General features: G+C 41.5%; 2 protein-coding genes and 3 long non-coding RNA genes across 13 annotated transcripts; 4 read left to right on the top strand and 1 right to left on the bottom strand.

Annotated features, from left to right (window-relative positions):
- Positions 1-7,654: 7,654 nt before the first annotated feature.
- On the top strand, positions 7,655-11,277 carry LOC137448647 (uncharacterized). Its single transcript, XR_010989171.1, has 3 exons — positions 7,655-7,756; positions 9,849-9,988; positions 10,304-11,277. It is a non-coding gene; the product is annotated as an uncharacterized lncRNA (long non-coding RNA).
- Positions 11,278-51,735: 40,458 nt separating this feature from the next.
- LOC137448547 (uncharacterized) lies at positions 51,736-119,495 on the top strand. Of its 2 annotated transcripts, none has more exons than XR_010989132.1 (5): positions 51,736-51,797; positions 53,019-53,107; positions 111,569-111,679; positions 112,966-113,090; positions 119,459-119,495. It is a non-coding gene; the product is annotated as an uncharacterized lncRNA (long non-coding RNA). The 2 variants fall into 2 exon arrangements; XR_010989131.1 differs by having other exon boundaries at positions 51,776-51,878.
- Positions 107,851-122,761, bottom strand: LOC137448548 (uncharacterized). The gene is made up of 3 exons (XR_010989133.1): positions 122,686-122,761; positions 117,532-117,690; positions 107,851-108,123 (listed from the first exon to the last, which is right to left on the bottom strand). It is a non-coding gene; the product is annotated as an uncharacterized lncRNA (long non-coding RNA).
- Positions 121,458-233,485, top strand: SPTLC3 (serine palmitoyltransferase long chain base subunit 3). 7 transcript variants are annotated; one of them, XM_068153154.1, is made up of 18 exons: positions 121,458-121,875; positions 151,477-151,668; positions 152,390-152,544; positions 153,690-153,838; positions 164,939-165,063; positions 167,001-167,094; positions 177,870-177,975; positions 182,424-182,643; positions 184,730-184,856; positions 199,014-199,149; positions 200,154-200,283; positions 202,620-207,765; positions 215,673-215,765; positions 215,957-216,029; positions 218,513-218,611; positions 219,892-221,011; positions 230,820-230,915; positions 233,178-233,485. In XM_068153154.1, exons 1-12 carry the CDS (start codon positions 121,762-121,764, stop codon positions 202,731-202,733), a joined length of 1,662 nt encoding a protein of 553 aa, XP_068009255.1. In that variant the 5' UTR covers positions 121,458-121,761; the 3' UTR covers positions 202,734-207,765; positions 215,673-215,765; positions 215,957-216,029; positions 218,513-218,611; positions 219,892-221,011; positions 230,820-230,915; positions 233,178-233,485. The 7 variants fall into 7 exon arrangements, with proteins under 7 accessions (XP_068009255.1, XP_068009257.1, XP_068009258.1 ...); XM_068153156.1 differs by having other exon boundaries at positions 218,513-220,031; positions 220,926-221,011; XM_068153157.1 differs by having other exon boundaries at positions 215,673-215,722; positions 218,513-221,011.
- A 3,717-nt stretch (positions 233,486-237,202) lies between these two features.
- On the top strand, positions 237,203-283,967 carry ISM1 (isthmin 1). Of its 2 annotated transcripts, XR_010989130.1 has the most exons (7): positions 237,203-237,352; positions 257,960-258,196; positions 266,557-266,824; positions 269,770-269,913; positions 272,058-272,147; positions 273,730-275,370; positions 283,746-283,967. XR_010989130.1 is itself a non-coding variant. In XM_068153160.1 (6 exons), the coding sequence occupies exons 1-6, from the start codon at positions 237,236-237,238 to the stop codon at positions 274,245-274,247; spliced, it is 1,374 nt and encodes a 457-aa protein (XP_068009261.1). In that variant the 5' UTR covers positions 237,203-237,235; the 3' UTR covers positions 274,248-277,023. The 2 variants fall into 2 exon arrangements, 1 of the variants encoding a protein (XP_068009261.1); XM_068153160.1 differs by lacking the exon at positions 283,746-283,967 and having other exon boundaries at positions 273,730-277,023.
- Positions 283,968-288,358: the final 4,391 nt, after the last annotated feature.

Here is a 288,358-nt window from a genome sequence, read left to right as displayed (position 1 = left end):
GCCTAATAGAGCCTGGAGTAGGGTTCAAAAATGCCCTTGCCTATGATGTACTGTGTATCACACCTAACACTCTGGTGCTGCAGTTTTTCTTGTCTCCCTCCTTGGAGTTACAACATATGAGATGAAGGCATCTGCCTGCTGAGGAAGCTGTAGCTAATGTTAGACCTGCCCTGGTAAAAGCCACACTTCCCTGCTCCTGCAGCAGCTTGGAGGCTGTGCCACAGGCCATCATCTTCTGACGCTTTCCCTGTGCAGACAAAAGGCACAGCCCCACTGAGAGCCAAGATGGGACTGCTGTCACCCTTTTTCAGTCCTATACTGTGCTGGAAGGTGCTGTGAGACTGCTCTGGGGCTGCTGCCTGCACCCATCATTGCCTGCATTCCCACAGTCCCTCCTTGCACTGTGGCACCATTTGTTTTCTGGATGGGGAGAGTAGTATTTTGTGACAAAGGTACAGCTCTGTAAGAGCAGCAGCAGAAATTGCTGTCCTTTCTGACTAGTCCTTCAAGAAAAAAATCTTTCAGATTTGCCTCTCCAGGGTCTGAAATCAATGCAGGTGTTAAGCAGTGTGGCTTGGCTATTAGGGTAAAATAGCCTGGTTTTGATTAGGTAGGGAATCGGAGGATAAAGGGATTTCTTTTTCTCAGAACTGGGCCTAGAGTAGCAATGTAAAAAGCTGCATCAAATATCTAAAGTCAATATATTCCCTTGAGGCTTTCTTTGGCTTCCTTGTAGCCCTTCACCTTAAAAGAAACTTAAACTCCAGTTTCTTAAGGTTGCTGAGTGGGAGGGCAAAAAGTAAAAGAAAAACAGAGTTCACAGCTGCAGCCTCTTAGCAAATTGTGGTAACAACCTGTCATCTTTGGAGTTGTGACTGGTAATGCTTCTGTGTGTCCTTGTGCCTGTTTGGCTTTATCTAAATTATCTGCTGGCACATCTGAAATGTAATGATGCCATACGGCACCTGGTGCAGTACAGTCTTTTCAGCGTGGTCCTCGGGAAGGCAGCATGGACAGGAGGAAAAATAAAAAGCTTTTTCACTGCATTTTGCTCTTGATGTGTTAATCCTCTCTAGCCTGCTGAGCTGCTCAGTATGTTGGCTGTGTTTGGGCACTGCAGTCTGAGGAGCTGATGCATACACTTTTACATGCCTGCAGACATAACTGTCCTTATTGTGTATTCTTGGAACTCCAACAGATACAAAAGTGCTTGTTCTAACCTTTCATGTTAAGGAGCTATTCCTACTAAGTTGGTATAGGAATATGATCAACAGTTTACTATTTAAAAAAAAAAAAAAAAAAGGAGAAAGGAACTATTTTTCCCATGAAATGTCTGCTGTTTCCTTCCCAGAGCAAGGCATAGTCATTCACAAAGTGGTAGAAGAGGTGAGGCTCCTGCAGCCCCTTCCTCGGCACTATTACCCTGTTCCTACCCTGCTTCACTGCTTTTATTCCTTAGTTTTTATTTTAGCAGCCAGGTCAGAGCTGGAGGCTCTGGGGAGTTGCCAGGATGGGTGGATGGAGCTGCTCATGACATAGGGGGTGACAAACCTGTTCCCAGACAAGGTACAGGACTGGCAGACCCTACCCTGCACCCACAGAGCTGCCCCCAGGCTGAGCTCTGACTTCAGCTTCTATCCAACTTCCTCCTTGATTTGTGATAACTTTTTCTTCTTCTTTTTTTTTGCCCTTCCTGTTACCTGACTGGGTCTTAATTTGATTTTCAACACACGTGCTGACAGGCTACCTGAAATATCTTGAAACAAACAACAGAAATATCCTCACAGATATGACAAGAGAAGAATAGAAAAAGAAAGAAATCCCTTAAGGAGAGGGGGGAGGGGGGAAAGAAAATCAAGGACAACAAAGCTGGTGAAGGGTCTGGAGAACAGGTCTTACAAGGAGCAGCTGAGGGAGCTGGGGCTGTTTAATCTGGGGAAGAGGAGGCTGAGGAGAGACCTCATTGCTCTCCACAACTACCTGAAAGGAGGTTGGAGTCAAGGGGGAGCTGGTGTCTCCTCACTAGTGTCAGATAATAAAGCAAAGGGAGATTCAGATTGCCTATTAGAAAAAATTTCTTTAGTGAGAGAGTGGTCAAGCATTGGAACAGGTTGCCCAGTGAGGTGGTGGAGTTACTGTCCCTGGAGGTATTCAAGAAAGATGTGGATGTGACACTCTGGGACATGGTTTAATGGCCATGATGGTATTACGTTGATGGCTGGACTTGATGATGTTACAGATCTCTTCCAGTCAAAATATTTCTATGATTTTATGAATATGGCCCCACATTTGTCAGAGAGGTTGTTGGTCTGTTGCTTTACTAGCAGAGCACTGAGCAACAGGCACCAGGTAACAACTGTCCACCTCCCAGGGTGCAATTTATCTCTGTAAACATAACAGCCCCAACTGGGAAGAGCAGTCAGATTTACATCAACTGTGAGACTGTGCTTGAATCAAAGCCACAAGTCAAGAAGTGTAGAACAGTCTCTGTCACTGCTTTTCCTAGGAGAGAATTTTTCTCTGGTTTAAATGCCCCACATTACTGCAAACCATTTCTGCACAGGCAGGCTATTGCTCTCTCACTAGCATAATGCATTTTTAATGAGCCCTTCTACAAAGACCACAAGGTAGCTCTGAAGCCTTGAGCAGAGGCCATGAATTTTTGTATTAGATTTGTTGCAGGTTTTTTTTCTCTTCTTTCACTGCACAGAGAGAAGTGCATTATAGCTCTGAGAAACAGTGACAGGAAGATCCTGGGTGAATAGAAGATGAATCAATGGGTAAGCAGCTCCTTTAAGAGCAAAAATGATGTTAAATTAGTCAAGTCGTGTGCTGCTTTGAAGCTCACAGGCATGACGTTTATCGGTGGGTTTATTTCTTTTCATGTGTGTGTGTTTGAGCTACTGCTTAGTCGAGTAGATAGTGTCAAATCCTGATAAAGCAAACTCCAACATGCTAGAGTCAAATGATGATATAAGGCAACATGAACAAACTGTGAGCTGGGCTTTTTATCCTTTTTATTCACATAGGCTGTTTGTAAAACGTCTGAGAATTTAACCATGTCTGTCGCTGCAGTTTGAAAACAAGGTCAGGTACTTACTTAGATAATTCAAAATGATTGGAGAAGATGAAGAAAACTCACAATTTCTGAAGCTCTCTATGTGCAAGGCAGTCTGTATTTCGATCTGAAGAAATTTTGCTGTGATATTCTTCATCTTCTCCACACTTGCATGGAAAAAGCAAATTATTTTGGCACTCAGTGTTTCAGGAGAGTTATTGCCTTTTCAGGTAGTGCAATTTCAGCAGTATATCACACAGGATAACATTTTATCATTCTGTCTTGCTCAGGAAAATCTGCTCTTGCCTAAATTATTTCTGTGCCACGTCACGCTGAAATATTTCAAAACAGAGCAACATAAAAATCTCATCTTGAGGTGTTTGGCTTCTACACTACAGAATTCTGAGGTCTTATTGCTGCAGGACCTGAGCACCTTCCAGCAGTGCATTAAGTAACACAAATAACATCTGCCTATGTTTTGTTTGCTTTCACATGCTCCCTTCTGGGGAAAATTCTTATGCAGTGGCATGCCCAGTTTTGGCCAGCTTTCTCTGTATGAGGCTGAGTTGAGTGTTTGTTTGTTTTGTTTTTGTTTTGGTTTTGTTTTGTGTTTGCTTTTTTAGAAAGATGCATTCTTCTGAATTTCATTGAGAAAAGACAAATGGAAGAAAGTACTTGAAGTGGCATGCAGAAATATTTGCAGAGGTCCTTTGTACGTGTGTGAGTGGGGTTGTTGACCTTTCTCAGACTAATCTGGATGAACTGCTGACCATACCAACATTTTTTTGTGGGAAAGAACCAGAGCTGGACTATTCTGAAAGCCAAGAGCAGGTGTGCTCACTGCTAGATCACAGCAAGTGACTCTGCATTTTTCTGGAGTCCAGCCACTAGTTATGGTCTGCTCCTCAGAGCAAAGCAGCATGTCCTTGCTAGCGGAGGGGATGAAGAGAAAGGTTTCTTCTATAAACCGTTGTTCGAGAGCTCTGGGCTTTGATTCGTACACACCTGCAATGGTTTGTGGCTGTCCAAAGGAAGATCTTTCTGACTGAGAGGTAGCAAATGTGATGCTGTTTTGGAGCTTCTGCTCCTTGTGCAGGAAGGGGTTTACTTCGGTTTTGAGGGAGCCTGAAACTTCAACTCTGATACACAAGCCCCATCCTCTTCTGCTTGCTCAAATGTCAGTAGTTAGGCTTTATCTGCATTGCTAACTATTGTGATTGCTTGCTGTTAACTCATCAAATGAGATGTGACTATCTCATTATAAGGAGCTGCACCATCCGTTGCCAGTGCTGCTATTTCAAATGAGACTCATTTTGTGTTAGAGTTTAACAACATTGAACAGACTGGATGGAAGCTCAGATAGTTTAATTGTCCTGAAAGTCAACTCAATTTGCCAGAGGAATGAGGATGCTAAGCCACTGGGATATTTGTTTTGCATGAGAGGTAGCCAGTCCTCTGGCAAAAAAAAGGTGTGGCTCTTCTCACCTCACCAGCAACATCCTTGCTCTCATGTATTGAAGTCACTGCTCAGTCCCCTGAAGGTGACAGTCAGCCACTGGCTTTGCTGTGCTGTAAAATGGCAGGCAAATTAATCTGGTCTCATTCCTTACTCCAGTGCTGCCTTACTAAATAAGATGGACATAGTCTCAAGCTGCATCAGGGGAGGTTTAGACGGAGGGTTGGGAAGAAATTCTTCATAGAGAGAGTGATTGTCCATGGGAATGGGCTGCCCAGGGGGGTGGTGGAGTCGCCATCATCGGAGGTGTTTAGGAGGAGACTTGATAGGGTGCTTGGTTGCATGGTTTAGTTGATTAGATGGTGTTGGATGATAGGTTGGATGTGATGATCTTGAAAGTCTGTTCCAACCTGCTCTGCTCTGCTCTGCTCTGCTTCTCTTCTATTCTCTTCTATTCTATTCTATTCTAAATTACAAGTGTTATTTGTCCTTTTCAAAACCTCAGACACAGCCACTAGTACTCACTGGTCCTGAAACACCTGCTTCAGAGTTCACACCAGCATCTTTTGAATCAGTTCTGCAAAACTGTTTCTAGGTAAAACAGCTCCTCAGTGTGTAAAACGTGGGGGTCCCAACATGCTACATTCTTTGTGCAATATTTAAAGCAAATATTTTCTCAGGACTGTCAGTTTTATTAATGTCTTCCTTTGCTTCATTTCTCAAAACCATTTAATGACTGGAGATGATGAGTGATAAGAATGTGCCAGCAGTTACGAGGAAGAATGCAAATATATTGGATAAGTAGTGAAAGGAAGAGCAGTCTGCCAAGGGCAGGCCATCCTTGACAAGCAGAAGAGGAAAGAGAGCAGTGAATATAAAGACTATGCATGCACAGGCAGAATATGGGATCAATTTTACCATAAGATTAAGAGGAATGGGTGCATTTACATCGTATGTAATGTATAGATCAGGTCTGGTGTTTGGCAGCCTCCTCCACAGGGAGCAGGAAATGTGTCTCCTTGTTTTCTGTCTTCCAGCTTGGGAATCAGCTAGGAATGTCTAGGGATGCCTTATGATTTCCAGCTGAAGGGAACATGCTGAATTTTGACTTCTTCTCTTAGAGTGACACTGAAGACTCTCCTAAATGCTCTAGTGCCTGTTGCAGAACCTCTTAGACTGTATTATTAAATAATAAACATTTAAATGCCAAAGAGGAAGGAAATTGCTTGTTAACTACTCTTAATCAAAGTTGTCTCTTGATGATATGCAAATGCTACCTGTGATGGGCACCAAGGTATCTTTCAAACTTGGCTTTAGATGCTTTTCCTGTGCTTTTTTTCCTCCAAACCTGTCATGTGCCTGCTATTTCTGCTGCTATTTGGTACTTTAGAGTGTGATTCTTTGGATCAAAGGACATTTTGTCACTGCCTGCTGCGTGAAGAGGTACAACTTTCAAAATGTAGGTTTTGTTGTTGTTTCTTTTTATTTTCCCCCCAAGACTCCATATTAGCTGAAAAGGAAGCTAAATTTGCAAACAGAAAATGGTAAGAAGAGAATCACATGTCTTTTGATCATGATTATACTATCAGAAGCACACTTGCATAATGAAGGGATAATTACTAACTATGCCATGTTCTGTTTTCACACATTTATGACAATTAGGCACAAGAGCGGGCAGGTTGTCACTGTTTTTAGGCAAAATCCTTCAGCAGGCATGAAGGAACTTAAATGCAGATGGGAAAGAATTTATCCTTTGTAGCCCCCTCTGCATTTCCAAGCAGGATTAAATTCGCTGATCAGGAGCAAATGCACAGCATGGAGTTGCACAAGCAGTGACCAGTGACTGTGATTCCTCATGACAGCAAAAGAGGTATGGTTGTAAATATTAAAATATCAGGAGTCTCAAACCCATCACCTGAAGGGAGGTTGTAGACAGGCAGAGGTTGGTCTCTTCTCCCAGGCAGCCAGCACCAGAACAAGAGGACACAGTCTCGGGCTGCACCGGGGGAGGTTCAGGTTGGATGTTAGGAAGAAGTTCTACACAGAGAGAGTGATTGCCCATTGGAATGGGCTGCCCGGGGAGGTGGTGGAGTCACCATCATTGGAGGTGTTCAGGAAGAGACTTGATGGGGTGCTTGGTGCTATGGATTAGTTGTTTAGGTGGGTTGGATTGGTTGATAGGTTGGATGTGATGATCTTGAAGGTCTCTTCCAACCTGGTCCTGTCCTGTCCCATTCCATTCCATTCCATTCCATTCCATTCCATTCCATTCCATTCCATTCCATTCCATTCCATTCCATTCCATTCCATTCCATTCCATTCCATTCCATTCCATTCCATTCCATTCCATTCCATTCCATTCCATTCCTTTGTTTCAGCTTACCTGCCCCTCTGCACCAAGCATGAAGTCTTTAGCCTAGATTTAGCTCATCTTTTGTTTTGGGCCCATAGAGATCTGTAATTCGGCATCACAAAATATCCAGTCCATGATCTGTTGGCAGGATATCTTTGTGTGAGACTCAATGCTGGGCAGTGATTCATTCATAGGATAAAAGACTTCCAGCACTTGCCCTGGTTCCAACTCTTTAATATGCTGTTGAAAGGTACATCCTCATGCTGCCAGTGATTTGTAGAATCAGCAAATCAGGCAACCAGAGCCTGGTTTTTCAGACCTGTCATTAACACTGGACAGCCTCTTGGCACTCAACTTGAAATGCACGATTTCCCCTTACATGGGTTAAAACCACTGAGGTCGGCTGTTTTCAGTGATTCAGGCATGTATGTTTCATGATCAGCCTCATGCATTTGCTCCAGATTTTGTTGGGCTAATTAGAACTGCAGGTGGCTATGAGTTAATTAGTAAGCTGTGTGTTTCAGGATGCACCATAACCATATATAAATAAATTGTTACTGAGTAAAGAGTGCACAGATATAACATATTTGGCAAAGTGGCAGGAATGCTTTGGCTTGCATGGGACAGCTGAAGTGCATGTATTATTGCTGACTGTAGGTGGTTCTTTACATTAATGGTCTTCATCTGTATTTGAGTTTTGGAAGTCTGGGGGATAAGGGACTTGATCTGGAGTCCTTGGTTGTTATTTATAATGGCCTGATTTTAATTTCTTTATGTTTTAGGACAGCCTGTGCTTCGTGAGATGTGATGATCTTCCCTGATACATTAAAAAGGAACCTTTATGGATTTGGATGTCTGGGAGAGATGATATAAAGCCAGCAAGATCTTGGTAAGGCACTGCCAACATCATCTGGCCTTAAGCAGCAGTCCAATGTCTCTCAAGTGTTTTCTTCCTATCTGTTGTCCTCAAAGGTTGCCTCAGCACACAGATGGCTTCTGTTCACTGAAGCATGGAGGAAGGCAACCAGAACGCGGGTGGCACCCGTCCCCAGCGTTGTGTGACAGATTGAGATTTTTTGTGTCATCAGTAAGCAGGAAGCAAAGCATGTGCTCTTTGCTCCCATCTCCAAACCTGCAAGTCACTTCACTTTATAGCGCCTGCCTCTTCCATGGGCCTGTCTCAGCCTGAACCTATTAGCTTTGACATTGATTTCTTCTGTTCCCATGAGATGAAGTTGCAGGGCCTCATCGTTCCTTTACACAGAAGTGCTGGTGCTAGGTAAACAGAGTGGGATGAAGCAGGCAGAGAGGATCAGCAGGGTGTTGTGCCATGGCTTGCAGAAGTAATTTGGTGTGTCACCACCCACAGACACCCAACTTGGCAGGTCCATATTGCATTAGTATTATCCATCCCATCCCTGCAGACAGGTCTGTAACCACAACAGCACATTCCCAAAGAGATACAGAGGCCTTTCTGCCATTAAATTGTTTTGTTGGCATTTCTTTTTTTAATCAATGCCCCAGTCAGCATCCAGAAACACAGCTGGGACTATAGGCAATGGTCATAATTTCAGCAGTGCTTCTGAGTCTTCAGATTTGAGACTGTTCTCTCACTGGAGTCATCATTTACTTCAGCATAACATTTTTTTTTTTCATTCATGCCATTCCCCACTCACAGACCTCACAGGGATTTTCATGCATTTAAATGAAAAAGCCGAACAGTCCCCTTTTCTCATTCATATTATGCAGCATTGCCCTTCTCTGTACTTTATCCTATTTCAGAGTAGTCATGCAAACAAACCCAACTAAAAAAAATAATCATTAAAGACTTGTGCACTGTATCAGCCTTCTGTCTCAGCTTCTCTCACTCTGTGTGCAGGGAGAAATCCCTCCTCCTGTTTGCCCTCTTCTTTCAGATGTTTTCACTCCTTTTGTTAGCTCTGTGGTTCAGCAGCATCCTCTAGTTTGCTCCTGTAGCTCAATAAACCCCTACTCATTTCCACCCACGTTTTTGTTATTTACTATTCCATGACCACGGAACTACTGTTTCCTAACTCAACTTTACGCTTTCTTCCTTAATTGCTCCATAAGTAGAAATTACCTTTTGCTGTAAAATCTGTCCAGTCAAGCACTCTATGCTGCTAGGATATCCCCTTTCCCTTGCCCACCTGAGAATATCTGGATGAATTAGCCATTGCATCTTTTTCCCCCACTCCTGGAATATCTGTTTGGTTTTAACACTATTTCTTACTCTCTTTTATATCATCTGATTCAGCTTTTAAGAAAGACTCAGACATGGGTCTACAACATGCATTGACTGTGTTTCATTATTCTTAAAGTATGATTGCCAGTCTTCCTTATGTTAGTATTCTTCACCATGCCCCTAAAGTGTGCTCTTGTAAGCCTAGTAAGCCTAGCCCATTTCATGGTTTTGCCTTTTGATCATTTGTTTATGATGAATAATTTTCCTTCTACAAGGTAAGCAGCATGGCTTCTCATGAGATTGTCATGTTGGCCACAGAAAAGAAGTCTCTTTAGAAGAGACTAAACATGGAGAAAGTGTATCCATCTCTGGGGTTCACTGATGGACAGTTGCTGATGCAAGGGTGATGTCAACAGGAAGCATTTGTTCTTACTCTCAGCCAGAGTGTGTGGTACATATTCGTTCCCCTGAGCAACAGCCATAAACTTCTCAAGCATGTCTAAAAAGCCTCCCCAAAAGGGAAGACCACAGAAAAAGGAGAAAAAAAACACCACCTAGTTAATGTCCTAGGAAATGGAAATAAAATGAGGTAACACTCAAAAGAGCAAAATGAAGATTGTTCCTGTAGAATGAGAGAGTATTTCCTTCTTGCTGAAGCTCAAGCTCTTTGTGAGAACTCTGAAGGTGAGCTTGCACCCATTACAGCTGGAGAGAGTGAGAGACACTGAAGCAGGTATGAGGTCAAAGCTTTCACCTGTAATTCTCTGTCATCCTACAGAGGCTGCTGAAAGCACCTTTTCCAAAGAGGAGCACGTCTCGGTAGCAAGACCTCAAGTTCATGATGAAAATAACTATTACTTACTTCACAGGCCCATGGAAAAGTAGCTGCCTGGACAGCAAGAGACCAGAAAACCACAGGTGTGCAAGTAGATCTGCCAGCTTTTGTGCAGAGCATCTATTGGTGAATTTAGACTGCCTTATCTTCTACGCTTTCCTCAGAAAACTTTGGATTATCTTGATTTTTCATCCACATGGAAGGTGAAATGGTCTAAATCTTAGTGATGCATTGTATGAGGGCTGCTTCTCATTCTCATTCATGCTTCTCATGAATATATTTCAGTAAATACATTAGACTCCTCATCAGTGATTAGTACAGAGCTGCTTTGAATTCAGGGTGTGTTTTTTAAAGTTTCTTTCAAATATTATTTTTTTTCCTTCTCTCCTGTATTTCAGAAATAATCAGCCTGCCAGACTGCTCCAGGAAAGCTCTTCTGAGATAGACATCCATCTCTGTGTATGGTCTGCGCTTGTGAAGCAGAGCACAAAGCCCTTTTGCCGTTTAATCCATATTAATTATCTCTCTGCAGCTCCTCTATACTTTCCACTCAGCCCAAGTGCCAGAACATGTGCGGCTTCATCTTGAACAAACCAGAGCTTTTCACTGCACACCTGGTAAGACAACGTTCCAAAACCAAGAAATAACTGAAAAGGTTTGCTGCTGAAGAATTGAGGCTCTCCATACTTGAAAAGTGAAAGCCTTGGGACTGTGGACTAAGGCAGATATTTTTAGTGCCATCAATATCTCCTGGAACTGATATCTCCCAAGACAGATGGTTGTTTCCCACAGAACGTTGTCAAATGTTTGCTCAGCCAAGATCAATTTTTTTCCAAGTCCTTTCCCACCTTCTGGTGAAATATATTTCACTTGCCAGACAAAAAATTAAAGAAACAGCATGAAACCATGTCACTCCAGAGGGTTCTCTTTCCCATAGCTCCACTCTGTCCTTTGGCTGTGTGACTGACATCTCTTTTGATACCCATGGAAGAGTGATAGATGCACTCACAGTGGAAGCACAATGCCAAAAAAAACCCTGAGTTCAGGTTTCACATCAGAGGCTGATTTCCTCTGAGACCTTTGACAAGTCACTTCTCAGCCTGTCATAGGGTCTTGCTGCCACACTTTCCAATTACATCTCCTAAACCCAAAGAAACCCTGAGCACCTTGAATTGATCTCTTAAGAAAATGAGGTGGAAGGAGGAACAGAAGTTGTACTGGGAGGAGGCACAGACGTGCTGGGTTGTTTTCATTGCTCAGCAACAACTGCAGAATTTCTTTTCATTACAAGCGCAAAGGATTCTGGAGACATGAAGCCTATTCATGGCTTCTGACAGCACGCTGGACTAGTTGGATTTGCACCTGAAATGGGGGGGGGGGGGGAAGGGGGGAGGTGACAAAAGCCTTTAAATGGTGGCATGAAATGTATTTCCAGTGATGCCCTATTTTAAAAAGAATAACAGCATTAAAAAAAAAAAGTTTTTGTCTTTCCTTTTCTTTGCTGGTTGCTGTTTTTAGCAGAGCCTGGCGAAGAGACAGAGTTATAACATTCCAAAGTACAACCTCCCTTGTGATTTCTAATTGTTAAAAGTGTGAAATTACAGCAGCTGGTGCCAGTAGCAGTTTCTGAAATCTTAGGATGTTTCCTTCCTGTTACGTTTTTTGCTTGCTGTAGCTGTTGAGGCTGGAAATTGTTAATACATGGTTGTTTTCAGGCTGGAACAGCGGCCACCCGGGATCAGAGGGGTGTCTCTTGTCTTTATCACTTCATACACCAAAATAATTCTGACTTAGTTTTGTAATTCTAAGTCTTTTTGAAAATGGTACAGATTCTTTTTTCTACACATTCAGAGGTAAATTGGATTGATCAGAATATCACAGTATCACAGTATCGCTTAGGTTGGAAAGGACCTTGAGGATCATCGAGTCCAACCTATCAACACAGACCCCATGACTAGACCATGGCACCAAGTGCCACGTCCAATCTCCCCTTGAACGCCTCCAGGGTCGATGACTCAACCACCTCCCTGGGCAACCCGTTCCAATGACGAATGACTCGCTCGGTGAAGAACTTCCTCCTCACCTCGAGTCTAAACCTCCCCTGGCGCAGCTTGAGACTGTATCCCCTTGTTCTGGTGCTGGTTGCCTGGGAGAAGAGGCCAACCCCTTCCCGGCTACAACCACCCTTCAGGTAGTTGTAGAGGGCAATGAGGTCACCCCTGAGCCTCCTCTTCTCCAGGCTAAACAATCCCAGCTCCCTCAGCCTCTCCTCACAGGGCTGTGTTCAAGGCCTCTCCCCAGCCTTGTTGCCCTTCTCTGGACACGCTCAAGTGTTTCTTTCCATGTTGCACTATAATCTTTTCTATTATGGTTTCAGAGGCAGGTCAGGCTCTCATTGGAAGAGAAATCAGTGCTGTGATGTCCAAAAACATTTTTCTTCCTTAATTTAGTTGTGAATGTGAACTGTTCACACCAGCCTGATTTCTTAAGTAGAAGCAGGCTACTTTTGTGGAACAGGACTTTGAGTTGAAGAAACCTATCAGTCTTGGTGTTGTGCCTCTTGTTTGGGATTTGCCAGAGATCCATTAATATTTAAGTCCTGCATTTTTTTAAGGGTTCCCGATTGTTGGCTCACATAGGAGACATTTTCAGCATCCTCCTGCCAAACAAGCATCTTTGCTGGTTTCAAAATCCTATCTATATATAGACATATATTTCATACACATATAGCCAACTTATTACTAAATTGGTAACCTGCAGAAGTCTCTTTCTGTTACCTCTCAAAAGCATGTGCAAGCCTCTGTGTAAAACGTTTTCATACTGGGAATCCAACTGTCCACATGGATATATTTTTCTTATGTTCTTTTAAATGGAAACCTATCAATGGAAGCAAGGTTTACAATCTCATGTTGGCTCCTAGGAGAGACTAGATGTGATGGGAATCAGTCATCTGATCTGTAACAGAGCTTGATACAACCAAATCCCTACCTCTGTTCATGTAAGTACACCTCTTAAAAGAGATAGAGGAAATTATTACAGGCATGCCAAAAATAAATAAATTAATAATAATAGAGAGGAGAATCACACACATTGACAAAGTCAGGGAGCAGTGGTGTTAATTATTAAGCCCCAGTTTGTCTCTACATTTCTACCAGAACAAGGGGACACAGTCTCAAGCTGCGCCAGGGAAGGTTTAGACTCGAGGTGAGGAGGAAGTTCTTCACCGAGCGAGTCATTCATCATTGGAACGGGTTGCCCAGGGAGGTGGTGGAGTCACTGTCCCTGGAGGCATTCAAGAGGGGACTGGACGTGGCACTTGGTGCCATGGTCTAGTCATGGAGTATGTGTTGATAGGTTGGACTCAATGATCCTTGAGGTCCTTTCCAACCTAAGTTATACTGTGATACTGTGATACTTAGTGGTTAGCTTCCTTCCTGCTCTTTTGGGGAACTTTCTGAGCACTAAGGAGATAAAAATTGATGCATTAATCCTCAGAGCAGAGATGGAACATCATCATCATTAAGATCCAAACCTAGCTGCTTGTCCTGTCAAGGATACCCCTGCCTGAAGCAGAACAGAGGTGTTGATGCATTTTTTATCAACAATGTCTTTAAAGATGCATGCAAAAGGTGTTGTAAATATTAAAGCAGGACTATCAGTTGGGTTTTTTTCCTTACTCCATAAAACATAGCACAAAAATCTCCAGGTCAAATTTCTTCTGGTGCAAATGAAGCCAGACCCTTTGATTTCTATAGTAAAGGAAACTGGCCAAAGTTCTCTATTACAACTTCAGCAAGAGCTCTGAACCATCCCTGCTAGGATGTTCACAAGCTTGACAAGTTCAGTTACAGAACTATGCAATAATCAAGTTACAAAAACACTTGAATGTGAACAGAGGAATTACAGAGGACACTTATGAATATTTGAAGGGATGTTATATTCTCCTAAATCTGCTCTCTAACCACAGTTTTGGCAGGTTTTAGACGTAGCATGGTGCTTTACTTGCCCATCTCTTGTAGGCACTGCTGGCCAGGGGCTGGGCACAGGCTCCGTGCAGTAGCTATCTCCCAGCCATGTTGCCTGCTGGGCTGTTATCCCATCTAGTGGCTGCAGTCTGCCTGCTCTCCTTTCACACAAGATGGTTTTTTCCCATGATGTTGGCAAAACAACTCAAGGTTTGACATGTTACTTCAGTTAGCAGTGAACATGCCTTCAAATTGATTAGTCAGATGGTCAAATGCATGCCCTTGCCTTAAGCATGTTACACCAGGGGTAGGTTTTGCTCTCAGATGGGTATTCACATCATCTAAATGTATATATCAAATATAGATACCTGTCTACTACAACTAGCCTTTCAGTGTCAGTACTCTGTATAACCCTTCTTATGTTTGTATCTGGCTCTTAATATGGGCACATCGAGATAATGTGAATAATTCCATTCCTGCCTATGGGCCCAGCTAAAGTTCTCCTAAATTTCTAGCAGCAGTCACAGGAATAAATTTTGCCTCTGTCCAAAACATAGCTATGTCCTGTCCACCCACTTCACTATCAGCCCAGCTCCGCTCTGTCTGGAGCCAAGAGTAAAAATGTCATTGCCTTCGAAGGGCACAAGGTTCAGGCCAAAGTTTTGAGTCTGGAAATGTTTGGTTGAAAGAAAGTGCTTTTGGAAAAAAACAAAAAACTATTACTAATCTTGAATCTCCTGGGGAAAAAAATCAATTGAAACATATCATAATGACAACAAGAAAAAAGAGGACTTGCCACTGCACTGCAAAAACTTCCTACAAGTGGACAGGAATAGCACACTAACCACTGGAGATGGAGTTTGCCTGTGAAATCCTTTATTACTTCCTTCCAACCTTGATATTCACCTCTCTATTTCTATACCACCTTTTGTTTTGTAACAACTCTCCAAAAATTCTTTTATCACCAAGAGAAGTGGCATCTCTCACCTTAGTTCTTTAAGTGTCTGCACTCCTTAAACTCACATGGACTGTATTGTCCAACCTCCTGATTCCTTTCACCATGTTTTCCCCCCTGTTTTGATGTCAGTCTTACTTAAGTCTGCGTTCTTCTTTAGTCTCATTAAAAGTAGCTGCTGTTACCAGCATGTGCCTGAAGACAGTCCACTGCTCACTGCAGAGCAGAGATCTAATAATGAAGGCTCCCCCATTAAGGTAATGATGAATACTTATGTTCTCATGCAAAATAAATGCCTCTTCTTCAAAATGCAGAACTGTAACAACTGTTTTCAGGTGTACCAAAAATACTCAGTCACATTGGTAGAAAACAAACTCATTTTCCTGATCATCATTTTCACTACATTTCAGAGCAAAATGTAAGGAATTGCTACAGCCTGTTGATGTTTCTTTAAGTGAAAGCATTCTCACCTGTGCAGTCTCTCCCTGTGTAGTGGAAGAAAATTTTTCCTGGAAAAATGAAATAAGGTACAGAAAGCTTGACAACTACCTTTTCTTTTTTTCTTTGCTGTGTTGTTTTATATATATATGTATATATATATATATACACAAAATTTGGTGATGAAATGCATTTTTCTTCGATACCACACTTGATTTAAGTTAGCTTCTTCATGCAGAAAACCCATAGCTCCCCTATCCACTAGCTGCATGCTGTGTGCAGCCCAGGAAGCTGTTTCCCCAGGCTCCCAATTAGCTGCCTACCCAAGCTGTCTCTTCAAACTGTATCAAATATCTGTGATTCTATTCATCTGTCTCCCTGCTGCTTGCTACACTTTAATTTACATTTCCAGCAGTATCCTTCACAAGTGGTGTACCTGCCTGGTTATACCATGGCAAGGTCTGCTGGATTGGTGAGCCTACTGCAAGGTGCAGGTGCCAAGATTTCAGCAACCTCCAGCTGCGGGAACTTCTTGTCTTCAGTTTTCTTAGGGCTGTGGGATGCTCATGCAGCCTGTGGATAAGAGGGATTTCCCATGGCATGATGATACCTAGTTACAGTGGTGAGGCCAGGGTACACCTGAGTGTGGTGTCAGCTTCCCACTGGGCTGCTGACAGTTCAGTGTCAGGGCACAGGCAGCCCTCAGCAAAGAAAATAAATTGAGGACATAATTTCTTAGATTTCTTCTACTGTGTTTCATCATTTTTGTTATGTAAGTCTTAGGGGCAGTTGCTCACTACCTAAAACTTATTTCTAGACAAATTCTGGTAACAAACTCCCACTTAGCTGATGATCAGCTTCTAAAAATAATTGCTCTGAAATTAATGACACAGGCTGTTTTGTTGTTGTTGTTTAATCACATTATGTATGTGCTTAGGTACGCCAGACTTGGCACATCAACTCTGACAAGATCATTTGCTGCCTCCCAATAGTTTGAGATCATAATCCTCAGCCTAAAATTAAAGCATCGCCTTAGCCCTACAGCAAATATAAAAGCAGCTTCAAGCCTTTTGCAGTTGGCAGTCCCTGTGTAAGAACATATTAGGCCCTCTGTTTTAAAACATGTGCACTCTTAAGTGTGTCTGAAATGCAAAGAAGCAGGTAAGAGGAGTAGCAACCTCCTTTCCTTTGCCCAGTCTGGAAGGCAGAAGGGAAATCCTCTTTGCAGTCAGGAGTTTCCTGTGCTGTAAAGACTTCATTGGTCTAGTTTCTGCCTAATGTGGCAGGACCATAAAAATGAGATTTGGTGCTTTTAGTGTGCTTTCCTTAACCAAAAAAGAATTTGCAGGCTGTTCCTCTTTCAGGGCAGTACAGAGTCCCAGCACAAGAATCCAGCACACACATGATCAAGCTATCTGCACTTTCAGTAACAGACGAGGGAAACTGTTACAGCTCTGCTTTTGTCTTTCGCATAGACCATGTAGCTGGAGATAACGAGGGAGATGCCTGAGAAAAGGAGCAATTACAGTTAATCAATAATCCTCAAATGGCAGCAATTAAAATTCTGGAAAAAAAATATTAAAAAAAAAAAGCAGCAGACAAGGTAATGGCAAATGATCCATCAGCCATTCAGAGTGTTTATGCAGATCTCAGTATGAAGGAAGCAGGGGTTTTTAATTAAATCATCATCTGAGGAGACGATTGATCCTTCATGCAAGACAATTTAGACTGCAGGAAACAGCTTTGAGTGGCCATAATCATAAAAGATGTGTTTGTTTCCCCCCAAATGAGCCCCTTGTCTGGCTATGTAAAAAAGATTATTCTGCTGAAACAATATAGGAGAGCTCTTTGCTTTTAAATGATCTAATTTCCATCTCCTTAGCCAAGTTAATTTAATGCAGTGACACATGTTTTTATTTCCAAGATGTTTGTAGGTAGAATTTTCTCTGGGTCTTCGTCCCCTGCCCCAAGAAGAGACTTTTATTTCCATGATATTAGGAACTTGAGCAGTTTGACTTAGGTAGTCCTTTTCCTCAGCTCTGACCAGGGCACAATGTTAATTTTTAATGGTTCTCAACAGCATTTTGGAGTCTGAGCCCTGGGGGTCCTACTGTGTCTCAAATGGATACCACAGGTGAGTATCTATGTCCTTAGAGGCTACCTGCTGCTTTCAGAAAAGACAGCTGACTTGGGGTGTTACCTTTCAAGGCTGCACAAGTGTCTGCTGCTACTCACTGATGAGGAAGAGGAGGAGGGACTCTCAAGTGACCCTGGAGCTGGGGTAGACTCAGAACTACCCAGTCTTCTTTGTTAGGAGAATCAAGTTTATTCAGGTGGTGGGCTGGGGTATACGCAGGTTCTTCCCTGAGAGGAGGAGTATGGCAAAGCCTGGAGACCAACTCATATTGCAAGGAGGAAGTCAGAAGCAGGTATGTTCTTTAGTGTTCTTTATTGTGTGGGGGTTTTTGGAGAAATTTTGTGGCTTCTTTCTTTTTGTGATAGCAGAGCTGATGGTTTATTGGACAGGAGAGCATTAACTGCTATGTCTGGAGCCTGAGATAATAGGAATGGTTTGCCAGGAAATGTGAATATAACCTTCTGCATGTTAAAAGCATAGCTCTGCAAGAGCTTTTTGTAACTAAAAGCATTGTGGTGGTGATGATCATATCAGGTTGGCACAAGCTGGGGAGCTGGCTCAAATGGGAGACTGGGATCTCTGTTCCCTTTCCCCCCAAATGCTCTCTGAGGCAGACAGTGGGTTACAGATCCTTCTTCTATATGAAATACCTGTGGTTGTATTGACGTGGCTAAAGCTGCTCACAGGAGAGAGATTAAGCATTCATGCAAGCATTTGCAAGGTGAGGCTTTTGACCTTTCTCTCTCTGCCTGATTTCCCTGCCTGGCTGCACAGCAGAGCAGTTAACATGACCCACTTGTGTCAGGAGGGAAAGGTATTTGTAGTGTCTGTCTCTAGCCAACTTGGAATATCAAAGATAGGTATCTCTAGGGACATATACCTCATTTTCTTGTAATCTGCACCTGCATTAGATGCCAAGGACATCTGAGGGAGACATTGGCCATTGCCACATCTGTCCCTTTCTTTCCCAGTGACCTAAACTCACAGCTCCTAAGTTTTGACTAGGGAACAGGTTCTGATGTCAGGGACAGGCAGGGATTATGAGCCAATCACCTACCTTTCCTTTCCTTGTCCAGCTTCTAAATAGATCCAGCAGCAGTTTCTGCAGTATCCCTTGTGCTCAGGGCTTCATCTGCAGAGCTACCTCAAGGTGAACCCTGCACATCAGTATTGGCATACCTGAAACTCACATTTGGCCACCCCAGAAGCTTTGCATTTGATATATGCACTAGAATGGATTCACACACTGCTTTGCTCTTCATTCTCTTCTTCACATGGAAACCTGTGAATAACTTATCTGAATAAGATGCACTATTATCCAACTGGGAGAGCTGAGAGGCCTATTAAGAGTAATTTTAGTCTTGTCTTTCTGTAGTGTATATTGCCACACCAGTGGAAGGCTATCTACATCAACCCTGTGATAACAGAGCAACATGTTAAACTTTGTGGTGCAATGATGGTTATTTAATAAGGGCTGGTAAATAAGCATCATCTTGCCTCAGAATAATACCCTTGTAATGGGTCTCAGCTGGTGCTTAGTCTGAACAAAAGGAAGCTCAGTAATAAGGCCAGGCTGGCTGATGGCGGGGAGGTGCTGGAGAGGAGTGTTCACCAATGTGCAGGTTGTTCCCTTTAAAGATGAGCACCTTCCTTCTCCATCCACAATCCAGAGGTGCTGATGTACAAATTGTGAAGCAACTGTGCTTCTCTGCTTCTTGCTTTGCCAGACCACACAGCTCTTGGCATTAACAGCTTGCCTCTGTCCAAAACACTAAACTTAAATCTAATTAGAAGAGCTTTTTTTCCCTTTGAGTTGCACCTGCCTAAAGAACAATCAGATTTTGCTGCTGGCTGTCTTGGAGCTTTTCCAAAGCTGATGAGGAGTGAAGAGCAGGGTCCAACTGATGCTGAGTCTCATATCCTGCAAAAATATCTTTTCTCAAGACCATGTCCAGCAGTACTTCAAAAAAGACAAAATATACTCTCCTTTTTAATATTTTTTTCCTCCTTTTCTTCTTCAGGGCTACTGTTGGAACCTCACTAGTTACCAATCACTAAATTTCCCTCTCTGTTCTTTGATGTTCTCGGATTCCTGGTTCAAAAAGATGGGGCCAGTGTCTGCATCCTGAAAATGTAACTGGTCCCAGCTGGCTCTGAGATTCTGAAACATATAAGCATGCTTATCCTTAAAGAAACCGTAGAAAATCCCTGAGATCTGGGGTTTTAAATAAGTTTAAGTGACTTGTTTGGTTATGAATCAGTAATGGCAGTGAAGCAGAAAGAATGTACAAAGGGCTGGCTGTAAGATGTCCATGGAACTGGCCTTGCTAAAAGAGCCAAGTATGGACCAGAAAGGTACAGGCAGTGATTCTACACAAGGATGGATCTCAAAGAGAGGTAAATGAGGCCAAGAAAACTCTTCTGTGTGAGTCCAGTCCAGGAAATCTCTGGCACTAACATTAAATGTTAAAATTTTTATAATCTTCTTGATTTACCACGACAAGATTACCTCCTTTGCAGAGTATCTGCTTCAGAAACACACCCAAGGAAGCAAAGCCCCTGTAATAACCAAAGGAGCTCACACTTGTGTCCTCAGTGCAGCAGGACAGAGGCAGACTGCTGAGGAGCTGCTGAATCTATACTTCTGCTGTTCATCCTTCCCTTCTTTGTGGGGGAGAAAGGACTTTTGGCTTAAATATCAGCTAGGGTCTCCAGCTCAGGTCTTCTGCAGAGAAAGAACAGCTCTCACCATAGGTGAATTACAGAATGGTAGGGAACAGAAGGGACCTCAGGAGATCATGGAGTCCAAAGCAGGACCACCATGGCACCAAGAGCCTCATCCAGTCTCTTCTTAAACACTTCCAGTGATGGTGACACCACCACCACCACCCTGGGCAGCCCCTTCCAAAGGCAAATCCAGCCAGTTCCTAACCCAGCACAGAGCGTTGCTGTCCAAGTCATGAGCTGACAGCTTGGCCAGGAGTTTGCTGTGGGGGACAGTGTCAAAGGCTTTGCTGAAGTGCAGGTAGACTACATCCACAGCCTTCCCCACATCCACCAGGCAGTCACCTGATCATAGAAGGAGATCAGGTTGGTCAGGGAGGATGTGCCCTTCCTAAATCCATGCTGGCTGGACTTGATCCCTTGGCCATCCTGTAAGTGCTGTGTAATTGCACTCAAGATGACCTGTTCCATAATCTTGCCTGGCACTGAGGTCAGGCTGACAGCTCTGTAATTCCCTGGTTCATCCAACCGGCCCTTCTTGTCTATGGGCATCACGTTGGCCAGCTTCCAGTCACCTGGGACCTCTCCAATGAGCCAGGACTGTTGAAAAATGATGGAGAGCGGCTTGGCCAGCTCACCTGCCAGCTCTCTCAGCACCCTAGAATGGATCCCATCCAGTCCCATGGACTTGTGGGGATCCTAGTGGCTGAGCTGAGCAGGTCTCTAACTACTTCCTCCTGGATCACAGGGAAACTATACTGCTCCCTGACTCCATCTACCAGCTCAGGAGGCCAGTTGTCCAGAAGACAACCTATCCTGCTACTATGTCCACCAAGGGGTGGAGGTTGTCCTTGCCCCTCCTCATGCCATTAATATATTTGTAGAAGGATGTTTTGTTGTCCTTCACAGCAGTGGCCAGTCTAAGCTCTAAATGGGCTTTTGCCTCTCTAATTTTTTTCCTACACGACCTAGCAACGTCCTTAAACATTTCATGGGTAAAAACGCATTTCATGCTGCTCTAGCTGCTGGCTTGGCTGCCCAGAGAAGCTTGCAAAGACCCAAAAAGATATCAAACAAGTGATGGTTCTTTCTGTTGTTTGGAGGGTTGGTTTTTATCATCTCAGGATGCAGCCTGTGATACACTCTCAAAATGCCAACAGCCATGCTCCTGGGTTTCTTCTCCTCCTTTCTGCTTCAGTGCAAAGGTTAAAGCTAGTGCCAGTTTTCCTTATAACAGGCTTTAAAAGGAGCAAAACTTGAAGGTAGCCTTGCCAACAAGCTTTGCTTTCCCACCCAGCAGGGATGGAGCCGTGTGGCAAATCATTTGTTAAATTGAATCTCGCATTCTGCGCTCCAGCTGAAGCAAAACAAGAGGTGCCACAATTACAGCTTCATTCCCTGATTACCTGCCGCAGTGTGGCAGAAATAAGCATTCACAATTTGTTGCTGCATGGCCAATTCATCTTTAAACTGAAACAGCATCTTAATTGTATCCACTAATAGTCAGATTCAATCAAAAACCACTCTGACTCATTCCAGTTACACTAGCTGTGGCTCCTGGCACTTGCTTTTGCTGATTAAGGGACTCAAATGGGATCATGGTGGTTTTATTTATGTATATGATCAGCAAGCAGGGGAGCCACTGGCATCCATATAAACTCTGGAGTATCTTTATCACTTGGTGCTAAGCTGGGGAGACAGGACAGATGGGATTTATGGCTTGGTGTGTGTGGCTCCTTTTTATGGCTTTGCATGATTTAGTCAGAGTTGGGTTTGTAGATGGCAAAACTGATAGGGGGAGAGGTTTTCCAGTTTTAATTTTGCAGTTCCTGTTGGTGACAATAGTAATAAATTTCTAGACATCTTGCAGAGAAGCTTCATCTTTCATCTGTTGTGAAGAGGATGCTAATGTCAGCAAGTGGTGTAAGAGCAAACCCTTGATCCAAAGCAAGTTTGCAAAAATTGCTTGATGGATGTTAATCCTCTTCCCATCTTGTGACAGGCTGAGATTAAAGCTGCAAACTCTCAGGTTCAGCAGCTGAGCACAGAATTGAACAATTTTCCCTTCTCACAAGCCCTGGGGGCTTTCCTCTGTCATGAGCAGCACTGGCTCTCAGGGAGCAGCCATCCTTCCCAGCACACTAGATGAAAGGCATGTGTAGGGTCCCAACTGGTGGCCCACACAGGTGACACGGTGAAAGTATGATAGGGCTAGTGAAATCCATGAAAAGTAATTGAGACCTCTGCAAGGGTTTTGCTAACGTACAGAGGGACAAAACATCCCTCCTGTACCTGCTTTTCCATCCCATTAATTTACACTGATGATCAATAGCAGACAAGTTACTCCAGTGACAGGTGGCTAGGTTATGAGATTTTCCTTTGTTAAACTTGAGGATGAGACTAATTTCTTTCTTGGACAATAATTGCCTGCTGCAGATGGTACATCTCCAAAGGCACCAGTGTGAAAAGCATGGCTTTTTTTTGGTTAAGCCTCTCCTATCAGAGGACTTCAGTTCACCCTGCAAACTCTTAACTGTAACCACAGCTCAAAGGCTTCACAATTACTATAGTGGTGAAGAACCTAATGCAGGAATTGAAGAGGTTTACTGAAGGAGATTTTTCAGTGACTAAGAACTGCTATGGGGTGTTATGAGGCATAGAAGAAACTGGCAAGTGCTGAGGGGCATGGTAAAATGTTTGACAGCAGGAGGCAGTCCTAATTACTGTAGAAACCTTGGTGTCCTTCCATGTCACAAACAAGGTTTTGAGACTTTCTGAAGGTGTTTTTCTTGCTTCTTGGCACAATGGAAGCCTTTCCTTAGCTGCTCTCTTGAACTCTGCAAGCAGGAAAGACAAACACTTCTCTACCTCTCTGAAGGCTCAGGACAAGCTGCTCTGCTTTAGCTCAGGTGTGTGAATACTGGTGTGCACTGCACAGCCTCTGCCCACCTGGTGCTTCCTGCTATAGCTCTTGCACAGCTGAGATGTCAAAGGCACTTCCACCAGATAAATAAAGCTGCTGTAAAATGTCCTCCTTCCTGAGCTAGCATCTCTGAGTACAGCTAATGTTGAAGACCTCTCTTTTCTGCTGTTAACTTCACTTCTCCTTTTTATGTGTTTGTGTTTCCACATGTTCCGTTGTCACCACAGGAAACTTTTCCTTGCTCCTGCACATGTTGTTCTTGCAGCTCTGCTTCTTTAGCACTGAGCAGCTATATCCTCTCTCTCTGCTTTTTTCTTTCTTTTTCGCTTTACTCATGAATTATTTCATACAGCAGACTTCATAGCTGCTCTCTCCACACACCTTCAGCCTATGATTCTTGCTCCTTCTCTACTCCAAGTAGCTGTAGCCTCCTATGCCTAAATCTTGGCCATTTACCAGTCTGCCACAGAACAAGACAATGAAATGTAATAAGCTGGGTTTCTATTCTGACCTTCCCCCAATGGCAGTGTGTCTTCAGTATCCCAAGGTGGCATCAATAGTGTTGATCAGAAGAGTATATGAGTCTCTTCAGTGACAGCACTTCAGGGTGGGATCCTGAACTGCATATTGCTGCCTTGGGAAAGTCAGCAGCCAGGACTGCTGAGCTGCTACCTGGGAGCAGTGGAGTGCAGTGGAACGGTTTGTCCTTCCCTGCTCAGAGGTGGCACCAGGCACCTTGGGGATCTAGACCAGCGTGGGGGCTGCAGTAGTCCCCCCATGATTGTCACACTGGGCTGAGCATGATTTTCCTTGCAATATCCAGAGGTTTGCTGATACAGTGCTGAAGTTCAGCTGCTGGTGCATTTTCAAAGCAGACTAGAAGAAGATGTGACGATGTGTGAAAGTCAAAAATAATTCAGTCGCCTTATTTGCATGTTTCTGATGTCAGACACACCAATAAACAAGAAATATTGGATAAAGACCAGAGGAGTTCACAATTAACACATTAAACAGATCTACTGACTGCAGGATCAAAAGCAGAGTAGGAAATGAAACACCCATGCAAGGTGACCATGGCTTTTTGTTGGTGATTCGATTTATGCTAATGTTGAAGGCCCATAGGAAGCTGATGTTGCCCTGCAAACTCCTTCTCTTTTCATGTAAACTACTTCCCACAGTCTGGCACCAAACAGATAATTTCTCTCTCCTTCTTGTCTTTTTATAACTGCATAATCTTCAGGATCTGATTCCTGCCTTTGCTGTGTACTTGCTTGCTGATAAACAAACTCCTGTATGTGTGCCAGGCAGTATTTTTGTTGACAAAAATCACTTTGTCACCAGAGTTATGTGCATGCGCCTGATGAAATGCCTTAAACTGACAGAATGCTTTTAGTCAAATGAATTTACTCAACTAAATGGAATTAAGTGGATTAAACCAAAAATTCCATCAGGCTCTTTTCTCTAAGAAAATAATTTAATTGATCTTCTCTGAAGTTGGAGAGACCCAGGCAGTCAAATGTATTTATTCAATAAACAAGACTGCTCTGGCCTTAAAATTGCTGCTGGAGGAAATATAGACACAGGGGGAACATATATTAGGGTTTGATAAGCTCACTAACACAGTGGGGATGAAGGCTGAAAGTTTCTCTGTGAGAGGTAGCAGTATGTGTGACTTGGTTTTTGAATGCCGTGTCTCTGTGCCCATTACCGCAGGCGCTGGGGTTTTTTTTCCTGTGTGACTTTCATGGTAGAAAATGGGTGTCTGGGAAAAACATATATTTTCATGCACTGGGAGGAAGGTGTCAAAGGAAAAAAAAAATACCCAGAATAAACAAAGAGAGCAAATATATTGGCTTTTCCACCTTCTCTTTGAGATTTTTCTATTTCATGGTCAGCCCTCCTGAATGTTTCGCTGGCGCAGACTTAGCTGCTGCTCTGTGGGTAGCAATGCTGAAGCAAGTATGTGCTCTGCTTGTCTCCTCTGCAGTAGCTGTAACTTTCTTTGCTTGGTAGTAGAAGAAATTGAGTTTAGGGGAAGAAAAGGAAGAAAGGAAGAAACTCTCGGTCTTTTTTACCCAGAAAGGTCACAGAGACTGAAAAATGCTGCTTGCTTTTCTGTATAGCAATACCTAATGATAAGCTGTCATCTCTTTTGCCATTAGAAAGTCTTGATTTCACCTTTTGCGTCCTTCTGCTGCTGGATGATGGGTGAAAAGGGATCCCCTGACATTAATCTCTGCTGGGAGCTTGCATACGTATAATTATTAATAATAATGACCCAAATTATTATTCCTCGTGTGTCTTTGGTTGTGTTCAGATGAGGCTGTGAAAGCCTTCTAGACAGAGATAAGACCCCATTTCCTGTTCAGCCCGAGTTTGCCTCACATCACTGTAAAGCAGGTTATGTGAAGCTTGTCTCTGCTTTTTCCTCAGTTCAGAGAAATTGAGGCACAGGGGTTACATGGTAGTTATTCTTCCTGCAGCTGCAGACCCTGGGGAAAGCCACCTGTGAATTCATCTAGGCAGTTATCCCCCTTCCTGATATTTCTGGCTTGTGACTCACTGCTGCTACCTCTAATGAGGTCTGATTTTGCTAATTGCTTTTGTTTGGTGTTTTGCACTAGGGTTCTTTTTTTTTTCCACCTTTCCCCAGATTCACAGTGTAGCTCTTCCCAGGGATCTTGCTTCTCTATGTGAGCTCCTGCATGTTTCCCCCCATGTCCTTGGGCCTGGGACGTGCTCAGGGACTTTGTTCTGTGACTTCTCCATGGTGGCAGGGCAGGTGCACAAGAAATCCATGCTGCTTTGGTTAGGTGTTCCCTCTCTGACCAGTCAGTCGGTATTTTTATAGTTAAAACATGCCAATGCCACCATGTATTGACATTTTTATGAGTAAAACATGGGAAATGCCACCAGATATGTTTGTGAGTTTAAAACCCTGTTAATTTTACGTCTACCATTCAGTAAAGACAAATGTGTATGTGGTGTCAGAGCTATTTTCTGTTAGAGTGGTTTTTTTTCCCCCTTTGTCAATTGATTTATCTCTAAAATAAACAACCAGTGTTGAAATTAAAGCACATTAATACAGTTGGTTTGTAAATAAAATGGAGACTCAGTCAGCCAGAGAGGAAACATAAATAAATACCAAATGTTATAATGTAATGAGAAACACTGCTCCTGCTTAGGAAAAGACTCATCCCCTGCATGCTCATGGTAACAGAGCAGCAGGCACATGGGCTGGTGGCATTGCAGAAATGCCATTGCCTAAGACTCCAAATGTTGAAATGAATCTGTAATTTGAATACTCATCAATTATTGAAAGCTAGATGACAATTTCTTGCTTTAAAGGTTTTCCTGGGAACAGAGAAGTTTATTTGGTGGAATTATGCCGTGAATCTCCTGCCAAGACCTAGAGAGGGAATAAGGGAGTCAAAACATCTACTGCTACCCCTGAAAAAATATATGAGTGCTCGGAGGTGGTTTGAGGGTTTAATAACTTACAATACAGAAACAGAGAGGTTAGAGTTGTAGTCAGGTAATCTAGGGGACGTGGCTGAATGTTGCTGCTCCCCTGTAAGGAGAGCTCATGGATAGATATTAAAATAGAGATTATTCAGTATGATGCACTTGAGCCACGCAGGGAAGAATTAATTGACACCTAGATGTATTGGGGGTAGGGATGGTGACAACACATGATAAATGAAACAGGCAGCAGTGAGAACAGATGTATGCTGGAAGGACAGCTTGATAAATGTGCATCTTGATATTTACAGTGCCTGAGATAATGCTTCCAATCTGATCCAGGTTCAGTAACTACAGTCATGTTTGAGTATGGTGGTGACTTGATTGATTTAATTAGCTCTTGTTAATGGCATTAAAGATAGTTCAACAACAAGCAGTGGATAGCCTTGCTGAAGTGTTGCAATCTAATTGCTTGAAGATTTCTGTTATGGGATGGCTCTTTTGCATAAGTACAAATGAAATGGTGAGTTGTTTGGAAACACAGATGTCTATCCTTGTGGGGAGCAGGGGCTGGGAGAGGTGAGACCACTTGCCTGGGCATTGTGTACCTACCTCATACCAGCATGGACCCTTTGTGACCCTCAAAGGTTTAAAACCTCTAACAAGGTTCTGGCCAGAGCCCACAGCTCCTTTCCCTCTCACCCTCCTCCCAGCTCACCTTGCAAATCAATACCCTTATTAAAGTGTATAAATTATTCTTTTGATCTGATGAGTGAGTGAGCTGGCACAGGGAGAATTATAACAGCCCCCTGCAGCTAAATCCACCCAGAGTTTTTTGTTGTTTTGGTTTTGGGGTTGGTTTGTTTGTTTTCTCATAATACTGTTTCTAAATTCAATTTGTTGCTCTCAAACCAACTGCAAAATGACAAAGTTTGGTCAAACAAGCAAATCCCCTTCCCATGCAAAAAGTAGCTTAGTAACTTTATATTGTGGGAGTTACCTACCTCTGTACTGGATTTAATCTCTGTTTATAGCTCTCCACATCTGACCTGACACTTTCCATGTCAAAAATATGCCTCGAGCTGAGCTCTTTGGAGATGTCCTTGCTGTTTTAGGGAGCACAATAAGGATAAGGGAACATAGTCAGGTTAAAAGAGGTATTTGTTTCCCTCCTGACTGGGTGAAGAGGGGAAAGCAGGAAGCAGACTGAGGGTGAACACAGAAAACGTAGATGTGGGATGGCCCAGAGGGACATCACTGGGCAGGGCTGGACATGGGGAGCAGCAGGAGCTATATGGCATCACCTAATCCTGCTTATCCTGCTGCACCTACAGGGCAGAGGATGGAGATGGCAGCATGTCCATGCAGGGATGTAATAAACAAGGGGTAATACAATTAAAACCTGTTGGTTTTGAGCGGCTTACAACCATTCAGTTGTAATTTTGGTCTTGTCTTCTTTTTTTTTTGCCTTGGTGACAGAGAGCAATCACATTCTGTGTTTACAGTTGTGTCTTCTGTAAGTAATGCCCTCTAATTACACAGATCACTGAACTTCATTTAACCTGTAGCTTTGGGAATGTGATGGCATTAGGAGGGGGCTGAGAAAAGAGTTTCTTTCCTTGAAGAAATTCACAGTGATTGACCTTCTGTTTTGCCCTGAAGTAAGGCAGATAAAGATGAAAGTGATGAGTTTTTGCAATGGTAAAAACCACTGTTTTCAATTTCTTGCAGCCTTTTCACTCTATCAGGTTGTTTTGATATTAAGATTAAGGTGACTCCAACAAAATAAATTCCACAATCATTCCCCAGAGGGTATTTCTGTTGAGCACTTCTCCAGAGAAGAAACCCACGTGATTGGGAAACTTCCCACTAGGTCTGGAGACCACCAGGTTTATCTTCATTGGGAAGGACTATAAAGCCTTAGCAGCGTCTCACAGAGCATTGTTTCCTGTGTCTGCCCTTACAGCAAGACTTAGCAATGTTCCTGTATAGGCATGAGCTTGGGTCAGATGAGTTTTGGGATGGTGGGGGACAACCATCCAGTGAGAGCTAGGAATCTCTCCCCTTTTACTATTTCAAAGACTAAACTCTTGGGTATATTTTAGGAGATTTTTGTACGTTTTTAGCAATGTGACCTTTCTGGTGGCAAACAACAGGATTTCTGCACAAAATCCACTCTGGAAAAAAACCACCTTATATCTGTATGAGTAACACAGCCAAGTTTCCTGAGGTGCAACGCTGTCTCAAAGAATTCTTTTCTACAATACAGTCCCTCTGTTTACAGATTTGATGAGGAGATAAAGTACTGCAGATGTCTACTCCACATGCTGTGCCCTTTCTATAGCCAACATGAATGCTTTTCCTGAAATTGTCTCCAGTCCTGCTCAAATTCTATGGAAAACTTGTTTTAATAATAACTTGTCTAAAGAAACAAATTTAATTATTTAAGAACAAAAGGGGGCCTGCTTTTTAAAGTGCAAAACCTGCCTGTATGACACACAGGCACCCTTTCTGAGCAGGAAGGGCATGAATCCTGTCCCTCCTGACTTGGTGAAGATGTTTGATAAAGACTTTGGCCTTTAATGCGCTTCAAATACTGGTATTAAATGCTCTCCCTTGACATTCCCAGCTTAACAAAATTCTTTGTTACTGTTGTGGAGGGAGGTGTTGCTCATTACTGTGTCAGCAGTATCTGGGGAGTTACTAGCAGCTCTCATTAAATCAGACTTTAGGATAAGAAAGCTGCAGTGGTCCAAGCATAAATATTAAACAGAGGGTTTTAAGAGCTAATATGATGACATATCTTTGATTGGATAACTGCAATAACTTCACTTCCAAAAGGAATATGTGGTAGCTTGACAGAAACTCAGTCTATAAACTAACATGGATAAATAGTGCTTTTTGCCTGAGTTAGCAAAGTCCTTCAACTGTCTGGAGATGAAACTCATAAAAGTAGCCAGAGTAAAAAGCCTTTATTTCCATTGTCATGCAGAAAAGCATCAGGGGACCAAAGATATCTATACCTACCTTGGCCTGCTCTCTGCTATAAATAGGAAGGTTTTATGTGCAGTACTCTCTGTCCTTCAAAAGATGTCAAGACTTTCTCTCCCTTTGGAAGGGAACTGCCCTTGTGGATGAAGGTAACTTCTTCCAGGCTGTCACTCACCTAGTGCTGGTCTCTATCTCCTGGGTTTTCCCCTCTTCTTTTATGGGCTAATAAAAATACAAAATCCAAACTCTTCAGTAAACTAGGTCTTGGTTTGATATGTGGGAATCTGGTTACAGTGAGAACTTTGCCCTTGAGGTTTGTCTGGATTTTTTTCTAACACTCTTATTGACACACATGTTTGGGGTTTGTTTTGGCTTTGAGTTCCTGAATGTAGATGAGGAGGATGATGTGCTTTCACCATTTCCTGTGCAAGCAGGTCCCTAACAGCTTTACAGAATTAATAATAGCTGAGCTTGGAGGCACGCACTTGGAATGGCACAGGGGGGAGACCAATTGAAGAGGGAAGAAAAGTTAAAAGCTGCAATTCTTCAAAATAGCTTCTCCCTTTACACTGGACCAAATTTGCTTGTTTGGGCAAAGCTTTTCACTTGCTACAGGTGCACATCTCAGCTAATTCTTGTTGCTGTGCTACCAGTTTTATTGTAGTGACTGTACTGATGGAATTGCTCAGCAGTAGGTCATGTGGCTTCCCACCCACCTCTCTGCCCTAGTCATCAAATATATTTTCCCTTTCCTCCTACTGAGCCTTGAGCCACTTTACAAGGGTCTGAAAGAAATCTGTGTGGTGCTGAGCTTTAGTAACACCAATGCTGCTGTATTCATTTAGTCTTTCCCTTGTGCAGGCAAGAGCTGCTTGTGACTGTAGAGTAAGGGCAGCAAATCTTAGTCTGTTCATTCCTAATTTTAGCCTTTATCCCAGAGTTTTAAGAATAACCACAGCTTCCCAGCAAAAGCCTGCTGTCTGCAGCACATCTCATAATGACCTAGTGTCCACACAGCTTCACGCAACAGAATCTGCTTTGCCTTGACTTCAACTGTGGCTCGTTAAGTCTGGGGAATGAAATACTCCACCAAACTTATTCCATGGTTCCTGAGAAACTTAGAGCTGAGTGCTTTTTACTAACTCTTACACCAGTGCCCTCTGTACATAGATCAGAGCTGCATGGCCCCTGCTGAAGTCTTGCTGAAGAAGTGCTCAATCAATGAGAAAAGTGGTTGGTGTCTGGGATCCTGACAGGTAAAGGCATCATGCTGACTAAGGAAAGACCCTTGCTAGAAGAGCTGTCTGAGAACACTTAGATGTTTGTTGCCTACTGTCAAGGAGGCAGCTTCTGAATCAAGGAGGTGACAAAAAGCCAACTGAAAATCACCCCAGGGCTGGCCTGCAGCAGGGGTGTGGGACGAAGTTTGCTCAGTGCAGCACCACTGTGCCTTGAGCAGGTTATGTGGGAATGAGGCACTTGCTATTGCCTTCACAGTGGGCTCCTCCTGAGTATGGAAAAGCTCATAGTTTGTCAGAATTAATACATCTTTAGCTTGTCATTACTCTGGTAATCTAAATGCTGGTGCTTCTACCCTCTCTAGGCTTTTCCATTTAAAGAATTCTGTAGAATGTGAAAAGGAAACATAGAGACAGTAAAAAATCTCAAATCTGGGAGGAAGCTGGACTTCCACTGGCATCTGAGGAGTGCGCAGGGAAGCACGTGCCAAGATCTGCTTTGAAAGAGGCAAGTAGGGGTGTTTAATGTTGGTTTGCATTCTGAGAAATTCCTGGCCCTGCTGAAGGAAACATGACTTCATAAGGCAAATGGTATTCACAGGTTGCATGGTAAAATGAGGAGGCAGAGGAGAGAACTCCATCCAACCTGGCAGAGTAAGCAAAGTGACTCAATGCCGGGACCTGTTCAGGAAGCCTGAACATTTTGCACAGCTGTGAAAGTTTGGTTGTTGGGATCATGGGAACATGCAGCTTTGGCTCTGCTTTTTTTCTGGAGGCAGCAGCAAGAAGTGAGTGAATTCTGCATGCTTCAATGGGCAGCGTAATTGAAATCTATGATAAAATATGAATTAACAGAGAGGAAGTCATCTTTGTTTCATCTGGGGTGTTTGCTTGAATTTTGTTGCTCGAGATGATTGTGAAGAGTGGTTCTACTACTTAAACATCCTTCTCTAATATCTAGCAGAGGTGAGAGTCCAGTATCCCTGATCCTGATAAACCAAAACCTCTGGTGTTGTGGGGCCAGAGAAGTGTTTCTGGAAAAGGAGGTTGGTTTTAATAATTGATATATGTATATGTTTATACACCTTTTTCTAAGAAAATAGTGATTGATTGATTTTTTTCCACTGACCATGTGAAATTGCTACTACAAATGGCATATGGTATCTCTCTGGTTTTGCTTATAATTAAAGAGCCCAGTGCTGTGAATTGGAGGGAGGCCCTGATTCAACATTACACTTGATGCTCCCTTGGCTACATAAGGATGTACTTAAGCTCTTTTCTGGAGAGAGGCCATCAGGAGTCACACACAAGAACTCACAGAAGCAAAGCTATTAGAGCAGTAAAGAACGTTTAGTTAATGGTCTTACAGAGTGGGATCCTAATTTCATGACTAAGGATAAGAATGGGGAGCAGGATGCTTGTGGCCAAATGCACAGGGCACTGTGTATTTCTCAGGAGAGATAGGGACAGGGTAACAGTGACATTTTTGGGTAATTACATTTTTTTAGCTTGCTACATGTATTAACCTTGCGGTATAAAACCATCTTGCTTGGCTCACTGCTGGTGGATTCTGCAGGAGAGGTGAGAATTAAGCCTATCCCAGGTTATTTACCGGAACAGCAGAAGCTTGTATACTGATATTCAAGCAATTGTTGTCTTATGAGGCTGAGAGGGGTTGTGAGCAGCATTCAAGAAACGGGCTCTAAAGATATCTGTCTAATTTTGTTGGTCCCATTTGAAAAACTACATTCCCTCATCTCCTCCAAAAAAGAGTTTTGATCTCTGTCTCCTCCCACACATCACTTGCAATGTAGTCGGCTTTGTACAGCATATAATCACCATACTGGAGCAATAGTATTTCATCCAGCCTTGCAAGGGACCTTCAACTCCCCAAACAAGTGAGGGAACTGCAGTCAACATTTTCCCACCTTCAGCAACATGCAAAGATGCTATACAGGCTCTCTGGGGCTCGAGGGATTCCAGCCCATCTGCTGAAACAAAGGGACTTCTGAGGATAGACTTTTTCTATTAACCTTGCAGGCTGGAAGAAGTGCCATCCACAGCTAGTTATCCTCAGGGGGTGGTGGACAGGGAAAAAGCTGAAAAATAGACACAGGCATATGAGTCACTAAATTAATGTACCTGCTCTGCTGTGGGATAGTCGCATCAGTGTCACTGCTGTCATCTGGCACCACCGCGGGCATTAAGAGAGAGCAAGTCTGTCACACTTCATTTACCAGGCTTTGATGATGGATTTGGTGAAATCATTCCCTGGGATAATGAAGTCTTCTCTTGTATAAATGACATAGTAGCAGGCAATGGATCCCAATAGCATTGGCATAGTGGTGCAAAGAAGGCAGCTGTAATCCTTGGGGAGAAGCAGAACTGAGCAGAGATCCCGGCCATGGTCTGGGAGGGCTGTGGAAAACCTGCAAGCTTCTATGGCAGCTTGGTACAGTGCCTGAGTATTCCCCTGTAGGAATAAACTCTGATCAGTAAAATTTTGGTTTGAGATAAGGACAGACAAGCCTGAAGTCCTTGCATCTTAAGGGGCTTCTTATTAACTTCCTGACTCAAGGATGGACTTCACTGCTTCCAGGAAAGAAGCACATGCTTTAAAATAGAGAGATGCCAAACCACCAGAGATTGTGTAAAAAATACGTGCTGGTGGTATGCAGCACAAAGCTAACAGACAGGATCTTGCAAAATAACAAAGTGTGTAAAGAGGGATGGGGAAGCTGCAGGTCATCTGTTCCTTCAGCAGAGGCTTTCCATGGGTAGACTGGTACGAGAAGTCCCATGACCATGGCATGTCGCATGACAGTAATGATATTGCTTCCTGGTCTACAGGTCAAAATCAGGCTTGCCTGAAGCCCTTGAAAGCAGTGAGTGATTCAGTGGGATTGGGCTGATTTTGATGCATTTGGATTCTCGGCTTCCTCAGAAATCAATGTCAAATGTACCTCGTGGCATCTGAAATACTTCTTAAAATCTATCCCTAAATGTCTTTATCCTGCAGGAAGGAAGTGTCCGAGTTGCAATCAAACTGTGGAATTTCTGACAAATCTCTCCTGTGGCAAAACATTAATGCTACTTCCCCTAAAATTAATATCAGATGCAGCACTGGTTATACTGCAGAGAGACCTGGGAAAAAAAATATGTATCAAGGGATACCTTGTTTTTTCCTGAATAAAATAGCTAAAAATCCCAGTCTCCATAGAAAGTCTTTCTGGACTGTCTTGCCAGTAGAATTGTACAATCAATAATCTTTAACTGTTTAAGAAGCAACATCTATTTAGTGTCTATGCTTGGCACAGTTGTGTCTGTCTGTGCACCTGCTGTCCTTTTCCTCACCATTTAATCATCACCCACAGTACCACGAGTGCTGTCTGAGATCCTATGTCCCCTAGTAGCATAATGCTTGAGCAGGCAGAGAGGGCCTTGCTTAATACCCTAGCTGCTGTCTTGCATCTCCCTGTTTTGGATGTCCCTTCATACTCTTCTCTCACCCTCACCAGAGCTGTGTTGGCCAATGGAGCAGTTCACTGCGAAAGCTATTCACATCTCCAGCCTCTCTCCATCAAGCAGTAGGACCCACTTCTTATTTTTGGTACAGTGCCAGCAAAAGCAGGGCTATTAAAACTAATTAGATAAATATATATGTATTTCATAATCAGGTAGTTAATTATGGCTTAGGGAGCAGATGGCAGTCCCTGGCATTTACTCTATTCATAGCTGGTTTAAAGTGAGGTATGTACATTGTAGCTAATTACATCTCAAATATGTAGGTAATTGTGAACTTTGCCCTTGTCTTGTTGCAAGTTTTTTTTTGGTCTTTCTTTGTGCAGGCTGGATTTGGTGCTCTGTAGGTAGGGGCTCTGTGGTAACACCTTTCAGCCTCATCTCCACAGTTTGGATGAGACTGCCTCTGACAAGTTACTCTTTCATAGGAAAGCGTAGGCTATCATTTACTATGGTTCTTTAAAAGATTATAAAATGTTTAACTCAGTCGTGTTAAAATCCAGATGGGTGCTACAGAAATAATGAGCCCTACAACTGGTGGAAAAATATGGAGATTGGAACTTTTCAAAACATCCAAGAAACATTTGATTTCTTTCTAATGTCATCTGTAACATTTTTTTTTTACTAACACCTGTGAAATATTAAATCATCTTTTCACACACACCCCTAAGCTGGAGATTCTGTTGGGAGGACATATTTGCAGAACTATAGAGTAGGAAAAGTTTGACAATCAATATGGCAAATGATGAGGCTGAGGTTTGATTTCCGACATCCGGTGTATCCTCCATATTATCACAGTATCACTTAGGTTGGAAAGGACCTCGAGGATCATCGAGTCCAACCTATCAACACAGACCCCATGACTAGACCATGGCACCAAGTGCCACGTCCAATCTCCTCTTGAACGCCTCCAGGGACGATGACTCAACCACCTCCCTGGGCAACCTGTTCCAATGCCGAATGACTCGCTCGGTGAAGAGCTTCCTCCTCACCTCGAGTCTAAACCTCCCCTGGCGCAGCTTGAGACTGTGTCCTCTTGTTCTGGTGCTGGTTGCCTGGGAGAAGAGGCCAACCCCTTCCTGGCTACAACCACCTTTCAGGTAGTTGTAGAGGGCAATGAGGTCACCCCTGAGCCTCCTCTTCTCCAGGCTAAACAATCCCAGCTTTTTTTAGGGTCTTTTCCTTAGCAGAACAGAGTCACTCTGAGCCTGGAGCTTTTGTGCTTTCTCCAGTGTCACACTAGAAGATCATCAGGTCTAATTCAGTTTGCGAGTGTGAGGGTGCTGAGCAAGGAAGGCATGAATGAAATGTCAGAGGGGTATCAGCCTACGTGCCTATGGTGTTTTTTGTCTTAGCAGTTAAGTTCAAGGCGCTTTTTCTCTGCTCAAATTACATTTTCAGAAGGGAGGAAGGAAACCAAACATTGCATCCTGAAGAATGTCATGAGTTTTGTCCTTGAAAAGGCTAGAATAAATCCATAGGTTCTTACCAGACCAAAATGTTGGTTATAGCATAAAGCTTATTTTAAGGAAGGAAGAAGCTATTTTGGAGGCCACTGTTGTCTTCAGTTGGTATGGTAAGATCTAAAACTATGTGATCTAGTATTTTCAAGCTTTTTTTACTAAGCTCAAGGTTGAAAGTGTATGTGCAAGTAAATCCATCTCTACACGCTGCTGCTGAAATCCCTTAAGCCTTGTAGATCGTGGCACTGCACAGGCAAAAGGATCTATTGCAGAAATGGTTTGAGAAGGTCATAATGATACTTTTGTGTGAAATTGTTCAGTCTACACATACTGCTTCCCGTTGCTCACTGTATGTATAAACACTCTATTTATCTAAAAGCATGTAGGAAGTTTATAACAGCTTACATAAAATTCTGAGAAAGAAAGGCAATGACTCTTTTTGTTGTATTCTTGTGTCGTGGCTGTACAAACAGAGCATTTGGGAACACAAAGTCCTTATAAAGAGTGTCACTTAGGTCCATGTGGATATATTCATTTTTTGATGATAGTCTGACACATAAATAAGAATGCTAATGGTAGTTTGTCCCACGCGCTGCAAATGCTGAGATCTAAACAGTGAAACAACGTGATTCTAAAGAGCAAGGTGTGGTTTGGATTGAGTTTTGACCACTAATACTCAATTTTAAATGCTTCATTTTGAAGCCTGGGCTTGAAAATGGTATTTTCCATTAGATTCTCTTGACAGAAAAAGAAAAATCATCAAAATTGGTGTTTTCCTCATAGCCTGACTTTTTTTTTGGTGAGCCATGGGTGATTAGAGCTGCTTTACAATTCACTCAGAACATGTGTGTTCTGCATGCCTAAACTCTCAATATTTCAAGGCAGTGGGAAGAAAGGGGAGCTAAAGCCCCAGATTCAAGTCCTGCAAGCACATGCATGCTTCCAGCTCCCAGAAATGCATCCGCCTGTGCCTTTTTTCCCACCACTTAAAACTGGATGCTGCTAATCTAGTACTGCCCCTTGTAATTTCTGCATTCATAATTGGAAGTTAATTGCTATCACAGTACAAATAATAATTGAATTATTATACTGTAGTGATCATGTCAAACTTCAGGAGAAGTAAAGACTGAGGTTATACACAGTTCTTCCTCATGCTAATCAAAATTGCTTTATAATTAGTGCTTCTGTGGCATTGTTAATAATAATAAATGCAAAGTGATGTATCCTACTCCAGCAGGTAATTATAACTGACCAGGCCGAACTGATTTGCTTTGTGTTCAGTTGAACTGAGCTGACATACAAGAGACATACAAATAAGTTTATGGCACCTGACACTCATTCCAAGTAAATGACCTTTTCAGAGATACAGAATTAATTTTCTGAAATGCTTCTAAAATGGAAAGAAGCTACCTTATTCACATTGGCTTAGGAAATGCAGGATCTTTTTTTCCTCCATTAGAAGGCACAAGGAATGCATAAATAATGTTTAATATACATTATATATAGAATCTTTCTTAGGCTGAATGAATCTTGGAGAAAGCCTCTCCTCATAATTGTGATTTGTGAGATATTTTTGTTCTTTCGTATCTTCGGCACTGAGTTGCCCAGTACTTGAGAATGCTTCCCTGAAGCACTCTCTGATTTGTATTAGCCCACACAAAAAAAACCACCACCACCACCAACAGCAACAACAAAAAACCCAAACAAAAAACCCCACCAAACAAACACCACAGACTTCCAGCTATGATGTGTCTAAACATCCCTTTTATCACCATCAGCCTCCAGCTGGGAATTAGATGCTTCCTTTAGTGGCAATCTGCTCCACTTCTTTGCCACCTAAGTGAAGTCAAAGTTCATTCATTTTAAAGATGGTTATTGCAAGAGTCAATTATTTGCCAATCATTTCAGGTGCCTTAATTGTATTCACCCAGGTAATTTTTATGTTCCACACCTAGTGAATACTTTAAAAAGTTATGCTTTAAGGTTCCAGGGCATTAGCTGCCCTAGTGGATGTCACTCTATCCTTGCTCTGCGTGCAGAGGATGCTTTATGCTTTGTGCTGTAACCTTCACTAACAAGAAAATCAATATTTTAAGTCATATCTTGTTATGGTTTTCAAATTCACTGTTTAATTTTTTTTAATCTCCACTGGAACCAGAAGCAATTCTGTAAATGGATTTAGATCTTGAAGGATGTGATTTATGGGACATTGCCTCCTGCCACTTATGTTTAACACCAAAAAAACGTATACATAATATACTGTTTGGTAATGAAGTGACAGAGGTAGTGAGCACAGACTGTTACAAAGCCTGGTCCCATCTTCTCAGTGTGAGAAGGAGATGGTCCCTTTGGACTTTCTGTAACAATGTGGGTTTCCTCTGCAGTGTGGTTCACTTTCTGCATGGAAGAAATCGATCGACAACAAGGAAGGACAGTGGAAAGTATTTGGACAGCTTTAGTAGGCATCGATTCGTGCAGCTTGTTTAGTCATGGCAGTTTAATGAAAGAGCTTAATACTTCTCCTTGCTCTTGGTGCCAAAGCAATTCAGACAGTAGATCACAGTCCTTTTTCAAGGAGGGTAAACACTGAGTTTTGCCCTTCTGTTTTCTGCCTTCCTCCTCACACTTCTCCAAGTGAGAGAGGAAACTCTATGGGCTAACACAGTAATATTCTGGCACCACAAGGGCAGAGAAGGTGTTAAAAGATCCTCTAGCAAAGGGCAGTGCTGCCAGGTAGCTGTCTGTCACTTGCTTGTTCCTGTTCACCAACTATAGCAAGTTTTCTCCAGACACCAGCAGAGAGTGTCAGTAATTTAAATAGGTTTTGTTGGTGAACCGTGCTCCTGTTGAAGCATTACTGCTCAGATCCTGTCCCCTAGCCCTCAGTGTGTCTCTTGGGAAGCCTGGGGTGAACTTTCCTGAAGTGGTGGGGGCAGAAGGATGTGACTCTACCATGAAAATATTACAAGATGAGTTCCCCCATTGCCAATATTTGTCTGAGAAGCGAGGATGACAATACTTCTCTTTTCCCTTTCTTCAAATGCTTTTGGAATTTCTGAGAATGATTTTTAAATCCTTATGGTATAGTTCATGAAAATATAATGTGTGTAGTTGAAAACACATTAATGCATTATTAAGAATAATGTAATATATTGACTGCTCCCTAAGTGTCTAAGCTTATGTCTTCCTCCAGATAGTTCTTGATGCCATTAAGCTATATAATTAATAATCTATTGTCATATATTGCATCAACTATCTATTTTAAGACTGAAATTTTCTCAAGGGAGCAATTCAAATAATGTTGCAAAGAAATCACCCCTCAGCCTTTAAAATTATTATTTAATGCAAAATAACATTCACAAAGTGTTTTAACCCCTTTGGGAAGAGACACCTGGAAAAATATTCAAGACAAAACCCTTTGATTTGAGTCCCATATTACCCAAAAGTGCCAGCATAGCTGTACACCCTTACCACTACAAACAGTGAAGATATACAAGGCTTTAGGACAATTCTTTCTATCAGTATTAGGTTTCCAAATTCTTAGTGTGAACTACATAGTAATTGGAAGAAAACTCATTTGGTAGTAAGACAGAAGTCCTTGCCTCAATACCCATTTAACTGAGCACAGTAGGGAGCCTGAAAATACAACAGTGAAATTCTCCCTTCATAATGGATGAATTAATTTAGCAAGCCTAGTTAATTCAAATGCAAATTACATTTTGAAAGTGCCCATTATTTATTGCTTCATCTAAGACTATTTCTGTTTCTTTCCTTAATTTCTGAAGTGCAGCAGAGAAGTGCTGAGCTACCAAGCATCCTTTTAGACATCAGCCAATTTTAGTACTCTTTCAAATGTTGTTTGGTTTTTATTCTCTGGTTTAAACCTAATTTTTGGATTGTTTATTTGCTTTGACTTGTTTATGGCTTTCAGCTGTGGAGCTTTTCCACTGCCAAGTGGTTCGTTTTCAAGTAAGTGGTTCGATACCAACAGGTGGAACATCTCATCCTAGCTGGATGACCAGTGCCAATTGCATGCTGTATTTTCTTTCAGGTCAGTTTGGAAAGTCACTCTTCTGTGTGTGTGTTTGCACACATACTGGCATATGCAGGAGTCCTCTTGGATATTTTTGTTTGAGAAAGAGTATGTGATGTTCCTCCCCCCACCAATTAATTTCACGACATGGGAGACTTAGGTCACTGCGTGACAACCACTACCTGAGATTTTCTAGCTTTGCAGAAAGATGATAACCTTTCTTGGAGGTCTAACAATCCCGTGACACCAGTGCCAGAGTGACCAAACATCCTATTTAAGAACAGCATAAGAAAATGAAAGGAAGAGCAGAACAAAAGAACAGGACGTATGATGGAGATTCTCTTATTGTGGCATTTCTAGGGCTTTATCTATTAGTATTCGTTATCTCTCTTTAGTACTTTGGGAATACTGCACTCTAATAACTGAGTGGATGGCAGTTTCACCACTGTCCCCTCCAGAGCAGAGATTTCTATTTGTGTTGTAGGAAGGTAGGATCATTTGAATTGTCAGCCAATTGCTCAAGGGGAATCTACTGCAGACCTCTAACAAAAAATCCTGGAGGGCTCCCACCAAAACTGGATGGCAGCCAAGCAGGAAATCAGGCTGCAATGTTGCAGTGAATTGGTAACGATTGAAGTGTTTTGTATTTAACAGCAAGAGAATTCCCTTTCCATTCACACTGCACTCACAATTTTCTTTTCCATGTAGAAGGTGAAAAATGTGGTTATCTTTACCTGGTCATACACCCTTGCATGGAGCCAAGCAGTTTATTTTCACATGAAGAACAGATTTTGATAAACATCATTCTCTATTTAACATTTTCCTTCAACATTCTCAAAAATATCTGCTTAAAATGGATAAGGGAAGACCTATGATCCCTTCCTTCCCCCAGGTAATGATTCTTCATTTCATGATTCTTCATTTAAGATCCTGAACAAAACTCCTAATCTCACTGGATTTCCTGGCTGGAGATGCTAAAAACCTGAGGATCAACCTGGAACTGTGAGCTAAGGTCTATGAGCCCTCTAGAAAGCAATCTGGAGAGGAGCACCCGAAATACCATTTCTTTTTGCTCACTTATGTTTCTTAGAGTGAGGGCAGCCTTTCCTTTCAAAGAGCATCTTTCTACCTGAGGCATATTTTTCAGGTTAGATGACAAGGGTCAAGCTGTACATATTCCATTACTCTGTTCTGTGTCCTCTCTAGCCTTTGCCTCAGATAATTTTCCCCAGCAGCAGTGTTGTTGAGCTGCAGTTTCAATTCTGTAGCAAGCATTAGGAATGCATTCATTTTTACTAACGCTTTCCTGTGTGCTTTAACCACACAGGTAGGAAAGCAGGATATAGAAGAGAGGAAGACTGAGAACTTTGTTTTGTGTGCTTTAGGTAGTCTAACATTTCTAAATGTCTTGAATATTGTGAGCTCTTGAAATTTAATTGCAAAACCACCGTTGATGGTAACAGGAATATTTTCTTTATTCCCTGGTGTTCGTTTTCTAGCCATTTCTTAAATTGGTTGATAATTGTATTTCTACAATTCACAGACAAGAAAATTATCCCAAGGGTTCACACTCTTTTTAATCTCCAAACTTACTTGTTTATAAAATATTAAAAAACTAACTTACATTTTCTTAGGGTTTAGTGCAGCTTTCAGTTTTCTTATGTAGGCTTTGTATTGTAACAGCAGCCTTGCAGAAAACACTGCAGGTCCTTAAAAATTTTATAACTACATTATCAACTTATCTCAGGACATTGTCTGCAGAAGTGTATCATCTATTGCTTGCAGCTTTATCTTAGCTTGTGAGGCATGATGCAAAGAGAGCGGCCCCATCCCTGGAGGTGTTTAAGAGCAGGCTGGATGAGGCTCTGGCCAGCCTGATCTAGTGTGGGGTGTCCCTGCCCATGGCAGGGGGGTTGGAACTAGATGATCCTTGTGGTCCGTTCCAACCCTGAATGATACTATGATACTATATTGAAAGGAAGGAAGGCTCACCAGTGCATGGGGGTACTTAACAAGAGGTATTCGTGAATCATTTTCTATGCAGAGATCAATTCATTCAGGACAGTGCACAGCAGCAGTTGCTCTATTTCAAGTTGATCAAAGTTCAAAGGCAGTCTTATTCCAAAATAAATATCTTCATTTATGTGGAATAGCTGCTGCAATTTAAATGTATATGCTACCTCAAACTGAATTAATTTTCAGGTGTAGACAAGATTCGAGTACTTGGAGGCTGACTTTTAGTTAGTACAGCTGACAGTACCACCACATAGCTGATTTATCTTAATAACAGAAGCTGAACTTCATTGTATTTTCCAAGCAGCACAAGAAAACTTAAATAAGAGAGAGCCCTTTAAAGGGCTTGTGACTACCCCTGTAATTCTTATTACCTATGTGATTTTCAGTCCTAATTCCACTGGCTTCCCCTTGTCTGTGTCAGCTGCACTCCCCATTTGGTTCTGTACCCAAATATTTGAGTGGTACACAGAGCCTCTCTGTGAGGATAGGAGAAGGTGACACTACTGTTGGTAATGATACAGAGCCATGGCCTTAATCAGTCCCACAGGATTTTGCACCATGCCTGTACAAGATGGTGTAGGCAGAGGACAGTCTTGCATTCCAAAATGGGTACTGTGCTGTCCAATTATACAGCGAGAACCCAAGTAGCTGCGGCTGGCATGGCCCATCCCTCATAAAACATATTTCTGAGAAATAAGTATGTTACCTTAGAAGATTTGTGAAATGTTAATACATCATCTTTCCTCAGATAGGAAAATGAGAAAAACAAGCTTGTCTTTGCCTGTAAGTGGCAACGCAGTCTCGGATATCTTTGTTTTCTGTGTTAATCAGCAACTGGGAGCTGGTTTATTCAGCAGCCTGAAAAGCAGAGTGGCTGCAGTGACCCAAGGATGTACAAGGCTGCAGAGCATTCACAGCTGCAGCAAAAGCAGGGCATCACCCCAGCCTGAGCTTAACAGCTGCTGGCAACTTTCTGCAGCTTAGGGACAGAGCTTTTCTCTTTTATTCCTTATCTGGATCTGGACAGTGGCTTATTTCTCTTCTGCTTGTAGGCAACAGTTGATGGGTAAAAAACAAAACAAAAAATCCCCAAGAAAAATAGTGCCAAATATTTCAAACATTTTCTGACTTGCTTAGAATCATCAGATTCTTACTGACATTTCCCTACCTCCCCTGCATTCTGCTTTACTATTAGGACTGCTATAAAAGTCAGCATCAAACATCTGGAGCTGACCCCAGCTCCAGGATATATGTAGGCCAAAAGAAAAGTCTATTTTGGCAATGAGAAAGAAAGAGATGTAGAGGAAATAAAGAAAATTTGGGTTGGCTTTGGGTTTGGTTTTGTTGTTTTTTGTTTCTTTGGGGTTTGTTTTGTTTTGTTTTTTAAAGAGGAAAAAATAAATTAAAAAACCCAAAACACATAAAAAAGAAAAGCCAGAGGGAGAAAATGTGTTTATATTTAACGATGATGTTTATTACAAATGCAATGTACATTGACAGTGTGCTAAATTTCCTAGTCAACAGGGGCCAACATTGAACAATTTCTGGCAGAAGAAAACAGATGCAATTCTGTCTGCAGCTTCACACATCTGCTTTGCAAGCCAGCACTCCTCCTATAACTCTCTGGGAGAGATCCAATAAAAATGATATAAAATTTTATTGTGTTAGCAGCACTAGTTATTAGTGTGAGGAGGCAGAAAGCTTACCCAAGGGCTGAACTTTTCCCTTCAGACAAGGCTGTTGATAGTAACAGCGATACTACAGCTGGAAAATGGTAGGAATAACTTTGGAGTGTTTAGTTGGCTACAATGGGTGGCTCAAATCAGAGTGGCAAAGCCAATAGGCAAAGATGCAACAGGAGGGCTGAGAACTAAATGTCGAAATGGTATTTAAATACAACTTTAAAAAGGGTGTCCCTGGCACTACAGAAGAAACCTGTGTGAGGCATCTGCCCCTGACAGTTTGATGCTGTCAGAGTTTAAATCAGTGTTAAATTGCCCCAAACAAGATTCCTTTAAATGTACCTGGTGAACAGGTATCTGCCATAGAAAAACAACTCGAACTTGAAACAGTATCGCAGAATTGTCAGGGTTGGAAGGGACCTCAAGGATCATCTAGTTCCAAACCCCTGCTATGGGCAGAGACACCTTCCACCAGATCAGGTTTCCCAGAGCCACATCCAGCCTGGCCTTAAAAACATCCAGGGATGGGGCTTCCACCACCCCCCTGGTCAGTCCGTTCCAGTGTCTCTCCACCTTTGGGTGAAGAACTTCTTTCTAACATCTAATCTAAACCTATCCTTCTCTACCTTGGATCCATTCCCCCGAGTTCTACCACTAGCCCACTAGCCAACACCCTAAAAAGTTCTTCACCAGCTTTCTTGTAGGCCCCCATCAGATATTGGAAGGTCTCTTCGGAGCCTTCTCAGATGTGCAGATGCTCCTCTGCACAGAAGCACACAGGAAACATATAATGTAGATGAAATTATACTTTTTCCATAAAAGTCTTTATTCTGAAGGTAATGACACCAACAGTCTCGTGGTAGTCAGCAGCCTCTAAATACAGTCTAATTGATCTCCCTTAAATTCAAAAATTCAGGTTTTTTTTATTAAAACCCCAGAATGTCCTTTTGCAAGTAGGTTCTCTGTAGCATTGTTAGGTGTCCTTCAGTCGCAGGGCAATACCGTCAGCTGAATGCCATGACATTTCAAATATCATAGAGGGTGGCTTTGTGGCTACCTCAGCCAATTCCTTCAGAACTCCAGGATGCATCTTATCAGGTCCCATAGATGTTCAAGTTTCTCAGGTGTTCCTGAACTTGATCTTCCCTTACAGTGGGAGGGACTTTACCCATCTGGTCTGCACCTAATAGCATTACCAATGGCATTGGGAATACAGATCTTACTTGGTTTATATACAGATGCTTTTCTTATAATTGCCTAAATGTCAAGGCCCCCAAACCAAGACCATCTTTGTAGAGCCATTTCTTCAGAGCATAGCTTCCCAGGGCGTCACAGGGGACAGAAAAGTGTTGCAAAGGTGATTAGGGGACTATAACATCTCATGACGAATGACTGAGAGAATTGGGTCTTTTTAGCCTGGAAAAGAGAAGAATGAGGGAACTCATAAATGCTTATAAATACTTCAAGGGTAAGAGTCAGGAGAGTGGGGCCAGTCTTTTTTCAGTGGCACCCAGTGACAGGACCAGGGATAAAAGGCACAAACTTCAACTTGGGACGTTCCATCTAAAAAGGAGGAGGAACTTCTTTAAGGCTGATGGAGCACTGGAACAAACTGCCCAAAGAGGTGGTGGCATCTCCATCTCTGCAAACATTCAAAACTCTCCTGAATGTGTCCCTGTGTCACCTTCTCCAGGAGAACTTGCTTTGGCAGAGGGGTTAGACTCTATCTACAGAGGTCTATTCCAACCCCTACCATTCTGTGATCTAACACTGAGAGCTCAAAAACTCCTGATCCTCTTTTAAAGCCTTGGTCTGCACATCACAGCCCCCGAGGTGAGTATGTCCAGCTCCCCTTAGCACAGAGCAGTGACCTGGCTGCCTCCCCTCAGTCACCTCTCTTGGGGCCCACGTCCTAAGTCTGGAAGAAGATCTTTGCCAGTTCTCTGAGATATTTTGGTGCCTGCTGTCAACCCTGGGGTAACAGATGTGCAAGAGGGATGGACCCAGGGACAGCAGAGGGCAGGAAAGGGGTAAGGGGCATGCTGGGGGCTGATGAAGCCTCATTGCAGAGCATTGCAGGCCTGACAAGAAAATGGCTGCCACTCACTCCCTCAGGTCACCTCACGTTGCCTTGCCCTCTCCAGAGTCTTCACCACTCATTTTGGGTCTTGTCCTTTATTTAGAATAAACCTTTATTTAGAATAAACCAAACCAGGTTGGAAGAGACCTTCAAGATCATCGTGTCCAACCCATCAACCAATCCAACCCACCCAAACAGCTAACCCATGGCACCAAGCACCCCATCAAGTCTCCTCCTGAACACCTCCAATGACGGCGACTCCACCACCTCCCTGGACAGCCCATTCCAATGGGCAATCACTCTTTCTGTATAGAACTTCTTCCTAACATCCAACCAGCCACCCAAGCAACAGGTTTTGCTGTTCTCCTGTTCTATGGCCTTTCCCAGTGTTTATTAACTGGGAAATCCCAGATGACACTTGCATGTATTGAGGCGTTTGGTGTGACAGACTTGTGAGCGACAAGCAATATTCCCTCTCTCCTCCTTTCCCTGGCTGTACTCGATAAAAATTTCTTGGGCACCTTAAGCATAGCCTTTAACCTTGTTTTGAATATGCTACTTTTATTAGCAGAATCCTTTATCTACAGAGAAGAAAATTCAAAGCGCTGACTGAATGACGCCTCCCACCTCAGGAAGAACAGTGCAGTGAGAACAACACATTCTCCTTTCTGGTCATACATCCTTCATGAAATGTAAATAAATACTAGGTTATGAATTATGTGCCTTTGCAGAATACAATAGTATTTAGAAATTTAAAGACTCTTCCCAGGGAAAACAATGGGCAGATTTATTTTTGTTTTTAATTGCATTTAATCCCAACCAGGTTGTTTAAAGCAATGTGAATATATATTAGAAGCAGTCAGATTAGTTTATTTTATACTTGAGATAGTTTAGAATAAACCTTTATTTAGAATAAACCAAGCCAGGTTGGAAGAGACCTTCAAGATCATCATGTCCAACCCATCAACCAATCCAACCCACCCAAACAGCTAACCCATGGCACCAAGCACCCCATCAAGTCTCCTCCTGAACACCTCCAATGATGGCGACTCCACCACCTCCCTGGGCAGCCCATTCCAATGGGCAATCACTCTTTCTGTATAGAACTTCTTCCTAATATCCAACCTGAACCTCCCCTGGTGCAGCCTGAGACTGTGTCCTCTTGTTCTGGTACTGGCTGCCTGGGAGAAGAGAGACTGGATTATGGGAGAAGAGACTGGATTATGATAGATAGATTCAGGTACTAGAAATACTAAAAAGTTAGACTTTCTTTTACTGTGGAGTCTGATTGCATTTTAAAACAAATGCACACTAAATCATGGCAGACATTAAGACTGATCTACAACCAAAGTTCAAAAAATCTTCAGATGTCCAATACTGCCTTTCAGGTCTTTCACCTGAAGTGATTCAATGTTCTTCAACTAAAACTTCATTTCGGTTTGCAGCACCATACTGAAACACTTGATACACTTTATAGTTCCCACAGTGACCTGTGGGAAGTGTAGTTCCTCTCTGCAGGCTAACATGTTTTGCCAGACGGCTGCATATTAGTGCTATAATGATACTAATACTTTGACTCTCTCTAACAAACCAAATATTGCACTACCAGTTTACTCAACCTGAGGCCAAAAATTTTGATCTCACTTCTCAAAAGACACCAAAACATTTTTGAAAGACCAGAGTTTTTTCATTCCAAGAATCTCTTAACATCAATGTATTTTGGTGGAACATTCCTGATCCTTTTCAACTTCCAGCCATAATTTCAAAAAGTACCTTTTACAAGCTCACTTGCTAGATAAGACCAAACCTTTCTGCCTGTTTTTCTGAACAAACAAACCATTAGTTAGAGCTTTAAGGCAGAAAGCAAACCTCTCTACACTGATGTTTTACAGGCCAGCTAGAAAAGGTTTGAAGAAATGTTTCGCCAGGTAAATACATTATTGATTGTTTTAGAATAAAATGAGGTAAGAGGATAACTACACAAATAAAGTAGGTCAATATTTAAGAACAGTTTTTATGTGTTCTGTACAACTGCACAGGAAAAAGAACCAATGGCAACGAGATTGTGGCAGCAAATATGCTTAACAAATGTGGGGTTTCTGATGCTGTTGTGACCCTTTCCCTTATCTCCTCAGCGTAGTGCACAATAAAGTAAGATAACCTGCTAGCATGGCCCCTGGAAAAGACTTGACAGACTACCTGAAGGAACACAATGTACGTGAGAACAACAGAGTAAGGGACCAAATTCCTTACTGCTTAATCTTCCATTTGTATATGTCATGCTCCAGCTTAACATTTGTGTTAGCATACATTTTGTGTGGCCTGAGACTAAGACCTGTCTTGATCTGACAAAGGGTCTGGTTGCTAATTGCTGAGGGTGATCCAACTGGAACATTTGTATGCCCTCAGCACACCAGGGTACAGAGCCTATTCAGAACTCTGGAAGAGATTTCTGGAAGGCTACGGATTCAGATAAACACAACAGGCAAAGTTTTCAGTTAGCACAAACTTCTCTAACCCTACTTAAGTGAGAATAACTGAGCCCATGGATTAATATGTGGTGAGGGTTATTTATTTTCAATTTGTGTTAAAAATTAAGCTGGAAAATCAAATTAGTAGTTCTAAACAGGTCCTTTTTTCCCTTTCAGCTCCCATTCATCCATTCTTGGCTGAACAAATGCTTCCCTTGATTAAAGAACTACAGACAGTGTCAGAACAAAATGCCCTTTTTGCATAATTGCTTTATCTATGATGCTGAAATCACTCTTGTGTCAGTTCTCTGGTATTTTTTCATGGTTCAAAGACCTCCACAAAATACTTGAAAGGGGCATCTTGCAGAAATCCTGTTAGTGAAAAGTAATGTAATGAACAAACCCGTTTTGGAAACCATGAAGTGCTATCATCCATAAGAATAATCCTGAATAAACTGTCTGATAGCCTGAAGCTCAGACTGTTCTTTGTGGACCTGTGGGTAATTGCCACAATGAAAAACATGCATATATTAAATTAAAGGTGTGATGTTTATTATTATTATTATTCAGTTAAATGCATTAAATCTTAGACTTGCTTCACTTACTGTCAGCACAAGGCTCCAGGCATCCCTGTAATGTAGTAGCTGATGGAGCTATACACACAGCCATTGTTCCATGGCAGGTGACAGCACAGCTTTGTATTAATATCATCTATTATTAATAATAGTAATATATTCACTTGTGGAGACAGTGCATCTTACAACAAAGGTTATTGGTTTTGAACTGTGTAGTCTGGCTTTTTTCTACACTGCCTTGACTAATGCCACATTTGGCCATGGGTGTGTCACCCCCTCAAAAACAAACATTTCATGACTATTAAGTGCAACTTTTGTTTTTCTCTGGTCGGGTCCTGAACCATGGCTGCTACCAGAAGGCAGATTAACAACCAAGGGATTCATGGCAAATACACTGTGCAGGTGTGCTGCAGATGATATTGCTGATCTTTAGATGACAAAATACACTCATTTATGATTCAAGAACAACAGAATGGCCTCAGAGACCAGTAGAACTTTCCATCCTCTTTCATAGAATTGTGCTGTAATCAGTAAGAACATTAAATTGTATCATCTATCATATGAGGTCATGTTGCAGGGGCCTTGTGGCATATGCGAGCTGCAAATCATTGCTCCAGTAAAAAAGCTTTGCAAAGTGAGACCATAAAAGTCACAGAAACTGAGAGGAGCAATGGAGAAATCTATGCTTTTATATATAGGGTAGCTCGTATCACAAGCCAGCTGGCTGAGAATAAGTTTACCATTTTAAATCAGTAGTTATTTCTAGGTGCATCATGCAGTCACAATGAGACAAGGAGCATTAATTCCCACAATATTTGTACACTATTCTTTCACACAAAGTATACTACCACGAGAAGGAGAGTTTTCAAAAGCAGCAGATTAACCTAAGCTAAGACAATTCACAATTACAAACCTTTGTAGAGGCTTTTGAAAAACCACAGCTAAAGGGGTTTGTTTTGCTCTAAGCACAGGTAGAATCGGGGATCTTCTGAGGTGTGGAGGAGATGTCTCCTGAGCATGTTATTGCAGTGAATCTCAGTGATGACCATGATGTCTGCCTGATACTGGTGCCAACGTCCTCCACCGCTGAGGTATGCAGCTTCTGATCACTTTATGTTACCTGGGGGCAACCCCAGGCCTTCCCCCACTCACGGTTGAGCCTTCTGCCTCTGATCTCTGGATTTGGTCCCCAGTCTCCACACTTCTGTACCTCTTTAGTTAATAATGTCCACCAGGATGGACAGAAATCTGAAAGACAGAGCAGTATTTTGAATAGCACATTGGAGAAGGAAATCACAGAATCACAGAACATTAGGGGTTGGAAAGAACCTCAAAAGATCATCCAGTCCAACCCCCCTGCCAGAGCAGGATCTCCTAGAGTAGATCACCTGTTTCTGGGGCATGTAGCTTAGAGGCAGGACACTTAGTTCCTACAAATGATTTGCCAAATATTTCTTACAAATCTATCTAAAACTGCAAGATCTGTCAAAGTTCCCTGGAATTTATAGCAGTCTAATAACCATAATAAATGACTGTATTAGCACAGAGAGAACATGTATGGGGTGATTAATAGATAAAAATGAACAGCAGAGGAAAGGAAAACCTTCACATTAAGTCTGTGGGAGCTCCTGTATTAATTGGCACATAATCAGGTACAGCCACTAATAATCATGCAGGTCTTTAAACCGACATGCAGCACTGCCAATGCAGCCTTAAGAGCTAGAAATTAGAGAATATGCAAATATTCTTTGCAAGTGAGGTTGCTGGATGAAAGTCGTGCCTTAATAGCTTACAGATCATTGAACCTGACTTCTGCTTGTGTCTAAATGCGACCATGTGTGATTCCCTCACGGTAAACTTCCTCTACTTACAGTCTACTGAACACCTGTCATATTTTTCTTCTGTGTCCTATATCTTGATAATAGCTGTCGTCAGAGCACTCAGTCTTCTTGATGGGACATTCTGCAGATATTTTGTGGGATCTTCTTTTGCTGAATATTGCCCTTTGGATAAACTCTGTCTCAGCTTGCCAGAGCTGCCATCAGGTCATCCAATACCAGACAAAAGCAAATTGATTGTATAGCAACAAAGGATTGAGTTCTTTTGATGACAAGTTTGGGAGCTGTTACAGACACAGAAAAAAAAAATCATCAAACTTTTAAGAAACCTACAATGACTCTAACAACAACCTCTTGTTCTAGCTGTCACTTAGGTTTAATCAGCTATAAAAGTCAAGGAGCCAATTCTGCTGAATTGGCTCTCCATAGGGCTGGCTTTCTGAGTAGGCTATCATCCTGAGGTTTCCATTTACTTTATTACTCAAGGGTTTTCGTCTTGCTATTGAATGCAATAGAAACTTCAAAGCCCTCTCTCAGGGTCTGCTCTGTTTCTTTACTCATGTTAGTGTCTCTTGCCCTCCTGCAGCCCTAGTGTGACTGTGAGGTGTTCACACAAGCATTAATGAGGTACCTTTAACATAAGGCATGACTATTCTGCTTTGTGGAGAGAGTTGCTGGTGTGCTGAGATTTTCCTGTTCTCCTTAGAAAGTCAGCTGAACTTCATTTAGAAATGTTTATGTAATGTTTTGTTAATCCTGTAAGTCTACTTTTGCAACATTTCTGTCTTTTGGCTTCCCAGCACTCTGACAGGGACCATGCATGCCATTTTGGTAGTAATTTTAGGATTTGTTCTGCCAAACAGAGGTATCTCAGGGTTTGTATTATGTTGCTTTAAGAATGGCTTTTGGGAAATATGAAACACCATTTCTTGTAATCAGTCAGAGCTATGACAGTTTTCATGTGTGTTTTTACAAAGCTCAGCAGTAGCTGTGTTTGTTTCTTCTCTCCAAAATATCATTCTTCATCTTGGCCTAGATGGTCCTCTTATGAAAAGTCATAAATGTGGTATGAATTAAGAGTAAGAGATGTGCTATCTGCTCTTATCAGGGGTGCTTCCCTCTGTTCATGTCTGCAGCATGCTAACTTTACCACCCTTCACCCTCACCCCAAAAGAAAGAAAACAACAAAATCAACCAGGTGAAGGATAACTGAATAAATACAGACACTTGTGTAAAAGCAATGCTGGTGTTGCCTGGCGACCAATAGCTATCAGAGCCAAATTACCCAAGCTGCTTTAGAGACACAAGTAATTAGCCAATAGAGACTGCAGAAACAAGAAAAAGCATGAAGGGGAGATTAACTGAGTTCAGAGCACGAGGTAAAGATGAAACAGTGAGGTGTGAGCTAAAGTCCTTGAGCTAATCTTTATTAGTTTTATTTGGTTTTGCTGTGAATGACGGTAAGGTTTCATAATCCTTTCTTTTTTTGAAGTCCTTTTCTTTTTTTGTTCTGGGGCTGCCCCTATGGTTCGCTTTTTTTGATTGAAGCTCTGGGAATTTGGATGTGGGTTGTGTAATTTTCTTCCAAATGTGTTATTTTTCTTGAGCAGAGATTGCCCTGGTTTTTTTATGTACTTCAAAGGCAGAAGTGCAATAAGGAGTGTGCAGATCGAAATCAAAACTGGCATGAGGCAGGTCTTGCAGAACACCCTGCCAATGTCGCCTATCAACTACGCCTGTTTTCTGTGGCTTTTTACAAACTCAGTCAGAGCAAACTAATATTGGACAAATCCTTGCAGCTTGAAAAACATGCTTGGGAACCTCTTCTGCTTTTGCTAGAACTACACTTGATTCTGGTTTTCAGTGTCTCAAATATGCAATTTCCTCTTTAAAATGAGGACTGTTTACTTATCTGTCTGGATAGTGTTTCTACAGATTTATTTATTATCCCTTTTTTCAGGGGAAAAGAAAAAGGCAGCAAAGTGGCTTTTTATTGGAAACAAAAATAAATATGATGAGAAAAAAACAAAGCTGGGAAAACTTGGGGGAAATGTGCATATGGTGAAAAGAATTACTGAAAATTCCATAGAAAGCAGTCTGGGGTGGGGGGGACGAACTTGTAAATTTGTGATTACATTTTAAACTTTGCCTCAACAGTTCCTTGTATATAGGAAAATGCTTAGGTTGTATTTTAAGCTTCAAGAATTTATGCTTAATTTTCAGTTTAGAAAAGTGTTATGCTAAAGAAAAATAAACTACCAAAAATAGGGCAGAGATAACTCTGGGGCACTGCTGGTGATCTTTACGTATAGTAAAGGCAAGCATTGGGCTATTTGGGATACATTCTTTGTGCATCTCCCTCTTTATTCAGCATGTAGTAAATGTTAAGATAACCTTTCATGAAATGTGAACAACAAGAAGGGCTGGGCTAAGTGCCAAGGAGGTGGGATTTTATTTGTTGTTTTTTGTTTGGGGGGGATTTTTTTTCAAAGATCAGAACTGTAATGGTATAGTTCCTTTATTCTTTGTTGCTCAAAAAAAAACCCAATATTGTGAACAGCTTCAAACATCCTGAATGTTGTTTCTTTTTGCTATTTTAGAATTAATAAGGACTTGCAGATTGACTGCTCTGGGGGGTTTTGGATATTTCTGAAGAGGTACAGTGGGAGTCGTCATGCCTTCTCTGAAGGTAAGAATAGTTACCATAATGTCTTTGAAGTGCACAGAGACCCAGTGAGGTTTAGCTGCTGCTAAGAGGTTTTCCTGAGTCCATGGTTTGTATGCAACCAAGTTTTCTATATAAAAAAAGGGCTTCAAATGCTCAAAAGATCAGATTTTTACCTTTTTGATCTGCAAGAGCAGCTTTGAAAGTATCTTAAGATTACTGTGATGAAATATAGTGTAATTGAAGTAGAACCATTTGAGTTAAGAATGAAAGGACTTTTTTTTTTTCCCCCAATAATTTAATATATTTGCAAAAGCTTTGTGCCCAGATCTAGGCAATGCTGTGGAGACATGAGGAGTTTAGTGCATTTAAGACCTTCATAATTCATGTCTGTCAGAACTATGCTCAGAAATAGAAAGCTTACTAAAGACAGTTAATTTCAGTCCTGTCATAGGATCTTGGAATAGCAATATTGAGCACTAATGCCATAGATATGAAATAAACCCAGAGCTTCATTGGAAGTAACTGAAATTAGCATTTTTGTTTAGCATGTTTTTCCTGTCAGATATTATTATAAGTTCCCTGTTGGAATGTATGTTTCTGTGGGACAAACCCTCAGGTTTGTCAGAGATCCCTTTTATTTCTGGCATCCTTTCTGCTGTGGCTTCCCATCTAAAAGGAGCCTTGAAATGAGTTAGTTATATATGCACTTTTCAGTAAAGCATGAAAAAGGAACCTTTCCATTTGCTGATCTTGCTACCCAGAAACCATATGTTTTATGAAAATTTGAATAATAATAACAGAGGAAGAAATTACACCTCTTATGCACGTCCATGAAAACATTGATATAAACCTACCTGGGAGATAAGGGGGCAGGGGGGAGAAGAAAATCTTGTCTCCATTGCTGTAGATGTTGACTGTGAGACAAGCAGTCAAGGTTAGCTGTTACTTGCTATCCTACAGCATTTTTCTTTCATGTGCCCTTCTACCAAGTCAAGCTGGGGTCATACAGACATGTGTGAGTGCATGGGTATGTTGGCAAAGGCCCTCAGGTGTCACAGAAACCTGAAGCTGGCCTCCAAGTTCACCTCAAATAAGAAGCAAAATGAAATGCCTGATATGGAGTGACCACATTCTGGGAACAAAGTTGTGAAATGACAAAAATGCTGCATGTCACGCACTGAAAGGAAAACTCATTGTACCTGCAGCTTCAGGCTGTGAATGATGGAATGGTGGTGAAAAATGTACAGACTGTGGGGAGGCCCAAATACCAAGCTTGCAAGCTGAAATTATAGACTCCTAGACAGGTGTGGCATATAAAGTATGTGTGTATAGCTTTATAAGAGCTTCTGAGAGATGTTCTTGATGGGAGGAAAACAGCACAGCAACTTTCTTCTGCTTTTTTCCTTCTTGTCACTGTTCCACCTCATCTAACAGTTTCCTTTTGTTAATCACTCAGCCAGCACCATTTTCCTAGCATCCACTGTAAACCTCTCCCTCTTCCCACCTGCCTCCTTTAAGATTAGTTTCATGTTATGATCCTTTAAGATTAGTTTCATATTATGATCCACCAAAGTAACCCATCTAACACCTAGCTGCAGAGATTGCTGTAGCAGTTTCACATCGCTTACAAAATCCCATCAAAGCCAGAAATTGTTTTCTTTATGTGAGTGGCAAGGCAATTACTGAGTTGAGTGACATGGCCAGAGAGTGCATTTCTACTAGAATCTATCACTATAGCAGAAACTTCTGGCAGGAAAGCAGTGACTGACTGACATCTTTTGACTTATTACTATGGGCCGTGTGTAAACTTCAGTAGAAGTAATGACAGTTAACTGTGTTTCTAATCAACAAAGTGTTGTGCCAGTAATTAGGTTTCAACTGACTCTCATCTCCTTTCTAGCCATTAATTGGAGGGCGATATGCAGATTGCTGGTTAATAACAAAACAGTTAGTTCTGTAATAACATTCTTCGTGTTCATCAATTTGTTTGATTCCTTGTGTGGCAAACATAGGATCCTGAATGCATCTATTTAGCTATCAGACCATAAGGCTCATTGTTCACTAAGCTAGTGACAGCTGAAAGTGCTGCAACTTGCAGAGGCTAATAGCAGCAAATGGGGAACATTATTTTGCAAAACAGACAGAGCAAGGCCTTTCGAAGAAAGCTCTAGGTTGTCCTAACCACATATGGATGTCAGAGACAGGAACAGTGAGAGCTGTGTGCTGAACTTATTTTAAACTCCCACTCACGATTTCCAAATGCAGCACTCTGTCAGAGAGCAGGCACAGAGAATTTTGGGAACTATAGCACTTGTGTAAATAAAAGCTTTAGAAATCTGTTTTGGCAAAGCAGTAGTAATTATTCTATTACCTGTTTATTGTGCCTTGACTATAGCAGGAACCTAAATGAATAGGTGTGATTAGATTAGGGCTAACTGCAGGACATATTTATAATGTTTACTGCCCCACAAAGGCCGAAAAGTTTTCAAAGGTATGTTCATTGTTTTGCAAATAGAGATACAAGGCTCTGGGAAAGGAGGAAATACCCACTCATTACATAGCAGCAGACGCATGCTTACTCTAACGACCCACATCAGCTCTTTTGTGAGTGACCCTTGTAGCCAAGTAGGCCAAATTAGAATGCATTTCCCCCCCTACTGCATTTCAGTTGATGTGTTTCTTGCAGGGATAGCTCTGCACCAGGGCAGGTTTCAGTCTGCTCCTTGCCCACTCACCTGCTGCTGTCTGGTCACATAGTAACAAATTGTCAAGCCTGTAATTGAATGAGGACTCGACCATTCATTTCCTGCGCATAGGCTTCAGTCAATGTGTTTCAGCCTTAAACAGGTGCAGTCCTCAGGATTTTTCTAAAGTACGTTGTACTCTATCTGTTCAAGCAGACCAAAAATAAAGTACTTGGGCAGAGAGAGCGAGTCACTCACCCAGTCTTTTTATAAAATAAACTGTGTTATTAGGCTTAGCTAAGCTTTTTTTATACTGCCTGGGGAAAGAGAAAACTGCTTGGAAGCCATCACCACATAGGGCTGTGAATAAAGAATTCAGCAGAAACACAGATGTATGTTTTATTTGTACTGATGTGAAATACTGTATCTTATAACAACTGATCTCAGGTTTATACACTAAGTCTCTAGACAGCTCTTTATTCACTGTGTGACCAGCATGCACAGGAGTTAGCTGAAGTTCTGTGCCTTTGGGATTGCATAGGATTGCTGAGTGCTGCTCTCAGGAAGAAAAAAAAAATGAACTTGGTTAATTCTGGTTTTCCCCCTGATACATCTTTATACAAATGACTCTCTGTAAACTTTCAGATTGTCTTCATTCAGCTCCTTGAAATACTGTTTTAAAAATATCATGTAGCTCTGAAGGGAAAGCTGGCCTTGGAGTAAAAAAGCCTAGATACTGTGCTGGTGTCTGCTTTCCAGCAAGTAGATCAATTTTATATTTGAACTACTGGAATTTGCACCAATTTGGGTGAACTCTGGATATGCCACGTTAAGTAATGGTTTAGGAGTAGCTTCAGAGAGGGACTTCAGCCTTGAAGACCAGCTGCTTGCCAAGCTTGCAACAGCTCACAGCCAAACTTGCAACCAATGTAACTGCTTGTTGATACCTCTTCTTCCTTTTGGACGTACTCAGTGTGGATGGGATGGACAAGAAAATCCTGACAACATGATGTAAGGGGGAATTTTGTTGTGCAAGTTGTTCATTGATATGCCAGAACACCTTTCAAATGCTGAAGTCCATTTCCATGTCATCTTGCATCTACAATCTTGGGAACTTGCTTCTGCACATATATGTAGCATTTCTGTGTGCTCAGCTGGCAAACAGGGATTGCATGTGGTTACAAGGATATGTGTCTTCTGTGCCTATATTGCAAATTTGATTTACCTTAGGCTCCCAACAAAGAATGTATATTCAGGGAATGCTGTTAACTACCCTTCAAAGACCTGAAATAGTCTTGAAGAGGTGATTTTAATATTTTCAATTGTATTTAATCTTTGATCAAGGAAAACTAAAACCAAGAAGCTACCCTTGAAAAGGTTTCTCAGTGCAGCATGTTCCTTACTGAAACTTGATTTGGAATTGCTTCTTGTTCTCTGTGAAAATTTGATTTCTCACTATACTTGCTGGACAAGTTTGGTGTTTGTAACTGTGTTGCATTAGTACTTTCAGTGAAATGTAAAAAAGAAAACCTAGCATACTAAATGAATGATATACTTCTGTAGTGTTTGTCTAGTGGGAGAATGAGGAAGAGGAAAAATGCTTCTGAATGAGCTTCTGGAAGAAATGTGCATCTTAGACACTGGAAAAGAAAGTGACATCTAAGGAGCTGATGTTGTTTCACTGCTCTTAACACTGGAAATCATTCCAAAGTCTGCTTTGAATCTTCTCTGCCCTAATTCAAGTATCTCCCTTCTTCTCTGATGCACCACTCTGGAGTTTTGCTTTTGGCAGGGGTCATTTGAAGAGCTGAAGAGGTTCATCAAATCTGGTTCCATAGTTCATGTTTTCTAGGTCTCTGATTACTTTCCTGTCTCTCCTCTGTGCTCTGTCCAGTTGAGTTATATACATCTGCAAGTCAATTAACTCAGAAATGTGATAGTTGAAATTGAAGCCACCAAGAGACTGGTTTCTTTAGCTGAGAATTCTATCCATACAGAAATTGAAATCACTGCATAGGTAAAACTGATCCATTTTTCTATCATCTCGCTATCAAAAGGAGCTACTTCTATTTATTTATTTATTTTCTAGAGCAGTCCTGATTGAATTTTCCAAAAACTAGAATATCTGCAACTAACCACAAGGCCAGCTACATTTCACAGAGATTTAGATGGTACTGAAGAGTGTTTATAAGGCTTGTTTCACCACTGCCATCATTCCTGAAAGTTCACAGTGTCTGAATGTGTTATGATCTCTAAAATAATATCCTCAAAAGAAAGAAAGTATTATTATACCCTTGGAGACAAAGCTTCAGATTCTCATTTAAAGATAGCAAATTCAGTTCCTAGTATTGTCAGGGGAGATACCAGTACCTTAAGACAGTTCGTTCTGCTTTCTATTGCATATCCTTGAAGGATTATAGACCTAGTTGAAGAAGGCCTGTTGTTATCTTAATGAAAAGTGAAGATAAATGAAAACCTCACACTCTCAATATCTCAATCATATAGAAAACCTCACACTCTCAGTATCTCAATCATATAGAAAATCTGCAGCCCAGATCACTGGGCTGTTTCTTCCACTAAATGAATGTGACCTGTGATTTTTACCAATATTTTTTGTATGTAGTGATACTCCATAAAATGACTACAGAAAATTAAAGGAGAGTAGTCTAATTGTGAAAGACAAGAAAATGAGTTGTGTGGTAGTTCTGCTGATATTGCAAAGCCTGTTAACCTCAGTGGAGACTTGTGTTGTAGGAGAGAATAAACCGTTAATGCAGTCTCTGGCCAGGACTGGGGATTTTCATGATAATAACGGAAAGCACTGAGGATTTAAGGCCCTTATTCATTGCACACAGAACTGCAGAAAATTTAAAGCTCAATAAATAAACTTTGACTGGTAACAGCTGGACATAACTTTTGAGCCAGCATGCCTGAGGATCTTCTCTCTGGTTCTTCTTCATCCTTGCCTTTAGCTGATAACTTACAGTTTATTTGTCATGGAGCCAAGCCAGCCTACCATATGCTTAAAATGTTTTTCCCCCTCATGTCTTTGGTGCAAGCACAAGCTGCTTGCGCCATGTTCTGGTGGAGTTAGGGAACACCTTCAGGAAGTGTATGTGTGGAGACAGAACAAACTGTTGATTAAAATGCTAACTTCGTCTTCAAAATGTTGGCTTAGATAGTTCTGGTATCTCAAGCCCATGCCAAAACACCATAACATGTCTCCAGATGTAACAGGCTCTGTAAATATTAACCATGAAATTTCTTAAAAGCAAATAGAAAGATTTGCCCTTCTCTTTTATCTGCAGGCTTTCTTCTGCCGTGTACAGTAGGTAGGTGCATATTTTGCTGTCATACTCCCTAGGTGTGTTTGGTTCAAACTTCCATGGAGATTGCAATTCTCACTTATACCAGCTGCTGAGCATCCCAGAAGTAAAATTTTCAAACTCTTGGTCACCTAAGAAACCCTGAGGGTTTGGTGGGTTATAGGATTAGTGCATGGTCTTTGCACAGAAATGAACAGATTCATAGGAAGCGGTTTTGTAGGTAAGTGCATTCAAAAAGGTAGGATACCGTAGGCTGGATCTAATTCTTTCAACAGATATTCCAGAAGAGAGTAAGAATGTTTCAAATCTGTTTGATGATTCATACCTTCAGATCTCTGGACACAAAGCTGAAATTTCTAGCCATTTCTCTGGAGATTAACTTCACTTTTCATATATATGGAGTGTTTCCTAAGGCTGCAATTCAGCAAAAACCTGCTTTTCAACTTTAAGACAGTTATAAATACCAGGGATGGGAGGAAGTGAGATACTTCCTGGAAGAAAAGGAAAGACATTGATTTACCCATTAGGCTTCAGTTCTCTGGTCATTCCCTATGTATCCCCAACAGAAAACCATAAAGCTGAATAATTTTAAGGATACTAAGGGAAATGAAATATCAAGAAGCATTAATTTGGGCTTTGCTGCTGTTGCTCAAGTATAAAGATAAAGATTAGGATGGAAGGTACTTGGAAAATTCCTTGTCTGTAGCTCAGTCTTATCTACTGACTATGTGAATATTTTTTCAGATAATTGAACTGTAGCTGCTCTGAATCAAAGAAGTTTAATCCCTTCTTAAAAAGCATGCTCCCCAGCCCACTCAGTCTTCAAGTCCTCAGAGGATGAGGTACCTTTCTTTTTGAGGTCACAAGTTAACCAAGAAAACTTGTTATAGCAGCTTGTTTTTCTGAAGGTTTTCATTCCTGTTATCACAAAATGTACTGTAGCAGTTTCCTCTTTAGTCTGTTTTTCCCTTACATCCCTAAATAACTCTGTCATTCATGTTGGAGCTTTGCAAATGTGTTAACTTTGTGAACACTTGCTGTTCTGTGCTGAGAGAGGACAGAAGTTTAGTGATACCACCACAGAATGACACATTAACTGGCAGATTGCCTTTTTTTTTTTCCCCCTTCTTCTTTTCTTTTCTATGAAGTATGGCAATGCCATTATAACCCTCAGGTTCTGGATAAGTTCAGATGTGGTCCCAAAAGGCTGCATGACCTTCTGTGTGCTGCTAAACAGCTTCATGCCAGTGATGTCTGCCAGATTTCATTTCCTGCAATGGACTTGTGCCCTTGGCTTCCATGGAATGAGATGTCTGTCTTTCATGGGTGGTGCTTTCTGCTGAAGTACAACACCACCCTAAAAGCATCCTTAACTCTGTCAATACAAAGAGGAAGGAGAAATTGGGCACCTCTAGAGAGAACTAAGTAGCAAGATGAAAGATTCATGCTTTTTCACAGTGTTTCTCTGTTAATAGTCTTTTTGTCCAAAGTACAGACTTAAAAAATAGTTGCTTACCTGGATAATTCTTTTACATAACAAGCATATAAATCTCCTTATTACCTCACTGTCTTTGCTTTCTCCCATTTGTTTTAGCAATGACTTCTTGACCATATTTTTAGCTTGCACTCAATCTCTGACTGATGTCTGTGTGTGAATAAACTGATTAAATTCCGGCATGCAGAATAAATATTTGGTTTGGGCTTAACTTTTCCCTTCCTGCCTGCTTCTCCAAACAAAAGTTGCCTGTATCCTATCAGTGAGAGAATATAATTCCAGAAGACAGAAAGGGGAGGAGGGAATAAATTATACCTCCATTTAGAAAATGAAGTTATTTTCTGGAGTTCTAGTTATCCTTTTATATACGTATATGCAGTGTGTTTGAGTGGTAGGAAAGCCCACCCAGTGTTACACCAATGAAACTGCTCTGTGGCAAGTATATTGTTCTGTAGCTTGCTGAGGGTAAAACAAGAGATGAAGACTGACTTGTTTCCCTCCAGAGCGAATCCTGTGTTGCTCATCATTTCTAAGTCCTCATTGTCCCCATTAGCCTCAGTGGTAGGCTGGCTTTGTGGGGTGCACATCAATTCTGAATCACACTGAGAGGGACCTCAGCAATCATCTGGTCCAGCCTTAATCCTATGTGTTGAAATGCCTTACATAGAATATGACATAAGGGCAAATCTTGCCCTTTATTACTGCATTATGTATAGTTCATAAGCCAGCTTTTTCTGTGGTGGTAAATATAATGTAATTAACAAAAAATGAACCACTGAATGGAGCTGAAATGTATGAAAGACCTTCTCAAATTAAGTAAATGGTAATGAAGTGCAAAACTTTTATGTAACACCTTGTTTGTCAGTAAGGCACATCTGAAGGACAAGTAAGGGCTGTCATTTTTTACCCCCTTATTCATATTAGTAGTTAAAGAGTCTGAATTAATTCTTCATAAACTTGTTACCTTTGCCTGGATAAAAGGAAGTGGCTAGGCTGCCATCAGTCAAGTAAGGAAAGGATGACCTCTGCTCTTCTTTGAACAGAGGTACTTGATGATGTACTGTAAACTTCCAAGTCTTTCTCTGGTGTGGGTCATTTGTTTTCATCCTGCAGGGCTTTATTAATTTTCATGTTTGTGGCTACTTTTTTCCTGAAGTCCTTGAGCTAACTTTCCTATCTCAACAGTTTCACATTTGCCTACAGTTTTACTTATCGTGGATGGCTCTACTCTATTTATTTTTCACAGCTCATTCTCACAACTTAGCAATTTTCTCAGAAGTTTGAGTCAAGATTACACAGCTGTGCTGTATCAGCTGGCCTTGGATCACAGACAGCTGAACTCTTGAGATTATGACCAGACAAGAAGTTAATCTGTCTTAGGTCTAATAAAATAATAAATAGCTTGGGATGAAGTGGTTGCTTCTTTCTCAGTCACATAGCACCAAAATTCTAATCTAAGTCTAGGTTATCTGAGCAAGAATCTTGTAATTAAGTCTATTAGTCCTGAGAATCGAAACCAGTTTTGAGATTATAGCTATCTGATCCTTGTACTAGTCTTTCTGCTGGTGATCCTTGAAAAGGGTTCTAAACCAGCCTTGCTCAGAGCTGCTAAGGGGGTTGCCTGTATGTGGCACACAGAGGTGATGATCATGGAGTTGTGAAGAACTCTTTCATATTGTTCCAGTGCCATAGGAATTTTCTCTGGAAACAAAATCTCTTTAAAGAACTGAAATGAACTCTGAAACTGTTTGGTATGTCTTGGCTAAGATACAGAGGGACCTGCAGCAATATTTAGACACAGCCACATTCTCAGATTAATTTACAGAATGTAGCTGATTACAATGACAGCTTTTTCACTTGCTTTTTTTCCTGTAGTTTGTGTTTGCAGTACTGTATGGCTAATAAAACTGTCAATTTTCTTTTACTTCAATAAAAGGTCACCGCCTGACAACAGCCCTGTGCCTTCTAACAGCTAGTGCCTTTATTAATATTTAAAATGTACACAGTGATATTTCCAAAAGGTCAGACTTTTAAAAGACATAAAATGTCATCCCTAATTCTTCTCCCTTCCAGCTTTTGTCTCCTCATCTCCATCCACCATTTAAATGTTCCAGTTTAGACACAGTATTTAGCATGGCTTGTGTTAAATCAGATAAACATCAAGTGTTTCCCTGTTGCACTGCTACGGAGAGGCAAAGGATAAATTTGTTGCTGATTCACAGTCCAACAACTTGTGCAAGTAATGTCCTGATGGTACTGTAGATTCCCTTGAGATAAATGAGTCATTTGTTCTATTAGTTCATGATTCAAGAATGTATTTAAGTTAATGCCCGCCTTTAGGCAGGTAGAGTCAAGAGGGTATCAAGGCTTCAGCTGTAAATAAGAGCTTAAAATTTTTCCTCCCTGAGGCTTCTGTTCTTTCCATTTAACAGCCCATCTACAAAATGGGGAAATTTACCCTTCCTCCCACCCTCAGCCATCTCTACAACAAATTATGTATACAGGGGACAGTTTCTTTAAATATATTTATCTAAAGTGGCAGCCTGCTCTGCCTGAAACAGACATGAGAAGGGAAAGTGTGTATACTCCTCCTCTGTCTACTGGCCAGGTCAGAAAATGGTCCCTGTTGCCATAGGAAACATGATTATTAGGGCTTCAGAAGGTCCTTTGCTCCATCCTCTGCCTACAGACAGGATTAAACAAGTCTCTTATTCCTGGTAGAAGCTTGTTCACCCTGTTATTAAAAGCCTCTGGGCAGGTTCACATAGCCTTCCCTGGCAGCAGCTGCAGTTACAAACTGTGTGTTGTGTTCACTCCGTCTTGAAGATGTTACATGTTACTTTCCTGATTTTGGTGGTGTTTTGTTGGGGTGGGTTGTTTGGTTGGTTTGGTTTGGTTTGGTTTAAAGGGCAAAGACTGTTTACAGGCCTCTTTTCTGTGAATCATGGGGGTTTTGTTCATAGTGTACAATATATAAGCAAGTCCTCATGAATGAGTTACTGGATGATTTTCAAAGTGTCTTCACAGAAATCTCAGATGCAACAGGACAACCCTGATTAGATGATGACCCCTACTTTTCAATAGAATCATAGGATGGTCCAGGCTGGAAGGGATCTTTGAAGGTCATCTAGTCCAACCACCTCCCCCACAGTCAGCAGGGACATCCTCAACTAGATCAGGTTACCCAGAGCCCTGTTGAGCCTCACTCTATCTCCAGGGATGAGGCCCCAGTCACCTCCCTGGCCAACCTGTTTCAGTGTTCCACCACCCTCATAGTAAAGAACCTGTTCCTATCATCCAATCTAAATCTGCTTTTCTCCAGTTTGAAGCCATTGCCACTTGTCCTATGACCACAGACCCTTGTAGACAGTCTCCCCATCCGTCTTGTAAGCCCTCTTCAGGTACTGGAAGCCCTCTAGGTTCCCCTTAGGTCACCCTGAGCCTCCTCTTCTCCAGGCTGAACAAGGTTCTACTGTCACACAGCCTTTCATCTTCTAGACTGTGAGTGTTTCTAACATCTGAAAGCATTCAAAACACACTTCATTTTCAGAGCAAAATGAAGCATTCAGGAGCTTGTGTTTGTCATTAGATTAGCCCTGCTCTTTTCCACATGTTATGGTAGCATATGAAAATTGAGAGCTGATCCCGGACCATTAAACATTTTATATCTCTTGCTCTTTTTGTCACACATCCACTTAGCTTTTCATTGTGAGGTTTTTGTATAGCTGGTTATTTTGTGATAATTAGCACTGTCCTGGATTAGACAACCCAAAAATAGCAGTGAAGGGCTGCTGTACCGCCATTAGTTTCCAATAATAAATTCAATAGTGAAGATCTGTCAATACATAGGCTAGGGAAAAATGTCCAATGGACAGAATCCAAGCGCAGGAAGAGGCAGCTGCTGCCTCAATCCCGTAACTGATTGACAGCAGGTTGTTACTCAGGTCCTTTCTTCTTTCAAGGATTATGAGAAAAGTATGTTTTGTGCTAAGAAGGATTGATGGCCAGGATTCATCAGTCTAATTTTCTATAGGGTAATTTCAAGTCCAGCTAAGAGTCAGAAAAAGGATTTTGTGGGTCTGCCATTTTATTGTTGTTGTTTTGGTTTGGTTGTTTTAAAGGATGAAGGTGATCCAAAAAAAATCAATGCATTGGCTGTGATAGTGCAGTTTAGTTAGAAATATGGTTTCCTGTTCTGATCCTTGAGCTAAATTTTAGGCTTGTAAAAATCCCCAAGCAGTGGGACCAAGTTAAACTTCTTTCATATCAAACTAATTTGATAGTCACAAAGTTAATTGCCCCTCTGCCCTAGTAAAGTGAAGGGGTAACTGGGTGAAATTGTGGAGTGCTGATGTTGCCCCCCATAAAGGGGGCAAAGGCTGTTGCTGCTTCCTTTTCAAAAGCAAAATGCAAAAAAACAGAGGTAGAATGGAGGTAAAGGGCAAGTAGCTTACCTTCTATATCATATCGGATCAGTCCAACCAGTGATCATGAAGTAGGAGGCCTGGATCAATAACCTCTTCATCTGGAGGAAATTCAAACTTATATTTCTCAGTTCCCTAGAGAATACCTCTTTTCAGCTTATAACCAGGTGATCAGAGTCACCTGCAGATGTGAATATGGAAGGAGGAGGAGTAAATCCAGCATTGCTCTCTCAAAACCTGAGCACAGCATAGTAAATTCTACGTAAGAGAGGGAATGGCTCTCTGTAGTGGTGAAGGGCCAAAAGGTCTGTGGGACCCAGTTTAATTCAGACTGCGTATGAGTGTGAGATTAATGTTTTTTCAGTTTATTAGAGGGCTTAGGCAGCTACCCAGAAATCTTTTCCTCCTTCAGTGTACTGATTTACCTGGGTTTAGATGCTAAAGTCCCCCTGTGTTCTGTACACAGCTATTAGACACCTAGCTTGAATTGTGAGTTGTCCTGTTTGGTCCCCAAAGCACTCATGCAGTAGTTCTTATGTTTCACCTAGGAGTAGATGTGGTGGCATCACAGAATGTTAGCGGTTGGAAGAGACTTTGAAAGATCACCTAGTCCAACGCCCCTGCCAGAGCAGGATCACCTAGAGCAGATCGCACAGGAACACATCCAGCTGGGTCATGAATATCTCCAAGAAGGAGACCCCACCCCACCCCTGCATCCCCCTGGCAGTCTGCTCAATGATAAGAAGCTCTGGAGCTTTGAAAACTTCTTGTGTTTTTACCTTCAATAATCACAGTTATTAAGGTTGGGGAAACCCTCCAAGATCATTAAATATGACCATTAACCTAACCCTGCCAAATCCACCACTAAAATATGTCCATAAGTGCCACACCTACATTTTATTTATTTTTAATACCACTCCTGGAGATGGTGACTCCACAACTTTTCTGGGTGGCCTGTTCCAGTTCTTAACCACTCTTTCAGTAAAGAACTTTTTCCTAATATCCAAACCGAACCTCACTTGGCACAACTTGATGCCATTCCCACTCATCCTGTCACTTGTTACTTGGGACACCAACCCCCACCTTGCTACAACTTCCTTTCTGTTAGTTATAGGGAGAGATAAGGTCTGCCCTGAGTCTCCTCTTCTCCAGAGGGAAAAGCCACAGTTCACTCATCCACCCCTCGTAAGACTAATGCTCTAAGCACTTCACCATCTCCATTGTCCTGTTTGGATGGTCAAATAACAATGTATTATCGGGATAATTTGTAGGAAGAAATCCTTCATCTATGTGGAGTTTTACCCTAACAGTACTCAGGACCCAGTACTCAGGATGTTATAAATACCAGTGTAAGAATTTGAGTCCCTAAAACCTTCAAAGAGGGGAACCAGTGATGAATAGTGAGTAATGAGCACAGCTGGAACAGGACTGTTTGAAATCAGGAGCATAGTGATGTTTGATTGTGATTTTTACCGAGTGTAAACTACTATTTGTAGGCTTGTCAGTTTTAACTCCCTGATGATTTATCTTTAACTACTGTGCTAGTAATATGGTTCAAAATGTATCTGTAGTGATGCTGGTATAATATGTTCTTAATGAAAGCACAAATATCTGAATGAATCTAGCTGGCATCATCTGGGCAGCAGGAATTTCCGTATAGCCCAGTGAAAAGGTATCACCCACTAGAACAAAACAAATTAATGATCAGGGGCTTGTTTGGATCAGAACTTCTTGAAGTGGCTAGTCTGGTGAGAGTAGCACTTTTGGCAAGTGTAATTGTTATTCCTCCAGGTTCTTCATTCTAGGGAAGGAAGAAAGACAATGTGTGGAAAAAAGGCTAAAGAGTTTATACTTTTTTCTGTTGTTGTTCCTCAAATCAATGCTTGAGATTCTTTTAGCTGAGCTAGACTTTTTGAAATTTTTCTTCACCTAAGCAAAGAGTTTAACATTGTAATGAACTGGTGCATATTTACATCAAATGTTTCAAATTTTAGGTTTTTCCTTTGTGTCAGATTACTTTGTGCACAGTAAACTAAAGGATTTTTGGACAAATCAAATACTTTTTCCTCACAAAACTTTACCCACCTTCTCCTCAAACCCCAAACGTTTTGTCAGGTGAGCCTATCCAATCAACACTGCAAAACTGTTCAAAAATTAGTAATCACTATAGCATGGAGGTGATAAACATATTCACTGTACTTCACAGCCAGATGCAGCGTTACAGCATGGCTCTCCTTTGTCCCAGCTACATATAATTTTTTAATGAAGTAGACGACCTTTGAGTTTAGCCTGCTTGCCTGTCTTTTCTGCTTTGTTCTGTCTGGCCATGAACCTTTACACTATCAACTGGCTTGCCAAAGTTTAAGCTAATGACAGCTCTGGTGTAAGTTATCTCTGTGCACACACAGACTGCATCTTCTGTCTCAATTGTTAAAAGTCTTCAAGGTCTTTAATTCGTAATGTATGGGACAGAAGATTGTGAAATAATTAATGGTACCAGAAAACAAACAGCTATTTCCTCTTCAATTCATGAAAGAGTCATACCTACATAGACCTTTTTTTTTTTTAGTTTTTCTCCCCATGCTGCTGCTTCTAGAGTAACATGCAGATAAGCACAACAGAAATGCACCATCTTTCAATTAAAATCTCCTGAGGGATAACCCCTCTTGAATGATGTGCCCCTTTTTTGTGGAAGTGGTTCAGTGAAAGCTCAGACCAGCTGTCTGAGCAGAGACAAACTTACCTGCAGACAGATGTGGCTCTCTGCTTGTTATGGACCTCAAACATGTATTTACTAGCTTGTTTGCAAAGCAAATTTGTCTTGCAACTACACTCATCACTTACATGACCAAAACTAAAGTAAGCAAATATAATTACTACAAGGTTGCAGTAAAGGGAGGGCACACTCTTTTCCATTTTGTACTTTAAAATTACTTTATTAAAAATAAAGGGAACTCACAACAACGAAAGTAGTTTTCTTCTGTGACTAGTGGAAGAGTGGGATCTAAGTAAACAGACCTGCATCAATAGAACTGGTTTTGAAAGCCATCTCAGAATTTATTTTAGACAATCCATCTCACTCACTGTCTCCTTTCTTTAGAGATTAATGCTAGAAGGGAGTTAGATCATGTTCCTCTGTTCTCTTATTGTGCTCAGCCATGTTTCTTATAAGAAACCATGAACAGCAGAACAGTTAAGAGCAGGTGTAGCAGAGAAAGATCTAATTGTGCTGCATAGATCTAGGGCTGAGGAAATAGTATTTTGGCAGGGAAAGAAGCAAAGTCAAGGAACACGTCTGCAGGGGATTTCTCCCTCCCTGGCTTATACAGAACTGGAACTCCAAGTTCTGTGTTATTGCTAAGTTGTAATAACCTGACTGAAGAGACCCTAGAGCAAATTTAAAGCTTCTCCAGAGAAAAATTCCTTCCATGCTCTAATGAAGCCTTCTGCTCTGTAAAGGACAGCTGTGGAAGAAGCTTGGTTGTGTTGGCAAAGTGCTATATGATAGACTCCTGTAATTTAGGACAGCTTGTAAAGGAAAGAGCAGAGTGAGAGGACTTTAGATTGCTTATCTAAAGAGCATATGCTTATGGTTTGATTTCCTTTATTGGTTGCCTAAAAACATCTAAATGTAAAATATCTTACAATTCCCTCACCTCCCCATCCCCCCCGCCCCCGTTTTTGGTGGGTTTCACTTTCTTAGATGTTTCTGGTATTGGAAAGCTGTGGATAATGGCATATTATGTTTTAATTTATGTGACTAAAATGACAGCTCTGTAGGACTAATTCTACTTCTCTGAAATAGATGACTCCTCCTAGGTAGAGCTGCAGTGTGATCCTACAGAGTTCTTTGGTCAGAGATCCTTTATGTGGTGTTGCTGTGGCATTTCCTCAATTTTATAATGCTTCAGTTTAGTCTTTAGCTAATGGTCTAATTATCAGTGATTCAGTCTAAACTTCATTGGCAAGAATTACAATGCAATTACTGACTGAGATGGACTTCACAACAAAAATAATCACACTACTGTAACAGTTCAGGTTCCGTTATGGGTTTTTTGTAAGTCTTGATTGCTATCAATATCTTCTACTTTATTACTGCTCTGCCTTACATCTTTATATTTCATGTATTATTTTATACTAACAGTTTACATAAATGCCAATAGTGTTGCTAATAGGGGCTTGGGGTTTTTGTTGTTTGTTTGTGCTTGGTTTTGGTTTTTTAATCCTTTGATTGAACAATATACTGGATGCTGGTATAGGTAATCTGGTGTAGGTGATCCTGCTCTGTCAGGGGGGTTGGACTAGATGATCTTTCATGGTCCCTTCCAGCCCCTAACATTCTGTGAATCTGTAATTTTATTGGAAGCAGTTCAGCTTCACTCTTCAGAAAATTCACTGTGAAAGAATATGGTATTTTGATTGAATTTTACTTGCCTACATACTAAGATGACAAGAAACTCAGCAGAGTTGCTGATCATATACTCAGCTCCCTTTAAATGCAAAGATAAAGAACTTGCATAGGTGTGTTATTGCAGGAGGGAAACTAGAGCATGGATTAGTCTCCTGCAGAGGTCATTTATCACAGATTTCTGTTCCAGGTCAATTATAAATTTCTTCCACTAGGTGTTAGATCAACACAGAGGAGCAAGGAAAGTAAAGGAGATCCCTTTGACACCTGGTCATTGCAGACCACAGTATGCAGAAAAAGGTTCTTTAACAAATTTTCTGTCTAGACTCTGAGATCTACCCTCAGCCTGCCCACTGATAATTTGCCATTCCTCATCTTGGAACTAACATCTCAGTAATTGTGAGGGAAAGAATCTGTATGGAGACTGTTTTGGTTATAGAAACAATCCAAAACAAAGGAAAAATGTGTTGAGCCATGTGTATTGTTGCAGCCATACATAAATAATGAACAACAACATTGTGGTAGGCAAATATGGACCCTTTTCCTTTTTAGGCTTCTGTAAATACTCTATAATGGCAAGAAGGACATTAGAATATAAACTTCAGATGACATGGAATGATATGGCATTAAGAATTAATGTATCCTGCTGAAAAGACAGCAAGATCCAAGATACTTGTTAGAATTCTCATAATCTAAGTTTAAATCTGAGTTCTTTCACAACATTAAAATGCTACTGTCTCTACTGCATGCACTTCATTCCCTGCATTGTCCACCTGACTTTCCTCCAAAAGCTTTCTGTGGAAATACCTGTAGGTTTGAGCTTAATAATAGTGTTAAAAGCTGGAAGAAAATTAATGGATCTCTCAAAATGCAGTGTTTTCCATTTTTAAGAAAACCTGCCTACCTGAGGATGACTTAAACCCATTTGTACTCTGAATAAAATAATAATAACAAAAAAGCTGCTAGGATTTTAAATTATAATAAGTTTCAAAATACTACAATATTTCACTTTTTCACAAAACAGTGAAAAAGTTTCCCTTCCCTCATGATGTTTTTCTATTCTTACTCATCTCACATAGAAATAACAAGGTGCTTCAGAGTCCCCAGAACCTTTTTCTCAACAGAAAAAAATACTCCAGTTCAAACAACATCAAAGACATCACACATTTTTTGCCTGCTTTCTTACTGTTGCCCCACACCATGACTCATCTTACATGATTTATTGCAACTGCAAATCAATGAGGTTTTTATGGAGGACTTTGGCAAGTGAGTGTGAGCTCTATTTTTGCCTCTTTTTTTTTTAATTGTTGATTTTCTTTGTTTTCAATTAAGCATTTTTAATAGTTTATCCAAATGTAGTGCTCAGAAAAGTAGTGGATCATTAACTTATGCTGGAAGCTGGTGATGTTGAAAAGAGTTAAGTATCTGCATATACCTCCTGGTATGGCAAGTCAAGCCTGACCTATGAAATCATTTTCTTCTACTCTGACCTTTTTCCAAACAGATGATATTGGCACACCTAAATAACAAACTGCAAATTAGTTTGGTTTTTCTTGAGTAGACTGAGAGAAACAAGTTTAGTGAGTGGAGCATCGAATTTTGATTTGAAGCTGAAGCCCCAGGAGAGGCAGGTTATTTGACTGCTTCAGACCCACTGAAATGCCAGCTTCTTGAAGATTAATTTGATGGAGAAAAAAAAAATCATGAGCCTGCTGTTATAGCTTGAAGACTAAACTGAGACAGGCCTTGTCATCTCTAGACAGACAGGTTTCTTTCACATTTGGATTTCACCATTTGAAAATGCTGAATTAGACCATCTGTTCACATTTAATTTTTCCTCTCTGCTGGGACTTTAGTTGATCGCCTTCCGTGTCACTTGGGCACACTTCCAAAGAATCTACATGTAAAGTATTCGCTGCTTTCTCCTGAAATAGCAAAACTGATGCCTATTACCCTTAACAGTCTCTTAGGATACTCTGTAGCAGGAAACATCTGCCCCTAGAAAGCGTGCATGCTTCATCTATGCAGTGCCTTTAATTGTAGTAGATTAATATTTTCCTGAGGAAGTGACTGCAAACTCAATGCTAGGCAGCCTTGCTACTCTTAATCAATGTTTGCATTGAGTAATATTTCATTTCAATGAAGAGCAACAGGAATAATCAAGTGGATCTTGCACATACTTTAAATTGGAAGAAGTTTTGAGTGCCTTATAGAGGACTGGATGAGCTGTAAACCTCTCCCACTAAGCTCCTGCCAAAATAAACAAAACCACAAACCAACATCCTGGCATTTTACACACATAATTCACAAACTGATAATTTATGCTCACTAGAATCTGTAACTCACTGAGCATTTATTCAAAGTTCTTTTAATCTACTGACCCATGAGAAATTTCCACTAACATATAGTAGGTCTGGGATATCCAGCAGTTGTGATCACAAACTCAGGTTGTCTCACAGCTTTGATTGTGGCTGCTAATTTCTCAGCAAGTTATGGTTAATGTGAGGAATATGCAGATAGAGTGTGATATTGATTTTAACTAGTTTTAACACTATTGAAGTCAGAAGCCAGTTTAAGCAGATTTACACAGAAAGAATCGTGCTCCACCCTAATGTGCTCATTTCTCGCCTAAGGACAAGGGTCCTTAGATGATAAAGTTGTGCTTGGCCACTAGCATAATCAAATACATTAAAGCTAATTTCCCCCTGATATTTGTAACAAACTTTAAAGACAAAGGCTTTACCTCACCACTGTCATAGTTATTATAGGAAACAGATGGTTGGGCCAGGATTTTTTTAATACATGTTAAATGCACACTAGTTCTCAGCACAGCAATTACAGTAGCCAACTAGAAGTTGGCTTTAGCCCCTGTCTCAAGTTAAAGTCAACTTCTACCCTATTGCCAAGCAAAATGTAAAAAGAGTTTGTCATGTGTGTAAGCATAACAGTGAACACTTGAATTATCTATACTCTTATCAGCTGCTTTGTATAGCATTCCTTATTTATTATAATGACCAAAGTCAAAATCTTGCAAAACAATACAAGAAACCAACAGAAACACAGAAAACTGTTTCAACAAAATGGCCTCTGCTAGCTTCAGGATAAGACATAATTAGCAGTACTGTTTAAAAACAATGTGTAAGAACTAACTCTGTTCCTGGATGCAGTCACTTCTTTCAAATTGTGGGTTAGGGACTTGCTGCTTCTGGGACATAACGCTGTGTCAGGCATTGAACTTTTCTAGATGACACTTGAAAGTTTCTTCTGTAAACATGCCGCTCTTTGCACTGAAGGCCATGACAGCTCAGCAGTTTCCCAGTTCTTGGAAAGAGCATAGAATTGTGGCAGTAGGATACTGCACAAAGAGGTTCTTTAAAATATAGGCTAACATTTTACAGCATTACAAAACAAACAAACAAAAATCCCACAACCAAACACCAATGTACCTGAATAGCCTGATCAGCCATGGTATTGCTTCTGACTCTGGTATACATGGTTTTTTTTACAGTTATGATGCCTTCGCTCAGTGAGCGTTTGTTTAGGTCCCAAAGTCACACATAGTGAAGCAGATCTTGTGCAACTGTATACACATACACTGTATACACATACACTGTGTACATTACAGCTCGGAGAGAAGTACAAGGATGTCTGCCTTATGTGGATTTGAGTCTTCAAATATGTTTTAGATATTTATGTATATGCTGATGCACCATACTTTGCTTCCATGAGAGCTCAGTCAGCATTTGTCTTTGTGCACACATACACTGTGAAAAGCAATGGGTAAGCATCTCGTTCCTTCATCCTCATGGGCTGTTAAATAAACTTCTAAAAAATATTTTATTCTGTTTTCCCTAAACTCTCCACTACCTACAATTGTCTAATGCTTCTTCCAGCCAGAAAGCAGATACTTTACAGAGATCACAGAGTTCTGATCAGGCAGCTGTATAATTACTTAAATTATTCAGTAGCTTTTTCCTTTCAGTGGATGGGAACATGAACCTATTCCTTCCTTGCTAGCTCCATTTCTTTTATAGAGTAGCATTCATTCTACAAAGTTTGTCTGTGTTGTCTGCATTTTACTACCTGTCTCTGTGCTGGTTAACTGTGACACTGCTGCATTTATGTGATTAGAAATTAATAGCTGTGAAGACCATTGCTGTGTAAGGTAGCAACAGATCCTCAGATCTAATGCCTCCTCTCAGGGTCACCCAGTTAAGCAGCACCAGCAACTGTTGCAGCTGCTTTTCCTCAGAACTAGTCCTGGCTGCTGTCTGGTGCTGGCAAAAAGCTCAAGCCTTTGGGGACCTCATTCTCTTTTGTTCTCAGGTTATAGATTCATATTATTCAGCAGTGTTTGCCTCAGGCCCCCCACCAATTGCAGGTTATCTAGTGTATCCTATTTGCAAGAAGAGACTGTTAACATTTTGGTAACTGTTAGAAATTCTACTCCTTTGCTCTCTGCCTTCCTGAGATGACTCAGTTACTTGTGTTCCAACTGCTGAACTGGTTTGCATCATCATCTGGTATACTGAGAGTAAAACAGGGTTCTTAACCATGATGGAAGAGCAAGGAGCTGCAGCAGCTGAGCTCAGGAGCAGTGGGGAGCTTGAAGACAGGGGAAGGGGCAGGAATGACTACTGCAGTCCCAAGACAAGTTGTCCCTACTTGCAAATCACACTGTTGAGGTGTGTAGGCCAAGTGTTGCCACAGTGCTGCCTTCTCTTCCTTGAGCTGCTTCCAACCTCTTTTCTTACTTTGGAGATTCAAATTTATGTGAAGCAGAGAATAAATCTTTCTACTTTCCCTTCCTGGCACAAAGTGCTACTGAGTAAGTTATGACAAGGAAAGGGAAACAATTTTTTGAAAACCTGGTAAAGTACTCACTAGCTGAGCTTTAGCTGTGTGTGCTTCCCATTTTTGTTGCCATGGACAAAATGGGTCATTAAGTTTCTTTCTGCACCTCTCCTTCATTGTCCTGGGAAAACTTTCATTTCTCATTCTGTTTTTGTCCTTACATGTCGTTGAACAAAGGTGTCCTTACCTTTTCTTCTTCATATAGCACTGAGGAAAGCTGAACTTTTTGTTCCTTTTAATTTATATTTGAGAGATGCTATTCTCATAAAAAATGCAGACCTGTTTTGTTGTAGCTTTTGACAAGCTCATTAGTTTGTTACCAGTGGCAATTGATTACAGACTATGTAAGAAAAACAACAAAAACATCCCTGTGTTGGTACTCTGCTGAGAGCCAGGCAAAGTGACTATGAAGAAACTAAGCTCCTTGGTGGTTATTTTTCTCTTAGTAGGAATTGATGTAACAATAGAAAGTGTTATGTAGGGATTTCTAGAACATATGCATCTTCCATTCATCTTAGTTTTATTTATTAATTTCAGCTGAATCAATGCATCCACTCCTTGAAGGCTAGAGGATTTTGTGGTCTACAAGAACCTCATTTCACTATAGCCACAAATTTGCTTAGTTCTGTAGAGAATAATGGAGGACAAACTTGTTCTTTCTTCTCTTCTCCCTTCCTCCCTCCACTGGGTAATGGATGAAGCTTCAAGAGATTAGCCTTCTTAGTCTAAAGTAGGGCATGGTAAGCAGTCACCAGAATATCACACTGACAGATTTTGGAAAAAAACTTGAAAGCTCCATGAAAAAGGTGTGCTGGTAATAAAGGCTTCATGCTTGCAAGCCTGATGGCTGCCTTCAGCTCTAATGTAACATAATTTTCAGAAGCTAATTTTCTAGCTCATTTTCCAAAAAGGCCCCAAAAAAGCACCAATTGCTTTTACTGGTCACCTGTCAAACTGTGACTGGACTGAGATCATTACCTTATTTCACACAGGCTGTCAAATAGTTTTCTCCACATTAATTCTCAGTCACCAGTGACTCTAGTTACAGCTGAACCACTGACCTGGAAAAGCTCTGAAAGTTGCTGCCAATTCCCCAGAGCCATCCAGATTCCCAGTGAGAGACAACTGCATGGGAGACAATTAAAAAGGCATCTCTGAATTAAATCTATAGAAAGAATCTATTTTCCCTGCACCAAGCATCAAGGTACATGGAAATTAGGAGAATATTTTTTAAATAAACACCTGATGAACAAATAAGCCTCCTGGGGGAGAGAGGAGGCAAAAAACCTTCATCCTGTATAAGCTTGAAATACCTGAAGAGCAAATGAAGTCAAACAGGGCTTCACACAGGCAAGAGCACTGTGCATGCGCAAGGTTGCGGCTCCTACTTTCCCTGCTGCTGTGGCTGTAGCACCACCACTGTGTCAAAGAGCAGATCAAAGGGAAACTAGGATACAGTCTCAAGCTGTGCCAGGAGAGGTTCAGACTGGATGTTAGGAGGAAATGCTACACAGAGGGAGTGATAGCCCATTGGAATGGGCTGCCCAGGGAGGTGGTCAAGTCACCATCATTGGAGGTGTTTAGGAGGAGACTGGATGGGGTGCTTGGTTGCATGGTTTAGTTGCAACTGGTGGTGGTGCTGGATGATAGGTTGGACGTGATAATCTTGAAGGTCTCTTCCAACCTGGTGTATTCTATTCTATTCATGGGCTTTGTTGCAGGTTGGCAGTGTCAGAAATGGTCATGGGCAGGGACTGGCTATGTCTTGATACAGTGAAAGAATGTGGTTTGGGTGAGGCTCTTCAAGGCAGAAGGGGATTGCAGGTTCATGATCAGTATGTGTTTCTATCCCCCACGAAACCTGGGGTACTTTATCTGTAATTTGCTGGCAGCCCTCAAAGTACAAGATATCAGGGAAACACTGAGGGAGTCAATTCATTGAAATTATTTACAAAGAAAATTGCATTTTAGAATTTTGCAAAGGTATTTCTATGAAGAAAGAGGTGGAGGAGACCTTTCTGAAAAAGCTGATCACATACTCTCCCAAATCAAATATTTTCATCTAGTCCTTAAAATATTGTTGTTGGCATTGACATTTGCTCTGATTTGGGTTTTTTGTGTCCTAGCTTCATTTCAGCTGTAGCATTTTATATAGCAAAAGAAAACCAAGTTACAATAACCTGAATGTCTAAAGAACTAAAGCAACTTGTTTTCAAATGGCCCCCTTAGGTACTTTTTGTATTTTCCTCTCCATTATAGACTAAAACCTCTTCCAAATCTCTGTTTCTCACACAGCACCAGAGATCTTATCATTGCTTCCAGTCAGAAGAATGATTGATAGTGTCACTACTGTATGATAGTAATCTAGGATGGATTAACCTCCAGTACTAGATTAAAATTGTGCAGACAGCTGAGGATACAGAGGTTTTCTGTTGGTTTTGGGGGTTGTGGTTTGTTGGTTTATTTTTCCCCTGTGGTGATGCTTTTTCATTGCTCCTTAGACTAGGAGCACATCTATGAATTTCCTGCTTTTCATATAAACTCATAAATGCACAGTTTTGATCATTTAGCAGCCCTCTAGCGCTGCTGTATTCATCATCTATAGCCATGGTTGTATAGGTTTGATCAACTACTTGTATCCCAGAGGTAGATTTTAAGTATTTTCTATCCAAAATTGATAGGCACAGGAAAAAAAAGAATACTTTGCTAGGAAAATCAAGCCTTGATTATATTCCAAATTTTATTGTTAACTAAAACAGGCCTCTTTTTACATAATTAAGTTGTACAATTTGTCTTATGTAGTTGTTGTTGTTGTTGTTGTTGCTCATATCTAGTAATACAGAGGCAGTAAAGTCTTGATATATAGAAAAATAAACTTGGTGCATTCTAACGTAGAACTGCAGGCATGGAAATGGACAGTTTATAACAACTGTGAAGACAGTTGGTGAACACAGGTGCTTATGATGCTCCTGCCTCTCTGTAGTTATTTGTCTTGCAACAGGCATTTACTAATAAGTCCATTTTGATGGTGCTCCTTGTGACCTCTAATTTTCTTCCCTGCTTTCTCGCCATTTGCCAGAGATGCTTAGCTACTGCTTGCCAAGTAAGAACAACCTGCGACAATATGGCCATGTGCATTATCCACCTAGAGCTTAGGCCCAAGCAGGTCTGCAGCAGATTGTCCTGCTGCTTTTTGGGACCTCCAGAGCCTGCTGGGTGACAGATTTTCTAGAATTTTGTCAGTGAACAGATTTGCCACCCACAGAAATACAGACTTCCTCAGGCATGTCAGGTTACTTAATGTCAGGTTGTTCGCTAGATAAGATAAAAAATAAATGAATAGGTTTACCTTAACAATTTTTGCAAATGTGGAAAATATTATTTTTAAACCACAACATGCATGGTTTTTAATTTTAGACTACAACTGCCCTAGAGGCTCTCTTGATTTCAGACTCTGACAAATTGCACTTTACAGTACTCCTGGCTTTATTGCCAAAGAAAAAAATGGAATGTTTCAAGACATGGCATGGGAAACCTGTCCCTTTTCAAGCTTTTGTTTAATAAACTCTTCTTCCCCAGAAGAAGAGGTCATTGAAATTTACAGATGTTACTACATCTGAGAGACTGAGGGAGCCCGGTGGAGCTTACCGCTGAAACTGAGAGACTGAGGGAGCTGGGGCTGCTTAGCCTGGAGAGGAGGAGACTCAGGGGTGACCTTATTGCTCTCTACAACTACCTGAAGGGGGGTTGTAAACAGGCAGAGGTTGGTCTCTTCTCCCAGGCAGCCAGCACCAGAACAAGGGGACACAGTCTCAGGCTGCACCAGGGGAGGTTCAGGCTGGAGGTCAGGAGGAAGTTTTACACAGAGAGAGTGATTGCCCATTGGAATGGACTGCCTGGGGAGGTGGTGGAGTCGCCGTCACTGGAGGTGTTCAGGAGGAGACTTGACAGGGTGCTTGGTTACATGGGTTAGTTGATTAGGTGGTGTTGGATGATAGTTTGGACGCGATGATCTTGAAGGTCTCTTCCAACCTGGTTTATTCTATTCTATTCTACATACATAGACTATCATGTGGCCATTAATCAACTAATTCTTATCCTTCTGACAACATGCAATTCTATTTCCATTTTGCTGCTGCCACAGCCCAGTCTGTGCTTCCAAAAAACTTTTTTATGGTACAGTTTAGAAAGTTCTTAACTTCAGCAGACTCTGGGGCTTTGTTGTTCATCAGAACCCAAAATCTTGGCACCTACCTAAGAACTCATGCACTCATGAAAAGCTTTGCCCAACAGGTGCACACCAAGCTTCTTGCAGCCTGGCACTGCTGTAATGCTCTCTAGAGGCATACATCACACTGTGGAAATAGGGTGCATTACTGTGCTGCTCTCATGGACCTGGATGTGCAAACTCATCACCTTCTGTGTGATACATTGCAACTCTTTCATTCCATCCATGTAAAATACAAAAGTTGGATGCCTTTTTGGCAGAAGATGATGCTGCTGACACAGTTGGGATTAAACATAGGAACAAAATTGTAGAAGCTGCTCATTGCTTGCTGAAGAGCTGGCTTGCTTCTAAATCACTACAACCTTGTCACTCGAGTGTTGAATCAAGCCCAGTATTACTTTTATTGTGTATTAGTATCAACTGCTTGATTATTCTTAATTTTTTTCCACAAGTTGCAGGAAACTGGAAATTTTCCAGTGCCTTCCACCAAACAGTAGCAGATGTAACCAACCTCTTACTTGAACAGATTGTATCTCTGGAGTTTATTTGCTTTTTTGCAGACATACTCAATTCTCGAGGTCTGACTAGCTATCATTTGAAAAAGGGGGGAAAATGGAACACATTTTGATTACACATATTGATCTTACACCTTAATCTTTGCTGCTCAGATACAGGTATGTCTTGCATAAGCCTTGACGGTCACTGAAGATTTATGGAGCATGAAAGGATTGACTCTGAATTCAAGCTCATTGTACTGTTTTTTTTTCCCCTCTCTCCTCCTTTTCTCCTCATTTAGGTTTTACTTTATTATGCAACAGATAGACTAAAACTAGCTCCTTTGGATTCTTAAAAGCACATATGTAGAAATATATCTACTATCCTATTTACTCAGGGGTGAAATCATATTAGCATTAATACTTCATAAGCAAAACCATATTCTGTGCATAGATGATATGTTAGTGCCTTGAATTAAAGGTTAACTCTTTTTCTCCAAGTCTGAGCAAATTAAGGCTTGTCCATACTGACTGTTTCTGACTGATAGGAAGCTTAAGATTTGTGCTTCCACCTCCAATAGATAAGCAGATATTTTTACATATTTCTAAAGGAATTCTTTATAAAGGATTATGTATTGTGTAGGGGCTTGCAACTTATCCTGCAGTATTGCTTGTTATTCCTGACACTTCCTCTACCATATCATCTGCTTTTGTAGAGGAAAGGAGAAAATGGCTTTCTTGTGGAGAGCAATGAGGAAGCCATGGGCGGGCAGGAAGAAGGGAAACACATTGATTTTGGTCCTCCTGCTCAGCCCTGCCTTTGTCAAGTCCCTCTGTATTCTGGGATCCATAGCAAGGTTTCTTGAGAGAGAAATATCACAAGGCTACCTTTCTAGAGTCTCTGAACAAATTGCATTCATGGTATATCTTTGCTGGAACAAGAAAGATGCCATAGTAATACAAATGAGTCCTGTGTGTTGAGCTGTTACTGCTCTGAGAACAACTATTCCTTTTCCTTATGTGTATCCCTAGCTCTTTTTGTGTGATACAGAAATTACTCAATGCTCAAATAATCCGTGCACAAGGTTAAAATCTAGACAGATAGTATGCATTCAAATCTTCAGTGACACAAATGTATAGGTTGGACGTGATGATCTTGAAGGTCTCTTCCAACCTGGTTTATTCTATTCTATTCTATTCTAAATATCAGAGTATAGGTGTTTCCAGTAGAATTTCTTGAGTAGATTGTTTTTGTGAACCATATTCCCTCCACCCACTTGTCACAGATCCTCCTGCCAGAGGACTCACCACTTCTGTCCTCAAGATACCCATTTGTCATATTCTGACTAATATTGATAGAAGTGGTAAATCCATGACTTAGGTGACCACAGAGAGCAGTGGGTTTCAGATTGGAATAGTCTTCTGGCTGCTGCTGCATGATTACTTGGACTTAGATTAAGTAGTCTCAAAGGCAGGCATACTTGGATACTTCCTAGAGGCTTCTGATGGTCATTGTGTCAAAGGGACATTGTGATATTTACTCAAACAGCCTCATACCTTTGTTTTTATAGCTAGATTTCTATTCCATGCCAACATATCCCTAAATAAGGTTAACATTTTGGTCACATGACTAAGATGTAGATAACAAGAGTGAAGCCAGGCAGAATCAAAGAAAGAGGTAAGCCCTCAGATGCCTCAATAACAAATACATTATGAGAGACTGAATAGAATCACTGTTTTAATTACATTTCCCTTTTTTGGCCTTCTAAAAGGAACTGTGGTTTAACTGAACACCTATACCCATCCCCATGAACATACATTGCACTTGGCACCTGATCACCATCAGTTGCTTTACCTTCAGCTTACCTGGGTTAAGGTATACTCAGTCACCTCTGTCCACTTCTGCCATGCTGATAATGCACTAGACTGGTCTTGAGTACTACTTTTTAGCCCCAAGTACAGTGGTGCTCAGATTCCTTCTCTAATATCCTCTGTGAAAACCCTGTATCCTGAACAGAAAAGGGAACTATCCTAAACCCTGCCAGAAAAAGGAAAATGAGCATAACAGACCAAAAAGGAATGAAAACTATAGATAGTCTTTACTGTTCCTGTCATCTGGCCAGCATTTCCAGAGACTGCATTCCTAGTCTCTGAGAGATCTGCATTCAATTTGACATGGGTTTGGAACAGAAACTGAGCTCCAGGAAATCTGAAAAGAAAGATTCTAAGAGGTGATGATCTGCCATGGTCTTTACTGCACTTCTTTCCTAAATCTTAGGGATTTGGGCATAAACCAAGCAGTATTAAACAAAATCCATCACAGATGACTTGCTGAACTAGAGCTGTACTCTCTTTTCTGTAAGAACCTGCACAGTTTCCAGAAGACAGCACCAATTATTCTCCAGTCAACAATACCATATACTTGCCATGTTGGTCTTCATAAGGCAGGAAGGATAAGGCTTTCATTTTGATGAATAAAAATGCACATACTTAAAGAAATTCAGTGACAAATGAAAACGTGACTAAGCAAAAAATAGCCCGTCTTTCTTAAGAGACTGACTACTCCAAGATGATTTAATGGCAGCTGTAGTTACCAAAGTGTTGATTAGAATAAATCATCTTAAACTGGAGTCATTTACTTGTAAAAGCCATCAGCAAGAAGTGTCCTTAAATCTTTCCTAAATTAGACCATAAATTTTTATCTCTAGGGTGTCTGCTGCATGACCAAAGTCCTCAGGTGCTTGCTGTAGACCCTTATCAAGTATTCATTTCTGTTAACAGATCTCTTAGGTAGTGGGCATTGTAGCGAGGAAAAAATCAGTGATGCCTCTGATGTGACTGAAAACCGTCCTTCAGAAAAAGGAAGGAAACTCCCTCTTGCAGATGCTCCCCCAGAATGCATTAAAACTTCTTCCCTGTGGTGTCTCCACAGGATTCAGTATTACTGAAGGTTTCATTCAGCTGGTGAAAAATGTGTGAACAGATACTTGTGCTGGTACTATTGCAAAGGTGAGTACCCTGAAATTTCATTAATGTTCTAGCACAACTGCCCTTGTGCTTACTGCTTTTTAGCTCTCTCTGAGATTGCTCTTGGATACACATCTACTCTTCCATCTTTTGTAATTATCACAGATCCCTTTATGTGTTTAAGAATTGAATTCTTTAGCAATTTAAGCAAATGTGACTGATATGAATGGTTTGTCTTTTCAGTTTTCATTAGCTAATCCAGCAAGGTAACTAGGTCCCACAAGGCCTGTGGTGGACACAATGGCCCAGCCATGGTCAGAAAAGTCCTTTTTACATAGAGAAGTAGGTGAAGACATAAATTTTTTGGTGAACAGATATGGGGCTTGATTAATTTGTTCCCACATCATGCTCTGTCTCTCCTTCCAGAAGCAAATTTGACAATGTAACATAGAATACTCCAAAATAACCGAGGAAACTGAAAAACTGGGGAAGAGATAGACTCTTTTGCTCTCAAAGTTGTATGTCAGGTAGACTGTTATGAGAAATGATAGAACTATAAAATGGTTTGGGTTGGAAGGGACCTTAAAGACCATCCAGTTCCATCTCCCCCACCATGGGAAGGGGCACCTTCCACTAGACCAGACTGATCAAATAGTCTTGAACAGCTCCAGGGAGGAGGCAACCACAAACTCTCAGGGCAATCTGTTCCAGTGTCTCACCACCCACACTGTATTTCTTTCCTAATATTCAGTCTAAATCTGCCCTCCTCAAACTTAAATCCACTTCCTCTCATCCTGTCACAAGCCCTTGTTAAAAGTCCTTCTCCAGCTTTCTTCTAGGTCCCTTTCAGGGACTGGAAGGCCACTAAAAGAAATACTGGAATGTTTTACTGCTTGAAAAAAAATATATATATATTTGTAATTATCATCTTTTTTCCAGTATATTTTGAAAAGGGCATGTCTGGATATTCCAAAATATTCTTATAGTTTGGTGCCTAGAGCCCTGAATTGTTTAGAACTCTACTATAATCACATGCAGCTTAGACTCTTTCATTCCAAGGGATGTTATGCTTGTAAAGACAGTAGAGTATACTCCTGCTGTGGCTGGGAGGAGTGGGAGTGAAAAGAAAAACTTTATGAAGTTCATGTGTTTACTTTTATATTATCATGCATTTCTGTAAAAGAAAAAGCTAGAAGACTTAACAGGAATGATAGGAAGCTGACCATTATCCAGATGTGTTGGAAGTAAAAGATGATAAGACTTTTTTTGGTAGAGGGTGGAGTTACAATAATGGGGCACAGATATCTTAGCAGCACTTAGAAAATTCCAGATTCAGTGCAGTACATTCCTGTCAAAATAGGTTTATGTGTTAATAACATTTTCAGTCTTAGTGGTTCCTTGTTAGTTTGGAACTCCCCATCAGTGATTGCTTTTCTCCTGTTCTGTTTTTCAGTGTCTGATTTTAATTAGAATCCCTGCATGATTTGCAGCTTGTTCCTCATCAGCTTGTCCTCAGAAATGGCATAAAAGTCAGTTAATCTGTTGTTCTGTCTATAAGTAAAAGAGAAGACAACAATACATAAAGCTCCCTGGGTATTGTTTGGTATGAACGGATTCCAAACCAGAACAGCCCTTCAAAATCTACAAACACTATTAATACTCTCTCATTGCTCTACATCCCAATCGCCTAGTTGCTCTTCCAAGCACTGCACTGTGTAAGCTTAATTTCCATGTGCGATCTGCAGCGTTAATCTGAAAAATCTCAGTATCTCTTTTGCAAAATTATGTTTGCTTGATTGTGCTGGTCTCATCAGAAACCCTGTCTCTTCACTCCATTTCCTCTTCTCCACACTTTTCACAGTATCACAGTATAACTTAGGTTGGAAAGGACCTCGAGGATCATCGAGTCCAACCTATCAACACAGACCCCATGACTAGACCATGGTACCAAGTGCCACGTCCAATCTCCTCTTGAACGCCTCCAGGGATGGTGACTCAACCACCTCCCTGGGCAACCCGTTCCAATGACAAATGACTCACTTGGTGAGGAACTTCCTCCTCACCTCAAGTCTAAATCTCCCCTGGCACAGCTTGAGACTGTGTCCCCTTGTTCTGGTGCTGCTTGCCTGGGAGAAGAGACCAACCCCTTCCTGGCTACTACCACCTTTCAGGTAGTTGTAGAGGGCAATGAGGTCACCCCTGAGCCTCCTCTTCTCCAGACTAAACAATCCCAGCTCCCTCAGCCTCTCCTCATAGGGCTTGTGTTCAAGGCCTCTCCCCACCCTTGTTGCCCTTCTCTGGACACGCTCAAGTGTTTCGATGTCCTTTTGTGACAGTTTTGGGTAGCAATGGTTTTCCATCCAGAGCACAGCCTAATGCAAAGGTAGATGTCCGTGCTCTAAAATCATAAATGTTTTTGTAACAAAAAGTGTACAACTAGCCAGAACTGATTCTATACAAATATATAGAGAGAAATGTCTTGCTTTCCTGCACAAAGGCATTTCATCTATTTGCCTTCTTTAATAGAAATGCTGTGCCTAGGCAAGATAATTTTTGTGTTTGTTCAACTCCTGGCTGTTGCCAGGGATTTTTTTCAGTGCCCATTATATTTGTGTTCAGATTGTATAATATTTCTTTTTGCACTTGGCTGTTCAATTATGGCAGGCACACAACAGCAATACAGAATAACAGTAAAGAGATTTTTACAATGAAGGTAAAATATATGAAAACAAATATTATTTTTCTTTTTAGCAGCCTTTTATTATGCCAGAAGTCTCCTCTTGGGAATATAGGCAAAGGAGATGCTCACAACCTATTTTAGTGTGTAATAGCTGGTTTGGTTCATCCTTCATTTTGAACTGGCTGTGGATGCAAATTGAAACTCTTCCAAACAGCCTGGAATCTTTCAAGCCTCCTAAGACCTGACCATCCATCTGCAACTAATTCTGCAGATGATTCATCACTTGTCGTCAAAGAAGATATGGGTGCAAATTATAATTGTATCAAGCTATCTTGAACTTTTGAGATGTTCAGCTGAATGCAAATCTGCATCTGTTTTCTTTACAACAGACTGAACACTCCCCTGATTTTTAGTGAGCACTGGGCACTCCATAGTTGTGAAAAACAGGCCAGTCATTTCTGTGCTTACCCATGACTTTTGGTGAATATATTGAAGGGCAAGTCAATCACAGTCAGAATTTGTCAAAGGGTGCAGCAGTTGCTGACAGAAAGTGACATGCCAAGTGTTACAAGGTCTACAATTCAGTTACACAAGTGTTACAAGGCCTACAATTCAGTTAGACATTGCAATGCAGAATTGAAGAAATTGAAGAAAACGAATCATTTCTGTGTCTGAAAAACAGGTGCACAAATTACAGCAAGAACTGCAGCTCAGGTGGCTAAATAAAGCTGACCCTATGGGCTAGAGACAATCTAGGGAAGAGCTGGCTGCTCAACTGGGCCCAAAGGAACTCCCTTTCCTATGAATAGGAAATGGTGTTTGCAGCCTGGTCTGTGGTACACTGCCTTTCCTAACCCAGCCTTTTTACTCCCTTTACCGTTTCCCCTTTGGCATCTAGTGTAAATGTTGCCCCCTTCTCATGTGTGCTCTCAGACATGGGCTAGGCAAGAACATCAGAACAATGCTAATTGCTATTTAATGCCAAGTTTAGGGTCTATGCCTGCACTCTGAAGCAGACATAATCTCCACTGATTTATTTCAATGTCAAGAGCACCTGGTCAGACCTTTAGAAATGTCATTCAGGTTTTCAGTCTTTATTTGTACCTCTTTCTTGTGTCAACACTATTACACACCAAAGAAGATCTGAACTCTTACCCCTTCCTTTCATTGCTGCTCCTTGCAGCTGCTTTTCTCTGCTCTTTCCCACAAACTCTGCTGTCTCTGCTAAGAATTGTTGTGTATTGGTTCTCGGGGAATGGGTTCACATGAGTCACTACCCTGACCTCCACCAGGACATGACCTAGTGCATCCAGCGTCTCGTTCTGATTCATGGTAAAGAGAAGTTGTCTGTGGGTCAATTTTCAAATGATTCTGTTGAGAAACTCTGAAAGGTGTCAAGACTCTCTTGCACAGCATCTTTGACTCGGCGTGTTTGCGTTACAGGAGCTGAAGGTTCTCAGTTTTGTTCTGATGCTATATAGTCTTAATTTTATACACTATTCAGTTTAGAAAATGCTATGTGTTCCTTAGCTGTTCTGGATGTCACTTCTGATTTATCATAGAATCGTTTCGGTTGGAAAAGACCCTTAAGATCACTGAGTCCAACTATAACTACCACGTCTGGTGCTATGTCATGTCCCTTAGCACCATATCTCTGTATCTTTTAAACATCTTCATGGATAGGGAATCGACCACCTCCCTGGGAAGACTATTCTAGTGTTTGAGAGCCCTTTCAGTGAAAAAGTTTATTCTGATATCCAATTTAAACCTCCCTTGGTGCAACTCAAGACCATTCCCTCTTGGCCCAGTTGCCCTTCGCACAGTAGGCGCTATCAATTTTCTTGACATTTCCTTTTGCTTTTGGGGGGATGGGAGCATCTTTGTAACAGTCTCCCCTGCCTAGGCTGATTGTGTCTATGTTATGGAACATAACAGTAGCTTCTATGAAGAAAAGTAGTGTAAGTATTTATTATACTTGTAAAAAAGCATAAAGTCAGGAAAAATCTTTACTCTAGTGGTACTCAAAATTCTGTGGTCAAAGCACAATGTGATGGGTGTTAGAGCACAAGAAAACATATTTGATGTGGACAGAGCTCCATTTTCTGATGCAGGTGCTGAAGAGCCACTGCTCTAGAGCTACAAGTATTTGCTGCTCAGCAGTGCTGGGATCTGTGTGGCTTATTCAGTTTACCATTTTGTCTATACCTGGAAGTACAAAGGAATGATTCAGCCTAGCCAACTCTGTGCCACCATGTTTTCTGTTTAGTTCACATGTAGCCAGTGGGTAAACTAAGTGCACACTAGGTAGTGAGGCAGGCAAGCAGGGTTGAGATGTGCAGAGCAAAGTTGCTGAGGATACACTGGAGTTGGGTTATTTTATACTGATGTTAGCAGGGCTCTGTGAACTGGCCATCTATTAGTGGGAGTATGTTTGGTGCATTCTTGGATGTGATCTTCCAGTCCCGAGCATCCAAAAGGGGATACAATCCATACATTTTGAGACAACCCTGTGTCACAAAGGAATGTAAAGCATATAAGGATTATTGGGAGATTTGTTTCAAAACAGCACACCAAAGTCCAACTGAAAACAGCAACGGGGCCTGACTCAGGGATCCTCAGAAATTAGAAACTCCCCATTAAAGGTGTGTGCAGGCTGCCAGATATCTCTTTAAAACTGTGGAAATAGGAAAGGACAGACACTGTTCTCTGAATTCCTGTCCTGTGGCCCATAGAGGGGACTGTCTGGTCTGTGCAGGACATTGAGCCCTTCTACATAAGACAGAGGCCCCTTCTACCCAAGGAAGCGCACAGGTTTCTAGCTTTATTCTTCCCTTTTTTCTGAGCTCTTCAACTGCTGAAGAGTCTTCACTTAAGTATTGCAGAGAGTGAGATCCCCTTTAGACCCCATAATAAAGTGTTTCTGTTCCCATTAGTCAGGGACAGGCTCCTTATCAAACTGTACTGTTGGCTTTGTTACCACATTGATGCCAAGTTCTTTGGGCATTTAGGCCGTGAAGTTATTGCTTTGACATCTTTCAGCTGCTGAACTGATACTTCACATCCTGAGTGAGCCATTTCTATGCCACATTGTTCATTTACAGTAAATCATCAGAAAGTGGTTGGAAAGGAACAGATCTGATGGAAACTGCACAATCTGAGTTGGAAAATAACCTTTTCTGTACAATCGGCCACAAAATTAATATACCGCTCCTACTTCAGCCTTGCCACCTCATAAACTGTAATCTTCCAGTGATCCAAATACCTTTGAATTTCAGTTGTATTTGTGTATATTTTTGTTTTGATGTATATAAATATGTTCTATATCTTGGGCATTAGGAGTGGCAAAAAAAAATTTGCTTCTTTTCTAATAATATGATATATGAAGTATGAAAATTTACTGATTTGAGATACCTTGTAGTTCTGTATGAAGCTTACAGCCTGAGAGCAGCATCATACAGCAGCAAAATCGGAGTGCAGGAGAGAAATATTTTATATTAACTTGTAGATGAAGTTGGTTGTATAGCAAATGTATTGCTGAGCACTATGTGTAGTTGTGTTTCTGACGTACAATATAATTTCTTAATTCAGCATGCCTCTGAGTAACTCTGAGGTGCCTTATCCTACCAGAAAAACAGAGCACTGGGTAGTCTTAAATCTGATGTTATGCCCAGACTGTACCAAGCACAGCTCTGTACCTTTCCAGAGACATTTCAATTCCCCATTGCAGTGGTTTGGGAAATTGATAATATGTATTACATTATGGGATAAAAGCCCATCCTCCAAAATGTGAAGGAGCACCACAGCCTTTTTAGGACCCCAATATCCCAGCTGGAGACTGAAATCTTGCACCCTACTCAGGCTGTCCCCAGGGCTGCAGTGCCACCAGCACCATGGGTCGATGGGAGGGACCCAGAAGACCAAGACAACTACTAGGGAGAACATAAAGTCTGTAAGTCCTCAAGACTCAAGTGGATGCATGTGTATCTGCATGAGGCATGCAAAGATGAGAGGATCCATAGGTAGACTGAGTGCTTAAAAACAGTTACTGGAAGGATATCTAGCGTGCATGCAAAAGTGTTTGTGGACCAGCAGCTGGAGGGGAGTTGCTGCTCTTGAGGTGCATGCAACAGGAAAGAGCAATGATTGAGGACGACCTATTGGTTAGACTGAATATTGGAGGCCAGTTACTCAGAGCATACCTGTTGGGTGTGCAGGCATACATGTTGATATTTCTGAGCATGTATATTTTTCACTAGCAGGCTTTTATCCTACTCAGCTAGAGGGGAAAAGAGGAGGAGGCTCTTCATATTGTTTCCGTGAGTGCGTAGTGTTTCTGTTTGCAATGAACCCTGTAGCTGGCCACGTGTCTATATATGTATTTGGTTTTGTTGGTGTACCTATTAGGAACAGCTGCTCAGTCTCACTACTCACTGGACTGGGAAACAAGGGGTTGCAGTACCCTCTGTCTGGCTATTGCATTTGGCAACTCTGAAGATGTTTGGTTGCAAACTGTATGAATACTGAAAAGCAATATTCAGTATATATTTTTCTATTATGAGTTCTGAGAAAGAACTCTAAGTTTTCAGGAGAAAAAATATGGCATGAATTGCTTCAGACCTCCTGCAGCAATAATTTGCTACTCTGGTGATCACTGAAAGATTAAACCAGGGAGCAATATTCTGTTCTGCACAGACAAGAGCAGACTGGATTTTTTTTGTGTCATAACATCCATTCTGTGATAGGCTGGAAAAATCTGTTGGAAAAAAATTTTGATGAGAAAGAAGTTGGCTGAAAATTTTGTGCAGAACAAATATATGGTCCATTTCTAAGCAAGTTCTTGTGCAGATGATACACTGCCCTCAGTTGGTACAGTGAGTTCCTGCTGACCGGAGTCCTGCTGCAGCTTGCTTGTAAAACATAGTAACAGAAGGCTCAGAACAGTCTTCCACGTTGAGAACATGATGAAACCCCACCAAATCAGTATGGTGTCATTCAATCTGCATTCTCTATTCATTTGTACCTTGGTTCAGATGGAGCTTATTGGATGGAAATGCATCCAAAACTCTCACAAAAATCTAGACAACAGCTCTTGATATATTGCTGCGAATGTTCTTTGTTCCATTCATTGGATTATTTTGGGATCTTTTTGTTGGTTCCCTTCTGAATGTAAAAAAAAAAAAAAAAAAGAAAAAAAAAAGTTATAATATTTCCAAACTACCAAAAGGTTCAGTCATTTAAAAAAATAAGATGGCAACAGAAGATAAAAAGATAAACATCTCATAGAGCTACCTTTAGGACTCCTTCTCCTCCTGCTTGCTGTCAGTCTGTTCAAGCATAAGTGAATTGGCTGTCAAGTGGATGGATAGTCAGTAAATTGGCTCTTCTTGCATTGGAATACATCTGGTTATGATTTGTTTTGAGTCCTACTCATGTTCTGACCATGTGTAGTTGTAGGTTAGGTAGTATACTGATAGAATGGCTGTAAGAATATTCCATAATTATGTTTCTCTTCACCTGAGACTGTCAGGAGCTACTGTCAAGACTAGCCTTATGTCGACAAATAACTGCTGTTGGCCTATTGAAAACAGTTCAGATAACTCCAGTCTCACAGCCTCCAAATGATGATGATAGACTTGTATGGCTCAGTAGGCAGTTTACATTTTGTCTCTGCTTTTCAGGAAGGTCCATGGCTGTACGGATCCCAGCTTTTCCTTAGGCTTAAATTCAACATGTCTGCATTGAATGTTCATTTAGCAACATTTCACTGGCTGGATAACAATAGCTGGGTCTCCCTTCTATGTTTCTAGCGTGTTTTCTCACCTGATGTTCCAAAGAAAAAGTATTTTTCACTCATCCAAGTCAAATCTAGAACTAAAGGGAATCTCTACTTCTCATAACTTGGAATCCTACTGTAGACTTCTCATTCCCACTGTCTCAGAGTGGGAAGGGTACATTGTCTGTGCACTTGTACCTTGGTTCAAATGGAACTTATTTGAGGGAAATGCTTCAAAACATCCTACAACAGCTCCTGGAGAAGAGGAGGCTCAGGGGTTACCTCATTGCCCTCTACAACTACCTGAATGGTGGTTGTAGCCAGGAAGGGGTTGGCCTCTTCTCCCAGGCAAGCAGCACCAGAACAAGGGGACACAGTCTCAAGCTGCGCCAGGGGAGGTTTAGACTCGAGGTGAGGAGGAAGTTCTTCACCGAGCGAGTCATTCGGCATTGGAACGGGCTGCCCAGGGAGGTGGTTGAGTCATCGTCCCTGGAGGCGTTCAAGAGGAGACTGGACATGGCACTTGGTGCCATGGTCTAGTCATGGGGTCTATGTTGATAGGTTGGACTCGATGATCCTCGAGGTCCTTTCCAACCTAAGTGATACTGTGATACTGAAATACAGCTGCAAATGTTCTTCACAGGGCTCCATCCCATATGTTGCATTATTTTGGGGTATTTCTGCTTGGTTTCCTTTCTGGTAATATTTAACAACTGTAAGGACTTTATGGTGATTGATAAGTATGACTTGAATTTTTTCTATCCATGGTGTCTCTGACAGCCATGTACAAACTAGCTTTTCTCATGCCAGTGTGTCTCAGCTCAGCTGTATTTTTGAGGCTGCTGTTACTATGATCCTGAAGAGAGACAGGGTGGGGAAGAACAGTATTGCTTACTTCTAAAATTAGTTTTAAGCTTTCCAAATGTCGGCATCATGAACATGCCTTATCTAATTACCTGATGCCTTCTTTCAGTGAGTCATTGTATTACTTTTTTTTCCTCTTTTTAATATTATGGAAATGTAAATGTAAACGACCTTGACTAGACCCCTTTTGGGGATTTGTTTAATATATGCTGTGAATTATATGAATGCCCATTGATAGCTAAAAGAATTTTACCTTTTCTATTTCATAACGCAGCTTTGCTCTTCAGAAGCAGCAGTTTCTGCTCTGAAAGACCATTTGGATTTGCTCATTCATTACATTTGTATTAATTTGTGATATGTCAAATGAATAAGCAATCTCTCACTTCTGCTGATTAAAAATTTCTATTAAGGACCTAGGTGATATATATATATATATGAGATAGGAAATTAACAGAGTTATAAATCCAAAATAGAGATGTAATATAATAAACCACCCCGTCCTCAATTCCTACTCCATTTTTCTAATATGTATGCACCTCTTGTCAACTTAATTATTTTATGGTTAGATCAGCCTTAATTAATCAAAGTAAAGTAAGACTGGGTTTTTAATATTTGGGAAAAAATAATCAGTAGATGTATGCATGGTTAGTATAGTACAGATAAAGTATAAGAACACAAGAGGATATCCTAATAAACTGAGTCATAGTAACCGATGACATAGTTGGAGTTAATACTTCACTGACACAGGTAGGGACAACTTGTTGTCTTCCTCTCAGGAATAAGCAGCAGTTGTCAGATGCACCAAGTAGAAAGCCTTGTTTAAAAACTGGTATGTGCAGACAGAGGAGGGCTATGCAGCCTAAACTCTAAGAAAAATGAGCATATATCAAGCTTCTTACCAATTATCTTTTTTAGATATCTAATTCCTGTGTAAAATCCCTCTAAAATCATTAACCAAACTCAGCCATCACATTAATCTGTTTAAGCAACCAAGGCATTAGAAGAAATCCTAAGTTTACTTTTAAAGGGCTCAAGATTTTGTGTTGTGGGTAGTGGGTTGTGGTTGTTTTTTTTTCCTTTTTTCTTTAATGCATTCAAATTCTTTTTGTCCAGGGTCTATTCTCTGTGTTTTGAAAATCATTACTAATGTATGAGCTGAGTTTTTTTCCTTCCTGTATATCAGCTGTTGCTTCAACTTTTATTAAGTCCTCTACTGGGATCTCTGGGGTTGCACCCCGTGTATTTGAAGCTCCTGCTTATCCCTGTATGACCTGTGTCCTGAGGATATGCAGAATCCACAGACCATGCCAGTGCTGACAGCACCTTCATCCAAAACCCTAATGCAGTCCTTTACCTGCTTATCTTGAGTCAAAGGAAAAGCAACATCTGCAAAGGGGATTCTGGAGACTGGCAGACCTCTAGCATTTAATTAGTTCCCGTGTGACGCCGTCTTGGACACAAGTAGGTCTGGCAATACCATCTTTGCATCCGACACCTCACTCAAGGGTAACTGGCTTATATAATGACCTTAAAAATTACATTGTAGATCTAGAAACAAATGAATTTAAAATCTGGGATGGTGGGAAATTCTCATTTTCCCTTTCTCAGTGTGCGCCCGTGTATTTGGGGAAAAGCGGTGGGAAAAAGAGGAGAGCAAATTCAGAAGTAAATGTGAGGATTGCGAGTTCGCTGGGGCTGTTTGCATGTTGGTGATGCAGCCCTGCTTTACCTCCAGTGTAAAGCTGGCTGATTGGCTTTGCCTCAGAATAAAGCTTGATTTTTTTATTATTTATATTTTTTGCTTTCACACGGCTTTTAGTGCAGTGTTTTTGTGGCAATTATGTAAATTATATGTCACACCACTGCAGATTTTCCACATCATTTGATTTGACCTTTAAAACTAATAAGAGAATTATCATTTTTATGGGTAATTTGTGTTTCATGGTATGAGACAGCAGGATAGAAACTGATGGAGGAACATAGAAGTCATAATGCAGGATAGTACGGGAGCCTATGAGTGTCAGGCATGCAACAGTGGCTGATGTGAGCTCATGAAGAGTAAATGAAAAGTTATGAAATCTGTGTTTTGAAATAAATATTCTTTCTAACAACCATCATTGAGTTCTGGACTAACTCTTGCTCCATTGGTTCATAATTGTTTCCAATACATAAATTATATCTCATAATATATATAGACATATATTTCAGTTAATGTATTAAAGGATATTACTCTCTTCATACAAACATTAATAGGTTATACCTTAAGCTACTCTCATTTAATCACACCAAACTTCTAGTTTGCAGTATCTTGACTTACTAAATTCTGTTGGTTAAGCCTACATTGTGGGTTTTTTTAGTTAGTTTTTACTACTTTTAAAGCTGCTGTAACGAACTTCTCTGTGCATCCACCTCCTAAACTACTATGAAATGCAAAATGTTAAAAGTAACCAGAACTTTCTTCCCCGAGTTGCACAGAACAAGTGTTATTATCAGGTTCCTCACAAGCATTGTAAAACTCCTCTTTCAGCCTTCCTCTCCCTGAAGAAAAGACCTATGGAAAGTTCAAAGTGTCAAGAAAATTATTACAGAATTGTGATAAGACATGATGTTCAAGCAGTGAAGACTTCCATAATGCTACCTAAGTGCCTTATTAAGCTCACATGTGTCAGCTAAGATTTTCTGTGCATTTAGGATGACACCTGGCAGAAGTGTAGGATGTTCTGTGTGGGATGTAGTTCAGGGAGTTTTATTCTTCTGATTGAAACGTGATATTTAATATACATTTAGCAGTAATGGGAACTACTCATATATGGAATCCAAGGATCAGGAAAGGTTTCCCAAATGGATTACCATACACCAGTATTTTGGCCATATTCATCAATTCCCAGCTTCCCTCATGGCCATGGTATGGTCATGTATAGTATTTTCTTTTTTCTTATTGTTGGATTTCTTATCAATTTTTTTGTAGGTTTTTTTCCCTTTTTCTCTTTTGCTGTTCCTTCAGATCCTCTCTAGACTTCTTTCCAATAGATGCCTGCTGTGCTTGTACAGTCCACATTTCTGGTTGGTGGTTCTCTGTCCCACCACAGCAGGACCACATTACAGTTCAAGTACTTGAGCAGGAGATTCTGATCTAGATATACTATGCAAGGCAAATACATCTTATAGATCAGTGTGAGGCCAGAAGAGGTACAGCATCCTGCTCAGACAGAAGCAGGAATTTCATGTTTTTCATTCATGTTTTCAGTCTTTTTTGGTGGTGTTGCTGTTGGTAGAATTTATTCTGTCTTAACTTGCTTGTACAGCCCTTGCACTTTCTTGTACCCATTTTGTGTTCTCAGCTAAAACACATGAAGTTCACACTCTGAGAGACTGATGATTTGATCTTTATGAAGTCCATTGAATGAGCACACTGAAACCCAGGGGTTTGAGTCAAGCTACTGCTGTGTACAGATGACTACCACTGATCACAGGATCACAGGATGCTAATGTTGCAAGGGAACTCCAGAGATCTTTGAGTACAACCCCCCTGCCAGAGCAGGACTGTAGGATCTAGTGCAGGTCGTACATGAATGCATCCAGATGGGTCTTGAAAGTCTCTACAGAAAGAGACTCCACAACCTCTCTGGAGAGCCTGTTCCAGTGCTCTGTGACCCTCACAGTAAAGAAGTTCCTCATGTTGAGGTAGAATCTTCTGTGCTGTAGTTTACTTAATGAAGTAAATCATCACTGTAAGATCTGAAACCAAACAGAAAAAATCCAAGGCCTTTTTTACATACCCTGGTTACATAAGACCTGTGAGCATCCTGTAAACACTCTTCTCACCTTGAAAAGAAGTTGTACCTGTTTCTCCTCATCTTGCAACACATTTGGGTTTTTTTCCACCTTGTTCTTCTTCAGCTGAGAACACTTTTTCCTTGATACAGCATATTTTCAGGCTTTTCTTCATATAGGAAAAGAAATTACAGCAATGTAACAAAAAAATATGAAAACCATCTGACTTGAAGATAGAGGCACCCAAAAACCTCCTGCCAAGTTCCAGCTTTTTCAAGACAAATTATGAAAATGCTAAAAGCTTAGTAACTATAAGCAGCACAAACAACACCACTACAATATGCCGCAACAGATTGTTCATATGTCACTATTTTTCCAAAGTTCCTTGGCAAATATTTCCATCAGTAAACAAGTCAAGGAAGAGAATTGTAAAATGGCCAGCAAGAAGCCTCAGTCTTCTCTGGATAATGAAATCACATTCTGCTGCCTATCGCTATTACTCTGTTCCTCAGCCCCTCTTCTCTCACCTGTGTTGACAGGCCACAGTTAACTCCGTTCTTCATGATGAGGCTTTTCCCTGCTATACCACCATCCTCTTTGCATTGCAAGTTTATCAAAGCAATGTCTCATCTAAATGTTGGATCAGATTCTTACCTAGGGGGAAGAACTTACATAGATCCATTAACATTGTCAAAAAGATGGCCTTCCTTGTTGCTTCTGTACATTCTCTGGCTATATTTCTATAATCCTCCCAGCTGACCAGACCTTTTTTCCAAATATTGTAAACCTCCTTTTTCTTTTTGAGTTTTTCTAAGAGCTCCTTGCTTATCCAGGCAGGTCTTCTGCCTCTCTTATTTGATTTCTGCACACACCCACACACCCAGGATTACATGCTTCTTGAGCTTGCAGGAGGTAAAGCTTGAATGTTAACCAGCTCTCTTGAGGCCCCCTTCCTTCTAGAGCCCTAGCCTCAGTAGAGTCTTGACAAGGGCAAAGTTAGCCCACTTAAAGTTCAGTGTTGAACTTTATCTAGGAGTGGTGTGATAAGTAACTTAGCTACATTTGATCAAAACGCTTAAGCAAAGCTTAGGACACAGACTTGGGTACAATATCCATTGCTTTCTCTTTCTGGCTTCATCAGTGTTGAAGTCTTTTTTAATAGGACTGGTACAGGTTCTGGGAAATGGGCAGTGAGTGACTGCAGAGCTGACTGTTGGGTGAGGAAGGCTTTTGGATTTGGAAGGGTTGCATGCTTCTCCCTCTCTGTTCCAAGGAGGGCATTGAGTATGTGCTCTATTCCTCAGGCAAGTGCAGTAGTCTTGCATGTATACTGTAGTGTTGAAGAAACGGGCAATGTTGCTGAGAAACACATCACACTAAGTCCAGCTGTAATTTTTAAAGGCCAAGGGGAAGTGGACATTCTACTGAGCCATAGTAGATATCAAGTCATGTGTTTAAAAAAAAAATATTTTTGTTTTAATTCCTCTTTCTTGTATAAAATGTTTCTCAGTCCAGAGTTCACTTCATCTCTGTCCCCTCCTTTGATTGCATTGAAGCTGGATTAAAAAAGGGAAGGGACTCGCAGCATTTACTTTTGTTCCCACATGGCCAGCTACAGTGTTATATCGTAGCAGTAGAATCATTGAATAATTAAGTCAAAGTCCTGGGCTGTCTGCCATTCCACTTTTTAGCAATTTAACTCATTCATCACTTGCTTTTATGCCACCCATTGCTGACTTGCTAAGTGTGATGGACAGCAGAGTCAGGCTTTTTTATCAGAGCTTTCAGAAAACTACGTCCAAACATCACTTTCTCTGTTTATTTCACTAAGTGCTCTTTTGCAGTGCTCATTTCTCTCCATGCAACACTGCAACAGCAATGGTGGGCGAATCTAACTATAGCTTACTTAACTAGTGTCATGAATTAGTGTCAGCAATCATCAGAGTTAATTATGGCAATATAAGCAGCTGGACATTGAGATTAACTTTTGTTGAAGGAGCCTGCACGATTTACACACAATTCATATGCAGGAATAGTGTTAAACAGTGTGGTTGGCTGCCTTTCCAGCATTTTATTCCTGTGTAGCAAAACAGTGAGTTCCTAACTGGCTTAAAAAGGCAAACACACAATACAAGGCCATTTGTGATCTTCCTGTTGATTTATTCTCAAAAGGTGCCTCACACAGCATTCAAACTAGGAAATGCAGAAAGACAAACCCAGCAACCTTACAATGAAATATGTTCTAATTCTCTCTGTTGAAAAGATGAGAAGGGAAGAAGAAAGGGAAAAAAGGAGGGAGGGACAGGACCAAAGAGGAAAATCCTGAAAGAGTTACTGCCCCAGAGAGCTGCATAATGATTAACAATTCTTTTTTCAAATGCTGTTTCATTCTCAGTACTGGATGACAATAGAACCATAACTTCATCAAAATTACTTTGAATAGTCTCGTTAATGACACATGATATTGGTTTGTACTTGTCTTAAAGTCCAATAATGTTTTCATACCCACTCTTGAATGTGTGTTTAGCTTTGTCCTTATTTGTACAATACATTTGTGCATATCAGATCATCTGCTTTTGGACTCAGATGTTCAACAATCCAGTAAAAGGTTTATTTTTCAGTACAAACTAACAAAACAATGGGATGTGTATTATATCATCTGTAGAAAGTATCCTTCTCCATCCAGTCTAGCCACAGAGGACATTTAGAAAGCACAGACCTTAAATAAGATTTATTGAGGTACAGTCTTGTCTTTGTTGTGTAGACTAGAGGCATTTTCTTCTAAAATAGCTGATTAACAGAAGCATCTCCCTTAAGAGCAGCTGCACAGAGAATTCGTGTCAAGTCTCTACCTTGTATAAATATTTTTAATTAATAGATGCCTTCATCAAATATAAGAAAAAATTAAGTATTAATGCTCACCAGAGACCCTGTTATTAGAATAATTATCTTAGATTTAATTTTTGTCTTAGATTTAATTTATTTTTAATAGAGCTCTAATTTAGTTTCATGTATTTCTTGTTCCATTTTTGCAGATATTAACAGGCCACACTTCCTTCAAAGCCTGTCAGCTTTCCCCACCCATCTCTTTTGGGGTCTCTGTTCTCCACTGAGTGTGTTTGTGCTTAAATCAGAGGGACCACTGCTGGCTAAGATACTGATTAATCTTCAAATGTGCCACATGATAGAAGTTAAGAGTAGCTGAGGGAACCAAAGCAGGAAATAGTATCACTGCTGCAAGTCATCTCTTTTTTTTGGCAAAGCAATAGCTGTGTTACACTGAAGCAGGATGCCCTTGAAATATCTTCTCTTTGAGCGACAGTGGATATTGTTGTTGTACAGTATAAAAACCTTCCATTGTCAGATTCTGTTAACCACAGAATTGGCTTGTAAGACATTTTTACATGGAGAGAGAGGGATGAAGGATGTCCTGTCTTTAACAAAGGAGACATCAGGGCTGCAGCACAGAGGAGGGGAAAAATGGAGTTGGTTGCTTGGAAAACTGCACCAGTGTGTTCAGAGTTCTCTGCTGTCACAGGTTATTCTATTCTATCCTATCCTATCCTATCCTATCGGTGTTAAAATTGAGGGGGTCTGTGCAAACGTTTGGAATAAGATGACTCCCAGAGCAGTACATCTGATAGCTGCCCTGTTAGCTCTTCACCTGGGATTGGTCTCATTATTTGTAGTCCTGCCTGTGGGGTTCAGTCCATGCAAGAGTACTGCATGATTAGTACTGCATGATTCCTTCAAATCCAACGGCATGAGATTTAACACATCCAAATGCCAGGTTCTGCACATTGGCCACAACAACCCCATGCAGTGCTACAGGCTGGGGTCAGAGTGGCTGGAGAGCAGCCAGGCAGAGAGAGACCTGGGGGTGCTGGTTGATGGTAGGCTTAACATGAGCCTGCAGTGTGCCCAGGCAGCCAAGAGGGCCAATGGCATCCTGGCCTGCATCAAGAACAGTGTGGCCAGCAGGAGCAGGCAGGTCATTCTGCCCCTGTACACTGCACTGGTTAGGCCACACCTCGAGTACTGTGTCCAGTTCTGGGCCCCTCAGTTTAGGAAGGAGGTTGACTTGCTGGAATGAGTCCAGAGAAGAGCAACAAATTTGGTGAGGGGTTTGGAACACAAGCCCTATGAGGAGAGACTGAGGGAGCTGGGGCTGCTTAGCCTGGAGAAGAGGAGACTCAGGGGTGACCTTATCACTCTCTACAACTACCTGAAGGGAGGTTGTAGACAGGCTGATGATGGTCTCTTCTCCCAGGCAGCCAGTACCAGAACAAGAGGACACAGTCTCAGGCTGTGCCAGGGGAGGTTCAGGTTGGATGTTAGGAAGAAGTTCTATACAGAAAGAGTGATTGCGCTATGGAATGGGTTGCCCGGGGAGGTGGTGGAGTCGCCGTCATTGAAGGTGTTCAGAAGGAGACTTGATGGGGTGCTTGGTGCCATGGGTTAGCTGTTTGGGTGGGTTGGATTGGTTGATGGGTTGGACACGATGATCTTGAAGGTCTCTTCCAACCTGGTTTGGTTTATTCTAATTAATTATTCTAATAAAGGTTTATTCTAATATGGTGTTGAGAAAGATAGGCGATGGAGTATAAATTTTATCCCATTTAAGCCAAGACAAGGAGTCAAGAGTTGTAAGTCTTCCTTGCTCTGTTTTATATCTGGCAACTCTGATACAAAGGGGTAGCGTGACCTTTTTAGCAATCACACAAGAATTTTAAGGTAGAGCTAGGACATGAATCTAGCTCTTCTGTGTCCTAGTCCGAGTCTGAGCTCTAAAATTATCCTATTTTGCATTAGGTGTGAGTGGTTTTTGTTCAGGATACTCAAGATGAGGTTTTAATCAGCTCTTCTAAAAGGGATAAAGCTGTCACGAGGAGCATGGCATTTCTACCTCCTAGGAACACCTTTTACCTCAGCGAGTTGATTTGATATGAACAGTGTTTCTATAGGAAGAAATCTGACTTTTATCATTCCTAGGCTGATTTTGAACTTTAAGAGAGTTGCAGTTCTTCTTTCTGTGGCTTTGCTATTTGTTCATATCCTGACCTCATCAACAAAACATCAAATCATTTCAGACTACTCTGAAACTAGTCTGAGGATTATTTTTTCAAGTTAGACTTGATAAAAATCACAGCAGGCGTGTGAACAAGATGCTGCATCTGCAGGAGCAAAAGCTGTGAAAGAACATGACTAACATGAGAGAATATTTTTAGAAATTAATCAGTGTACATGGAAGTGAACTGAATGGTAGGAGAGGAGGATCCCATTTGGTCAGCTGCCGATGTGCATGTTGTTAGAAGTCTGGAAATCACTAACATTTGTAGTGAATCTGTCATAGCAATGAAGTATGTGCCTCCTACATTCACAATTATTTTCTTATTGTTCACAGCCCTAAATGGAAGAACCCCTAGAGAGGTTTAATCACTTTATCTCCCTATTTATGAGGCCATACTCAGAAAAGGGGATGACCCACATACTTCTTGCATGTATTGTTTAAATTAAGGGGTTAATAAAAGCACAAAATAGTCAAAATAGACAAATAGTAATATGAAAGCATGAAGAAATGATGATGAAGATTTTTTGCTGCTGACCTTGATATAATAGCTGATTCTGTATCTGAGTGTGAATTGTTTTTTTTTCTTCCATACCATTTTTCTCCATTTTAAAATTGTGTGTGAAAGTTTTTTACATCAACATCACTTTATTAGGTACAACTTGCTTAAATACATTTTCATGAACTTACTCCATTTAGAAAAATAGGATGCTTTCTCCAACTATATTTACAGCTTATTGTCCAGTGATTGTTCTAAGGTAAATCTTATCCTTTCCAGAAAAGTATAATAGTAGAGATCCAGAATAGTTTTCCTGCTTAAGGAAGGATTAGAGTTTTATAATGCTAACTGAACTAGTTATAGATCTGCACAATCTTCCTGCACTTCTATTGAAAGAGAGAGAAACTTCAGATAAATTGCTTCTGTCTTGTGGCAACAGTTACTAGAAGACATGTCTTTGACAGAGATCACAAACACCACCACCAGCCCCCCTTTTTTGTCCTCTTCTCAATTGCAAACAGCTCACAAAAGATTAAGTTCTCTACAAAAAATTGTCTTGCATTCTGTTCTTGACTCCTGGCATGGGATTAGAGAGGAACCTAGATAGCAATCTAATAGATAGCAACCTAATATTATCAACACTCTTAAAACAAACTTGGAGATGAGTGCACAAACACATAGGCAAATCACAATTGCCTCATTTGTACCTTTTAAATGCGCTAAAGTGAAAGTGATCTGTTGAAGCTGCTATATCCTTGACTGAGGAGATCAAGGAATGCAGTATTTGTATCACCTCAACATAAAAAAATGAAGAATTTCCTAGCAGGAAAGGTAATTCCTGAGCAGGGTTGTGAGTGAATGTAGAAATTGGGAGTTTTGAAGATTTTGCCATAGCGTGAGATGCTCTGTCCATATCTAGAAACGCAGTGATAGTCTATTCACTTGCCAGATTGGCAGGTCTCACTAGCTTCAACTCAGAAACATAGACATTTCAAAGGTTCTAAAGCAGGGGGATGGAAATTTCTGGTACAGAGTGTCTGTGAAGAGGTCATGCATCAGCAGAACCCAGTAGTTTGAACAATTCCCAGCATCACGATGCTAGAAAATAGTCTTCTGTATAGATAAATTTTAAAAGTCGTATGCAGGACCATACAAGAGTTGCTGAGAGTCTGAAAAGAGATTGGTTTTCAGCAAAGATTGGATTGGTATTTGCTTTGTGAGTCCCCACTGTGCAAGGACTTATGTAAACTGTAAAACTTTCCTTCAGACTATGAGCTGTGTCAGCTATTGAATCAGGAACAATTTAGCTGTGGTTGTTTCACTTTACAAATATACTGCTGTTTAGTATACTCTGCTGTCATAGAAATATGGACTAGATATTTTTCCCTTAAAAACTTGGCCATTTAGTGCTACACAAAGAAATTTAGCCATTGATTATTGCAGGTGAAAAACCTGCTGTGCAGTATATGCTTTCAAAAACTATACACACGCATCAGAGCAAAGGCAAGGTTGCCTTCTCTCCATTCACAGAAGAAATGTGAGTTCTACTCAGGGGAGCACAGGATTGTAAAAACAGCTATGCTGGTTCAAACCAGGGATTCATTATTCAGTCTCCTGTTACCAAATGTTCTTGTCAGGGTGCAGTTAACAAAAGGGGTCTTCAGGGATACCATGAGAGCAATCAGTTTCACATCCCTGGTCTTCTGCCCACTCTCTGACTTACACGTTCCAAAGTCTAGGTAGAACTGTTGGATCGCATTTCTGAATGTAGACCAGGTACTCTTACCTAGTTACGCTGAATGATGATTGTATCTGCATGCATTTATTGTTTTAATTATGCTGAAAAGGTTTGAATAAAAGTAGACAAATACCCAATGTTGTAATTGATGAGGACTAAGGAGAAAATAAAATCATATTTAGCATAGCAGTCTTGTATTTAGAGTGCAGCAGTCATGTCATAGTTAAAATATCCTCCATAGAGGAGGTAGAAGGGTTTAGGGAATTGTTTATTTCTTCTTTTTGCAAAAATCATGTAGAATCAGGATGGGAAACAGAACCCAGAAAGCAGTGATGGTTGTTTCTCTGTAGCAAATGTGATTGTAATGGAAAGAAATGCAAGACAGCCATCTGTTGGATTGCACAGCAACATGCTTGCTTTCCAGGTCCCAGTGTGAGCTACCAGTAGCCCAGAAAGGAACAACTGCATCGTTGCAAAGGCAAATGGTGTTTGTGGACAGTTTAAATTCAGACTGAGCATAAGTTCACTAAAAAGGAAATGTACACATATGAAAATGTGTCCTAGGTGTGCTGCAGACACCAGGGATGCCGGCAAGGCTTGGTCATCATCGCGCTACTAGTTGTGCAGAGGTTTTCTGCATCTTTTGCCAAGCAACAATTTTATACTGCAGGACTATGTGTTCATGCCATCAAAAATGAGAGACTCATCACTGATCCACTGTTGGAGAGAGCAAACACACTTTTGATTTTAACATAGAATCATAAATTTATCTCAGCTGGGAAACATCTCAAAGGTCACCAAGTCCAACCAACAATCCAACACTGCTATGTCCACTAAATCATGTCCTGAAGTCACATGTCCACCCATTTCTTGAATACCTCCAGGGATGGTGATTCCACCACCTCACTGGGCAGCCTATTCAAACGTCTGACCACCCTTTTAGTAAAGAATTTTTTCCTAATATCCAGTCTAAGCTCCCCCTGGCACCACTTGAAGCTATTAAGGCCAACACCCACTTCACTACATTTCCACTCAGCCTCCTCCAGATTAAACAATCCCAGTTTGTCCAGTTGCTCCTCACAAGGCTTGTTCTTCAGGCTCTTGACCATCTTTTTTGCCCTTCTCTGGCCAACTCAGTGTCTTTCTTGTTGTGAGGGGCCCAAAACTGAGCACAGTACTCCAAGTGCAACCTCACCAGTGCTGAGCACAGCAGCACATTCACATCCCTACTCCAGCTGGCCACACTATTCCAGAGAGGATGCTGTTAGCCTTCTTGGCCACCTGAGCACACTGCTGACTCATATTCAGCCACATATCAACTAGCACATCCAGATCCTTTTATTCAGGGCAGCTTTCCAGCCACTCTCCCCAAAGTGCAGGACCTGGGAGCATTCAATCCCCTCATCCAGACCATTGTGTAGAACAGATAACTAGCTTGTCACTGGACTTGTCCAAATAACTAGTTTTGTTAAATAATGGAGCAGAAGACTGTACTGGTTGATCACACACTTTGTGTCAGACATTCATCGTGAATATTTGACAGGTTTGCTTTGGTGGACATACTCAATTTGTTTGCAAACTCTGAGGATTTGACCACTGAGTTCTATGTGATAACCATAACTTTCATACTATGAATTCCTCTGCTGATTGTTTGTTTTTTTTCCCCCAGTAATTCATCTTAGTGACATCGTGTGCTATCAGCAGCAGATTAATATTATGTTACAAATAAGGTTGAATTGATACCAAACCGATCCAGCTGGAAGGACAAGAGGAACAGCTGCGGTAGGCCAGCTTGTTAACATCCCTATAGATACTGTAAGCAAATGTCTGCCACTCAGGTTATAACTTTCTGAGAGTTGTTAAATTCCACAGGCAGAATGTATTCATTACAAATTCTATACCCCCTGGCAGAGGAGGACAATGTCTCTTTGATACGACCACATACCCTTGATTGTCACAATGTTCACAATATGTATAAGGAGCTAAATCTTGTGGTGTCAGTCCAAACTCAATGAACATTACAGCTGAAAAGACACTCCAATCTCTGTACACCCAACAGTTAAAACAGCAATAATCCTTATTTTAATTTGCTAATCAAGTGTTGTCTTAACTGAGCACAAAGCCCCTAAAAGGACAGAAAGAAAAGATTACACAGTTTCAGGGGAGATGCCTGACAGATTGTGTGCTATTTTTAAGAGAAGCTGGTTTTTCTGCTATGCAAGGTTTTATTCTTCCTTAGTCAGCAAATTGTGACAAAAAAGGTCTGGTCTGGTTCTGACTTTTTGTTGTATTTAATACAGATTTCATGACTTTGTTTCTATTTTAATCCATAAAGCCTGGATTTCTCCCTTTAATTAAAATGGCCCAGTTTTGAAAATGCTGACTGCTTCTCTTTGGTGGTAGTCACTTCCCAGAGAGATTGATCCTGTTAACCTCAGTGGAAGGTACAAGTTATATCCTGCATAAATAACTTCATTCTCAGAAGCAGTCTGGAGTGGGACATGGAAATTAGTGTATCAGTTTGCATTGAAGGTAAGGGAAAGGTAAAATAGCTACAACAAAAGATGGTTCAGGACAACAAAACTGAAGGGTCTAGAGAACAAGCCTTATGGGGAGCAGCTAAGGGATCTGGGATTTAGTCTGGAGAAGAGGAGGCTGAAGAGAGACCTCATTGCTCTCTACAACTACTTGAAAGGAGGTTGTGGTGAAGTGTTCAGTCTCTTCTCCCTAGTATCAAGTGGTAGAAGAAGAGGAAATGGACTGAGGTAAAACATCATGAAGGAGAGACACTTTCCATTTACAAGATCAGTCCTATGCAACTGCCTGAAGTTGACTTAGCTACATTTATCTTGCAGTATAACTGACCTACTCTGACATGGCTTGGTTTTTGTTGGGTTGGGTTTGTTTTTGGTTGGTTGGTTGATTGGTTATTCTTTTTCTTTTAAAACCTCACACAACCTTGTGTGTGCTAACTACCCCATCTAAAACACAGCACATCTTGAAGAATGAATGAATGAACTGCAGCACTCCTAGGTTACACTGGTGTGGAGATTACAATGCTAGTACTACAGTACTTGTCTTGGAAGTAATTTATCTTTTCCCATTGGCAAGCAGTCTTCCTCCTCATGTAGATATAGATATATATAGTTATAGGTGATATAGATGAGTTTGTGTGTTACCCACTGTATTCTCAGGACACTAAGGTGCCATTTGTTATTAAAGTAAGAAATGTGTGTAATTTGGGATGTTGAATTATATCATTGATAGTACGCTTCAAAGGCTTGCTTGCTGGCCACCAATGCTTACTGTGTGTGCAGTAGCAGGTCTGCAAGTGCCAACCAGGCACAGCTTTTCAACAGTTGTCTGGCAAAAGGAACTGTCTTAAGTCAGTCACAATATTCTGTTTCTTCGCTTGTAAATGTGTGCTTTTCGACTTCACCCAAGTGCTGTGCTGTACTAAGCCAGCTGTGTATTTTCTTACTCATTTTGTAGACATAATATGACACTGCTAAGTAGTATAAGCTAAGAGCATGTTCTTTCATGACCACTTTATTCTTTCTTACACAGAGTCACACCTGCTTGTGTTTAAAGCTCACCAGCAGTGATATTTCAGCATGTTACAAAAGTCTTTGATACATCAGGCAAACAAGGTTCTTGATTTTGCCAAAGCCCACTTCTCTGGCAGCATGAAAAACCTTGAAGAAGGTGGAAATGGTGCAGGGAAGATGCTATGACTTTGCTGGGAGTTTTTCCTCAGTGACCACTTTATGCTTAAAATGCTTTTGAGTAAAAGTGCTTTATTCAGTATCAGGTTCCACCTAACTGTGATTCATAAGAGCTTTTCCAAAGGATTCAAATCTTATCTGGCAAGTTCAATCTTTCAAGTCCCTTTCTATGTGCATAGGCAAATTGTGCAGTAATGAGGTTACTCTAATTTAAAGAAAGCACTGAGTCTCTTGATTGGCTTGGGGTATCAACAAAAGAATGGGCATAAAACCTTCCTCGTCCCTTCCCTGAAGAGGAACTGAACCTTTGTAATTCAGGAAAGGCTTTTGGCAGTGTGGGGTATCAGGATTACTATGCTAAGACTGCTGCCTTTATATTTCCTTTGGAAAAATGTAGTTTCATCAAAATAATCATTTTTGATAGGACTATTTCCATCCCAACTATGCCGTTGACAGATAAGTTTGTAAATGTTTCCCAAAAAATCAATGAATTTATTTTGTTTGTGTTTTATTATTTACTTTAGTCTTTCTCATTTCCTTTTATTTTGGTAGAATATTATGCTATATTATGCTATATTTTAGTATCAAATGATCAAAGGCATTCCAGAATTGCCAGTCTGTTTAATATTTCAAAACTATGGATTTTTCTCCAAAGTAGGGTGAAAGAAAATTGTGAAAAGTCAGACTACCCAACAAGTTGGAAATTCTGTAGCTGGTTTCATGTTCCCATCTATACTTTCGAGTTCCGAGGACCTGGTTTGATGCCCACCAAAACAACTGAATGACTTTGGACTCAACTTTAAGACCAAACAATTTTCAAACTGATTACAGAGGCCGAAAGGGTTTTCTTCTTTCTCTTAATTTTAAATCTTTCTACTGCTATTTTCTGCAAAAACCCCACTGGCAGGAGGAAATGTGTGGACACCACCCAACATGAGAAACTGAGAGTGCTTCCACTTTCTACACTGAATCCCAACACTAACAGAAGATTACTTTAGTGCAATTGAAGTGAGGAGCTATTGCTTGGCTCCAATTTCTTATTACTGAATGTTAACACCATGATGCTGAATGTTCAGGAACAATGTTTTATAAATATTTTTAAGACCTTGTTATAGATCTATAGATCTTTTTCTTTTGCCTGTTTTGTGTTGGTTGGTTGGTTTGGGTTTTGGGGTTTTTTTTAGGGATTGAACAGATTTCCTGAGGCAGCCAGTGCGTATTGGGATACTGAATATGGCTTTGAGATGGAGCACTGAAGTTACACTGGTCACATATCAATGCTCAAGTACGCTGCTTTGAGTGGTTCACTTATGGTTCTGAGCACTCTAACGAGTTCTTGATGCCACCAGAACTACTTCAGGTTAAGAAGCTCCATCACCTTCCTTTTTTACAGTTTCATGAACCTCTCTGTCTATTCAGGGTAATACAGGTGAAAGTGATAAGAAATTATCATATACAAACTAGGGGGTATGGAATGAAGCTGGAGGTGGGGAGATTCAGGCTAGATGTGAGGAGGTTCTTCACCATGAGAGTGGTGAAACCCTGGAATGTGTTGTCCAGGGAGGTGGTTGAGGCCCTGTCCCTGGGGGTGTTTAAGAGCAGGCTGGATGAGGCTCTGGCCAGCCTGATCTAGTGTGGGGTGTCCCTGCCCATGGCAGGGGGGTTGGAACTACTTGATCCTTGTGGTCCCTTCCAACCCTGAATGAAACTATGATACTATGAAACTATGAAAGTACTTCTCTCATCACCACTCTTATGCCCCATCCTGTACTTCTAACAGAGGGCCTCCTGTTTCCTCTGCCTTGCTCTGTTATAAATTGAACCAAGAGGAAGTAAAACCTCTCACTCCTTGTCCATTCCAACCAAGCACAGGGAACAAAGCCTCACTTTTTAATTTGTACCTCTTGCCATCCAACTCAGCAAATGTGACCCTGGACATAAAAAGGAACAAGATGGCACTTTCACAGGGCAGTTTTTAGAAAGGAGCTGCATGACAGTGATCAGATTATTCTTCTTGAAAACTTCGTGGTGCATTGCTGAAAAAAAGAAAAAGTAAAATATATCAGAGACAAACCCTTGGGAGAAAATCTTGCCAGAATGAAGGTGGCTTCTCCCCCTGCCTTGCCAACATTTTGATGGCCCAGGTGATTCCTTTCCAAAGATCACAAGAGAGTTTCTATTGTAAGAACAGTGATTTAAATTCATGTGCTTCTCCCAGTTTAGCAGCTCTAGGAACTGTGTCTTATGTAGTGTACTGTGAACTCAGCAGCCATAAAAATGTTGACAGTAGTTATTTCATATTTGATGTGCTTTCTGCCTCATGTCAGAAAGATGAACTCACTTATAAAGAAGGAATAGGACTGACAGATGTTTTCATAAAACCTTCTTGTGAAATTTCTAAGTAGGTGGGAGAGAGAAATACAGACTATCTTTTAGAAATAATATCTTTTGCAGGTACTCGGCTTGGCAACATTTTCACTGTGCTTCCAAAAGAAAATTATGATGCAGAGTAAAAATAATCCCAAGGCTCCCTTATAAATTATTTGGTTTCCATCTTTAAAGAGCCTTTATTCTTGCCATGTCAATATTATTTTAATTAGAGTACCAGAGTTCCCACGGAAGCACAAATAATTGTAGCACTGTTTCATACACATTCACAGCCATCAGAGGTCAGTACAGGTTCATTCATCCAAGCACTTTTAAGATCCTCCAGTTACACATAAACATTTTTTGACAAACAGGAAAACGAGCCTTCATAGTTGTGACATCTTATTACACAAGCAGCTTCTTGGGAACTGGGAAAAGCTAATGAGCATAAAATATACGCTTATGTTAATATCTTGGTGCCAGGAAAAGCTCCACTTCATGTTAGTTTTGGGAGCATAACTCAGCAATTGCCAAAGGACTGGACTGACTGGAATAGCTACACTGAGTATTCTTCCAGATGTTCATTAATGGTTGTGCCTAGTTAAGATCTGTTTGACGTTAATCCTACTCTAGTAGTGAAGCTTAATCTGCTGATACTGTGCACCAGGACAGCTTCAGCAAAGAGCCTGCACCTTTCAGTATATTCTTTCAGTGGCTCATCTGCACCCAATATTAATGGACCACAGTGAAGTACCCTCTAATAAAAATGTATAGTCTTCAGTCAAAGAGAATGAAGTTTTGAGGGCTGCCTTCTGTGGATGTATAACTGATTTTACATGTGCTGTATTTATTTTTAACAAAACATTCTACAAACCACTAAAAATTGAAAGTATAACAAAAATCTGAGGAAGAGAAGGTTCAGGAAGTTCTGCACTTCTTTTCCCAAATGAACATTTACTTCTGTACCCTTCTGTAACTGTTTCACTGAGAAATTTTCTTGAGAGGAACACAATTAAAATCTTATTTGGCTGTAGTGAGGGAGAATGAAAGAAATTCAGCAAGTCTAGTGGTTTAAGTCCTGCTGAAGAAAAGGACTGAGAATCTCTGTTAGGAATTTGGCAGAGAATGAGTCTGAACTTGCTTTCCACTACAAAAAATAGTGTATCAGTTACAGGATCTTCTCCCTCTAGAGAGACATTCAAAAGGCAAACAAAATAAATTGTAACTGCAAAAAGTTTCTAAACAATTTTGGGTTCGACTCAAAAGAAATATTGAAACGGAAGAGTTTTATGAAACATCATTTTAGTTCCCTGGACAGTAGACATAGTAATGTGGACAGCTTCTTAAGTGTAGAAGGTCAGTTGAAAATTAAAAATGCAATTTGTTAACTTGGTTTTATTGGAAGCCACACTGAAACTCGGTCTCAGAGGATAATAAATATTACAAAATGCTGCATAAGCAGAATTACCAAGGATTCATATTCAACATGTATCTCACTACATCGGTTGTTTATCTAGAAGCCTAGCTCACACAGCCATTTGTCATATGGAAACTTCAGCTTTCATTAGGACCCCATGTTGTTGCTTTTGTGACTGCAGAGGAACACATGAAAAAACCAAAAACCAGTCTTTCTCTACTGTAATTAATATATATTTATATATAAACTTAATCTCACAGTCCCATTGCTCCTGAAGAAAACATTGCATGCCTTTTAGATTATTGATTAAACTGTGACAGCTGGCAATGCTGACTATGGGAAGAGAATTCTCTCATAGTATCTAGCTCAAAATGTGAGTCCAGTCAATGCATGCTCACTGCCAGCTTTGAATTTTCTAGGAAACCTTAGTAGTCCTGGTGAATGATTTAGGAAATCCTAATATGTGACAAAATACACATTCCAACAGGACCAAACAACATCACATATGCCTTGAGATCTGAATAAAGACTAAATAAGGCAATATCTTAACTTTTTTGCCACATCAGCTTGTGTCAGCCAAAAAGTTGTTGCTTTTTATTGATGTTAACTCAGTAAAGATAGCAAAACAACTTGGATTTTATTTAACTGGACTCATGTGAGGTTTTAGAACCCTGCAGAAGGACTCACTAAAATCCAAACTGTAGCCACATTTAATAATCATTATTTGAGAAACACTGTAAGAGTGATTGGAGTTTTGTTGTATCTTATAAACAACTATTCCCAGCCTTACCTTTACCTTTACTCTGGACAGCTGCATTGATTTAATCAGAAATATTCAATATATGTATCTGTATAGAAAATTGCAAGAAAAGCTTTTATCTTGTACTCTGTGACCAGTTAGATAAAAAGGCTTAATTCAGAGGTGTTCTGTCTTATCAAAAGGTCACACAGTGAACAGTCATTTGAGTTCCTGCAAAGTCCACTGACACAAATTAAGCATCTATCCAAAAGAGGAAATATATGGATTATTTGCTCACTGTTCCACACTATATGAAATCTGGAATTTCGTTTTAATTATACTGCTTGATGAAGTTAATTAAAGTGTTGTCCTAAGCATTGTGTGGAAGGTGGGTTTGGTCTGAAACTTTTCATATTTGATGTCAGGGCAAATGTCTAAGTCTCTGGTTAATGGGAAGGGACAGAGCAAATGAAGATAGAATACAAGTCTAAATTAGGCCTGTGATGTGAGTTTATTTAGGTGTAAATCTGAATCTTGACAGAGTACCTAGAGTAAGAAAAGCTTTGTAGAGGGCCATGTCTTATTGCAGGGTTATCACTAGAGTTTTTATCCTCCAGATTTCTTAATTTTTTCTTTTACATGAAAGCACTGATTTTTTGTGTGCCTTTGTCTTAAACATAACATCTGGACCTGGCTCATGCTGAATGTGTTCTGAAAGTATTACATTTTCCACTTCTTTCACAGAAGTATGATAGTAAACCCCAATCTCCAGAATCTCTCCCAACCCCCTGTTCCACCCCTTTCCTCAATACACCTGTTTTCAATGAAAACAGAGTCTATAAAGTTTTTTCCCCACCCTCAGGTCTCTTCTTCCCTGCCAAGTATTCAATTTTTGCCTATCCCGGTCACAAGTCTTGAGTCACGTTTGTTCTCTATTTTTCTTTTTTTCCCCCTCCAGCAAAGAAAAGGAAGAATGCAAAGAAACTGCATTAATGCTCTGGTAAATCTCTGGCATCAGCTGCTTTTTGCTAGTGCAGTGAATAGCAGGAGAGGAGAAGGCCTACTCAAGGTAAAAGACTGGTTACAGTCTTGTGTATAGAGAAGGTTGCTTAGAAATCCACTACAACCCGTAGGCTGCTAAATGAGCTGGAATTCTCACCTCCCAGGCAAAGGGATGAATGCAAGCAGATAGAATGTGGAATGAGGCCTGTGCAAAAGTACAGCAGTCTGCCTTGCCTGGCTTTGGTCAGTGACATCAAATATGTTGCTTTGTTTGACATCAAGTTTTGTTTCAAAAGAGAATCGTAGAGACTGGAAAAAAAAAAGCAGCCCTTGATACCAGCTCCTTACTGAGATCTGTCCAACTGACCTTGCATCCTATTAAAATTAGAGATGATGCGGAACATAAAATTAATTCATTTCATAGGAAAGAAGCTTTAGTTTTCTGGTGTCTCAGCATGACAGTGAAAAGATTCCAATCAGAAACTACCTTCCTGTACAAATATGTGTTTAATCAAAATCTTGTGATTGAAACTAATGTATTCAAATAGAACCTGCAAGGTCTGGGAAGCCTTCACATGCTTTTATGTCCTGGTGTATCTGCTAGGTTTGAACTGAATTCTTGGAGTCTTAACTCCCGAAACATTGCAGTGCTTTAAGAATAACAGAGTGTGTTCCTAAAGCTTTTGTAATAAATACAGAATGTTTCAGACTTGTGCACTAAGGCTTAAATGCTAATAACCCCAACTAAGGAACAACAACGTTTTATTTTATTGACAAAATTAGACAGTGCAACTAAGCAAAGGGCTGGAACCAACATAGAAAATCACGGAATGATCTGGGTTGGGAAAGTCCTCTGTGTGGTTTAAAAATTCTTGAGATGATTTTGTAATGTTGCTCGTCCTGTGTTTGGGACCAGCTTCTAGAATGAATTTTTAACATCTCACTCAACCTTTCATCCTCCCATCTGACCCTTAGTACCTCTTCAGGCTGCCACTGACTTCAGCAAGGAGTGAGATTGAGAAAGAATTTCAGCTAAAGCTGCTTAAGGCAGAAGTGCACCTAAGTTTGCAAAGTCACATATTGAGCAGAACTCTCAAAAAGAATAAAACAAAATTATGCACAAGTGAAAACAGAAAGTAGGTAACGTGAACAATAAATGGCTTCCTCCATTTATTTTACAGTCCAGGGTAAAAGCAACTAATGTCAACCATAGTAAAGTATCATGAGGCAACTGATGAGAAAGTTTTAGTTTTTATAAAGCTACCATCTCTTTGCCATAATAACTGGTAATAAACAGATTTATTTCTTTATCTCTTTATTTATTTTCACTATCTCAACTTCTATTTCCCTAAGACATAGGACAAACAACTGAAATGATGAATAACAAAACCAAAGGCATTGACAACGGGAAACGAGAGTATAGACAGATTTTAATGGAGCCACATTTAACCCAATAATCTACACTGGTAATGGGTTTGGTAAGTAATCTTCTGTGTCATGGCACTAAGCTTAGTGATGCTAATAAAAAGGAGTTGAAGCATAGCTGCTACTTGCATGAGAAGGGCCATTGACCTCACTGGGACTAATCACACGAAGTGCTCTATTGAGTGAGTAAGGATTGCAAAATGAAGCCACTTGTTTGCTATTTTGCAACGCTCTTTTTTCGTCTGGGCAGTGTTATTAGTTCTCACCTGGGCCTGTGTAAATCTCATGTTTCAAGAAGAGCTGAACAATTACATTACAAGAAGAATGAGTTTTAGGCTTTGTGTGAAATCACTTCCTAATTTCCTGTTACGGAGACAGAAATTTCATCATTAAACATAAAGTTACGTCTTTTGGTTTAGTTTTATTAATAATACTAGAGCAATTTGTCTTCCTGGTTAAGTATCGGTTGTCTTAATGTTCCACATGTTTGTAGCTAAGAATGCCTTGGTTGAATTGATGTGATGATGACACAAAGAAGGAACAGATGGCACTGAGCTGTCCCTGCTCTTTAGCACGTCAGTGGCTGGAAATAATGACAATACCACACTGGCTCATTCCAAATTATGGAGACCAGCAAACAAATTAGCCTGACTGGCAGGAGATCTCGGAAGAGTAGACTGAAATGTGCCTTGGACAGCCATAGATGTTATATGACTACAGATCACATTGCTAGTGAAAGAGGTCAGTAGAAAAATGTTCAAGGAAGAGGTTTTGCCTCTGCCTGGTGCTTTTAAAATTCTTCTAAGTTTTTGCTTTGATGAGTAGTTCTACTGAATTAATTTAGTCTAACTGCATGGAGGAGTACATTTGACTTTATGATCAAAAACTAGGTAAGAGTGTAGTAATGGCATCATACTTCTAAGTGGAAGAAGCCAGAGCAAAAGAGTATACTGGACTCTCTCCCCTCTTCCCCTCTTCCCCTCTTCCCCTCTTCCCCTCTTCCCCTCTTCCCCTCTTCCCCTCTTCCCCTCTTCCCCTCTTCCCCTCTTCCCCTCTTCCCCTCTTCCCCTCTTCCCCTCTTCCCCTCTTCCCCTCTTCCCCTCTTCCCCTCTTCCCCTCTTCCCCTCTTCCCCTCTTCCCCTCTTCCCCTCTTCCCCATTATTGTTGATTTTTTTCTGACCTTGACATTCTATCAGGTATGTTTATTTTATCATAAGATATAGGCAGAACCATAGCAACTCTGTGATTTATTAAATCTTAATCCTATCAAGGAGATGAAAGGGTCAGGTGCCGCAAATATCCTTGGGCTGGGTACAGATTCCTAACTAGATATGTGTACCATATATCAAAAAAATCTCCAAAAATTCCTAATGTCCTGAGTATTCACAGCTGATTGCCATCTGGATACACTCAGAGAACAAATTCTGGAAATACTGCTTAAGAAACCAGAGGGACAGTGTATTTATATGCTTATGGTTTGAAACCATTTTCCTGTCATCTTGTACCTCACGAAAGAGTAAGGCGATGTAGGATTTGTAACTAAGGAAAAGCAATTCTTTTCTTTTGTTCCACATAAGAAAGGAAAAATGGGCTTGCTTTCCACTTGGGCCTGGGGTGCAATTTGTTATAAAACACCAAATACAAGAGTTTGGAATATGAATTGGTATGAGTCTTTAAGAAGTTTCTTCTGTTCCACTGGTGAGCACACAGGTCTTGTCAGTGACATACTTGTAGCTTGTAAGGAATAGCAGTATTCACAAAGGTGAACTTAAAAAAAAAAACAGTCAAATTCCTTGCTTGGTAAATAAATAGATAAAATTTATAACTTTTATCCAGACTGGAAAATGACATGTGGATAAACTCTGCCCACTTTATATGTGAAAATACCAAATATTTATCTCGTTTACCCTCTAGCAGTGTCAAGCTTATCTGCCAGAAGATGAATGAAAAAGGTAAACTTGTAGTTCTTGTGATTCGTGTGAATAGTTTCCCAAATGTGAAAGCTTGGGGATTTATCCCAAGGTAATGTCTGATACTTTTTCCCTGCAAGCAGTGTAGCTTGTTCTGTGATTCTCTTATTACCTGATGTAAGTTCCATTTGTCCACCTGAAAAGACCTTTGAGAAATACTTGTGCCAGCTTCTTTCTGTACTCAGGAACAAGCAGAATTCTTTGAAATTAAGAAGTCAGTGAAATTCCCTCTCCTATGCAAACCCTGCAGTATCACTTTAAGAATATTGCAGCAAAGTCCATGTTTCTAACTACAGTGATTTGAAGCTGTTAAAAATGAACTTTCTCTCAGGAGGAAGAGGAATTTAGGATCTTCATTTCTCAAGAGAAATAACCAAAATTCATCATTACAGGCAAACTTCTTGAGACAATGCAAATGATGTTGTAATTTAATTTTCAGTTTATAAGATGCTACCAAAAAAAGCAAGAGACTATGAAAATAATAGTAGCGACAGTGAAAGAGCAGAGAACCTAACCCTAAGCTGTAGTAGGTCTAAATGGTGCAGACCATTCCCAATGAATATTCATATATATATCACTGCTTTGCTGCTAGCCTGTGATGAGAACTGGAAATCTCTTTCCTCCCTTACAGCCAGGCAAACATTTGTTATTAGTGCCATCCAATATGAATTCTCAAAAATTTTCAGTGGCTACTCTGTGTTGTTTGTGGGGTTTTTTCTGAGCCCACTGATTTTGTGAACAAGCAGGATGCATGAAGGCCAACAGCTCTTTGTACATTCCTGAGAGCTACCCACAAAAATCTGTTGAAAGAGAGAAACAATAGATTGTGACGATAAAGCGATACAGATGAAATTCAGATGGAAAATGTAAAAGATCAAGTCTATGCCTGCTTCATGTTATTTCTCAAGAGCTTCCCTTGGGGCACCCATCAAAGAACAAACTGGAGAGGATTACTGAGGTGTGTCAAGTTTCAAAGGTGACACCTATTCTGGACTGCTCAGAGCTGCATTTTGAGGGTCATTTAGACTTTTCTTATAGAGACATGAGATGAGATTGGGACAGAAAATGCCAACTGCTCCAAAAAAAAATCTTTTGATGTTTGATATTTTCTTTGTGGAAGTGCTCTCTTGATGCATTTGTGTACTTGTGACTTCCCACAGAATCACACTGTTGTGCCACTCCTTGAGGTATGAGCCAGCAAGCAGGTTAATAATGTCCTACTTCTGCGATTACAAATCAGCAAATCCATCTGGGCTGCTGCTGTACTAAACAACAAATTTTCAAGGCCCACTTGAAAAAAGAGAAAAAAAGTTAATGCTTTTTCAGTGGAAGGCAGTTGCATGAAGTGCTGCAGCTTCATAGTGTGCCAAACAAAATTTCCAGTCTTTTGTAGACCCCTCAGATGTGTGAATCCATGTGTAAAGGCTGCGAGTTAGCACAATAGGCTTTCCCTCCTTAAGTATCTATATCTGTGATCCCTAAGAAGCTCTTGCACCTTGGTAGTTCACAAGCTACAGTGTTTTTTCTCTAAGTATCTCTCAGGGAAAAGCAATGCAGTTCAGAAGCCTGGAGTCACATTTCAAGCTATGAGCCACATTTCTCCATCCACTAGCCTCTAAAGAGGCCTCCATCCCTTTTAAGACTTAGTGGCAGTCTGAGAGGAGGGACCTCTGCCAGCAGAATGGCAACCACCACAAACCTTAGAACAGAAGCAGCATTGAGGAAAACTGAAGACTGGTACAGACTTGTAGAATAAAAGTTAGTTTCTTAAGTAGGAAAAAAAATCATTGCTTCCTTCCACGCAGTAGTACATGCTGACAGAATAAAATTGCTAAACTGATGTTCTTGCTTCACCCAGAAAGGTTTTTATAGCAAGCAATCAAGTGACAGTGTAAGTCTAACCTGTCTGTTCAACAGTCAGGTCCAACACCAGGCTACAGTGCAGCAGCCACAAGCATATCAGACTGCACCCTCCAAGGCCTTGCCTGCTCCCCTGGCTCTTGGTTGCTGGGGTTAGTTCAGCTTTCACAGATGGGCATGGCTTCTTGCACTGGTAAACACAGTCCTGACAGAGTTTTTCCTGCCAGTACAAGCATTTTGCAGTGAATTCCAGGTAGTTTATTATTCATGTGGTGCAAGGCTCCCTCATTGATAGGTCTTTCCCATTCTGGAGTTCTCAGCCTCACTTCTGGAATTTCACACAACCCAACAAAACTGTAAAATGTGCAAGCTTTTTGCAGTAACTAGTATCTGTTATAAGTCAGAGTATAAAGCCCTCTTGGGAAGCCTGTTCATTCTCTGCTCTCTCCCCCAGTTCCCAGACTGCAGAGGTGAAGAAAGGCTGCCATGCTATCCCCAGGGCTCTGCAGGTAATGCCGGGACCTGTGAGAGTTAGGGGAGACCTGCCTGTTGAAAGAAACATGAATTAGGGGTTCTTCCATGTGAACATTTGGGAAGTTTAGCCCACAGACAGTGCTGCTGAAATCTGGAAAGACACCCAAGGAGATGACTGTCCAGCTGATACCTGATACTTGCTGCTGCTTATGCTGTTCTGTTACATGGCGTTTCCTATTTTGTTCATTTATTTAGGCATCACTGGTGTTGCTGTATTGTAGGTCATTTATGTATCAGAGGCAGGAATTGTATCTGATATCCATGTGTCCACAGGCACCAAACTGGGATCCTAGAAAGAGAAGAAATCATCAATGGTACACAGAATTTATAGGGTGAATTTCTGTTGAAAGAAAAGCGATCAGGAGAACAAGAAAGCTTTTTAACTCCATACTCCACTACTGGGTCATGCTCTGCACCTAATTTAACCATGACTTCTAACATAGGTATAGAGTTAGTCTCCCATTTTTTTCAGCTCCAATTTGACATCAGTGTCTGCCCAGTGAAAATAATCATAGAATCTTTGTGTAGATCCTTGTTATTTCACATGGCATGGCAATCTACATCTGTCACAAACTGAAGTTATCAAGATTTTGTAACTAGATTGCAAGAGCATTTCACAACTATGCTATAAATAACTGTTCTCTGGGGGGAGCAGGAATCTTGTGGAAACTCTTCTGGCTTTATGACACGGCTTTCTGAGGATCAGCTCTCACACTTTCTTGCAGCATGTACCTTTTTGATTGGTAGGTAATCCAGCAGTGGTGTAATAAACAGCAACCCTGCGGTCACTCAAATAACATTAAATGATCATAATGGAACAAAAGTCATCAGAGTTTTGGAAGGTTAGATGGTTTTGTGCCCATTACTTGGATGCATCACCAGAAGCCAGTCCTTTAAGTTACCCAGTGTAACAACAGTAGTGCATAGCACAAAAGTGGTTTTCTTCAAATATTGAGGGACTGCTTCTACAGAGCCCTACTCATCCCATTCTCTCTGTTCTGTTGTTAAACCTTGGCTAATTATCTGGATATATTTCACCTCCTTTTTGTACCACACTTCTCAGCAATTTTTCTCATAGCATTTAAAAAGAATTTAAGTACTTCTTTCAAGAGGTGAGTCAGCAAAGGCCCAGTGTAAACATGATAATGACAAAGCAAGGAATAAAACCTAGACCTTGGGCATTCATTGATGGTTTTCCTACGGATTTATAGTAGTTGTAGCCACATCTTAGAAACTTTACTAGCACCTATGTAGACCATGGCATGTGGTCTGCTAGTAAACTTAGAAATTCACCATCTCTTGCCAGCATATGAAGAGCAACTTGATAACTTCTGATCAGTACCCAAGCTGCTAAATTGAAGCACATATATAATCTTAGTAGGACTGGGGTCTCCTGCAGTTAAATACACAAAGTTCTTGTGTAGTCTGTATAGTAATTCCTTTCCTCCTACTTCCCAGAATGGGTAATAAGAGACAGAGTATTGCTGGTGGTGGTTTTAGTGTTGCAAAGTACACAATCATTGGGTCCTTCGGTCAGCATCCAGGCAGGATAGATAAGTAGCATGACAGATACGGATAGAGAAGCCTGAGTAATGGATGGCTTTGAGTAAGAGGGATTTCTGTAAGGTGCAAGACAGACTCATTCTTTCTATAAATCGTTTGCTTTGAATGGAATCAGGGCAGGAATTTTACTCAGCCTCTAGTGGTATTTCTTCTCTGAGCTCTGGCTTTTAGTGTGGTTAAAAGAAATCCAAAAGGATGGCTGTTCTCTGAGGTTTTTAAGATTGCTCATTTAAATCCATATGTAAATGTAGTCTCTCTTTTTTTGAGTGATGGCATTGAAAACTAAAATTAATATAGCATATTTAATTCACTTTTTTATTAACTTAAGGGCAGTGGTATTTCATGGGCCTAGAAATAGCAACCTGGAACTAGAGGCAAAATTTATATCACCTGAACTGTTATCTAATGAGAGATTCCACTCCCCCATAAGCCTAATTGAAAAATAGAGTAAGATTCACATAAGATGTAAATTATATCACTTTGTGTCCTGGAAGGTGCTGAGTCTGTTGTGAAGTGTGCCTGGCAACGGTGACAGTGGAAATACCGGAAGCTGTTCAGAGGAAGAATGCTATTGGGGTAAGTTTTCTTGTCTTATCTTTATCACAAGAGGATCGAGATGATCAGTACCTGAGTGAGTAGATGCTCTAGTCAAGTTTGATTTGATGTGACAATCAGGGAAATCACTCCCAAATGAAGAATGATTCTTAGTGAGAGGAATTTGCCAGGTCTAGAGAACATCCTCTGTTTTATCTTGTTCCATTTATCACCATAGCACCATAGGTCACAAAAACACAGGGAAGTGTTACTGACCATTTTTTACATCTGCTTCCAACTTATCTTCAACTCAGTCTTTCCCTTGCAAATATGAACTCTTAGTCACTTGTCATGACCAACAATTTGTCTGTCACATATCACAATTAATCGGCAATTGAGTTATCCTCACAGACACCTAATGAAGCTTTAAAAATACTGATTCATACAGAAGTGAGGTAATTTTGCCTAGGAAAAACACCCAAAAGAAATCTGAGTTCTGATGATAAATCTGGTGTAATTGTGACACAAAACATTTTAGTGTTTTACTCTTCCTGTATTGTTTTAGCTAATTAATGGGATATTTTCTTAATCCACACAACTGTTGTCTTATTAATTACAATATGTAAGTAAAAGGCTTGTTGAGGATATAAAAATCAAACCTAGTTAGAGATGAACTGCTTTTTCAGTTGTGCTACTGAGTTGTGTCACTGAGATTTTCCACAGATCTTATTGGAAGTCTCTATAAACCACTGGGTGGCATAAAATAAGGTGAAATGAAGAAAGAAAGATATAGACATTTCTGACCAGAGACAGGTCAGTTGAGGTCTGTCTTAGGTAGGGACCAAAAGTTTTCCACCACGTTAAGGATATACCACTTTGAAAATCACATCAAAGGAGAAAACGTGTTTTAACAATTCAAGACATGGGTAACTCAAGTTTACAAAATCAAAACATTTCCCTGAATATCTTCACAGTGGTTTATCTAGCATTATAATCTTCTGTACTCCATATACTCAAGTTGTTACTTGTCTTTCCTGTACGTCCCTTAATATTTCATTGCCAAGATGACATAATATTTTTTCTAATGAAAACAATCCAAGTATTTTTACTCTCCCAGCCTTTCATCCTTACTGTTTTCCAAAGTGAATATTATAATATAATTTTCCTTTAATCTGACTCCCCAATAATTTTAATTGTTGTAGAAGGAAAGGGTTCCATCAAATGCTGCCAGAGATGCCATATACTTTTATGCTTTGCCCTTATAATCTAAAAAAAAGGAGACTTTGGTTCAGTAAAGACAACATTTCTGTAATCAATAAACTCTTACTTGAAAGCAAGGATGTATATTAGTCCTGCTTAGTAGTTTCAAATGTGATTAAAGCCTGACTTGTTTTAAGAGTAAATTAATTAACTACACAAAAGTACTTTTCTCATTAATTATAATAGCATGCTGTTTGTCCCCATTAGTGGCCAAACTGAATTTAAAGGGCCAGTTCACTCTAGAAAACACCCCTGCACACATCTGTGTAATAGGGTCAGATAGATTGCTTCTAGCTCTAGGTGAAATTTCATTTTAACACTAAAATGCTTTCTATTTCCTTGCAGGGTTAATGTTGTGACTATGATGCTACCTACAAAATAAAATGTTCAACAAAAAGAAACATAAAGCTGTTCTGTTCTGCTTACTGCTTTCTTTTCCAGTAAAGATACTCTTAGTAAAATGAATTATGTCATTTTAAAACTTACTCTGTTTAAATTTTTTTAAGCTTTTTGTTACTGTAAATGGAGTAACATGGTTCTATGTTGAATATAATCAGAAGAAGAGGGGGGGAAAAAAAAGAAGGGAAAAAAAAAACCCAGAGTGTTCCTCACTAGGAGATATTTAAGAGGTAATATATCTTTAAGTGTCCCCGCCTCTGAATCCACCCACTTCTTGATAGCTGCAGCAGCCTTGTTGACTCACAGAAGCTGTGTTCATACAATAGCCAGCAATGAGCAGTATTTTTCAGAGATTTAAACATCACACCTTTGCTATGTAGTTCGCGTTCTAGCTTGCTGGGGCTGAAGGTGTATGAAAGAAAGAGTTTAAAGTTTCCAAGATATTGCAAAAGATATTTCCTACTCTCATCCTGGAAAATCCTGAAGGACCAGTTGGATACCTTTTAGGCCTTAACCAAGAACTTTATCTGCTCATCCCACTGTCTTTTTTACAGTAGAAAGACCTGAGACACCTTTAAGAACTGAGAATCTGACTAATAAACAGATGGCTAATCCCAGTGCTGTCTGCAATGGACATCTACATCATCATCATCAGAAACAGAATAACCTCTTAAAAAGTGGAATCTATAAGAAAAATGGGATTGCTAAAGGAATGAAGGTAAGGTGTCATTGTTTACCTTAATTGTCTCAATACTGGAAACAGATAATTGCAACATTACTTATTAAGCTAGTTTCATGGTGGTCTTAGTCTCTATTGAATGAGTTCTATGGATTAGGCTTGTGTGTTAAGTTTTATAATCCTGGGAATTCAAGCTGCATTTTTTTCTATCATCCTAAACTGCAGTAAGAGTTCTGAGTCGTGCAATAAACTGTTGGTCCCATGGACTAACTAGCTTGTAGTCCACAGTAAACACAGCAAACACATGCACGCTGAAATGTAGTAGTTTCCTTCTAAAGCTTAACCAATAGTTGAGTTGACTTTGCAACATATTAACCACTAGGGGAAAGCTGGTGGAGTGGTTTTTGAAGTATGATTTACTGCTGTACAAGGAAATCCCAAAAAATTGTAGGCAGGGGAAGCTGTCTTTTCTCAGTGTTACCAAAAGGTTGGTTTTGATGATGTCTGCACTTTATTGATGCTTGCTCTCTAGCCTCATAATGCTTAAAATGCAATTCAGTTTACTTACTGTTTTCTCAGTCTGCTTTTTTTGAAGCCTGTCCTTCTCTTTTATTGTAGACATTTTGTAGAGCAGTTGGTATGAAGCATGCCATGTATGCCCTTACCAAAAAAGCCTAAATCTTAAAGGTTGCCTGTCTGCGATACCTGTTCTGGCTGACTCAGAGTATCCTAATCTTGATGTGATCATTAGTAGAAACTCTTGTATTGATGAGAAAGAGTCTGGCTTTACAGTGTAGTGTGATGGTAAAAGGAGGATGGAGAGATTGCAGCTGAAGCTGGAGCACTCACCTTCCCATTCCTGTTGAAAGCTTTACACAAGGACCATGGCAAGGGCTCCGCTCTTTTACAAATAAACTGCTATCTGGTATCTTTCTCTAAATAAGGCTCTCACACACCTAGCACTCTAATGAAGGCACACCCAGTGTCATGCTTGATGATTGTCTGGCTTTAGGTGTATCCCTTGGTATGGGTGTTTCCCAGTCGTGGGTTTGTGTAGGATGAGGAAAGCAAAAATGCTTGTGCAATGACTGAAAAGGTCTTCCTTGGGATTTGCTTCCAGAAACTTAATCTAGTAGTGTTTTACATACCATGTATATCTCATCATCATTTTACATGTTAGCTATTTGCCACAATGATGTCTGAAATTTTTGCTGTCAGTTTGAGTATCAAATTTGTTTATTGTCAACCTGCTGCAAATGCATAGTTTTGAAAGCAGTAGACCTGCAGGAGGGGATTAGTTAGGATTTTCTCCTTAACAGGAAAGACATAGCTAGAGAAGTAGAATATTATTGAAGGGTGAGCCTAAAGAAGCAAAGCTTGGCCCAAAAGGGGTGGCAAAGAAATAAAGGAAATTGTTGTAAATGTACCTGCTAGATTAGTGAAAGCTTACAAGCAACATGTGGATTGATGAGAAGGAGCTTTACCCTGGCATGTGACATGTGAAGGAAGCACTGAACTATGGGCAAATTCCCTCCTTAGCTGAGGAAGTGATGATGAAGGAAAGCCTTAGAAAGTTCAGGAGGATTAGTTCAAAGGCAGATTTGGTAAATCCAGGCACAGCACTGTGCTCTGAATTACATACCATTTTCTCTGTCTTCCTGCTTCTAACATGGAATTGGGAAAGTAGGAAACAAGAGTCTTGTATGAACCAGGAATCTCATTCCCTGTAGGAATCTCCCCATTCCTGTCTGGTCTGTTTCCCCGCCCCAGGTGCCTCACCCTGTTCAGTACTTATGCTTTATTCTATTTTACAGGAACAGATACTGTTCCTTCCTACCTGATCTGTTTACATGGCTTTCTCTTGTAGGTGTGCAATTTTACACAGTCTTCCTGTGTCTTTCTTTTTGCAGCACCTCACTGAGGTGTGCTTCCACCTCACATAAGAGGGGAAATACAGTGTTACGATATTCAGGGGATGCGAGGGATGATGCTGGTTGTAGCACTTGAGACTTGTGGCAGTGCTGAAACACTTGGGGTTAGTTAGAGCTGTGTTACTTTGCAAGGAGAGGGGGAGGGAGACTTGTTCTGGTTTGAAGCGACTGGTGGTGTAGAGATTGCAGTGAAGGCATGCCACAGCAAAGGCTTCTAGGCCAGGAATGTGTAGCAATAGTTGCACACAATTGACTGACTGGAACATCAGGCTTTGCAGAAATCAGCTCCACAAACCTTTTTTTTTCTAGGGAGCATACAGAAAGCTCTGGCTTCAGGAAAGTCGTGATTTGGAAACACTGCTTTTGAAAATACTCATACAGGATCAATGTGTTTTGCATTTTAATGATGTAAGAATGTTCTGTGTGTCTATGTGTGCATGACAGAAATAGAGAAACAATTCTGATAGAGCAAAACTCCCAGGCTTCCAAAGGAAGGATTTTGTTTAATGGGTTGGGGAAGGCAATTAGGGATGATCAAATGTGAGGGAGTAGGGAGGCTGTCTTTGCTTCTAGCAACCTGTGGTGTACCAAGGACAGGAGAGGAAGTAGCTGAGCAACAAAGAAGCAGTGAGAGATCTTGCCAGAAGAGAAGCTGTTGCTATTGGGGGGGAAATATGGCACTTCGGGGTGGGTCTGCTTGTTTGAATATCTTCTGCGATTATTTTAAGTCAGATTCACTCAGTGCTAATTGATAGCAGGGACTCCCATGCAGTAATGGACACCAGGCATAACCACATTCCCACAACCATACTGTACCCTTGCATTCGTTGGAAGCTGGGCCACAGTAAGACCTAAGCTTTGAGAACTGGGTTGTGGACTATGTATTCTACTTCATTAGTGCTTATAACACAAGTAGATGCTTTGTGTTCTTCCAGAACCTGTAGCCTAGACTTGCCTCACCCAAAGCACAAGTCAATATCTAACCTATCTACCTATATATCTGTAGTAGTTAGGAAATGGTATTTCCCTGACAGTGGTAATTTTCTGTTATATTGCTGTTGACTCGGTGTCAGTTGGTGGAGACAGTGGAAACATGTCTTTTTTTTTCCTACAGTACACACACACAAATTTTATTGCTTTAGTAGAAGATTCCCTTGGATGCCTCCAAGATAGCATAAAGCTATTTGCAGATTCATTCTTATTTGTTCTGCACTGAGAATGGCAGTAGCTTGGAAGAAACTTGCAGTGAACAAAACTACAGCATTTTCTGAGATTTCAGGATCCTGCCTGAAAGCAACAAAGAGCCTGGGATGAGATCAAACCTAATAATGTGACCCCCACTTATTTGTCAGCCAAAAAATGTGATAGCCTTGAGCACTTGGGGGCTCTAAAATTCAGAAGTTGATTATATTTACCATCTGTCCTGTGACATCTGTCCTGTGACATCGAGCCCCATGTTGGGCGCATTCCCTTTGGGAACAACTCAGGTGGCTCAGTTGGTAGCGCATCAGACCCTTAATGGGAAGGTCATGCAGCGGGCAGTAGTGTCCTCCCTACTCTAGTCATGAGGTCTGTGGTGATAGGTTGGACTCGATGATCTTTGAGGTCCCTTCCAACCTTAGGAATACTGAATACTGAATCTGGACCCTCTGCTAGCTGTTCTACATCATTGTGGATTCAGTAATCCAGTAATGAGTCTCAGTCCTTTCCATGCTTTTGCCCCCCTGCTTTTCTTCACCTTTCTGCACTACAATGTTATTCTTCAAGGAAGATTTAAAAGAAAACATTGATTGTTTAAAAAGAGAGTCAGGAAAATAATAATAATCCATGGAACTTGTCTCCTAGGAATAATTTTCTTGTATGTTGCAAATGCCCCATGACATTTCTTTGTGCTTTTATATATGTAGACAATACTTACCTCATATGTTTTTGCAGTAGTTCATGTAACAAGGGCATTTTGGAGACAAACTTAATATAGATTTTACTGACTCTTGGGGGGGGGGAGGGGAAGGGAAGCTAATTCCCACAATTAGTCATGTGATAAAGCTTATTAACAAGGGAACAGAAAGGAGTGGAGTGTTAAGGCTGATCAGACTACAGCCTTTTCAAATGTTTTCAACTTTGGCTGTGCAACTATAATGATCTACAAACAGAATATTAGGGTTTTTTTCCTCAGACATCTTAATTTTTTAGTGCTGGTTTTGGGTAAAAGAAAACCAAAAGGGAACTTAATAGCCCAGCCCCACATACAGCACCTAAACCTTCTGGACCTGTTCCATTGTGCATGTCTTAATGGAGAGATCAAAACCCTTTGGGTTTCATAGCTGCAGTACAACAGGAAGATGTTGGCAACTGGTTTCCAGTCAGAGTTCTCTATCCATTCCTTCTGCACTACACACATGACCTCCTCATCCTCAGTTCCTGCCTTTTCTTCTCCTTGATTTCAAGCCCCAGAAATGTGTTGCTTTGCACCAGCACTCTCGACTAATAATCACAGGGCTCAGATCCACACCCTTGTTTCTGTCATCTACGCTGCTATGTGATGAGCTCAATGCTTTGGAAGCAGGAAACGTTGAAGACATCTTTTTGCAACCTAAGATCTGTCCAATGTGTTGGCACATGTAACATAATCACTCGTGTAGCAATTCTTGAAGTGTGTTGCCTGAGATTTTACATGCAAGGCTAGAGATTTTTCACACAGCACAAGAAGTAAGTTTCCAGTAGGACTGGAGCACGACCTCATAATCATCTGGAAACCTGTACATTCAGGTAATTATTTGTTTTAAGTTTAAGCCCTGACAAAAATAGTACATGATGATTTGCTTTGATTTGAAAAGATGTCAAGTCTTTAAGGACAACATCCTCTTAGCACAAAAACAGCTCATCCTCGTACTCATGAAAACAAGTGAATGGTGTCAGGGAAACTGGCTCAACTGACCAGATAACCTGTGATTGAGCTCCAGTGCAATAAAAGCAGTATACAAGAGGCAGAAGCAGGACTGGGATACAAAAGAGGAATTTTGAAACATTGCAGGGACATGTAAGTATGGTCAAAATTTATAAGGGATATCATAGAAGGAAGGAATGGTTCTACTGCTATATTAGTAACAAATGAAGTAACATGAAAAATGGGACCCATTTCTAAATTCAGTGGGTGACTTAGTAACTGTGGGTGCAGGCAAGGCTGAGGTACTCCATGCTTGCTTTGCCTCAGTTTTCACCAACAAATTCTTCCAAGCCTCTGTATCATCAAACTACCAGCAGAGGAAGCTTGAGTCATGGGGCTCTTGAGAAATCTCAAGCCAGACAAGTGCCTAAGACTTGGAAGGGAAGCATCCAAGCATGCTAGCTGGTGTCATAATGCTGTCATACACTATCATCTTTGAAAGGTCATGGATATCAAGGGAGATCCGTGATAAAGACAAATGTTCCATCTGTCTTCAAAAGTTAGGTCATTTCTAGCAAAGACCATTTCTGGGAGGATGTGGCAACATGAGCATTGATGTACCAAAGATAAATGATGCCTGACTGTCTTCTGTGATGAAGTGCCTAGATCTGTGAATGGAAACTGATGGATGTCGTCTGTCTTGACATTAGCAATACCATCCTCAGGTGCTACTTGGGACATTACGGTCTCAGTGGGTAGACTGCTAGATGGGTTAATAACTGGCTGGATCATTTGGCTTAGAGAGGGTAGTGGTTAATGGTTCATACTTTGCCTGGAGGCTGGAATGGTTTCATATATATGGGGGAGAGGGGGATAAAATCAAGATGCAGACAACACTGAGACATCTTACTCTGGAGTCTCCATAATGGAGGCTTTCAAGATCCAGCTGTGCAAAACCCCAAAGACCCTGCTGGGAATTTGATGTTGACCTGTCTTTGAACACAAGGATGAACCAGAGACCAGCTGAAGGACCATCCAGTCTAAGTGAGTCTGTGACACTGTAGTGTGAGGAGATTGTCACCAAAGAAATGCTATCAGCTACAGTGATCTAAAGATGGACAGAATTGAACAAGAACCCCAATGGGGCTTCTGGAAGTAGTTACCTGGTAAGCAGCTTATTCTTGCTCCATAGAGCTCATTAGTGACTAAAAAAAGGTGACAAGTGGCTTGTCCCATTGCTTGTCTACTTTTGTCCCTTCAGCATGATAACTTTGCAGTCTGTAAGCAGCAGTCTAGCTTTTAGAAATAACATAACAGGAATCAGCATTTTTCTACCTGCTGTGTCAGCAAGGAACATAGCTGGCTGGGTTCCATAGCAGCAGCAAGTTCATTAATATATGGGCAGAATGCTAAGACAATAGCTATTTAGGGACCATCTGGATCTCTGTGTGAGCCAGCACATGCAGGACACAGGCCCAACCACAAAACCATGGATGAAATGCAAAGAATCAATTTATTTTTGTTACCTCACCAACGAGAGGATCCCCAGAGCAGAAGCACGCTCACAGGGACACAGGCATCACAGAGCTCAAACATGCTGGAGCATGTTTGAACTTGATGTTATCACCTATATTTCAGGGATTCATGCAGGCATAGTTTACCACTGCACAGGGCAGAAATCTGAAGCATGTTCTACAAGGTGGCTCCAAGACCATCCCAGACTTATCAAAAGGTACATGTTCTATCTAACACAAAAGGCTAAATAACAGTTAGCATGGTGTATGTGTTTTTTAACACCTCAGCTGCAGGTCTTCTGAATGTGTTCATAATCCTTGCCAATGTTCCGTTATTTTCCCACCTTCTACCCCCTTGCTCAAGGGACCACTTCCACTGAAGCTGGCAAAGATGGAGGTGGCCATTTGGACTTGATGGATGTTGGGTAGGGTACTTTGCAGAGGCACATAAAGAACAGATAGAGAAAAATAGATAAATCAGGTGTTCCACTCATCCTGTCAGGGAATTAAATCACTCAGGCAGCCAGGCACCACCAGTAGACTATTTCATTTGATAAATTAAGTCCTAGAGATATCAAATGTCACCCTTGATGCTGCCTGACTCATCAATTATGTTGAAGCAACATATGCCTTCAGAATTGGAGTAGTGTTTAAGGTGTCAAAGAAGGAGATAGTCCACTGCCAATCGATATTGTAATGTTCTTTGGCATACAGACGTTTGTTGTAGTGTGATGTTTTTACACCTAAACATTCACCTAGAGAATTCTGCAGCTATCACCCTCTTAAAGGCACAGCCTAAACTGTCACACTTTCCCTGCTCAGCACAAATAACAATGAGGAACGTTAATATCAAAAGCACTTAGCACAACATAATTCTGTAGTACAGCTACTGGAGCTAGAACATCAGGGAAACTCATTGTCAAAAAGATGTGTAGCTGCTAATTCTCAATGAAAAATACAGAAGAGTTAGCTACAATAGACCAAATCCAAGTATTTACATGGTGATCTTGCAGAAACATATCCAAAGAACATTTCCTGTAGTACAAGACTACAAAGCAAAATAAGAAAATCTGTGATGAGAGGAAAACAGGAGTGTCACCTCCTAGCAATACATAAACTGATGCTCCAGCTCCTTCAGCTAATGTCACCCCAGGTTTGATGAACTGATTGATGTAGGCTAACTGCCAACACAGCTTAAAGAGTCGTTCTTTCAATCAAGCCATTAGCTCTATAATTGTAGGCAACATGGAATATTCCATCTATCCCTAGCCCTGGACATTATATCCAATAAAATGTATTCCTTGGTCACTTTGTATTTGGTGAGGACTAGATTGACGAACGGATTGTTCTAATGCTTTAATTGTTATGTTGATTAGCCTGTTTAGTGAGTTTAGCAAAACCCAGTCCTGACACTGTATCCACAGCATTGAATAGATATTGCCATGCCCTTGCCAGGTAATCAACCTGCTAGCTATTCAGGCTCCACTGACCCTGTTTTATCTTTCATTCTTGCTTATGAAATGCTCTTGTGTGTAGTTGTGCACAAAAAGTACAAATACTTTATAACTACTTTATAAATAAAATGGCTATTGAAAAGAAAGTGTTAGCTGCATCTATTACCACCCTCCATTTTTTCTAGAAGAATAACCCTGTCTGTTACAGTAACTGCAAGCGGGGAGGTGGCATGAGTCAGATCTTTATAACCTTCAGAAATTGTCCAAGCTCTGCCTGGTCTCTGAACAGGGCAAAGAGGATTATTAAAACCAGTCACGGTTTCCTTAACAATTCCCACTTGTTGAAGTGCCTCAACAGTTTGAGAAATTTTCTCCTTCCTCCCAAGAGTATGATAATGTTTTACAGTTACCACTCTGGCAGGCACAGGCAGCACAACAGGATCCTACTTCAGAAATACGTGCAAGACATCTAATAGCATGTCCTGCTTGTCAAGTGCTGAGCCAGAAGTGACCCTTTAAATTTTTATCTGTTTGTCCTGCCTGCTAGCATATCAACACCCAAGATATATTCTTTAACTGTGGCAATTAACACTGTGGATGTTAAATGGAATGACATTTCCTATTGTTAAAGTAACCTTAGCTTGGAGGGCGGGGGTCAAATTTCCCCCCAGTCCACAGACCTGTGATGTGGTTTCTTTATTATTATTATTACTGTGTAATACAGTAACCTCAGCTCCAGTATCTGCCAGAGCTAACACATGAAACATCCCCCCAGACCACCACTTTATGGTTCAAGAAACATAGGAACATCTGTCTTCTCCACAGTAAAAGGAGGAGGCACTAATTGCCACAGTGGTGGCAAGTCTGGGGACCTGTTAAAGCTTCATTTGTGCTGCTTTGGTATTTGCCAGGAGGTGCCTTGCTTTGGGGTGGAGAATGGGCAGGGAGCTGGTGGTGGAGCAGGGGGTGGCTGGCTTTTTTTGCATGGGTGCAAACTTTTGCCGTCGGCAAAATATTTCTGATGTTGCCATCCAATTAGTTTCTGATTGTGTGACACCAGCTTGTGAAAGACCATTCCATATTTGTTTCTTCATCACCGTGACATAACCCCTTTCAGTTTTGCCAGCTTTCCTTTATTCACCACCTGCACAGATGGTCCAAAATTATAGACCAAACTTCCCTTACAGTATTTGCTAGGGCACCTACCTTACCTGTAGCATTTGTGACTGCTAGTGTGATCAAGGATTATAGTGAGGCTGAAGCTCCTATCAAAAACTGTATTTTAACACTTCTCACTACTGCTACCCTGTCCAGATTGAATCCAGTAATCAGGTATTGCTGTTATCAGAATGTTCCCAAGCACAGCAGAGTAAGATGATGAGCAGCACAGCAAGCAGCCACTAACAACCACTAGACTCTAACACACATTAAGGCAGGTAAGCCCCCTTGCAAACACAGAAGCCAGGTGATGGGCAACTTAACAGCAATCACAACTATACATTTGATCTAGCTCATTCCAATCACCTTTGTTGTTATCTTGAACTCTTCATGCCCCAGACTGGGAACCAAAAGGACTGTCACAGTTTGACCCCAAATAGTAACCATCACCAAACAGTCACTTGCTCACTCCCCCTTCCCCCCACAATTTATTGGCAATGCACACTAGCAACCCCTCTACAGTATCTTGCAGCTCTGCAAGAGCTGGCACTGCTCTGCTTGAGTAGTAATTACTTCTTATGCAATTGCCTTTGCATCTCATCAAGTCCCACCTTCCTTTTCCAATTCTCCTGAACCTGTTGTTTTCACTGTGCTGTGATCTTTCCCAGAGCAGGGCAGGCCTCTCAAGCCTGTTCAATCGGGTGTCTCTGTCACAGAACTATGGTATCAAAACACAGAAGTTCTACTTGGCCAACACAGAATGATAAACAGCAATTAGCATGATACATGTGTTTTTTCTACACCTCAGCTGCAGTTCACTTTGAAACTTATGTAATCCTCCTTGCCAATCTGCCATTATTTTTCCCATAGTCGCTGTAAAACCTGACTTTTCACCAGAATAATGGTTACTAGATAACAATAAAAATCCCTTGATTTATTACACAGAGGTCTGTTTTTCCTGCCAACATATGCATAAAATTTCTCATGGATTATTTTTTAATTTCTTTTTAAAGAAAATTAACTTTTGTTATGGCTAAGACTGTGGCATTAACCAGCAAAACAGGAAATTAAATTTCACTGCAATGACCAGTGGTTCAGCCAGAGAATTCCTGCCATTCCTGGCAGCTAATTTTTCCACAGAAAATGCTTTTAGAAAGTCACCAAACCAGAAGTTTTGTAAGACTATTGTCTGGGAGAGTTGTCATTGCGGGATAAATGTTGAAGCAAAAAGAAAAATACCATTTAAGGAGAGAAGCAGGCAGCAGGAAGCAGCAGTAGTGTGTGTCCGAATGAAGAAAAGCTGCAACTGTTTCCACTTTATGATATATTAGGACAGCCCTATCACTGGAACATACAGCAAGATATGTTTAGTATAAAAGTGCAAAGTGGAGAGCTGAATTTCCAGGACAGATGCCATCTGTGTGCACCCATTTCTTCAGCACAAAGAAAATTTTACTTGTCCTGGCCAGGTGACTTACTCCCACGTGACGTATTTTAAATTTCTGGGAAAACATTCAGTATGGATGTAAAAAAGTCTGGTCCGTTCTCATCATCTCAGTGGGTTTGGGAATAGCTCAGCTGTGTTCTTTCCTTCATTCACTTGACCAAGCACAGGCTTTGGCATGTGCTTTGTCATTTCCCTCTCTTCCAAAAATTCTGGTTTCCCCTCTCAGCCTACCAAGAAGTGGAAACACGAATATGGAAAGGCAAACTTGTGTTGAGGAGCTGAGACTCGTAGCCATCTCTACTGACATTCTGCTGCACTCTGCTTCCTCCAGGAACTTCCATGTGAGTTTCTGCTTCCCTGTCACTGCTGCTGATTCACATGGTCTGAGGAGCTGCTATATATCCCTCTTTGTGACTCATATATAGCTGAGACTTCAACCTGACTAGTTTTCTCACTCTCAAAAAGCAGTCAGCCTAAATATGAAATCACAGTGGCTGTTTTGTACCTCCTGAGCTTCTTGGGGCTGTGCCGCAAGAGTTTCTCAGTTTTGTGTTTTTCTTCTGAAAGGAACATTTCTCCCTCTGTGGTTCCCATGTTGCATCTCCTGCAGGTAATGGTAGCTGCTATCAGGTGATTGCTGTGAGGAAGGTCTGTAAAAATCTTGTAAGTCAATGCTTGTAGAAGGCAGGCCGCAGATGTTTCACACAGTCCTAGCAGACATGCCAGTGAAGAGTGATTTAGATGGAAACCCTCGATGCCAAGGAATATTACTTGAGGAATAAATGTGAGACCATCAATACTTGTCACATTGTACCTTGCTGTCAGATCTTCCCTAAAAGAATCACAGTCCCATGATCCAATCAAACAAATCTCCTACTTGGACCACCTGCTGATCAGCCTTGAAATTTCAGGTGCTGCGCAGGTGCCAGCAACAGTCAATGAAACAGTTCAAAGCAAGCAAGCTTTTGTTGAAGGCATTTGAAAAATACATATGCATATATATTCCCAACTTTTTAAGATCATACTCATGTAAGTTCATGAGTCTGAGCTCCTGAACTTCCAGCAATCTCTTGACATGAGGCATGCTCCAAGAGAACATTTTATTTTGTCTTTGGCACAAAAATAGGTTGTCTGCATTTCTTTTGATGTTGTCCCTTCTATATAAGGCATTTGTTTCCTATGCTATATTCTCCTCACATCATTGTTATATAAACAACATTTTCAGTTTGCATATGTGGGTGGTAATGTTGCTTGGGAGTTTCTAACAGGTACCAGGGTGTGTTAATCCTGAAAGCGGAAATCTTCTTGAGCTTTTGTTGTTTTGTTGTGATCACAACGGAAACAAACCCTGTTCAATCTGTTTTGATGCAAGCTCCATTCTTTCCCTCTCTTCTAATCCCAGTCATCCTTCACCTATGGTCCATCATCCTTAATTTCTTCACTCACTTTAGATTATAAGAGAAGCAATAATGAGGTTTTTATAAGCCTTTAAGTATTGGATTGGTGCATCTGTAGGTGAATATATACAGGGTGTTGCAGAGGTGGGGTTTTTTTTGAGGTGTGTGTTTGTGTATGTCCAGGTTAAGAAATACAAAATTAGTTAATAGAATAATCTAAGAATCCCTCAGGGGCGGAACTTGTCTATTAGTAATCTGGGATTTCCAGTACCATTTTTTAACAGTGTCTCCTCAACTCAGGACCTTTGTTTCCAAAATCTAATTCTTTCCCATAAGTAAGCAGGAACAAGTATAGATTCCAAAACAAATAGAAGTGTTTCCCTAAATCTACACCTTTTAAAAGAAAGAGTTAACATTTTGGGGTTTCATTCTGTGACAAGTATGTTGTTAATACATGCAAAGGTTAATTGCTTGTTCTTAAAAGCAAAGTGATTTCAAGGGATAGGATGCTTACCAGTTTTGTAATGTGCTTTATCAATGGAACTGACTATTGATTTGCAGGAATGTGAATTGGTGGCTATGCCGTGTGCTCTAGTAAGGTGTGGCAAAATGATTGTGACTAAGTTAGTGTCCTGAGACATGACATGTGCTTTGGAAACTGAGGAGTAGCTTTAATAAAATTTGGTTTCACCTTGGGTTAAACATTTTTTCCCAGGAAAGGTTTAATTTGTTGAGTTAATTGCCCTCCTCATATGTCTTGCACACCGGTGAAAGCTAAAGAAATAGAATTCTGCACAAGCTGACTGTCTTTAACCAGCAAGACAGAATCAAGAGGGGCTGCTAGGAGGCAGTTCTTTTTTGTCTGTCTGTCGTAAGGATGGAGAACTGAGCAGGCTGGCCCCATACCCCTGTCCCTTGTGCATTGGTGCTCAGTGCACAAGCCCAGTAGAGGATTTCTTGTTACAGCTGCAGTTTTCAGCATGGACTAATGTCTACAAGACCCTACCATCCCTCTCCATGTACAATTAACTTCCCGAGCACACAGGTTCACCTGTCTAATTCCAGCAAGATTTTCTCTGCACTTAGTAGTGTCTTGACTCTTCCTAAATTTCTGCTTTGACAAGAGAAATATCCTGTCTTTATTGTCTCACTATACAAAGGAAGTCATGCCTTCACCTCCTTGGTAAAGAAATCACTGTGGATTTTGCATTAGAGATCCATCTCTGGAGGTTGTGCAAGAGTGAACGTTGACTCTCTGCTGATAATAAACAAGACTGTGTTACCAAGCATGGAGCACTGTCGAAAAATGGAGCTCTGTCAGCTTCCATTTCACTCCCCAATCAAAGGTGTCAATTAACTGATGCTTTTGAAAATGTTGGCATGAACTTCTTTGTGCATTCAGCACAGCATAATTAAATCACGTGAATCAGAAGGTAGAAACCAGCTTTACCCATCAGTAGGTGGAAAATACTTTAAAATTTGCAGAGATAATTTACTATCAGTGATTCAGTACAACTGGAGACCCATTGCAAATTCATCTCCTGTGAGCTGAGAATTACATTGGTTTATGGAAGTGAAGTGTTGTTTTATTTTGTCAATATTATTATCAAGACCATCATTTCTGTCTGTTTCGTCAAGTACCTGATGAGAAACAAAGTGTTGTAACCCAGTGATTTTCTTATAAAGATGGTAACATTTACAGGAAACAATTTCATTCAATTACAAGCTATGCACATTCTTAAAGCATCAGGTTTGCTTATTTTTATCCCCTGCTAAACAATTTATAGGTGTCAAAAAATGTTTGTGCCTGGGGAAAGGGAACATTGTATAAAGAGAGGGGAAAACCCACCTACATAGTTCGTTTTTTCAGGATGGTAGCATTGTACAATCTCATTTGGTTTTGTCCTCCTTCCCTATAGAAACAAGACTTAGTGATGCTGTCTGCCAGGTCCCTAACTTGTGAGCTAGTTAGCTGTTTTTGTTATTAATATCATGTGAATAAGATGACCTATTTCCTGTTCTAGTTACTGCTAATAAGGAAGGATAGAAAAGTGTATCTTTGGTCTCATTTTGCATGGAACATTTCTCCTCTGTCTACAGATGAAACCTGAGTCCATGTTAAGCGTTATTATTTTGCAGTAACTCACATCTAATTCACTCATATATCAGTTCATCTTTAAAGACTAGTCCATCTGGCTGGTGCTCACTCATTTTACAAAGTCTGCATGATTTTAGTTCACCTCCTGTTGATAAGTATCTTACCTACTTAGCAGCAGCATTCTAGCGGGAGCTGCATTTTGGGACATCAGCATAGTGACAGAAATGGAACAGGTGCAAACCTCTCCCTCTGTGACAGGTAGTTTCTGTAAGATTTGGCTGAAGGTTGATGATCTGGCAATTCAGAGAGCTTTGGCTTCTTCTTGCTCGAGAATATTTTGGGTCCTTTTCCTGTTATTTTAGGTGTTTTACTGGGCCAGCTAATCCATACACCTCCACAAACTTCCCAGTGAGTAACCACCATGATTGACTGACAATAATGTGTTTGCACACTTCAGTATTTGCTGCTTATTCCTAGCTTCCTTTTTTCCAGCCCTGTACATCTTTCTGGATTGTGGCTAGCATTTCATGGCTGCATTTAGTCATTCTTGCACAGTGCGTTGCATTCTTGGCTGTGCTACATGCCCACTTAGCAGAGCAGCCAAAACAATCAGCCATTTCCACAGGGCTCACAGTGTTTGCAATGCAATATATCCGCAGAAGTAAGAGAGATGGGAATTGACCATGTGTAGCAAATCCTACTTGCCAACTAAATCTTCTTGGAATAGGAAGTGGTGTTAACTCTCAGATAATAAAGACAATTCTTGAAACTCCCAGTAGAGGCAGATGAACCACAGTTACTTTCTATGTTAGTGGACAATGAACATGTTTCTGAACTTGAAACAACTGCTAGAGTCTCATTTCTTTATTAGCCTCATTTAGCTATGGTTTAAGACAAGCAGACACACATCTGTGTGTTATCTCTTCAGACTTTCTGACAGATTGTCCCCCAAAAAAATGAGCAGGAGTTTGTGATTTTTGGAAGGTTTTTTTCAGTTCATATGGTCCAATGTACAAGATTTAGCAAAGCTCATAAACAGCATTGTTTTAACAACTGAGTAGGTAAGAACAGTGCCGGAGCTTTAAAACATTGTCTTTTGAAAAGCACCAGTAAATGGAGGGGGGGTGGAAATCAGAACTATGCAGATATATGTAGAAGGGAAAGATGTCCCTGAAACTGCCAGAAAAAGGCCTTTATGTATGGATACTGGGCCCTTCTGGAATAAGAAAATTAATTATTGAGCTGCATAATATTTCATTTATCTGATACTGGTTAGTTTCATGTATTCAGATTACTCCTCAGATAGATACAAAGCCATGCATGTCATAAGCCAAGTAGGTTGCAATTATAAACAGTTTGGTTTGGGTCCCACTTTCACATCTGTTATGAGCAAAGCACAATTTGTGAATCACATACCTGCCTGGCACAATTCCTTATTTTTGAAGTGGCAGTATCAGGGGCAAGGAATCACAGTTGGACATTTGGAATTCCTTCTCACTTTCAAGTCAAGGTCTGTAAAATCTCTATTAGTCAAGGGAAGGGACAAAGAGCTGTCTCACAAGTGACAGTTGTCCAGTCAGGGTGGAAGTGGGGGTGTGAGATAAAGCAGCAGTTGAACTGGTAAGTCTGGCTTGCTTGGTTGTCCCAAGAAGCAAGCAGTGCTCAGCAGTGTGGTGGTGCTCAGGTGGAGTAAGGTGGAGCTGCCTGAGGAAGCAAAATGCACTGTGAGAACTAGGTCAGGGGAGTGCCGAGCTCCTTATGGGTGCTGACATAGCCAGAGGCTAGAGAGAGAAAACCAAGAGGAGGTGAAAGGTGGATGGGTTGAGTCTGTGGCAGGTGATCTCAGCCAGGATGGAGGCGGGAACTGAGGGGAAGGAATAGTGCAAGGAGGGGAAGATGTAGATCTGTAAGAAGCTGCAATCTCTAAGGAAGGGAGTTGATTTTTGTTTTCCCTCACCTTTTTTGTAGATAGCAAAGCAATAGAACTTGCAAGCAGATAGCTACAGAAACGTGAGCTATTTCACAGCTAGCATGTGTACTGACTAGCACATAGCACTCTGAAACTAAATGTTTTGGTGCTGACTGAGCGTTTAGTTAAAGGCAGCAGTGCTTGCTGGGGCTGCTACTGCCAGGTTTACTGTTACCCATTAGGAGAATTCCAGCATAACCTTTCTTGTAAATGTTTGCAACACTCTTGTTCTGTTCATCTGGGCTAGAAACAGTGCTTTTATCCATTTTGTCATGTATTCCTCAAGAATGTATTTACATTTTGTAATTTTCTTTCCAAATCCAAACCCAGGATGTAACATTTCTACAGAAACATCCTCTCCTCTGTAGCATGTCCTTGAAGACACATGAAGCAGATTTGAGGTCTGAGGGACTGAGATGGATCTTAGGAAATGAGGATAGAACAGCAGGTTTTGGTGTACGAATGCAAGTCTTCCACATTATTCTGCTGAGGTTTGCAGCACAGGCAAAAGTTGATAACATTCACTACAGACAGCTGTGCCTCGCAAACTAAGTCAAAAAGTTTTAATAGCTCCCACCGAAAATAAAAACCTTTCAAAATTCTGTGCTCTATGATCTTTTCTCCTGGCAGCAGAGGAATGCCTGTGTCAAATATTCCTGGCAGGAATTTACTCCCCTAGAGATTATGCTCTGTTTTAATGTAATCCAGATGGTTTGATACACCTGAGTGAGGGTGCTTTAAAGATATGATGTTCCATCCCCATCCAAACAGTACTGATAATCCAAACCTTAAGCATCATTAGTTTTTTTATTTTCTATACCTTCCTGTATATCCTCACTTACCACTGCACTGTCTGACAGTTGCTTTTTCAGTTTTCTAGGTACAGTGTAGGACCCAGTCTTACTACTTGGCTGTCCTCAAGGAGTTTTAGGATACAGCGGATAGGTCTATCCAAGCCTACCTTTTTGGACAATGTGTTTATGGTAGAATTCCAGTTTGTATACTCTTCAATTGTTGAGGGCTTTTTCTTTCCAAAAACACTTCTAATCTTTTTTGTTCATTGAGAACATTATTATGGAGGATACTGGGTTTTAACCCCATGCTTTGGCTTATAGTGATTCTGTGAGAATGAGGCAGTGATGTACTTGGTAAGACGAGCCTTCAAGTAAACTACCTGACCACTGAATTCATGTCTTAGGGTATCTGACATGAAGTGGTATAATCTCTCTGCTTGCTTTTCTTTGACTCTTCTGATATGAGCACAACTCTTTGTTGGTATCTTTCACGGTCCCTCGAGGAAGTCAATGCCTTTCACTTTACATTTCTGTGTCATTCCCACACAGCAGCTCCAAAGTCTATACTGAGCACTTCACTTACTCTGAACTGCCTTAACTCTTCTTTCAGACAAATGGAGAAAACTCCCATTTATTTCTCTTTATAGCTAGACCTCATAGTACACTTCAGGAATCAGAGTCTAAAAGTGGATGGGGAGATATGAACTGCCATCTCTTTCCGTCTGGATGTAGACAAGACTCAAGCCAGGCCACTGGGCTGAGCTGCATCTGATTCCAGAGCCACTGCTTCTTACAGAAGGAAAGTGCTGCCAAGGTATCCTGTTGTTATAAAATTCAGCATGAGGAAGCTGCTGGCAATGATGCCCACTCCTGTGGAAGCTGTGAGCCAGGAGCCCCTGCATGTCACTGGGAAAAGGCCTTGCCTTCAGGCATTGCAGAAATCACCTGCCACATGGACTGACTTAGTGCAAAGTAAGGAGTGTAACTTGGCAGTGGAGAGCATTACGTGTGATCTCCTGCCAGCCCTGAGTGGAAACACTGCTGGTTAAAGCATTAGGTCCTCCCATAATTCATCCAATTATTTAATCCAAGATGATTACATAGTTTAGCCTTTGCATCTGACAGTTTAGGTTTTCTCAAAGCAAGATTCATTGGTTTTAGCAGTTTCTCTAGGGCCTTGTGCTGGTGCCCAGCACTGCATATCCTGAGTACTGAGTTGTGCTTTCTTTGGAGCTCACAGTGCCTTAGCTTTATTCCCCCACTGATAGACCCTGGATTCCACCCTCCTTTTGGGCAGCTCTACCGGAGTGTTCTTCCAAGAGGTTCCACCTTCTTCCTCCTGACCAGGATGCAGAAAAAAAGATGTAGAAACTGCAAATAATGAGTGTTATAGAAATAGTTTCTATCTTCCATCACCTGCTATGCTGTATGACATTATCTTTGATCCTCTCAAAGGGGAGCAAGAAAGGGGGTAGCCATACTCCCTGACATAATGTTGGTCCCCAAAGGGGGATAGCCTTGAACTGTGACAGTTGTTCACTATGTCCTATTTGACATTCTGATTTTAACTGTTTTTTTTTTACACAGGCTAAAGTTATTTCATTAATTCATAAGGAAGCTGTTAGGATGGGTACACAAAAGTTCTTAATTCAGTTTAGGATAATTAATTTGCTGTATGAGAGTTAAGGGAACACACAGCTTCCTTCCCTGTAGAATGGGAAGCAATGTGAAACAAGATGTTATCAGGCTACACTAATGTTTCTTCAGATTCGAGTGTGAAGCATTATGTCTAAAACACCTGAATCTTTACCTACAGGTGTGTCTTAGATTTTATGAGGCGTGCCTGTGCATGAAACCTGAAATAGTTTGATTTATTTTCTCTACTGTAACTGAGCTTTATTAATTCTTTATCAACTGTTTTGTACCATGAGACATGCTAGTGAGATTATATTATCTTTTTACAGGTGGATGTTCCTAAGAAGTAAATATTTTTTGCTTCTTATAGCTCATTTGACCAAACTTTGTGCTTCTATTTGCATCTCTCTCCATTTGGTTCAACTCTTTCTTAAAAAGCATTGCCTGAAGCTGGTTGGAATATTTCAGACAAGAGCTATGTGTTGCTTAGTAGCACTAGAGTAGTTTGTCCTTTTGCCCTTAATATTATTTTCTTAAGAGATGGCTCAGTATTTTTAGTTCCTTCTAGCTTTAATATTGCTTCTGGTAGAGTTGCCTGCTATTTGAGTCATCGTGCTGTCCTGAAATCTCTTATTCTGCTGCTCCATTTCCTTCTTTTCCTATGTCCCTTGTTTTCTACCATTTTATAATTAGTATAAAAGAAACCTTCAAATTAAGATAGCCTTATGGCTACTTCAAGGTGCAGAAGTGTTTTGAGTATTGTTTTGCAATTTGCTCCACAGCAATATGGGAAGAAGTAACACTGGAGGTAAAACAGGGGCTTGCGGAATGTCCCTAACTGGTTTTAACAGGAGCAAAGGGTCTTGTGAAGCTTGATTTTTATTTTGGTTTGTGTCCAACATCTTCTACCATTCCAGAACATAGCAGCTCCCCTGCATCCTGGCTTCCCAGATGGGCATGACATAGAATGTGCTGAATCTTGTTCAGAACTCTGTAGATGCTGGCTTATGGGTCATTACACTTGGGCCTCTGCAATTCACCCCAAGGACAGATAAAGAGCTAGGTTATTACTGTCTTTCCTTCAGCACATGGATTTGAATCTCTTTGCACTATCAAAGTCAGATTTTTCTGAAGCTTCTAGTAAAGTTCATGTCTTCCATCAGATTTGGTTGAAGTTGGTCTGTGAACCTTCTTTCCTTCAGTCTTCTTGCACCTGGTTTCTGTGTCTTTAATTTCTCATGTGCTGCTTTTTCCTGATTCTTCTGTTTTTAGACAAAAAACACAGCCTCCCCATGTGTTTGCCTCTAGGTAGATGTGGATCTACTGATGAAAATTAGTAAGTGGTGGGATGAGGACTTTCTTTTTTGTATATATCTAGACTCCTATAAAACCTGAGGAGAGCATTTATTTAAGGGTGGCTTCTGCAAACATGATAATTACAGAAGATTCTGTGACTGGAACTACTTATAAACAGCATTTTTAATGTATGATGTACTAAAAAAATTAATCAGTGTAACAATTTATTTCTAGGTTATTTGTATTAGTCTTCAAGCAATGAAAGCAAAATACAATTATTTTGGTTTGAGCTCTATGATCAAATTAGCCAATTTAATAGTGATTAATAAATATCATTACCATTAAACAAACACTAAGAAGTCATCAAAGCCAAGATCATCTTCTCCAATAGTGTGAGGCAGAAATTTAAATCAGTGGAAAGAGGCAGCAGAAGTCTGGCAGAACTGTTTTGTCTCTAGGATTCCAGAGGACTCCTATTCCATCAGCATAGACGTGGTAATTACTTAATCATAACTGATTGAAACCATATGCCAGTTCTGATCCTGGTATAATTATGCCATGTGCACTGCTGCCAAGTGAGGTTTTATTCTAAATTTTGCCTTTTTTTTCCCTTTTTTGTTAAGGTGTTTTGATGCTCAAGTCCTATCCTGCCTCAGAGAAGTAACTTGTCTATCCAGACGGTTGTTTTCCTACTGAGTTTTTAATTCCCCTACTTGTAAAACCAGCAGCACAAATCCTGATTTCTTCTTTCCCAGTTGTTCTTGAGAAATTCTGCTTTCCCCATCATTAAATTGTTCATTTTTTACTATGGTGTTTCACATTTTGCTTTCCTGTCTGTCTGTGGTATGCCATAAGATTTGTATTTAAATTCCATTTAAAAGAAATAGCATAAATCCAGCTAAAACTTGGACTGCATGAACAGAATTGACAACGATTTTCTCTGTCATTCCCCTTCTGAAATACACTTTAGTCCCATGCCATAATAGGACTATCCTGGAGGCCTACAGTTACAACTGAACATGTTCATAAATCTCAGCATAATTAGAATAATATGCAAATTATTCTAATGGTATGCAGCTTCTAGGTAAGAACGTGTGAATGTTGTCCATTACATTTGTGATCCTTTAAAAAGGGTCCTGATGTATTGTGCCTTCCAGAAGCCTTCATCAAAACTGTTGCTGTCATCTCGAGAACCAATGATGGCCTAAGACTGTTTCTGAAGTTTTAACACGTTAAGATTGAAGACTGTGCTGTATTTTATATGATCCAGAAATGTTCAGGGGCACATCCATTCTGACAGGGGATATGTGTCTCATTATTAAACTGTATCCATTTATAACCTATGCAAAATCCTGGCTTTGTCTGAAGCTGTTGTACTATATATTGGGAGAAGTTCTGAGATCCAATGATGATTCAGTTATGAAGGTTAGTGAATAAGATCTCTGTGTTCACCTACAGGTTTTTTTTCCACAAGCAAATTTTGCAGGGAGAGCAATTTAATTCTAGTTGTAACACTTTCTGATGTTCTTTGCAAAGTCCTTGTGTCAGAAATTGAGTTGGTTGGTTTCTACATGCAGATTTTAGCTCAGAATCCACAGTGAGGAAAAAAAGAATCACTAACAGTCTGGTTGGATCCACTCAAGTATCTTCTCATTCACTTACAGTCTTGATCTCAACCAATCCTAGTTTCTTGTTAAAATGTCTATCAAATCCATACAAGGAGTTTCTAGATGCTATATCACTTCTAGAATTAGTAGAAACTAAGAGCCTTTGAAGTGATACCACTTCATCCTCATCTGTTTTCTTTGTTTGTTCATTATTAAAACCCAAGCCATAAATTTGAATGATATTTTGATGTGGCCAGACAGTGTGAATCTTGTCACTTACCATAACCTTCAGAAATAATGGCAAACTCTTGCTGCAACTTGATACCATGAACTATGTCAGGACTGTGGTAACCGAGCCATTTCATCCAGTCCTTTTGTTGTATTCACTGTGCCTACCTTTCTACTCTGCAATTGCAGTAATTTTAGGAAGTATCTTCTCCTGTTTTGTAAGTATCTCTCTGGGTAGTGTACTTCTTTGTCTCATGATTTGACATTAAGCAACTCTGGTTTTGCCTTCTTACCTTCTTAGTTGAGTCCGCTTCAAATTTTCTTGCAGTAATGGCAGAGTAATGAGTGTATCAGGGATAGGTACTGCTTTCTCTGTCGTGTTTCTTGCTCTTGCTTGCAATATACATGTGTAAAGCCATTGGGAGGAAAGTTTACTACGTGATTATTTTTGTCTCCTGTGTACCATTCATTGTAAGTGCCCTAGAGAGTTGGTATTGGACTGTAACTGTTATGGTTTATATTCAAGTTTCTGAAACACAGAGTTCTAACCAGTGTTTTCACAGATTTTTGTCCCCATTATCACATTGCATTTCATGGTTCGCTACTGGCATTTGTTCTGAGTCTGGGTGCATGACTCCGAGCTTCTGTACTGTAAAGAGATGTATGTGGCTTTCCTTTTCACAAACTCTGTGGTATGACTGTTCTGCAACATGCTGGACTAAATTCATACCAGATGAAAACCTGTACTCATCTATAGCTTTTGTGAAATTTGCACATGACAGACAGTTTGCTTAATAGCTGCAAACAAACATTCACAGATTCTGGAATAAGCGTTGCTTGTAGTGTGTTCAGAGCTATAAATTCACATCCTAATGTGTCAAATGAATGTAAATACCTGCACACAAATTTACCAAACTGAGACAAAGAAACGCATACTTTCCAAGCTCATCTCTGTTCTAGTTTGGACCTCTTGCCACTGCAGCCTCTAGACTTCTACCAGCTCCTTTTCTTCCTGAAAAGGGTCCTGAGTTAAGTCTTATGCATCCTTCCAACCACCTATGTTGCACTCAAAAGTATCATTTTAACATCAAAGTCTGAAAATTATATAGTAAGGGTATTGGTTTTGTAATGCTTTCTATTTAACTATTTCTGATGTTTGTCATTCACATCTGCACTTTCATTCTATTAGTGTCATAGTGGGTATTGCAGGACTTGATTTTGGTGCTGAAAGCATTTATTATAAGGTGAATGCATTGGAGTGCTTACTGGAAAAAGGATGCAAGTCTGGAAGGTGAAGATCTTGTATTTTCATACATTCATTGGTATTTACCTGGAGTGAGCTGTGATTAATTTGTACAGAGAGGATAAAAGTTTTTGTTCAGTAATTGGATGACAATTTATTAGCAAGTCAGAAAACCATTTCCTGGTGCTTATGAAAATATGGGTGCAAGGAGCCAGTCTTCACACAAACACCAAGTAGCAGAACAGAAAATGCATCAGTTAATACTGTTTACAGGGAGCAAACTTTTCTGCATTCCTGAGCAGTTGAGTTCTCAACCTCTGGGAAGCACATGGACTCCTAAGTTGTTGTGGAGGTGTCTTATATTTCCTAAAGCTTCTAGACAGTCTTGGAAATTTTATTTTTAGTCCTTATCAATTCCCTTACTGCCAGGTACATTTTGAAACTTGGGCAGAAATCAATAGTCAGTCTAAAGAATGATTCTGCAGACACACAGTAATACAAGCTAACATTTTTTTGGCTTGATTGCTATTTATAGTTTGTGTTGTCTGAAGATTATACTTTCTTTTGGCTCTGTCATATTGCAAGAGTCTGTGACCTTCATTTTAATGCTTTCTAGACTTTAGGTGTTGTCTATGCAGTTCAGTAAACAATGAATTCCCCATGCAACCAGTTCTGGTTTACATTTTAGAAACTTGAGCCTGTAGGAGCTGAAATGTGTTGTAGCAGAAAAGAAACCACATACATAAAAGTTATCATTGCCAGTAACCGGAGATTTGTAGTTTTACTGAAGAGAAGTAATTGCAATTCAGGTCAGCATTGTATCCATGATAGGAAATTTCTGATTCTTCTTTCCCTGCAGACTGCATGCCACCATTTAGTATTCCCCGGTGTCTATTGTATGCCTAGGTATGGTGATTTGGGGAAAACCTAATGATTATGACAGTCAACCTGGTGGGTTTGCATAGATCTTGATGGTTTTATTCTTTGAGACCCAGCCTTTTGATGGCAATCATTCACAGGGGACAGAATTGCACACTAGCCACTTTGAACTACAATTATCCAGTGACAAGCTCTGAGTAGGATTCAGCTGGACCATACCCTTCTGACAGCTAAAATGGAACCCTGTGGTACTCCATCTTTGGCTTCTGCTCCAGTAGGGTAGATGCCTCTATAGGTCCTGCTTTCCCCACCTGTCTGTCTCACATCCTTGGACATCTAATATCACCTACGTTTACAGTCTTGTCCCTGGTGCTTTTCTTCTAATGTTAGGGCAGAAGAATCTGTTAAGAATCAAATCTTCTGCAAACAGTCAGATGTTGCATCAACGATTATTAGTTTGTTCTGCCAATTCTTAGCTGTAGCAATTCATTAATTTGATCAAGATTTCGAAATGGTCTCAAAATCTATCAGATATTGAGCAAATGCAGCTATTTCATGGTTCACAATTTCCAACACATGTCTCTTCATATATATATGAAGAGTCCTCATAAACTGAGGGGGAGTAAAATCAACTTTCATCAGCCTCTGCATCAGATTTTATTCCTGCTTGGGATCGTATGTGTAAGGATAAAGACTATTATTCTCCCACTAGTTTTATATCAAGAATATAGCAGCTGCACCTAATGCTGCTGTGTTGGAAGAGGCATAATAGCTCAGAAGCTATTTAACTAAAAACAGGCTTCACAAAGCAGTTTAGGACTTCTGGACTTCTATAGAGTTTGTTGCCTTTACAGAACAGGCTTGCATGAAAACAAGTCTGAATGGGTCTCAGTTTCCTTGACCCAACTCTGTCCACATAGATTCACTCCTAAATTATGCCACCATGTGAAGTTACCTATTGGCTAGTAAATTTATCTGGGCCAACACACATTTAATACTGTGGCACTGTCTATGCTATTCAGTTCTTACCCTTTCTCTCAATACAAATATGGCTCATGCCAACTAGCACTATTCCAGAGGCTGCAGGACCAAAATGCAATGAAAAAAATTCTCTTCTCACTTCAAGAGTAGTATGAGCAAACATTTGAGTATCATTTGATCTGTGCTAATGCAAATATCATGCTTTGTAACTATTTCTTTTCAATGGATTACTAGGAGTCTGCTTAATAAACTTCAAGAATAGCTTACATTATTACTAGAATAAGCTATTTTGATTAACATTTTCTATCTCTTTATATCCAGTATTTTGATGCCCACTCTAATAGCACTGTTAGATTGGGTGTTAATTTCTCCTTTTTAAAAGCTGAGGGCATTCAGAAGGGGATTCTTCATTAGGGGAGAGTTTCAAAATACTTTGGGTAACTATGGAATAAAGGGATCTAAGAGGTATGGCACTTAAAACTGACTTTACTGTATTGGCATCCTTCCTGTTGAGTTCTTGGAATCAAAATCTTGCCCAGGAATTCTCTTGCTGTGATTGTCTTACTGGAAACCAATTTGCAGCTGTGGCTTAAGGCCTCTGCCAAATCCGCTGACACAGATTCTCTGTAACTATGTTCTACAGAGTTAAAAGGCCAGGCTGCCAGTGTGGCCTTTGGTATCAAGAGAGTACAGGAGAGCACGATTTAGTAAGCTAAGCAGAGAATCAACAGACAGAACTGGCATATTCAGATGTTGCTTTTGGTTTCTGAGAAGCCAATAAAATCCTAGATTTGTCAAACTCGTGGCAAAACAGCCATTTGTTTTGAATGTCAATATAGCCTTTCTGCATTGGATGTCTTTGCATTGTGTTAGTAGATTCTATATATTTGTTCCCAGAAACTATGCTCATGTAGCAGACTACTGAGAAACTATTTTGATTTGGAATGCCAAGAGAACTTTTAAAACAAGCCAGTAAAATATGGATTAATGTATCACAAAACATATTTATGCAAGATTTTTAAAGGAAACTGAACAAAAAATTGCTGAGTAACTCTGGGCTACTGACTAAGCTAGCCTTTTTGCCAGAGAAAAGAGGGCTTACTAATGAGAAATGGTTTTTGAAAACAGGGAAGTGCAGGGAGTGGTGTCCCCCAGGGGTCTCTTCCTGTACCTGTGCTGTCTCACATGATGAGAGTACTCTGGAAAAATAGGCAACAATATGTGTTGACAATCCAAAATTCTTTAGAGTAGTAAAAATTAGCTCTACACCACAAGCATTGCAGAAAGTTCTTGTTGGTAGTGTGCCAGGATGATAAAACAGTAGACAAAATTGCAGGCCATTAAATAACAGAAAGTGAATGAGTTGAAGAGGAAACAGTCTTAAGAATGCACAAATAGTAGCGTGCTGTAAATTAGATGTGTATTGCAACCAAGGAAAGATATATTGTAATCATAAGAGATACTTCTGAAACTGTGAACTTCTGCAAGTAAGGGAAATAGAAAGCTGACAATACCTTAAAAGGGGATTTGCAGATGTAGAAACTCATACTGTTGCCCCAAGTGTTAGAATGCAATTTTAATTCCCTCCCTCTGCATCTCAAAAAGGTATTCTGGAGCTTTACAGAGTGAAAAGGAAGTTGAGCCTCAAATCTATCTATATATAAAGACTTTATTTTTTAAATCTGTGTGAGGACAAGGATGCTGTAGTAGATTACAATCCTTAGATTCAGGTTCTTCAGTTTAGGAAGAGAGACAAGTGGAGAAGCAGAGGTCATTTAAGTACAAAAAAAAATGTAAGTTGTATAATTGGTTGAGTGGAAAAGCTAACCAGACATCAATGGTTAAAGTAAATTGTCCAATTACATTATCAGGCAAATTGTTGAAATTGACAATTCACTGCTGCAGTATTTGGATTCAAAACTGATGAATAAATTTGTATTTCTCCCCCAGTGACTATTAAATGTGATAACACAATCTCAGGCTGATGAAATCTCAAAGCCACTGATTGCTGGAATTTGGAACAGTATGCTAGGGAATTTATCATTCAGGTTTGGGGTTTGGTTTGGTTCATTTTGAATCTTTGGCAAATCTTCTGCTATATAGGATTGCAACAGTTGAGGTATGGAGCTAGAAAATATACTGCCTGCTATAGGTGTTATTACAGATGATGATATACTTGTGAGTGTACAACTCAGCAAAGCACCCAGTGTGTAACTAGTGATCTCTGAATCATTTCAGACATTTGTAGAAGATTTTGGTGCCAGCAACAGCTTAATTACATCTATCTTCACTGTCTAGATGCTTTAAATGCACAGTTCCAAATTCTTCTTAGATAAAATTTCTTGATAAAAGTAGAAAATCAGCAGTAAGGTGACGCAAAATAGAAATCATTCATCCACTGACCATTTAGGTTAGCTGAAATTATTGGACTTCCTCATGATGTTCAGTCGCCCGCACCCCAATGCTTGGATTTAAAGTACAGCACCAAAGCACCCAACTGGCGCTCTCCAGAGGCAGCAAATTCTCTTGTTTTGGGTATCCCAGTCCTGAGACTCTCTATATATTTTGGGAGGGTCTCTAGGATGAATGCACTTTGTTTTCCTCACTTCTGTTTTCATACAAGATGTCCTGTTTTTTTAAGTTGTTCTCCCAGCCTTGGACTGACTTTTGAAGACTCATCATTCATGGACCAGACAGTATGGGTCACAGTCTGGCTCCATGTTCTTAGTACTTTGCTGCTATTAATGCCTTTTACTGCTAGCTATTTGTATAAAGGATAATAGATTACACTGATTACATGTTTAAATGCATATATCATACTGACTGCATAAAACAGCAGCAGCTGAAAAGAGAGTTCCACAAAAGAGTTACACTGTGCAGGAAGAGTTTTGCAGTGCAGAGCTTTGATATGAGCTTCCCAGGAAGATAGATAAAAAAGCATTTCCTAATAAAATCATTGAACAGAATAATCATCCTAATTCTCTCCTCGGGGTTCAGGTGCATTATCACATCATCACAGTTTGACAAGCTACAATGTTGATTGAATTGACATAGATGACCATAAGTAGGTTCCTAGCCCGTGGCAAATGTAAGGTAATATGACTGAGCTTAATCCTGATTAAATACTTTATCTTGTCACTGTGCACACAGCTGTTGTGGCTCATGTGAAGTATGAATTGACCATGTATTTAACTCATCCTCATATAATGTTTTTCATGGTAAATAAGTTGCTCTAAAAGAGCAATTAGCTTGATGTAGGATCTTTGCTTCAAACGCCTACCCACACCTGATGAGAGCTAGCCCTGTATCCCTTCTTCCTCCCAGGTCAGTAAGTCTTTTCAAAGACTAAGTGTGGTTCAGGCCCATCAGCAATTTTTTCCTTTTATGGGTTTCCCTCAAAATTATTATAGGCTATGTTGTGGTGAACTCTTTCATTCCGTCCCCCTCTTTCTTTTTCCCCCCTCCCCTTTTCTTTGTCTTGCTTGGGTTTTGGTTTTTTTTTCCTTCTTTCCTCTTTCTTCATTCACTCTTGTATCTTCTTTCCCTCTAATTCTTTGAGAATAAAGACATTTTAATGCTGTGTGCAGATCAATAACACTCTAATGAACACTCTAAATGAAATGAATTTGCAGTTGTTCTTAATATGGTTATTCTATTTCAGCTTGCTGTATTGCACAAATAGATCACCTACTCATTTTTAGTTCCTCCAGGCTGAAATGTATTAATAGTATGTCTTCATATGGCGGTAGTCTTGTATCTGAAGGGGGCCTACAGGAAGGCTGGGGAAGGACTTCTCAGGATCTCAGGTAGTGATAGGACTAGAGGGAATGGGATGAAGCTGGAGGTGGGGAGATTCAGGCTGGATGTGAGGAGGAGGTTCTTCACCATGAGAGTGTTGAAACCCTGGAATGTGTTGTCCAGGGAGGTGGTCGAGGCCCCATCCCTGGAGGTGTTTAAGATCAGGCTGGATGAGGCTCTGGGCAGCCTGATCTAGTGTGGGGTGTCCCTGCCCATGGCAGGGGGGTTGGAACTAGATGATCCTTGTGGTCGCTTCCAACCCTGAATGATACTATGATACTATGATAATAGGCTGAAATTCTATGTCTTGTGTCTGTCTTTTTTTCTGTTTGGGAAGTTTTGTGGAGTTGTCATTTTGGGTTTTTTTTTTTTCTTCTTTGGTTTTTTGTTGTTTGTTGGTTTGGGGTTTTTTACAGAGAGCCCTAATTTCTGTGGATTGCATTTGGTTATTTTTGAAGAGGCAGGTTTGCTGTTACGAGACACTAACTTTAAATGTTGTCACATTTTGGAGAAATAAGGGAGTTAGCTTTCTTCCAAAGAAGAGTCCAATAAGCCTATTGAATATATGTTGGTTTAAGAAGACTACAAGTGAGAAACTCAGATTCTTTAATTTGAAAATGGAAATTTTAGAATATTTTCAAGACAAAATATTTCATCCACCTGCAGTTGCAATTTTCTAGAAGTTGCTTGTAACAGATTCACTAATTCCAATTATACTCTTAGAAATATGGTCAAGGTCAGTGAAAATATGATTTAAAGCATTTGTGGAATCAGACCAGAAATAGGAGGATGGGATCATAGCTGTTTTGGATACTTCCTCAGATCTGAAGAACATCATAAAGGTGCCCTATATTAGACAGGGTTTGTTGCATATAGGTTAATTGCTGCAACAGGTTACGCAAGACCCAGAAGCAGAGTCAGGCACAGTGTTGGTGCGTTTTTAATGCTGCCCTTCCCTTTTTATAGTTCTGACTTGCAAGACCAGGGCATTGTTGTTTCCATTTAGCTAACTTAGAAATAATTGTCCAATTGCACAATAATATTTTGCCAATCTTTCAAAAGTTTTACATGTTTCAAAATAGACAAGGGAGTGGTGTTGAAGACACCTGCAGTTGAGGACATCAGTGGAGATGAGAGAAAATGGAAGATATTTGTAGTGGCCAATAACAACTGCACTGTTAAAGGTCCTCTTCTTCATCTGATACAGAGTGGAGTCTGAATGTGTCTCCTATTTTGTGGCACATTAGAGGGAAAGATTTGCTTAAGGTGAAAGTTTTGATGAGATGCAATTCATTAATCACAAGTTTCTGTTCTGTATTTTCAGAAGAATGGCGTATCAAATGGAACTCTCTACAAAAAAACATTTATTGAGCACTTTGAACAGGCACCAATGTATGTTGCTGTTCTTACTTTCCTGGGTTTTGGAGTGGGAACGATATTTGGCTACCTGCGAGATTTTATGAGAGCCTGGGGACTAGAAAAACGTAACATTGCTGCAGAAAGAGAAGAACAAAAAGTATGTATGAAAAGACATTATGTATCCACAGCTGAGTTTCCCTGCTTGCATGTTTTGTGTGATAACCTACCCAAATAATAAGGCACACAGTTTTCAACTTAGGGAAGACTGCATGGGGATGAGAGGAATGACCTGCACTGCAATGCAGTTAAACATGTATGAATATGTGCCTGTATATATATATGTAAATGCACAATTTTCACCCACATGTGTTTTTATCTTGTTCTAAGGGTGTTTGAATAGTCACTCTTTGTAAAATAGAATCGCAGTGTTTTAAGTCAATCCTCTGAAAAACAAAACTCTGAAATGCCTTCATGTTAGATTTATTATCTTTCCAAATTTCTTAAACCCCCATTTTCCTCCGTGCTATCTTAGTTCGTCCTTTACAGTGATAGGCAGTGCTGAAATCTTTGTATTTGCTGACTCAGATTGCTGAAACGCCAATCACAGAGCACCTAAGAATTACCCAAGAGCTTCTAGCATCCTAGAAGTTCTACAATCTGGTCCAACAAAACAATAACATTCACCCCTTTAAAAAAAAGCCACCATTATATTTCAAAGGAATTAAAATAAGATATTAGCTGATTGCAGTTCTTTGTGACATGGCTGTTACAACTCTCTGTTTGCTAATTAATCAGTTTATCCTTTTTGATGAGAATGACTTGGGTACAGAAGTGGACATCTTCCTAGCAACATAACCCTGTACATGTTTTCAAACCAGGATTTTGTGCCACTTTATCAAGATTTTGAGAACTTTTTTACCAGAAACCTCTATATGAGAATACGGGATAACTGGAATCGTCCAATTTGCAGTGTCCCAGGGCCACAATTTGACCTCATGGAACGCGTAACAGATGATTACAACTGGACATTTAGGTGAGTCAGCTTATATTCTGCAGCTGTCAGCTTTCTAAGAATACTCCTGATATGGGAAGTTCTGTCTGAAAAGATTTCTTTACTGTGAGGGTGACGAAACACTGGAACAGGCTGCCTAGAGAGGTTGTGAAGTTTCCATCTCTGGAGATATTCAAAACCTGCCTGGATGTGGTCCCATGCAACCTCTTCTAGGTGAACCTCCTTTAGCAGGGAGATTGGACTGGAGCTCCAGAGGTCCCTTTCCATCCCTACCATTCCATGATTACGTGTTCCTGTGATCTGCAACAGCAAGCTGCACCTAGCCCCTCATGCCTAGACCCCTGACTAATACACACCAGCATTTTTTACTTTTGTTTCTGAAATCAGTTGAGTGCTGACAATCTTTCTTCTGAAAATTGTTTGGAAATGCAGTGTGGAAGGGACTGCATTCTATAACAGATGGATTTTGCTTGGCTGCATCAGCACAAGTAGGCTTATGCTTCATTTATAACAACAGACCTTTGAACAGAATATTGCAGCAGAATTTGTTGTTATCCCTTGGTTAGGATTTAAATCATAATTTCTTGTGTTGCATAAATGTGGCCTCTTACATAAGTCTTTGTCAGTGAGTTTCAGGCACTTTACAGTTTGAAGATTTCAGTGTATTGCAAATCTTGCTGAGGTAGATATGGAAATTCACCACATAAAGAATGTCTAGGTTGATTATATTTCAGATTATTGAGGAGGTATCATAGTGTTTCTACACCACTTTCTTCCTCTTTAGTTTCTCTGTGTATGAACACTTTTGACTTTAAGGAAGCTGTTGACAATTTGTTTGGGAAATGGTGTTTCTGAGTTGTTACCTACATAAAGTTTTAGATCTGTTTATTTATATTCATAAAAGCACCATTTCACCCAATACCAGTATATTGCCATCTACAGCTTGAAATCTGTAAAACGGCCTAAACAGGAGGTAGTATTTAGTTAGGAAAAGGAAAGGCTGGGTAAGCTTTTAGGACATTGAACTATCAAGATTGTAAATTCCCAAATAGGAATCTGACAGTGCAACCAAATTTGGAGGGAGAAATTTTGGCAATTCTTCTTTTCTTTTTGTTTGGGATTGGAGGTAAAATTGCACTATTCTTCAACATTTGTTTTAATCTTAGGTTTACAGGAAGGACTATCAAGAATGTAATCAATATGGGTTCTTATAACTACCTCGGCTTTGCAGAAACAGATGTTAATGCATTGAAAACAGTGACCAGAGAGTTACAAAAATATGGGACAGGAATCTGCAGTACCAGACAGGAAATGGGTGAGTAAACAGCTGAAGGAGCATCAAAGTTTCTGTAACTAATATGCCTTTTCTTACAGCTATCTTGAACGGATTGAATGCTTAGGGGATTTCAATCACAACAGTTACTTGTTTCACTATTAGAAGGGATGTTGTGGTTTCAATTCATTGTCATGTAAGGATCTTTTTAAAAGGAAAACAGTTATTGTATTTTGGAAAAGTAAAAATAAGTGTGTCTCAGAAAGGCCTGGCATTTTTAATGATGAAAGTAACAGGGCTATTTTTTTAAAGAAGTAAAATGAACATTGAGACTAATTCTGATCAATGGTTAGCCCTGGCTCCACCAAGAACTGTATAGAATCATAGAATGGTGTGTGTTGGAGGGCACCTTTAAAAGTCATCTAGTCTGACTCCCCCGCAGTGAGCAGGGACATCTTCAAGGTGGAGCAGCCTGATCTGGTTGACCTTGAATGTTTCCAGGGATGGGTCACCTGCTGCCTCTCTGGACAACCATGTGCCAGTGTTTCACCATGTTCAGTGTAAAATATTTCTTCCTTGTATCTAGTCTAAATCTCCCCTCTTTTAGTTTAAAGCCATCACTCCTTGTTCTACCACAACATGCCCTGCTTAAAAAGATTACCTTTGTTATAGGTCCTCTCTAAATATTGAAACAAATTAAGGAAAATCCCTTCTTGACAGTAGTGTGGGTACCTTGTTTTTGTTTATGCTCTTTCCTTACCTTTCTGCTTCAGACCTGTTATGGTACACAGTTGAGCAGATTTGAAAACTTCTTCCAAGTTAAATATATATACAAAGAGACTTTAAAAAGAGAGGTAGGGAACAGTCTGTATGAAAGATTTTACAGTTTTATTATCATAATTTGCAATTTTCATCTTAGAAAAACAGAACAGAATGGATTTGTTCCTGGGCAGGAACAAAACATTTCCAAACTTTTGTTGTCCTTGTGTGACTGAGCTAAAACCTTTTCAAGTTAAAATGCAGTGAGCTGTAGGAGCCAAGGCTACATATTGTCTGTGGTGTCTAATCTAAAATAGCACCTGAACCTATTTCTAATTTCCAGCTAATTGACTTTGAATGTACTGTTCTGCCCATGGGCATTTAAGTGCTTAGTACATTCAGGGGTTTACCAAGATCTCTCTCAAAGCAATAACAAGTGTCTCTCTTTGTGAAGGATCCTTCCACTGCTTTGAGAAGATTTCAGAGATAGGAATACAGAGAAGAAACAAATAAAATTAATGCAAGAGATGCCTGAGAGTATACATAATGGTTAAACTGTCCTCTGTGGTCTTCTGCCCTAAATCCTTCTCTTGTAACTGCGGGGAGGGTAAAAAACATTGTCATAGCAGAACATTGTGCACATAGTTTACTTTCAGAATAAATCTATATGAGTGTTTTAATGTGATGGTTTATGTATTTACCAAACTGTGTTTTTATAAGGAAACTTGGTGAAGCTGAACCTTGCTAAGTGTAAAACAGTTTTTCTACATTCCCAGAAAAGTAACTCAAGATTGTATGCACATGAACTCTGCTTCAGTGAGAGCTGTGAAGCCCTGCTCATGCTTTCTCTAAAATAACAATGTACATGCCACTTGACATTCCTATTTAAGCACAAAAGCATAGGAAACTGATAAAAACAGTAGCTGATCTTCATAGATTTCTCCTCCATAAAAATGTTTAAGGCTTTTTACTCAATATTTTATTCTATGTTCCTTTAAATTACAATAATAAACCACCTTTTAAAGTACAACAGGGTTATTTGAGACACATTCCTGCGGCTTTTGTGGGACTTTCAATCTGAAAGAAAAATATTCTTTTTGTTTTAAGACTAAGCTAACTATTATCCCTTAGGAGCAAGATTGGGGTTATAAGTAACAGTTCTGTGAAAGCACTAGCTTATTGTTCAGTGGTCAGAGAGCAAATCAAATACTAGAAATTATTAGGAAGCGAATAGACAAACAAACATAGAAGCTCAATGTGCTACTTCATAAAGCTTATGTGTTACTTTGTAAAGTGGTTTGTTGTCTTCTTCAGTGCTCTGTGCTGTTGTATTCAGAAACATTTGGCAGAAGAGAAAAATGCCAGAGAAGGGCAACAAGGATCATCAAAGGCCTCAAAAGGTTCTGGATAGCAAACTATTGAGTTATCTTTCTTCAGCTGTCAGAAATGTCTGCCATCAGCTCAAAGAAGCCTAAAGGGGGGAATTGCAGAAATCTTCTCGGCATGGAAGAGTGGTCAGAGTTGGCTATACATTGTCTCTTCCACTGCAACATCTACAGGGCATTGCATGAGGGTGGTAGAAGGTTTTCCATTTACATGCAGGAGGCAGCTCTTTATACCAGCAGGTCAGAGGAACTCATTGCAAAGACAACCCCAAATGCCAAAACTTTACACTCCCTTAGATTCTAGGGAACAGTGGTCGCATATAGAGGAGAGATCATTGATAGTTCCATGAAATGCCAGAGCTACTGTCTGATTTTGGATGTCCTTATGCTGAAATGAGTTTACAATGTATGTTTGTCCTGCCTTCATTCATCCCCAAACATCAATATAAGACCACTATCAGGTGAAGGACTATGGGCAAAATTTGTTTAGCATTATTTTATGTAATTAGGTCATTAGTATTAATTTATATTATCATTTATATGCCTATAGCCATTGATGTGCAATCATTAGCACTGGGCCTGTGAACTAGCAAATCACTGTAAAAATCTGGTTTGAATCTGGAACATCGACCTACTCATTCTTATGCAGCTCAGCAGTATTTACAGTAGAGGTAGCATATGAGGAACTAATGAAGCAATAACCTGGCTGTTTACAGTTTTTCTGAGGACACTAAGATTAAAAATATGTTAAGAGAAGACACATTAAAAAGATAACAAGAAAGAGGTGCACCTATGCTTGGCACATGTCTTCTAAGAGCAGTAGTTTGAGTGAATGTGTGGAAGTAGTGGTTTGCTGATAGTGGGCAGAAGACAGGAAATGTTGGTATCATGGTCTGCTTAGAGATAAAAGATTTTTCAGTGGTCTGGTACGTGGGACAGAAGCATTCCCCAAAGGATCTTGGTGACAAAAGTGTAAGCATAAGTAAGATTCTTCTGAATATTTTGAAGCACCTGGAGATGTAGAATGAGGACTTTTTTGGTCAGAGGGACAGGCTGGGGGAGGTGATGATACTATTCACCTGGAATGGTAAGAGCCTTTTGAGCACATCTGAGAACAGCAAGGTTAAATTTACAGAAACCAGAGGAAAAGATACTGCAGGAACTGTGTGAGGTGTCAAGGACACAGAGAGACTTGCACCTGCCATGTCTGACAAAACTGACCGTGGGTGTAATTTAAATTAATGAACCTTTTGTCAGCACAGTCTCTCCTGCAGGTGCAGGAAGTCTTTTCTTTTGGGCTAGGTTGTGGGGTTTTTTTGGGGGTGGGGGCTGTTGGTGGTGGTTGGTTGGTTGATTTGTTGGTTTGGGTTTTGGTTGTGTTTGTTATTTTGGGTGGCTTTGGTTTTGTTTATTATTATTATTATTATATCTTTTGTCTAGTGCATTATAAGTCAAGAAACAAATGAAGACATTAAAAAGCTTACTTTCCAGGAATAAATGCTGAGTCTGAAATAATAATTGTTAAATATTGAAGTATTTAAGTAACTGGAATTCAAGTCACCAGAGTATTTAGAACACTGGGGTATTTCATGTAAACTAACCCCACCCTGTCACCCTCCCCCACCAAAAAAAAAGGCAACATCTCTGTACTATGTTTTATTCTTGTCTTATTAATTTTAATCTTCCTCTCAAAATATTTTGCCTTAATAAAAATCTTAGCAAATAGGAATTTAAATGAATTTGATATAGCATGTATTGCTTCTATATACTTGAAAGAATGACAACTGGAATATCCCCACACAAATCAATGCATTTTAATGGTTCAAATTGGAGCTGACTACGGTGGGAAGCAGGCTTTCAAGGTTTTTGCCAAAGCCCAGCCTGTCATGTTTGGAGTCAGCCTTGTCTAAGCAACCTAGCTTAACATTATCAAGTGAGAAGTACATAAATGTTAGTGCTTTCTCCTGCTTGCTGAATGCAGGTGATACTAACACTAGTAAAGTTATACTATTTCTTTTTTTGTTTTGTTCTGTTTTACTTTGGGTTTTGTATCAGATTATCATCCTCTGAATGCTCCTAGGCTTAAGCACAAGGGCGGTGACAGGACTGTCACCTGAGCAGCTGGTAGTTCCAATGTTCTATTTATCTCACTCACCATTATTCCTTATGGAGATGATCTATGTGAGTAACAAGAGCAAGTGTATCATTAGTGCCATTTAAGCAGCCAAGCAGGTTTCCTGCCTTTTGAAATCCTTCTCCTGTGATTATGTCATGGACCGAAAGACAAGATGGAGCCTGCACAGAACTCTTACAGAGTGATTCATTCTGGAGGGCATGGTTAGGAAATTACCTTTTAACACCTAGCTTGCAGCTTGTATGCTGTTGCAGAGCTTGCTTTTTTTCCTTTTTCATTTTTTCTCTCTTTGTCTTTCTTTCTCTTATGGTGGGGGGAAGAAAGTCTTCTTTGATTGTGGTCTGATTTCTAGAAAGCAGATCAGAAAACCTGTTAGCAGCATTTAAACTACAAAAGTAGCTCCATCTTCTTCCTTCCATTAAGTTTTAAGGCCTTGTATGACTTTCTAGCGGCATTTCAAGAAGGTGGTATTAGGCTGTTCTTTATTTTATACCACTTCAAGGCTTTAATTAGGGCCATGGCTTGTTTCAAATTCAGTCTCGTACAAGCATAAAAATAAATAACCCATTTATCAATTAGAAGAAAGAGATAAAGAGCTAAAGTTTCCATCATTTACATTTTCCAGGTAGGAAAATGCAGACATACAAATGAGAATTAGTGTGTATATGTGTGTATGTATTTCATACTCTTGACTACTTTCTGATAGGATATGGTATAAATTAGGGAAAAGTTCAAACAAGGAAATTTCCTTCTTTGTCATCTCCTACTAAGATCCTTTTCCTTTTTGTGTCTACTCTCTCATCAATAACTGATCCAGCTTATGATCAAAGGGTCAAGTTTGTTCCTGGTATCTCACCACTGCAAAAAATACACTTTGCAAAGCATGATTAAGCTCAGGAGAGTCCTCCTTCTGGCAGGTGGAACTAAAGACCTCAGGAGTAACTAAGGGTTATGTGACTCATTTAAAATCTAAACTATATCAAATATGTAATGTTAACTACGTATATGCAATTATTTAAACACTTAAGACACCGCCACCCAGGTTTTGGTATGAAGAGGCTGAACTTCAACTGTAAATTTTAGTCTTGTGTTTTTATAAAGGACAAAGGCAAAGCAAACTGGAAAATAAGAGTTAAAAACTGGAAGTTTTGATAAAATTAATCTATTCTCTTCTGAAAATCAGTAAATTATGGAGGTATATTATTGTATTTTTGATCAGCTACTGGCAACATTAAGAAAGCTTGAGCATTTCCTTTTTTTCTCAAATGCATCTCCAAACCCCACTTTTGGGGAAACTCTTTTATGCACATGCAGTAATAGACGAGATGGCTGGGATTGTTTAGCCTGAAGAAGAGGAGGCTCAGGGGTGACCTCATTGCCCTCTACAACTACCTGAAGGGTGGTTGTAGCCAGGAAGGGGTTGGCCTCTTCTCCCAGGCAACCAGCACCAGAACAAGAGGACACAGTCTCAAGCTGCACCAGGGGTGGTTTAGACTCTAGGTGAGGAGGAAGTTCTTCACCGAGTGAGTGATTCGTCATTGGAACGGGTTGCCCAGGGAGGTGGTTGAGTCATTGACCCTGGAGGCGTTCAAGGGGAGATTGGACGTGGCACTTGGTGCCATGGTCTAGGCATGGGGTCTGTGTTGATAGGTTGGATTCGATGATCCTCGAGGTCCTTTCCAACCTAAGTGATACTGTGATACTGTGATAATGTTACTGTGTGATTCTTTCCCTCTTACAAGTTTAGGCTGCTCTTGTGATGATACCATCTGCATCATCCACACTTGTAGGATGGTGAAAATAAATAACACACTTTCTATATCTTCTGCTTCTTCACCCTTATTAGAATTCTTTTGTAAAAGTTTGTATGTGTTCCAGTGACTTTTTTTTTCCACCTCTGCCAAATATCTAATGAGAGAGAGGTTGTGACCTTAAGTTTCATATATGGCAGAGAAGTTCGGGTGTTTTGCTATGTTCCTCACCCTCCTAAGGACACCTCTGCCAAACTGTGATCTTCACAGAGTCATGGTTCTTATTCACCTTGGTGAGTCACATCAGTTATCTATAGGATTTCCAGTTGCTGTTCATGTATGGAAGTGACTTGTCTGGAAATATGTTCTTTTTCTTTCAATAACTTGTCGCTTATATCAGTTTAATCCTCCATATTGCATTTAACTTGAAGTGAACAGGTATTTTCCTGCCATCTTTGGGTCTCAGAAGTGCATTTTCCACTTTCTCTCTCTATAGGCTGGCAGTGACTTTCAACCCCAGAGCATGGGGAAGCTTAAAGCCTGCCAAAGCACAGAGTGTACTTCATGTTCCCTGTCCCCAGAGTGCAGGTTAATGGAGGAAACTGGGCCAACAGATTTCGAAAAGGAGGGGATTTGCTTTGAAAAGTGGGGGAATCTGTGGAGGTGGCTAACATTGTGAAAGTCCATTTTTTATATGATCGTTGAGTTTACTTTCCATAACACAGCCACAGTTTAACCTCAGACAGCAATTAAGCACCATGCAGCCTCTTGCTTACTCCCCCACCTCAGTGGTACAGATGAGAGAACCAAAAGGAAAGTAAAACTTATTGGGTTTGAGATAAAGACAGTTTAACAGGACAGCAAAGAAAAGGAAAATAATAAGAATACAAAACAAATTGTATACAATAAAATCACTCCCCACTGGATGAACAGTGCCCAGCCAGTTTCTAAGCCACAGTGTTCCTGGTGAGCTCCCCCCAGTTTATATACTGGTCATGATGTCATATGGTATGGAATACCATAAGTCAGCTGTCCTGGCTATGTATCCCCTCCCAGCCCCTTGTGCACTCCCAGCCTCTGATGGCAGCGCAGTATGAGCAGCTGAGAAGTCCTTGAACACTGCTTAGCAACAACTAAAACCTCATTATTCCCATCCTAAAGACAAGACCAAACCAGCTACTAGGAAGAAAATGAACTTTAACCTAGCTGAAACCAGAACAAACACCTATATAATCTTGAAACACAACAACACCTGCTGTATTCTATTGCACACAACTGTTCAGCAGGGAGGAATAACTTCCAAAGAAATCTATTTCACTTTGTTTCTTGAAGATGCAGGCTAGATTTCTCTTTTCCTTTCTGTCTTAGATCCTTCCCAGTAAGATGGCATACACATTGTATCCTTATTTGTAAGGTCAAACTGGATTATAGTCAGTATAAAAGCATAGCAGGTAGAATATGGGGAATTTTTCTAATGTCAATGTATAGGACAAGTATAGAGGGTACCTGTGTATTCAATGAATTAGCAAAATAATCTAGTAATTCCCTTTTCATTCACCAGATGAAAATGCTGGTCTGTATCCAGCACAACACATGCCACTTTAAGGGCCATGATAACCTGACTTGACCCTGCAAAGGTTGTATTTACTGAAGCCCCGTGTAATTACTGTCTTTCTTTTGGAGCTCGACATGTAGTATCTTGTGCAAATGCAAGATCCTTTGGATACTATTTGCATCTGTCTGGTAATGCTGCTCATGTTTGTTGGGCTGGTTGCTGTGACCAGCTCAGAATGCTAGCCTCATTCCAGCAGAACATACCTGACCCCTTGTTTCCCCCTGTGTAGAGAAGTGATATCATTAATGCAGTGTATATGGTATCCAGAGGCTGATCCACACTGGAGAAATATTCTGCTATGATTAAAAAATTGCATCATTTATTAATTAAATACCTCTTTAACTTTGAATATTGGAAAAGGCAAGCTGATATACTGTATGAGCTCTACTCAGTTGATATCACTGTCATGAACCTCCCCCTGTCACTACTGATGTGTATCGCATTGTTTCTGCAACACCTCACCTACCACCTACAGTACTATTTCACACAATCACAGAATGCCAGGTTGGAAGGGACCCCAATGATCATTTGGTCCAACCTTTTATGGTGATAGTCTAATTGAAATGAGATGGCCCAGCACCCTGTCAAGCTGAGTCTTGAAACTGTCCAGTGCACAGGAATCCACTATTTCTCCTGGGAGAGAATTCCAATGTATATATATTCTTATGGTGAATATTTTTCTTCTGGAGTCCCATTGCAATCTCCCCAGGAGTAACTTGTACCCATTGTCCTTTGTCTTTTCCATATGACTCCTTGTTAAAAGGGAGTCTCCATTCTCCTGGTAGCCACCCTTTATGTACTAGTGCATGGTAATAAGGTCTCCCCTAAGGCTTCTCTTCTCAAGGCTGAGCAAACCCAGTCTGTAACTAAAATAATTCTATGCTAAGTTCATATTGAAAATCCTTGCAATTCAGGGTTTGGTTTTGCAAACTAAACCCCCACTGACTCCCCTTCATATTCCAGTATTTGCAAGCAATAGAAATGCACAGTATCATCTGCATTCACTGCTAAGATTAGTAAGTAATAAGTAGAAATTAATCACTTTCAGAATGTTTCATTCTTCACCATCACAAAAACAATAAAATAGGTCCAAAATGTGCTGTCCCTCTCCAGTTCATCTAATAGATGTTTGAATAGAATAATCTGTAGCAAGGCAGGCTTTTCTTGCATGTGAAAAGGGAAATCATGATGCAATCCCAAAAAACAATATAACTCCACCTCAGCAGTGTCAGCTTTATCCCTGGAAGAGTCAGAGACTATTTCCTCACGCCTTGAAATGCCTATCTTGCAAAGTATACACTGCTAGTTTCTTGTACTTTCATAAACCTCCTTCTAAATCAAGCTGTGACTGTAGTATGGTTGGCTTCAAGCTTCCATTTCAGACTTCATCTTCATTTTGTGCTCCAGTAGCCCTCAAGCAACAAAATAACATCTGCAGGAAACAGTAGGACAACTGACCATGCTGGAATCCTCAGTGATCAATGAGTGGTGTAACCAGATTGAAGACTAGTTGGGTCCAAAGTATAAGCAATATAGAACTAACTATAGAAATACGCTCTGAGGCCTGCTGGGCATCCAAGGTATGACATAGATTCTCACGCCTCCAGTGAGCAGCTTAACTCTGAAACACTATGTGGGATTGTATTTCATTGAGCTTGGCTAGCAGGCAGTGGCTGTGTGCAGAGTTGGCACATTCCCTTGTGTATCTCAGGATCTATAAGTGCAAGAAGTACCCATCCTCAAACAGTATCATGCAGTCGACTCTAACCTACTTGAGGTTCTGCAGAGCCAAATTTTCCGCCCATGTTACCTAATCTATGAGAGCACAAAGGCAACACAGCTCAATGTACATCCAGTGTGACACGATGAATGCAGAGACACTCTCAAATGTCTGCTGGAGTTGTCTCAGGTCTATAGGAACCCAGGCAGGCTTTGTGCAAAATCACTCTACCACTATTCTTTAGTGTCCACATAATGCAATTTTTTTCCAGAAGCCACATGATCTTTCACAGTATCACAGTATCACTTAGGTTGGAAAGGACCTCGAGGATCATCGAGTCCAACCTGACACCGCAGACCCCATGACTAGACCATGGCACCAAGTGCCACGTCCAATCTCCCCTTGAACGCCTCCTTACCTCCTTACCTCCTTACCTTTGCTCCTTACCTCCCTGATACAGGAGAGTTACCTGACTTCAGGGTATTTTTCACATTCTGTTTACAAGCAAATGCAATTCTTACTTTATACATTGAATGAAAAAACTGTGGAAATACTACCTCACTGTAACCAGATGAGTTATTGCTGTTGCTGCAACTGTACTGCTGACATTTTTATTTGACTTTTTTAATAAGCTTTCCCCCACAATGAAGGTAAGATCATTTTCCTGACTCATCATTCTTGTCAAGACACCCTAGCCAAGCTTCTCCATTCATCTGGCCTTTGTCCATAACAGTGAACACAGATTTCTTGTTCCCATGAATTGTAATTCATTTTGCTTATGTTCTTGTGACATCCATTGGTACAGCATAAGTGAGGGGACACATTCCCTTCTTTAATAATTTTCTTCTGATCTCTGCTTACAGCCTTATTTTAGGGGACATGCTCTGTCAGAATCCACAGGGCATTCTCTTTTCTTCCCCACAGATCATCCTGTAAAAGTTCCTTCTGCCTTAGTACCTGCAATGCACAACCAGGCAACCAAGGAATAGAGAGCTGCAAGTTGAGATAATTCATTACTGTTCATAGTTATTTGTTATCTTAGTCTCTTAACACCACTCTTTTGTTTGTTGCCATCTGTATTTTGTCATCCTCCATTGCGAGTTGGGCAGGACAGACATTACTTTTGTTGGATAGCTGGAGACACCAGGCACTAAGATAAGCAGTGTGATAAGGCTTTGTAGTGTTGTCTTATTTATATTTGATTGTAGAGAAGGAGGAGACTTCTCATCATTTCTGAAGAGTGGCATAGGTTTTACCTTCCAAAACAGAAAAAGATGAAGAACACTTTTCTTTGTCTATCCACAAAAATCATGGCTAAGGATTTTGTATGTATACACGGGCATCCAAGGAGAGAAAAATAAAGAGGGAGGGGGGAAATTGAATAGTTTTGTTGTCATCAGTTTTTGTTTTCATATTCAGAGAGAACTCAAGAATACCTAAGATGTTTGTAGAACATTTTCTATAGAAAGGAAACATTTTTAGACCTCATTGCCCCTGACTATCAAAAGTTGGTGTTATGGAAAAATAAAACTTTTATCCAAAGCAACTGCTTTGCTACATTAACAGCAGCAGTGTTAGCATTAGTTATAGCTCACTTGTGTCCTTGCTTTCACTTGCATTATCCCATATACACATGATAGAAATGGAAAATTTTCATTAGAATTTAATGTGATACATCTTAACAGCACACTTCTAGCTTGTTCTTTTGTATGTCTTCTGTCCTTAGAATCCTCTTACAGTTTAATGAGATTTAAAATTCCCTGTGCTTATTTCTGCAGGCACCTTAGATAAACACGTAGAACTAGAGACACTTGTGGCCAAGTTCCTTGGTGTGGAAGATGCTATGGTGTTTGGCATGGGCTTTGCAACTAACTCAATGAACATTCCAGCCCTTGTTGGAAAGGTGAGTACTTCCTTAAGGAACACACTGAACAATTGTTTATTAATTGTTTTAACAACTGTTTTAGTATTCTGGGCATGGAATAAGTGGAAAGGCTTTTTCAAGGAACAAAGCTTGATATCAAGAAGGCATAAGTCATAAAGCTGATGGCCTTGTGACCTTAAATATGCTCCTTCATCATTTTTTCTAGCTGAAGGTATTGCTATGACATACCTATCATCTATTTAAGGATGAGTGATATGATTATTTAGATTGTCCTAAAGAAACTGCTTCTCCCTAAAAAGTAAATAAATGTTACATCCCACATCTCAGGTGTTGTGGGATGAACTATTAGGTCTACTTGCAGATGTATTGTCCAGCTGCCTGTGGTGAAAGGTGATGATTAGGATATCTTTTACAACACTTTCAGAAAAGAGAAAGCAGTGTTTAGCATTCCAGATCAACAAATCTCCAGCCAGCCCTGAAAAGAAAATTGGCAGCAAATTAAAGCCTGAAGTTGTGACTGTATGACAAAAGTTGGGTTCTTATTTGGTGCTGAAGAGACTTTATCTCCAGTTTAGGGTACCTAACAGAAAGGCATGAAAATCTAGCACCATATATATCCCAGCTCCTGACTTAACAAGTAGATGCACTGTGTTGTTAGCTGGGAAAGTGGATAGTTTCTCTTTAGTTCAGGCAACTGTGAAATACTAAAACAAAACGTGTGTCATGCAAGTGTGAAGCAGTATTTCCTTCTTGATGGAGATGGAATAAACTCACTGTGTGTGGGGTCTGATGAAGATTTCTTCTGAAGCATCACTGTAGAGATGAAGTCATTTTTTTCACTCACTGTTGAAGATGAATCCAGCTATTGCAGGAGATTTCTAAAATACATGTATACAATGGTGGGGCAGGGAGAATTGCTTTAACTGCCCAGAACATAACCTTCAGTCTGCAATGGCACTGAAGAAGCTGTCAGGCAATTTCAGAGGGAACAAATACAGAGAATCAATAAAGATAAATTGCTGGAACTGTAGGCATACATAACATGTATATAACAGATGTTATGTAATTGCCCAATGCTGGGGAGATTTATTCCTGAATTTGTCTCTATAGTTAAGCCTAGCAGCTACATTTTCTTGTCAAGATACATACGCTCTTAGTGTTTGTTCTGCATACCAGTCTTTAGGCCGTTTTGCATGGGTATCTCTCAACTTAGGCATGATTGATGTTTCCAAACCAAGTATTTACTTGTCTTGCTATTTGGATAATGAAACCACAGCACAAGATGAGTAATAAAAAGCAGAGGTAAATTAGGGTTCCAGCTTGAATTTAAACCATGTTTCACATAATATACAGAGTTATTTCTCCTGGATGTCTGTATTAGTTTCTAAGAAAAAAATGAGTCCTCAGCTGAGTTAATAAAAAAATACACTACAGTTTAACTGAATATGCTTTTACCAGAGGAAGGCTGTGACACATTTAATGGAGGCAGGATTTATGAGGCATTGATATGTCCTGATCTTGTTTCTGCAGCCCAAAGTGCTGATGTCAGTCCAGCCTCAGTATTACTCCTCCTTACATTACTGTCAAGCAGTCTTTTTATATGGGGTGTTGACTGCCTTTTCCTTGCAACACAAAAGACTGTAGACAGGTAATAAAGGATGAACATTATTTGATTTTACTATAAAGCAATCTCTGTTGGGGTTATTTGGTACTTTCTAGTTACAGGAAACACTTGACCCCTTTGCACCACCTACGAATGCCTGAGAATGCGATCCCACTGTTTCTGCCTGCTTTGCAGGGCATCCTGGCACTCACAAAAGTGGCAGAAAATCCAGTTTGTGTTTTATACTTACATCTTAATTGATGCAATGCTACAGCATAGGCATGTGTATGCTGAGACATGTATGCATAGCTCCCCAATTCATACAGATGCTTATTGTACTCCTTTTCTACAGGGCTGCCTCATTTTAAGTGATGAGTTGAACCACACTTCTCTTGTTCTTGGTGCAAGGCTTTCAGGTGCCACTATTAGAATCTTCAAGCATAACAGTGAGTATTGAAGTTGGAAATGTTTAGAGTTCACATCTGAAAGGCAAGAAATGTCTCCTTTCATGCTTGTTTTTCTGCAAGTTCCCAAATAACACTTTTGTCCAGGGAGAAGGATTAGTTGTTCAGTATTGAATGGTTTGTGGTGGTGAAGAATTAGTAGTGCAGTATTATAACTGCTACTGTGCATGATCATCAGGTTGGACCTTAATTTCAGAATTCTAATCTCATTGCTGCCTTTTTGATGTGCTGAATGACTATGTGCTGTCGTGAAGGTCTTGCTGTTGTTGTCACTATAGCCAAAACAGTACAAACATGCTTACAAAACCATACTCTGTATTTTCTGACTATTTCCAGTAGACTCAGTGTAACCAGAGTTACACTAATATGGCATTACTTGGAAATACTGCTTTGAATTCCTGGTGGGCTATCCCAAAGATGCTGATGGTTATATCAAGACCATCATCCCAAATATTTTTTTAATATAATTTGTATATAGAAATCACACATCACCTTTGCAGTCATCTTCTGCAATACTTATGGGTTTTCATTTTAACTTAATTATGCTGCTGTGGTCACTGTCAGAGACATTTTGATTGGCTTCCATACCAAAAGCTTATTCTTTTCCCTTAATCCCTACTGCAGTTCCCATTTGCATCCCCATTGCTGCCACCAGGCAATGATTGCAACAGAGGTTAAGAAGCCAGAGAAGTGGTGAGGAATGAGAAAAGAGGTCTGATCCCATTTATTAATAGCTAATGCAACCCCTTCTCTTTATTAAGTGTTGTGTTCAGCCCTGGGGTGAGCAAAAATATATTAAATATGAGACACAAAAGGCCTAAGGATCAGTTGGAATGAAAAGCACACTGTAATTATAATTTAGGTGTTGTTATAATTAATATATATTCATAAGTTGGGCAAGAAGCAATTTCTGAAGATCATTCAATAATTAAAGATCATCTGTACTTGAATGTTTTTACAGAAGTAGCCTGTACCTTACTCCACTTGGTTTCCTTCCACCAGTCTGGAAGTGATAGACATAGTTGCTGAACCCTTCATTGCTCAGTTCTTTATCCCATCCAAAGGGATTTGCATCACGTCTTACAAGATGACTTCACACTACCCAAATCCAAACATTCTCAGCCTCTCCACCCATCTCTGCCATGTGCAGCCTAGGAAGCTTATGTCACTTCCCACAGTATTTCAAAGAGCATTCCAGTTTGAGGAGTATATTACTCTCAACCACTAGGGAAGCTGTGAAGGCATCCCTTTGAGCTGTCATTCTTGCTTTAAGGAATTCGGTCTCTAACCATCCTCTAATATTTCATTCTGCTCCCAAGAATCATAGCTGATACCTAACTAGCATCTGCTTGAGCTTACAGTAATCTAAAGCCAATGTTGTTTGTGCATAATGTATGAAAAGAAAAAGAACAGTGTTATTTCCAAAAAGCACAAATTCATCACTGGAAAATGTAAATAATTCCTTTAAGGATCTCAGCAAACATCAGTGGAAGCAAATCCATGTTGTTCTGGAAAAGCTCTTTACTTCCTAGATGAGAGATCAAATTTACCAAAGATAATCTTGTGTGCCATTTCTCAGACATCACTTTGACTTGTTTTCAAAATGAAACTATGGGAACACCTACGAATACTGCTTGGGATTTGAATGTCAGTACTTTGATAATAAGTTTTGCAGGCTTAATCTAAGATTCATTTAGAGACCACTTCAGGTGAAGCATCTTCATATGTTCATGCTCTCTCAGCCCACTGTGAGCCTCTCAGAATGTTAGTTCCATGGTTAGAAAGTTCTTTCCTTTAAGCACTTCCTTAATCATATCCACCAGTTACGCATCAGCAACAGCTTTTAAAATCACATGTGTAGAAATGTATGTATGCCTTTTGTTCTGGAGAAAATGGGATGTGTGCTAAAGGAGGATAGTGGAAATCATGATCCAGCAGGACTGCCTTTATAGGATGCAGAGTTTCACCCTAAAACACATAAACAGTATTACTCTCCAAGGAGCTGTCAGAGAGCAGTATAATACAAGTCAGCACAGCAAATTAATTAAGGTCATGCATAGCCAAAACTTCCAGCTTGTGTTGAGAGGGTTCTTTTCTGTTAAGCAGGTGCTTGTCTGTTTTGTTAGATTAGTGTTTCCTATGTTCCTTGATTATCTTTCTAGCTAATATATGGATATATAGATTATGTACAGACATTCAGATAGGTGCTCAAAATGACAGTATGTTAGTGCTGTCATTGTCATGCTTATGAATGGGGGAATTATGCCATTATATATGGCATATTGCTTGGTGCAGAAGAAAGGTTCCTTATGCTGTATTGGCCCTGTGGATGAAGAGAAAACTTTTCACCATGAGTTACTGCTTGAAGGTCTTTAGTAAGCATTAATTCCAGTACCATCTGGTAATGTGTTTTGTCTTTTTAAAATCCTTGTCTGTATTCTAGTAGAAAAAGGCAATACCCTCCACCTCTTCTTTCTAAAGACAAACAATTGAGGTGTGTCATTTCCTATAAGGAAATCCATACCCTTTAAAGGGAGGTGAGCATCAAATGAATTATATTAACTCTGACAAAGTTTTGTCTGAGGCCCTTTGATGAGCAATTGAAGTCATTAGCCAGCAAGGTGCAGAAAAAAAGATTATATCTGAGTCCTATCCCCAAAAGGATTAGGGCTTAATGTGCGTTTCATTGTTACTTATACGTGCTGAGCCAAGTTGTCTGCTCTTCTGAATTGGCTCACTCCCTTTGGAGCTGTTCCAAATTATACACACGTACCGCCTGACCCAGTATTGGCCAACATTAAAGACAGCAGAAGAGGTGCCAGGTGGTCCCATCACTAGCACCTGAAACACACTTTCTGTACAGGAGAATCAAAATAAATTCAAATCAGGCAGCAGATTTTGACACTGCCTTTTTACAGCTTGAGAAAGCAGACTCCTCTTTGTGCTCCATGGTGCTTATTTCAGCCTTCTTTGAAACACTGGGTAATACCCTTATTTACCCATATGTACTTTGGCTCTGACTTTCCTGGTTACATGTGAGTAGAAGAGTTGGGAGAAGTGTGAGGTGTGAATGTTTGTTCCACCAATTACAAATAGTTACCAAAATGAGGAGGAATCCCTCAGGGATCACTCCTGGGACCTGTCTTGTTCAACATCTTTGTGGGTGACATGGACAGTGGCATTGAGTGCACCCTCAGCAAGTTTGCCGATGACACCAAGATGTGTGGTGCAGCAGACACGCTGGAGGGAAGGGAGGCCATCCAGAGGGACCTTGACAGGCTGGAGAGGTGGGCACAGGCCAACCTCATGAAGTTCAGTAAGAGCAAGTGCAGGGTCCTACATCTGGGTTGAGGCAATCCCAGGCACAAATCCAGGCTGGGCAGTGACTGGCTGGAAAGTAGCCCTGAGGAGAGAGACTTGGGGGTGCTGGTGGACAAAAAGCTCAACATGAGCTCTCAATGTGCACTTGCAGCCCGCAAAGCCAATCAGATCCTGGGCTGCATCAGGAGACGTGTGGCCAGCAGGTCGAGGGAGGTGATCCTCCCCCTCTACTCAGCTCTGGTGAGACCCCACCTGGAGTACTGTGTCCAGTTCTGGAGCCCCTATTACAAAAGGGATGTGGAGGTGCTGGAACTTGTCCAGAGAAGGGCCAGGAGGATGATCAGAGGGCTGGAGCACCTCTCCTATGAGGACAGACTGAAGGAGTTGGGGCTGTTCAGTCTGCAGAAGAGAAGGCTCCGAGGTGACCTAATTGTGGCCTTCCAGTATCTGAAGGGGGCCTTCGATCTCAGGTAGTGACAGGACTAGGGGGAATGGAATGAAGCTGGAGGTGGGGAGATTCAGGCTAGATGTGAGGAGGAGGTTCTTCACCATGAGAGTGGTGAAACCCTGGAATGGGTTGTCCAGGGAGGTGGTCGAGGCCCCGTCCCTGGGGGTGTTTAAGAGCAGGCTGGACGAGGCTCTGGCCAGGCTGATCTAGTGTGGGGTGTCCCTGCCCATGGCAGGGGGGTTGGAACTAGATGATCCTTGTGGTCCCTTCCAACCCTGAACGAAACTATGAAACTATGAATAATTATGTGACAATTTAGTGAAGCAATGGTATATTTCCTGAGTACTCAAAAAAAAAAAACCCAAAACCAAAAAAAAGCAAAGCACAAATGTTTTCTAACAAGTTTGGCATTGTAAATGTTTCTCCCCTCCCTTTTTTCCCCTGTCATTACAGGACAACTATTTCTTAAAAGAAAAATTATAGGAAAGTTTGCTCTCTGATAGAAATATTCCACAGAAAAGAGAGTAACACTGGTCATTTTGAGCTTGCTAATGAAGCACACTCATCTTTCAGAGGCTATTCTGTAGCTAATTCTGTAGAACTGTCTTATTTCAAGGCATTTAATCTGTAATACTGAATCTATTTGTCATTACACAAACTAAATAGTTATGCTAGTAAGCTGAGAAGTAATCTCTACCTATTATCCTAATTATGTAAAATATACTTCTTATTCTTACAAATGTTAATTAAATTCTATTCCAAGAATAGAATGTTCCAAGAATAGCTGTTCTAGACATTGCATTTCTCACAAAAATATCTGAATAGTTTTTCTAGAACAGGTAAAATTTAGACCTCCATTCTTCACCTAAGTAAAGTAAAAGGCCTTTGGAAGTTTCCTCTTTTTGACAACAGCATGACACAGATGAATGGGAAGGTTTTCAAGCTTTAGGATGAATAATAGAGCAAACACGTGCTGTGGACCTTTGAGTCCATTTTTATTTTGATGCAGGAATGTGCCCTGCATCCTCCCTTCCAGTGAATAATCCCTTCCTTGTAAACAGAGAGGAATTTACAAGCCTGAGTTGAGAGAAATGCAGAGGCATGAACCTCTATCACCCCTATAACTGAAAACTGCTAAACAGGGCATTCTCTTCCTCTCAGCACTCTTGCTAGTCTTCATCCTACCAAGCTCACACCAGTATGCCACAGGGCATTTGGCCTTTAAAGGACTGTTTGTGTTCCAGAGACTCACGAGCTTTTGTGGATGCTAGCAGCAAAGCTCAGCTCCCCAGAGACTCTGCTCTGAGGAATGAGTGTAGGGGGTTGTTCAAATTATTTTATTTTGGAATGTGATCAGTCCTACATTTATGTAGTAGTGGGTTTTTTGGGTTCTCACAGATCAGGTAGTTGATGACAGAATGGTGTCATACCAGTGTGAGCTGTTCAGGTTTCCATTCAAAATACAGTTTCCTGCTTGGACAACAGTTCTGAATTTATGTAAATTCAACTCTGCCATTTCTCAGTCTACTCAGCCAAATTAATGCTTTGGAGTTCAGGTGCCACGAGGACACCTTAAAGCAAAAACACGGCTACCTGGAGGAGGAGTTGTACTTAACACTGAAAGATCTTTTAGGCAGCAGAAGCCTCTCTGAGTTTAAATATATTCTTGGGGGGGGTGGGAGGGGGGCAGGGAGAGGAGGGAAGTGAAAGCAATAAGATTAAAAAAAAAAAAGAATTAGAAACCTATAAGTGCGTGTGTTTAAGAAAGAAAGCAAAGAGACTAATGAGCAGGCAAAAATTAGTGACAAATCTCTGGATGCAAAATTCAAGTAATTTGCAGTGTAGTACCAGGTAGTTCCTTGATTTATTTCTTTTTTCCAAAGGTGTAAGTGGCCTTTGAATTTGAGAAGGGAGAAGAGTGTTAGAGCTAATGCAGAGCAGGATGAAAGGTACACAACCTTCTGAGGTTTTGTCCTCCTCAAAGCCTCTGGCTACTATCAGAGACAAGATCACTGCAGCAGATAGGTGGACCACAGACTAATCCAGTTTGGCTTGTGTTTGGCCTGTGACACATACAGACGCTGCCACAGAGAGGAGACTGGTATGTCTTGCTCCCAGCATGCTGTGTCTGCATTTGCCCCCTCTGATTTGAGAAGGCCATGTTGACATGCCAAGTGTGAACAGAAGTCTTTCCTAAACAAGGGCTCTGCACTTTCACAGAAATACAGATTCACTGAGGGGTAGAGAGAGGAGTCTCGAACTGTTACTGTGACTACAGTAATCAAAACTCCCACCACCTCATTCCAAATTAAGGTATTCAAAGCTATGATTTTAGGGAAAAGATTCTAAAAACATTTTTGCTGTTCAGAGCTGAACTAGCAGTCAGGAACTTTTCAAAGACCAGTTGCACTAGAATGAAAACCTCCCTCTGCACTCCCGCTGTTTAGATCAACAAACCACTTGCAGTGGCTTCCCTTTGTTGCTTTCGGGATCTGCAAGAAGACACAGCATTGAAGCTAGACACCTGAAATGCCTACGAAAGGACAGTGATCAGAAAAGGTACAAGAAGAGTTGGAGGAGCAAGAGAGAAGGTGGATGCTGCAGCAGGGAGAGGTGGTTACAGAGGAGGCTGAGCAGAGACAGATAGCCACAGATTCTTCATAAACTTGCATGAGAGCCCAAAACAGGAGAAACTGAAAATTATAGTGGCAAACACAAGGCAGAGGAAAGTAGAACATGGTAAGGGTAATAGCAGTGTTTTTAAAAGCCTGATTTAAAAAAGTTCAGCTGACATCACACACGAGATTTCCAGCCCACGCAGAGGCATGGTGATGACATTCCCAGCACAGTCATGTAAAGATGAGGGGTGGAGACACTGTGTCTCCCTGTGAGGAGGCACTGAGTGCCTGGGAGAAGTCAAGGGCCTCTCTAGGAGCCTGGAGTCCCAACTGTACTGGAGGCAGCATGACACACAGCTGCCCGCCCACATCCAGGCTGGCTTGGACCCACTGGCAGTTTGTGCATGGGTATTTCTGTTGAAGTAACTCTGGAGGATCCCAAACAAGAATTGTGCAAGTCTGCCTTACATTCTAAAACACCTAAGAGATCCACTGTCCCCCATTTAGGAAACTTTATCCTCCATATCTAGAAAATATGCCATAGGGAGAAGGTGGAAACTGAGAGAAGGATAGATCTGGTTGTGCTTTGACTAATTAATCAAGGGAAATTCTTAACACCACCTCCTGGACTGTTGAATGGTTGTTAGCCATTACCGCTGAAAAGCCTGGGCAGGTGATGGTCAAACAAGGAAGGACAGTTATTTTCCTCATAACTGGTCGTTCAAGATGGACTCATGCAACTCATCATCTCAATGTCCCAGTGTTTCACAATCTAGCTGTGTTTAGTGGGCAAATAATTTGATACCTGAAAATCACCTAGGGTAGCATTGTTTTTTGTGGCATTCAGTATAACCCACTTTCTGGAAGACCTAAGAAAAAGCACATAGAGACCTTTGCTTTGAAAAACAGAAGCAACCTTTGAGGGGGGAAGATTAAAATTAACAGATGTTATCTTCCTCCCAGTTTCCCTTTTCCAGTGAGGCACTACAAGTGCAGTAAAATGCAATATCACCTAAACAAATCACTCATTGACTGTTACAGGCCTAAGAAAGGGTCACACTTTTCAGAATGACAGATCAAAACCAAAGGGAAATAGCTTTGACACTGCTGACATGTCCTTAGCCATAGTCCAGCAGAACTATGTCATGTGTAAAGTTAGGAAAACTCATCCCTTGGAGAGCTTTTTCTCTCTCTGTGGCCTCATGTTCCACACTAGTTTAGATAGTGGAGCTATTCACATCCCTGTGTGTTTTCAAATATCTCTGTTAAACAGAGTTATACAGGTTTCACTTCTCTTTCTTTTCCTAAGAATATATGTTAAAACAAGTGAATCTTCATGCCATGATTTTAGCTCAGACAGCTGGGCAAACTGGGTTTCCTGAAGTCTAGGACCAATCTGGACTGACATGTAGACAACACTGAATTGAAAGACCTGTGTGATTCAGAGAAGGGTTTCAAAGGCCCCCACCCAAAGGATTTAGATGACAATGACTGGAATTCAGTGGGAAAAAAAAGGAGGTAGCCAAATTTTACTTTGAGTGACTGAGTGAACTTTCTCTCATTCAATGGAGTCCTTTGCTTCTCAGAACTCAAAAGGATTTGTAGATTTTACCTACTCGGAAGAGAAGGTGAGCAACTTTGATGGGAAATGCGAAGGTGCTGCAAATGCAGAGCCAGAACTTTTCTTTCCTTGATTGCCATCTAGTGGAAACTCTGCTCTCTGCATTGCGTTATTCGCAGCAGCATTTCCATCTCGGAGCCCGCCCAGCTGTGCAGGTGATTACGCCACTGAAATTAGGGGCTACTTATCGTGCCTGTGCTGTGCTTTGTAAGTTATAGCAAGGTCTTCCCAGGTCAAGAGATTACACAATAAGGTGCGAGAGTGACTACACCGGTGTTGCTGAGAAATTTCTCTTTTACCAACATCAGTAAATGGCACTAGCAAGAGGTGAGGTTTTGGGATAGAATAGCTCAGCTCATAATCTGGCCATCTCTCAGTTCATGGGTTACTCTGTAGCTTAACATTAATGCAGCTAAGGTATATTTTCCTCAGTTGGGACAAATGTATCTTAAATATTAACCATGGACCGATTTAGAAGTTTATAACAACTGAATTAAGAAATGTTGTGGAATAAGTGGGATTATATCGGGGTGGGAGGGGGAAAGCGCCATTGATTTTCTCAACTCATGATTTAAACTGATTTGTAGTTTTCCTTATGATGGTATTACAAGTCTCTAGAAGATATTCTTTGAAAGCATTTTGAAATGTCAATCCAAACTCCTGGAAAGTACCAAAATAATTCATTTTGGAGAGGTCATGCATGTGCAGGCACTAGAATACTGATGAAAGTCATTTAATGTGATCCTTTTTCCTGTGTTTTATTGCTTCTTCCATGGTCCAGCCAGTGCCAAGTCTTTTGGCACCAACTAGTGTACCTATGCTATGTGCTTGTAATCCATTTGTCTCTCCTCTGCTCATCAATCTTTCACTCGCTTTCCTTCTTGATAAGAACAACATTTCTCTTGCTGCCATCTTGATGTGCTTCACAGAATCTGATCCAAATATTTGCTGAAGCAACACATGTTATTTATGACCCCATAGTCAGAAAGAAACAAAACATACTCACTGTTTGGAAGCCATGAGATATGATGAATATCAGCAATATGGACAACTACTGGCAATTAGCCTCAATAGTTAAGCAAAGTAAAAAATAATCCATACCAAGATAAAAAAATCTATTCCAAGAATGGTGGTGAGGGACTTTTTAGGGCTAGGGGATATGGAGCTAAAATAGAAATGGGTAGATTCAGATTGGATGTTAGGAAGAAGTTCTTCACCGTGAGGGTGGTGAGACACTGGGACGGGTGGACCAGGAAGGTGGTGGAAACCTCATCCCTGGAGGTTTTTAAGGCCAAGGTGGATGAGCTCTGAGCAACATGATCTAGTATGAGGTATCCCTGCCTATGGCAGGGGGGGTTGGAACTGGATGATCCTTGGGGTCCCTTCCAACCCTAACAATTCTATGATAATCTATAAAGATTTCCCAGATAAGGTGGCTTGGACGGGAGCACACTGCGATGGGTTAGGAACTGGCTGGATGGCCGAGCCCAGAGAGTGGTGGTGAATGGTGCCACATCCAGCTGGCAGCCAGTCACTAGTGGTGTGCCCCAAGGATCAGTGCTGGGCCCTGTGCTCTTTAACATCTTTATTGATGATCTGGATGAGGGCATTGAGTCCATCATCAGTAAATTTGCTGACGACACCAAGCTGGGGGCAAGAGTTGATCTGCTGGAGGGTAGAGAGGCTCTGCAGAGGGACCTCGACAGGCTGGACAGATGGGCAGAATCCAACGGCATGAGATTTAACACATCCAAGTGCCGGGTTCTGCACATTGGCCACAACAACCCCATGCAGTGCTACAGGCTGGGGTCAGAGTGGCTGGAGAGCAGCCAGGTAGAGAGGGACCTGGGGGTACTGGTCGATGGTAGGCTGAACATGAGCCTGCAGTGTGCCCAGGCAGCCAAGAGGGCCAATGGCATCCTGGCCTGCATCAGGAACAGTGTGGCCAGCAGGAGCAGGGAGGTCATTCTGCCCCTGTACACTGCACTGGTTAGGCCACACCTCGAGTACTGTGTCCAGTTCTGGGCCCCTCAGTTTAGGAAGGATGTTGACTTGCTGGAACGAGTCCAGAGAAGAGCAACAAAGTTGGTGAGGGGTTTGGAACACAAGCCCTATGAGGAGAGACTGAGGGAGCTGGGGCTGCTTAGCCTGGAGAGGAGGAGACTCAGGGGTGACCTTATTGCTCTCTACAACTACCTGAAGGGAGGTTGTAAACAGGCAGAAGTTGGTCTCTTCTCCCAGGCACCCAGTACCAGAACAAGAGGACACAGTCTCAGGCTGCGCCAGGGGAGGGTCAGGTTGGATGTTAGGAAGAAGTTCTATACAGAAAGAGTGATTGCGCTATGGAATGGGCTGCCCGGGGAGGTGGTGGAGTCGCCGTCATTGAAGGTGTTCAGGAGGAGACTTGATGGGGTGCTTGGTGCCATGGGTTAGCTGTTTGGGTGGGTTGGATTGGTTGATGGGTTGGACACGATGTTCTTGAAGGTCTCTTCCAACCTGGTTTGGTTTATTTTAATAAAGGTCCATTCTAATAACTGGAAGATTTTTGTAAATCTCCTTGTCACTAGATTGCATTCAGCAAATTAAATCAGCCACTAGGTCTCACCTACTAATAAAAGAAGTTTGGGAGGTTTTATGCTGTCTTTTTCTGTATAGGAAAAAGTAGTACTAAGTTCTTCAGAAAAAAAAAAAAAAACCAAAAACATTTTTAATGTTTTTCCTTCCTCCTTTTTCTTATATTTAAATAAAGATATGCAGAGCCTTGAAAAGTTGCTGAGGGATGCAATAATATATGGGCAGCCTCGAAATCGCAGAGCATGGAGAAAAATAATCATCCTCGTGGAGGGCATTTACAGGTATGTTCATGTGTTTAAAAATGTGAGTAGTCTTGATCATTTCTGAGGACACAATAGTAAGTGACTGCTGTGATCCTAAGGAGGCTATTAATACTCAATAGGCAGAATGATTAATACAAATATTAATAACTTTATTAGTTAAAAAAAAAAAAAAATCCCATGGAAAATGTTAATAAAACCTATTTACTGGTTCAAAATGTTCAGTTGTGGAGCAGATATCTCACCAGCAGGAACAAGCAAGGATTTAAACAATATGAGCAAAAATCCAGATGCAACAAACAGCACTGTCCCTTTTCCTGCATGCCTTTGTAAACTGTCCCTCCCCAGGTCTCTCATAGGCCCCTGTCTTACAGACCCCCTATAAGATCTCCTGGGAGCCCTCTTTTCTCCAGGCTGAACAACACCAACTTTCTCACTCTGTCTTTGTAGGAGATGTGCTCCAGCCCTCTGATCATTTTTGCGGCCCTCCTTTGGACCTGCTCCAATAGGTTCTTATTCTATTGAGGGCCCCAGAGCTTGACACAGTACTCCAGGCAATGTCTCACCAGATCAGAGTGGCAGAATCACCTCCTTTGATCTGCTGTCCACACTTCTTTTGATGCAGGCAAGGATGTTATTTGCCTTCTGGGATGCAAGTACACATTGTTGGCTCATGTTCAGCTTTCAGTCCACCAGGACCCCCAAATCCTTTTCTGCACAGCTGCTCTCTATCACATCCTGCCGCTGTGACAATGGGGGTTGTTCTGACCCAAGTGCAAGATGTTGCACTTGGCCTTCTTGAACCTCGTGAGGTTCACCTGGGCCCACTTCTCCAGGTTTTCCAGGTCCTTCTGAATGGCATCCTGTCCCTCTGCCATATCAATTGCACCACTTAACTTGATGTCATCTACAAACTTTCTGAGGATGCATTCAATCCCACTGTCTGTATCATTGATGCACATATTAAACTACACTGGTCCCAGTATGGACCCTTGAGGGACACCACTTGTCACCCATCTCCGTCTGGACATCAAACCACAGATCGCTACTTTCTGGGTGCAACCATCCAGCCAATTCCTTATCCACTGAATGGTTCACTCATCGAATAGGATGGTATCTCTGTAACTTAGAGAGAAAGATGCTATGGGAGACTATCTCAAAGGCCTTGCAGAAACCCAGACAGATGACACCCACTGCCCTTCCCTTCTCCATTAATGTAGTAATTCTGTTGTAGAAAGCCACTATATTGTTCAGGCAAGACTTGCCCTTGGTGAAGCCATGCTAGTTCCCATGTCCTCCCCATCTTCCATGTGCCTTATTAGGACTCCTAGGAGGATTTGTTCCATGATCTTGCCAGGCACAGAGATGAGTTTTCGGGGTCCTCCTTTCTGCCCCTTTTAAAAATGGATGTAAAGTTTCCCTTCTTCCAGTCAGCAGGGGCTTCACCTGACTGCCATCACTTTTCAAGTACCACAGAGAGTGGCTTGACAACTACACCAGCCAATTCCCTCAGTATTCTGGGATGCATCTCATAATGTCCCATAGTCTTTTGTATGTTCAGGTTCCTCAGATGGTCACAAACCTTGTCTTCATTTACAGTGGGAGTGGATCTGAACAGTAATAGGGTTTTCAGGGATCTAGGCAAGGCTACTGTGGTGATAAGAAGAGAGATAGGAAGTAGAAGAAGGATGTGTGAGGTGTTTGGTATGGGGCAATATGTTGGGCTTGATGATCTGAGGTCTTTTCCAACCTTGTTGATTCTATGATCATTTGGGGAGTAACAACATCTGCATCAGGAAGAAGGGAAGCAGAAACATTCCTAGGATGTGACATGGTGTATAAAAGCAACATTAAACTTTTATATGGGAATTCTCTCATGTTATTGCTCATGCATTGCATCCAGCCAGCCTGGATGGGCAGTCATTTCCACCATGGTATGCAGAAATGCTCTCAGAGTCAAGCTGATTAGCTTTTTTCATAAGCAATCTTTTACAATCTCATGTCATCACAATTTCATAGTTGTCACTGCTTCCTTTTTAACTAAGATTTTCCATCTGCAAAGAGAACAAATCAGACCTTATCTAAACACCTGTCACTCAGCTGAAATAGGTTGGCAGCAGATCAGCTGATGCAAAGCAGGCTGAACATCTCCTTTCAACCAGAATAAACAGAGCAAAACTGCAAATAAACATAGCCTCGCACTACTAAAAGAAAGCTCAGATTTAAGGACTTTGATCATGCAGAAATTAAGTGGACCACCAACATTTTACTGACAAATATTCCCATCAGTCACATGGCCCACAGAAAATGCTCCAGCTGCTGAGCTTTGTTCCCTTTCAAGTCTTTCACCCTCATTATTTACCACTGGGGAGCAAGAAGACATTCTGGTGACACAGAAGCATAGGTCAGTTCAAGGAGTGAGAGAAACCCACCGTCACTTACTTGCAATTGTAGCTATATTTCTAGATACATATTTGAGACAGAGTTTTCTTTTCCTCTAGTCATAGTATCTCAGAATGTTAGGGTTTGGAAGGAACCCCCAGAGATCATCAAGTCCAACTCCCCTGCCAAAGCAGAATCACCTAGGGCAGGCCACACAGGAACACATTCAGGCATGTTCTGAAAGTCTCCAGAGAAGGAGACTCCACAACCTTTCTGGGCAGCTTGTTTCAGTGCTCCGTCACCCTCACAGTAACGAAGTGTCTCCTTGTGTTGAGGTGCAATCTCCTGTGTTCTATTGTTTCGTTTAGAAAAGACCTCTAAGATCATTGATCCGACCTTCAACCTTTTGCAGTTCAAAGGAGATTTCATTCTCTAAAGTCTGAGGACCCTTATCTTGTAATAGAAAATAAAAACATGTTAAATCTCAGAGAACCTCGCTAAAAAAGGATCCATTAAGTCCCTTCAGCTCCATAATGGCTAAACAATGTGAAGATCACTTACGCCCTGAGTGTCCTTGCTTCTGAAAGGCATAAAGTAAAAGCAAAACAAAGCCCAGATCTTCTAGTAGTCTCTCATTGGAAACTAACCCTAGCAGTAGCTAGGTTGGTTGATTATTTTTTTCATAGTCTAAGCAGATCAGAAATTGAAGACTGTGGGTTAGTTTCAAAGCAAGTCTGCTCTGACTTCAGGGAGAGCACCACCTCACCCCGGTGCGTTGTATCTCTGCCATCGCTGCCAACCCAAAGCATGCACAGCTGGTCTGTCCTTGCAGCACTGCTGGGAACAGACTCACGAGCCATGGTCTAAGCCAGTAAGTAGCTACTAACACTTCATTAGCAAAGGAAAAGCTTGAGGAAAAAGTATTGGAAATACTCTCACTTGTTTTGTGAGCATGTCCTCTTCTTTCTCAGCCTATGACTTTTGAATAAGAACAAATTTTCCAGCCCCATGCTGGCTAATATTAGTTTTCTTGAAGTTTTACCAGATGCCAGATTAGCATTCATCTGAAGGGTTTAAGAGGAGGTAGAGTATTGCTTATGCATTCTTCTCACAATAGTTAATATTTTTTCCTTAAAGAACTTAAGTCATGCTTCAGGGACAACTAATATGGAATTTAAATAACTTGGTCAGAGCTATTCTCCAAGTTAAAGTATCTTGACTTGCAAGTTTGTCTTGGCAAGTTTTTACAGGAATGCTTTTTCCAGAGATGCAAAGGAAACACTACACTTCCCTCTTCAAAGAACAATGAAAATAAAAACAGTTATATGGGACACCGTAGTCTTAGTATAGTGATGTTGATGGTATAAAGAAAAATTTGCTACCATTAAGAGTATGTTAAAGCATTTACACTGAACTTAGTATCATAGTTTCATTCAGGGTTGGAAGGGACCACAAGGATCATCTAGTTCCAACCCCCCTGCCATGGGCAGGGACACCTCACACTAGATCAGGCTGGCCAGAGCCTCATCCAGCCTGCTCTTAAACACCCCCAGGGACGGGGCCTCGACCACCTCCCTGGACAACACATTCCAGGGTCTCACCACTCTCATGGTGATGAACCTCCTCCTCACATCTAGCCTGAATCTCCCCACCTCCAGCTTCAATCCATTCCCCCTAGTCCTATCACTACCTGAGATCCTGAGAAGTCCTTCCCCAGCCTTCCTGTAGGCTCCCTTCAGATACTGGAAGGCCACAATTAGGTCACCTCGGAGCCTTCTCTTCTGCAGACTGAACATCCCTGACTCCTTCAGTCTGTCCTCATAGGAGAGGTGCTCCAGCCCTCTGATCATCCTTGTGGCCCTTCTCTGGACACGTTCCAGCACCTCCACATCCCTTACCAGCTGGCAACATTTGAAAAGGGTCATTGTTAGCCATTTCTGGAAACCAAGCTTTGAACTGTAAACGCTAAGTGAGGTTCCAGAAGATGTTTCATGGAGAAGGCAGTTAATGCCTGTATTTCCCAGCAACACCTGCAGAGCAAGAGATTGCAGGATTTGTTGTTCATCCACGATCCTCTTCACCCACAGCATGGAAGGGTCTATCGTGCGCCTGCCAGAGTTAGTCTCCTTGAAGAAGAAATACAAAGCCTACCTCTACTTGGACGAAGCTCACAGCATCGGGGCAGTGGGTGCAACCGGTCGAGGCGTTGTCGAGTACTTCGGTATGAGCCCTGATGATGTCGACGTATTGATGGGAACGTTCACAAAGAGCTTTGGTGCAGCTGGAGGATACATAGCTGGCAAAAAGGTAAAAGTAAATCACAAACATTTTAACATCAAGGGGGTGGGAAGGACTTCCCTGTTACATTTGCTTTATTTCATTATCTTTTCACATAGCCTGCTTTACAGGAGTACTCTTCTAAAGGTAGCACCATTTTTGACTGCGCATCAAACAGTCAGACTTTCTCATTTTTCTCTAGTGTAATTTGCTTGGATTGGGTATTTCTGTGCCACCCTGATGATTATTGTTTGTCTTGGAAATGTTTAGACATGTTGTGGTTGACTAAATATACTTCACGACATCAATTTGCATGCAGACTGCTTGTTACTTTGTTTCACATTTGTAAGCAGTGTGTGGAGCAATATCAGAGATAAAAAGCTACAGTTTCATCCACTAATAATAAAATTCCTAAACAGTCATGGATTGCCATAGTTGCAGTCTTTAGGAAGATGGAGAAAGGATTACTGGGGGCTTTTTGCAGTTGTAAAATCCGTGTCCTCAGTTGCTCTGCATACATTAACTAAACAGCCTCTCGTCAGCAACAGATGTCAACAAAACTAGAACTGAGCTGGTTTTAACTGGGGGTGTAGGAGAGGAGAAAGCCTAATCAGCACCGATGTGAAATGTCATCGGGTGTGCTGCTTGGCAGAGATATCGAGTGGTGGCTGAGTATTTACGCTTTTGTACCCTGGTGAATGTATCTCTTAAGTAGTTTGCTGAATGAGTAGGAAGGCTGTTTCGACTGCCCATATGGCTGTTGTCAGGATTTCATTAATAAGGGTAGCACTTGAGTAGACTAAAAAGGGTATAACAAAGCATAATGTATGTCTGTCTTAGTGTCTTTTTTGGGTTTGCCCCTGGAGATCCTAAAACAGGCTATCATAATGCATCCAGGATCAGTTTTCTTTGTTTCTTTTTCTACCCGAAATTATATCTGAAGATTCAACTCTTACCATAGACAATGTGGCTAATTTATCTTTAAATTAGGGGAAGCCTAGACCTGTGAAAAGCAGTTTAAAGTAATTCATCATCAGTCCTTGGGAGTTCTCTTAAATGAAACCGGGTCACTCTTTTTCACACCTGTGCATATCACTAAGCTTTGCCTCAGGCTTTCAGGCCTGGATGGCAGCTACTCACCCAAAGCACACAGCAAACATACATTCACCTCTGTAGACTGTTTATTCTGCATCAGCTAGTACACAGAAGCTTTCTCACCTGTTTGAGCAAACCCCTAGGATTACGATTGCAATATAGCAATGCACAGCCTGGATAAGGTCAGGTAAATCTTTATCCTTATCATTGGAATTACAGTGTAGACTTGTACATTTGTTTGGGGGATAATTTGTGTTACTAACTTTAGTTTGTTTTTTTCTGGTAGTACTTTTTTTTTTTTCCAAAGACAATTTTTGAAGAGGCTTCATCCCTTTCTCACCATCATGCATTCAGCTTAGAGTGTGGTAACTGTTACTCTGATTTTTTTGCACTGGGATATACAAGCATTTGTAGCAATTATGGTCTCAATCAAGCGCTGAATTTCTCCCTTGCTTTGGGAGAGTAACTGGTGCTTTTAGGCATGCCTGTGGTAGAGCAATTTTTCTAGGAGCACAGGGAAATGTCAAAGAGATCACATTGACTCTAACAGGACAGTCCCTGCCACACTGATGAGAATTTTCAGCTGAAAGAAATGTATATGCCAAATATAGATCCCAGTAAGTTTGCTTTTAGTGGGTTGTGTCTTGTGGCACAGAAACTATTGATATCGTGTAGGCTTTGCTTCACCACCAAGAGAGGAACGGAGCAGTATTTTCAGTGCAGCTGTTCATTGGTCTTTACGTTATTTTGGCTGCTTTATAGTAAGGCTTAGTACAGAAGTAAACATTGTTCTATTCCAGACCTTTGTTTCAGCTGTAATTGCCCTACTTATATGGTAAAGTGTTTGCACCTGCCTGGTGTTTCTTCAGGCAATGCGTTAACAGTAGCAGCCAGGAAAGCAAACCGATAACAGGCGAAACATCCTCTTCCTTTTGCATGTTCTCACTCCTACAGTAGTTAAGAGGGCAATCTGCCATTTGGCCAGCTCAAGCTCATTTATGCTTTTTTTTGTTTGTGTAAGGACCTTGTGGACTTTTTACGAACACATTCTCACAGTGCTGTGTATGCCACATCAATGTGTCCACCCGTAGCAGAGCAAATCATCAGGGCAATGAAATGTCTCATGGGGCTAGACGGGACAACGCAAGGTAAGCCACCTCCTTTACCTGCATTTATTTCAATTAGTACCAGAGCATCTGCTGAGTACAGGCAACACAAAATGTCATCCAACAGCAAAGTAGGACGGGAAGGTAATGCAAGGGAAATAATTCTTACTGTAAAGAGCAAAATCTTCATACTTGCAAATACTATCAACTCTATTTCTTTCTGGCTCTGTAGTTGCTAGCCCACTCTGCTTTGCAGCAACAGAGTCACCATCCCTGGAGGTGCTCAAGAGGAGAGATTGGACGTGGCACTTGGTGCCATGGTCTAGTCATGAGGTCTGTGGTGACAGGTTGGACTTGATGATCCTCAAGGTCTCTTCCAACCTTAGTGATACTGTGATACACAAACTGCTCTTTAAGTAGATCATCTGACTTTGTATGAGGGATCCAAGAGTATAACCCTTCATTAATTTGCTATATGATGTCAGTTTAGCTTCTCTGTGAGCGTGAGCTTTCAAAATAACAAGCAACTCAAGCATAGGGGGGAAAAAAAAATCACAACAGGTATCATATGTTAAATTATAGCAGCAGAAGATTAGTTTAATTATTCCTTTCCCACTCGGGCATTAATTATGGTGTCCTAAAGCCAGTTTTGAAGAACACTTTGTCCCAAAAGGATTAGGACTCAGTGTCTTTATGAAAAATAAAAGGACTATTTGTACTCCTTTTCCTAAAGTTGCATAGGCAGCTGCAGTCCAATCCTCTGTGCAATGTGCTTTCTTTGCACCAAGAAACAAAATAGCTGTGACACATCTGCTAGTGGTTCAAAGTGATGCTGAGATGTATTCAGTGTTCTAGGGCTTCAATACTAACTCAGTGTGGTGAGGCTTGAATGTGTGTAATTTCTGTCAGGAATGCCTGAGAATCGCGTCATTGTCTAACATCCAGTTACACATTCATACAAGATAGATTCCACTCTGAATTGCAGCACTGAACTGTGCTATTTCCTCTTACTTTGTGTTGGACTAACAGAGTAATTCTGTATTAGCCCTCCCTCATAGATAGGACCACAGTCAAGTGGGAAGGGAAAGGGAAAAGGGCATATGAAAGCAGGTTGCATACTATTCTGAACTATTCTGCTGCAGTGCTCTAAAGAACAGCTTCAAACCATGATAGACGTGAGGCTATTAAGACATTTGTCACAATCCTTCAGTGAAGCCAGAATTTACAAGACCTTAGTATACAAACAGAAGGATGGAGAATTCAGTCCCAGTACCAGGGTCTGCTGAGTGCAATCACAAGAGCAGCAAAACTCCAGTGCAGCACGTGGACAACGAGGAAAAGGTGCTTTGGACGTTCTGGCAGAGAAGTCAGAGTGCAGCAGCTGTTCCCAACTTGAAACTTGAAAGGTCAAGGCTGCGTATGCTCATGGTCTACAATCTGTCCAATATAAGAAGACCATGTCTCCTCTGCCTTAGTGACCAGGCATGCAGGCTGTGCCTGTGACAGCTCTAGGATGAGCTCGCCATCAGAGGGCGACCTTACACTGAGCCTTCTGTGAGTGGCGAACTCTGGGCTCTCGCAGATGCCGTGTGTGAAACATTAAACGTGCGGAGCATTTCCAAACCTTCAAAGCTTCTGGGAAAAAAAAAGCGAGTTTCAGCTAGCGGGAGTCTACATGCAGTTCTGTGCAGGCTAATAGAAGAACTTGGTTCAAGGCAGTGTCTTTTAAGATGTGCGTGTCTGACTGTCATAGGGCTTAAGAGTTTGCAGCTTTTTTCTTCTCCAGAAGCAGTGCTGTTTCATGACACAATGTTTGTATTTCCGCGCAGCACAAATGCTTAGTAAATCTTCTGCAAATTCTTTATGAAATAAATCAGTGTTCTGTCAGCTTTTTTAAAATTTGTCTTGTAATATGAAATGCAAATGAATAGAAACCCAAATGAATAAATCATACATCACAACTTGGGTTGTTGCACAAAGGCTAGCAAACTGGCTGTGATGTGTAAAACAAATAATTTTTGTCCTTCAGAGACAGACTCATTATTTTAGTCTATTGGTTTTTCTTTCATGTGGGCTTCCCTTCATTAGGCTGTCTTGTGAACTAAACAAAAAACAACAAAAAAAAGACCCAAAATACAGGGAAAATATGTTATGCTAGACCACACTACAATGCCGCCTTGGCATCAGAGAGAGGAAGGTCGTGGCTTAGAAAGGAGGGGGGGAGCAGAAGAGAGAAAGCATTGTCTCTTCTTAGATATTTTTGTTTCCAAGGACAACAGCAGCCCTAGGTGAGTTGTTCTGGTCTGCTGTAAAAGAAAATGGTGGATCCTGAATGTGATGTGAGCCCTCCTTGTGAAAGCATGAGCCATATAGCAGACACACCTGGCAGCGAAATTTCAGGTGATCCAGAGTTGCCCTTTGTTCCCTGTAAGCCTGTTGAATCAATACAAGGAATTTATTTTAAGTGGCATTCTCTTCCTTCAGGCTTATTTGAGCAGTCCTTTATAAGGAAATGCCCAGTGATTTGCTTGTAGCCTGGAGGGCATTTCTGTAGGGGAGGGAGACTTGCAAAAAATACTGGGAATGATTTGGAAAGCAATTACATTTGTTTGCTAAAAGTTCCATATTAACAAAATGGTGCTTCTTGAAAAGTGCCTTCAATAATGGGATGGCAAATGTGTTAACCCAGTGTGTTCTTGTATCTGAACTTCCTGGCCAACTCCTTGGTAGATTAATAGAAAACTAAGAGAAGGAAGAATAATTTGGTCATTTAAATTGCTGTTCTGAAAACTCTTCATTCTGTAGTTGTTAAAATTTCACACAGTCATCTTTTATATGTTCCCAGCTATCATGCTTCAATGTCTTGCTAATTATCCTGCACTGATTTGCTAAGCAGCTGATCTAAAAAAATAATAGGATAGGTAGAGTTACACAGTGAGCAATGCCAGAGGCCAGAAATGCACCAATGCGGCTTGTGTTTGTCCTTGTGTGTATCCAGATCATTGTTCTCTATATTTTCTTCCTTTATTTTCAATTAGTAAGAATACAGTTGCTTGGAAAAGGAATCAGGGTATGCAGGATACGAATAGATGGTTATGGGTATGGGGTACAGCTGCATTACAAGGAAGGAACTGGTTAGCACTTTAAAAATAATTCTGTGAAACCTAAGCTGTTTAGCTGGAAATTATCCACAATGGGCTTCTGTTTCAGGTTCTCTCTCTCTCTCTCTATATATATATATATATATATATCTCAATAAAAAGGCTTCAGTCCTTTCTCAGAAGGTTACTAGATATAGGTACAGAAGCTTGCAAATTTTGGAAGAAAAAAAGGGGGGGCAGAAGAAAAAAAAAGAAAGGAAAAAAAATATTCCTTTTTCCCATGAAGATTTTCAGTTTCTCCAGGCTTTGGGACAAAATTGTTATGGTAGTTTAATTTATACTGTTTGCCATGTCTGTGAAATTTCATCTGAGTCTCATGATGTCACAAGTCTCTAAATCACTCTCTGCTTGAAATGAACATTGACAAATCTCAAGATTTGTTGAGTGAAGGTGTGTCTTCCAGCTGAGTTTTGGAGGCCTGAGTAGAGCCTCTTCCACCTGGAGTCTGAGCAGAGGACTGGAGCTCTGAGCAGCGGCATCCAGCCTGCGTTGTCACCTCAGGGAGGTGAAATAGGAAGATCAAAGAGAGAGGAGATTCTAATACGCAAAGGAGACGCAAGGAACAGGCAATAAGTGGGTGATAGGGATGGAGGAGACAAGGACCAAAATTTGATGCTGAGAAGATTGCCCAGAGAGGCTGTGAAGAAAAAGGGCCTGATACATGGAACAATGGGAAAAGGAACAAATGTGTCTGCAAGAAACTACAGCAAACACATGAACTTCCAAACCAGTGCTAGCACCTCAGATATTTCTTGTCAGCAAACTGCCATGGAAGCACACTACCAAGATGTGTGCTTACCTTCCTTTGCAGCAGGAGACTCCAATTTGGATGAGGAAGTTGTCATTTTAAAAGCACTGTACTAACATAAGTGAAAAAATACAGAGAAGACATGGTGTCTCCCACAGAAACCATCTATAAATATATGGGTAGGTCCCATATCAATATTTGTGATAGTTGTGAAGCATTAACATCACAAGCACGTGACAGAGCCCCCAGATGGTTCTTACAGTTTCCTTCTTTTGCCTTATTTTCTGCTCCGACTTGAGAAAATGAAGCACAAAAATATGCACAGTTAGGAGGCAGTAGTTCCCTGAAAACTGATATGCACAGTTGTTGTTCCATGAAAGAGAGAGATAGGATGGGGTCACAATGACCAAGTTCTCTTGAGTGACTTGTATCAAAGGAGTCAGAGAATGACAACAAAAATTACACATGAAAAAAAAATCCTATTTTTAGTAGAGTCCTGGCATTTTTCAATGTTGTGTTTTACAGCACTCAACAGTTTGCAGAAGGCATTTACTCTTGGTAGCACAATGTCACAGATGCTATCATAGTTCCTACAACAGACTTGTTCAAAAGCATATGAACCTCTGGCAGCATAAGGCAGCAAGTTCTACAGTTCAGTTAATACAGTCTGTTAAAAACAAAATCATACAAATTTCGTGTTATCCCCCCTAAGCCTTTGTGGACTTTTCATCTCAAATATGTTTCTCTTCATTTATTAGGAGATATGGGAAGCAGCAGTTCCCATGGCACTTACTCTTTACAATTCACAATATAGATTTCTTGTTTTATATGTTCTACTTGTAGCTTCTGCTTACACCACTGGAGATACCTCAGGAAACTCAGCAGCTGCCTTCGTGGTTTTATCCCCACAATGAGTCTGCAGCTGACTCAGTGTGTTTGGACCCTGCACAAATTTCCAAGTACATTTACTTGCGTGCAACACAGCACCTTCAGCTGTGACCTCAGACCTTTATTTATTTATTTATTTCCCTTTCTGCCTGAGGATATCAAAAGCATATTTTTACACTTCAATTTGATAGGTAAAAATATAGAACCACTGGGCAGACAAAGACTGCTAGAAAATATAGAGCAATTGCCTTGATGAATAATGAGAGATTACGCGAGTAAAAAGCAAACTGCAGCATTTCCAAAGGCATCATTTGTCTGTTTAATGCAGGGCAAACAACAATGCACTGACAGCAACAGGCACTTTTCATATGTTTTTAAGGCATGCTGAAAAATTTAAAGCCCTATCCTCATGAATCTACTGTCCTTAAGTTAAAAGATAATCCCTGAGGTTGTTTAGGTAGAAAGTGGTTCCCTTTACTCAGCCATTTGTGCTGATTGGTTGGTCTTTTTGCATCTACTAGTTTTCTTTTTGTCTTTAGCACACAGTTGTTGCATTTGAGCTCATTCAGACTGTGAGAAGCTGCAGAGCACTGCTTTCTGTCTTGCCTTGACATAGAAATTATTTGCTTTTTTAAAGTTCCTTTTTAAAGTATTTCTGTCTGCCTTAGATTTTTGTATAACTGGAAGACCAACTTCTTCAAATGCTCAGTTTTCAACATTTCCCACTTCTATCTGCACTCAGTAGTCTTCCAAAACATGAGCTTTGCCTGTCACAGCCCTTTGGGAGTTCAAAGACCTGAGTTTCACATCACTTTGGCTCAGCACAAACCAACACTGGTGCAAGGATGGGCAATCTTGCCCTCTTTTTTTCTTTTTCTTCTTTTTTTTTTCCTCCCCTTTCCTCCCTGTCTAACTGCTTATTCATCCCCCTTTTCTTTATGCCAGCAATAGTGAACTGATCTAGCTGAAAAACAACCAGCCCTCCCACAAATGGTTAGCCTACAGCCAAGCTGGTTCCCTGAGCCAACCTACCATATGGCTACATGAATCCCAGTGCCAGAACTTCAGCAGCTGGAGGCAAGAGGACCCATCCCTTTTGCAGCAGAACATATCTGTGCTGGCTGAGCTGATCACAAAACTGTAGTTGTAAGCTCTCCTGTTGCAAGATACTTAGTGAGAGACCCCTTGAACCTGCCCAAAACAGCTTGCAGAGACAATTTTACTAAAGTGTATCTTCCTACTCTTCTGGCTCAAAGTCTCATTTTGCTGCTTCATTCCAAGATGATTGCTTTTCGTGGGTACTCATCAGGCAGAATACTTGAGCTCTGTCTTAATTTTAAGTTAATATTCCAAATAAGTATGTGCTTACATTTAAGGCACTCAATTTAGCTTGTTCCCTGTTTACACAGGATTGGCTCCATGGCTAGGGCTCCTGGTCACTGTGACAGGGAAGATGCTAATGGTGATAATATGCTGTCACAATTAGTATTTGTCTAAGCTGAACATCACAGATGTTCTCCCAGCAGTGGATGATGAAAGAGAGCTAAATTCTGCCATCCTTGCTACAAATGAATGAGACACACCATTATGGTGGAATCCCCTGCCATGAAGTCCACCTCATAAAGAAACCCTAAAGGTATCCATGGAGGGTCAGCTGCTCTGAGCAAGCAGGGGCTTTGGAGTAACAGGAAAGAGTTCTGAAGACTGACCAAATTCTACATCATTTGAAGTCACTTATTCTATGTTCAAAGTTAAACCAGAATTGCAGTCCTCCAGCAGACCCTACCCGTGGATATGTTTCCCCTTTATTCACAAATCCTTATTAACTGCAGGCAGAGCAGGGATGTAATTGGACTTGAATGTGACTTGTAGCCTGTTCCCCAGTACAGCAACATACACCTCCATTACACAGCTTCCTCTTAATGGTGTCTTTACTGCTGGGATAAAGTATGAGGATCCCTCGTCCCTCCCAGATGCTGCTTACCACTGCCCAAGGAATCCACAAGAAGCTTAGATCACTGGCATTTCAGAAACACCTAATGTGATGCAGATGGAGCACACTGTGCACTGGCTGGCTTTCAGTGGAGGCACTGACGTGCACTGTGATTAATTACCTGTGCTGGGAGTAAATAAGGCTCAACCAAGGCTGGCTGCTCTGTCCCTGCCATTCTGTAGAGCACTGAATGCTCACATTAAGTATCTGAATACAGATAAGGTTCTGGGTAGGCATAGCTGACTCATTTGAGAAATAAGGTAAAAATTGTGGAATTTGTACAATTTTACTCCTTTCTGCTTCAGCTGAAACTGCCACTTTTTTCTTCCCTTAATCTGCTCTGGAAAGTGTTTTGCAGCAGCTCACAGTTAAAATTGGACTAAGTCCGTCCTTAAGGGTTTATTTAAGCAGCTGAATTAAGCTGAAATGACTAAGTTTCTAATTGGCATTAGGTTGTGGAATAAAATATCTTCACTTCACCCCAGTTCATAGCAAAGTTGTTTGGTTTGTTGGCTTTGTTTGGTTTTGGGTGTTAGGTTGTGTTTTTTTTTAAGTTGGTTGGTTTGTTTTGGGTTTGTTGTGTTGTTGCTGCTGCTGATGTTGTTGGAGTTTTTGGGGTTTGTTTTTGTTTCTTTTAATCTGACAACGTATTTCCTTTAGGCACCCCAGTATTACAGCATTCTACTTGTGATTTAATGCACATGGAGGTACATGTGTGTTACTCTTAGAATGGAACTAGAGGGGAGGGGAAAAAAGATCTGTCCATCTGCAACAGTTTAGTAGGGAAGAGCTATTGTTTTCCAATTTTTAGTTTTTTTCTCAGCCTACAAAAGCTTGCTTCTCACTATCTAGTTTTTAGTAGAGGAGGACAGGGAGTGGAGTTCTCTATCCAAGGAACACAGATTGGAGAGACATACTGACACCGGTATGTAAAAGTTTGGTTGTGTAACTAATTGTCTAGAAAGCCCCTATGAAACAACAGCTGGATAACATTAAAGCAGGTGGATTTGTGTCTTGAAGAGTCCACCACATGCCAGAAAAAAAGTACAGCGTGGGATTATCTTTCCTGGAATGGGCTCAGGAAAAAATAGCTCTCTTTCAAATAAAATACACCTGAGATCTCAATATGAAAAGCTTACAGGTTGCTTATTCCTGTTTTCAATATACTGAGTCAGAATTTCCAAGAGCAGAAGAGTTCAAAGGTGAAATGTTGGTGCAGGAATTGAACACAGTCAGCTTCTCTGCTTGCTAAAATCTTGCGGGAGTGAAAAGCAGATCTCTCTGGAACAGGAAAATGAACTTTTTTTTCAGAGAGCTGATAGTTTTACTGTCTCTTTTGCTGCCAGGGTAAGGTTCTCAGCTGGTATAAATAGCAAAGCTCTGATAAAGTGCATGAAATTGTGCCATATAATACCAGCCTGCAATCAGGTCCTCAGCAGTGGAATCCAGATGCCTTCTCACTATCAAATTCCAGAGCAGCTCCTCCCTGAGAGCAGGTCTGAAGCCATCCTCTGGCCTGTGACAAAGCATCTACCAAGTTTGTTACTCCAAGTGGCTCTCTTAAAAAGTTTGCTGCTTCAGATAAATAATGAGCAAGCCACTATCTTTTATCATTTCTCTCTCATGTTCTCTCTTCATTTTTTCTTTAAACTAAACCATATTAATTTTGAGCTATCAGGCCTTCTAAAAGCCTGCAGAAATTAATGAGCGGAAACTGGCAGTATGCAATACTGTGTGTCAAATAAAAACAGAACCAGCATTTTCCCCAAAATTGCCAACACCTTAGCACTTTGCAGTAAACCAAATATTTTTGAAGTGATGCAACAAATCTAAACTCCAAGTTTTCCAGTAGTAGATGAAGTGCAGATGCAATAAATCAGTTTTTGTGATTGTTGGTACCATCCAGGTAATTAATCCTGCATTTCAACAGAATCCCAATAAACTGGCTGTGTATCATTGTATGTCCCAAGCAGCATGAAGATAACTTAGGCAATTTTACAAGAAAGATACGGACATGCTGGAATGCGTCCAGAGAAGAGCCACGAAGATGATCAGAGGGCTGGATCACCTCTGCTGTGAGGAGTAGCCTGAGACAGTTGAGGTTGCTGTTTGGAGAAGAGAAGGCCTTCCAATGGGAAGTCCCATCTCTGGATGTTTTTAAGGCCAGGCTGGATGTGGCTCTGGGCAACCTGATCTAGTGGAAAGTGTCCCTGCCCAGGGCAGGGGCGTTGGAACTAGATGACCCTTGAGGTCCCTCCCAACCCTGATAATTCTGTGATTCTGCGTGATTCTGTGAATTTTAAGAATCCTTTATTGTTCATTTTTTTCTCTTTCTGCCCCTTCTTAATTCAACTAATAAAAAGATGCAGAGCTCTTAAGGTCATGCTCAACCTTAACCAAAAACTCTGGAGCACTAGTGGGCTTAGTTTTAATCTGGATATCCTTCATTCTGTGCTGTAAGCTATTTGCATATACTGAAAATCCTCAGTATTTTTTTTAAGCTAGGAATTTTTGAACAAGTATTTACTTTCCTCCACTCAGGGTCATATAGGTAAATTCTTACACTCAAACAGATGCAGCTCAAGGGTCCAGCTCTGCAGATTTTCACTCAATAAAGAGACACAAGATCACAGCCTCAAGAATTAGAGAAAATAGTTTTTAAATGCAGTGTCTTTGGTTAAATGTACCACAGTGAATTTGGACTAAGTTCTGTTTTTAAACTGAATTCATCACCCTTATAGTGATTTAATCTGCAGTGTGGGGGGGAAATGGGGCCAATGAGACCAAAATAAATATTCTGCTGGGATCTGCCTCCTCATCTGACATGGAGGATCCTGAAAAGAAACAAACAAAAAGAGCACTGAAATACAGTTACAAACTTTAAGGGGTTTATTGCTCTTATCAGGACAGTGTATTAGATGGTTGTGTATATGATGTGTGTATGTGGTCTTTTACCACACAACTTAACATGAGAAAGAAAAGTGTTGACATTTGCTAAAGAAATAGGTTCCTCCCAGCTACCCCCCCACAAATACTGTGTGTAGCAATCATCTCCTGACATGCTATTTTCCCCCCTCCAGATATATGTGAATGCTCTCATCTTTTATTTGGCTCTTTAATGCATCCTTGCAAATTAAATTACTACTCTGGGATGTTGCTAAAACATTAAAGTGGCCCTTTTGCATCAGCACTGGCTGGCTGAAGAGAGATCCATAGGGAATCTTGAGAGAGGATCTGACCCATCACAAACTGGTTGAGGTATATAGGTTTAGCAAGGGAGGATTGTATAAAGAAAGAACTGTTCTACTTTCGGGGGATTGTCTGGAACTTGCTTTGGAGTCTAAATTTCTGGTACCTAAAATAAAGACAGACAAACTGATCAACTCTGGCCCATGTGCATATGGTTGGATAAATAGCAAACAGCCTGGAATCTTGTATGGCTGACACTCTGTTTCCAGTGTTGTGGTAAACAGCTGAATAGAATGGAGAAGGCAGCAAGCCCTCAGCTGCATTGGCCAAGAACATCTGCACTTACAAAAACTTTCCCTAATTGAAAATCTAGTAGTTTCAAATGCTGCAGACTGAAAGTTTGGAAGCTAGTTCAGGGGCTGCTAAGACAGCAAGAAGCAGCAGCAGTTTTAAGCCCCCAGTTCAGCTTACTCCACCACCCTCCTCCTTGTAATTTGGGCATTCAGGAGGTGCTAATATAATCTTTACAAATTCCAACAGGAAAAAAAAAATCTGTCTTTAGACTTCAAACTCATTACTCTGTGGTTCTTCTCTGACTTCCTCTCCTTGCCATCTCCCCTGCCCCCATTGCTCCTCCTCAATATTTCCTCCTGTTTCTTTGAGATCTACTACACCAAAAATATTTTTGGAAATACCACAGACTATTGTTTTTATTAGTGACTGGAAGGCTTTGTAGTAGGATGCTTTTGTGTTTCATTTGTTTTCCTTGCTCTGGCACAGCTGGTTTTGTTTTAGCAGCATTAGAGAGATGGTTAAGCTATTTGTGGCCTTTTCTAACCCAGCAGAGCTCTTCCACTGAATGCTTTAAACTGAATGACTGAAGCTGTAACTAACAGGTTGTCTGTGTGGGCAGTTTTGTGCATAAAGTTACAAATGCACTGGGTTTATGAGATCTTTTAATTTGTTCAGCAAAACACTGATCACTGTGAAGCAAGTCCCAGTTTCCCTATAAATTTCCCAGCCAGAACATTGACAGAAGCTTGACTTGGGAAGATACAGAACAGATGAAGCAGTAGATCTTGTTCAAACCTATGCATGATCAGAAATGATTAATGGAAAAGAGGTCTGTGTAGGTGTGGTGATTCCCTATGCTGGCCAAGAGGGAATATGAAGAAAAGCCACAGCAAGTGGTGGGAAGTGGTAGGAAGAAGTTCTATACAGAAAGAGTGATTGCGCTATGGAATGGGCTGCCCGGGGAGGTGGTGGAGTCACCGTCATTGAAGGTGTTCAGGAGGAGACTTGATGGGGTGCTTGGTGCCATGGGTTAGCTGTTTGGGTGGGTTGGATTGGTTGATGGGTTGGACACGATGATCTTGAAGGTCTCTTCCAACCTGGTTTGGTTTATTCTAATAAATGTTTATTCTAATAAAGGGATAGAATGTAGTCTGAGGTGATAAGTAGCTGCCCCAAATGTCTAACCAGCCACAGCAGTTACAAGGAAGAAGATGAGAAATCAGGAAATAGCCAGAAAGTAGTAGATGAAGAAAGAATTAAAAGTAAAATAAAAAGAAACAGTAAATGAAGAGTGAAAATGTAATACATCTGTGCAAAGGTACCTTAAAAGTGGAAATTAGTTGTACCAGAGGCTTCAGTGGTCAGGGTGATATAATGTAAATGATACTCAAAGTATGGGCTAAGGAGCAGCAGGAGAATGAAAGTTGGGAGTGTAGCTGGGATGTGTCTTGCTAAATCCCAGTCTTACCACATGTTCCCACCATTTCTGCTGGGCAGGCACAAGCAGCTGCACAATGATTAGGTTTAGAGAATTGATCCATTTGGCACTTTTATTTCAGATGAGGTCAGGCAGATGACGGACCTGGCCTGATTCATTGAGTGGCTGTGTGAAATTAGGACTGGTACTAGGGAGACAGCATATGGGTATGTGATAGGTGGCACCATCCCTGTCAACACCTTACAGGACTGGAAGAGCAGCATGTGTATCAGCTTGGTGGTGAAATATAATGCAGGTGGAGTGGGGAAAGGACATGCTATATCTCCTACCTGCAGTAATGTCAGATGTGACTCTTCCTTTTTATATGTGATAGGTGGGGAAGCAACTGCACTTGTCAAAAATCACTTCCTTAGCGACACTAGAAAACAAAAGGCTGAGGTGACTTTTCAAGCAAAATTTTTCCCTGCTGTTTTGGTGTTCTGGCTTCTTTTGTTTGTTTTTGGTTGGTTGGGTTTTTTTCAGTTGGTTGGTTTTTCGTTGGTTGATTGGTTTGGTTGGTTGGTTTGGATTTTTGGGTTGGTTTATTTGTGGGTGGGGGGGTTGTTTGGGTTTTTATTCTGCTTTGGTTTTCCTTCATTAAAAATAATTGCTTTCCACTCTCCTATTAGTTTTGTTGGGGAGCACATCAATGGATTCATGACAGAATGGGATCATGGACAATGCAGGCAACAAAACTTGTGTCTAAAAGCCTTGAATTACTAAATCTGTTGTCAGAGAATTATATTGAGGTAATAATAGCAAGAGAAGAAGACAGGGAAACTGAGCAGAACTCAGCAAGAGATTACCTATGTAGATACACTGCACTGGGTAGGCTGCACCTCAAGTACTGTGTCCAGTTCTGGGCCCCTCAGTTTAGGAAGGATGTTGACTTGCTGGAACGAGTCCAGAGAAGGGCAACAAAGTTGGTGAGGGGTTTGGAACACAAGCTCTATGAGGAGGGCTGAGGGAGCTGGGGTTGCTTAGCCTGGAGAGGAGGAGACTCAGGGGTGACCTTATTGCTCTCTACAACTACCTGAAGGGAGGTGGTAGCCAGGTGGGGGTTGGTCTCTTCTCCCAGGCAACCAGCACCAGAACAAGAGGACACAGTCTCAGGCTGTACCAGGGGAGATTTAGGTTGGATGTTAGGAAGAAGTTCTATACAGAGAGAGTGATTGCCCATTGGAATGTGCTGCCTGGGGAGGTGGCGGAGTCACCTTCATTGAAGGTGTTCAGGAGGAGACTTGATGGGGTGCTTGGTGCCATGGGTTAGCTGTTTGGGTGGGTTGGATTGGTTGATGGGTTGGACACGATGATCTTGAAGGTCTCTTCCAACCTGGTTTATTCTATTCTATGCATAGTAGAGTCACTGGAGTTATGCTGAACATTGGTAACAAACTGCAGAAGATCAGACTTTGCATAATAACAAATTTTATCACATGCTTTCCCTCTGTCTAAAAAACTGCAACAGAATCATCACTCTGAGATGACCAAAAATGCAGTGTTTTCTACTTTCAGCTTTCTTACAGCCACAGAATAAAAAAAAAATATTTCTTTTTAAAGTAAAAAAAAAAAAAACCCCACAACCCAAACCAGACATGTATTCATTGAACTAGCTAAGATACATGAGGAGCCTATGGAATATTGTTCCTGAGAAAAGAAATGTGTGTATTGACATCTGTATCAACATCTGTGGACATTCCCTTTACAGCAAATTATGCTGAGAAAGAGCATACTCTGTTTACATGGCCTGTCTCCACCAAGACACACAGCTACTTCCCTGTAGCTGTCTGTCACGCAGTAGGCTTTATTCAGCACAAGGCTTTACAGGGAGTTGTTCAGCAGAAGAAAAAATGTATCCCCAGAGCAAGTACTGCTTCTGCTGGTGGAAAGAGGAGAAGAGGAGGCTCAGGGGTGACCACATTGCCCTCTACAACTACCTGAAAGGTGGTTGTAGCCAGGAAGGGGTTGGTCTCTTCTCCCAGGCAACCAGCACCAGAACAAGGGGACACAGTCTCAAGTTGTGCCAGGGGAGGTTTAGACTGGAGGTGAGGAGGAAGTTCTTCACCGAGCGAGTCATTCCTCATTGGAACGGGTTGCCCAGGGAGGTGGTTGAGTCATTGACCCTGGAGGCGTTCAAGGGGAGATTGGACGTGGCACTTGGTGCCATGGTCTAGTCACAGGGTCTGTGTTGATAGGTTGGACTCGATGATCCTCGAGGTCCTTTCCAACCTAAGTGATACTGTGATACTGTAAAGGCACCTAAAAACTACAAGGATAACTGTTGTCTGTGCTACACTGCCATAGTAACCAACACAATTGCTTTTATCTCATTCCATGCTTTTGTTCTGAATCAAATAGCAACGGATACATTTCATCCCAACATTTTGGCCCTCTTTCTTGCCTGTCATCAGTCTTTGCACTGACTGTTGTCCTGACTGACTCGTTTTAGGGCTCCAAAGAGTGCGACAGCTAGGGAAAAACACAAGGTACTTCAGACGAAGACTGCATGAAATGGGCTTCATCATTTATGGCAATGATGATTCTCCTGTTGTCCCTTTACTCCTTTATATGCCTGGTAAGATAGGGTAAGTACTGGGAGGGGAGGGAAAAAGAAGAACAAAACAAAGAGAAAAAACCCCACCATGCTGGCAAAATAAACACTGTCCAAGTTCATGGGTTATTTGGTAAACACTTGGGAAAATATTGTTTTATGTGGCAGATGCTTCACAAGAGAAATGTACAATGTTAGGTGAATTGATCGTTTACTTATAGTCTATTTTAAATTTGGCCCTAGACTTAACTTTGAGCAGTTCAAATATTCAGTGGTTTTAAAGGTTTTTTTCACTTATTCTTTCTTTGTTTACTTAATACTTTTGACAGTATTTTGATTTTTCTTTTAATTTGTAATCATTAAAAACAGCACATTGCCTTTGAAGGATGAATTGGTTTGGATGGATGTTCTTTTTTGAATGTTCTTTGCATATTTTGCCATCCAGTACCTATCCAGCAGCACTTCTGTGCTGTCTTGGACATGCAGACCAAAAGTCAGCAGTAGAATAGTGTAAGTAAGGGCTGAGCTGTGAGGAGTATTTGCAAGTTGCTTAGTGTGGCTATGTGCCCTACATCTAGTATAGAAGACACAAGAGGTTCCTTAACTGGCAGAGTAATTGTAGGAGCAAAGATGCCATCACACAGGCGGTTTTGATCTGTTTGGTGTGCAGCAACCCTGCTCTCTTACCTTCCCGAAGCCCAGTTTCAGTGCTTCGGGACGGTGAACGCCCACATTTTGATTTGCACTCAAAGCCTTTCACTGACATAAATGAATCATGTCTATTCTACAGTGCCCTTGCTGCCATCATGCTTCTTGGTTTTGACACTCACTTGGCTTCATGAGCAGCTGTGCAGCAAAAGACTCTCAGTCCTGTTGGTAAAATTCTGGTCCTTACTGAATCCAGTGGGAGTATTACCATCCACTTCAACTGAAGACAGGACTTTATCCATTGTTTTATTATATTTGAATGTTTTCTCTCTGTGATTTGTCTATTGGAGATAATTTACCCTTGCTTTTTAAATTCTTTTCTCTCCTCAGGGCTTTTGCAAGACGCATGTTAGAAAAAAATATCGGGGTGGTTGTGGTTGGGTTTCCAGCTACTCCTATCACAGAATCCAGGGCTCGGTTTTGTGTATCAGCTGCGCATACACGGGAGATGTTAGATACGGTGAGTACAGCAGATGTCCTGCTGAAATTAACTTCAGATGCAAAGGAGGTTGTGTCTGTTGCTTTGAATCTCAATAATTCACTTTTACCTTTGTTGTTCTGGCCTTGTCACTTGATCTTTAAAGGTGGTTTAGCCTTATATAGAGAGGCTTTTTAAAATATATTATGGGACAGTTACCTTGTTGTGTTCTTCTATTTCTAATAGTGAAAAAATCTGTCATCCCTAATAAAGACCTACAGGAAGAGCACAGCAAGATAAAAGTAAAATACTCTGTCAAATATATCAGAATAGGTAACCTGAAACTACATGGAAATAATTGAAAATCAGGTTTTCTGTACCTTTATTTTCGTTCCATATTCCTGCATTTCTTGAATTGCAGAAGTATATGAGACAGCCTTGGGCATACAGTTGGAAACTGTAAACAGTACTTGTAACTGAACCTAATGAAGTTTAATTGGTGTTGTCTGGCCTGTCTTAGTTCTGTATCTATCTCTGATATCAGAAATACTGTTAAGAGTATGTTGCAATTCCCACGGTAAGCTTCAATTCCAATAGAGTCAGAAATATGTTTAAAATAACCTCTGAAAGCTTCCATCTCCCTTTCTTGCCAAAGGTATTTTTGGCCTGGCTTCATATGCATTCTTTCACTCACAGAATAAACCAGCTTGGAATATGGAGGTTTAACAGTAAATGTCAGTCTTTCTTTTCCCTCTCTTCACACAAATGCAATGGTCAAAGCAAAAAAAACACATGAACATGGAAGGCATTAAAGATGCTGCTCCTTCTTGTAGACAAACACCTGTGCCTGCAGAGAGCCTCTGGCTCTCCATTTGCATTCTGAGATTCATTTGGAGCTTGAGGCCAGAGCCCTGCTTGGCTGACCTGCTCCCACAACAGTGTAAACCCCTCTCAAACAACATGGAAAAACCTGCCTTGCATGTGTGCAGTGTAAAATTCCTGCAGCTCTTTAAAGTGCAGCAGTTATTAACAAGGTATAATGCAATAACAATAGCATTGCACAGAAGAGGACGTAGCTAAGTACTCGTGTAGATTTTGTAATCTACTTGTGTAGATTTTCACTTGTGTAACTAGTAACAGGTGTTGAAACAATGGGAAGAGTAATTTTCAAGAGGTTGCTGCTTTGATTTTCTTCCTCTTTCTTCTCCCTTAAATGTCAAGCCCTTCGCATCTTTTGGTCATCATTGCATTTTCAATTCCTGCTACCTGCATGTTGCTCCTTCCTGGTACCAGTGAAGGTCTCAAAACATTCCCCAGCCATCATTCTTGAACATGGTGTATTTTTGCCTTTGAGAGTGGATCATTGCTGTAGTACTTGTCACATTCTTTAAATGTTCTTACAGTATGGAGGAATGGAAATGCCCTGAGTTTAATTACTTGCAGATGGAAAGTTTTTAGGACAAAGACTTTGTGAATGTGCCTAAACCCAGGTTAACAACAGGTAACAAGCACAATGAAAACTTCTCTCTTTGGCAAAATTTGTTTTGAATCTCAGCCTAGAACTAAACCAATGAATGATCTGTGAAAGGGCAAGCTCCAAAGAATAACTTCCTTAATGACCTTGAAGCTATCTCTCTACATAAAACATTACTCCTTTTTCTTCTTGAGCTCATTTTAGTGCTTCCCAGAAACAGGCTCAAAGTCAAGATTGACGTTTTCTTCTTTGATGCCAAAAAGTTGGCTGCTCTAGAATGTGGATCAGATGCTGCAGAACACTGAGCTTACTTTTCTCTGGTATAGAGTTCCCTGATTACTTTGGAATTTACTGAGAGCTGGGGACACAGCTCAGCAAATTGTATTACAATATTAATGCATTATTAATTGTGCCTGTGATACTAATACAAAAAGATAATGGAGTGCATTATAAATGTCTTCAATGATTCAGACTATTTACAATAACTCTGATCAGTACTGTGGCTGAGTCTCATCTAAGAAAATGCAATGATAACTCCACTCTTTGGGATCTACATGGAAATATTGAAGCATTGCCTTGCACATCCCTTTTGCACAAGCAAAGACAACTTTTTATCAGGATTATTATTTCCCTGGGCTTTTAGAAAAAGGTCATTCTTTTACATCTGTGATCAGTTAATACACTTACTAAGAAACTGTAACCTGCTGAACGAGTAAATTCTGTTCTTGTACATCTACAATGACATTGATATTCACTACAGGAGAATGAAAGCAATTTTCCCATTTGACCTATAAACTTTCTTTAAGTGACACTTTTATGGTCGTCTTGTTCTGCTGTAAAGTAGAGGTTGCTAGAACCTCGTTTGTTTTCCCAAGAGAATTGACACAGTATGATGGTCTTACAGGTTTTGAATGCTCTGGATCAATTGGGTGATTTTCTACATCTCAAATACTCCCGGTACTCCAAGTCATCTCATCCTGAACTGTATGAAGAAACTAGGCTTGAACTTGAAGATTAAGTTTCCCACCCATGAAGAGAACATTATGATGCTATGAAAGCTGGGGGGAAACCCCAAACACTGAAAAATACGAATGCATTTCTTCCCTTCTAAGGACAATTTGTTTCTCAGTTAATTGAAAGGAGGGGAAGCTCAGGTGTTGCATTGTGTTGTATCAAATTTCTGTATTCCAGAGACTGAAATAATGATACAGATTTGCCTCTCCAGGAGATCTGTCCTTCTTATGGTGATTTTGATGCAGAATGAATGCATCCACTGATCGAGTTGCTAAGGTAAAGCTTTTGTTACAGCCTCTTTTTATGAAGAGGCTTCAGATAGTCTTAACTGTGACTGAAGTAATAAAGTTTAAAAAATGAATGTATTCCAGTGTAGTATGGTAATATAGCTGAGCTTCAGCAGTGAGATTGCTTTTACCTGTTAAAGAGCATGAATCAAGTCATTGCTGTGGACTGCTACAGAGGAATGAGCAGAAAGTAACCTCTTTAACTAAGTTGTCCTATCAGGCATTTCTCCAAGGATGGAAAACGTTGGAAGGCAACCAATGCAGTGAACAAGAAAAGTAGCCTGATCAGATCATGTATTTCTGAGAGCAGGTTATGGGATGGGCAAAATGCCTCATTCTCTCCATGGACTTTTTCAGACACTTAAGTACACTTTCAGTTTTGCAACATACAAAAAATCTTGGCTTCAACAGAAATGCTTTTCAGCTAATGCATTTGACCTACAGCCTACCACATCTTATCACAACCAAAGTTCTTCAGCAGGCTTGCTCCCTTTTAGTGTAGCAGTAGTAAATAATTTTAATAACCATTTATCTTTCCTGTAAAAACCTTGATCAAAACAGTCAGATACTTGCAGTTCACAAACTGCAGATGACATTTATGGGCCCATTCCTAAGTTTCTTGAACTACTCATGGACTTAATAAATTCACTAACAAGTACAAAATGCTGAAGTTGTTAGGCAGGATTTGAAGTTCAAGATATCATAAGCAGTCCTGCCACCTGTTAAACTGAAAGCTCCACCGTTTTTAAATGAGCTAAATTCATCATCTTAGTAACATTTCCTGAAATACTATTGTGTGCTTTATGCATCTCAGGAGTGGGTTTTTTTTTTTCCACTTGGCTAGCTGCAGACTTTTTTGAGTAGTTAGTTTTTCAAATAATTATGTCATCTGAAGGGGAAGATGTCATTGTCCCCTTTTCCACTGCTCAAAGGTACTTGAAAGAATTGCTGCAGCTGGCAGATTCCCTGCAATGCCTGCAGCAGCATTATTATCAGGCTTATGTGGGTTGAGCTGCTCGAAGGAGATGGAAGACTTTTTCCTTTCTTTTTGCAGTGTTGAAGGGTGGTTCTGCAGCTTTAAGAATGAACTCCAAACCATTCCACGCTATCAAATGTCATTGTAAACACATCAGATGAGAGACGTTTAGCTTTCTGTTGCACAGATGTACCACACTTTCATGTTCTCTTGAAAGCTATGGTGTAAACTTAACCCACAGCTGCAATATTAGATTTAAGAACAGAACAATTAAATTGTTGAGTACCAATTACACTATATTACTCCCTGCTTGTTAAAGCAGCTTTCAGGATATAACAAGGCTGATTGGTTATGAGGACCCATTTTTGGTTGGATGTTTGTTGTTGTGCAAGTTAATAAAAATCCAGTGGTGCTGTAACTTTAAGAACTGATTACAAAACATTCCATAATATCAAATCTAGGAAACATGTATCAAGGGCTGGAGGAGGACTAAGTTGTGTTGTGCGATTCTTCACATTGGTAGACAGACTTGAGAAACATTGCAGGAATTGAAGGGAGCTGTGCGTGTGGATCAGAGCAAACTCGCCGTGTAAACATGAAAATAAGCACAGGACCATGAGTAACCAGGAGTCGCGAACTTTTTCTTTAAGAAACCCAGCAAGTGGTGGTGTACAGTTCTGTTATGTGCAGGGTGAGTGCACTTGCTGGGAAAGAGCTGGGCTGAGAGGTTTCTGCAACCTGTTCCTTGAGGAAAAACACTGAAATAGATATGTTGCATTTTGATCTCTAGCGCTGAACATCTGTGGCCAGATCCTCAGTTGACTTCTGACCTTCCATCTTGGGGTATCTATCCGTAGTTTATGTTTCGGCAAACGTTATTACACGAGCTGTTGCAGGCAACACGCTATTTCCCTGGAAGCGAGCCCTGAGGCTGATTAAACTACAGAATGATCACTTTTTGTTCCCCTACAGGGGAAAGTTTCCTGTCTAAAGCTGAATTCTTCCTGCCCTCAGAACATTACTCTCACTCATATTAAGGAGAGAGGACAGCTATTTTTTAGAAACTGTCAGTTGATTTATTATATGCTTGCTTCTGATTTCTTCCATCCCTTGCACATTACAGAAAGTACAGGCTGACTGTCCCGGGCTTGGGGAACAGTTAGGAAGAAATCCCTGCTCTGCTAGTGCAGTAAGAAAACTACTCCCAGGAACTTCAGACTTTTAGATTTTCCCCAAGAGGCTTAGTTATGGTCTGGCAATGGCTTTTCCACCAGCATAATTTCAGTGGAGTGTTTCCAGATTTGCATCAATTTTAATAGATTTAGAGTTGATCGGTGTTTGGAGTCTATATTAGCTAGCTTAAGAATACAAACCGATGGAGTACTTATTGGGGAATTAGTACGTATAGCACAAGGATCACATATCTCCTAGAATATACTCCATCTTCAGACATGCATATTCTCAGGAGATGCAGTTCGCTGGTTTAGAAGGTTTTGAAGGACTTCCTTCAATAAATAAAAATTGCTGAAATTGTCATATTTTACTCCACTGGAAATGTGAGTATGAATACACTAACCTTTTGTTGGCAAGCTGCAATTCTAGCATCTTGTTATCTTACATAAAATCTCGATTGACCTTCATGCTATGGGCTGGCTCAAGGATTGTCTCGTTGACAGAGTATCTGAGTTGTTTACACTTTCCTGTACCTTTATCCCACCTCATCTTTTAGAAAGCCTTCATTTCCTGAGTTTATCCAACTTTTCAAGGTGGCTCCCCCATCCACTTCCCCTGCTTCTTCATACTGTTCTTTCTGTTCTCTGGTTTCTGTCCTCTGAGTCTAGGGAAAAGCACACTGGCAACTGCAGAGAACCTGAAGTAGGCTCTTTAGGCATTGTCTCATTCTGCCTGCTTTTCCTGGTATCCTTATCAGCTCCTCTAGACTTCAATCTTTCCTTTTCAAATAAGTTTCCTACTGATGGTGCTAAATTACTAAACTGAACCTAATATGAACTGTCCAAGCTGTTGAACCAAGATTGGACTTGATCTGTCACACGTGCAAGTACAGACCAGGTTAAATTTTGCTTTGAAGCCAATACCATTGGCTTAAAACTAGTGCAACCATGAGAGGAACCTGTCAGTGTGAGGTGAACTGCCTGTACTTAGTTCAGAGGAATTTGAATGCTGACATTTCTACACTATTTCACAGCCATTGCTGTTCGTAGGGGACCAAGATATGGGAATGGATTTAAGGTAGGATGTAAATTTTCTTATTTTTCCTTTCTTTTTCTTTCTTTCTTTTTTTTTTCCCCCAAAAATGTGTTGGCTGAAAGTGCATCACATATTTCTCTGATCTGCTGACAGAGGGGACAAAATAATGATGTAAGAAAAGTGTTTATGTATTTTCCTAGCCTCATTAAAGTCCAATAGAGATTCTCTCATACATTATCTGCTTTTGATTTGTGCATGAAGTTTATCATTCTTCAAGTTAAAACACAGATCAGGACCAAATTTTATAGAAGCCATACCACCGTCTGAGAAATGGTGGATGTCATTCAGCAGCAGCTGAATTTTTGAGCCTCCAGATGCCTTCTAGGTGTTTCCCACATTTAATCACACAATCAGTGTTGTTTTTGCTTACTGCAGACCAGTTACAAGATAAGGAGAATCTCCCTCTATCTGTTAGTGCAACAGAGCTTCAGACACGTCAGCATGGTTCCACAACCACCGCTCAGGTGACCACACTAAATGGTAATTCAGCACCATCAGCACAGGGTCTAAATCGGGCTGGTTGCTCAGCAGTCGCATAAGAGGGGAGTGTGTTTATTTCAGTATTCAGTATTCCTAAGGTTGGAAGAGACCTCAAAGCTCATCGAGTCCAACCTGTCACCACAGACCTCATGACTAGAGTAGAGAGGACACTACTGCCCGCTGCAGGCTAGAACTCATGACTTTCCCATTAAGGGTCTGATGCGCTACCAACTGAGCCACCTGAGGGGGCATTTCTCCATATATGATATGTCACTGGTAAGTGCCATAAGAGAGCAATGACAAATCCATTTATCTCATGTGTTAATTAAATGAAAAGGGTAATATAGAGGCACAGGATCTGGAGATACATGGAAACTTTGAGGAGATCCAGTTTTGTGCAAAGAAAGTGCAAGTGTTACAGGAGCTGTTAAATCTCTTTAACTAGCTAGGTGGAAAACCTGGTCTTTAATATCAAAATAGTAACTGCAAAGCAGGCAAACTGCATCCCATGTGTTAGTCCAATTTATGAAAAGAAGGCAGGGTAGATAGGGTGCCATAGTAGATATCCTTGATACTTGGTACCCTTTTGGATAGTTGATCATGCCAGGAGCTGTGCCAAGGCCAACAATTACTAATTGTAAATGTACCTGAGTTCAACAGCGTGTGCTGCAGGAGTAACCAGGCCTCCCGTTGTGCTTAAACCACCACCTATAAAGTGGTGTTGAAAATTGTGCAGAGATCATTCTGACAACTGTGCATTGTTGCCCTCATTGGGCATCATTGTCAGGATGTCACTGCTGGGAGTAGCTGTGGTATGGTGAGAACTGTCTGCGCTGCTCTGCCAGGTATAACTGATGTGGCTCCAGGATAGGCATGACAGTCTGTCTTCTTCTTTGCAGATACAGAAGGACATGGCCTTTAGGTCTCCCCAGGAGATGAGTTGCTCTCTGACAGATCAATTCTACCAGAAGATGTAGCCATGAAAGCAGGACACTGTAGGAAGCCTAGGGAATCTACTCTCACAAGTAAGTCAAGTACTTGCAATAACAGAGAAATTTTGGTATGTGTGACAATGGTGCTATATGTGATAAGTGAAGCTTGCCTTTCTATGACATCTGTTGTAATTGTCTCAAAGAATTTGTTATGAACGTGACCTGACTCCAGTATCCTGTGAATGGGCCAAAGCATATCATCCTGGGGCATGGAACTGATCTCTCTTGCCATGAAGTATCCTCACATTTGTTGCCCTCATCTTCGTTAGTTTCGTTTCCATTCCCAGCACAGCAAGCAGCAGGTCTATTTCACCAATTCAGAGCACATCATGAAGTGAAGAGCTAAGCCTATTTGTGCCCAGTATGACTCTATATGGTCCATGGCACTGCAGTGAGTAAATATTTCTTGGCACAGGCTGGCTTTCACTGTGCTGCAGATAGCCTCTTGTCAGAAGCATGTTCTTTATCTGCCAACCTCTCCAGCAGCTGTTCTGCAATAGCGCAGAAATGATGAAATAATTGGGGACATTTCAAAAGCATGACTTCCCCTGTGTTTCCTGGAGTTGTCCTGACACAAGTATCCTGTATGTTTCCTACTCTCCTCTTGTTGTTGCCACACAAACTCTGTGATGACTTTCTCTCTGCGATATACAGAAACTGGGGTTTGTCTTGCTGGGGATTCTACTTTCATGTGGGAGCTGCTTTTCAGAAAACCCTGAAACCAAGGATGCAGCCACGCTCAGAGAGGCCAGAAGAGGCATAGTATTTGTCATAGTTCTTGGACCATTTATTTGCACTTTTGGCATTTCCCTGTGCACAGAACATCCTGATACAAACTCTAACTCCCACTGCAGATGCTAATACTCATGGTTTTAAAATTGCTCAGTGAACCACAATAACCTATGGACCAGAGCTCTAAACTGGATGCAAGACACTCAGTTACGATCTGTCTCTGCTCTGTTAAGTAACTGCAGATGAGACACATTAATGTTCCTTGCCTCATTTTTATCCCTCTGTAAAACTGTGATAATGATCCTGATTTATTTGTAAAACACTAAGTTGAACTGATGAGAAGAGCTACAAAAGAGCTAAGTTCTGGGCCCCTCAGTTTAGGAAGGATGTTGACTTGCTGGAACGAGTCCAGAGAAGGGCAACGAAGTTGGTGAGGGGGTTGGAACACAAGCCCTATGAGGAGGGCTGAGGGAGCTGGGGTTGCTTAGCCTGGAGAAGAGGAGACTCGGGGTGACCTTATTGCTCTCTACAACTACCTGAAGGGAGGTTGTAGACAGGCGGATGTTGGTCTCTTCTCCCAGGCAGCCAGCACCAGAACAAGAGGACACAGTCTCAGGCTGCGCCAGGGGAGGTTTAGGCTGGATGTTAGGAAGAAGTTCTATACAGAGTGATTGCCCATTGGAATGTGCTGCCTGGGGAGGTGGTGGAGTCACCATCATTGGAGGTGTTCAGGAGGAGACTTGATGGGGTGCTTGGTGCCATGGTTTAGTTGTTTAGGTGGGTTGGATTGGTTGATGGGTTGGACACGATGATCTTGAAGGTCTCTTCCAACCTGGTTTATTCTATATTCTAAGTGTTGTTGTTGTTGTTTGAATTTCTACATTTCAGAACTTCTCCATTAATCCTGTTAAATTCATGAGTACTCTGTTTACCAGGACTAGTGTACAAGACAGTACAATGATGAAGACTAATTATAAATCATAGAAAAAAATAATCTGGAAAAACAGATTATTATAACATTTCCATTCTGTGGTGACATTGTCAGTGTCTTAGTACAATGATGCCAGTTGGATCAGGAAGCTTTTCAGAATGTGAATTTATCTTTTCAAAGGTTTGTAGCCAAGCATTTCCAGTTTATTAAGATGTAATTAGTGTCTCCTTGTTAATAGGATGTTCATTGATTTTTAAAGTACACAAACTTCAAAGCTAAAAATAAATAAATAAAAAGAGAGATAATTCAAACCAGAGTGGAACAGCTCGGACAGTTTTACTCTTTTGCCAGGATCCCAAAGCTGTTGTGTTCAAACAATGCCACAGTTTGAGTGGAAATGTGAAGATTAAATCCAAGCCCTGCGTGTCAGCTTTCTTGCAAATGACTATCCAGGATTTCAATAGAATGTCCAACTGCAACAGATCATGTTACAAGGATTTTTATTGCTTAACAGCTTGTGATAGTCGCCTGTTCCTCTGACACGTATGATACGCCAATGCATCTAGGACCTAGTAAGTATCAGCTGAACTTTGATACCTAACTCTTAGGCTCCTTTGAAGAATAATTTTAAATGGACAAAAGAGTTCACAAAGATGAACATGATGGCACATGATGGAAGGTATAGAATTATGAAACACAGTTTGACCACAGTCATGGAGGAAACAGTGTAAGTGCCAAAGAGGAAAGTGGAGGTAACTTGAAATTCAGCCATCAGGAATTAAAATATGTAATTGAGGGACATACTGAGAAGACAGCAGAAGCAGCACTATAAAGCAACACCTTTTGAATAATAAGGCCCAGAGAACAGAAAGGTGGGGATATCCATGTGAGAACCCTACCAAAATGCAAAAGAGAGGTTGAAATTAGCTAGTGCAGGAAAGATGAAGCTAAGCAATTAATTTCTTCAGCTGAAGAAGGAAACAATTCAGAGGCAAAGAAGAAAGGAAGAGAAACTACCCCCCAAAGACAAAATGACAAGACAGTGGAGACGGCCAGAATTGAGGCACCACAGGGGATAATGAAGGGGGAAGGAGAAGACAGACTGATTTTCAGACAAGCAGGAGAGAAGAGGAGATCCCACCCCACCATTATGACACAGGTGTCCATGATGGCATACAGGTCCCCTGATTCTTTAGAACAAGGAAGGAACTATGTGGGGCCAAAAAGCAGAGAGATTCCTTGTTCTTCCATAACTAGGAATGATAGATATGATCCAGTGTTAAAGACAATAAGGAAAGCTGATAGAAACAAAGATTGTCTTCTATTCAGGACAAGTGACACTGTGGAAACAGATCAAGAACAACTCCAACAGAGTAAGGACAATGCTTTAAGATACAGACACTATGGTAGTTTTCACACAGAACTCTTCTAGTCCAAATGGAAAATGATAAAGTAATAAAAGTGATATATTTCCTCAGAACCGGCTTTGTGAAGGAAATTTAGGCATGTTTGATTACTGAGATGCAATCAGCTAAAGCAGATTCTTCTCTGAGGGTGGCCTTCATTTAGCCACTTGTGATATTAGCCTTCAAGTACAAAAATTGGCAACAGTGAGTAAAACCAACTTTCAACTGTAAACCAGGGAGGAACGGGCACAAAAGCCCTGTTTGATTTCCATGCTGGGTTTTAACAGATGGGAAAAGAAATATCTTGGTAGTGAATATAGTAAGAGACCACAGACCTCAAAAGAATAAAGGCACGCCAACAGCAAAGCATTCCTCTGTGCTGGTCCCAATATAGGAAGATTTATTTTAAGAAGAAAAATTCTTTGAAATTGTCATTCATTTTATAATTAAAGATTTACTGAGTCGTGCCATCCATGGTGAGTGCAGAAAGAGGTCAGCTGTGTGATAACATCTAAGCTTTGATTTCTGTATTGTACACAATACAAGTGTTCTGGTCTCTTTCTGCTCTTTGAAAATCAAGAGGCCACCTAAGTTTTAAAACAGATTCATGGTCATGCTAGACAGTACTGACAGGAGATGTAGTCAGTGAAAACACTTTACCAAGTGGTAAAAACGAAAGTGGGAAAGGATGGAGATAAATGGTTGAGTTCAGGATTGTTCAGTTGCTTTAGAAACTGCTGTTTGTAGCAATCGCCCAATCTGACATGCAGACAGATTGAGTTGAACTGTTTCAGTGGTAAGCCTTCATTACCTTGGTTCATTTTGACTTAACCAGGAGCTAAGATTACAGCAGATAGAGGATTTAAAATAGAAGCAAATTATATGCAATGGAAACTTAGAAAAGGGATGATGCTGATGACCACGAGGGAGCAGCAACTGCTTTCTTTGGTACTTCTGAAGCCAGCAGGAATATTTGTCCATGGATTTTTTCCATGCATGCAGCACACTGAGGGCATTTAAGTAATCTACCTATGTTTAAATCACTAGCAGCCAAAATAAATCAGCAAAAAAACAAAGTTTTGAATGTGAAGTCAGGATGTTCTCTGAGTCAAATTTTGATTTAAAAATCACCGTAGGGATTTGCACCTTGGTGGCATTGCTGGCAGGAGTCTTGGACAAGAGGAGTTGGTGGGAAGAATATTCTCAACCCAACTGTTTAAGCAATCCTCCCTCTCAATTTTAGTAAGCTCAGATCCTGTAGGTACAGAACAAGTGGCAAAGAAAAGTAATACTGTGGAAAGCAAGCAGAGGCATAAAGTGGGACCTGTGAAATGCCAACCTGAGAGAAACAGTGCAAAGGTAATGAAAGCAAGGTGTAATGTGCCTGAGTCATGATATAGTGAAACTGAGCAGCAGCAGAAAAAACTAAAAGACAAATATTTGGCTATGGATGTGTCCTAAGGAGCCCACTGTGGTAGCAGAGGTGTCATGCTGCCCTTGAAACAGAACCTGCATCACTGAGATGTACAGCACGAATGAGTGAGAAATCAACAAATGCAAAAGGTATTGTGGAAAGGTTTAACATAATTCAGACAAAATGAGATATCCTGGATCCAAACACAATAAAGATACAGGGGAATTGAAAAGCTCATCAAGGGCTTGCTTAGGCTGCACACAAAGAAAATTTGCCCATGGAAGACAAGTTGTAAGGTGGGTCACAATCAGTCAGCAAAGGATTAGATAATGCACTCAAGGGAACAACGCAGGGATAAAGTGATGCTAGGTGTAGGGGATAGGATTTGAGGACCCAAAAGGCCCTGTCCGGCTTAATCATCTACAATTCCATGGAGACAGCAATGAAAGACTTGCATTGTCCCCCTCAGAACTGATTTCGTTAGGTATGGTCTTAGGTCACATATTACAAATAGGTCTCTTTTATGTAGGATTCTCGTTTGGAGTTTGCAGTGATTGATGGATTCATTAAAACATCATCACTGAAACAGACAAGAATTTTCTGTTTAAAAATAAACAAATGATGACAGAAACAGCTTTCTTGTGGATTCTCCCTGCAGCTTAATATGGTTCAGGAGACTGCTTGGTGGGAGGCAGAGGGGACAGGATAAGAAAGGATTAGCAAGGGATATCAGCATTTCATTAAGATCGTTGACTACCTGGTTGCTCTTAAATTCTATCTCCCGGTGTCTTTCTCTTTGTTTTTCTGACAGTCACACAAGCATAATTCTGGTACTAAATAGTTTTTTATACTGTGTGCTCCCATTTGGTCTGGAAAAGATACTTGGCCAGATTCTCAGGTAGTTATAACTGAGCTTTCTTGTACAGATGTAAGCAGAGCTGCACTTGAAGATCCAACCCACTGGATTACTGCTTGTACAGCTGTGCTGTCTTTTTAAAGCCTAATTAGTTGGTATAGAAAAGTTTTCTCCCCAGAATTTGGCTGTCATCCTTGTGACAGTATGTTATATTTTCAAGTATATCCCAAGGGCCAAATTAATTGTAGAATTCTACTGATGTCAGTGATGTTACCCCAAGTGTGAATTTGGCCCCATTGTTCTAAGGCTAATAGCAAGGTTTTTTTAATGAAAGTGGATCATAAAATATTCTCAGATTTTCATCTGGTTTTGCTTATAGTAATTATCCTTTCCTGGAGCTGAGTAGTAAAGAAAATATTCATATTCTCCAGTGTCTGGTATAAATTTCAGTGCTTGTTTGCTGCAGCCTAAGACACAATCTATGGACAGAAATGGATGCACTTGGCCATGTGTGTCCAAACAGAGTTTAGCCACTTTCTTCCCCTGACACACAGCACAGCAAGGGCTTTGAAACTCCTTTAGAATCAGTACTAGAGCAATGCAACAAAATGATTTTCAGTGGCTTTTTATACTCCAGACAAAAATTCATCTGGCAACAAATGCATCAGGATAACCTTGAATTCCACCCTTTATTATTAATGGAGGCAAAAGACACATCCTTTTTAACAGTTATCCAATTGTTTAAAAACAAATATCTGTAAGGCTTGCACAATTAATACTTCAAGAAGAAGCCAGCATATTTTTGCTGAAGCCTTGCACCCAGCTAGGTCAGAGAAGTGTGATATAATTCCAGTAAAATTAGCTGGACTAGGCAGCTCTTACAGGTGGTCCCTACTCCTGATCTGAATCTCACACCTGAGGGAAAGCATAATCAAGACTCCAGTCCTATTGTTTCACAAAGGGAGGCAAAATGCCTCTACCTGGCCACAGGTGGATTGTCTCACAGCTAGTGCTTCCAAATTTGTGTGGAGCAGACTTTGCAGAAACATCAAGACCCAGAGGGGTTTGCCTGAACTATTGTGTCACTCTTCAGTGTAATCTTTCCATTACAAATTTGAGGAACATCAATGAAAAAGCTTAAGTGTGTGCAGGACATGTCCTGAAATGCCATACAAGGAGAAGATCTTAGAGCTTCATGGAGAATGGATGTATTGATAGCAAACTTCAAGGTACAAAGTCTACAGCTGAGAGCTCTCTCTCTGAGCCACTGGGACTTCTCACATACTCCTGCTGACCAAACTTTTCCGTCAATTTTATATTGCTGTGGAATAGTTGTCAAGCAGTAGTGGTCTTGATTTACAAAAGGGCATTAGTTTAAGATTTTGACCTCCTGACTACATGTTTGAAGAAACAGGCATGAAAGTGAAGGATATTTGAGCTGGTACTGCCTCTCAATCTTAGGATTCTGTCTCTGCAGGTGCATTTGAAGCTTCACACCTTTAAAGTCCACGAGAACTGAAAGAAACCATGGTGCAGATTTAGTTCTTTCTATCTGAGCTCAGTGACCACTACCCTAGTGCACTCCAACAGAGTATCTGGCCCTCTGTATATTTGACAAAGAATAAAGACCCATTCTACCTCTGTGGTGTTGAGAATGGGAGTTATTTTTGAAAGAGAAATGCTGATATTGGATCAGCCCTAAAAGCAGTGGTGAAAGCTATTCTGTTGTTATGCAATTCTCTTTTCTTTCTGTTGTGAGTAGGGGTGGAAGAAAAGGCACAGGGGTTGATCCTATGCCTATGTAAGCAGTGTATCTGTGAAAACCACACTTCTTGATGAAAAGAAAATAATATCCTAAGCAAACAGATATAATGTACCCTAAGAAAAAGGGCAAGAGGGTTCTCTAACTGTAACTGTGTCCTTTTTTGTTTCACAAGAATGAGGGAAAGCAGCTAAACCTACTGTATGTTTTCTGGAAAATTATGGGGAGCCTCTTAATGACAGATCATTAACCAAAAAAGTCTCTCTTGCTGGATTTCTCCTGATTTAATATATCTTTTTAAGTACCCTTTTTCTTCCAAGTTAAGGATCTGATTTTAAATGGTTTTAATGTCAAAGGCAGAATTGGAATTTTCAGTAGAATAAGTTCCTCTCCAGTTTATGTAGGATAAATGTCAACTGAACATAGCTGAATGTACTCCAGGACATATTTAATTCTGTTCCTCAGAGCTGATCTACTGACTTGATTCTTGGTGTCTAGGAACTCCCTTTCTTTGCGGACTATTTACCTGTCAGGCCTTTAAAAGACACTCTGTGGCATCAGTGCAACACTACTGTCCCATTAAATAGCTCTCTGTAAGCATAATCTTAAAATACAGACATGTGAAGGAGGAGGAAATTCATTTACTGTAGTAGAGGAAAGCCTAAGACCATACCTATCTTTCTGAGCTTTTAAAATCCAGTTGAGGAAAAAAGAAAAGAAAGAAAAATGTGTGTGCTGTGAGGGCAGCCTATTCCAATGGCCTGTCACTCTTTCTGTGAAGAATTTCTTCCTAACATCTAGCCTCAACCTTAAGACTGTGTCCTCTCATTCTGTCACAGGTTGCCTGGGAGAAGAGACCAATCCCCACCTGGCTACAACCTCCCTTCAGGTAGCCGGAGTCACCATCGCTGGAAGTGTTTAAAAAGAGACTGGTGAGGCACTTGGTGCCATGGTTTAGTTGATTAGATGGTGTTGGGTGAGAGGTTGGACTCGATGATTTCAAAGGTCTTTTCCAACTTGGTTAATTCTGTATTCTGGTAACATTAATTGTACAGACTGGTAAAAAGACTTTTCTCCTGCAGTATTCTCCTGAAGGATAAATACTTCTCTCCATTTTTAACAGGTGTGGTGATGCCATGTCACCCTTAAAAATGGTGGAAACTGGACCAAAGCTTCCCTAATGAAACTCAGATCAGGTAAAAGTTTCTGCTTTAGGAAGTCTAATAAAATCCTGCAAGTCAGGCCAGTTGTGCTGCTGTTTGTTCAGTTTGCAGTTCAGTGCAAACACAGGAAATTCACCATAACAGGTGGAACCTGTTCTACACATTGGCCACAACAACCCCATGCAGTGCTACAGGCTGGGGTCAGAGTGGCTGGATAGTGGCCAGGCACAAAGAGACTTGGGGGTACTGGTTTATAGTAGGCTGAACATGAGCCAGCAGTGTGCCCAGGTGGCCAAGAAGGCCAATGGCATCCTGGCCTGTATCAGGAACAGTGTGGCCAGCAGGAGTGGGGAAGTCATTGTGCCCTTGTACTCAACACTGGTTAGGCCACACCTTGAGTACTGTGTCTAGTTCTGGGCCTCTCAGTGTAGGAAAGATGTTGAGTTGCTGGAGCATGCCCAGAGAAGGGCAACAAAGCTGGTGAGGGGTTTGGAACACAAGCCCTATGAGGAGAGGCTGAGGGAGCTGGGGTTGCTTAGGCTGGAGAAGAAGAGGCTCAGGGGAGACTTGAAGGGAGGTTGTAGCCAGGTGGGGGTTGGTCTCTTCTCCTAGGCAACCAGCACCAGAACAAAAGGACACCACCTCAAGCTGCACCAGGGGAGGTTTAGGCTGGATGTTAGGAAGAAGTTTTTCATAGAAATAGTGATTGGCCATTGGAATGTGCTGCCCAGGGAGGTGGTGGAATCACCATCACTGGAGGTGTTTAGGAAGAGACTGGATGGGGTGCTTAGTGCCATGGTTTAGTTGATTAGATGGTGTTGGATGATAGGTTGGACTCGATGATCTCAAAGGTCTTTTCCAACCTGGTTAATTCTATTCTATTCTATTCTATTCACATCATGCTCTGCTGCTGGAGTCAGCACAGCTCAGTGATCTGACACTGGAGATTTTATATGGACATTAACTGCATAAACTGAATGTAGTTCTAAGGGAGCTGGATACATCAGAATCTAAACTAGGACAAGTTACTCATCCACAGAAATAAATATTACTCATTTCCATGCTGATCTGGTTGAAACCGAGTGTTACAACACTGTTTCCAAGCCTGAAGACAAAGAGGTTTTTTCTTCCTCTTGCTCATGACAGTCTGTACTACATGTCAATATCTCTTATGGATCCCCTTTCTTCATAAGGTACTGGGTAAATTCCAGAGAGCTAAAAGTAAGCAAATGCTTCCTTATTTTAGAATGGGGAAGGAGGTGACCTCTTTCTTCCAGCCTTTCCAAGTACATATAGGCCAGTTAACCTGATATCTGCTCAGAGACAACTGCAAGATGATCAGCTGCACACAATAGTCAACATCTGCTTAAAGAGGAGGTGATGTAAATTGCACCAGTCAGTACAATTTTGATAATAATGACTGTACAAAATAGTTTTTAAATGTCACTACCCAAAATGTAGCCCATATTAAATGAGTAAACTAATATAACAGAAGAGTTCCAGGAGGATATGTTGATTAAGGTTCTTGCCCTCAGGACATTCATTTTTGTTAGCTAGAAGTTGAAATTTAAAAACAAAACCAAAACAACAAAAAAATCCCAATCACCTAGCTGCTGGAAATGTTGCAGTTATGCCACAGAGGAAAATAAACAAGACAGGTCAAATCTGTGTGGCAAACTGCAACACTTGGTAAACTAAACTCCTCTGAACATGTGTTTTAAAGCAGAAAAATGCAAGGTCATACATTTGAGAACAAAGACTAGAGATGACAGTTTACATCCTGGAAGCAGTGACTGTGAAAGCTTTGGCCCACATACAAGCTGTGGGCTTTGTCAGTATCTACATGCAGACAGAATAAATCCAATCCCAGCCAATCTGTGTTAAATCTGTATAATTTGTTGTTCTTGTTAGTCAGACTGTTCAGTTCTCAACCACTGTGCAGACTTCAGGGAAAGTTTGCCTGCATGGAACAGTTTTCTCCCATTTTCCAAGTAGCTGGGGAAAGGCAGAAAATACCTGAATCAGAACTTGGAAATTAGTTGGTTTGTCTTCTGAAATGCCTTTACCATCTTCAGTGAATATTTTGCATTTGTGATCAGTGTCACTTATGACACAAATTACCTATGAAAGCTCTGGGTTTAGGGCAGCTCTGCCACTTGACAGTGAAGAAACAAGGCCCTGTGGAAATCAGAGAGTTCAAAACATCACTAAAGATCTGTTGGGTAAATGGTGATGTTGGATTGGAAAGACCACTCCTGCACTCCTATGCTTTATGAGCTTCATCTCATAAACCCTTCAAGACTGAGTAGCTCAAATTGTTCTTCCTTTTTCATAAGAAAGAACTTGTCAGGTATTCAAATGGTAAGAAATGCTGAGATTAAAGTTATCTGTGCAAAATGAAGTCATTTTCCTTGTGTAAGTGGGAATAAAGATAGTTTCTCATTGCATGACTGCTACTGATTTTTCCACAGGTCCCCTACCTTACTGTTTTGGTATTTTTATTATTTTCAATATAGGCTCCTAAATTCTATGTGAGTTCCAAAAATGCAACATGAGCTGTAAATCAGCAGGATGGCTCTTGGAAAACATCATCCCATTGAGTCATCACCAAGCAAGTAAGCTACCAAAAATGAGCATCAAGATAGTTCATTGAGTATACAACAGGTAGGGAGTCAGAAGGGATTATTTTACACTCTTGGACTTCACACCCTCCTCCATATAACACCAAGGAGGTATTTCAAAACCTGAGTGAGGAGAGAGAGGACAGTGGGTGGAGTTTCTTGGGAAACTCCCAAGATAAGTGGGAGGAGGTTTGGTCTTCAATCCATAAACATAGGACTCAGCAGAAGCAGTCTGACTGTTACAGTGCACTTTGCTGACAAGTTTACATTAACAACAGAAGCTGCAACACCCTGTGCTGGTGACAATAAGGCCATTTCTATGAAGGTGCTGACTTGTGGCCTGTGGGCACAAACTTTGGTACAAATGATTGGAACAATATATTGTTAAGCTCTAGAAAGAGGTAGTAGCTAACGCACACGTAGATACTTGTCCATGTTAATCTGCCTGGGAAAGCTCCAAGATCATGTAATCTGGACATTCTTCTGATTGATGGTAATGTGGTCACTCCCCTCCTCGCCCAGAGCTGGGCTGCTGCCTTTGCATTATTCACTGAAAGTGGAAAAAGCTTGTGGCTGGTGATTTACACCCTTTGCCAGACCACCCTAGTTAAAGCTCCATGCCTTTCCAGCTCTGCTGAATAGCATCACTTTCCTCTGAGTTTTGGTGAAGCTGGATTCCCTCTGTAACCCTAATGCTCCATTTTCCTGCTGTACCCTTCCTTGCTTCCCTTGAGCTACAGCCTGTCCTTCCTGCTGGCCTGATTAGCACCAGTTAGCTCAAACACAACAGCATAGTGCTTTTACTGAAAGGGCCGCAGCCGGCCAAACCTCTCATAGCTTCCACGTATGGCAGTATTGCCTTGGGAGGCGGTGGAGTCACCATCACTGGAAGTGTTTAAAAAGAGACTGGATGAGGCACTTAGTAGCATGGTTTAGTTGATTAGGTGGTGTTGGGTGATAGGTTGGACTCAATGATCTTGAAGGCCTTTTCCAACCTGGTTAATTCTGTATTCTGTGAAAACTGAGCTACAAGCTGGCGGAGAAGTATTAGTTATCATGCTGAGCACCAGAGCACAGTGCTTATATTTTGTGATGGTGATGTATCTTTTTTCTCTCTTTCTCTTTTTCTCTTTCTCTCCTTTTCTCTTTACCTCTCTTTCTCTCTTTTATGTTTATTTTTCCTGTTTTGGACTTTTTGGGTAACTGTAATGTTACGTGCTGTCTCAGAAGACAGTCTAAGTCACAAAGCCTAACTTCTCTTCTATCTTCCTTAGTCTTCAGGTTGCAGCTTTCCAGCTCTCAGCTCTCCTTTTTTAAGCAACATCCTAAATTAAGAAGCAATTGGGGGGGTGTTTAATCAAAATGCCTGAAGGTGCTCATTTTCTCAAGCAAGTGGATTTGGCCTTCTAACAAGGTATGGCTGAGAGAGTTCCCCCTGTATAAACCTTTTTTATTTTTCTTTTACTGTTTTCCAAGCTACTTTGCCCTGCTACAACTCTCACGTTGCAAAGACAGGAAGGCTCCTGTATTTCCTGTCTTTACCTGATGAACATCACTTAGTATCCAGCCAGAAGACTTGGTGATGATGAAAACGATACTGAATTTTGCAGGTCTCATTTATTTAACGGAGTAAAATGTCTTTCTTTTCAAAGTGCTTCTCTTTAGCTTTCATTTCCTGTGTGCAGGGTAGCTTTGTCTTGAGTATAATAATTAAGTTGTTGACCTTCCTTAGAGGTCAAACATAGCTTCCCTTTGGAGAAAGATAAAAACAAGCAATAATAGATACTCTGAGTGATCTAAGATACTTGGTCTGCGTATCTGTGATGTTGCTGTAATTTCTGCTGGGTGCTTTATTCAAGATGACATGCTGTTGATCCATTTATTTTGGTAGGTACACATTATTTACTGAAGTTGTCTTTTCTCTATTCTTTGCGGGGGGAGAGAGAAGGAGGGAGAGAAATCCTTTGTAATTACATCAAAGAGCATGAGGTAGGATGCACAGGCTCTAATGAGAGCGTTTCATGTGATTTTAACATGGCATTTTACTCTTCTTAATGATTTTTTTTTCTAATCTTCTGAGAATTTTTTTACCAAACATCAAAGATAATAATGGAGAAGTCCAGACGTCTTCATGCACTATACAAGCCAAACCACTACTCTTTTCATATTGCTTTTCTTTTTGTGTGTAAATATTTTAATTCTCTTCTCTTTACAATAATTTTCCCCCCTAATTTTTATGTCTGTTTGTTTTAAATGTGACTGCTAATTTATATTAGTGCTCCTAATAGTTCCATGTTCTGTTCCACAGAGTATGTGAGATCATGTCAGCAATTCATGCCTGCATGAGGAAACAAGGCACTTGGATCATCTGATTAATCTCAATAACTATTAGCGGTAAGTTTAATTTCTTTTCTATAGATATTTGGCATGGATGAATATGCATTACAAACTGGGCAAGAAATAGAAATCCCTGCAGGTGGAAGAAACCCATTCATTCCAGTGAACTGGGGCTTTATTATTGATTTGTGCAAATGGCTGGAATTGTGCAACATGCAGGAGGAAGGAAAAGCAAATATAGGGACTCCAGCCTCATAATTGAATAGACTGGGCTAGCCTTAATGCTTCTGAATTATCAGACCTTCTGATCTAAACCCTCATATTCCTTATACCCTTCTTATTGCTTACAGAAACCTCCTTTGGGCTTCTAGAATTCCTTCTGGTACAGGAAGCAAATTAAGTCTGAAAGTGCAAGTGGGTATACAGCCATAAAAATGCCCAAATGTACATGTTCTTTTGGAAGCAAGGGAACTAACATCACCGCTGAGATCGAGCATTAACTCCATCTCTTGCAGTTGTGGTACTTCATGGCTATTAATACATCCCCTCCTCATTCACCAAAACCCTTAAACCCATCCTACTGCCCCATCATGATGAATTAAAGTGAAATACGCTTTAATGAAAGGGGACTGAGTGGAAAAAGCAAAGCATCTTTTTCGTTCAGAAGCAAAAGAGCAATGTTGGTATCTAATTTTGGACCCCTGGGAAACTCCTTGACACTGAAGTGGTCAGCACCATGTAAAAACTTAGTGAGAGACTGGTATTCTCCACTGCCAACAGTCATTCAGACTTGTGTGGGCACCCCTCAAAACCCTTAAGTAGAAGCTATGGTTGCAGTTCTTTCAGATATTTGAAGACTTTGTAGGTAACTGTGGTCCAGCATAAGTAAAAGGCAGTTCTGGTTTTAATAAAGATTAAAAAATATTTGTGAATGACCCTCCTTGTTCCTTACTATTATACAGTATTAAAATATATGAGCGCAGCCATGGGGAATAGAAAACAAAGAGAAAAGCCCTTTAAAAAAAATCCACAATTTTATATCCTTTCCCTCCTAATCCACCACAGAATTCAAGGGTGGGGGATTCGAGGGCTGAAAGAATCTCCATATGGTGCCAAAAATTCCCCACAGATATCTCTGGTCCCTCCGCATTTGGCTATTTAAAGCAAACACATTGTGTTTGAGATGTTAGCTTAGATCCGTTTTCCATATGAGGAGGTGGGATGTAATTAATTAGCTGTTCTTTTGATTTTTGAGTAGCACATGCACACTTCATAATGCCATGTACTTTTGACAGAGGCTAGAAAAAAGGAAATAAAATATAAGCTGCACCACTTAAGTCTTCTGGGTACAAATGATGGATCAGCATGGGGGTTATTACGTGTATTTTATTGTTACCAATGGTGACTGAGTCACATGGGAATTAATACAAACCTAGGGGAAAGAAATCTGGACGAAATCACAGTAACAGAGTCTAAAGTGTTTATTTTAGTCATAATTGCACTGTTTTTACACAGTGTCTTTGATCTGTAGGTTGAAAAGAGGCAAAGCCAGGAGTTCGCAGTAGAAGTAACCAAAGATAAACTTTTCTGCAGAGCTGAAGAAAATCATGTCCACAGTCAGAGATATATACATGGACATAACAGGGAGGTGAAACCCAGACTGCAGTACGCCAAAAAACACAATTCATTGCCACTTCAGCTAATGAGGTCTTTTCTGGATTTCATAGTGACTGTTTATTTTAACCTTTATGTGGATCATCTACTAGAAGAGATCCAATGTAACACAGCAGTCATGTACAATGAATGAGAAATCTTTACACCTCTCATCCAGCATGACCAAAGTAAATAATAAGCTTCCAGACTAGAAGGGCCAGCTATGTCCTCCAGGCTCTTCATTAGCCTGGAGTTCCAACAGTCTTCAGTCCACAGCCCTATGGGCCACACATGGACCTGGAGTCCCCTAAGAGGGTCCCCTCATAGCTGGGAGCAAAATTTGCCATAGTAACAGCAATTTGATGCCTATGTCGACTTCACAAAGTAACCAAAATGCCTCTCTGTGTTGCAGAAGCAACAGAGTCTTGTGTATTTGAATTTGCTCATCAGCCAGCAGACTTAGGGAGATACAGCACCCAACCAACTGGCCTGTGACCTCTTGGGTCAGGGAATGAACCATAATAAACAAGCCCCGTAGCCCCATTTATCTTTTTTTTTCTCTCTTTCTTTCCTAAACCTAAGGAGCATCTCCTAACTGAAATGCTTGCAGTCTAAGGACATAATGACACTGTTTAATTGCACAAGCCCTTTGTCATCTTTATCTCTACACAGAGGAGAGAGGAGTGTTATAGAGGAACTATTGCCCTTTTGTAATATCTGCTGATGTAGCTGGGAAAACAGACCTGCTTTCTCAGGTCCTTCTTTCACCAGAAGGCCCAACATGTTTAGTACATTCAGCAGGTTCCTACCCTTCCATGTGGTGAATATGTATGAGCATTATTGCATGACTGTTCCTAACTGTTTTCTAAAACGATTCCTGAAGGGTTTCATGCAAGCTGATTCCCCCAAAGCCATCTCTGAATGAGCAGAGGAAAAAAGCAGGTTCCTTTGTGGGGCATTACAGAGCCAGAGACTACCACAGCTGCACCAAAATGCTCTGGTGAACAATTCCCTTCTCACTCAGCTCCAAGAGAGACCCAGGAACGCTCTAGGCAAGTAGACACCGACGTGCGTCCTGCCAGAATTGTACTGTCCCATGAGCTGTTGGCATACACATGCACATTACTGCAGAAGTGAATCACACTTTAATGGCAAACGTTTCAAAAACAAAGCTATAAAATGTTTAACTCTGTTGGTAACTTTAAATGAATTGTTTAGGTTGTTTCCTTCCACACACCCCCACCCCCATTAACTTATTCTGGAAGGGAATGTATTTATGGAGCCATGTGCTTCTCACATGGTTGAGGCTAAAAATAACTTTAGAAACTCATTCCAGCTAAAACTTAATTGAAAATCCAGTTTGCCAGCCTAACACAGACTATAACTGATTTCTTAGCCTGGTTTCTTTATTTGTAACAGTAGCCTTGACCAGTCTTTTGTGTGCTAATTGTTTCTGGATTTCCTATGCTCCTATTCAATTTATATATATATATATATATACACACTCACTTTCCTGAACCTAAGGAAACCCCCAAATTGCACACAAAATTTATTTTCTCTGTAAGGCCTGGACTTCCACTTGGGCAACAAGTCTTAAAAATTTCTCTTATGTGTATATGCACATCATGGAGACAGGCGGAATCAGCTCAGGTTTTTTGTAAATAGGTTGTGTAAGTACTGAAGTGGTTTTGCCAGGTTCTTTTCATCAGTGATCAGCAAATCAGATACTTCAAAATGTCTGAACCCTCATGTGTCAAATCCTTCTTCTGTTTGATTCAGCATGAGTTTTGTCACTCATTTTAAAGCCAAGACTGTAGCCCATAATAGACAATTACACAATCTCTAGATGAAAGGGATGCTTTCTCCTTGCCGTAGATAATTAAGTCTAAAGGAGTGTCTCTCCGTTTCCATCACTAGTTGTTGGTTTTTTTCAGTTGGTCTTGAGATGACAGTGTTCTGAGCTGCAAGGGTTGAAATCCTTTAGAAATTAGATTTCCAGCCTGTAGGTTATGATTTGTGGGGCAGAAACAGGCAGCTAAGAAAAACAAATTCATTATCAGCAGGCTCAGGAACTGCACAATGATTCACATGTCTACTGAAAGAGATGCAGCAGACAACACTAAAAACTAGAAGCAAGATCACTGATTTTGCTGTTCTTACACTCTCTGTGGAAGAGATTTTGCTCTTGTCAAAATGCTTAGAGCTGTGGAAAATTTCTTTGTTCTTCTGGTTTCAACACTTATCTGGCAGGATTTATTTATTTAAGGGCATACTCCTTCCCACTCTCAGAAGTCATGTCACTTGATGATGCTGAATTCTCTCTGTCCAATAGTACAGAAAGAGTGATTTCCCTTCACGTAAACCAGTTGCTTCTTTAACTAGACATTATTCTGTCCACCTGCATGTCATCTTCCTTCCTTCTTTTGGGTCCTTCAAGGCCCCTTCTCACATGGGAAAGTTCCCTTGACCATGGTTGTCATGTGCCATTTTCCATCTACGAGTTTTTAGTTTTGATAGAGAGTTACCACTTAAAACACTAAGAGAATATTTTCAAGTATTATTTTCTTCCCATCTTTCACAGCATTTTCTGCTGAGCACTTTTCCCCGAGCGACTGTTGATTGTCCACATTGGCACCAGCTTAGCAGGGTTCCCTTAGCATCAAGTAATGCATGTGACTATTATTCCACTATTGTTTATGATAGATTTTTCTTCTCTGACTTTCATCATTGTTGCATTGTATATTTGAAACGGTGTTTGCTCCTGCTTTTCTTCAGCTTTGTTTAGCTTTCTCAGTTTTGTGTCATCTGTCAAATTTAGCACATCATTCCTCAGGCCTTTTATCTATATATACAGATAGATAGATATAGATAGATATATGTCTGTGTAGCCTACCCTTTTTAATATTTATTTTATTGTTTAAATCATTGTCAGTCAGTGGTAGAACTTTGCCCTTGGAAACATGATTGTTCAGTTCATTTAATAATCTCTAGCAAGATTCTTTCTTCAAGGCCAAGTAATCCTTTTTATTTTGCTGAACCAGTCCAAGAATGCTAGAGGACAGGAGAGGTATCATATCTCTTTTCATGTCATGCTTGCAAGTCTTCTTTAACAATTATATCAACTATTTTACTTAGTACTGTTGTCTACAGTAAGTAGAGACTATTATAGATATAACATTGCACTACATGAACCAGAACTGTTTGTAGTCTAACTGCTTATAAGATTGCCGTGCATTTTCTGGAGACAGAATTAAAGCTGCCATACTTAACTCATTTGAAAAGATACTTCAGCCTTGATGATCACAAGGAGACAGAGTAATTTAAACACTTAAATATTCATTTTCCTCCAAGTTGTTAAATTCTGTCTTATTTAATTAGTTTATCAGGCAATCATAGAACACAGGCAAGTTGGCTTGGGATTGTCGGGGCAGGGCTCAGGCTCAGCACCCTTACCTCTTGCTAACGTTTTTGTCATCTAATGCACCAACAACCTCCAGCTTTTAGTAGCACACATACACAACTTTTCTCTCCAGATCTGTAACATTATCCAGGAGTGACCAGATCTTCAGTCCTTTTGCATCCTATTTACACATAGATGTTTCTATCTATTTCAGTTAGGGGGTAAGGGTTTATTAATTAAAACTGCTAAATCAGTGAAAGTCCTAATGAAGGAGAGATTAACAGCAAAAGGTAATATGCTGGTATAGAGGATTCCTGCAGATTGGAATACACTTTGTTTGCATCATCTCTACCTGCTGAGAGGTAGAGACTGCACCACAGTGTATAAGTATCTCAAGTTCAAATTGGAAAGTTAAACTGATACAAACCCCCTTTGTCATTTAGCCTTAAGGAACCCTCAGGATTTTAAAGGGCGGAGATCGGATTTAAAGCTTTACACTAAATGCACACAAAAACCTAGCATTTGACACAAAATTATTTGTTGAAGGTATTTTAAGATTGTTTGGGGGGTTACTCACTACAACAGGCAGGAAATTCAGAGTTAGGACTCCCCTGTGCACCATTGTCTTTGCTTGTGTGCATTAGAACTGGAGCTCTGTTACAAGCAATGTATCGTGGGCTTTGCGGCTCATGGGTTATCTACACAGTCCGATTTCTGCAGCCTCATCTGATGTTAGTGGCCTCCAAACTATAGGTACTCAGCTGTGGCAAATGCCATCATTGGCAAGACTCCCAAATGCAGCTTTTATATGTCTTTGAGGCAGGCTCACCGGCACTGCTGGCTGCAAGTGCTCAGAACTAAGGAGCTGGGACATAAATCTGCAGCTACTGGGGTTTGTTTTCTTTTCTGAAGCCTGTTTGACTTCATTATTTCTTCTAGATATGCCAGCATGAGAAATGTGAGTTTACAAAAAAACAATCCCACTGATTTAATATACCCACATAACTTGAACTTTGAAAGCTCTAAGACAGAAAAAACAGTCATTGTGAGAGTAAACATAAGAACACAACAGCAATTAACAGCCCAGGCTCTAACTAGCCCAACATCCAAAGTGATTAAATACACAGACACAAGCTTATATGTGCACCAAACTCAGTGCAGGGGATTAGTGACAGGTATCTGAGGACAAAATCTGGTTTGCACTTTGGCAGGGACAGGGATTTGGAAACTCCATCTACCACCATATCCCTGAAAAATCAAAGGACAGCGAGCAGTAGACAAAGTTCTGTGCTCTTTGAAACAAAGAGCTGCCAAAAACGTTCATGTCAGGCTGCTTTTTTAACTTTCCCTTTGGGCAGGTGGAGCTGGGTTGCAGCCGGGCTGCTCACAGCCTCACTCGCACCCAGGAAGCAGGACTTCTGGGCCCAAAAGAGTTTGTTGGGCAGGCACGTGTTTAGGGGAGCCCTGTAACAGTTTGCATGCAAAGGCATGCAGTTTGCATTTGTAAGCATATCTGTGATCTCAAGTGTTTGCTTCAGCATCTTATTAGGCCCTTTAATGAAACTATGGGTAATGAGGTAACCTTTTTGGTTGGCTGGTTGGTTGAATTTCTGAAAAGCATCATTTCAGCAATTTTTCTCTGTTCTTATGCTCACACAGAGAAATTGCTTTAGACAGGAAGAATTTTCTAAATTCTTTTTAAATTTAAAAAAAGAAAAGAAAACCTTTTTTAAAAAAGCACTGTGGTATTTTGCATTCTTGAAACAAATTCTTGTATTCCCAGTTGTTTTTCAGTAAACTCTCATCTGTCTGTTTAAAGTTCTGCAAGTGTGAATATTCATATTTCAAACATCTGGCTTGCAAATCAAGCATTTCAGAAGTACTATATCCTTGCTTACTACAGAATTGTCAGTAAATCTTCAGCAACAATCAACTCATTTCCTCACCAAGCGCCGGTTCTGCATTATTCACACAAATAGACCTTTTTTTTCCCCCCTTGATTGGGATGGGAGCAGAATCCATCCCGAAATACTGGCCCCCTGGTTTAATCCGTTACAAGAGACAAACAAATAGACCCTTTAAAATGAGTTTCCTCTTTTGTGTCCCATTTGTTGTCTGAAGCAGGTGTCAATTGGATCCTTTCCTGTCTCTCTGTGGTTGAAAAGCAACATGTTGTAGTCAAAGCCACTTGTAAATTGTAGCATTTTACAGACAACCCCCCACCAAGGGTTCTACTAAAACTACTTGAGGTTACGTGCCAGAAGTCAAAAAAGGGTTAATTTGCTCCCCCTCCTCTCCATTCCTCATTCTGCTTCGAGTTATTTCTTGTTTAAAAAAGATCTCTTTACTGTCTCCATATACAGTAAAAAAGACAAGGGTCTGATCCTGCTCGCATTGAAGTTCATTTATTTGCAAATAATTGAAAATAATTTCCTTTTATAGTGGGCCCAGCCACAAATTTCCTATTTTCTTGAGCCAATAATCTTATCAACCACCTGCTTTGTGGATCTAGCACTTCAAACTGCCTTGGAGTTTTTATCCTTGTGAAGAGGCGACTCTGGAACTAAAACTTTAAGACACCGGCCTGAATGCCCTGCCATTTGAGCGGACCGCTGGACTAGCCAGGACACCACCAGCAGCTTCAACAGCAACAATAAGCCACATGTTCCAATTTTTAATAGAATGACATTATGCATAAGAAAATGCACTGGAAATGTATAAACTGTTGTGTGATAGAACTGCATAAAATGAACAACAGTTATAGCCAGCACAATGGAAGGATAAAGTTTGAGCTTGATCACATGGGGCTGTGTTGTTATTCAGTGACACTGGCCCCTTTTTTGTACCAGTCTTTCCAAAGCCTCCCATGAAGATTTGCATAGGGTTGCACCACCTCCTGAAGCCCATTCTCACTGCACCAGGATGTTATCAGTAAACAGAGAAGAAAAATCTTAGTTGTTGATTAGCAGCAAATAACTGACCTGAGAAGAAAGGTGGCGCTCCAAGTTTTGTGTTTTCCACGCTGTCTTGTTTCTTCAGGGTACTGAGGAGTGAAAATCTACAGACAAGTCAGCTCCCTTGAAAGAAAATGTGCTTTGATCTTTAGTGATTTTCTCAGTCACACGTACCAAATCATTACACATTCACACTGTTCTCCCTCCCTCTCTCACAAGTGCTGAGCACTGCTGTAAACCCACCACAGCTGCATAAAGAGGAGCCTCCAGCCAACCCAGCTCTGTGTCTACAGCTAAGCACAGCACTTTCTCCAAAACTTCTGCTGCTAGCAGGACCACACTGGGTCCATGGCTGTGCTCTGTACCTGCTCTTCACTGACACATCAGACATCAGGTCTGCTGCAAAGGCTCTCTGGGCATCTTTCTGCAGTCTGTCTTATACAGATCCAGAGACTTTTATGATCCCACCACAGACAGCAGGTGAAGCTGTTGCTATCCTAACTGTACTTGAGGTCACCAAGGATGTGCACATTTGTTTGACAGACAGTACCCTTCAAGCTGGGCCTTAGAGAGAGTTTTTCTTAAAATTAAATACTTTATTTGACATAATATCATCATCTTTTAGAGGCATATTTCAGATCATTCCTGACCTCTAGTTGGGATATTCCCCAGGGATTCTCTTACTCTGGCATTATGATTATCATTGCAGATGCTAGAATATTGCAAACTTGGGTACCACTATGTAAAAAGCTGCACTAAGGGAGGACACAAAAACCAGTCTGCTCTTCCATACTGATGGAAGGAGTATTTAATCCAACTGCCGACCCTTACTCCATCAGAAATTAATTTGAGACCTCAGAAACAATGAACAACAGTAAGAGAAAGGATATGTACTATTTTAAATGATTTCTTCACCTGCAGTCATAACGAAAAGCATGTTCCCACTTACCTTAGAGCATGCCAGGTGGCTGTGTAACAGATGTGCCTTCACTGAGCACACTGTCACAATCCCTACAGAAGGGAGATTTATTTCCCATAAGAGGGTTTTTTTCTGAATCTCAGCAAACATAAATGTTTTACAAGACTGTTGCAGATCATTCAGATATCTCTGCAGCAAATACAGAGGTGAAGAGAAAGGGGGAAATTTGTCCTCACTCTCCATGTTTCTTTAATGACAAGACCGTGACATTTTCCCACTTGCTTTGGTACATGGTGTAGAGTATTTATCAGGAAACATTCACTGCAGATTCCACTACAGAAAGGAGAGGACATTAATACTGTTTAACTCCTAAGGCACTAACTCAAAACTGAACTGAGAAACCTGAGTGTAAATTCAGTACTCTGGTAGTACAGACTTTAGAATATGCAGGTTTCAAAACTGAATGTTTTGTTGATGTGGCATCATTTTGAACTGATGAAGTACTGCACAAAGATATTAGGAAATGCAGAGCATCGCCTGTCAAGTAGGAGAATTGATTTAGTAAGAACAATAAAATAAAAGCCCTAAAGCCTCCACCCAGGAGGCATAACCAGGCTAGGGAGAGCCTTACATGTGGTAGTGCAACAATAAACTAACAGGAGTCTGAGTTGCCTTGCACAGACTCTGCTGCGAGTTAAATCACCTAAATGAAATCAAGCAAAACTTATCACCTGAAGCCATCAAGAAATGAGCTATTTTTCTTTACATTCGTTGTGGGAATAATAGCCTCCCTGCAATGGAGACAGCTGAACTAACTTTAGGAGACAGTCATCACTTCATCTCACCTGCCATCACAGTCTTTGCGGTGAAGTCCTCTTTTCACTTCTCGGCTGCAGAGTTGTCCTTCAGCTTTCTGATCTTTTTTTTTTTTAATTCCAGAATCAGAAACATGGTCTTGAACAAAAGCCATTTACAAGCCAGTACTGTGTTCTTGTCCCTGGGGAAGGAAAGAACTGAAAGCCTTAGGTGTGGGAGGTGAGTTGCTCTGTTTTTTTTTCTTGTTCGTTTGGTTTTGACTATGAGAAAGGCTGTTCATCTGTCAGGCTGCCATGAGACAAGGCTTGTCAGAAGCCATCCACTAACTCAACTCTCAGTCACACAACCCTTTTTTATTTTTTTTTCTTGAGGTACAATTTTTTTCATTCATCAGCTGGGCCAGAGCCACCTCCTCACTCTGCTCTTAGCTCCCACCAGTGTTTATGTAAAGCTCCTTCTGTTCAGTACCCCCTGCCACACACCTGCAGACACCCTGTGTATGCACACATGGGGGGAGCTGCCACATTATTCACTGTTACGTATAATAATTTAAATTTAATGATAAATTTGGCTGAGCCAGTTTAATAGAAGAGGCAATTTAAAGGCTCACTGCCACCAAAACGCTGGGCTGCCTTGCTGTTCTGAGCCAGGAGGTCAGCTCTGCCACATGGCTGGCACCACAGCCAGAAAAACCACCAGGAAAGTGCTTGCCTCGGCTGATGTGTTGCAACTCGCTGAACCAAGGTAACTCAATCAGGTGTCTGAGCCTTTACTCTATTTGTAGCATTCATCCATCTCAGCCAAACTAACCCAGGCACTTCTGCAGTGACATTCAGAGGAAAGGGAGTTGCTGTTTTCGCTGTGTTTCTCTAATGAAGCAAAAAAAAATTGCCTTCTGGCAAGCTCTTATGAAAGTCAGCAGAATTTAGGGTCTATGGGTACTTCCAAAAAGTGTTGCCCAGTGTGCTGATTCTTCCAATCCTGTACTGCCACATCTTGGCAAATACTACAGCGTAGTTGCATACCATCAGTACAACAATGTGCAGCATACTGAAAATTGAAAATGTGGAGGAGTATAAAATAAACAGAATTTGGTATAAGAAAAAAGGAAAAAAATAAAGAACACAGGTAACTAAATTAAAAAATAAAGGTAACAGGCAGGAAGCTGAGCTCATAATTCACACTCCTCATTATATGTTTCCACTTCTGGCACATATATGTGGCCACTTATTTTCCAGTCGGTCACATAAGGTATTGCACAATTCAGAAATCTTGACCCAGCTGTTAGGCTCAGCTGGTGACAAAAATATATGGATGGCAGGAAAGCCCTGGTCAAGGAGAAGCAGGAAACTGGAGAAACCTAAGTAATCAGTTATTTTTAAATGAGAGTGGCTACTATTCAGGCTGTAGTTTTTTGAGATAAAGGAGCCATGCATCACAGAAAGACTTTGATTTTCTGCAGGGGAAGGTTATTATTTTTTTCTTTCTTTTTCTTTCTTTTTTTCTTTGTGTGTGTGTGCGCATTTGCAGCTTATAGCTAAGAGGTTGGAGCTAGAAGCTAATCAGCCATTCTGTCTCCTATCTGCTGATCTGCTGGCATTGGGGGAAGGGGAATGTGGGCAAACAGGAATTAAATTCCACCAGCAGGCGACGGGAAGGTATTCCTTGATAAGCAGCATCCAGGATGATGAGTCGTAAAGCAAAGCCCCTGTGAGGAAGCAGTGGAATAGGCAGGAAAAGCTTTAGCCATCTGTCTTAACGCAGCCTTGCTCAATGCTCACCAGAGCAGAGGTCACCACCAACAATAATAACCCTCGAGAAGCCAGACGTATGCTTTCCATTCAACAATAATCTACAAAGCGTCTTAGGGTGAAATCCTGGCTCCTCTGAAGTCAATGGGAGCTTTGCCAACAACTTCAGTGGAGCCAGGTTTTCATCCCAGATAATTTTAAAGCAACCCCCAGGCTTAAAGATAAAACAATGGCATCCTGGGAGTGGGTGCAGGCCGGAGCCAGCTGAGGGCAGATGGGGCTCTACTAGCTCTGCTCCTCTGAAAAGCTATCAATCTTACTGACAGGATGCATCCAGAGTCCTGGAGCAATACCAGGACTGTAAATAAAGGGGTAAAGTGCACAGGTAGGTAAGCACCACTATCTTTTAACTGCTGGCACTACTAGGGTGAAGGACCCAAGTGAACCATGATATTCCTACCTTTATATCCTCCTCACTTCTGAGATAAAGCATGTAAAGTGACTTATGTTGTATTATATCATAATGTTTCCCTCCCTTCTGTGTTCCAGCAGTTCTCATGCTGGCTTTGAAGGGTGTCACCGGGTCAGCTGCAATGCCTGAGGCAGCAGCCAGGAACATCACCAGCAGACCATACCAATGAGGACATTGCAAATTCGGCCCTAGACACTGTTCCTTGGCCTTAAGCACCAAAGGTGGCTGTGGAAAACTGTTATGTGTTTTTGTTGACAGGTTGGTGTAAGGGAAACACTGGGGCCTTCCATCTGGCAGCGGCATGACTAGACCCAGCAGATCTGTGAAACACCTCCCCAGGAGAGATACCTCACCCTGCAGCAGAGGCTACAATGTGGGCAGCTGCAACCACGTTTTGAAGCTCTGCAATGAGAAACATAGATTCTGTGGAGTTTGAGAGGCAAGACATCAGGTTTTGAGCTGTCACAGCATATTCACTCTCATGCATCAGCTGAGCTACACTACCTGACCATGTTGTGTGCCACTTATATGACAAATGCTGCATAAAATCTGTGACTTTAACCCTATTTCTAAGAGCTTGGGCTCAGTATGTTTCCTTGGCACTGCTGAGGGACTGGGAGCACACCAGAGCTTTCTGCTTTTATTGCCAGAGGGAAGAGAAATGGAAAGTAAAAGCTGGAGGTGGAGAGGTGAGATATGAGCTGTGAGCAGGGAAGGAGCTATGAAAGGAACACACCTTCTTACCCCAGCATTATCACCCGACCCACCTGCTGATTTACCTCCCTGCTGGGTGCTCATAACCACATCCCAGGAGTAGCACCCCCCTCAGGGTAGCTGAACCTCGACTTTGTTTTCTAGGGACTAGTGATCAGCCAACTACTGGCTGGGGGGTGGGAGGGGAAGAAAGAAAGACAGGAAAAGAGCTTTTGCCTTTGCTTTTAAGCCCATCTCCCTTACAGGTTGCGATTCAGCCATCTGGATTCATCAACAAAGTCATCTGTTGACTTAACAGTGTTTGTGCATTTAAATTGCTATCTACGGTGTGCATGTGCACAGTCTCTGCTATGTCCACCCCAGCACAGCCCTGCAGGCAGAATGGCTGCACCCAAGTGCTGCTTTTACACTGACATTTTCAGGTGGGTAAAGGCTTTGGTTTCTTGCTGCCATGTGCTCACTGCTCATAGTAGAACTGCTGTGTCCCTCACTGTCTTTAATACATAAAACTTAATGTCCCATGGGGAAACCAGTATGGGCCCATCTCATCTGGATTAAAGATGTCTTTTGGTTCAGTGTCTTTCATAAGGCAAGGGAGAACTTACATTACCCAGAGCTCAGTGGCGGATCCGTGTGTGTCTTTTCCACCAGGCTGTCACTTGGACTGTTTCACATTAGGAGCCTTCAGTCTCGCTCTGGCTGTCAATTTGTACTATTCAGCTCTGAAATATAGCGCTCACATGCCAAGTTTCCACTTTTCTTCACCAGCCAGGATCCACTGACAGCCACTAGATAGGGCCAAACTTTGGCAAACTTGGAGGACAGTTCTCTTGCCTCTTTGCTGCCTGTCTCCCCAAATCTGCCTCCTGAACCACTCAGTTTCATGCTTGCAGTCTCTGTGTTGTGCCTGACTGGGGCACAGCCAGGATCATAGCAAGGAGAGCCCAAGCTTCAGTGTTTTTATCTTCTCAGTATTTTGATTAGCCCATGGAATATTTGGGTTAAAAATACCCAACATATATTTTTAAAACTATGTGACAGTCCCACAGGCTGTTACGGATTTACATAGTGTTGAATATCTTTGTATAATTTGCTGCACAACCAAGAGCATCAGCGCAATATCATACCGGTGTTTCCTGACAAGTGATTTTGGATGGAGGGTTTGTACTTCTCTGTAACACCCAGGGCAGCCCTGCAGGAGTCCCTGCCATGCACCATCATCTGCAATGATTGCTCCTACTGCAGCACTACCATGGAACAGATTTGCAGGCAAAAAACTCTTACACCTGAAGCGTTTGGTTCTGCAGCTTTTGGTTGCATCTTTCATGATACTTCAGTGCAGTTATTTTAACCAAATTCCTGCCTGCTGGTTAATTATTTACAGTGGAAGAGAAACCTATCTGACTGGAAGAGTATGAGACATCATTCCAACTCATTTGTGGCTACAGCCCTCAGACACACCAAAACGTGCAAGAAAGCTCCCATGAGCTCTGACTTTTCTTGTGCCCCACATCTGCCAGCTTCCTAGGTTGGGCATACCATAGGCAGAGGCTCCCATTGTGTGCCTCATCCTCTGCTGGCACCACACACTGCAGGCACAGGAACCCTGCTGAGGACATTAGTCTCAGTCTGAAAATATTTCAGATGGGGAAGGCTTTTTATCCAATTTGCCCATTTAGATATTTTTATATCATCTCAGCCTCCCAGCTGTCACACACCTGCACAGGCCCCAACTGCCTTACTTTTATACATAACTTTCCCAGTTGTGGACAACCAATGACAGAGACGCCAAAACTCCGGTTTCATGTTAGATGACTTTAGGTTTCAAGTTTATTTGAGCTAGCTATCTTTGTATTTGTTACACTGAGCTGCATTTCCATAACACTGGCTCCACCAGCCTGGATGCAAAGACATTGACTTACAGCAAGTGAAAATCCAACCCTCGTTCATCACATACTTTTAAATTCAGATTAATTTTAAATTTGTCCCCCACCCCATCCAAGAGAGAAAGCTTTTTCCACTTTATGTAGTCAGCAACCAAGAGGAAGGGAAACGACAGTGAGGAGCGTAAAATCCCAGGGGCCCGAGTCGGCCCGTGCCCTCTGGCCTGCCGGGGACACACAGCCCAGCTGAAGGGGAAACAGCACCATCACAGCTCCGTTCCTGCCGAGCAGCGGTGGAAGTCATTACGCAAGGTGCAGCCTCCTGTCAGCGGGATCGGGGGCCCAAACCAGGGTTGCAGAAGGGCACGGCGGCACAAGGAGCAGAGGAGCTGGGCAGAGAGGGGGCGATGCTAGGCTGCAGCAGGAGCTGCAGAGTGGGAGAAAGAAGAGGGGGAGCGAAAGAATGGGGGAGGACAGCAGGGGAGGGAGGCAGGACAGTATAAAAGCATCCGACACGCACCTCTCTCGGCACAGAGAGGGGGGGAGAAAGTTCGTCTGGAAGCAGCAGCAGCCCGGAGGAGAGCCAGCCGCTTGCAAACACACACACGGTGGCAGGAGTGAGCACGGAGCTGCCCCTGCCAACCCTAGGGCCACTGGAGGAAAGAGAGAGGAGAGATGGAGCCAGGTATCCAGCTCCAACGGAGGGCTGGCAGCTAAAGCTTTTAGCAGCCCTTCGGCCCTCCTCTTCCCCACCGCCGAGCCGGGGACCGGAGAGGAGGAGGAGTAAGGAAAGACGGGGAGGAAGCAGCGATCTGCCCCTTTTCGTCCACGGGGACCGCGCAGCCACACCGTCGAGGGCTGGGAGCCGGCGGGAGTCGGGGCGCTGCCCTGCTCTCTCACACCCCCCGCCGCGAGGGGACGGGACTGGTCGGGACCTGGCGGGACGGGCAGCCCAGAGCAACGCCTCGGCGGGACGCCGTGAGGGGAGGGGGGAGCCGCGGGGCGGGCGAGGACACGGCGGAGCAGGGGGAAGCTTATTCAGGAGCACACCCCCAACCCTTCGCGAGAAGGGAGGCGATAGCACCAAGCTCTCTCCTCCCCTCGGAGCGTCCCGGCTTCCCCGCCATGTGAGAGTCGTCCCCAGCTTCCCCACTCCCCCGCCTTCTCCCTCTCTCCCTCCTCCTTCACTTTCACACACGCTCTCGGCTCCCCCCCGTCCTCGCAGCGTTTCCCCGTCGGCAGCCGTGCCGCGCTGCTCTCCGCCGGCCAGCGGCTCCCCGAGGCGGTGGGGCCTCAGCCCGCCCGCTCCCTCCATCGGAAGGTCCACGGTGACTCTGGGTTGCAGGGCTGCCCGCAGAGACGCCGCCGGTCCGCGGCCCCATCGCGGCTACCTGCCGCCCCCCGCCGCAGCCGGGCGGTGCTGGGATTTTCGCTGCCGCCGCCGCCGCCGCGGCGTCCCGCCCCGACGTGGCTCCGCCGTGGTGTAGCGGACCCCGCTGCTTCTGCTGCCGCCGCTGCCCCGCGCCCGCCGCCCGTCCCGCTGACACCGAGAGCAGCGCGGTTCCCACAGCCCGTCCTGCGGCTGCCGCGGCTGGCCCCGGGGCCGGAGCTGCTCCGGCGGCAGCGGCGGCCCCGGCGGCGGCCGCCGCGGCTCTTTCTCCTCCTCCGCCTCCTCCACGGCTGCCGCAGCGGGGCCCTAAAGCCGCCCGGCTCAAGAGGATGGTGCGGCTGGCGGCCGAGCTGCTGCTGCTGCTGGGGCTCCTCCTGCTCACTTTGCACATCACAGTGATGCGCGGCGGCGGCGAGCCGCAGGCCGGCAACCACAGCCAGCGGCAGGTGAGTGCTGCCCCGCCTCCCCTCCCGCCTCCTTCCACGCCCGCGCGCGACCAACGGCCGGCCAACGGCCGCCACCTGCTAGCCCTGAGGGCTGTGGTGGGACGCGGCGGGGCCAAGCACCGGGGAGGGACGACGGGCCGGGCCGGGCCGGGCCGGGCTGGCGAGAGCAGGTCCCGCGTCCGCGGCACCAGCAGACGCTGCCACTAGGTACTGACCCCCTTGAGGGCTTGTCTCGCGTGGCTGTGCAGAGGGGTGGCATCTTCCCCTTCCACTTGCTTTTACGCTCTTTCGGGAGACAGAGGTGGGAAAGAGCAGGGATGCTCTTTTGAGCATCTCACCGCGTTTTGACGCCGTGTCGGAGAGGTCAGAGCGGCTTCCGTGTGCATGACAAGTGCAGCACGGACAGGTGGCAGGGATGTTGGTCATCTCACCTGGGGAGCACGTGTGGGGCCAAGGATGGGATGGAGGCAGGCTGCGCCGTGCCTGACATGGTAAGCCCCACCCAGGGCCTCCCTTGTTCCCCAGGGCAAGAGGGGAGGAAATGGGACTATGGTGTTGGGAAATGTGGGAACAAAATTCATAGCTTTCCTTGGAAAATGTCAAGAGATGGGTAGATCCTGATTCAACCCTGAGATAGCCAAGAAACTCAGGATAATATGTGTCTGTGACCATGAAGGACAGGGCTTCTGACCCAGCCAATCTCCTCCAGTCTTCTGATCCCATGAAACTAAAGGTGAATTATGTCTGGTAGAGGTCAAGGGTTTTTTGTTGTTGTTTCCTGATTTTTGCAGGTGATTTAAAAAACAAAACAAAACAACAACCAGCATCACATATTGCCATTCCTTTCAGATAGTTGGAGACACTGATAAAAGCTGCAAACCCATCAAAATCCCCAGGCAAAGCTTGTAAATCTCTGGTCAGTTGCATATACCCTGACCAACTTTTCCCCCCTGTATCCAAACATTAAAGAATCAACCACTGCATCATCCAAAGGCCTGACAGAAAATGAATAGTTGTTATCACTGTAAATTTATGTAAACCCCTTTGCCATCACAGAAAGAGTTCCAGCAGAGCGTGAGGGAGAGTAAGGAGACTGCAGGCTCTAACAATCACTGTTTGGAGGGGTTCCCCAGCTGGCAGTCCACCAAATGAAACCACTAGCTACAGGAGGGAACCCAGATCTGCAGACTCAACATCCCAGTTGCAAACTGCAATCGTGTCCTTTTAACTCAGAAAACCGCCTGTTGAACTTGGTGGGAGTCCTGCTTGGGAGTGCTTGGACCTGGGCTTTGGGTGAGGCCCCAGGATGCTGCCTCTTTGAGCTGCAGTTTTATCACCAGCTCAACATTCCAGGATATTTTTTTTTTAATATCTTCAAGGTTTCTGGTAATAATGTTTTATAGATGATGCTTTCTTTCCTCATGGGCACTTGAAATGCCTTTCAAAATGATATTCCTTGGAAAAGTAAATTTGGAGAGGTTTTTTATGAGGTGTTTGCTATCATTAGAATGACCCTGAATTTGCCTTTTTTTGACAGCCTGTAACATAATGAGGGAAACATCTGGGCAAGTGGGAACTCTGGGTGATGCCATTTCCCTGAGGAGCTCTTTTTAGAGCACTATTGTAAAGTTAGGGTGAAAGGAGGAAAATAATCTTCAGGTAATTATCCTAGAGTAGTATCATTGTAGTTGGCTGTCTTGTGAAAAATGTATTGGTTGTTGACCTTTTCAAGTGTTTCCTTCTGTCCAGTGATTTTTTTTTTACAGATAACTCAGTGGCTTTAGGCATCATGATAGCTTTAGCACTTAATATTTTCAGCATGATTTGCCACATGTGGAAATGAAATTTTTATGTTCCTTCCAACTGAATTGATTCTGCAGTTATGTATTTGAGAGTGTGTCAGTACAAGACATTATGGGAGGAAGGTAAATTGATTAGAATAATCAGTTAAACAAATGGAAGTCTCATCAGTCTGGTGGGGCTTGGATTCGCTTGCTAGCCAGAACCTACTGTAACCTGCTTTAGAAACTTGTACTCTGACAGGCAGATGCTTCCATCCAGAGCACTGCAGTTCTCAATGGAATTTGCACTGGGATATTCAGATTTGGAGGCTTCTTGGAATGTTACTGTGTCACATAGCGAAGTGAAACGCAAAATTCTAGTGCTGGGTTCCCAGGTAGATAGTCAATAAGGAAAGTAAAACTGCACAAACCCAAATTTGTTGGTATAAGCAGACAGAAATGCCTCAGGTTGGCCATTGCATAGACTGGGAAAAACAAAAAACACCTATTGCTCTTCTTCTGTCTTGGTAGGTCTATGGGGAGAAAAAGATTGTGAGAAGTGATTAGGTCAGTGTTTGACTTGGTGAAATTTCACGTGATGAAGTCTGTTGCACACATTTTGGCAGATCCAGAAAAGAGTGATCTTTGCAGCAACTGTTTATAGATGTACTCTGACAGGGCAAAATTGTTTCAGAACAAACTGGCTATTATCAAATGTAGGAGACGGTAGTTTAGGACTTACATGATCTGTTTGAACAAATAAAAGTGGCCAGAATTTGGGTCTGTGTGAGAGAGTATCTGATGTATTAGTCTGAAAAAAAAAGCCCCACCCACCCCAACTCCAAGAACTTAGCACAACCTAGAGCCTGTTTATATAAAATGGCTTCAGTAGGACTCCTTAGTAATCCTAAAATATTGTTGGAGATTGAAGTAGTCTAAAATAGAGACTTTTGTGCATTTGAAGTCTGAGTCAATTGTGTTAACCTCTGCAGTTAATTAGACTGACAGATGAAAGAAATCCAGGAAAAAGTTGGTCCTAAAATTAAACAAGTTATTTCTTTCTGCCTCTTATTTTTACTTGTGGTGCCCTTCTCTTTACTGTGCATGTCACTAAGATTGCCCAGATGTCTGGGACTGTGGTGGTGTGCTGCTGTGACTGGCTGTAGCAGAGCAGCAGTGAGGAGAAAATCCTGAGGTACTATGCTTGGTCATCTTAGGGATGGGTGAGATGTGGACAGAGGCTTCCTTTGTTCATTGATGCAGAAACAGGCACTGGACCTCTGTGTTGCTTCAGTTTCATGCTGCTGGTGGAATTGGCTTGAGGTGAACTAATGCGAAATGGGAAATCCATATAGGAGTTGGAAACCATCTTGCATCTTTGAGAAGGAATCAGCCTTTTGTTTCTCAGTGATATTTTATTCCCTCTCCCCCTCTGTACCAAAGAAAATAAGGAGAACTGGGGAGGGGAAAGATTTTGGGATTTAATGGTGAGGAGACTGTTTAATTAGCGTGCAGAATCTACTTTTGAGTGTATTCATTAAATGAACAAGTACAAACTTCTGCTTCTGAATAGGAGAAAGTGAGGCTATATTAAGAGATGGAAAAATGCTGCTTGGGTATGTTTTTATCCTTTTACATAGTTATAAAATGAAGGGAAGGCTTGAGCATAAGTTTTGTAAGATGTGCTGTAATGCTTTATGATACTTTAAAATACATGCTTTCACTCTGACAGAAAATATTTCATCAAGAACTTTCTTGCCATCCCTTCTAATTTTTTCTGTAGCAAGCCTTGCACACAAGAAAAACAGTGTTACCATACCAAGACAAATGACCTTGTGAAATGTAGTACCAGAGCCACCAACAATATATGCCATGGCACATGAAGTCAGATTCTCCACTGTGGTACTTGCAGCAGTATTACATTAGCATGAAGCTGGAGCCGTATAAGAGAGCATAATTTGACAAGCAGCACAATGCTGTAAACAGCTTTTTCCCTTGTAATCTTGTTTGCTCCTGTCCTTGCCTTCCTCAGTAAGTCTGCAAGCAATTGCAGCACCTCAGAAACGTGGGCACCTCTCTGGGCCCTGCCAGAAGAAACATGTTCTGCAGCTTCTAAATGGTCACATGAGAGTCGCTCTCCAGGCCATGAGGAGTCCTTTACAAGGCTGAACTCTGCATTTCCTTCTAAGATGCACAGCACAACATGGTGTGAAGTTCATAGATGATGTGCTGCCTGTTACCTTTGCTGGACTATGCTTCAGTCATTTTGAGGTTGGTGCCTTTGTACTGCCCCTTGTACCAGCTTCAGGCAAATTACACAATGATCTCCAGATCAGATATAGAGGCTTTCTCAGTTTGACTGGGACTCAAGCTCTGATTAATTTGGGAGAATTTTAGACTGAGTTTTTTGTAAAGCTTATATGAGCTCTGTGACTTTGCATTTGGTTATCTCTAATAGGAGCTGATAGTCTTGATAATCATTGAAAAACATTTTCCTTCATAAGATGTCAATAAGTGGATATGCATCGTGTATTTAATATGAGCACTAAATCCTTCTCTGCCTTAAGAACAGTTTATATATTACACAAATAAGTTTCAGAGCAGGTGGCTTGTTAATGAAGCAGGCTGGCTCTCAGAAAAAGACGCAATCTCTTCTGATGAGGTTGTTACTCATCATAGAGAATGTTGTTTTGTGCTTTTTGATAGTGACAGTAAAACCTGCCTGTTGCCAGCAGGCATTGTGGTATAGGTTCTTGGCTATAGCTCACCCTTACTATGAGCATATGTTCTTCCAGTTACACACTAAGCTTTACAAATGACTTTGACCACGTGCACTTCATTCTCTCATCTCTCAAGGGAGAGAATTGTGTGCTCTTTAGTGGTTTTGCTGGTGGGCTGTGGCTTGTTCCAGGATCTAGGGGGAAGGAAGGGTGATTAGCTTTACATGTCCTGCTGCTGCATTCATGGAAGCAAAGGATAAAATGGGAAACAAGACTGCTGCTCTGAGCAGAGGAGCATTTGCTATTGTCCTTTGTTCCAGGAAAAGTCCACAAAGTATGAATTAATCTCATACCTGTCACTTCATTTCCTAGCAAAGTAAAGCATCCCCAGTAGAAAAGAGCTGCCATATCTTTAGGGTAGGATGTGGTACGCTCTTTAGTATCTAAGATTACTGAAATAATTCAGAACAGGGATCCAGGAATAGTTTATTTAGTTATGGCTGCAAGGAGCAATGTTAAGCAGGTATGAATGTCACTTCCTGCATTAGATTTGACTAAGAAGTTGGGGTGAGGCATATTTTGCCGAATTTCTCTTCAGTTCAATAGCTAACAGTTACTGTACTGATCATTTTGGGTCATTGCAGATAAATACCTGCCATTAAAGTGCAGTGTATGTTTCAATTTTGTCTCTGTAACTATAGCTTGAAGTGGTTTTTATCTAGTGCTTTATACAGAAGAGTCTTTTGGAGTTGTAGGATCATTTTCCAGCTATTTCTAGTATTGGGATATTTGTGTGGAAAAACAAAACAAAAAAGTAGATTCTATGCAGCTCTGAATTAATTCTGAGCCATCATGGTGTCTTCTATGCCCATTTCTTTTTTCAGTCCATCCTTAGCTGTGTTCCAGGCTGTGTGCGGGAGAAGAGTAGTTAAAAGGAAGCCTGCTAAGATGGGGTTCTGAGCCCTGTGGTGTTTGGATGACTGACTCATGGTAGTGGAAGGAGTGGTAGGTTTGAATCCAGTTCCTGAGAAGGTCCAGAGCTGTTAATGATCACCTTTGGAGTGGAGAGACTAAGCATAGATACACAGAGATCCTAGAAGGAGCTGGGTTGGTACTTTCCATGTTGGTCCATCTAACATGGACAGATAGCACTAGTTCTGGAGTAACTTTTATTTTGTAGCCTTCGTTGATCATGTAGAGAAGTTTGTTCCACACAGGAAAAACAGACCTGGTCCATCACAGCTGTAATGGCAGTGTAACAGCAATACAACCATACTGTATTGACCCTTCACTGTCATCTGATTGGCACATAAATCTCTCCATCACTCCTCCAGCTTCAGCTGTCAGCACTTAGATTCTGTCACATTCCCCTGCTCTGTCCTTTCTTAATGCTAGCTGTCCACAGAAGCAGGAGGCCTAGAGGTGAAGCCCTGCTGTTGATCTTTATGACCTTAGCAATTTCATCATCATTTTATTGACTGGAGCTGGTCAACGTGTGCTCCCTTGTGATTTTTAATATAGATGTTATGACCTGCTAGTACATAACCAAACCCTAGTACTTAAAGCTTCAGCATATTATGCTTTTCCACACCTTGCTGGGCTGTGGAATTCTTTTGCTGGGGAGGCATTTGTTTAAGCAATCCAGGTGACGTTAAGTGTTAGCTGGAAACCATGTTTTGAATTCAGCAGTCCTTCTTTTGTCTCTAGTTATATCTACTGTATCTGGATATTAATAATCAGTGCTGTATTGTTCCAACATGGTGGGAAAAGTCTTCAAAGAAAAGAATAAACAATGAAAGAAATATCGATTAGTGAAAACTCCTGCTGTGCTGTGTTGCAGCAGCTGAAACCTTTACAGAAAGGAAAGTGCAGATGGTGGTGTTAGTAATGACACAGACTGTTCTGCCTTTGCCTGCCAGCCTAATACCTGCCTATACCAGTTGTGTTTGAAAAGCTTCCTGAAATGATACGGCAGAGATAGACAGGACCTGTGAAAACTCTGCCATTGGTATGTTTTCCAGTGAGGAGAGAAGATTTGGGGGGCACTTCATTTTTTGATGCACAGATTTGTAAATATTCATGCTCAAGAATTTCTCTTTTCTCCTTCACTATGTAAAAGTGAATAGAATGCAAGTAAGCGTAGGAAATGATTTTGCCTTGCTTATGCTTGTATTCTTCATCATCTGAAAATCTTGAAATGCACTTGCACTTCAAACAGACAAGCAATTTAGGTGTTCCCTTACACAAATGTAAACTAAAATCTGAAGCAGTGTAGGAGGGGTTGTGCTTATATCCTGGCAGTGTGGTAACAGACATGATTTAGCAGCTTCGACAGGTTTTACTGTTGGAGCTGGTTTCTTTATTCTCTTCAGTGCATTTTGCCAACCTTCCCTGCTAACAAATGTGGTAGTACCCAGTTGTGTCTCTTATTAGGGTTCTTACCTTGCTGTCTGCTTTGAGGCTATGTGACTTAATGCTCTTTGACTTGAGGGAGTAACACTCCCTACAAAAGATAACTTTTTAAAGCATTATTTTTCAGTGGTATCAGACCTATGGCACTGACACTTTTTTTTTAACTTTCTTTTCCACCAATCTCAAGCCAAGCTCTTTGAGATTGAGATTCTGTTGTTGTGGCATTGCCTGCGTACAGCATGTAGTGTAGAAGGTCTCCAGGCGTGAATGGAGGCTGTAAGCACTGTCACAAATGCTTAGTGACTAAAAATACTGTGTGCTTTACTAAGTTGCAAAAGGAAGCATTAAATGATGCAGAGGTGGTTGCTGTTGCACTTTAATACTATTGTGCTTCCAGGATACTGATGTTACAAGTTTTGAAGCCAGAAAATGCCAGGCTGAATTCATAGTCCAGAGCACAGAGATGAATAACATTTCCAAGAAGTAGAGTAGTGATGTCATTGATCCATTAGTAAGAGCGGAATGTTTCCAGTGTTGCTATTTCCATGTACTTTTGATTTGAAATACCAGAAAAAGAAAGACAAACAGTGAAATGTAACATTCTTGTAATAAGTGATGGCTTGCCACAGCAGCCAGTTGTGTGGCAGTATAATACTGCTGGTGTGGGTGATACTGGTAAGCAATTCCTTTATCATTTTGCCCTTGCTTTTCAGTGCTTGGAGAGCTCATAGCAGTATGTCATATTTTTTCCTTCCATCCTTTTAGCAGTCAGCAGGACGAAAGCAGGCCTGGAGTTGTTAAACTCCAAGTTCATGTAGAGTAATGGCTATTTGGGTGCTTTTAATGTTATGGAGGCTCTCATCAAGATGAGAGAGGAAAATTGGAGATGAAATCTTTCTCTCACCTCTCTTGGTGGAGTCAGTTCATGTTGAAAAGCAGGAGAAGTTCAAATGTACCTTGGCTTTTCCACCTCCATGCTAGACCTACTTTCTCAGTGAGTTTATATTGACGCTGCTCCACTGACTTTCACAAAGCAAGATGAGTCAGTAACTCGTATCAGCTGCAGACACAGCTGAAATTCCTCTTTCACAGCTCAGTTTTTCTACAGAGCAGATATACACATAGCACACATAAAGTGCACCTCCATCCATGAAGGCAAGCTGGGCTTTGGTGTGTGGCTTTCTTCAGATTGCATGAATTAATTTCCATCCATTATGTTCCATTGTTAGTTTCATACACACTGAAAAGTCCTGGACTCTTGTGTTCCACAGTAACTTTTCTCCCTCAGGAAGATTAGTTTCCTCTTTGCCTACATGGCTGTTGAGATCAGTATTTCTGACAACGCAATTGTGTAGTGTCTATAAAAAACACCCAAATAATGTGACCTATCTTCTTCTGCCACTGTTTCCAGGTCCACTCTAAAAAATAATCAAAGAAAAGTGGATTTCTCCTTTCTAAGGAAGAGTCACTGAGTTGGTGTCCATGGGCCAAGTTTCAACTTCCAGAATGCTTCCTTTAGGTGTCTGGTGAACAATGAAACACTATCACTGAAACACTTTCTTGTACATGCCTGGGAAAGCTGAGCATGTACAGGAGGTGAAGTCCTTGCAGGAGGTGAGGTCTTCACCTGGAGAACTGTGCTGTGGGATGTGATGGGAAGAGGTGAGTGACAGCAGAGTATAGCATAACGGAAAGAGCAGTGAAGAGGACCTAGCAATAAGATGGTTATTTTTTGAAGCTAATGCTTCAAAGATTAGTCAATAGCTTGGTATCTTTCTCACCTTAGAAGTAACAGAACAGCAGCAGATTTTGCTTTAAGGAAACCATAACTGGAGTGGAACCAGCTGCCAAAGGTTACTATAGGTGTGACAAACACACCTTTTTTTTTTTCAATCTGCTACATATATCAGTGTAGGATTGTAAAAATCAGTATGGGCTTGATTTAGATGTAACTTTAGTACTCAGGTATTTACTAATGTCTTTTTGCAGGATTAATAGCTTAAACAGTACAAAACAAAACCTCCTCGAGATGTTGACATATAATTTATTAAAAATTAAAACCCATGGATTCTCTAACAACCCTGTATACTCGCCTATTGTGTATTATGAGTTGCTTAGGCACTATCTAATTTCATAGCAAGAAGTTGTTTAGTGTCTGTTTAGCAATGTAACAGCAACAAAGCTGTCCCTGTCTTTAATGTCTGCAGATACAACTCTCATCTGAAAGTGACTCTTGTAATAACCTCAGTGATCAGACTGGGTTTTTTTAAGATGCAGTGTACATGTTGACATTTTGTGCCACTGATTTTGAGGTTCTTTGGACTGAAGAAGTCTGTAAAGGTTCACAGCAAAGAGCAGACTATAACAAAGCAGTTAATGATTCTTGTGACGTGAATGCTGCCATCTCCGTTGATTTGACACTGCCGTTCTATCTTAAATATACCGCTTTTTATTAGTGTTGTTCTGGGTTTGCCTTTTGTTGTTTGGTTGGTTCTGTGGTGTTTTTTCTGAAACCAACTAGGTGTTAGGCATGGGTATGTATCTTAGCTAAACTATAACCTCGCCAGCTTGTGCCTTTTGCCCTGTGGAGTGACCAGAGTTTTTCAAAACACGTAACCACAGTGATATTTTTATAAAGGAATGTTCACCTCATGGGATTTTTTTTAAGGTGTTCTATTTTTTTTCCAAGTTACAGCTTCACTTTATTGTACATGATGTCCAATAAAAAAGATATATGTCAGTGATTGGACTTTGAAAAAGGGCCATGGTGCCTATTCCATTTAAAGGGAATGAAGTCAAGCAGTAAATTTGCTGGTCGCCCTTTTCATATTGACTGTATCTCGGCCAGCAGTTGGTCTTTGATGTTGTAACAATAGAGCAAAGGCAGAGGAGGAGGAGGATTAGGACCTTCATAATATAAAAACAATCCTGCATTCATCATGATTTTATAGAGCACAGTCCCTGTCTATTGGAGTTTTGCAGTATAGACTCAGTGGTGCAGCAATCTTAACGTTTGCAGGTGGTTTACAATTCATGTGTCGTTACTACTGTTATCTCTTCTTAACTTAGAGTCTGTTCAGGCACTCAGCATTTCACTTTTTCTGTCTTAGTCCTTCCTACAAGAGGAAAGCAGATACATGTCAGGATAGAGCTTCTGGAGTATCATTTTCCTTTACAGGGGTTGATTGTTGTGTTATTTATGAAAGGCTTGCTGCAGCTGGCCAATGGAGTACCTATTGCTCATCTTGTGCTTTAGAGCCTAAGCTTTTATTAGGAAAGAATAGAGGGGTTGATATGTCTATGTCTAACATTTGTGAAAATATATATCAAAAGGGAACCTAGGGCAGCCACACTGTGTCTGTTTCTTTAGGCAGGGTGGAACAATAGCACCAAAGGTTTTGAGTGAACTCTTTAGCCTTATAGAATGCTGAAGCTTTTGATGTGTATTTAAATGGTAGCAGCGCTGGCTCATGATCAAAACATGCAGAAGGAAAAGGGTCATCCATTTCATGAAAATGTGTAAGATAGCAAGTTGCTTTGTGTGCTATTGGGAGTAGATAGACATTGAGTTGTGAGAAGAGCTGGGAAAGCTGACAAATCTGTAATGCACTGTTGTAGCCGTATGCGTAACGTAGCAGATGCACAAGGCGGGATGAATGGAACATTCACGGGGATGTGACAATGGCAGCAAGCATGAGCCCAGTGCAGGTGGATCTGTATCAGAAGCCTGAAGGCAGCTCTTTAGGATACTGCCTGGGGATGCACCAGGTGAAATTGCTTTACTGCACCCAATGCCAGTGGCTTTTGCTTAAGGCATGATGCTCATGAAGTGTTCTGACAAGACAGAACACCTGGAAGCTTCTCCACCAGATTCCAAAGGCACCTGACCCAATGAAGGGAAGGTGGGAGACAAGATGCTGATCTGGGTAGTGCATTTGACAGTTCAGGACTTGATTTAGGGTTGGATCCTGTGCCTTCTAGGTGTTGAGATTAGACCTGTGGGTCCAGACTTATGAGCAAGTCACCGCTTGCCACCTGAGCTCCTTAGATGTTGTATCTCACCTTCATCCCACAACAAAATATGAGGTGATTGTATCTTTATCAGTAAGTCAGTGCTGAACATATACAAGCTGCCCAGGGCTCCTACCAGGATGACTGTATCCTGCCCTTGTACAAAGCACTCTATGCTATCACTCATTCTTCAATATACATCTACCATGATGGCTATTAAAACGGCAACATCTGGTACAGAAAATGCACACATGCTATTTCTGTGTTCTGCTATATGTCTTCCTCATCAGGCCCAAATACATCAGTGCCTTTGCTGTCTGTGCTTTCCCCCGTGTGCCAGCTGATGAAGACAAACTACATGAAGCTGAGCAGGTATAAGGTGGGAGTTCTGGCTAGTTGGAGGCATCACCTAGTATTTAAAGTTTGCTCTTGAGGGATCAATAGCTCTAAAAAAGCTGCTGAAAACCTTATCCTGATTTTGATTCTTGCTCTTCTTTGATCTAGCATTTATGACTTTTTGAATAATGTAAATCAGAGCTTCTTTTCTCACCCACTTGTTCCTCTTTCTTCTTCTAAGAGGATAATTTTTTCATGTTCTTTGTAATATAGCTATGCCCATCTTAAGACTAACATAAAGGGAACTAATTATTTGCATAACATCAAAGTAAGGGACAGACTAAAGTCACCTCTCTGATATTTTTTTTTTCCTTTATCCTATTTAAGTCTTCCTATAAGTCTTCATCAGAACAAGAGGACTTAGTCTGAAGCTGTGCCAGGGGAGGCTTAGGCTGGATGTTAGGAAGAAATTCTTCATAAACAGTGATTGGCCATTGGAATGGGCTGCCCAGGGAGGTGGTGGGGTCACCATCACTGGAAGTGTTTAGGAAGAGACTTGATGGGCTGCTTGATGCTATGGTTTAGTTGATTAGATAGCCTTGGATGATAGGTTGGACACGATGATCTCGAAGGTCTCTTCCAACCTGGTTTATTCTATTCTATAATAAAATACAAGAGGAGTTTGCAGATGAAATTGTGTATTTGCATGTGTGGTATAACTGGGGGGAGAGAGCTGTATCATATGTCAGCTCCCAAAAAAGCATTGCAGCCATTGAGAAAAGAAACCACAATTACACTGCACCCCCATACTACTTCCATGACAACTGTTGCAGTTTACTTGTAAGATCCATACAAGGAGAAAGGATGTATGTTTATCTCTTAGCACAGTTCAGTAGCTGGAAATTACTTCTGTGCCACAGCCTACCAGCAAATGCTCTTCCATCCTGCTCTGCAGCATGTCTATTGTATACACACTTTGGAATATCTCTGTAGAGAAGCAGCTCTCACTCCTGATGATGTGGCACATCAGCTAGGGTCAAATCTTTGCTCTTTGTTAGAGGAGGTTCAGATATCTCAGACCTGAACTGTGCTTATCTTTTGTCTTCTACCATTCTACTGTGCCAGGTTGCTGGGACTGATACAAAGATACATTTGGCCTGTTCCATACAGTTAACTGGCAGTGGTGTCTGGGTGGCTTCAGGCACATGCTAAGATTGTAACAAGTTTAAAAAATAAAGCCATTTATCCTAAAAATAGCTCAGAACTAACTAGTGATCATGGGGCAGAGAGGAGACAGAAATGAAGACATTTTCTTTTCACGTAAGTGTCAGATTCAAAAGCATCTGCCTTGTTCAGCGCATGTATGGTATTCATTTCCTGTCTGCAGTCAATTGGAATGCCCCCCGAGTCGTTTGAAATTGAAAATCGAGTCATGCTTCTTTAATCAGCTCTAGGAAGTAGCCCCCTCCCTGACTGTTCTAAGAAAAATTTTATGTACATGCACAGAATTCATAATACTAAAAGCCCATGCCTCTCTCCGGGGCAAATCTTTTCCTTCTTCCCTCTTAAGCAGAGATCTTGTCACCATGTATCTACTCCAGTCGCTTGATCTTCTTCCTCATAATGTCACTGGAGGGAGGCCTTTCTCTTGTGTATCTGCTTCCTCTTCTTCTGTCAGTAGGGCAGTTCACAGAGTTGTAGAGAGGGGGCACTGCTGATGTCTCGATACAAGAATGAGACAGTTACTGCACTGTGTGTACAGATGCCATTTATACTAATGATTTCCAGTTGCTCGTGTATCAGTCTCTGAAGTTTTCTAAATGGAGAGGGTAAAACCCTATACTCGGGCTTGAAAGAATACTTCTCTGCAGGAGCAGAGGTGCCTGGTGCTGGGGCAGCCACTCAGGTTTCTGCTGCCGTTTGGCTGTAAACTCCTGGGTGTAGTAACAACCTCTTCCAGAAAGCGTTGTGAGGCATATAGTTGGTGCACAAATGTAAACAACCACTGCCTTTCCTCTGCCTTCACCCTCTAACTTCCATCAAAAGGAAAACAAATATTAGTGGGGAGGCAGCTAAGGAAGGGTCAAGTAAATTATCTTGCAGTGATTCAGCGGTGTGTATGTTTTGAGCATCAAGACTCAAGTGATTTGCCTTTTTCAGGCACAGAAGTGGTATTGCCAGAAGCACAGGAAACATCATGTTTTTGGAATATAACACTTGCCTGCTTTCTTGCTTTCCCATTATTAGCTTTTGCTTATGTGATGAAGTCATCATGTAACTTTTAGTCTACAGGGACTAAACACTTTCTAGTCTCTAAAAACATCTGCCAACTAATACTGCCAGAATCACAGACACTTTTGAAAGCATAGGGTGGATATTCAGTGGCATATGAGAGGGAGACACAGAGACTGGGAATAGCTGTTTCTTGGAAAAGGCAACTTTGGAAATTGAAAAGGTTTCAAGTAAGTTTACTCTTTTGGCTAGGGATAGATGAAAACTGTGTTTATTAAGGCCCATTCACCTAGTGAAATCCTAGCCTTAGTGGAACAAACTTGCAAAAGGACCGAGTTTATAATCCATTAAAATAATTTCTGATGTGTATTTGTTCTCTTTCATTTACACTGACTTTGTGCGTGCTGGCCTGCAAAGCCTGACCAGAAAGTTGTGTAGAAAAAGTATTAATATTCTGGATTTCCTTTGCTTTTGTGGTTTTGATTGCAGCTTAAAGGCAGATTTTCCTATTCTCTTGGAACCCGATGTGTAAATTATGATGGAGATTGCAGATGATGGGTGAGACCAGTTGTTCAATGAAATTTAGCCATGGTATAAATTAATTCTGTTCAAAGCTTCATTATATTACTGATTTAGGCAAGTATTTAATAAAGCCTAAAAAAGGATTGGAACATTCAAAGAATTCAAACTTTAGCACCGCAGGTTCTGAAGTGGAATAACTGAGCTACTCTTTGGTGGTACATTTGCCTGTTCAATGAGTCCTGTATGGAGAATTCCAGCCAGGCAGTGATTACAGATCTTCAGAATCATGAAGAGCAACTAAATATTTACCACCAGCTTAGGCAACTGAAAATATTTGTTAACTGTGAGCAAAACTTGGCACTGAACATCTGTCAAAGACCTACAGGATTTTAGGCCGTCCCATAGATGGCTGAGTATCTACTGAAGAACAAAGCCCCAGTGTATACTATATTATAAAATTTGCTGAAGGGCCTCTGGTTTTTCCAGCAAACATTGAGCTGTAATCACCACTGAGTCCTTTTTATTATCAAAGTGTTTATACAAACTGGCAGTTGTTCACCTCAAAGCTGAACCATACTGTTTGTATTTTCCAGCTGAAGGAAAACATGAAATACAAGCAAACAACAGAGCATGAAAAATAGCTGTGCTGCGAAATGTGTGTCCACAACATGTAGCAATAGGTTGCCAAAATGAGTATACTATAGTTGGCTTTCTTCTCAAGCTCTGAGAAAAAAACATTGTCTGCCAGAGCAGTTCAGATGTGGCCCTACTGTTTACTAATGGTGTGGAAGAGACAGCAAGCTTGATGAGAGAAACTCCCAACCACAGGCTGAACAAAGGATGGACCAAAGCTTGATGTCTGCAGGTGAATAAACAGGCTCAGTAAGGGAGGGCTACTCCAGCACTTGGCATGTATCAGTTCAGATGGCTCAACAAGGCAACAGCCTTTTCTTCCACTGCAGAGGGCCCTGTTGTACTATTGGCTACATGCCTCAGAAGAGTGATCTGGGGCTTACTAGACCTTAGATGTGAAGGGAGCCTCAGCACTACTGCCCTAGGATCTCTGCAGTCCTAACATAAGTCTGGGCTACCTGTTCAGTTCTCAAGATTTTCTGTGTTGCTCTGAGGACTGGAAAGTTTTAGAGTAAAACCCCTGAAATTCAAGTCACAATTCTGAGATAAATGTGTCCAGATGCTTTGAGATTCTGCTCTGCTACTGCTGTATGCAGCTCTTGAGAGCCGTTTCAGCGTATGGCAGAAGATGGGCTGTGGTGGGCTGAGTACATCCAAGCACCTCACTGTGCAACTGTGCTGCCACTGGCACCCAACATTTAAGCTGTCTACAGAGGACCACTGCTCCACTGGTGGATGTGGATCAACATGTCTGCTCTGAATGTCTGCAGTCCTAATTGCAACAGTATTTGACATTCCATCCTACTCTCCATGGAAAAAACACTTCCATGGGCTGTAGGGCCCCTGTAGCTCATGTGTCCCATGGTGGTACCCTGTGGGATGGCTGAATTTGGTCTTTGCATAGCCAGCTGTTCACACATGCTGTGAGTTAGATCTGGGTATGATGTCCTTTTGCAGATTTTGGCAGACTAAACAGATATTTATTCAAAAATAGACCCCAATAAACAGAACTCTTTATCATTATTACTTTTGATTGCCATCTATAATCAGTGACACAATTTTGAGAGTAGATGCTGTATTTTGGAGCCCCAAAGTGAAAGCAGTTGTGTACACACAAGCCAATGTAGTCCATTTTAAGTGATTTATGAATAATTATCTAAAACATGCTATTATTGCAACAATTAATTTGTGCAGCTTTCTAAGGACAAGTAATGTTTTTGGCTTCACTGATACATGTGAACATGAGGGACAAGCACATTTGAAGGGAAAAGGAGAGTGTCTCAGTAACTGAGTGGCTGATGTGACACCCCTCTGGTCTGACTTCTGGAGCTATGAATTACCAGTAACTCCTTGGAGTGAATCAGCCCTGTGAGGTTCAGTGCCACCACAGAAATACAAACCCAAGTGATTTGCCTGTTAGAAGAGAAAGCCAAGAGAGAGCTTAGATCAGAACAAAGGTCTTCTGACTGCCTGGACTGTCCGTGGCTTTAATCATAAAAGATCTTTCCCTGTGAATCTCTGATAATGCTTTTCAGCTGTTAACTTCATAGTCTGCTTACCTAATAGCATCCTCATACCTCTTCCTGCTAGGTCCTGACCTGCTTATACTTATGAGAGAGAAAAACAATAAATAAACCCCAGGAATTAGATCACCCAAGTTCATAATGGATCTTGGATCTACAGAGGTGAAAGCCTCATATAGTGTCCTGGTGCATTACTCAACCTCCCCAGACCAGTTAATTTTAAAGTGATCATTTACCACTAACCTGGAAACATGCAACAGCCTTGAAAATCAAAACAATCTGTGTAGGCAGGTGGGAAATGAAACCAGTCCTAATGGCTATAATGGTTTTCTCTGAAGGCCCCAGGCCTCATTTTGTCTCTGATAGCAATATAATCTTTTATAGCGTCTGTGAAGTTTCCTAATAAATAAATGTTGCTTGTTCCTGGTGGTTGAAGATGGTGTACAGGTGCATCATGAAAGTGCATTGACAGACTGTCGGGTTTCAATTCAAGGCCTCTTGTCAAGATCATTTTACAAGATATTTCAAAGGAGTGTGCAAGAAATAAAAAAGCAGTGTAGCTGCAGCAGGAATTTGGTAATAGATTCCCTTGCTGTCTGGGAGCTTTTTGGTATGTAAGTTGCATCAGTTCTCCCAAATTCTTTCAAGTCCATAATTAGTAGTGCTTGCGAATGTGCCTTTCTTTTGGCAGGTGGGGAGAGAATGAAGGTAAGAAATATGAAGGAGAGAGAAAGAGCAGTTGCTCCAAAACGTTTTCTGTAGCTCCAGTCATTACTCAATTATTTCTGTTTTGGTTGTTTTTCCAGGACTAGAAAATGGGATGAAAATAAGGAAGAGGGGAGGGAGATGTGCTCCTTACTTGCTAAAAATGCAGATACATTCCCTTTTTTCCTAGTTTGGTATTTTTACAGGTTCTTATTTCTGTATCATTTCTCTCTGGGGAAGACAGTACAATTCCCTGCAGCTAATGTCTGTAACAAAGGAGAAACAAAATGAGAAAGCAATGGAGTGAGTTCAAATACCTGTTTTAATAATTAAAAAGTTAGCTGCAGTATCAGGTAGGCATGCAGGTTTGTCTCTTGGTGCCTTTAAATGCTATCATGGTGCAGGTCTTGTCTGGATCACCAACATGGCCAGGCTCAAAGAGTGGTGGTGAATGGAGTTAAATCTAGTTGGTGGCTGGTCACAAGTCCTGCTCACTAGGGTTCAGTACTGGAGCCAGTTCCATTTAATATCTTTATCAGTGGGCTGGATGAGGGAATTGAGTGCACTCTTCATCAGTTTGCAGGTGACACTAAATTAGGCAGGAGTGTTGATAAGCTTTTTGGTAGGAAGGCTCTGCAAAGGGATCTAAGACAGCTAGACAGGCTGGATCAATGGGCCAGTTGTATGATATTTAACAAAGCCAAGTGCTGGGTCCTGCGCTTGGGTCACACCAACCCTATGCAATGCTACAGGGTTGGGGCAGTGAGGCTGAAAAGCTGTGTGGCAGATAAGGACCCAGGGCTGCTGGCTGACAGCCAGATGAAGATTCCTTCATCTAGGCCATTGATAATGATATTAGAGAGAACTGGTCCCAACAGCCTTTGGTGTAAGGCAGTTATCATGTCCCCTTTCTGTTTTTCTTCTTAAAGTGAATCAAGCCCAACTCATTCAGTCTGTAATTAATGACAGTCCCTGCCCCAAGCAGCTTGGTAGTAGGCCTGATCAGCCTGATGTCATTACTCCACCATGACAATTTTCTAACTAACTCCATGTGATATTCCATCTGTCTGACACTATAAAAAACTTTCTATATAGCCTTTTATTATTGTAGTTGCTGAGCTCCCCACAAACATCACAGTGAGGAAAAGAAATGCTGTTATCCCCACTGAGGCAAAGCCAGACCTTGACCTGCCAAGATCACACGGAGGGTCTTATCAGAAAAATCAAATGTAGGTCTCTCAAGTCTTAGGCCAGCTCCAGCGGTATGGTATGTTAATGCAGAGAATCAGGGTGCTCCTGAAGTGGCAAACAGATAGGGAAGGTATGAAAATGTGTGTGAGAATTTTATTATTTTTTCATAAAATCTCACTTTATTTTAATAAAGGTGAGATTATGGGCGTGATGCCCCAGGAAAAAAAGTAGTTAAGTACCACATTTCTTTTACCTCCTGCCTGAAGCAATTTAATACTGTCAAAATTACACCTTGTTGATAGTCAGATATAACTGAGAAGCCATTTAATCCTCACATGCCAAGAATGTTGTATTTAAATTGTTTGGTAAGTGTTAGAGCACTAATATATGGGTAAAGAACCTAAGGTTAGCTAAGTGGCCCTCAGTCTTGTTTCCCAGAGTTTGCTGTTCTGTGATTTGCTTTCTAATTTATATTCAATAAGGGATTTGTTAATGAGTGACCTACCAAAGGCACCTGGAAGTCCTACCTGGTCTTCAGCAGAGAGGCACATTCTTGCTTTAGCCTTCAAGCAATACAGGCTGCCAGGAACATATAAATTTTTTAGTATTGCACATGTGCACTAATTCAGAATTAACTTTTTGTATCTTTGCTGTAGATAGATTATAGCACTTTCAAAGTGCTAAATCTGATTTCACTCTTTAGAAATGAAGTACAGTAAGAAGGTGAGAGGAAGCCCACCTTGATTTTCACTTGAGACAGCTTTGCTTAGTCCCCAGTTAACTATTAGATCTTGGTTTATTTAACTCACAGAACCACCGAGTTATTGAGGCTGGAATGGACCTCTGAGATCATCAAGTCCAGCCTATGATCTAACACCACCACCTTGACTAGACCATGTCATTAAGTGCCACATCCAATCTTAAACACTGCCAGGGACAGCAACTCCACCACCTCCCTGGGCAGTCCATTCCAGTGTCTAATTACCTGTTCCCTGAGGAAGTGCTTCCTAACATCCAACCTAAACCTCCCCTGGCTAGCTTCAGGCCATACCCTCTCACCTTGTCACAAGTTGCCTGGGAGAAGAGCCTAACCTTTACCTTACTACAACTTCCCTTCAGGTAGTTGTAGAGTGTGCTAAGGTTCCCCTCTGAGTTTCCTTCTGGTTAAACAACCCCAGCTTCCTCAGCCTCTCCTCATAACTCACTGAATATTTTCCTGTTATGTGCACAGATTATACTGTAAAATCCCTTGAAAGGCCAATTTAGAATCTTCTAGGCAGATAAACACAAAATAGATGAAAAAACATTGGAGCTGTTCTCTATCTGAGAGCTGAGCAAAAGGTATGCTAGCTTAATTTGAGACAGGGGAGCTGGATGAAGAATGCATTTAACCAGAAATGCTGGCAAAAGTATGCTTCAGTGGAGCCAGAACCACATATGGGCATTCCACTTTAATTGTGCTTGTTTTAAGAGATAGGTCTTTAACATTTACCCTCTCCATGCTTGCTGTCTCTTTATGAACTGAAAATAAAAGCTCCCCAGGCAGTACTACTAAGACCTCAAGCCTAAAATTTTTCAGCTAAGTCAAAAGCAAAACCTGTGCTTAATCTGCCCTGGGCATTTTTTTCAGTAACCATAAGAAGATTCAACTTCTCTTCTGGCTTTTTTTTTTCCCCAAGTCCCCAGGCCAGTCCTAACCAAGGGAGTGTTTTGATACTAAATGTCTCTCCTTGGTGAGGTCAAAGGCAGTGGCAGCAGCGCTACTGGTTCGAAGGCAGCCTGCTGTAATACACTACAAAACCCAAAAGTACGCTCAACAATAACAAAAGCATTAACCGCTGACCCACAGCTTGGTGAAATTCAATCTCACCATTAGACAAACATGAAAATGAGATCCCAGAGGAAGAAGGTTCAGATGTTCAAGACCAGAGAAATTGGGTGAGGAACATTGACAACGAAATGGAAGCTGTTGCAGACTGAGGAGAGAGAGGGAGATGCTGCTAGTTCAGGATCTTTTAACACCATAAATTTCAGCATACATTGAGCAGTCAGTGACTTTGCTCCACTGTGGAACAAAGTAAGCTAAAATGATTGAGAATTATAATATACCTTTCACCATTTCAGGGATACACTTAATGTGCTATAATCTAATTTGCTGGGGATTGCTTTAGAGCCTCAAGTTTCGAGATGTGCTGTTAGATGACTGTGTCCATGTGTAGGTGCTCAGCACAGAGCTGGAGTGTCTCACGAACCTGAAAGAGCTAAGCACCCAAGTGTGATACAGTGTTATCTTGTCTTAGATAGTTACAGCTTTGCACCACTGGAACCAAGTATATTTCAGTCAGATGCCAAACTCCTGAGCACCCTAGAAAATGCCAGTCACAATTCCTGTGTTTCAGAAAGGAGACACGAGTCTGTGTGCTGTGGGGGCTTTTTGTACTTCACTCTGCAGCCAGCGTTGGCAGGAAGCTGGAGACCAGGACACTGGCAGGACTTCATGCTCTCTCAGTTGTTGTTACAGTGTGTTGTTTTTTCCCCCAGAACACACTCACTGCAGATGACCCTTCTGCTGAAGACAGTTTCACCCTGAATTCTGATGACAGAAGAGAGTACCCTGATCTCCAGGCTGCCCACCGGCCATTCCCTAAGCAGCGATTCAGGCAGGAAAATGGACACACATCCCTGCAAAGAGATGGACCCAGATCTTTCCTCCTGGATCTCCCAAACTTCCCTGACTTGTCAAAAGCAGATATCAATGGGCAGAATCCCAACATTCAGGTACAAATTTATGTTAACATGTGATATTTTTTTCCTTATGAGCTGCACAAAATTATTTTACTGAATCAAAACAACTTCCAACCTGGCTTCCATGAGGCAGTCAGAACACCCTGACTCTCCACGAATTACACCAAGAAAGAATGTAGATCTGATCATATCATTCTATCTCATACCATATCTATGTGAATGCACAGTTTTAAGTTTTTTCCCTGAATTTCTCTTTGAATAGTATTGATTGCCCAAGTGTGAGTGTAATATAGATCTATTTATGCTGCTAAAGCCCTCTTTACTATTGACATTTGAGAACACATTATCTTCACTGATGTTAAATAGGTATTTTAAATTCTGGTTTCAATTCTATGTTGCAAAACTTGTTTGTGAACGTTTTCTCTTTTGGGATCCTATTCTAAAATGCAACCAACCCCAAATGTTAGAAGAGAGCAAGCCTTTAAGTTTCAGCTCAAAATGTGGTCCTCTGCAGGAAACCAAGATTCTGAATTAATTTCTGCAGCTGCTGCCTGGAGCAAAAAAAAAAGTTGTCTGCAAGGAACTTTGTTATACGTTATTCCTCAAACTTTTCTTGGGTTTGGAATAGCCTCTTACAAGCCACTTGCATCTTGAAACTTCAAGGTTTAGAAAGAGGAAAAAAAATGAGTGATTTGTTTTTAATTCAGAGCCTTCAAGCAAAATTGGCATTAATAAGCAGTCTCTCCTAACCAAAACAATAAATTGCAATGTTGTCCTGCCTGAGATATGCTTATAAAAACAATACACTAATAGAACTGGCTTTATGGTTAAATTAATTCCTGGCTTATCCTACTTCCTTGGCCCACAAAATAACCATCCTTTTGATATGTCTAAGAAGTATGTATGTAAAGATATAATAGATCTATTGGTGAGAGACCAACGTGATCGGGCAAGGACAAACTGTCTCCGAGCTGACATGCCATTACATCATAGATGGCTTGCACTATTAAGAAGCCTAACAGACAGATTTGGATCCAGTGCAGGTCCAGGACTTAATGGGCCAAGGCAGTAAACACGTTCAACATGTGGTGACTGCACATCCCTCGTGCTAGAAGCCTTTCAGAAAGCCTTAGGAAGGGAAAGCAGAGATACTGTAGGGGCCCCAGATTGTGGTATGAGGTAAACAGTGTAACATCATTGTTTGAACAGCAAGTAAACCACAGAGGAGGAAGCAAAAACCTTGTCTGATTGGTAACAGCATTTAATAAACCTTTATTAGAATAAACCTTTATTAGAATAAACCAAACCAGGTTGGAAGAGACCTTCAAGATCATCGTGTCCATGTTTAGATCCAGGGAATAGATAAATGGCATGGAAACATTTCCCTGGCTTGTCTGTAGTAGCTGCTTCTGCTGTGTCCTCTTTTTCCATCACCTGATCTTGGATATGTGTCAGCCAGCTATGTCAGCAGTTTTGCTGGACTCTGAGGACTGGGAGGCTTAGTCGTGTAAAGTGGAAAACATTGGGCAACATTAATCCCAGAGCTGTTGTGCACAAGCATCAGCTCTTCTTGAAACAGGCTCCCTCAGTTCTGCATCATATTTATCCACTCTGCTTACTTAGGTGCATAAATAAGGATGTACAAAGCTTCTTTAAGATCCTGGTTGATGGTCCTGCGGCAGGTCAGGCTTCATGGAGATAAAACTCCCCTTAGTTCATTACAGAGTCAATGAAAGTTTATTTCTTTGCCTAAAGCTGTAAAAGGTGGCCTACTCTTTTGGGACAAACAGGATTATAGTCTTGCTCATTAAACAGTACCATGCTGACCTGAATGGAAATAATAACGTGTTGACTTGCAAATTTCTCATCAGCTGTTTGGCAGGTAAGAGCAGAATCAATGCACATTTGTCTTTTTGCACAATGGCTTCAGGCTGTGCAATCCTGGGTGTCAAATTTGTAGTCCTCCTAGGACAGTGGTATTGGAAAGGAGAAAAAGCCTCTCTGTGTTAATCTAGAACAGTGGCCACATTAACTTCTCGAAGACCCACATTTTCTTTTTCTCCTTCTACTAATACAAACTTACACAGACCAAACATAACATTATAAAGGGAAATTATACCTGGAAATTTCAAAAAACAACCAAGAACAACAACCAAACAAACAGAAAGACCCCACCCCACCAAAACACAAACACAAAACCAAAATAACAGACCTAAGAGCCTGAGATAGCAGCTTGAAAAGATAATTCAGTAGGGTTTTTTATTCCTTCTCTGTTTTCCAGTGAGACAGCTGTTGCATGATGTCCTGGTTGTGTGCTCTTTGAGGAAGGAAGGGACTCTGAAGGATGCTTTATTATTCAGTGTGAGACAGGATCGTTCTTACCCCTGAGTAATAGAATGAAGTCATGTGGGAAGTGTATAGAAATCTGCTTATTTTCCATTTCTGGTTAATGTTTTTCATCTGTCCCAGCCAGCATTCTACAAGCTCTCAGCTTTTCTCTGCAGCCAATCCTCTGTTTGCTTCAACCTGTAATTCAACTTCTGCTCCTATCCCTCCCCTTTTTACTCCTGGTTTCCCAAGCCTGTGTACTTGCAACAGATGTGCTGCTCTCTGCTGTTCCATTGCTTTGCTGCTTTCATGCGAGTGCTCGACACCGTGACATGTGAGCAGAGAAGGGAAAACTCCTTGCTGATGATCAGGCAAGGGTGTTTTGTTGGTGTTAATACCCTTCAGAGAACTTCAGTCTTGATCAAGCTTCACAACTAGTATACCTGAAACACAGTTGGGTGAGTTCCAGTTGTGATGGGTGTGTTAAATATTTCAGATGAGATGACAAGTTCCAACTAGAAACTATGTAGAGTTATGTAGGATTCCTGTCCTGAAAACATACTAATGTGCCCTTGAAAAGTGAATTAAATCAGTATAAAATTCACTTGAGGACAACAATCGCAACAGAGTTGAGTTGTGGGATTGGTAGTAATTGCTAGGAGTCATTTTAAGACAGAAGAAGTTAGTATTGCCTACGTGACTATGTGTTTATTATTTTGTATGAGGTCTGTGGGCTATATCCATCACCCATGCCACTCCAGTGCTGCTGTGTTAGCTTTCTTCATTCCTTTTGATATCTATTCAGTTTCTGCCTCCTCTTAAAAGGATACATAACAACCCCCACAGTTACAGAGAAACAAGGCTATTTGAATCAGAGAGTCACAGAATGGTTTGGGACCTTTAAAGGTCTTCTGGTCCAACCCCCCTACAGTAAGCAGGGACATCTTCAACTAGATCAGGCTGCTCAGAGCCCTGTCCAACCTGTCCTGGGATGTTTCCAGGGACAAGGCTCCTACCATCTCTCTATGCCTCCTGTGCCAGTGTTTCACCACTTTCATTCTGCAAAATTCAAATTCTTCAGGTCCATCCGTGGCCTTTTCCCCCACCTCCACCTATGCCACATGTCACTTTCAACACATTTTATTAGATCTGTGTTTCAGGGAGCAGTTACATTTGTCATTTGAAGCTGTTGCTTTCACACTGTGTTGGAAACAGTCAGCAGTATATGACCAGTATACCTGATCCCTAATCCAGCCCAGTAACAAGTGGAGAACTGCAGTGCTTATTTCTTTAACTGAAGTGATGTGGCATGTACCTAAATTTACCCTTTCAATGACGTACCATGAACTTGTTTCTGTTTCACTGTTACAGTTACCTCACTGTTGACTTGCACAAATGCACCTTTACAAAATGGCATGTTCTGCATTGAAAAAGTGCGTTGGTTGAACGAAGAAATCTGAGGGTGTCATAGAATCCCCCACTTGCACAATATGACAAATGTAGCTCTTCCTGAAACATAAAGTTCCAGCTGCTTAGGGCAATGTTTACAGTGTTGAATTGAATTCAGAAACACCATCTCAGTAAACAGCACGAAGTACACAGAACTTTTTGTGCACTCCAGCGGGAGGGGATAATATTTATCTTCTGTGTGTTTTTCGCCAGGAGAAAATTGAATGTTGGCGTTTCAAGACATCTGTGCTTGATACATTTGTTTCATTACTAACTGACTGCAAATCTGTTGTTTTAATGTACCTGTGCCAACTGCTCTTAACAATTTTTAGAGGAACATCCTTATTTATAGCTCACACAAGCAGAAAAGAAGTTGCTTCATTTTAGGTTTGAATACTTCTGGAAGTGGTTGTGGATTTATACAAGAACCATGCTACCACAGGTATTTTGGGAAGCTTGAGAAAAGAATAAATAATCTTTACAGTTTTGATAATCACTAGAAAAGGAAATCAGAGAAAATGAAGTCTTTTAAATAGTCTCCAAGACAGAAATACTAAGCCAGGTCTACTTTTTAATTTTTGAGAGAACATGTTTTCATTGGAGTAGTTACACAGCATGAAAGCTTTTCCACAGCTGCTTTAAATGCCCATTTTTCATGACTCTAGTTCTAGATCTGATTTCTTCTTTCCTCTTTATAAGCAACTCTCGGTTGCTTGTAGAAACTGAACAAACACGATACATGTTTGTATATCATGTACATTTATTATGCATGTGCATAGTCTTGGGCTAATGTTAAGTCTGTCTGCAAGTACTGGGAAGAATTCAAAGATGATTTTTCCAAATTTTAGACTGGGATAGGGGAGCAATTACTTGCCTGAAGCAGAAGCCTTTTCTCATACCTCTTCCCAAACTTTTTGGGTCATACCACGGAGGAATTACTAGGATTACTCACCAATTTCCTCCCTGCCTCTTTGGAAGGTCCATTAGAGTTAAATGGGTGTGGGCAGAACATAGCCATGTTCCTGAAAACAGAGAACTAGAGTTAACTGTCCTCTTTTTACTAAGAGTGACAGTTCAGAAAGCCCTAGGATTCTTTATAGAATTGCTTTCAGCCAATGTGGTTTATGCCACATGTTAAACAAACAAGCTGAAAACATCAGAGGGAAGACTACAGGTGTGTGTCAGAATACCACAGTGGAGTTTGCTTCTATTATGTTCATTTTTTAAATAGGCTGTGTATTGGAAAACTCATTTAAAGGCCTTTATGGTAAAGCCTCACTGGTAGGAAAACCAGACTGAAACAGGCATCTCATTGAACACATATGTCATGACAGTGAGTTAGTGGCAGTGCTGTTGGAGGTCTCATGAGGTCTTTTGAGCCTGGAACTTCATGCATTACACCTGCCTCTCTTCCCCAGCGTAGCACATAGCTCAACAGGTGTGTCTCTGTCCCTACAAATTCTCCTTTGCTTAAACTGACTTGGCATCCTGAATAAGTACTTTAAATCTGATTCATATGGTTCTTCAAACTGTACCTGACTGAAATAATGTCATTGCCTGCTGAATCACTATCCTATCACTGCAGATTACCAAAGCACTGGAAGGATTATCAAGTGCCTCCTGCCTATTTGTTTTTATGAGAGAGTTTGGTTTGGGTTTTAGGTTTTGAGGTTTTTTTTCCACTTTGCTGAGTCATTGTTTACAGGGTCAATGTGGTCTTAAAAATACTTACTACTGAAGTACTAGAGTCATACCAGTTTCCACGTGGGCAGTGCTAAAGCCTTGTGACTGGCCAGCAGTGCATGGTGTTAGCCACTCAGTAACACCATTTCCTTTCACTTATTGTGAAAACTGTTTGGCTTGGATAGATGCAACAACTTTGAATCCCTGAACTAACCCTGATGTTTTCAAACTTATGAAATCCTTTTTAATTCTTGGTCTGTAGAAACTGAGGTTTAATGAAGTAACCATTCCAATTCCATATTTTGTCTGGGAGTAAAATATCTCTTGTGTAAAGATGCTATTAGCCTGGCAACTGCACTTTCCCTCACTCTTGCTCTTTCTCCCAGTGGAGCTTAGTAGCCTCAGAGTTGTTTCATTTCAATGCCTTGGTCTATGGTCAAATGCAAAGCACAAGACACATGCAAAAATCTCCTTTCTGTAAAAAATGGGGTGTGGGCATTGTGCAGCCTTGTCTGCAGCTCTGAAGCTATGGCAGCAGTTCGGGTTTGCATCCTGCGTACACTACCCTGTGCATCCCAGGTAGGTAAGGAAACATTGGTTCTTTATTCTGTGATGACAGGTTTGTGGTGGCAGGTTGGACTTGATGATTGGATGTGGCACCTGCAGCCATGGTTTAGTTGTCATGAGGTGTTAGGTATTAGGTAATAGGTTGGACTTGATGATCTCTGAGGTCTTTTCCAACCTTGTTGATTCTAAGATTCTAAGAAATTTACTGATGATTGACTCAATCCCCTTATCCAGATCATCAGTAAAGATATTGAACAGGATGGGGCCCAGAACTGATCCCTGGGGGACACCACTAGTGCCTGGCTGCCAGCTGGGTGTGGCACCATTCACCACCACTCTCTGGGCTCGGCCCTCCAGCCACTTCCTAACCCAGCACAGAGTGCTGCTGTCCAAGCCACGGGCTGACAGCTTGGCCAGGAGTTTGCTGTGGGGAACGGTGTCAAAGGCCTTGCTGAAGTCCAGGTAGACTACATCCACAGCCTTCCCCACATCCACCAGGCAGTCACCTGATCATAGGAGATCAGGTTGGACAGGCAGGACCTGCCCTTCCTATATTCATGTTGGCTGGATCTGATCCCTTGGCTATCCTGCAGGTGTGCAATGATTGCCCCCAAGATGATCTGCTCCATAATTTTCCCTGGCACTGAGGTCAGGCTGACAAGCCTGTAGTTTGCAGGTTCCTCCATCTGACCCTTCTTGTGCATGGGCATCACATTGGCCAGTTTCCAGTCGTCTGGGACCTCGCCGGTGAGCCAGGACTGATGGTAAATGATGGAGAGCAGCTTGGCCAGCTCATCTGCCAGCTCTCTCAGCACCTTAGGATGGATCCCATCCAGTCCCATGGACTTGTGAGTATCCAAGTGGCTCAGCAAGTCCCAAACGAAATCCATGGGGAATTAAGGGGTACTATACTGCTTCCTGCCCCCATCTACCAGTTCAGGAGGCCAGTTATCCTGGGGGTCTCCTGCCTTACTGTTGAAAATGGTGGCAAAGAAGGTATTTAGTACCTCAGCCTTTTCTTCATTTTTAGTTACAATGTTCCCCTCCCAGTCCAATAAGGAGTGGAGGTTCTTCTTACCTCTTCTTAGCATTAATGTGTTTATAAAAATGCTTTTTATCATCTTTCACAGCAGTGGCCAGTTTAAGTTTTAACTGGGCTTTTGCCTCTCAAATTTTTCTCCAACATGATCTAACAACACCCTTAAACATATCACAAGTTGCCTCCCTCCCTTTTCAAAGGCAATACATCCTCTTTATTCCCCTTAATTCACTCAGGAGCTGCTTGCTCATCCAGGCCAGTCACCTTCCCCGCCGGCTCATCTTCCAACATGTGGGAACTGCCAGTTCCTGTGCCTGGTCAGTCCAGAGTAATTACTGAACTGGGTAACATGAAGCATCAGAACATTTTGCTGTTTATCAGTGGCTTGCGTGACTCACAGAGCTCCAGTTTCTGATGGCTAGATCCTTTTTCTACCTAAAGAGCCACCTATATGCACACACAGTATTTGTCTAGGAGTTTCACAATTATACATTGCTCAGCACAGAAAAGGAAGAATCAAGAGTTGTCCTTATGCAGAATTATATTTACACATTCATGGTATCTCTGAGGGAATCAGCAAACTTTGAATCCTGGCTCTGGGCTTCTGTAGAAACCATGAACAGGTTCAGGTTGTTCATGTTCTCTAGCAAAGACTGAAGACCTACTTCAGAGGGCTTAGCAGCAAGTTAAATACTGGGTGATGGTTGAAGGAGATGCTTGTCTATCATCACTGCAAAGCATGGTTTCTCATAGCAGGGACAGCCCACCCTGTAGTGTGGTGAAAAGGGTGGTGCTGTAGGAAGGCCATGAGAGGGGCTGGGCTCAGCTGCCACTAGAGGGCAAAGCAGATGTGGACCCTGGGCTCTCCCTCTTCCATCTTCACAGTTGTGGACTTATTCGTGCTGTCTTGAGTCAGCCCAAGTCCTAGAAACAGGCTTTGAACACCGGTGCATATCACGCTTGCTTCACATTCAGCCTTGCTATAGTAACAGATTTGATTTTCTTTTTCCTGGCCATGCATGTTTGGGTTTAAACATCTTTTGCCCACAAGGCAGAAACTTCTGCTGCAAAAGTTTTAGGCACAGCAGGGTTATTATTTTATGCAGGATTTTTCCTAGCCTTTGTTCCAAGGTCTGATTCAGTAGGGCTAGCAGAAGGAATCACTCATCTGCTGCATATCTCTGGGCTCAGTAATCTGCATATGGTTTACAACATGTGAACCCTACAGTACAACACAGCCCCTTTGCAAGGCAGCACCAGTCATTTGTCTTCACTGTATGGAAAGTTTCCCACTGACAGGCAGGCCGCTCTATTTTGAATCCCAAAGGTTACCATTGAAGTGGTAGATGGCCCCGACACCGAGACGGACAAGGATCTGCAGAAAGAAAGCATCAAGCCTAGCTGGCCAGTCCCATCACCTGACTGGAGAAACTGGTGGCAGAGGTCCTCCACCTTGACTCGTATGAGCAGTGGTGACCAGGACTACAAATATGACAGCACTACTGAGGACAGCAACTTCCTAAACCCTCTTGGTGGGTGGGATAGCCATGCACCCAGTCACCGGACATTTGAGTCCAAGGAGCAGCCAGAGTATGGTGAGTTTGTGTTCCAGGCCTCTTATGGGCATTTGGGATTGTAAAAATGGTTTGGGAGAAATGAGAATGGTGAGGCATTGCTGAAAGCAGGCCAAGCAAAATTGAATGGCTTTTCCTCATCAGCTTTTAAACACAAATGTGTGCAGATGCACGAGCTCTGCTGTGGTAGCTGCATTCCACCAGTGGGTCTGTAATCTTGAAAATCCTAGGAAAGCCTTTATTTAGTCCTAAGTGTACTTACTTAAAAAAGCAAAGGAAACAAGGTTTCATATTTATTTTTAGAGCAAGGATAAGTACAAATTTAGAACAGTATGGTGGTTTGGGAAGCAAAATAGAATTATTGGATAAATAAGCAAGATCTAAAACGTGGTAGGATTTGGTGAGCACACAAATAGGATGAGTTGTGTTGGTGCTTGTGTGGGGAGCGGCACATGCAGCAGGAACATTGTGTATTTGCATGTGCAGTTCTCTCCCAGATGTGTCCTGGCAAAACCAATTGTTTTCAGCTTGTGTATTAAACACTTGCAGAAACTAGAAACAGCAGAGCTATAGCTCCCCTCTGCCCCGGCGGTCTGGAGCTGTCCACAGGGCATGGGCTGGAGGGAAGGGATCCAATGTGTGCTCACAGGTAGCTCAGAGCTTCTCAGGTTTCAGCTCTGTATAAACATAGAAGATTTCTAGCCAGAGCAGGGTTTCGCTTGGACCCTGGTGCTTCTCTGTCATTCTTCTGAGTGCTGCAGAGTTGCTGTCATACACTGGTTAAGTTTTGGTTAGCTGTAAGTCCTAGAGCCTAAACAATGTAGACATCTTTTGTGTGGTGGTGCATTTAGACACATACATACATGTTAAATTTTTTGGCCAGAAGGTTAAAGTCTATCCCTTCTTTCTGCACCTGCATTGATTTGTGGGCACACTTTACAGACAAGAATTCATATATTAGGTAGTTACTCATTTAGGCAGAATATAATTGCTTGCACAGATAAATGTGGTAGAATGAAAAATAAGAACTACAAATACAAAAGTAGGAAGAACAGGTTGAGCTCCAGCTGAAAATCCGACATGGCATATTTAATAGTAGATACTATCTGTTTCATAGCACAATATAAACACTGGGCAGGCCTAACAATTATCCTAGAGCTCTTTGACATACACCAGAGCACCTTACTAATTGGAAAAGTCCTGTCCTTCTGAAAATGTCATGAGCCACCAGCCTTGGCCAGAAGGATGTAGCAGCAGATCCCACTCATATGCAGCTTTTGTACTAGTTCCATCCATTGGCCCATTCACATGTTTCACAGCTCCCTCATCCTGCCCCTGCCAAAAAGCACCACAGGGCTGTGCTTGCTCTTACTGGGCCTCCCAGGCTGGGCTTTTTGACAAGCATTGCACCTGCTTGCCCTTCATCTCCCTTGACATCCACATGGAGAGAAAAAGAGAGAGTTAGAAAAGAGCTGGGAAAGGACAGCAGGGCCTAGCAGAAAGGACCAGTCACATTTTCTTAAGACATCTTCAGACTGCTGTAGTGCCTGCCTCTTGGTAAAGCTCAGGATCATAGGTCTTGGCACCCAGACAGTTGCCATGGGTTGGAACCCACCTCATACCAGGACACCTGATTTGGTGTAGGAAAAGGAGAAACAGCACATAAGGTCCCTGCCACAAGGAACTCGCATCTAAGCTGCATGCTCCAAGCAAGATCTATAACCTTCCCATACTTGTGGCAATAAATGTTTAATAGCACCCCACAGAGTTGTCATCAGTCATTACATGTGGTACAAATCAAGCTACATGTTCTACTAACCAGTGCAGGAAGCCCACAGACAACAGGGCAGGGCGGGGGGCGTAGGAATTGCATGTAGCACGGAGGCCAGTGCAGGCAGGGATCTGTCTGTGTGCCTTGCCTGTGCGTACATATCCAGCCTCTACCAAGCAAGCCTGCCTCAGAGTCACCACACAGGATTTTGCTCTGCTGGTTTAACCCAGATGAGCAAAGGCTGTGAGTTATGGTCATTTAAACACCCACTGTGAGTTGCAGAGAAATCCATTAAGCCAAATGTTCCTTAGCAAGAGACAGCACTCAGCTCGGGAAGGCAAAAGTGAAAGCATGAAAACTGGGGCTGGTTCACGGACTCCAGTTGGTGGCCTTCACAAAGTGAAATGTGCTGCTGTTAACTTGGTGAAAAAAGAAGTCTGGTTCTAAGGAGTCTAGGTACCAAGAGTGGCACTGAGCTGTAACGGCACATACTGGGTATTGTTTGCCCTTGGCTGTCTGCCAGAAGAGGAGAAAGTTGTTTTGTTTTCAGAAGGTCCTGGGTAGTAAACAGGTTTGATGTGATTTAATAGTTCACATGAAACACTACAAATTACATGTTGCTCTGAGAGCAAGGTGCACATGTGGTTCTCTATATCCATGGCTGTGTTCCTGTAATAACTGTTTCCTGTTCAAGGGACTGGAAAACAAAACTGCAATTTTCATGCATGACCCTCAGCCTCCCATGGCCCAGCATTCATTGTGTCCTAAAAGTTAAGCAAGTCTTGTTGTACTATTGCTGTGTGTTTTGAGAAGAAGAAAAAGAAAACTTTGTTTATCCTCTGCCTGATTAGTCTGTGGTCAGAAAACTTTCATATAGAGAGGGAAATTATGTGAATAGATGTGCACTGTAGTTCATGACCTAGTTTTGCAGCTGAGGATTCTTAGCTGCCAAAAGGTCAAAAGAGAAAGGAAATATTTTTTTTGAATACTGCTGCACGCATTTCCCTGAGGATCATCAAGTGTGAAAACCATTTAAACAGCAGGCTTAGAGCTGGCATCTAGCCCAAGCTTCAGGTAGAGACATCTGGATTCCATTCCTGTTTTGCCTTCTTAATAAAAAACACCACACAGTAGTTTGGGGTAGTAGGAGTTTTGTTTCTTCATTTCCTTCCCCATCTTTGTTCTTCTTACACAGATTATATTGATGGTGAGGGAGAATGGAGCCCATGGTCCCTCTGTAGTGTCACCTGCGGGAGCGGCAACCAGAAGCGGACAAGGTCCTGCGGGTATGCCTGCACTGCCACGGAGTCACGGACCTGCGACAGGCCCAACTGCCCAGGTGTGGTCACAGTCATGCGAATAGTTGTCGAGGGGAGAGGTGGTCAAGGACGTGGTAGGAGAGCCTTCCTCTACACAGAGCCCAGGGCCCATTTGTTCCCTGTCTGAGTAGGAGTTTTGGTGGGAAGACACACGCTGGTTTTCAGGGACATCTATGAAATGGCAAGTTCTTTGCTAGTAATAACATGCAGTCCGCTATCCCCTGGGACTTAAAAGACAAATACAGGCTTTTTTTAGGTTACAGCAGTCAGGTTTGTGCACAATATGTTTTGTATTCCAAAGGGTGTGATCTGCTCTCTTGGAACAAATTTGTATTCATTTTAGAATTTCAAACCAGCTGTGCTGACTGTTACCTCAGTAAGCTCCTGTTTCGCTGTGTAGTGAGTGGGCTTGCCTGATATCTCCCGCTCAGTCAATGGCTTTTTTGGTTTCTGCCTAATGTATGCAAAGTTGCTTTAAGCCTCCATATGTATTAATACAGAAAAAATACTTTCAATACCTGCTTTTTGTTTCACAACAGAGATTTTTGCTTCATTTGGCATTAAGCTACAAAATTTAAGTCAGTGTTGTGGTAGAAATGTCCTCCTCTCTGTTTCATTGCACACTGCTTGACAATTGGAGAACTATCAAACAGCATGTCTGGTCCCACAGCAGCTGTGCAGGATGAAGGCCTGTAGAGTTTTGGCTTGAATGCATTCAGGAAATCTGACCAAGAAGCCATACTGTAGCCCCTTCCCATCCACAAGCACTGATAATTAAATGCCAGTGATGGAGGTGTCCTTACCATCATGCAGTTTTTACTTTGGTGAAAGAGGAGCTGAGCACTCAAACCTGCAACATAAAAGTTTAAAGCTACTATGCAAAACTTCCCTGTGATGTCCTCTAAGTGCTGCTATGTGTTTGGATTTAGCTGTAATGCAGTGGTGCAGCAGTGGTGCAGCAGTTGTCACAATGTGTGGCATATGTGCAATTTCATTACTTCCCGAGGTTGGAGAGAAGTAAAAACACATGCCCTGGTGGTGTGCATTTCACTGAGTTTGCTTAATGACTCAGAGAGACAGAAATCCTTAGACTGGAGGTCAGGTTTTTTGATGGGAATTGAAATGTCAGCAGTGATGGAGAGAAGACTTAGGGACCTCAGTGGGAGGGCTGGGGAAGTTTCTGACTCATAGATAGATGTGTGCATCCATTGCAAGGGAATGTCTGCGAGGCAGTTCAGGAGAAAAATGTTTCTGGATGCTCTCATACATCCCCAAACCTCAGTAATAAGGGGTTAATTCCAGAAGAAAGCTTGTAGCCCCCCAGTTACATTCTCCAGTGTTTATTACCAGCTAGCATCAAACAGTGGCAAACTTGAAAGAATACATTATGCCATATAACAGACCCCCAGCGATCAGCAAGCAAAACATATTCACTCTTTGAGGCCGTGCTGACATTTTTAAAATGACAAGGGCAAAGCTCAGCTTCTGCTGTTTATAATTCCAGCAGCGAATTACTGCCTTGTAATGGGTTCTTGGGTATCTATTATTCTGCATCTACTGCTGGAGTTAAGGCAAAACCCTATGATAATTGTATCAAAAAGCAGCCTGGGGCTGTTCTGAAGTTTGCAAGCCACTGTTATGTCTTAGTTCAGAAGATCAGGAGAAAGTTGACTGGCAAGAAGATGAATGGTGAGCAGACTTCATTATGAACCATGTCGTTATCAAGTATGAAAGAGTTTTCTGCCCTTTTTGGTGGTCTTTAATTCTGTGGTGAGGTAGAAAACCCCCAAACCAATGCTCCTTTGGGGAGATGCTTGTTTTAAGGCTATAAGTACAGAAACATTGGGACACGTTAGACTGGTAGATAGGCCAGGCTAAAGCAGCAGTGAGAAGATCTTTACTTTGGCACATTGTGTAACTATAATCTAAATTCCATAAGTGGAGAACTTTTGACATTGGGGCTAAGATAATGCTCTTTCTAACACCACAGGTTCCTGGGTCGTTATACTTTTAGATGAATACTCCCTCCAGCAGCAGCTCTAGGTTACTTCCCTGCCGAACAACAGCACCTTGCAGAGCTGGGGAAGGAGGTGGTGGCAGGGAGGCAGCTGATGGCATTGGGCTTTATTGGGAAAATACCACCACCACTAACTGTTTGTCTTAGGGATTGAAGATACCTTCCGGACAGCTGCCACAGAAGTCAGCTTACTTGCAGGAAGTGAAGACTTCAACGCTACTAAACTCTTTGAAGTTGGTAAGCAGCCTAGTCAGTTGTTCAGTAACAGATAAGAGTTCCTTATATTATCTTGGTTTGACCCTAGCTGTGGGACCAGGATTTAGAGTTGACCTTTTAAAATGTCAGTAATAATGGCTATTTGTTATCTTGCTTAAGCTTACAATCTGAATCTTAGCTTGCCACTGCCACAGAATCTTTCTTCTCTTGGATTTTAACAAGTTTCTACACTTTTTGCATTATAAAATGGCGGGAAAAGACTCAAACATCATTCAGCATTTTGCTGAAATTGCCTTGAATGGGAGATACTGTAAGAGCATTTAAGGCTCAGCTGTCACATTAAAAAAACCAAAAAAGGCAGTTACTTTTATGAGCATGCCAAAGCTTTTGTGTGTGTGCTGTGGTGGAGCTAGTCAAAGCTATTTTATAGGGAATGACTTGATGCTGATCTATATAAACTTAGCCCAGCCTCTAATGTTCTGATTTCATCCTTCCAAGGAAAGCAGGGTGTAGTCCCTTTTAGACACTGGATGCTGGACTAATTGGATAAACAATGTACTCCAGCACCTCCCTGCTATAGTATAGAGAACAGTGGTGAGAGACAGCTGGGATGAGGCTCTTTAAGGAGACAGAAAAGCAGGACACAGATCACTAAGTAAATATTTTGCAAGAATGTTTGCTGTAAGGGTTTTAGGTCCCAGTGTTTGCCTTATTCCAAAGTTCTGTAAAGTAAGTGTGGAGCAAGATGTACAGGGTTTTTTTGAAAGCCCATAGCATGATACAGACACCTTAAATAATCTTTTAGGAAGGAGATATTTATATGGATTATCTTGGAAAAAATAAAGTGCCAGTATTAAATGTGCTACTAATCTATAAATCTCTTTAACCCCCAGCTATGAGTCATGGCTCTAGTGCCATTAAATCCTCCTAATGTACAGACACTCTATATCACATATGCCCTTTTAGAATCTGAATCACTTTTGGCTGCATTTGCCAGCTAACATGTCAGTCTCTGTGACTGCAATACAGCTGCTTGAAATACCCCTTTGGGAAGGTAGAGACCAAGTAGATAAAACCATTTGTTAGTTAAAAGGAAGACTGGAACAGGGCTTAACAATGAACTTCAGAAAAAATAGCCTAGGCCATGCTTGCCGTCTTGGTATTTCTAGTAGCATGAGAGCCTTCATCCTTCAAGCTCTGAATCAGCACAGTGCTTGTGTTGGCTGGGAGTTTAAGATGAAGAGTGGCATCAAATCACTGTGATTTCCCTGTCAGTTCTGTTACCTGCAAACCCACAACAGTGCTTTTTGTGCTGCATGGGAATAGCAGCAGCTCAATTAGCCTTTGCCAGGTAGAAGAAATGACAAAGACCCTTACTGGCATGGTCTGCACTGTGATTCGGACTAGCACTGCCTGAGGTCCCAGAGCCAGTCACAGGTGTCATTTCTTTATCTGAGAGGACAGCGCACTCCAGGCAGGGAAGCAAGTTTGGAGTGCCCTGTTAAGCAAAGCTGCTCCTATACTGTTGTGTTATTGCTGCTGATGATAGGATCGGGGATGCTGCATAATGTACCTGAAGCTTCCATTTCCTGCCTTTGAACAGATACAGATAGCTGTGAAAGATGGATGAGCTGCAAAAGTGAGTTCTTGAAGAAATATATGCACAAAGTGGTCAATGATCTTCCCAGCTGCCCCTGCTCCTACCCCAGGGAAGTTGCATACAGCACTGCTGAAATCTACGATCGAATTAAGAGGAAAAGCTTTCGCTGGAAAGATGCAAGTGGTCCGAAGGAAAAACTGGAGATCTATAAGCCCACTGCACGGTACTGCATCCGCTCCATGCTCTCTTTGGAAAGCACAACACTCGCAGCACAGCACTGCTGCTATGATGATAATATGCAGCTGATCACCAGAGGGAAAGGGGCAGGTACACCAAACCTTATCAGCATCGAATTCTCAGCAGAGCTCCATTACAAAGTGGACATTCTGCCTTGGATTATATGCAAAGGCGACTGGAGCCGGTACAATGAAGCTCGGCCCCCAAACAATGGGCAGAAGTGTACAGAAAACCCTTCCGATGAAGACTACTACAAGCAATTCCAAGAAGCAAGGGAATACTGATTTTCTTCCTCTTCAGGCACAAAATAGCATTCATTTCCTGGATGCCAAAGAGCTAATCACGGCTGCTGCACAGCCTCCTTGGCAGGGGCTGCTCAGTTTCTTTCTAATGAATGTACATAGCTGTAATATAATACATAAGTATTTCTCATCGTGTGTGTAATTTATAAACACGTATCTCTCTCTCTCACACACACCTGTTTTTACATACAGACATACATAAAGCCTGTCCTGGTAGGATTTTATACTGCAATAACATTCATTTAATAATGTGCATTTAATTTTAATTCCCAACTGTAACAGAAATGTGAGGTGAGGAGGGGGATGGGCAGCTGCCATCATCATCCATCAGGCCCCGTGGCCCCAGCTGAGGAGGGCATAGATTTAAAAGCTGTTCTAAACAATCAGGTTGAGGAGTGTACTCTTCCATGTGGGAATGGTTTACAAGATTAATGCACCCACAGCATCCATTTTCTCTAGAACTGGTTTCATGAGTAGTCATATCTAAGAAAGGAAGGTGTTTTTTGGGTCTGGTTTGTGGGGTTTGTTTTGGGGTTTTTTTGACAGGGCAATACTCAAAAATGAACACATTGACAGTTGCAATTTTTTCTTGGAATTCTTCCTGTTACCATCTAGCTTAGCTCTTTGCACTCCACCTGGGGTAGGCTCACAGGCAGATGTAGCTGTGGAAAAAAGTCCCAATGTAGTGATTCTGCAAGAGGTACACACACTCCACTCCTGGAGACATTTACAGGCACAGAGCTACCGCTGCCAGGGCTTACAAATTGTGCTGGGGAGCCGGGCTCATGTCTTGAGTTACAGCACAGCTGCCTGTGAACCATGTATGCCATAATGCTTTGGAGGAGGGAATCCAAACAAAGAAAACCATATTGATGGCAAAAAATAATCACTTATTTGGATTATTTCTGAGTTTTTAATATGAGCAGTGGTTAGATCTACTTGTTTCTTCCTTTTAAGAAAAGAAAGAAGATTTATTTTTTAAAAGACCAGGGAAAGTGGAATGCTAAAGCATGCAACCAGCCTCTTCCCCACTCACATATACTGAGTGCACAGTGTCCTGCAGAAGAAGCTATTCCTTGAGGAAGCTGACTGAGAGGAGCTATGGGTGAGTTAAAATGTCTTTTTTTTTTTTAAGCTAGCATTATTTTTGTAAGGTATTTATTGAAGTGTAACAAGAACACACATGTGGGGTATGTGTCTAACATGAAAGGCTTCTGTAGATGGAACTTGGCTGCCAGGAGTAAGACTGGTTTTAGGCAAAGGTTTTAACTCCAAATTTCTATGAAGTGCAAGTTCACATACATCATCCTGTAACTGAGCAGCAGGTACCTGCATTCTTATGAAAGAAAGAAAAAAAATACACCACCATGGGCAAATAAAAACAGTTCCATCCTGTGAAAGGCTGTCTTGCTACAAGTAGTGTCTTCATTTGTAAAGATAAGGGCTAACTGTTCTGAGAGAAAGGCCTGTTCTGGGCATAGGTGGTGTGGTGCACAGATGTGCACTGCATGTGAAATTTCACCTAGTGGTGCAGCCAGTCTTGCATTGCAGTCAGCCTTAGCTGAAAGATGCAAGACAGCCACAAGAAACAAATTCCTTCTGCTCTATACATGCACACATACTTACTGTCAATCTTTTCTCTAGCTCTGCTGGCCTTTCAGGTGCTGGTTGCTTGTGACTGTGATGGGCGATACCCTCAGCATTAACACATGCATACTAAGTCTGCTGACTCTGGCAAGTGTGGGGCTGGTGCTGGTCTGGGCATTAAGAATCAGCCTGGGCTGTGGACACACAACCTGAGCAAAGATGTGATGCATAAGCTGCAAAGGCTCTCTGGCTCTGTGAGATCTAATGTGACAGACTGCAGAATCTCAGGGCTCCACTTACACCGCAGGTTTCCAGAAACACAGAGATGCAGGCAAGGCTACTGCACATACACAACAGCCACTGCTCTGCTGAGGTAACTTCTGCAGCTGGAAGTCTTGGCTCCTCTCAGACACAGGCTTGAGTTGGAGGTGGGGACAGACATGGGTGTATTCCAGCACTAGCTGGTAGTAAAAAAAACATGGTTAGTTGAGCAAAAGGGTAAATGTGGGGATCACCCCTTCATCTTTATAGAAACCAGGTTTTGTAAAGTCTTGCAAAATCCTAAGAAGCAGAGCTGGTTAAATTGACAGCAGATGGATGAAAGGCATAAGCAGCTCCAGGACCAGCCACTTACCAGGGAGGACAGGTATTTTCTGCCCCATGGAGGAGAAGGTTCTGCTTTTTACTTCACTTGGCAGTGTGCAGGTAACAACAGCCTCAGATTCTTCTGGGTCAGTGATGAGAGGGCAGTCACAATTCCTGAAATACAAGACAGATCTCTGCAGTTCATGGATTAGTAAATTACTGTGCTGTTGAGAAATGCTAGTACACCATTAATAGGGAACATGGCAAATAAAGTATCAGGGAATAGGAAAAATTATTCTAATAAATGAAATGACGCACGAAGTTTCGAGTGTGGTCACACTCATAATGTGCCAAAGCTGGAAACTCCAACAGTGCCTAATAACCACTGGTCAGGACCTACTAGGCTTTCATAGGGTGAATCTTGGAGCACAGCTCAAGAGAGTGGTCACACATCTGTAGCCTTAAGTAACAGTCTTTATTAAAAACAAAGTCCTATGTTATAATAAATTATGATCCCTTCAGGGTTGGGCTGCTTTTTTTGCTCTTTTCTGTTTTCTCTCTTCCCTTTTCCAGTGACTAAAGTTGTACCTGGAATGACTTGTATAGTAGCCCTCAGCACGCTACTGGACTTTACCATGGCCAGATTTGGCTCAACATTCTCATATTTGAGAGTCCTATGTATTAGGGTAAGAGCAGAGGAAGGGTTTGTGGTCTTACCTTGCTGTGCACAGATTGGTAGTTAGAAAATGTTATGTTTCTACGTTACCACAGAACAGGTATATTAGAAAACCCAACCAAAGATATGAGGGAGACTGAAATAAAGAGAACTAAACAAGGCTCGTGGTATCAACAATGAGAAATCCTCAAGAGTCCCCACTCATAGCCATCATAGCTGTTTGGGTGGGTTGGATTGGTTGATGGGTTGGACGCGATGATCTTGAAGGTCTCTTCCAACCTGGTTTGGTTTATTCTAAATAAAGGTTTGGTTTATCCTGCTTCCCAAAAGGAAACAAAATACACACTTTACAGCAACCTCTCTGTACCTCAGCAGTTCCCAGCCTGAGCAGCTCTGCATCAAAGTCTGTGTCTCAGCAAAACCAGAGCAGAGTGTTTCTTCCTCCTGGCCTCTTGTTGCTCTGTGCTGCTTTTCTCCTGGGCAAACACAGCTGTTTGTGCAGCAAAAGGAACCAGTCAAGTCCTTCAAGTTATTATTATCCATGATCAGTCAACAGATACAGCTTAATTCAATACTTAAGCTGGCAGGAACATCTTAAACTGGTACTGTTCTGAGGAAAATGCATGAAGAAGTACCCCAAGGCAGCCATAAATGGACTGAACGTGTACTTTTGATGGTTAAAAGGGTGAGTGGGCCTGGCTTCACAGTGCCAGGACAGCTGCTGAGCAGCAGCATTCCACTACCACAACCCGCAGTGATGCATATGGGGTATAGGACAATATAGGGGAAAATAAAACACAGACACATTCATGAATCCCCACAGCCCTGCATTAGCTCCCAGCTGCATTCCCCCAACTCCGCTGTGCAGAATGGTTAGCACTGTCAACACCAGACATGCTTTCACAATGTGCTGGTGAGCATGCAGGACAGCCTGCCTCATCTACAGCGTTTCCTTTGACCCTGTAGGGCTGGTTGGAACAGGTAACTACCTGATGCACCTGATGCTTTCAACTTGAGTGGCCAGGAGAGGGACAAAAGTCACCTTTCCTGGTTGCAGGATCTGTTGATTCATGGCAAGGAGTCCAGTGATACGTGAGCCATTTGGCAAGGGGGTACCCTTGCCAGACCACTGAGCCTTAATGCCCTAGTCTCTTACCTGTAGTGGTGTCCCTGGTCAGCATCAGGAATGCAGTGAGGTAGTATCCACACCTCAGTGTGATGGCTCAGGGAGCTTCCTGAGGCTGAGGAACCACGGGTGTTCCCTCAGGCCTCCTCTTGCTTCCCTGCCTGCTTTTCTCAGTGAGGGTGGTTCTGCAGTGGGTGCCTGCTTGGCAGCACTGCCTTGGCTTATGCTCAGCAGAACCGAGTCACACATTCATCCCTACTTGGAGAAAATTACTCACATTTGGGCTGAGCAGACCACACAGAAACCTGGCGAGTATCAGTCTTTGCCAAGTCTAGATGGTGGCAGAACAGGGAGCCTGTGTATAACCCACACAGTGAAAGTTACTCTGCAGGCTATGCACAGTCACTTGCAGTATCACCTGGCACCACGCAAGGGGCAATGGCATGACTGGTTTCTTTATAATCCAGAGGAGAAAGCCAGCAAAACAGATAGGGACAAACTGGGATCTCTTTGTGCTCACAGCATGCGCCTGCACAGGCACAAGCACAGCCATGCCCTCCCCTCCATATCCATGTAAGCCCAGAATGCTTGGGTGGGAGGGCATGAGCAGGAAGAAGGCCAGCAGTAAGCACCAGAATAAAAGTCACGCCTCTTCCAGCAAACTGGTGTGTGCACGCTGCTGCCTGGCTGCATGGCACGTATGTGACATCTAGGAGCATGTGTTTTTTTGTCACTAGTCCCCCCTCTCCCTTCCCTTTGTAACTTTTAATGGAAAAATGTGTGGGCAGTTTCCATGATGCCTGCACTGGTTTGGGTAAATTAAGGGCTTGGGTAAGAAATGGCTGGTTTCATATTTCATACAAAATACTCACGCACACATGTATTTATCTGTCGATGGAAATGAGCTTAGGATACCTTCTGGTCATGCACTGTGCAGTGGCAGAGTGTTGAGTGTGGTGTCTGCAGAACAGCCCCACAGATCATTCCCTTTCAGCCAGCATTGGGGGGGGGGGGGGGGGGGGGGGAATGAGGCTGGGCAACTGAAATGGCAGCAGCCATTCTCGGGCTCTGCCCTTGTGCTTTCTGAGTAGCAAGTTTATTCCTTTTTCCTTTTCACTGTGTTGCTCAAGCCACAGATGCCTTTTAGGACTGTGCTAATTTTCTGTCAGCTTAGGGAGTTACAAATTTCTCCTTATTTGTTCTCTATCACAAGAAGGATCTGGCAGTGGGGGGAGTGTTTCTAAACACACAGCAAATCTTTTCATTCAGTAGAATGCACAATGTATGAGGCATTCAGAGTGTTACATTTTGGAAGCAATAGCAATATTACACAGGTCAAACTAGCCAAAGCTAACAAAACTAGGTGTGGGTGGCTCTAGTTTTGAGAGGAGACCTTAAATAATATTTCCTTTTTAAAACAGGGCAAACAACATGTGGTAAATGTCAGACTTTGCCATTGCTAATGGCAAATTTATTTGTTTGTTTATTTGTTTATTTATTGATTTAGTATGGGTGTGACCAATGCTTTTCTTAAAGCAGAACAGTGCTTCACACTGTGGATTTCAGGAGGGCTCTAATACGACTCTCAAACATGCCTGAAGCATCTGCACACAGGATATGAGTCATAAAGTTTGGGGATCAGAGAAGGATTGAGAACCAGCCCTTACCCCAAGCACCTGGCTCCTGCCTCTGGCACAGCTGTGCTTAACCCAAGCATTTGTCCCCAGAGCTAAGCTGCAGCCATCCCCTTTCCTCACTTCCCAGTGGCAGCTCTTGAGGGGACACTGGTCAGCTGCGAAGAAAACAGCCAGGGTACAGCTGGCCTTGGTAAAAGCCCCATCTGGCTGAGCAGGGCTCTCTGAATCAGGTAAGCAGATGGGAAAGGTGCAAAGGGACTTGACCATGCAGTGTTTCTCACTGTCTTTGGCAGTATTTAATGTCAGGCAGCCAATGGAGAGCACGTTCAAACCATGGCACAGCCTGGTTTCATACCTCTCCTGCTGCCAAAGACACATGAGGACAAATCAACACTGCCATGGTCCCCATCACCCACGAAACGGAGGGAGGCTCCAGCCTGGCATAGCACCTCCATCCAAAGCCATAACCCACCAGGAGGCAAAAGCACAGCTTCATTTTGCATGCAAATGTCTGGGCTATTCCACTTCACATGGACATGCCAGACACTGGTGTCTTGAAGACAAGGTCCCCCATTGTCTCTGCAGCAGTAACCACACCTGAAAGCAATGGTGACCTGAATTTAATGCAGCAAGACTCTTATGCAGCCCTCCTCTTACAACACACAGAAACAGAGTGTAAGAACAGGAGGAATCTCTTTGGATTGAGAAAAGGGACACAGCAACATGGATGAAATTCTATCTGGCCAGTGTGGAGAAGAAACAGCAGTACGCTGAGCTACAAAGTCATCTCGCTAAGGGTGACCAAAATGTAAATCAACGTGTGGGCAATGCTACCCTGAAGGAGGAGGGGCTCTGAGTGGGGAGAGCCAGAAGTAACAAAGGGAGTTTTGAAAAGGAGCTGAGTAAAGGAAATGCGGAATCACGCCCAGTCCCGAGCAGGCTGAGGGCTTTCCTTGCCTGGCCCTGCACTCACAGACCCATTCCCCAACTATTTCACCAGATGCTTGGTCACTACTAGGTACAAAATAGGAGAAAAGCCAAATTAAAAGGTTCTGCTGGTAGGTGTGAGAGTAGGAAAAGTAACTGAGCCTTCTTTCCTGACTAAGAGTCCACAGGGTCTCATGCTCGCAGAGCCACAGCACAGCGGTAGCTGTCCCACAGCTTTTAGCTGTCCGCAAGAGGTTGATGGTGGTGGTTAACTTTGACCAATAACTACACTTTGACCTTGCCCATAGTGGCATGGCCATCTGTATTCCTGTAATTTAGTGCAGTTTGTACTCAAACGATCAACCACCTTTCTCCCATGCTCCTAACAACCACCCAGAACAGTGGGTTTGCCCCACTCTTAGCACAGCCACCTGCTTAATGGAGCAGGGGCATCAGCTTGGGTGAAATTGCAACTGGCCTTTTCCCACAACAAAAGAGAGACCTGAACTCATCTTTCTGGCACACAGACAGGAGGCACAAAGCCACCAGCGATGCACAGGCTGGATGTGGGAGAGAAAGCTGACCCAACCTCAACCTCAGACACAACCTCAACCTCAAACACACCCCCATCTATCATTGCTAGGTTGGGTGGCCCAGTCACAAATACAGCATAGGTTTTGCAGGCAATGAGACTTCTCCACAGGTTCAGTCTGAGCCTGTGGAGAAAACAGAGAGAAAACAGCAGCAAGCTCCATATCTGGCTATCACCCGCACTGGCAGGGAGCAGGAATGGGGAAGCCCTGATTGTCATGTACTTTAAGACCAAACTTACACAGAAGATCCAACACTGGCAAGCTGATCCCTCAGTCTGGGGATGGAACCAGCACTCAAGCAGCCACACAGGGATCTGGGCTTCACCTACACCAAAGGGTTGCATGGAAGGAGAGCTGAGATTTGATGTGTAAGTCTCTGTCAGGGGTGTTTAGTCTGCATTAGAAAGGAGATGAGACCATGTAAGCCTGGCTGTAGATCTTCAAGGTCAGGGAGTCCCACAGGACTATCCGGTCCCAGCTGACACCCCAAGATGGGCAGCTATACTGTGAGCTGCAAAAGTCTCTTTAACCAGAGCATGAACAGGAAATAGGAAGTTTAACAGCAATTTGATAATGTTGATTGATAGAAGTTTTTCCTCCAAAGAATCTCCATCTATTTTTCCCATGGATTGCCACCTTCAAAACTTCCCTCTGCTTTCACGAGGCATGTAGCTGCTCTCCAACCTCTACAAAGCCAGAGTCCCACAGAAGCATTCTTTGTCTGGCAGCAAAACAAGGAAGAGGAACACTGTCATCCCACACGTGACATCCAAAATACCACTGCACCTCTAGAAATGCCTTTCTTGGTACCAGCACTCACAGCTTTCCTACCCCCTGGCTGGCTTTTTCAGGTAAAGCCAGGAGTGGACTTCAGCAAATACAATGGCAACCAGGCAGAACTGTTTGAAAGCCTCTAAAAGTCACCATGCCAACATGTTTGCTGCTTACCCTGGGGTGTAGGGGACAAGTGACAGCACCCTTCCTACCACTGACTTGCCCTGTGTCTGCTTTGTACAAACGCAGTCACACATGGCACAGGTGTCACTGCATCTCTGAGCTCCAGGGTGTGATGGTGAAGCTCAGCACCACTGGCAATGGCCACTGCATTGCTCTGACACCCCAAGACACTTCTCATGCCATGTTTTTCTTTTTTTTAATGGGAAGAAGCACAACCAGACCCTCTGCATGAAGACAAATTGTCTCTTCTGGATGAGTTCCAGCATGAGGAGAATACTTTGTACATATGGGCTCTTTTTCATGTTTGATTGCTGGACTAAGATCACAATGTTGTCCAGCTCAAGGGGGAGTTAAAAAAGAGCAAAACCCACACAAATCAGGAAAGCGTTAGGTAAATTTAGCTAAGAATACATCTTCTAGCCAAATGGAGAGTCATATAATTAGCCTGTTTGCAGGAAGTCCAAAAGAACAAACTGTGATCGTTTCAGTGCTGTGGGAAACTGCAGTCCCCAGGAGATGATCACATCTCTGCCCCAAAGCACTGAGTCGACATCCACAGGCAGATTGCAAAGGAGGGGTGCAGCTTAGGACACCCTCAGGAACTCTGTCGTGTTGCACTTCCAAAGGCTCTCTTTCATTCAATGACGAGCCGTGGACACATGAAGATAAATGTGAAAACAAGCCCTGACTGAGCAAAAAGTGCTTGAACGCTGTCCAGATTTGCACAAGGCAAGCAAAACACTGGGTTTGGCAGTACAGGACAAGAGTGGGTTGGATGCATGGAATTGTACTGCACAGTGGAGGGAAAGGTACTCTGTACTCATGCATGGTATCAAACAACAAAAGATGCTGCCCATCATATAATGACTCTTTCCTTCACAACCTTCTCCTTAATGGGAACAGCACAAACAGGTACTGAAACATGCAGGCACAGAAATGGTTGTGCGGGCCTGGCACTCACATTTCTGCTCAGTGCCACCCAGTACAAGGGGTGAGGGTTTTAAACTAAAAGAGGGGAGGTTTAGACTAGAGATAAGGAAGAAATAGTTTTACAATGAGGATGGTGAAACACTGGCACAAGTTGCCCTGAGAAGTGGTGGATACCCCATCCCTGGAAACAGTTCCAGTCAGGCTGGATGGCGTTCTGAGCAACCTGCTCAAAGTTGTCCCTGCTTACTGCAGGGGAGATGGCTTTGATCACTTTTAACAGTCTCTTCCAACCCAACCCATTCTGTGATTCAGTGGCAAGTGCTCAGGATACAAAGGGCCAGGTCCTTGACCATCCAGTCCACAGTCAGGCTCAAATCATCCTTAGCCCAGCCCGTTGCTTTGGGAATGAACTGTTTACCAAAAAGAAACAAGTAAACATTTTCCATTCTCTTTTCTTCCTAGACATTGAGCAAGAGTAACTTGTAAATTACTTCCAGCAACTTTGAGACAAGAAGGGAACAAACAACTATCAACAGGCATTATACTCGTTGCTTCACACAAAAACAGTTATGGGACTGAAGGGATCCTGACAGGCAATTGCAAAGTATTCCTTTTAATGTTAAATTTATTGTATTTTAGACCAATTTTCCATAATTTAAAGTGTGCAATGTAATAAAGATCTGGAATGCCTTCTTTTGTCATACTATTTCACACTCAAGGCAGCACTTTGTGAATCAACCTCTGCAAGAGTTTGCAAAGCAAATGGGTTGGGAAGCAAAGAACTGGGAATAGAAGGCAGTTTTCCAAGCTGTTGGTGGTCTCAGAGCACCTATAACAAAACACTGTCCCAATACCTGGTCTGCCCTGTCTTGTGACAGGACCATGGGCTCTTTCTCTTGGGCAGACATCTGCTGACCACCCACTGGTTCCCTTTATCTGGAGCTGCGGCTCCTCACCTGCATACCCACACTGCACTGTGCCCCAGCAAGGATAAGCATGCAGAAAGAAAGGTGAGATGATTTTACTGAGGGAGCAAAGAGCAGGGAATGGCAAATGAAACTGCACACTTTGTACTGTTTGAGATTCTCCCCAGGAAGGGAGCATCATCTAGCTTGGCACCGTTGCTAACTGGACCATAGCTAACGGGGACCATTTGATGGTGCCAGTTCAATTCTCATGGACTGCAAAAGCCAGTCGTAACTGGTGCTGTTAGACAAAGAGCTCAAAGCCCAAGTGAACATAAAGGCTTTGCTGCTTCTTGGAAATCCCACACAAACACATATGGGTGAGGCTTTTTAGTGCTTCCATGCAAAGGAACTTGCCTATAACCATAGGCAATGGTAATGCAAACTTCATTAGGTTACTGGCACATAACTAAAGGACTTCAGGGGAGTACAAGCTGTCAGCTTAACTATACCCATATAGCACAGCTCACACAACTCCTTCCTAAGAGTACTTTTCCACCACAGGCAGGATTGCCAGACAAAACAGAGGAGGAGCTGGGGCCTTTCCACTATTGCAGCCTTATTAATGAACATTATGTTAAAAACAACCCCAAATATCTGCTGATGCTTCTTACAATCAGTGGTCAGCTCCTGCACACCTTCAGGTGGGACAGGCAGGCTTAAGCAGCAGGATCACAGCCACAACTCATATGATTGACAATGCTCTCCATACTCAGTATATTTCTATGCCACAATACAAAACCTCTGTAAGACACTCTCAGGAGTCTCAGCTGCTACAAACATCCATTTTCCCCACAGCTTTAAAATGTGAAAATTAGTGATTTCCTGATGACTTTTAGGGAAACTCATGGTTTCAAGAGAATTAACCTGGCCAGTGCCAAGCTATGGCAAAACTGGGACCTGATTGTAAAGCTCTTTTCCCATAGATCTCCATCTTACATCTTAAGGTATAAGCACTACTAGGGAAGATCATTTGAACTCAAATGATTTCTATGCTGATAGTTCCTATCATTTCAGTGATGTCTCATATCCACCATTATTTTAGACAGAACCTCAGCAGCCACCAGGCTGTGCAAGGCAGAAGCCTATGCCCATATGAAATGCTCCCCAAAGCAGCACAGGTATAAATCCTCCACACCCCAAAGAGAACAAAACAGGGCTCAGGCAGCTGGTGCCCATGGTGCTGACACTTGCTCTCAGCAGCTCTCAGGAATGCACCACTGACTGATGGGGTGGCTCAGCGATAGCCATCCTGCATCCAGGAGGGCTTTGTTCTCTGTGGGGTGAAACCTCAGCCCTCGGTTTATTAAATGAAACTGCAGAAGCCAGAGGATGAGTCACAAAGCCAGTTGTGTAAGCATGCATATGATGAAAGCACAGAGGACATGCTGCTTCTTCCCACAGGACAGCTTGGGTCTAGCAAAGCCCTTCTAATGGGCATGGGTGGGTGGGTTGTTAGGGCAAAGTCCTCATCTGTCATGACCAACCTGATGTCAGCAGGGACTCAAGCAGATGGCTTATGCAGGTACTGGCTGTAGACCAGACACTGAGCATCAAAGCAAACTGCAGGTACAGCCACAATGATGGGGCACACAGGCACGTGACCTCCCCTGCAACATCAACAATAAAGCTTTTCTAGTCAGGATCTGGCCAAAAAATACCAAGAGCTGCAAGTTCCAGCCACATTCCGTGGATATGGTGCCATCTCTTCCTGTCTCACTGGACACAATTCCCACATCACTTCTCACCGCCCCTGTCCCCCAGCCCCTTTTAAAGGATAAATTAGGAAAAGGAGAAAGGAGACAAAGATGGAAGAGCACCTCTAAAGGTGCACCAACACAAGCTGTTGACCCAGGACACCCTCACTAGCAAGCAGGCTGCAAACAGCACTGACTGCAGGATACGAATGTACAGAAGCAAGGGCTGCAGCATGTCTTGGCTCGAGCTGGGCATCCCCCTCCTGGTTAAGGAGCTTGCAAAGCCTTTGCCAGGACCAAACACCTGCCCACCTGCTGAAGCCACAATGGAGCAGGCAGCCTTTCCCCAGAACAGGATGCTGCTTCTCTGCTGCACTGGGCTTTTGCTTGGGAAAAATAAGGCTGACTGTGGAGTAGCACGGGGGGGAGAGGCACGGGAAGGTAACCACCTGCGGGTGCTGCTACTGCAGCAGACATCTCATCAACTCAGAAAAAGACCTGTCTCTCTGAGAAGAAAACAAAAGCTATGGCTTAAAAATCACCACTGAGGACAGCTGTGCCTCTACACTGCCATCACTCACAAGTTTCCACCCAATGGCTGTGAGCAACTTTGGTGGTGTAGCTGGACTCTTGGAAAAGTGACCAGGGGTCAGATCCACTTTGTTCTCCTCACCCAGACCATCTCTTTTCTTTACCCCCTGCCTCCAGCCAGATGTGCTCACTGCCTCTCTCCTGCCAACCCTTGCCTTCACACTAGTGTTAATTCAGCGATTCAATTCAGGAAGCTGATCCAGCTAAAATCCTTAGCAAAGGTAAAACAGACATTTCCAACCAGAATATAAGCAATGCTTTTGAAAACACACACACACACACCCCCAAAACCCACAAAAACCAAACCAAAACCTTTCTAATTTGTTTTTTTAAAAAACAACAACACAAAGAAGAAGAAGAAAAAAAGAGAGGAAAAAAGAAAAGAGAGACTGAAGCGTCTTCATAAAAATCACCATAAGCTGAGCTGGAGAGGAGATGGTGTCTTTACAGAAAGAGACATCAGAGTGTATGGAATTCATCACTGGCTTACTCTTTTAAAATAAAACAGCTGGCAAAGTTAGGACATGACCTACTTAATTTTTTGTCTTTAAACATAACAAGCATTTAAGATTTGTTCCAAACGCCTGGAAAAGGAGGAGGAGAAAATGCAGACACAATATCCAAATCCCTGCATTGTCATCCCCTTTTAGACTACAAAAAGGCACCATGACGACAGCCAGTGGCTGCAGCAGTGCTACTAAGGAGAGGAATAGTAGGCTCCAGTAGCCTTGACAGAGAAGTCTGGTCCATTGTCCTGTTGTGGAGCAGGTCAAACACAGTGTTTAGAGCAAAGATTTGTTCCATATATTTTGAGGTACTTCCACTAGTGGAGGTTTTGCTCTACACCTGATCAAGCTGCCTTCCTCACCAGCAAGTTTTTGTGTAATCCTCCTTCCTTTCTGCTTCAAAGGTCTGAACCTTTTTGTGTGGCTAGAATGGACAGAGAGGGCAACACCTTCTCTTTCTCCTTGTAACTGTCCTCTGCATAGCCAGAAGCTATTGCACCAAGCCCTTGCTCTTGATTCTCCCAGGCTTGCACTTTCTCTCATTCTCTTCTCACTCCCTCATTTGCCATGAAATGTGGTGCCCAAGCCCACAGGGCTTTCCTGCAAGTGTACACTTTTGTGTGCACATTTTTGTTTCTGTGCAACCTAGCTCCAACACACACATGCACTTGTCTCAGTTTCAATGTATACTACAGAGTACACCTCCCTGCTGCCAAACCACCCTCATGAAAACTTCCCGTAACTCATCCAGAATCCCGTTTTTCCTCTGCTGTTTTAGAATACCTTCATAACCTACAATTATATAGGCTGCCAGGTCCAAAACAAAACAGTCAAACAAACAACAAAAAAAAAAAAGAAAAAAATAAAGAAACAACACTATACAGCCTCATCACAAGTCTGAAATATACTCGCTCTTTCTTAGCTGAGACACCAAAAAACTTCCACTGACACCAACAGAAGCACAGCGCTGCACGAAAAAATGTGGCCCAAGGGCTCTGTGAATCCAAAAGTTTGGCAAATATCATAGTATCATAGTATCATAGCATCATTCAGGGTTGGAAGGGACCACAAGGATCATCTAGTTCCAACCCCCCTGCCATGGGCAGGGACACCCCACACTAGATCAGGCTGGACAGAGCCTCATCCAGCCTGGGCTTAAACACCCCCAGGGACGGGGCCTCGACCACCTCCCTGGACAACCCATTCCAGGGTTTCACCACTCTCATGGGGAAGAACCTCCTCCTCACATCCAGCCTGAATCTCCCCACCTCCAGCTTCATTCCATTCCCCCTAGTCCTATCACTACCTGAGATCCT

This window comes from Melanerpes formicivorus, unplaced genomic scaffold (assembly GCF_026170545.1).
Source record: "Melanerpes formicivorus ecotype bairdi unplaced genomic scaffold, bMelFor1.0.p_v2 SCAF_25, whole genome shotgun sequence".
NCBI lineage: Eukaryota > Metazoa > Chordata > Aves > Piciformes > Picidae > Melanerpes > Melanerpes formicivorus.
This window is presented reverse-complemented; position numbering and strand designations above follow the sequence as displayed.

Coding starts and splice junctions, on each gene's coding strand:
- SPTLC3 (XM_068153159.1), top strand. CDS start 121,762: ATGGCTAATCCCAGTGCTGTCTGCAATGGACATCTACATCATCATCAT. Junction 199,150..200,153: donor TATATGCCTGGTAAGATAGG/GTAAGTACTGGG, acceptor TTCTCTCCTCAG/GGCTTTTGCAAGACGCATGT. Junction 200,284..202,619: donor CACGGGAGATGTTAGATACG/GTGAGTACAGCA, acceptor ATGGTCTTACAG/GTTTTGAATGCTCTGGATCA.
- ISM1 (XM_068153160.1), top strand. CDS start 237,236: ATGGTGCGGCTGGCGGCCGAGCTGCTGCTGCTGCTGGGGCTCCTCCTG. Junction 266,825..269,769: donor CAAGGAGCAGCCAGAGTATG/GTGAGTTTGTGT, acceptor CTTCTTACACAG/ATTATATTGATGGTGAGGGA. Junction 272,148..273,729: donor TACTAAACTCTTTGAAGTTG/GTAAGCAGCCTA, acceptor GCCTTTGAACAG/ATACAGATAGCTGTGAAAGA.